Source organism: Mesoplodon bidens (genome assembly GCF_964165515.1).
Source record: "Mesoplodon bidens genome assembly, chromosome: 8".
Classification (NCBI taxonomy): Eukaryota; Metazoa; Chordata; class Mammalia; order Artiodactyla; family Ziphiidae; genus Mesoplodon; species Mesoplodon bidens.
In genome coordinates this window covers 28,789,934-29,050,651 of record NC_138165.1, presented here as the reverse complement: position 1 = coordinate 29,050,651, position 260,718 = coordinate 28,789,934, and the positions used below count along the sequence as shown (strand labels likewise).

At 36.3% G+C, this 260,718-nt stretch overlaps 1 protein-coding gene across 1 annotated transcript; it reads left to right on the top strand.

The window, feature by feature from the left end:
* The first annotated feature begins 20,808 nt into the window (after positions 1 to 20,808).
* UBR3 (ubiquitin protein ligase E3 component n-recognin 3) lies at positions 20,809 to 254,369 on the top strand. The gene is given in 39 exon segments (XM_081243003.1): positions 20,809 to 21,412; positions 74,173 to 74,312; positions 77,032 to 77,190; positions 81,648 to 81,791; positions 82,351 to 82,400; positions 94,858 to 94,924; positions 99,641 to 99,771; positions 100,910 to 101,138; positions 107,494 to 107,673; positions 108,267 to 108,400; positions 114,606 to 114,692; positions 123,486 to 123,551; positions 123,644 to 123,733; positions 124,866 to 124,994; positions 125,764 to 125,816; positions 125,917 to 126,050; positions 126,377 to 126,468; positions 128,021 to 128,153; positions 130,753 to 130,849; positions 144,855 to 144,996; positions 148,724 to 148,828; positions 149,907 to 150,080; positions 151,923 to 152,383; positions 156,460 to 156,548; positions 176,815 to 176,964; positions 183,209 to 183,342; positions 186,092 to 186,202; positions 192,762 to 192,974; positions 194,158 to 194,294; positions 200,333 to 200,418; positions 211,417 to 211,522; positions 219,453 to 219,556; positions 226,129 to 226,253; positions 232,259 to 232,366; positions 232,493 to 232,618; positions 245,670 to 245,849; positions 250,722 to 250,931; positions 251,514 to 251,653; positions 251,949 to 254,369. Coding segments are annotated over 39 exon segments (5,682 nt in total). The 5' UTR covers positions 20,809 to 20,864; the 3' UTR covers positions 252,067 to 254,369.
* The last annotated feature ends 6,349 nt before the right edge of the window (positions 254,370 to 260,718 follow it).

Below are 260,718 nucleotides of genomic sequence, written 5' to 3'. Positions count from 1 at the left end.
CTCTTTCAGATTTTTCATCATTCGTGTATAGGAATGCAAGAGATTTCTGTGCATTAATTTTGTATCCTGCAACTTTACCAAATTCATTGATTAGCTCTAGTAGTTTTCTGGTGGCATTTTTAGGATTCTCTATGTATAGTATCATGTCATCTGCAAACAGTGACAGTTTTACTTCTTCTTTTCCAATTTGTATTCCTTTTCTTTCTTTTTTTTTTTTTGTGGTATGCGGGCCTCTCACTGTGTGGCCTCTCCCTTTGCGGAGCACAGGCTCCGGACACGCAGGCTCAGCGGCCGTGGCTCACAGTCCTAGCTGCTCTGCGGCACGTGGGATCCTCCCAGACCGGGGCACGAACCTGTGTCCCCTGCATCGGCAGGCGGACTCTCAACCACTGCACCACCAGGGAAGCCCCGTTTTATTTCTTTTTCTTCTCTGATTGCTGTGGCTAGGACTTCCAAAACTATGTTGAATAATAGTGGTGAGAGTGGACATCCTTGTCTCCTTCCTGATCTTAGTGGTGCTTTCAGTTTTTCAGCATTGAGAATGATGTTTGCTGTGGGTTTGTCGTATATGGCCTTTATTATGTTGAGGTAGGTTCCCTCTGTGCCCACTTTCTGGAGAGTTTTTATCATAAATGGTTAAAAACAGTTGTTAGATGCCATGAAGTAAATGGCAATGCCTTAACTGTATGCATGTTGTTAGGCCCGAAGGCCTCTTCCCTCCTTGTCAAGGGGAGTGCTAACCTTCTCTCCTTTCATACAGCACCATCTGCCGTTTTCACCGGACATTGCACCTTCAGATTTCCATTTATTTCGGTCTTTACAAAGTTCTCTTAACGGAAAAAATTTCAGTTCCCTGGAAGATTGTAAAAGGCACCTGGAACAGTTCTTTGCTCAAAGAGATAAAAAGTTTTGGGAAGATGGAGTTATGAAGTTGCCTGAAAAATGGCAGAAGGTAGTGGAACAAAACGGTGAATACGTTGTTCAATAAAGTTCTTGGTGACAATGAAAAATGTGGGTTTTATTTTTACTTAAAACCAAAGGAAATTTTTGGCCAACACAATATAATAGATTTTTGTGTTTATATTGTGTCCTGCAATCTTACTATACTCACTTGTTCTGGGAACTTTTTGTTTTGTTTTGTCTTGCTTTTGGTAGATTCCTTGTAATTTTCTATGTAGAAAATCATGTCATCTCCAACTAGGGACAAATTCATTTCTTCCTTTCTCATTGACATGCCTTATATTTCCTTTGCTTGCCTTACTGCACTGACTAGCACTTCTAGTGTTATGTTGAATATGAGTGGTGAGAGTGGACATCTTTGCCTTACTTCTAGTTTGGGGGGGAGAGCATTCATTCTTTCACCACTAAGTGTAGCGTTAGCTGTAGGTTTTTTGTAGATGTATATCATCAAGCTGAGGAAGTTCTCCTCTATTCCTTGTTTTCTGAGAGTTTTGATCATGAATAGGTATTAAATTTTGTGAAAGGCTTTTTCTACATCAACTGATATGATCATGTGATTTTTTTTCATCTTTAGCCTTTAATATGGTAGATTACATTGATTGATTTTCAAGTATTGAACCAGACTTGCATTCCTGGATGAAATCCTACTTGATCAGCATGTAAAATTCTTTTTATACATTGTTGAATTCTATTTGCTAATATTTTATTAAAGATATTTGCATCTATATTTATGATTACTATTTGTAGTTTTCATTTTTTGTACTGGCTTTGTTTGGTTTCAGTAGCAGGGTAATACTAGCTTCATGAAGTGAATGGAATATGTTCCCTTCTATTACTTTTTCTGGAAGAGATTGCATAGAATTAATGTTAATTCTTCTTTAATTGTTTGGTAAAATTCTCAAGTGAAACTATCTGGGCCTGGAAATGAGGGGGTGTTAACTTATGGATTTAATTTCCTTATTAGCTATAGCATTATTCAAATTATCTATTTCATATTAGGTTGTAGTAATTTCTATTTTTCAAGGAATTGGTTCATTTTATCTAAATTGTGAAATCTATGTTTATAAAGTTGTTTATTAATATTTCCTTATTATCCTTCATGAGCTATAGTGATATCCCATGTTATATTCCTTATTATTGTCAAATGGGGATGGAAGTGTAGGCTCCCTATGTGGTCTCCACTAAAAATGGGGTTGGGAGGAGCAGGGGATGGGGACCTTGGCACAACCTGAGTAAGGTGGAAGTCTAGGCTCCCCACTTGGCCTTTACTAGTGTGGATGTGGATGGGACCACAGTGTTTTCTGTGGTGTTTGGCTGGAATAGAGTGATTATTGTCTGAAAGTTTTCCTTCTTGATAGACTGCCCCTTTCCCTTTTTGTCTGCATCTATTGGTGTTCATGAATTGCTGGATTCTTCAGCTCGAAGTCTGGACTATATGAGACAAAAAGAAAACTCAGGGAACTTACCCACTGTGTTCTTCCTTTGATCTTAGGGCCCTAGCCAGTCTGCCTTTTTCTCTCCCCTTTCAGAGTTTTTTCATGTTTGTTTTATATATAATGTCCAGGGTTTTCAGTTGTACTCAGGGGTGAATAAAGAAAAGTACATCTACTCTCTCTTCCTGGAAGCAGAAATATTATAGGCCATATATGTGTATTTTTAATTGAGGTAAAATTTGTCACTTGAAAGTATAAAATTCAGTGATTTTTAAGTAGATTTACAAGGTTGTATTACCAACAGTGCTAATTCTAGAACACTTTCATCATTCCAGAAAGAAGCACCACACCCATTAGTAATACTCCCTATTCCTCCTCTTCCCCTAGCACCTGGCAATCACTAATCTGCTTTCTGTTTCTATGAATTTGCCTGTTCCAAACATTTCATGCAAATAAAGTCATATGCATCCTTTTGTTTCTGGCTTCATCATTTAGCATGTCTTCAAGGTCCATCCATGTTGTAGCATGTATCAGAATTTTGCTCCTTTTTATGTCTGCATAATATTTCATTGTATAGATGTACCACTTTTGTGTATCCATTCATCAGTTAATAGACATTTAGGTTGTTTTGACTTTTTGGCTATTATGAATAACACTGCTGTGAACATTAATGCACAAGTTTTGGCGTGAATATGTCTTCAGTTCTCTAGACTATATATCTGGGAGTGGAACTGCTGGGTCATATGTTAATTTTATGTTTAACTTTTTGAGGAACACCGAACTTTTCCACAGTGGCTGCACTGCATTACCTTCCTACAAGCAATGTATGAGGATTCCAATTTTTTCTGTATTGTCAACAACACGTGTTTTCTATTTGTTAAATTATAGCCATCTTAGCAGGTGTGAAGTGGTATTTGCATTTTCCTGATGACTGGTGATATTGAGCTTTTTTTCATATCCTTCTTGGCAATTTGTGTATCTTTTTCAAATAAATGACTATCCAAATCCTTTGCCCACCTAAAAATTGTATTATTAGTGTTCTTATTGTTGAGTTGTAAGAGTTCTTTGCATATTCTGGATACTAGATCCTTATCCAATAGATGGTTTGCAAATACTTTCTCACACTCTGTGGGTTGTGTTTTCCCTTTCCCTTAACATGCAAAAGTTTAAAATTTTGATGATATTGAATCTATTTTTAAGTGTTATTTCTAAGAAACTGTTGCCCAATTCAAGGTATGAAAATTTACACCTATGTGTTCTAAGGGTTTTATAGTTCTAGCTCTTTCATTTAGGTCTTTGATCTTGAGTAGATTTTTTAATATAGTATGATGTAGAGATACACATTTATTCTTTTGTATGTGGATATCCAGTTAACTAAACACAGCTTATTGAAAAGACTATGTTGTCTCCCATTGAGTGGTCTTAGCATCCTTGTAGAAATCAATTGAACATAGATGTATGAGTTTATTTCTAGACCCCCACTTCTATTTCATGATCTATATGTGTCTCCTTATGTCAATACCACATTGTCTTTATTACTATAGCTTTGTAGCGAGTTTTGAAATGGGAAGTATAAGTCCTTCAACTTTGTTCTTCCTTTCCAAGATTGTCTCAACTCTCTGGGTCGCTTGCATTTCCATATGAATATTAAGACCAATTGGTAAATTTCTGCCAAAAAAACCCCCAAAACAAAACAGTTGGGACTTTGATAGGAGTTGCAATGAATCTGTAGATCAATTTGGGAGTATTACCATCTTAATAATATTAAATCTTCCAATCTATAAACATGGGATGCCTTTCAATCTTTAAGACTTTCTTTAATTTCTTTTGACAATATGTTATAGTTTTAAGTGTATGTCTTGCACTTTTTTGTTAAATTCATTACTAAGTACTTTATTCTTTTTGATGCTATTGTAAATTGAATTGTTTTCTTTATTTTATTTTCAGATCATTCGTTGCTAGTGTATAGAAATACAATTGATTTTTGTTATTGGTCCTGCAACTTTTCTGAACTCATTAGCTCTAATTGTGTGTATGTGTATTTCTTAGTATTTTCTATGTATAATGCCCTATCATCTGCAAATAGAAATAGTTTTACTTCTTTATTTTCAATATTGATTTTTCCCCCCTTGTCTAATTACTCAGGGTGGAACCTCTAATACAATATTAATAACAGTAGTGAAAGTAGGCTTTCTTGATCTTAGAGGGAAAACTTTCAGTCTTTCACTATTAAGCATGGTGTTAGCTGTGGGTTTTTCACAGATGCTCTTTTATCAGGTTGAAGAAATTTCCTCAAAGGCAATAACTCTAATGCACCATTCTGCAAAGTTATATATTTTTTCTCCTGAAATATTGAGGCAGGGGCAAGGGAGGCCTTAAAGTTGAACAGATTCAAGATAGTAGTTTTGACAATAGAAGCATGAGGGGTGAGTGTGGGTGGAACTGGCAGGACGATGTTTTTGGTGATGGACCAGGGAGTATGTGGCTAGATGGAGAAAAAAGAGACAAGGAAGGGGATGAAATTGAGGGAGATAGTAGTAGAGGGGTGAGGACTTAATCATGTTAATAATAGTTTTAATGGAAGAAAAGGAGTAAGAGATCTAGAATAACAGAGGTTGAGTTCAAATAAGGGAATACTGAGGTTTAATATTTGTATATAGCACATGGGGCTGGAGGCAGGAACAGTGATTGACTGGAAAGAGCATGAGGGATCTTTTTTATTTTTATTTTTATTTTATTTTATTTTTGGCTGCGTTGGGTCTTTGCTGCTGCGTGCAGTCTTTCTTTAGTTGCAGTGAGCAGGGGCTACTCTTTGTTGCGGTGCGTGTGCTTCTCATTGCGGTGGCTTTTCTTATTGCAGAGCACAGGCTCTAGGCACGTGGGCTCAGTAGTTGTGGCTTGTGGGCTCTAGAGCGCAGGCTCAGTAGTTGTGGCGCACGGGCTTTGTTGCTCCACTGCATGTGGGATCTTCCTGGACCAGGACTCTGACCCGTGTCTCCTGCATTGGCAGGCGGATTCTTAACCACTGAGCCATGAGGGAAGCCCGAGGGATCTTTTTTAAGACGATGAAAATGTTCTAAAACTGGATTTTGGTGATGTTTGCACATCTCTTTAAATTTACTTAAAATAATTGGAATGTTTAAAAAAAGTTAGCACTAAAATGTGGTACAAAATACATTAGTATGTGAATCAGTTCTAAGAAATGACAAAGCTGAGGGTGAGTCCATGAGAATGGGTGGCTGCAGGGGAGTAGAGGGAGAAGATCAATGTCCGGTATATTATCTGCACAGACGTTGAACTCTCCATAGTGGTGACAAGAACTTGAGATGTAGAAGAAAGCTGCTTTTCTATTGCTAACTCTTTAAAAAAGTATAGGAGCAAGATTGATTTGTACAGGACATTGATAAAGAGGATTAAAGAGTAATTTAAATGGATACCACAAGACTTAACAAGCAAATACTTTCGCCACATCAACAGGAGACCCGTTCGCTTAAAATTTATTTGATGGAATAGTAAAATTTGCCATTGGTTCTATGTAATAGACACTTTTCTAATGGTAACTGGGAGCTACATAGATGTGTAACTCCTTCCACTAGACAGTTAATAATTTACTCGAGGAAACCAAAGATAAATCTTTGAAAAGTTTAGTAGCAACTATTACCATCTATTAGAGTGGCTAAAATAAAATAGGAGGAAAAAGAGAAAACTCACAATACCAAGTGCTGGAGAAAATACAGAACACCTGGAATTCTCACACATTGCTTATAGGAATGCAAAATGACTTCCTTGGAAAATAGTTTGGCAGTTTCTTATAAAGTTAAACATACACTTATCATGACTCAGAATTTCACTTGTGGGTATTTACCTCAGAGAAATGAAGACACATGTTCACGTAGACACCTGTATATAGATGTTTATAACAGCTTAATTCAAAATTGGAAAAAAAAATGAACCCAAATGTTCACCGACTGGTGAATGGATAAATTTTCAAAAATATTTATTTATTATTTATTTATTTATTTGGCTGCATTGGATCTTAGTTGCAGCACATGGGATCTAGGTCCCTGACCAGGGATTGAACCTGGGCCCCCTGCATTGGGAGTGCAGAGTCTTAGCCACTGGACCACCAGGGAAATCCCTGAATGGACAATTTATGGTACATCCATACATACCATAGAATACTACTCATCAGTTAAGAAAATTAATTACTGATAAATGCAATAATGTGGGTGAATTTCAAAAGCATTACATTCAGTGAAAGAAGCCAAAATGATACAAATGAACATATTTACAAAACAGAAACAGACTCACAGACTTAGAGAATGAATTTATGGTTACGGGGGTGGGGGCGCTGGGGGAGAGAGGTAGGGAGGGATAGATTGGGAGTTTGGGATTGACATGTACACACTGCTATATTTAAAACAGAAAACCAACAAGTACCTACTGTATAGCACAGGGAACTCTGCTCAATACTCTGTAATAACCTAAATGGCAAAAGAATTTGAAAAAGAATAGATAACATGTATATGTATAAATGAATCACGTTGCTGTACACCTGAAACTAAAACAACATTGTTAATCAACTATGCTCCAATATAAAATAAAAACTTTTTAAAAAAGTGAAAGAAGCCAAACTCAAAAAGCTACATATTGTATAATTTCATGTATATGACACTCTGAAAAGGCAAAACTATCAGAAGTGAATGGAGATCAGTGGATGCCAGGGACTGGCTTTGGGAGGGCTTGACTATAAAAGGGATATGAAGAAACTTTTGGGGATGATGGACTTTGGTGATTATAGGGGTATTCATTTGCCAAAATTCATAGAATGTAACTAAAAAGGGTAAATTTTACTACATGTAAATTATACGCAAATAAACTTAATTTTACAAAAAGTTTATGACAATATCTAACCAGTTATTTATACATTATTCTTAGAGTTTTCAAACTTTTTGGTGTCAGGACAGTTTTATACTCTTTCAAATTATTAAGGATCTCAAAAAATATTTTGTTTATATGGGTTGTATATGCTGATATATCTATTTACTGATATATTTATATTACTGGAAATTAATACTGAGAAATTAAAAAAAAATTTTTTTTGGCTGCACTGCACAGCATGTGGGCTCTAGTTCTCTGACCAGGGATTGGACCCTCGCCCTCGGCAGTAAAAGTGCGAAGTCCTAACCACTGGACCACCAGGGAATCCCCAATAACTCTGTTTTTCAAAACAAAAAATATTAGTGAGAAGAGAAGCCTTGTTTTACTATCTCTGTAATGTCTGGCTTAATAGAATGCAGTTGGATTCTCATATCTGTTTTTGCATTCAATTTGCTGTGATATGTTGTTTTGGTTGAAGTATTTGAAGAAAATTCAGCCTGACAAAGATATTTAGTTGGAGAAGCCAGGAGTATTTTCATTGCCTATTCAGATGATTGTAGATATTCCTCTTTGTTGTGACACAATTTGAAAGAGATAACTTCTTGAGGTTTAGTTGTGGAAACCTTAGCCATATCGAGGAACTTATACTAGTAAATTTCAATCCGTTAGTCTTTCCTGGACTTTGAATAGATTTTTTTTACTCACACCCAATTTGGTAACATTATGTATCAATCATTTGGAAAATATTGGTTCACTGAATTTTCCAAGTCTTCTGACATGTTTTTTTATACAATATCAAAAAATCACATTTATTAATATCACCACTGATCTCCCCAGAAAAAATTTTTAAGTGTTAGAAACACTGTCAAGCTCATAGTGGTATATACAAATTTTCCAAAATATTAAATTTTGCTTGAAATGTTTTTCATTGGCAAAAAAATACTTCCAGGTGTTTTCTATGAAAGTAAAGGCTTACTTCATCCATTTCAGAAAATGACTGCCAAATACCAAGTCTGAATAACCATAGTTAGTCTGTCAATCACATTTGCAAGTAAAATTGTGTGATTACTATCCAGAACATGTAAAGAACTCCTACAACACAATAACAAAAAGACAAACAAGCCAATTCAAAAATGGGCAAAGGATGTGAATAGACATTTCTCCAAAGAAAGTATGTAAAAGGCCAATAGGCACGTGAAAGGATGTTCAACATCATTTGTCATTAGGGAAATATAAATCAAAACCACAATAAGCCCACACACACATTAGGATGGCTATTATCAATAATAGAAAATAATAAGTGTTGGCAAGGATATGGAGAAATTGGATTTCTTACGCAATGCTGGTGGGACTGTAAAATAGTACAGCTGCTGTGGACACCAATTAACTTCTCATAAAGTTAAACATAGTGTCATTATAAGATCCAGCAATCACACTTCTAGATATATACCCCAAAGAATTGAAAGCAGGAACCCAGATACTTATACACCAATGTTCATTTTAGCATTATGCTCAATAGCCAGAAGGTGGAAACAACCCAAGTGTGAATAATAGATGAATGGATAGACAAAATGTGGTGTACATATAATGGAATATTATTTAGTCATAAGAAAGAATGAAATTTGGATACTTGCTACAACTTGAATGAACCTTGAAAACATGCCAAATGAAAAAAAGCCAGGCACAAAATGTCAGCTATTGTATGATTTTGCTTCTGTGAAATACCTAGAATGGGCAAATTCATAGAGACAGAAAGTAGAATAGAGGTACTGGGGGGCTAGGAAAAGAGGGAAATGGGGAGTTATTGTTTAACAGGTACAAAGTTTTTTTTGGGCTGATGAAAAAGTTCTGGAGATGGGTGGTGATGGTTGCCCAACATTGTAAATGTACTTAATACCACCTAATTATGCACTTAAAGTGATTAAAATAGTGTTATGTGTATTTTGCCACAATTTAAAAAAAAAATTTAAATTGCAGTATAGTTGATGTATAATACTGTGTAAGTTTCAGGTGTACAGCACAGAGATTCATATATATATATATATATATATATAAATTATTTAGTTAGTTATTCTTTTTCAGATCCTTTTCCCTTATAGGTTATTACATAATATTGAGTATAGTTCCCTGTGCTATACAGTAGGTCCTTGTTGGTTATCTATTTTATACATAGTAGTGTGTATATGTTAATCCCAGCCTCCTAATTTATCCCTCCCCTACCCCCCTTTCCCTTCAGTAACCATTAGTTTGTTTTCTGTGTCTGTGAGTCTCTTTCTGTTTTGCAAATAAGTTCATTTGCATGTTATGTTATGTATATTTTGCCACATTTTTTTTTTTAAAGCTGCTGGTTCAGCTTACAGCATTGCACATGTGCTTTTTCCTGGAGACTACGAGGATATTTCAGTATGCAATAAAAGTACTTTATGTGAAATCATTAAGTCATTGAGAATTTTAAGATGCATCCTCATGGATCAAAATGTAATCAAATTAATGTTTTTTGCTGCCTTATTGAGGCCATTTTAAAGGGAAGCTGGCTTGTTTTTCTGCAAGTATTTAACAGAGACAAATGTAATGTCAACTAGATAGTTTAGTGCCATTGCCTTGATTCATATTAAGTTACAGTTTTGTCCATCTTTGGCTTTTTTTTTTTTTTTTTTTGCGGTATGCGGGCCTCTCACTGCTGTGGCCTCTCCTGTTGCGGAGCACAGGCGCCGGACGCGCAGGCTCAGCGGCCATAGCTCAGGAGCCCAGCCATTCCGCGGCATGTGGGATCTTCCCGGACCGGGGTGCGAACCTGTGTCCTCTGCATCGGCAAACAGACGCTCAACCACTGCGCCACCAGGGAAGCCCCCCATCTTTGGCTTTTGCAACATCAGTGCAAATGTCAATTCAGTTGTTCCAGGATACACCATGAGATTCAAGAAAGTTATTCAATACTCAGAGTGTTTCAACAGAGAATGTGTTTACTGTCTAACATTCACACTGAAGATTCTGTTTGATGATTATATGGCACTGAATCTGCTCAAATACGAGGACAATAGCAGGTCTAGCCATGTTTGTAGATTTAATCTCCCCCTTTTAAGCCAGAGTCATTCTTAAATGTTAAGTCTTCTATTTTAGAAAACAATATTACTAACTTCTTAAAAGCAACAGTTTTAGATAAAATTAAAAATTTAGAAATGTTTTCAAATTTAAAAAATTGTTGAAAAATGAGAACAAATAGTACTGACTTTTTTTTGTTTGCATAGGTGGGATAACAATAATTTCAAAATAACAATTTATCCATGATAATGAGATTGCAGAGACTATAGCAGAAATAACTGAATAAAGCCAGCAAGAATATGATAGAAGTACTGAGAAAAAACTTAATATCTGAAAATACACATTTAAATTCTAATCCTACTACCTCAGAGAATTCTAAAAAACAAAAGAATACAAAGAACACATTTCATGGCCAGAATGATGACATCATCATATATCCTGTAGCATCTGGAAAATGCCATTGTATGCTCCTGAAATAATGAGAGTTTAAAAAGCAAATAATGTATTATTACTATTCTGAAAATAATCTTGACTTCCTGCAAGGGTCTCGGTCCCCTCAAGAGTCTGCATTCCATACTTTGAGAATTGATTAGTAAATATTCAAATATTGAATGTTTGGAATTTGTAAGATACTGTGTTAAGTTCTGGAAAATATTTAATTAAGACATGCTACCTGGGACTTCCCTGGTGGTCCAGTGGGTAAGACTCCACGCTCCCAATGCAGGGTGCTGGGGTTCAATCCCTGGTCGGGGAACTAGATCCTGCATGCACGCCACAGCGGAAGATCCCGAGTGCCGCAGCTAAGACATGGCGCAGCCTAAAAAAAAAAAAAAAAAAAAGACATGCTTCCTGGTTCTCAAGAAACTCAAGTTACATTATCAAATCATATTTGATGAACTGCCCAAGTCAGTGTGATTGGACAAGTAGTGTGAATTGTCCAAACACAGTTCAATTGTGCTAGGGGCCAGGGGCATAACCTCAGGGACTCTTATAGTAGAAGCCTCCTGATCATTCCCCAAACATCCTTCTATGAATATTTATCTCAGGCTTTGTTCTACATATCCTAGTTGCTTCCCTTTCTCTTTCTACACTACTTCAATAATTTAATATTCTTTTTTTCTTTTTAGGGAATTCTACCTGCTTTCTGTAGCAGGTAAAAATATGTGATCTAAGTATATTTATGCATGTGTTCTGCAGGGGCACACTGAGGATAGGAACTCTTTTTGAATTCTCACTCTGACTCTTGATCATATTGTGGTGTTGTCAGGAAATGACCTTTATAGTCTCTCCTTTGTATGTGTGGAAGAGAGGCAAAGAGGCTCACTGAAATTTAAATATGAACTATTCTAATATTTCTAATATTAGAAAGTATGTTTCCTCATATTTCAATTTAAGTAAATTCATAATCACATTTAACTTTCAAATTTGGGATGTTTCTTTCTCTCTCTCTCTTTTTTTTTTTTTTTTTTTTTTTTTTTGGCTGCACCATGTAGCATGCAGGATTTTAGTTCCCTGACTATGGATCGAACCCGTGTCCCCTGCAGTGGAAGCACAGAGTCTTAACCACTAGACCGCCAGGGAAGTCCCTGGAATGTTTCTTATTCAGTGCTGAAGATTCATTTACTTATTCATAAGTTATTAAGTGCAAAATATGTATCTTCCTCACCAGTAGTACTAATTAAAAAAACTTTGTTGACATATAACATATATAAACACAAAATATAAATGAATACTCACTGTACAAGTGAATACAGTGAACAAATCTGTATAACTACCATGAAGAGATAGAAGAGGGCTTCCCTAGTGGCGCAGTGGTTGGGAGTCTGCCTGCCGATGCAGGAGACACAGGTTCGTGCCGCGGTCTGGGAGGGTCCCACATGCTGCAGAGCGGCTGGGCCCATGGGCCATGGCCGCTGGGCCTGCGCGTCCGGAGCCTGTGCTCTGCAGTGGGAGAGGCCGCAGCAGTGAGAGGCCCACGTACCACCAAAAAAAAAAAAAAAAAAAGAGATAGAAGAGGGGCTTCCCTCATGGCACAGTGGTTAAGAATCCGCCTGCCAATGCAGGGGACAGGGGTTCGAGCCCTAGTCCGGGAAGATCCCACATGCCACAGAGCAACTAAGCCTGTGCACCACAACTACTGAGCCTGCACTCTAAAGCCCGTGAGCCACAACTACTGAAGCCCGCACGCGTAGAGCTTGTGCTCTGCAGCAAGAGAATCCCCTGCAATGAGGAGCCCACGCACTGCAACGAAGAGAAGCCCCCGCTAGCCACAACTAGAGGAAGCCCGTGCACAGCAACAAAGATGTGATCCAGCCAAAAATAAATAAATAAATAAATTTATTTTTAAAAAAAGAAGACATAGAAGAGAAGAGATTGAATACTATCAACACCTAGAAACATCCCCCTCAGGCTCCCCTCCCAATCACTCCCCTGCCTCGCTCTCCGAAAGTAATCACTCTCCTGACTTTTAACACCATAGATTAATTTTGCCGTTTTAAAAATTTTTACAAGTGAAGTCATACTCACTGTGTCAGATTTCTTTTGCTCAGCATTGTATCTGTAAGGTTCATCCATGTTTGCTCATTTTCATTGTATAGTGGTTCATTATATGAATATACTATATTTATTCTACTGTTTATGGATATTTAGTTTCAGTTTTTAAAATTAAGATATAGTTTACATAAAATGCACAAATCTTATGTACAGTTTGATGAAATGTGAATAACAAATGTACCATGTAAACAACACCCCAATTAAGATACAGTTCCATTCATCACAGTAATTTCCCTTCTGTTCCCACCAGTCTATTACTGCCATCCCACAGGCAACCACTGATCTGATTTTGATCATCATAGCTTACTTTTTTTTTTTTTTTGCAGTACGCGGGCCTCTCACTGTTGTGGTCTCTTCCGTTGCGGAGCACAGGCTCCGGATGCGCAGGCTCAGCGGCCATGGCTCACGGGCCCAGCCGCTCCGCGGCATGTGGGATCTTCCTGGACCGGGGCACGAACCCGCGTCCCCTGCATCGGCAGGCGGAATCTCAACCACTGCGCCACCAGGGAAGCCCAATAGCTTACTTTTGCCTATTATAAAACTTCGTATAAATGGAATCATGCAAACATACTTTTTTGTGTTTGCTTTATTTCACTTAGTGTAAGGTTTTTGAGCTTCACCCTTGATGTACATCGTTCATTCCCCTTCATTGCTGAGCAGTATCCACTGTATGAATATACCACAATTTGTTTATACATTCATCTGTTGATGGATATTTGGATTGTTTCTAGTTTTTGGCTAGTATAAATAACATTACTATGAATATTCTTGCATAATTTTTTTTCTGGATATATATGTTTTTGTTTCCCTTAAGTGTAATTTTAGGATCATAGAGTAGGTGTTTAACTTTATAAGAAACTGCTGAACTTTTTCCCAAAGTTGCTGAACCATTTTGCACTCCTTCTGGCACTAATTGATAGTTTTAGGTACTCCACATTTTCACCAATATTTGGTATTATTAGTCTTTTAAATTTAAGCCATCCTGTTGAATGTATAGTACACTCAATATGGTTTTAATTAGCAATTTTCTGATTACTAATTTCACATGTTTATTTGCCATCTGGATATCTTCTTTTATGAAATGTCCATTGAAGTTGTTTGTCCAATTTTCTATTGGGATGATTCATTTCCTTTTTGATTGGTAGGAATTCAATATATATTCTAGAGGAACATCCTTTTTGGGTCAGGCATGTTGCAAATATTTTCTCCTACTCTTTAGCTTGCCTTTTTACTCTTAGTGGTCTCTTTTTATTAACAGCTTTCTTGAGACATAATTTACATGCCGTACGATTCACCAATTTAAAGTGTACAATTCAATAGTTTTTGGTATATTATTAATTTTTAAAAATTATTGTAAAATATATATAACAAAATTTGCCATTTTTACTATTCTTAGGGTAAAATTCAGTGGCAATAATTATGTTCATAATATTCAACCATCACTACTATCTATTTCCAAACTTTTTCATCATCCCAAACAGAAACTCTGTAACTCTTAATGGTGTCGTTTAATGAACAGAAAGTTACAATATTGTGGCCCATTTTGTTAGTAAGCCTTTTCTTTTGTGGTTAGTACTTTTTGTGTCCATTAAAAAAATGTTTTCTCACTCCAAGATCAGAAGTAATAATAATTGTAGCAACAGTAATAATGTATTTATAGATTAGGTTACAATTCATAATATGCTTCCATCAGTCTGTAAGTTCCATGTCAGGAGCATTGTATTCTGTGTGAATGGTGTCCCCTGGAGTTGTGCCATGCCAGGCCGTGCCATGGACCATGTCTGTTTTGTTCACAGTGCTATCCTCAGCTCTTGCAGAGAGCAACTTGGGAGGGGCTCAATAAATATGAGTTGAATCAATTTGTTGCATGAATAAGGCAGTGGGTGAAAATCTTCTAGTCTTTAGTAGAGCTGCACAGAAGGAAAATTTCCTCTGTTTAAAAAAAAGGGAGGGGGGAGAAAATTAGGTTAGGACAACTTGTTACAGTACTAAATGATAATAAAAAAGATTCCAGAGCGTTGTGAAGCATTTATAACCTTGGAAAAGTTGCACAGACCAGTCTGTAGAGGAGCTAATATAGGTCAAGTCCTTTAGGTACTGTCATGCTTTTTTCCCCGAAATATTTGTAAAGCATGAGTTGAGAAACTTACTAAAAATGTCCTTGTTTTAATATTAAACAAATGAGAGAATCACAGTAAGTATAGTTGCAAGGTCTTAAAGGACTCAGTTTTGAAGGAAGGAAGGAAGGAGAGGGAGGGAGGGAGAGAGGAGGGAAAGGGAGAAAGAGTGGGAGGAAGAGAGGAGAAAGAGAGACAGGCACACATAGGAACAATGAATGAATTCTCTTCCAGGGTTCTTTCTTATGTTTTGAAGGCTATGAATTGAAGGGTATCATTGCTACTTGTAAAATTGGGATAATAATAATTACCTCTCAGGGTTGTCATGAATCTTAAATGTGATCATCTGGCAGAATTCCTTGTACATAGTAGGCACAGTGTTTCTTATGGTGTGAATTTCAACAGTTGCCATTAGAACTGGTGAGCTTGCTGTGTGCATAGGTTTGGTGTGTATTTGGAGGCCAGGCAGAAATTCAGCAGTTAATACAGCTGTAGGTGTCTTGTATGTTTATGTTCCCAGCAGGTATTTCCTCCGCTTCCTTCTGGTGATAAGGGTGGCATGGGCCTTGAGCTGGGCCAGTCACAATTCTTCCCCAGGGTTTTAAGTGGATCTGGCAGAGAACAGACCCTTTTTCTCTGTTGTGAGGTTGTGGAGATACGACCTGGAGCTGGGAACAATGGAGCCAATGCTCACTGAAAGCAAAGGTGGAGATGCATCCAGGTTCACCTCTCCCTTCCCCCAATTGTTTATATGATCTAATATGATCCTCTTTTTGGCTTAAGCTAAGTCAGGTTTTTGTCTCTTGAAACCAAGGGAGTCCAGATAAATAGAAAAACAACTTTGGAGGGAATTCCCTGGCAGCCCAGTGGTTAGGGCTCTGTGCTTCCACTGCAGGAGGCATGAGTTTGATCCCTGGTGGGCAACTAAGACCCCACATGCCATGCAGCCAAAAACAAAAAACACCAACTTTGGAGAGTTTACATTCATTTGTAAGTTCTCTGTTAAGGGTCTCTAATTTTGGAAGCAATTATGTTATTTATCATCTATAGCTTTTACCTTATCTGTGTGTGGTTTATTTCAATTTGAAAAGCCAATTTAGAAATATCACAAGATTCCTATTCACATAAATTAAGATGCAGTACATAAATGCACATAATTTTTTAGATGGTATTTTGTGGATTTCTTTAACAGCAGTATGTTGTACTGTTATTTATTCAATGTCTTCCATAGAGTAACAGTGATTCAATGTAATTTTGTGAGGTATAGCCTTTAAATGTATTTAAATGGGTGTAGTTGAATTTCAATCTGGCTTTCCCTCATGGAAATATGATCATTGTAGGAATTTCCCATGACACAGCACGGTGACTTGAGAGTAATTTAGAAGAAGAGTTTTTATATTACACTAATGAGTTGAAAGAGAAAAATGTCAGACTTTCTGGATTCAAACGATACAAGCCCTAGACATCCTAGGAGAGGCTAAGATTTGAGAGCCTGTCATGTTGATTTTGAAAGCTAAAGCAGTAATATAGTTTCTACCTGGACAGAAATTTGATGATTTCACTCATCTCAAATAGCAAGTATATTAATTATTATTATTAGCTGTTTTATTACAGTATAATTTCATACGATAAAATTCACCTGTTTTTAGAGTAGAAATAAATGATTTTTAGTAAATTTACATCGTTTTGCAACCATCACCACATTCCATCTTTAGAACATTCCTATCATCCTAAAAAGATCTCTGTGCTCATTTGCAGGCACTCCCTGTTCTCAACCCCCAGCTTCAAACAACTGCTACTTTATTTTGTGTCTCTATAAATGTACCTTTTCTGGACAGTTCAGATAAATGGAATAATACAATATACACTTTTTTGTGTCTGACTTCTTTCACTGACATAACATTTTTGAAATTCACCCACGTTGTAGCATGCATCAGTACTTCATTTCTTTTTATTGTTAAATAGTATAGCATTATATGAATATGCCACATTTTGTTTGTCCATTTACAAATTGATAGACCCTTGGATCACTTCTAGTTTTTGTTTTTGACTATGAATAATACTGCTCTGAATATTCAACTACAAGTCTTTGTGTGGGTATATGTTTTAAATTCTCTTGGGTAGATTCCTAGGGGTGGAATTGTTTAGTTCTATGGTAAATTTATGTTTAACATTTTAAGTACATAACTGGCAAACTGTTTTCCCAAGAGGCTGTACCATTTTACATTCCCATCAATGTTGTATGAGGGGTCCTGTTTCTCCATATCCTTGCCAACATTTGTTACTCTCTTTCTGCTATTGCCATTTTAGTGTGTATAGTGGTGTCTCATAGTTTAGACTTGCATTTTCTTCATTTTTAAAAAATTAATTTATGTATTTATTTTTGGCAGCGTTGGGTCTTTGTTGCTGCGCATGGGCTTTCTCTAGTTGCGGTGAGCAGGGGCTACTCTCTGTTGTGGTGTGTGGGCTTCTCATTACGGTGGCTTCTCGTTGCGGAGCATGGGCTCTAGGCATGCGGGCTTCAGTAGTTGTGGTACGTGGGCTCAGTAGTTGTGGCACACAAGCTTAGTTGCTCCGCAGCATGTGGGATCATCCTGGACCAGGGATGGAACCCATGTCCTCTGCATTGGCAGGCAGATTCTTAACCACTGCACCACCAGGTAAGTCCCTTGACTTGCATTTTCTTAATGACTAATGATGCTGAGCATGTTTTCTATGTCTATTGGCCGCTTATATATCTTCTTTGGTAAAGTGTCTATTCACATTTTTGGCCCGTTTTTCACTTGGGTTATTTCTATTCTTGTTATTACCAGTTATTTTTAATGGTTCTCTGATTTTGAACATATCTGATATCCTCATGAACACAGTTGGTGGGAAATCTGGCAAATGTCCAGATTTCTGTATGTGCACTGCAATGTCTATGTAACTGAAATAGGGGGTGGCATTTGACGTTTTTTTGTTTGTTTTTGTTATACAAAAAAAGAGGCACTGGTGACAAGTGGTGGAATTTTGTAGAAATTTGTAGGAATTTCACAGAGCGCAAAGAGACCACTAAGGAATGCTGAAAAGGCTGCATGTGCAGCATGCATCATCGTGGTCAAGCAGAGCAGGCACCCTTGTTATTCTCCACAGGAAAGCAATCCTGGAGAGATACCAGCACACTTCCCCAACTGCCTGAACCCACAGACACTGATTAGTGAATACACACTAGTTTTACCTTAGTTTGAAATGCTCCTGGATTTTATTTGTTTATAATTTGGTGATTCATAAAGAGAATTATTGAGCAATATTTGAATGATTTATCACTGTTAAATGATGATTGTGAAATGCTTTACTAATGTAGAGAGTCTAGGCATGTGATATAGTATGTTTTTGTTATGTTAGGTTCATTTACATCACTGGTTATGAATTGGAAATACTCATTCTACTTCCTTGGATCGCTTCTCCTACAGTTTTTTTCATTCTTGGTTGTTCTCTGCCTTGTGTTACTAAGTTACTTTTAATAATACACCCAGCTCTCTGGAGGTGAGCTATAGAAACTTAAAAAGCTGTAGATTTTTAGTTCTGGAAAGATCATTAATGATAATCTTTTTCAAGATTCAGATTCTGTTAGATAGGGCAGTGTAACCTCTGGAGATTTTGATATCTTGGGTCTGGGGTGGGGCTCTGGAATTTGTTTTTGTAAGAACTTAAGGTGAGTCTTAGGATCAGGCAGGTTTGGGAAGCATTGATGTGGTAGAAAGAGCAGGACTTTGGATTCAGATGGACCTGATTTCTAGTCACATCTCATTTGATTGCCAGCTGTGTGTTTTTGGGACACATAAATCACCTCTGTAAGTTTTAGTTTCCTTACTTCATAGGATTATTGAGAGAGTTAAAAAAATAACATATATAAAGAATGGGGCACATAATAAATATGCAACAAAAATTATCTATTGTAATTATATTCCATTTAACAACAATAATCAGGCAAATATTTGAACATTTATGGGCAATGATGAAGAAGATTCATTTTTTGCCCTCAAGAAATTTACCAATTAGTAGTGCGGTGGGGATGAGGTTTTCATAGCGAAAGCAAAAAGTTGTATCACCAAATAAGTTCAGAGCCATTTTGTGTGTGTGTGTGTGTGTGTGCAGCAATGCCATATTATTAGTGAAAGAGTAAAAGTAATTTCAATTCAATATTAGAGAAATGGTTTCATAAATTCAGGCACATCTAAACAAGGTAAAAATACATAGTCACTGTAAATTATGTATTTGTAGTCTTTGTTTATCCCACTTCATGCAGATATTCACAAGTTTTGCTGAAGAAATGTTCACGTGTTTCCTGCCTTGTATCTGGTAGAGATGGTACATACAGTACAGTACACTTGCACTGTCTCACCTTTCTAAAGTTTAATAAGCTCTGAGTTCTAAAATGCACGTGGACCCAAGGGTTTCATACTGAGGAATTAAGGGTTTCAGACTGAGGAATTATGGACCTACCATTTTCTTGAAGCTTCATAAAGTTTTCTGTAAACACTGCAGCCTGAGTCAGTAGTACTTAGCAGGACTGGAGGGAGGGATCGGTGCCCATGCCAGGTGTAAAGAGAGCCGGAAAGCCGCAGCCAGCTCTCCTCTGAACCACCCCTTGATGTAGGCAGCTCTGGGGCCTGGGATCTGGCTCAGGAGGGCTGCTCTCTCCCGAGAATGCTCCAGCATCTCCAGGGCCAGCCTCAAGTCCTCGACGAGATGGAGCACCGAGAAGGGTTTCATGTAGGAAGCCGCGGAAGCCAGTGCAGGCTCACAGGTACCATCGCTAATATCCACCCCTGTGTTAGTGCCTGCAATGATCCCGTCCATCTGCTCCAGGGCAGCTTCCAGCACGTGACTCGCATCAGAAGCTGTGAGTCCTTTTCCCTGCTTAGTCTCCTCCTTCTCCTTATTGGGTGCGGGGATCCTCTCCGGGCAGGTCAGGTGTGCGGGCCTGTCCCGTGTCCCTCCCACCTCCGAACATAAGAGCCGAGAACCGAGCTCTAGGCCACCGACCCACGGACCAACTCAGAGCCATTTTTGAAGAAGGGGAATGAAATGGGCAGACACTGCCAGAACAGGAGTGTGGGGCGACGGTATGGGGTGGAGTAGGGGTGGAATTAGGAACAATAAAGACTACAGGCATAAAGCATCTGTCAGAAAACCGAAGAGTCCCATTGGTCTCTTTCAAATGGCAAACTTAGAGTAGCACAAGGAGATAATGATAGAAAGATAGGTTGGTGGTGGGCATTAAGAGAAGATTCAAGGAGTTTTTGACTTTTGTTTCCACTAAAGATTTTGAACAGGAGAGTGATAGCAAGAATATATTTTAATCCGCTAAAAAATGTACTTTAGAAGATTAAACTGGTAATAGTGCGAGGGTAAGAACTGATACAGGGCGAAAAATTAGGAGGGTTTTTCAATAATAATAGTAATTCAATCGTAATTAAGGGTTTGATAACCGTGGGGATCTACATCTCAGAACGAAATGCAGATGCCTAAAAAACAGCTGAAAGATGCTGTCTGTATTCCTGTAGCCCAGGTAAATAGAGGAAAAATGGTCCATATTAAAGATTTTCCATATTAAATAATTTTAAAGTCGGGTCCCTTATTTTAGTGGCTCTCAATTGTAGCTGAGAGCCAAGAGGTCGGAGGAAGAAACAGGGGGTCCCTCCCAGGCGAGGGGTCGGGAAGCAGGCACCCCAGCGCGAGGGGGCGTGTGCAGGGGCGGGGACACAGGCAGAGGTGCGCGGCAGCCCCGGGGTATCGCGAGAGTTGGGCGGGCCGAGCAATCGCAGCAGCCAATTCCCCCACCCTCCCAGGAGGAGCCGCCGGCCCTGGACTCTCCAAATTCTGAGCTCTCATCATGGCGGCGGCGGCGGCTGCGGCGGCTGTCGGGGGTCCGCAGCCACCCCAAGCCGAGATGCCCGCGCCCGGGCTGGCCCTCGACAAGGCGGCCACCGCCGCGCACCTGAAGGCGGCCCTCAGCCGGCCGGACAACCGCGCAGGTGCGGAGGAGCTGCAGGCGCTGCTGGAGCGGGTGCTGAGCGCCGAGCGGCCGCTGGCTGCGGCTGCGGACGGCGAGGAGGCGGCGGCGGCCGGCGACGGGGGCGGTCCGGGGGCGGCGGAGGAGGAGGCCCTGGAGTGGTGTAAGTGCCTTCTGGCGGGCGGCGGAGGCTACGACGAGTTCTGCGCGGCGGTGCGGGCCTACGACCCCGCGGCGCTCTGCGGCCTGGTCTGGACAGCCAACTTCGTGGCCTACCGCTGCCGGACGTGCGGCATCTCTCCCTGCATGTCGCTGTGCGCCGAGTGCTTCCACCAGGGTGACCACACCGGACACGACTTCAACATGTTCCGCAGCCAGGCCGGCGGTGCCTGCGACTGCGGGGACAGCAATGTGATGCGGGAGAGTGGGTGAGTGGAGCTGTCCTCCGGGGCGGGGGGCACCGCGGGAGGCCCAGGCCGAGGTCTGGGGAGGCCTGGGGGAGGGGGAGCTTGGAGCCGACCCAGAGCTGTCAAGGGAAAGGAGTGGGGCAGGAGGTTGCAGCCACATGGGGATGGAAGTGACTGAGCTGTCAGCGGTGAAGGGGATGGGGAGGAGGGGGAGAGCGGAGAGCGTATTTAGGGAACAAGGCTGTGAATTTTCTGGGAAGCCAGGGCGAACGGGTGATTGAGAGAAAAGAGCCAGTGCGTGGGGTAGGAGCGGAGAGAAGAGGAAAGGATACTCAGGGAATCTGGTGTCGAGCTGTCAATTGCGTACTTGTTGGGAAAGGCTTTAAAGCTGCCTGTTTCTTGGGAAGAGACTGATGATGGGATTTGGATTGGCTGGGAGAGGGATGATATTGGGGACCGAATTGGGTCGCTGGATGATGCGACTCGGGGAGGTGGTCTTGCAGCTGCAGGGGAGGACAGCTTGTGGAAAGGGACTTCTGAACTGTCAGTGTGTCAGTATGAGGGAAGGAGCTCTTGAGCTGATGGGGGTTGAGGGAGGAGGGAAGGGGAGGGGCCTGTATGAAAAGTGACTGTTGAGCTGTCAGTGGAGTATTTGGTGTGCTGGGATGACATCTAGAATTGAGCTACTGAGCGAGCAGTCAATTATAGAATACCTTCCATACCAGCCCAAACAAAACACTGAGCGAATTAGGAATCATGTGTTAGGTCTTCTCCAGTTAAAAGGGCACTTTATGCACTGACTAATATGTGAACCTCTATCTAAAAGGAAACACTCAAATGCTTTTTCGATAGGAATGATGTACCAGGGTGTTGGGATTTAGGACAAAAGACATTTCAGAGATGGCAGTGAGTTAAAGAGTTGGTGCATGTTGTGTCTTGGCTTGGGATATGATGTCAGTGTCTGGGGAAGTCCCGGGGAAAGAAAAACTTAGTCAAAGAGAGGAGATTTTGGCTGGTCAGTAGCCGAAAGAATGTTAGCAAATCCAGTTATTCAAGTTTTTCAATTTTCAGGTCTTATAATTAATGATAGAGTCTAATCCCGTTAGAAATGGTCACTATTTTCTTTGGAGTACTTGTAGATTACAGTTATTCCAGAATATTTGTATCGACTAGGTACAAGCAAGGCTCCTAGGATATTAAAAATGAACAAGACATTGACCTGCCCCTTAAGCCGCTTACACTAGAGTAGAAAATGATAAATTCCTTAAATAGTCTGGGAGTCAGAGAAGGCTCTGTGCAGAGGGAGTAAGAAAAAAGCTTCAGAAAGGAGCTATTTTGAGCTTGTTAATGATAATATACTTATAATACTGCTATTGCTAGTAACAACAATAGTAATAATTTCAGCTAACATTTGCCAGCTTAAAGTGTATGCCTGACACTTAAAAATACTGTAAAAATTGGGCTTCCCTGGTGGCGCAGTGGTTGAGAGTCCGCCTGCCGATGCAGGGGACGCGGGTTCGTGCCCCGGTCCGGGAAGATCCCACATGCCCTGGAGCGGCTGGGCCCGTGAGCCATGGCCGCTGAGCCTGCGCGTCCAGAGCCTGTGCTCCACAATGGGAGAGGCCACAACAATGAGAGGCCCGCGTACCGCGAAAAAAAAAACAAAAACTGTAAAAATTGACAATTGAATAGGTAAGATATTTGTGTAGCTAAAAAAGCAAAAAATAAAAATAAAAAGATACACAGTTTGAAGTTTCCCTCCCATCCTGTCTCCCATCTGCCCAGTTTCTTCACAGTTACTATTTTCTCTTAGTGCAAAAAGAAACAAGGATGAATATGTATTTTGATATTTCAGCCTCTTTTTATGCAAAAGGTAACCTATCATGTGCACTGTTGTATACATCTTGAATTTTTCACTTATTTGAGATCTTTCCATGTCAGTAAATCAGTGTACTCACTCTATTAAAAAAAAACAATCTGCTGCATAGTGTTTCATGTCATAAATTTGCCATTCTTTATTTAGTCATCACTTTTGATGGACATTTTGGTTTCAGTATGAAATAAAAAACTGGTATACCTCTCTTTGCATACCTGTGCAAGAATATCAGTGGGATAAATTCTCAAAGTGGGATTTCCAGATTGCCCCCCAGAAGGCTTAGGAGTAAGCAGAGCATGTGACTCTCTGTTTCACACCAGCCTCAACAACAGAGTGCTATTAAAATTTTGGAGTTTTATTCATCTATTTGGAAAATAGTGGTCAAATATTAAAATCTGCTTTACATTAACTCACTTAATCAATAACTATGAGATTGTTACTGTTATTATCCCCATTGTACAGAAGAGGAAAGTGGGGCACAGAGTTTTAAGAAACTTGCTCAGGATTACACAGGTAGCTGGCTAGGCATGCTGGCTCCAGACCCTGACAGTTCAGCACTTCTCTCTATTGCCTCTACAAGTAGCATTCCTTTTTTTTTTTTTAAATTAATTGATTTATTTTTTGGCTGTGTTGGGTCTTCATTGCTGCGCACGGGCTTTCTCTAGTTGCAGCGAGCGGGGGCTACTCTTGGTTGCAGTGTGCAGGCTTCTCATTTCGGTGGCTTCTCGTTGCGGAGCATGGGCTCTAGGCACGTGGGCTTCAGTAGTTGTGGCACACGGGCTCAGTAGTTGTGGCTCGCGGGCTCTAGAGCACAGGCTCAGTAGTTGTGGCACACGGGCTTAGATGCTCCGCGGCATGTGGGATCTTCCCGGACCAGGGCTTGAACCCGTGTCCCCTGCATTGGCAGGTGGATTCTTAACCACTGTGCCACCAGGGAATTCAGTTATTTTTGATTAGTAGTACTGATATAATAAATGTGGCCTATTAACAGGTATACGAATCAAAGGAAGAAAACAACTGAGAATTCATTTGTGGGAAGAGATCACAAAGCCTATAGAAACTATGTATTAATAATTGTATGTTGCCACTAATGTAAGTACAGTCATTGTCACAAATGATTAATGGATGGATGAGTTAAAAAAACGTAATGGAGAAAAAAAAGAAAAAAAGTAATGGAAAATCTAAACTAATGTCAGACTGCTTTGGGGTTCTGATGTTACGAACCAGAAATTGGAATTTTAAACATTTAGTTTTCAAATTTTGATGCAGAGGATGACCATTTTCATGTTCTATTGTGTATTATTGATTCCTTTTGCCTCCTTATTCTTCCTCACAGATTCTAAACTCCTTAAAAAATAGGAACTTCATCTTGCTATTATTTTTCAAAGGCTCTTGTACTTAGTAGTAAATGTTGAATTAAATTGGATAAAATAGTAGCTGTTATACCTGAAAATTTGCCCTGAGATTACATTGCTTTAGTTATTCAGGGAGTGGCATGGATATTAAATTTATAGCATCTTTTTTCAGCGTACTTCAGGACTGATTTCTTTTTTAATTTCAAAAGTAATACTTATTGGTTATAACATAAAAGTAGGTGGAAAAGTAAAAAGTAAGGGTTCCTCTTTCCTCCATCCCACACCTCAGTGAGAGATTTCCCTTACTTTTGAGCTTAGTTAAACATTTAAAAGATTTTAGTTATAATTTACTCAGCATTTCTAAATGTTTTGTTGTAGGAAGTTTTTAGGTTATTTAGTGTGTGGCAATGCCAGAAATCAAAGCAGTGAATGTCTGGTTGAACAGTGTTATACTCTTCTGAATCTTGCTTTTTTCCTGTGAACGTACTTATTGGATTCTGTCTCTTATTAGTACACATAGAACCATTTTATTTTCTTTTTTAAAGTTAAATTGTATTCTATTGCATTTTCATATTTTTGTATTTTACTGTAATTTATTCAGTCAGTTCCCTACTGATAGACATGTAAATTGTTTCCAGTCTTGGGCTTAATATAAGCTTTCTTGTAGTCAGTATTCTTATATACACTTCTTTGTGTATGTGTGTGAGTATATGTGTGAGTATAAATTATCAGAAGTTATATTATATCTCGGTTAATGGAAATGTACATCTTAAACTTTGATAGAGCCCTCCAAAGAGATTAATTTACACTCCCACCAACAGTGTTTGAATGAGCATGTTTCCACACATCTTGGCCAATGTATATGGTGTTACCAGTTTTTCTGATCTTTGTTAACCTGATAAGTGAAAAGTGATATCTTTTTTATCTATTTTGAAGCAAATCTCAGGTATCTTATAATTCAGTTTATAAATGTTTAAGTATGTATCTCAGTAAAGAGCTACGAACCCTGAAAAATAAAACTGAACCCAAATGTCCACTGACAGATGAATGGATAAACAAAATGTGGCATATTCATAAGATGGAATATTATTCAGCCTTTGCAAGAAATGAAATTCAGACACATGCTACAAAATGGATGAACCTTAAAAACCTTATGCTAAGTGAAATAAGCCTGACACAATAAGACAAATGTTGTATGATTCTGTTTATATGAAGTGCCTGCAATAGTCTCATTCACAGAGACAGAAAGTAGAATGGTGGTTGTCCGGGGCTGGGGGGAAGGGGGAATGGAGAGTTATTGTTTAATGGGTAGAGTTTCAGTTTGGGAAGATAAAACTGTTCTTGAGTTGGATGGTGGTGACGTTGCACAACAATGTGAATGTTCTTAATACCACTTAAAAATGGTTAAATAATAAATTTTATGTTATGTGTATTTTATCACAATTAAAAGAATTACAGTACTGTTACCACAATTATAGTACCTAAAATATTCACAGTGATTTTTTAATATCTTCAAATAGCAAGTGAGTGTTCAGATTTTCCCACTTGTCTCATAAATGATTTCTTAGGGTTAATTTAGGAGTAGGATGCAAACAATGTCCTAATGTTGTATTTGGTTTTTATTTCTCTTAGGAATCTTTATTTATAGTCTCCCCCTCCCCCTTCTTTTTTCCTTCTTTGCAATTTATTAAAGAAACCGACATTCTGGGTTTTACTGATTGCATCTCTGTGATATTTAACTTGTTCCTCTGCCCATTATTTCTTGTAAACTAGTAGTTGGATCTAAAATCTTGATCAAATTTTAGGTTCTCTTTTTTTGGGGAGGGGGCAAGAAAACTTTATCATGGTGTTTTGTACTTCCTGTTGAATAATAGCTGGAGCCACAGAATGTCTCCTTGTCTATTCTTTAGTAAATATTAGGTTGATCAGTGGGTTCAGGTTTGTCAGCCCAATCCATTTGTCATGAAGTTCCCTATCATGTTAAAGATTTTTGCAGCTATTGATTATCATCGTCTAGATCTATTATTTTATTAGGGGCTGCAAAATGGTGGTATTCTAATTGTATTATCTTTTCATGTATTAGTGAGTTCTTTGTAGAATACTCTATTCTTTTTAATTAATTAATTAATTTGGCTGAGTCTGGTCTCAGCTGCAGCATGTGGGATCCTTCGTTGTGGCCCAGGCTCTTTGTTGACGTGTGGGCTTCTCTCTAGTTGTGGCATGTGGATTTTCTCTCTCTAGTTATGGCGCACGGGCTCCAGGGCCCATGGGCTCTGTAGTTTGCGGCATGCAGGCTCTCCTGTTGCAGTGCGCGAGCTCAGTAGTTGTGGTATGTGGGCCTAGTTCCCGGACCAGGGATTGTACCCATGTCCCCCACATTGGAAGGCAGATTCTTTACCACTGGACCACCAGGGAAGTCCCTAGAATACTCTATTCTTAAAGTTTCAAGGATCAGCTATACTTTATCTATTTCTCTAGACATGTTTTACAGAGATTTTCTACTACAGAGGGGTGTACTGTGGCCAAGCAAATTTGGGAAACACTTCACGTTGTATCTTCTTGACTATCTGCAATGTGTAACATCTTAAAGAAATCCTATAGTAAAGAAATCTGTAACTTTGAATAATCAGAGTTTCATTGGTTAAATCTAGGGAGCTGTTATTTTGAGTCATACCAGTTTGGGAACTTGAATACCCTCCCATTAGCTTAATGTCAGCATGTCTAAAATTGAATCAATTATATCGGTCTCCAAAATACTTCCATGTAGATTTTCCTTTTTTTTTTTCCTATTTATTTATTTATTATTTTATTTTAGTTTTTTTGGCCGTGCTGTGAGGCTTGTGGGATCTTAGTTCCCTGACAAGGGATTGAACCTGGGCCTTTGGCCATGAAAGCACAGTCCTAACCATTGGACTGCTGGGGAATTCCCTTTGTTTCTTTTTAAATTAGTATCATTTTTCCCTCAGTAAGAAATCCCAGCTACTAGTGGCTGAAACCTTGAAGAGATTTACTGTTTTGCATCTTAGGACTAGTTCAGCAGCTTATTAGTGTTATTGGGGACCCAGGCTTTTTATAAACTTTTGTTCCATCACTTAGTTTGTTTACATTTGGTCTTTGTTGTCTCATGTCTGGGGAAAAACAGAGGAATGGATTTTGGGTAGATATCTAATAGTGTCTCCTTGTGTCATTATTGATTCTTCCCTTTCCCTCTCCTTGTATGCTTGGTACCAAGACCTGTTCTTTTGTTTTCTCTTAGATTTGTTCTTTTCATTCTCTGCTGTTACCTTAGATCAAGCCTTCATCACATCATAACCTATTCCATGATAATTTACTGTTTTCCTGCCTGTAATAATTTCACAGTTCAGTCTAACCTTCACTCATAAAATTCTGCTTTACATATGTGACTACTTCGCTTAAAATAGCTTCCTGGTGGTCCAGTGGGTAAGACTCCGTGCTCCCAATGCAGGGGCCCCGGGTTAGATCCCTGGTCAGGGAACTGGATCCCGCAAGCATGCCACAACTAAGAAGCCCCCATGCTGCAACTAAAAAGATCCCGCATGCCGCAACTAACAGTCCGCGGGCTGCAACTGAGACCTGGCGCAGCCAAAAAAAAAAAAAAAAAGCTTCCCATTTTTTATAAGCTAAAGTCTGGCGCCCTTAGCCTGGCGTCAGTGTTTTCCACAATATGGCCTCTACCTATGTTGCCAACCTTATCATCTTCTTTGCAGTGGCATCCTCTCTGTTATTTTTTTTAGCTCACTCTATGTATTCCTGTTATCTAAGTCTCATGTTGCAAAGTCCAGTGGTGAGTTTTATCTTCACTGTGAAGCTCATGTGTCGGGACAACACTTCTATAGCATAAGTACAGTGTGAAACCATACTGCAGGATTTGATTTTCTGAATTAACAATTTTTTTCATTTCTAGTTTATATTGCTACAAGTAACAAACTTTTAATAAAGATTTGATGATGAAGACCTGTGCCATATTTATCTCTTTTATTTATATTCTCTTTGCACATATTCAGAGTTTTAGTATGTTATCTATGTGTTTACATGGATTACTTGTGAAATTTTCTTTCCTATGAATCTGGAATTTTCTCTACAGCAGTATCCATCTAACTCAAGTCACAAATTCAAACAAAGGAGCACAACACTCCTGAGAGCTTGGAGGAAGAAGAGTTAAAGAAATCTGTGTTCTCTTTTCTGTGTTCATTGTACTTTTTGTCAATGCTAATTTACTAGAAATCATGTAGACAGATTCTGCTTAGTGGAGAAGATTATCCTTGAGCTGGAAGTGGAATTTCTAGTCATCGTCATAGTTATGAGGTTTAACTACAACAGAGCAATTTAGAAGTGTTGTTAAATAGTAATTTTTTTCTAATCATTTTTATTTCATATTAAATTCTTAAAAACTATTTTCAACTATGAAACATTTTCAATATACATAAAAGTATAAAAAGAATATAACAAATACCTTTGTACTCACCACTGAGATTAATAGAGGTCAACCTTTCATCATATTTTCCTTAGAGCTTTTTTCAATCAGAAAAATAAAGATCATCCTCTTCTCTCTCCCTTTCTCTTTCCCTCCCTAGGGGTTACCATTATCCTGAAATTCCTGTGTCATATCCATGCATGTTTTACTTTTTACATTTACTTAAATGCACTACATTTAAACAGTATTTATGTGAAAATTTTACATAAATTATTTTACATTATATGAATCCTTTTGCAGCTTGCCTTTTTTATTTACCATGTTGCTAAAATAGACTAGTTCATTCATTTCTAACTACTATTAAACATTCTATAGTATGATTAAACCATAGTTTGCTTACCTATTTCTTTGCTGAAGGACAGTTAGATGCTTTACATTTTTCGTTGTTTCTAAAAGGGCTGTAGTGAACATCTTTTCATTTGTCTCCTTGTATAGATATACCAGAATGTTTTTAGGAGAGGAATCACTGGATCATAGAGTGTGCATTCTATTCTTCAGCGTTACTAGATAGTTAAGAGTTGCCTTCTGTTGGTTTATCCAGTTTACTCCCAATTACACTTCCACCAGGAATTTGAGTTCCTATTTTTCTACTTACCAAAATTGGTGATATATATATATGTATCTCTCTCTCTATATATATAAAATATTTTGCCAGTCTGTTGGTTATAAACATATTTTTAAATTTTGCATTTCCTGACTGCTAGGTAAAGTTGAACATCTTTTCATTTGTTTTTAGGCTATTTAGTTTCTTCTTTTGTAACTGCTGGTTCATATTCTTTGCCTGTTTTCTACTGGGTTTTTAAATTTTATTTTACTGAGTCTTAATGTATGCTAGATACTGATCTTTGGATTCCTCATTTCATTGTTCTAGCCTGTGACTTGTCTTTTCACCTTGTAATATACAATAGTGTTGTAAAAAGCCTGAAATTAAAAATCTAGTTTTACTACTGTAGTTTGTATTAATTTGTGTTTTTTAAAAATATTTATATATTTTTTGGCTGCGTTGGGTCTTCGTTGCTGCATGTGGGCTTTCTCTGGTTGTGGTGAGCAGGGGCTACTCTTCATAGTGGTGTGCAGGCTTCTCTTGTTGCAGAGCACGGGCTCTAGGCACGCAGGCTTCAATAGTTGCAGCACGCGTGCTCAGTAGTTGCGGTGTGTGGGCTCAATAGTTGTGGCTCACGGACTCTAGAGCGCAGTCTCAGTAGTTGTGGTGCACGGGCTTAGTTGCTCCGCGACATGTGGGATCTTCACGGACCAGGGGTTGAACCCGTGTCCCCTGCATTGGCAGGTGGATTCTTAACCACTCTGCCACCAGGGAAGTCCTATTTGTCTTTTTAAAGCAATCCTCTCTCTACCTTGGTTTAAAAAAATGCTTATAAGTTTTCTTCTGAAAGATTTAACATTTTGTGTTTCATCTTTGGGTCTTTAGTCCATCTGGAATTTATTTTTACATATAATGTGAGATTGAGATCTAATTTTATCTTTTTCAATATGAGGATCCAGTTATTCTAGCACTGTTTATTTAAAAATTATTTTTTAATTAAAAATTTTTTTTACAGTAGGTCCTTCTTGGTTATCTATTTTAAATATAGCAGTGTGTACATTTTAATCCTAAACTCTCAGTCTGTCCCTCCCCCCCAGCCTTTCCCCCCGTAACCATAAGTTCATTCTCTAAGTCTGTGAGTCTGTTTCTGTTTTGTTAATAAGTTAATCTGTACCATTTTTTTTAGATTCTGTATATAAGTGATATCATATGATATTTGTCTTTCTTTGTCTGACTTACTTAACTTAGTATGATAATCTCCAGGTCCATCCATGTTGCCGCTAATGGAATTATTTCATTACTTCATTCTTTTTAATGGCTGAGTAATATTCCATTGTATATATGTACCACATCTCCTTTACCCATTCATCTGTCAATGGATGTTTAGGTTGCTTCCATGTCCTGGGTACTGTAAACATCTAGCACCATTTATTAAAGAGCCATGTTTTTCTTCATTGATTTTTGTGCCACCTCTGTCACGTATCAGTTTCCTATATATGTCCTAAGCTCTTTGTTGTATTGATATGTCTCTTGCAACAATATCATACTACTTTAATTATTATAACATTAAAATATATCTCAATATGGCAGGATTTCCTTTATAATTCTTCAAAAGAATCTTGGCTATACTTGGTCCCTAGCTTTTTCATTTGAATTTCAGGGTCAGCTTGTCAAGTCCTGTGGAAAATTCTGTTAGGTATTCTTTGGAATCATGCTAAATTTGGGGACATTGCAGAAGGAGTCTCTACAATAATACTATTTGAAATAGGAAAAATATAGAAATAATGAGAAAATAAAGAAAATATAGAAACAATTAAACTGTTGTTTAATCATGCAGTGGAATTCTTTTCAGTAGAATACACATGCTGTCATCTTTGTAGTATTAAATCTTCCTAACCGTGAGAGTAGTGTAAATTGTTTTTTCTATCAATAAAGTAATTTCCTCCATAAATTGTGTATCTTTTGTTAAATTTGTTCCCCGATACCTTCTTTTTGTTTCTACTATAAATATCATTTAAAAAATTACTTTTTCTAATTCCTCGTTTATTGCTTTTTCTCAAAATTTTATATTATAAAAATTTTCAAATGCTTTTTTAAAAAATATTGATCAAGCAATATTCTGAAGTCTCTTCTAATAGCTAATCTGTACATTTTCTTATTAATGAGTTTTATTGTAGGTCAGGAATTTACATATATCTAATTTAACATTCTTAACAAACCTTAGGGGTTGATATTATCATCTACATAAGTAAAATATAGTCTCAGGGAGGCAACATGACCAAAGTCACACAGCTGTTATTCACACCCATTTCTGTGCATATTCCTAATCTTGTGTTCTTAGCCTCTGTGGCCTCTGTTGATACTGCATACTAGTGAAAGCTGAAGAAAACTTTACAAAGAACTTGAATTTGATCTGGAAGGAGATTGGGAGTTAAAGGAGGACATTATGGATAGAAGAAACAGAAAACATAAAGCTTCACAGGCTTGAAAGAACATGATGTAATCAGGTACAAGAGTAGTTTTCAGTCTCACTCTCAAATAATATTTTAACTGGGTTAAGAATTTTAGTTGACATTTGTTTTTCCTTACACTTTGAAGGTACTTTTCTGTTGTCTTCTGGTCTCTGTTGATGAGAAGTTATATTCCATCTAATTGTTCTTTTGTAAGTAATCTGCCTTTGTTAATTACTTTTAAGGTTTACTTTTTGGTGATCTGTACTTTCAGTTTGATGTGTCTAGGTGTGGCTTCATTTGTTGAGCTGATTCTAGATGAGGATTTGTGTCTCTCATCAGTTCTGAAAATTCTCAGCCATTGTCTCTTTGAATTTCAACTCTCTCCCATTCTTTATGTTCTGTTTTGGATACTATGCTACTATAACATATTTGTTGGATTTTCTCATTCTGTTTTCTAAATAGAGCTCACTCATTTTCTATCCATTATCTTTTTTTTTTTTCCCCCCTGAATTGGGGGTGATTTCCTCAGATCTGTCTTCTAGGTAATTCCTTCTTCAGTTCTGTCTAATCTGCTGTCCAGTTTGTCTATTAAGTTTTTAATTTGCATTTCTAGAAAAAATCTTTAAGGAAAATTTTACAAGAAATTTGAGTTTTACCTGGAAGGAGATTGGGAGCTGTTTTCTAAACCATCACAGACATCATTGGCCCAGTGCCAGTTTTAAAAATTAATTTTTAGTTTGAGGAGTTCCAGTGCCACATGAGTAATGTGAATTTGAACTCCAAACTTGCATGAAGCCTAGATTTGAGGTTTTGATTTCTTAAGGGAATTTTAAGCCTTGCCCATTGCTCAGGTAGTGATAATCCTGCTTGTAGGTGATTTTATTGGGAGAGATGGGGACAATTTAATGGAATATATTCTTTTTTTTAAGCTTTAAAAAAATACATTTATTTATTTATTTTTGGCTGCATTGGGTCTTCATTGCTGCACATGGGCTTTCTCTAGTTGCGGCAAGCAGGGGCTACTGTTCATTGCGGTGCACGGGCTTCTCATTGCGGTGGCTTCTCTTGTTGTGGAGCACAGGCTCTAGGCGCACGGGCTTCAGTAGTTGTGGCATGCGGGCTCAGTAGTTGTGGCTCCTGGGCTCTAGAGTGCAGACTCAGTAGTTGTGGCGCACGGGCTTAGTTGCTCCATGGCATGAGGAGTTTTCCTGGACCAGGGCTCGAACCCATGTCCCCTGCATTGGCAGGCGGATTCTTAACCACTGCACCACCAGGGAAGTCCTGGAATATATTCTTTAAAGAATCTCAGGAAATCTAACCTGTAATAGTGGAAAGAATTTCCTAGAATGCTGGTTGGCAAGAATATTATAGTTCTGATTTATTCACAGTGATATTTTCATTATCACAGAACTCCAGGTAGCTTATCAGTCACCTCTAGAGAACACTCATTTTTTGACCAGGGACCTTTGAAGTTGGTCTTTCTAATTTTCAGTTTAGAATTTGTGAGAACATAACTGTCTATGAGGCCATGTTTTGGTCTCACTTCCCAACATTTGTTATCTTTTAGTCCTTGGGTAAATCACTTAATTTTCCTAGGCTGTAGTTTTTCTCACATGTAAAATGGGGACAGTATTTGACCTGCCTACTTCAATTTTTCTTTTAACTAAATGAGACTAGAAACACATAAAGAGAATGGTATTATTCCAATTTTATGTGATTGATTGCCCAGGACTATGAAACATTGGAATATATTAACATTCCATTACTGGTGATAGAACTGTTAAAAAGCAAAGCCTTTTATCAAAGCATTGGATTGGAATGCTTGACCAAGGCAATTGCATATGATTTTGAAGGCATTTTTTGGAATAGCTTGATTGAGGCATAATTGATTTATAATAAGTTGCACACATTTAAAGTACATTAAGGGCTTCCCTGGTGGCGCAGTGGTTGAGAGTCCGCCTGCCGATGCAGGGGACACGGGTTCGTGCCCCGGTCTGGGAGGATCCCACATGCCGCGGAGCGGCTGGGCCCGTGAGCCATGGCCGCTGAGCCTGTGCGTCCAGAGCCTGTGCGTCCGGAGCCTGTGCTCCACAAGGGGAGAGGCCACAACAGTGAGAGGCCCGCGTACTGCAAAAAAAAAAAAATAAATACATTAAGTTTCTATATATATATATACACATATATATGTATGTGTATATATATGTATATATATATATATATGTATATATATACACACACGCACACACACACTCCTGTAAAACTATCACCACAAGCAAGATAATAAACATAGCAACCACCTGCAAGGTAATCCCTACCTTCTCCCTTTTTTCTGTGCCTCTTCCCCCAGCAACCATTCTGTTGCTGTAGATTAATTTGCATTTCTAGAGCTTTATGTAAGTGGAATATATGTGTGTGTGTGTGTGTATGTGCATATATTCATATTTTGTGATGCTAACACCACATTTATAAATGTAAAAAAATAGTTCACCAAATAACACTCTCTTGTGGCTTTTTTTTTTTTTCAATGTTTCCCAAAACCTAAATCAGGGCACCATTTTTAGATAGTCATCAGGAAAATAACAGTGCATAGGAATTCTAGCCTTTCTCAGTGAGAACTTCAGCATCTTGTTTTTACCTTTTAACCCTGAATTACTCAAAAATTAATGTATTATTACTTCAATTATAGGAGGAAAACACCTTTTCCCATTTCCATTTTTCTTACTTTGTTTTCATGTTTATCAGAGCACCCAAAACATTCTGTTATCGATAATTCAACTTCTTACAAATCATCCTCAAAGGCAGGACAAATTAAGTCAGTCTGGTGTGGATATATATACACACACATATATTTGATCTGGTGTCCTTCACTCAGTGTAACTATTTTAGATTCATTCATGTTGTTGTATGTCAGTAGTTCATTCCTTTATTGTTAAGTAATATTCCACTGTAAGGATATAACACAATTTGTATATCTGTTCATCTGGTGATGAACATTTGAGTAGCTTCCAGTTTTTGGCTATTACAGATTTAGCTGTTACGAACATTCATATTCAAGTTGAGGTTTGTGTATTGATCTTACATCTGCAACCTCACTAAACTTATTTGGTCTAGTACCTTTGGATGGATTCCATTAGGCTTTCTATGTAGATGAGCATGTTGACTGTGAATAAAGCTTGTTTTACTTCTTCCTTTCAAATCTTAGTGCCTTTCCTTTCTCCCTCCCTCCCTCCCTTTCTCTCTGTATTTCTTCCTCCCTCCCTCCTCTCTTTCTTTCTTTCTTTCTTTTTCTTTCTTTCTCTTTCTTTCCTTCCTTCCTCCCTCCCTCCCTCCCTCCCTCTCTCTCTCTCTCTCTCTCTCTCTTTCTTTCTTTCTTTCTTTCTTTCTTTCTTTCTTTCTTTCTTTCTTTCTTTCTTTCTTTCTTTCTTTCTTTCTTTCTTTCTTTCTTTCTTTTCTCTCTTTCTTTCTCTCTTTCTCTCACTGTTCTTCCTCCCTCCCTTCCTGATTGCATGGGGCACAACCTCCAGTACAGTGTTGAGCAGAAGTGGTGAATGTGTATATCCTTGTCCTGTTCCTGATGCTAGGGGAAAATAAGTCTTTTATCATTAAGTCTGATATTAGCTGTAGGTTTTTTGTAGATGCTCTTTATCCAATTGAGTAATTTCTATTCCTAGTTTGCTGAGAGGTTTTGTTTTTTTTCCCCCCAATTATCAGCAGTGGGTTGCTGGATTTTGTCAGATGTTTTTTCTGCATCTACTGAGGTAATTGTGTGATTTTTCTTTTTAATCTGTAGATATGGTGAATTACATTAAGTAATTTTTTGAGTATTGAACCAGTCTTGCATCCTGGGATAAACTCTACTTGGTCATGATGTATTACCCTTTTTATATATTGCTGGATTCGAGTTGCTAGTATTTTGATATGAGGATTTTTGTATCTGTGTTCAAGAGGGATATTGAACTATAGTTTTCTTTTGTAATATCTTTGTCTAATTTTGGTATTAGGGTAAAGCTACCTTCCTAAAATGAGTTTGGAAGGGTTCCCACCTCTTCTGAATTCTTTTAAGATTTTGTGTAGAATGTAATATATTTCTCCCTTAAATGTTGGGCAGAGGCTGACAGTGAAGCAATCTAAGTTTGGAGTATTTATTGTTGGAAGGTTTTTTTTTTTTTTTTGCGGTACGCAGGCATCTCACTGCTGTGGCCTCTCCTGTTGCGGAGCACAGGCTCCGGACGCGCAGGCTCAGCGGCCATGGCTCACGGACCTAGCCGCTCTGCAGCATGTGGGATCTTCCTGGACCGGGGCACGAACCCGTGTCCCCTGCATTGGCAGGCGGACTCTCAACCACTGCGCCACCAGAGAAGCCCTTGTTGGAAGGTTTTTAAGTACAAATTCAATTTCCTTAATGATGTACTACTTATTCAGGTTATGTTTTTGTGTGAGCTTTGGCAGTTTCAATCTTTCAAGGAATTTGACCATTTCATTTAAGTTGTTGAATTTATGGGCAAAAGGTTGCTTGTAATATTTTATTGTTCTATCAGTGTCTGTAGAATATATAATGATATTGTCTTTTTCATTCCTGTGTCACTTTTGTTGCTCTTTTTAAGCAACCAGCTTTTGATTTTATTGATTTTTCTGTTTCATTTTTTTTCCCCATGTGGTTTTTAATTTCAGTGATATGTCCTCTGTATCACTGGTCCCCAACCTTTGTGGCACTAGGGACAGTTTTGTGGAAGACAGTTTCTCCACGGACAGTATCTATTTTTAAAAATATTTTTTCTTGGGAATTCCCTGGTGCTCCAGTGGTTAGGACTCTGAGCTTCCACTGCAGGGACATGGGTTCGATCCTGGTCAGGAAACTAAGATCCCGCAAGCTGTGTGGTGTGGCCAAAAAAACTCAAAAACCAAAACCCAAAAAACGAATGTTTTTCTTTTAAACATTTGTGTCTTTTTATTTAAAGTCCTTTTCTTGTAGGCAGTTGATCTTGTTGGGCCTATCTTTTTAACCAATTTGATAATCTCTGACAGTGGTATTTCGACCACATTTGATATGCTTATTATTATTATTATTTTTTGCGGTATGCGGGCCTCTCACTGTTGTGGCCTCTCCCATTGCGGAGCACACGCTCTGGATGCGCAGGTTCAGCGGCTATGGCTCACGGGCCCAGCCGCTCCGCGGCATGTGAGATCTTCCCAGACCGGGGCACGAACCCGCATTCCCTACATCGGCAGGCGGACTCTCAACCACTGTGCCACCAGGGAAGCCCCTGATATGCTTATTGATATGGTTAGATTTAAGTCTGTCATCTTGCTGTTTATTTCCTATTTATTCCATCTACCCTTTGTTTGCTTTTTTCCTCCTTTTTGCCTTCTTTTAAATTATTTTGATGTTTCCATTTATCTCCTTTGTTGGTTGATTAGCTTGTCATTGTTATTTTATTGATTGCCTTATGGCTTATAGTGTACAGTGTATCTTTAATTTATCACAGTCTACCTTCAGTTACATTATACTACTTTATGTATAGTATAAGAATCTTCTAATAGTTTGTTTCTGTTTTTCCTCTCCCAGCTTTTATCTTACTGTTGTCATACATTTTATTTTCACATATATCATAAACTCATGAATACATTGTTGTTATTTTTATTTAAACAATCAATTTCTAATAGTGATTTAAATGATAATAAAAAAATCATACTCATCTAGTTACAATTTCCAGTGTTTTGTTCCTTTGTGTAGGTCCATGTTTCCACCTTATGCGTGAATGACTTCGTTTAATATATCTTATAGTGCAGGTTTGCTAGTGATGGATTCATTCTTTCTTTTTTTTTTGGTATGTCTGAAAATGTTTTTATTTTGCTTTTTTTTATGCCTTTGTTTTTGAAAGATTCTAAGGATTCTAGTACTTTATGATATACTAGTGTCTTTTAAAAAAATTTTTATTTATTTTTGGCTGCATTGGGTCTTCGTTGCTGCATGCAGGCTTTCTCTAGTTGCGGCGAGCAGGGGGCTACTCTTCATTGCGGTTGCGGGCTTCTCATGGTGGTGGCTTCCTCTTGTTGCAGAGCGTGGGCTCTCGGCGCACAGGCTGAGTAGTTGTGACTCGCGGGCTTAGTTGCTTTGCAGCATGTGGGATCTTCCCGGACCAGGGCTCGAACCTGTGTCCCCTGCTTTGGCAAGTGGATTCTTAACCACTGCGCCACCAGGAAAGCCCACTAGTGTCTTCTTGCTTGCATTGTTTCCAAGGAGAAATCTGCTGTCATCCCTTTTTTTTTCTTTTTTTTTTTTTGCTTCTCTGACCTGTCTTCTTCTGTGGCTGCTTTTCACATTTTCTCTTTATCCCTGCTTTTGAGTAGTTTGATTATGATGTCTCAGTGTAGGGTTTTTATTTTTTGTTTTTCATATTTTTTGTGCTTGGGCTTGTTGAGCTTCTTGGACTTCGGGTTTATTATGTTAATCAAATTTGGAAAAAATTTTGAACATTATTTTATTTATTTATTTGGCCGCGCTGTGCAGCATGCGGGACCTTAGTTCCCCAACCAGGGATCGAACCTGTGCCCCCTGCAGTGGAAATGTGGAGTCTTCACCACTGGACTGCCAGGGAAGTCCCTGAACATTATTTCTTTATATGTTTTTCTACCTTCTTCTACTTTTGGGGACTCTAGTTATACACATATTAAGCTGCTTGAAGCATAGCTCACTACTGTTCTTTTCATTTTGGGCAGTCTGTTTTTTTCTTGTCTTTTGTTTTTGCTAGCTTCTCTTTCTATGTCTTTAGGTTCACTAATCTTTTCTTCTGCCCTGTCTAATCTGTTAATACAATGCATTGTATTTTTTATCTCAGACATTGTAGTTTAATCCCTAGAAGTTCAACTTTTTAATATCTTCCATATCTCTACTTAACTTTTGAACATATGGAATGCCATTATATAACTTTTAATGTTTATTTCTGCGAATCTAACATCTGTGTTAATTTTGGATCATTTTTGATTGATTGTTCTCTTCATCATAGATTGTTTTTTCCTGCTTCTTTATACTCCAGACATTGGATGCCTGCCACTGTGAATTTTACCTTTTTTTTGTGTGTGTGTGTGGTATGCGGGCCTCTCACTGTTGTGGCCTCTCCCGTTGTGGAGCACAGGCTCTGGACGTGCAGGCTCAGCAACCATGGCTCACGGGCCCAGCCACTCCGCGGCACGTGGGATCTTCCCAGACCAGGGCACGAACCCGTGTCCCCTGCATCGGCAGGTGGACTCTCAACCACTGCGCCACAGGGAAGCCTTTTGAATTTTACCTTTTTAGGTGCTTGATATTTTTTCTATTTATGAATATTTTTGAACTTTGTTTTGGCATGTAATTAATTTTTTGGAAACAGTTTGATTCTTTCAAGTTTTGCTTTATGATTTGTTAGGTGGGTCAGGAGAATTGCTCAGTCCAGGCCTAATTATTTCCCAATACCAAGGAAACACCTTCCCCATTACCAAGGAAAGTACCTGATATCTCATGAATTATGAGTTTTTGCAGACTGGCTGATGGAAATGACTGTTCTAGGTTCTGTATGTGAACATGTGCTGTGTTCTAATTTTTCAATTAAAAAAATTTGTTGTTTTGTTTTGTTTTCCTGGCCTTGGGTAGTTTTCTCATATTTATGTGCTGATCTGTACTCTGGTGAATACTCAGGGATTCCCTGTATAGATTTCTGGAATTATTTCTCTGTGGAATTCTTTTCTGTTTGGAACTCCATCCTGTTCACTTTAGTGGCATTGATTTTCCTAGACTCTCAGTTTTGCCTCCTCCCCTAACTCAGGAAGCTTGCCTGGCTCCATTTGGTTCTCCTTCCTCAGGTTGTGGCCTTGAAACCCTCAAGGCAGTAAGATGTGACATTTGAAGGGGCTCATTTCATTTGCTTCCCATCTGTTAGAGATCATTGTCTTTCACTGCCTGATGTTCAGTGTCTGGAAAACCACTGATTCATGTATTTTGTCTGTTTTTTTGGTTGATTTTGGATGAGGGGATAAATCCAGTATTTGTTACTCTGTCTTGGGTTGAGGTACAGAAACACTGACATGCAAAATTTTAAAAAGCCTTTATTCTGATAACAGGTTTTATTTAATTAACTCTTATTAATAAAGTATACTTTTGGAGTAAAGAATAGTATCATTATAATGTTTTTTTACTTTTGAGTTAAATAGTACTTTACTTGTAAAAAACTGAGGAAAAAATGATATTACCCATCTTTTTTAGAGAATGTGTTTTTAAATGTGATGCTTATCTCTAATTATGCACATATTTGTAGTACAGTATTATATGCTGTATTCTCATAGCTATATTTACCAGTCACCTAAGTGGACTTTTTTCTGTATATATGCTCTCAGAAAATCTGTTGGATTTTGCTCTAACTTTGGAAGAGTACCTTTTGCTTTTAGAGAAGAGGGCCCACAACCTGTTAGACGTTTACCCTCATCTGTGTTCACTGCTGGATTTTCCTGAAGACATGTAATGTCAGGTTTCTTAATATTAAAGTTAGGCACTTTGAGCTTGTCATTTATAAGGTTGGTCTGACGTTCATAAGTTAGATAGAGTTTGCATGGTATATATCTTTCCTTCCCTTTACTTTTAACTTAAATATATTTTTATATATTTATATTTAAAGTGCATTTCATTAAGTAGCTTATTGGTGATCATTTCACAATATACACAAATACCTAATCGTTATGTTGAACACCTGAAACTAATATAATGTTATATGTCAATAATATCTCAAAGAAAGTGCATTTCTTGTATAGAGGATATATTTGGATTTTGCTTTTTGCAAATCACTATGATGATCTCTGTCTTTTAATTGGCATGCTTAGACTATTCACATTTCTTTTAATTCTTGATACGGTTTTATTAACATACACCAGCTTTGTTGTTCTCTATTTTTATTAGATTTTTTTTTACCCTTCTTCTCCTCATAATAATTTCTGAGGTAGATATTATTGTCCTCATTTCACGGGGGAGTAATTTAATTGGGGTAAGAGTGACTCTTACTCAATGAATAGTAATTGGCATAGCTGGGATCCAGGTCTTTTGAGCTGGAGTCTGTTGAAGAAATCTTGGTTTGAAATGTGAACCACTCTTTTGCTTACTGATTAACCATCGGCGTTAAAACATCTTTTCAGGGACTTCCCTGGTGGCACAGCGGTTAAGAATCCTCCTGCCAATGCCGGGAACGTGGGTTCGAGCCCTGGTCCGGGAAGATCCCACATGCTGCAGAGCAACAAAGGCTGTGCGCCACAACTACTGAGCCTGTGCTCTAGAGACCGCGTGCCACAACTACTGAAGCCCGCGCACCTAGAGCCTGTGCTCCACAACAAGAGAAGCCACCGCAATGAGAGGCCCATGCACTGCAATGAAGAGTAGCCCCCACTCACTGCAACTAGAGAAATCTGAGTGCAGCAATGAAGACCCAATGCAGCCAAAAGCAAACAAACAAATAAATTAAAAAACACCTTTACAGAGGTGCTCATATTCCCTATAATTTGCCTTCCATAGTTATTTTTTTTCTGGTAATTATTTATAGTTAGAGGGCAATGTGTTTTAATCTCTTTAGGCCTTAGACTGCCTATTTTTTTAATTTTTAAATTTTTTTATTATTTTTTAATATCTATTGGAGTATAATTGCTTTACAATGCTGTGTTAGTTTCTGCTGTATAACAAAGTGAATCAGCTATGCGTATATATATAGCCCCATATTCCCTCCCTTTTGCGTCTCCCACCCACCCTCCCTATCCCACCCCTCTAGGTGGACGCAAAGCACCGAGCTGATCTCCCTGTGCTATGCGACTGCTTCCCACTAGCTATCTATTTTACATTTGGTAGTATATATATGTCCATGCCACTCTCTCACTTTGTCCCAGCTTACCCTTCCCCCTCCCTGTGTCCTCAAGTCCATTCTCTATGTCTGCGTCTTTATTCGTGTCCTGCCCCTAGGTTCTTCAGAACCTTTTTTTTTTTTTTTTTTTTAGATTCTATACATATGTGTTAGCATATGGTATTTGTTTTTCTCTTTCTGACTTCACTCTGTATGACAGTCTCTGGGTCCATCCACCTCACTACAAATAACTCAATTTCATTCCTTTTTATGGCTGAGTAATATTCCATTGTATATATGTGCCACATCTTCTTTATCCATTCATCTGTTGATGGACACTTAGGTTGCTTCCATGTCCTGGCTATTGTAAGTAGAGCTGCATTGAACATTGTGGTACATGACTCTTTTTGAATTATGGTTTTCTCAGAGTATATGCCCAGTAGTGGGATTGCTGGGTCATATGGTAGTTCTATTTTTAGTGTTTAAAGGAACCTCCGTACTGTTCTCCATAGTGGCTGTATCAATTTACATTCCCACCAACAGTGCAAGAGGGTTCCCTTTTCTCCACACCCTCTCCAGCATTTATTGTTTGTAGATTTTTTGATGATGGCCATTCTGACTGGTGTGAGGTGATCCCTCACTGTAGTTTTGATTTGCATTTCTCTAATGAGTAAAGATGTTGAGCATCCTTTCATGTGTTTGTTGGCAGTCTGTATATCTTCTTTGGAGAAATGTCTATTTAGGTCTTCTGCCCATTTTTGGATTGGGTTGTTTGTTTTTTTGTTATTGAGCTGCATGAGCTGCTTATAAATTTTGGAGATTAATCCTTTGTCAGTTGCTTCATTTGCAAATATTTTCTCCCATTCTGAGGGTTGTCTTTTGGTCTTGTTTATGGTTTCGTTTGCTGTGCAAAAGCTTTTAAGTTTCATTAGGTCCCATTTGTTTATTTTTGTTTTTATTTCCATTTCTCTAGGAGGTGGGTCAAAAAGGATCTTACTGTGATTTATTTCACGGAGTGTTCTGCCTATGTTTTCCTCTAAGACTTTTATAATGTCTGGTCTTACATTTAGGTCTTTAATTCATTTTGAGTTTATTTTTGTGTATGGTGTTAAGGAGTGTTGTAATTTCATTCTTTTACATGTAGTTGTCCAATTTTCCCAGCACCACTTATTGAAGAGGCTAGACTGCCTATTTTTTTATATTATTATTATTTTAAAAAATATTTATTTATGTATTTATTTGTTTGTTTGTTTATTTTGGCTGCAGCCGGTCTTAGTTGCGGCACTCGGGATCTTCATTGTGGCATGTGGGAATTTTTTAGTTGTGGCATGCGGACTCTTATTTGCGGCATGCACGCGGGATCTAGTTCCCCGACCAGGGATCGAACCCAGTTTCCCTGCGTTGGGAGTGCGGAGTCTCACCCGCCGCACCACCAGGGGAGTCCCCAGGCTGCCTAGTTTTAAATGCATATATAGTATTTTAATGCTAGAATGTACCCTAGAGATCATTTACTATCAGGTCTTCATTTTGTAGTTGAGATGTATCTTAGACTTTTTAAGCAGTGATTGAGATCACTGTATTTTAAATACTTCCATAATCTAAGAGCACTGGCCTCATTGACTAACAGATCAGTGGATTATGGATTAATTTGATTAATGAATAGGTAGACTTGCATTTTTCTATTCCATGGCTATATATCCTTTGGATTCTTCTGGAACATGGAGTTGGCAAACTACTTCCCAGGAATTGGCTGCTTGTTTTTGTAAAAAAGTTTTTTGGAACACACCACCTTCCTTTAGTTATATTGTTTATGGCTGCTTTCATTCACTTCATAAAGGCAGAGTTGAGTACTGACAGAAACTGTATGACGCTCAAAGTCTAAACTATTACTATCTGGCCCTTTAAGAAAAAAATGTTGGCTTCTATAATAGAGTTGTGGATTTTTGTGCATCTAAAAATGCCTATTTTAAACCAACTAATTAAAATTATAAGCAAACTTGTGAATAACTATTAACTTAAATAAATAACTTAAATAACTATTAACTTAAATAAACTATTAACTTAAACTGTTAACTCATCCAAACCAAAATACCATGAAAGAATGTAAATTTTCAACAGATGTGTGTTTGGCTTTAATATTTTCTTTTTTCTTATCATACACTAGTGTAAGCATAACTAAAAATCACTTAGTCACTTGAATTCTGGTTTGAAAGGTGAGAGGGAGGAACTACTTATGGATGCCTGAGAAAATGTTGCTACCAGAAGCTGAGATAAGGAACCCAGTAGAGGGGAACAGTTTTGGTGAACAGAGATCATAGAGGACTGGAGCTGGGCAAGAGGCAGACAATTTTTGACGATGTTCCATTTTGTCTAGCAAATGACTCACTATCATTGATCAGGGTTTATTGTAAGCTACGAGCAGAGTATTTTTGTCAGGTAGGTTACAAAGATGTGCTGGTTCTTAAAATGTAAGTACACTTTTTTCTTTTTTCTCTATAACGGAACTTAGTTTCTTTGAACTCTTCCTGAATTTATGTGTGTTGTTTGTGTGTATATATATGTGCAGAGGACGAAGTAAGAAAGAAAAAGAGAAACCTATTAAATAATTCTGGTCAAAAGATCCCCTGAGATATAGTTTATTTTTTAAACAGTAATAGAAAAAATCCTTTAAGGTAGGTGTTCTTTTTTATCTCTGAGATTATTAACTTAATATTTTACCATAGTTTTGGTAATTATATTTCTTATCATCTGCTCAGTTATCCATCTTGCAGTTAGGTACTCTAAAAGAAAAGAAGTTTAGGTTTTTATAACACTGAAATTTAACACTGGCAATTAAGGTTAACCCTTCTCATTGAGAAAGAGGGAAGTGATGCCTTGCCTTAGGTTTATTTGGAGTAATACTGAATAGGGGTTTTAACTCAGATTCTGAGTATCTGTATAAGTAAGTCAGTGTTTTTTATGTTATCAAATTTACATACACAGGAAAGTATGTATAAAATGTATGTATACAGTATAAAGAATTTTAGTAGAAGGAACACTCATGTACCACTATCTACATTAAGAAATAGATTATTGATAAATATTTTATATTACCTTAATTCTAATAGAAAATGAATTCAAGTTAATATGAAACTTCAAGGTGATGAAAGTTTTTTTTTGTTTTGTTTTGTTTTGTTAAGACCAAAAATAGCTCTAGAGAGTATTAAGGGATTAAGCATTGAGATTAGGAAGAGGTTAGAAAGGGTTAGCCTTAATGCTGCTATTAAAATACTATATATAATAGATTCTTAAAGCAAGATAATTTCTTGTTGTCATTTAATTAGAAGGACCATGCAGCCTAGATTTTCCTCTCTAGCTTTATTGAGGTATAACTGACAAAGTTATATACACTTAAGGTGTATAACATGATGATTGTTATATACATGTAACATGATGTATATGTTACAAAATGATTACCACAGTAAGGTTAACACATTCATCACCTCATATAGTTACCTTTTTTTCATGGTAAGAACTAAGATCTACTTTCTTAGCAAATTTCAAGTATATAATACAGTATTGTTAACTGTAGTCACCATGCTGTACATTAGGTTGCCAGAGATTATTTATGTTACAACTGGAAGTTTGTACACTGTGACCAACAATCCATTTCCCCCATCCCAAGCCCCTGACAACCACCATTCTACTCTCTGTTTCTCTGAGTTCAACTTTTTTTAGATTGCACTTACAAGTGAGATCATACAATATTTATCTTTCTCTGACTTATTTCACTTAGCATAATGCCCCTTAAGTTCATCTATATTGTCACAAATGGCAGGATTTCCCTCTTTTATGGCAGAATAATTTTTTCCATTGTATGTGTATCACATTTTCTTTATCCATCATCTTTTAGCTGACACGTAGTTGTTTCCATGTCTTTGCTGTTGTGACAGTGCTACAGTGGACATGGGGATGCAGATGCTTTTTGAGATAGTGATTTAATTTCCTTCAGATAGATCGAAAAGTGAGGATTGCTGGATCATATGCTAGTTCTATTTTTAATTTTTTGAGAACCTCATACTATTTTCCATAATGCTGTACCAATTTATATTCCAACTAACAGTGAACAAGAGTCCTCCCTTCTCCACATCTTTTTCAATACTAGTTCTTTTTTGTCTTTTTGAATAAAAGCCATTCTACCAGATGTGAGGTGATACCTCATTGTCATTTTTTTCTTTTTTATTTTTTTAACATGTTTATTGGAGTATAACTGCTTTACAATGGTGTGTTAGTTTCTGCTGTATAACGAAGTGAGTCAGCTGTACATATACATATATCCCCATATCTCCTCCCTCTTGCGTCTCCCTCCCACCCTCCCTATCCCACCCGTCTAGGTGGTCACAAAGCACCGAGCTGATCTCCCTGTGCTATGCGGCTGCTTCCCACTGGCTATCTGTTTTACATTTGGTAGTGTATATATGTCCATGACACTCTCTCACTTCATCCTAGCTTCCCCTTCCCCGTGTCCTCAAGTCCTCAAGGATTCTTGTTCACTATTACTTGGAATGTAAATTGGTACAGCATTATGGAAAACAGTATGAGGTTTCTCAAAAAATTAAAAATAGAACTAGCATATGATCCAGCAATCCTCACTTTTCGATCTATCTGAAGGAAATTAAATCACTATCTCAAAAAGCGTCTGCATCTTTATTTGTGTCCTGCCCCTAGATTCTTCAGAATCACTTTTTTTTTCTTAGATTACATTTATATGTGTTAGCATACGGTATTTGTTTTCCTCCTTCTGATTTACTTCACTCTGTATGACAGACTCTAGGTCCATCCACCTCACTACAAATAACTCAATTTCATTTCTTTTTATGGCTGAGTAATATTCCATTGTATGTATGTGTCACATCTTCTTTATCCATTCAGTTGTCAGTGGACACTTAGGTTGCTTCCATGTCCTGGCTATTGTAAATAGAGCTGCAATGAACATTGTGATACATGCCTCTTTTTGAATAATGGTTTTCTCAGGGTATATGCCCAGTAGTGGGATTGCTGGGTCGTATGGTAGTTCTATTTTTAGTTTTCTAAGGACCTTCCATACTGTTCTCCATAGTGGCTATATCAATTTACATTCCCACCAACAGTGCAAGAGGGTTCTCTTTTTTCCATACCCTCTCCAGCATTTATTGTTTGTAGATTTATTGATGATGGCCATTCTGACTGGTGTGAGGTGATACCTCATTGTAGTTTTGATTTGCATTTCTCTAATGATTAGTGATGTTGAGCATCCTTTCATGTGTTTGTTGACAATCCGTATATCTTCTTTGGAGAAATGTCTATTTAGGTCTTTTGCCCATTTTTGGATTGGGTTATTTGTTTTATTGATAGTGAGCTACATGAGCTCCTTGTAAATTTTGGAGATTAATCCTTTGTCAGTTGCTTCGTTTGCAAATACTTTCTCCCATTCTGAGGGTTGTCTTTTCGTCTTGTTTTCCTTTGCTGTGCAAAAGCTTTTAAGTTTCATTAGGTCCCATTTGTTTATTTTTGTTTTTATTTCCATTTCTCTAGGAGGTGGATCAAGAAGGATCTTGCTGTGATTTATGTCATAGAGTGTTCTGCCTATGTTTTCCTCTAAGAGTTTTATAGTGTCTGGTCTTACATTTAAGTCTTTAATCGATTTTGAGTTTATTTTTGTGTATGGTGTAAGGGAGTGTTCTAATTTCATTCTTATGCCTGTAGGTGTCCAGTTTTCCCAGCACCACTTACTGAAGAGGCTGTCTTTTCTCCATTATATACTCTTGCCTCCTTTATCAAAAATAAGGTGACCATATGTGCGTGGGTTTATCTCTGGCCTTTCTGTCCTATTCCATTGATCTATATTTCTGTTTTTGTGCCAGTACCATACTGTCTTGATTACTGTAGCTTTGTAGTATCGTCTGAAGTCCGGAAACCTGATTTGTCCAGCTCCGTTTTTCCTTCTCAAGATTGCTTTGGCTATTCAGGGTCTTTTGTGTTTCCATACAAATTGTGAAATTTTTTGTTCTAGTTCTGTGAAAAATGCCATATGCAGTTTGATAGGGATTGCATTGAATTTTCAGATTGCTTTGTGTAGTATAGTCATTTTCACAATGTTGATTCTTGCAATCCAAGAACATGGTATATCTCTCCATCTGTTTGTATCATCTTTAGTTTCTTTCCTCAGTGTCTTATAGTTTTCTGCATACAGGTCTTTTTTCTCCTTAGGTAGGTTTATTCCTAGGTATTTTATTCTTTTTGTCGCTGTGGTAAATGGGAGTGTTTCCTTAATTTCTCTTTCAGATTTGTCATCATTAGTGTATAGGAATGCAAGAGACTTCTGTGCATTAATTTTGTAACCTGCTACTTTACCAAATTCATTGATTACCTCTAGTAGTTTTCTGGTAGCCTCTTTAGGCTTCTCTATGTATAGTATTGTGTCATCTGCAAACAGTCACAGCTTTACTTCTTTACCGATTTGGATTTCTTTTAATTTTTTTTCTTCTCTGCTGTGGTTAAAACTTCCAAACCTATGTTGAATAATAGTGGTGAGAGTGGACAATCTTGTCTTCTTCCTGATCTTAGAGGAAATGGTTTCAGTTTTTCACCATTGAGAACGATGTTGGCCGTGGGTTTGTCATTTATCGGCTTTATTACGTTGAGGCAAGTTCCCTCTATGCCTACTTTCTGGAGGGTTTTTATCATAAATGGGTATTCAGTTTTGTTGAAAGCTTTTTCTGCATCTATTGAGATGATCATATGATTTTTATTCTTCTATTTGTTAATATGGTGTATCACATTGATTGATTTACATATATTCAAGAATCCTTGCATTCCTGGGATAGACCCCACTTGATCATGGTGTATGATCCTTACAGTGTGCTGTTGGATTCTGTTTGCTAGTATTTTGTTGAGGATTTTAACATCTATGTTCATCAGTGATAGTGGCCTGTAGTTTTCTTTTTTGTGACATCTTTGTCTGGTTTTGGTATCAGGGTGATGGTGACTTCGTAGAATGAGTTTGGGAGTGTTCCTCTCTCTGCTATATTTTGGAAGAGTTTGAGAAGGATAGGTGTTAGCTCTTCTCTAAATGTTTGATAGAATTCACCTGTGAAGGCATCTGGTCCAGGGCTTTTGTTTGTTGGAAGATTTTTAATCACAGTCTCAATTTCAGTGCTTGTGATTGGTCTGTTTATATTTTCTATTTCTTCCTGGTTCAGTCTCAGAAGGTTGTACTTTTCTAAGAATTTGTCCATTTCTTCCAGGTTGTCCATTTTATTGGCATAGAGTTGCTTGTAGTAATCTCTCATGACCCTTTGTATTTCTGCAGTGTCACTTGTTACTTCTCCTTTTTCATTTCTAATTCTGTTGATTTGAGTCTTATTCCTTTTTTTCTTGATGAGTCTGGCTAATGGTATATCAATTTTGTTTATCTTCTCGAAGAACCAGCTTTCAGTTTTATTGATCTTTGCTATTGTTTCCTTTATTTCTTTTTCATTGATTTCTGATCTGATCTTTTTCTTTCCTTCTGCTAACTTTGGGGTTTTTTTGTTGTTCTTTTTCTGATTGCTTTAGGTGTAAGGTTAGGTTGTTTATTTGAGATGTTTCTTGTTTCTTGAGGTAGGATTGTATTGCTACAAACTTCCCTCTTAGAACTGCTTTTGCTCCATCCCGTAAGTTTTGGGTCATTGTGTTTTCATTGTCATTTGTTTCTACGTATTTTTTGTTTTCCTCTTTGATTTCTTCAGTGATCTCTTGGTTATTTAATAGTGTATTGTTTAGCATCCATGTGTTTGTATTTTTTACAGATGTTTTCCTGTGATTGTTATCTAGTCTCATAGCGTTGTGGTCAGAAAAGATACTTGATACGATTTCAATTTTCTTAAATTTACCAGGGGTTGAATTGTGATGCAAGATATGATCTATCCTGGAGAATGTTCCATGAGCACTTGAGAAGAAAGTGTATTTTGTTGTTTTGGATGGAATGTCCTATAAATATCAATTAAGTCCATCTTGTTTTAAAGCTTGTGTTTCCTTATTTATTTTCATTTTGGATGATCTGTCCATTGGTGAAAGTGGGGTATTTAAGTCCCCAGCTATGATTGTGTTACTGGTGATTTCCCCTTTTATGGCTGTTAGCATTTGCCTTATGTATTGAGGTGCTCCTATGTTGAGTGCATAAATATTTACAATTGTTATATTTTCTTTTTGGATTGATCCCTTGATCATTCTGTAGTGTCCTTGTTTGTCTCTTGTAATAGTCTTTATTTTAAAGTCTGTTTTGTCTGATATGAGAATTGCTACTCCAGCTTTCTTTTGGTTTCCATTTGCATGGAATATCTTCTTTTATCCCCTCACTTTCAGTCTGTATGTGTCCCTAGGTCTGAAGTGGGTCTCTTGTAGACAGCATATATACAGGTCTTGTTTTTGTATCCATTCAGCCAGTCTATGTCTTTTGGTTGGAGCATTTAATCCATTTACATTTAAGGTAGTTATAGACATGTATGTTCCTATTACCATTTTCTTAATTGTTTTGGGTTTGTTATTGTAGTTCTTTTCCTTCTCTTGTGTTTCCTGTGTAGAGAAGTTCCTTTAGCTTTTATTTTAAAGCTGGTTTGGTGGTGCTGAATTCTCTTAACTTTTGCTTATCTGTAAAGGTTGTCTAATCTGAATGAGATCCTTGCTGGGTAGTAGAGTAATCTTGGTTGTAGGTTTTTTCCCTTTCTTCACTTTGAATATGTCCACCACTCGCTTCTGGCTTTCAGAGTTTCTGTGGAAATATCAGCTGTTAACCTTATGGGGATTCCCTTGTATGTTATTTGTTTTTCCCTTGCTGTTTTTAATATTTTTTCTTTGTATTTAATTTTTGATAGTTTGATTAATATGTATCTTGGTGTGTTTCTCCTTGGATTTATCCTGTATGGGACACTCTGTGCTTTCTGGAGTTGATTGACCATTTCCTTTCCCATATTAGGGAATTTTTCAACTATAAACTCTTGATATATGTTCTCAGTCCTTTTCTTTTTCTCTTCCTCTTCTGGGACTCCTATAATTCGAATGTTGGTGCATTTAATGTTGTCTCAGAGGTCTCTGAGACTGTCCTCAATTCTTTTCATTCTTTTTTCTTTATTCTGCTCTGTGGTAGTTGTTTCCACTATTTTATCTTCCAGGTCACTTATCCGTTCTTCTGCCTCAGTTATTCTGCTATTGATTCTTTCTAGAGAATTTTTAATTTCACTTATTTTATTGTTCATCACTGTTTGTTTGCTCTTTAGTTCTTCTAGCTTCTTGTTAAACATTTCTTGTAGTTTCTCCATTCTGTTTCCAAGATTTTGGATCATCTTTACTATCATTACTCTGAATTCTTTTTCAGGTAGATTGCCTATATCCTCTTCATTCGTTTGGTCTGGTGTGTTTTTACCTTGCTCCTTCATCTGCTGTATGTTTCTCTGTCTTCTCATTATGCTTAATTTACTGTGGGGTATCCTTTTTTCAGGCCGCAGGTTCGTAGTTCCCATTGTTTTTAGTGGCTGCCCCCAGTGGCTAAGCTTGGTTCAGTGGGTTGTGTAGGCTTCCTGGTGGAGGAGACTAGTGCCTGTGTTCTGGTGGATGAGGCTGGATCTTTTCTTCCTAGTGGGCAGGACCGTGTCCGGTGGTGTGTTTTGGGGTCTCTGTTACCTTATTATGATTTTAGTCAGTCTCTCTGCTAATGGGTGGTGTTGTGTTCCTGTCTTGCTAGTTGTTTGACATAGGGTGTCCAGCACTGTAGCTTGCTCATCGTTGAGTGGAGCTGGGTCTTAGCATTGAGATGGAGATCTCTGGGAGAGCTTTTGCCAGTTGATATTACGTGGAGCCAGGAGGTGTCTGATGGAACAGTGTCCTGATGTTGGCTCTCTCACCTCAGAGGCACAGCCCTGACACCTGGTCGGAGCACGAAGACCCTGTCAGCCACATGGCTCAGAAGACAAGGGAGAAAAAAAGAGAGAAAGAGGGCTTCCCTGGTGGCGCAGTGGTTGAGAGTCCGCCTGCTGATGCAGGGAACGCGGGTTCATGCCCCGGTCGGGGAGGATCCCACGTGCCGTGGAGCGGCTGGGCCCATGAGCCATGGCTGCTGGGCCTGTGCGTCCGGAGCCTGTGCTCCGCAACGAGAGAGGCCACAACAGTGAGAGGCCCGCGTACCGCAAAAAAAAAAAAAAAAAAAAAAAAGAGAGAGAGAAAGAAAATAAATAAAGTTATTAAAATAAAAAATAATTAGAAATAAGAAAAAAATTAAAAAGTAATAAAAAAAAAGAAAGAAGAGAGCAATCAAACCAAAAAACAAATCCACCACTTATAACAAGTGATAAAAAAATATGCAAAAAAAGGGACAGACAGAACCCAGGACAAATGGTAGAAACCAAGCTATACAGACAAAATCACACAAAGTCCACCACCTCAATTTTGGGATGGTTCCTTGTTTATTCAGGTATTCCACAGATGCAGTGTACATCAGTTTGTTTTTGGAGATTTAATCCGCTGCTCCTGAGGCTGCTGGGAGAAATTTCCCTTTCTCTTCTTTGTTTGCACAGCTCCCAGGGTTCAGCTTTGGATTTGGACCCGCCTCTATGTGTAGGTCTCCTGAGGGCGTCTGTTCTTCTCTCAGACAGTTCGGGGTTAAAGGAGCAGCTGATTTGGGGGCTCTGGCTCACTCAGGCCGGGGGGAGGGAGGGGTACGGAATGCGGGGCGAGCCTGTGGCAGCAGAGGCCAGTGTGACGTTGCAACAGCCTTAGGCGCGCGGTGAGTTCTCCTGGGGAAGTTGTCCCTGGATCACGGGACCGTGGCAGTGGCGGGCTGCACAGGCTCCCGGGAGGGGAGGTGTGGATAGTGACCTGTGCTTGCTCACAGGCTTTTTGGTGGCTACAGCAGCAGCCTTAGCCTATCACGCCCGTCTCTGGTGTCCACGCTGTTGGCCGCAGCTCGTGCCCGTCTCTGGAGCTTGTTTACGTGGTGCTCTGAATCCCGTCTCCTCGCGCACCCCGAAATAGTGGTCTCTTTTTTTTTTTTTTTTCTAGTTTTACTGAGATTTAATTGACATACAGCAGGTGTACAACATAATGATTTGACTTATATACATCCTGAAAGGTCTCTTGCCTCTTAGGCAGGTCCAGACTTTTTCCCAGACTCCCTCCAGGCTAGCTGTGGTGCACTAGCCCCCTTTAGACTGTGTTCACGCAGCCAACCCCAGTCCTCTCCCTGGGACCTGGCCTCAGAAGCCCAAGCCTCAGCTCCCAGGCCCCACCTGCCTCGGTGGGTGAGAAGACAAGCCTTTCGGGCTGGTGAGTGCTGATTGGCACCGATCCTCTGTGCTGGAATCTCTCCACTTTGCCCTCTGCACCCCTGTTGCTGCGCTCTCCTCCGCGGCTCCGATGCTTCCCCTCCGCCACCCCCTGTCTCCACCAGTGAAGGGGTTCCCTAGTGTGTGGAAACTTTTCCTCTTCACAGCTCCCTCCCACTGGTGCAGGTCCCATCCCTATTCTTTTGTCTCTGTCTTTTCTTTTTTCTTTTGTCCTACCCAGGTACGTGGGGAGTTTCTTCCCTTTTGGGAAGTCTGAGGTCTTCTGCCAGTGTTCAGTAGGTGTTCTGTAGGAGTTGTTCCTCGTGTAGTTGTATTTCTGATGTATTTGTGGGGAGGAAGGTGATCTCTACGTCTCACTTCTCCTCCATCTGCCAGTTTTAAGACTTCACTTTCTTCCTCCTCATCCCATGGCCTAAACTTTCTTCTCCAATCTAATTTCCCACAGCTTCCTGAATTATATCGGAGAACTGAGGCCCGCATGAGGAGGGTTCTTCAGACTCTCTTTCTCTAACAATAACCATACTGCTACAGGCTGAATGAATTAAGGCTCTTTCCCAGACACAGCATTTCTCAGCGGCAACACACTTCAGGCTTGCCTGTACTCTACTTATAAGTGGCAATACACAACTAGAGAAAGCCCGTGCACAGCAACGAAGACCCAACACAGCCAAAAATTCCTTGTTGTGGTTATGATTTACATTTCCCTAATGGTTAGTGATGTTGAGCACCTTTTTTTTTTTTTTTTTGCGGTAGGCGGGCCTCTCACTGCCGTGGCCTCTCCCCTTGCAGAGCACAGGCTCCGGACGCGCAGGCCCAGCAGCCATGGCTCACGGGCCCAGCCGCTCCGCGGCATGTGGGATCCTCCCAGACCGGGGCACGAACCCGTGTCCCCTGCATCGGCAGGCGGACTCTCAACCACTGCGCCACCAGGGAAGCCCTGAGCACCTTTTTATGTACCTGTTGGTTTGTATGTCATCTTTGGAAAAACATATGTTCAAGTCCTCTGCCCATTTTACAGTAAGATTTTTGTTTTTGTTTTTTTGCTTTTGAGTTGTATGAGTTCTATATCTGTATATATTGTATATTAATCTCTTAGTATAGTTTGCAAATATTTTCTCCCATTCCTTAGGTTGCCTTTTCATTTTGTTGATTACTTCCTTTGCTGTGCAAAAACTTTTTACTTTGAGTTATTTCCCCTTGTTTATTTTTGCTTTTGTTGCTTATATTTTTGGTTTCATATCCAAAAAATCATTTCCAAGGCCAATGTCAAAGAATTTTTTCCTTTTTTTTTTTTATCTAGAAGTTTTATGGTGTCAGGCCTTATATTTAAGTCTATAATCCATTTTGAGGTAATTTTTGTGAGTGGCTGAGATAGGGATCCAATTTTATTCCTTTGCATATGAATATCCAATTTTCCCAACACCGTTTATTGAAGAGATTATCCTTTACCCATTGTGTATTCTTGGCTCCTTTGTCAAATTTTAGTTGACCATATATGCATGAGTTTATTTGTGGGGTTTCTATTCTGTTTCATTGATCCATGTGTCTTTTTTATGCCAATACCATTCTGTTTTGATTATAGTAGCTGTATAACATAGTTTGAAATCAGGAAGTGTGATGCCTCCACCTTCTTTCTTTTTTTCTCAAGGTTGCTTTGGCTATTTGGGGTCTTTTGTTGTTCCATATGAATTTTAGTATTGTATTTCTCCGAAAAATGCCTTTGGAATTTTGATGGGGATTGCATTGAATCTATAGGTTGCTTTGGGTAGAATGGAGTTTTTACTGTTAATTCTTCCCATCCATGAAGTTGGAATTTCCATTTATTTGTGTCTTCTTGATTTTCTTTCATCAGTATTTTATAGTTTTTAGTGCGCAGATCTTTCACCTCCTTGGTTCAATTTATTCCTAAGTATTTTTATTGTTTTTGATGCAGTTGTAAATGGGATTTCTTTTATAATTTTTCTTTCAGATAATTCATTGTTAGTATATAAAATACAGTTGATTTTTATATATTGATTTGTATCCTGTAACCAGTAATATTAGTTCTAACAGTTTTTTGGTGCAGTCTTTAGAGTTTTCTATATATAATGGCTCATCATCTGTAAACAGAGATAATTTTACATATTGTTTTCTGATTTGGGTACCTTTTATTTCTTTTTATTGCCTAGTTTCTCTGGCTAGGACTTCCTGTGTTATGTTGAATACAAGTGGTGAGAGTGGGCACTGGTATCTTGTTCCTGGCCTCAGAGGAAAAGCTTTCAGCTTTTCACTGTTCAGTATTATGTTTCTGGGCTTGTCATGTATGGCCTTTATTATGTTGAGGTACATTCCCACTATACCGAGTTTGTTGAGAATTTTTATCATGAATGGATATTGAATTTTGTCAGATCTTGTTTTTGCATCTGTTGATATTATCATGTTTTTTATTCTTCATTTTGTTAATGTGGTATGTCACATTGACTGTTTTGTGTATGTTGAAACATCCTTACATCCCAGCGATAGATCTCACTTGATACTGGTGTATGAAGTTTTGATGTGCTGTTGAATTTGATTTGCTAGCATTACTATTCATCAGGGATATTGGCCTGTAATTTTCTTTTCTTCTAGTGTCTTTTATCTGGCTTCAGTATCAGGGTAATGCTGCCTCATAAAATAAATTTGGGAGTGTTCTATCCTCTTCAGTATTTGGAAAAATTTGAGAAGGATTGGCATTAATTCTTCTTTAACTGTTTGGTAGAATTGACCAGTGAAGCCATCTAGCTATCTGGTTCTGGGCTTTTCTTGGTTGTTAGTTTTTTTTTTTTTAATTGAAATATAGTTGATTTACAATATTGTGTGAATTTCAGGTGTACAGCAAAGTGATTCAGAAATACATATATATACATTTTTTATATCCTTTTCCATTACAGTTTATCACAGAATATTGAATATAGTTCCCTGTGCTATACAGTAGGACCTTGTTGTTTATCCAGTCTGTATACTACTTTGCATCTGAAAAAGCCAGTTATGTTATAAGGAGATGCCTCCTAAGTAGCTAGATCTTCAACTAAATTTAAACATTTTTCAAAACAAGTTGAGTGTAAAATACTCTCTACCAGCATTAAAGTGATGAAAAGGAGATAAATGAAAAATGTCTTATATCTGAATTACTTTGCTGTACACCTGAAATTAACACAATATTGTAAATCAACTATATTTCAGTTAAAAAATATATACATATATAAATATATATCTGAATTCAGATATATATATATATATTTATCTTATTCATATATATATATATATATTTCAGCTTATTTTCCATTATAGGTTATTACAAGATATTGAATATAGTTCCCTGTGCTATACAGTAAATCCTTGTTGCTTATCTAGGTCACGAGATATTTGATTATTGATTCAATATCTTGTTATTGGTCTGTTCAGATTTTCTATTTCTTCATTGATTCATTCTTCATAGATTATATGTTTCTAGGAATTTATCCATTTCTTAAAGGTTGTCCAATTTGTTGACCTACAGTTGTTCTTAGTAGTCTCTTATGATCCTTTGTATTTCTGTGGTAGAAGTTGTAATTTTTCTTCTTTCACTTATAATTTTATTAATTTGAGTTATCTTTTTCTTGTAGTCTAGCTACAGATTTGTCATTTGTATCTTTTCAAAAAACTAATTCTTAGTTTTGTTGATCTTTTCTATTTTTCCATTCTCTATTTTATTTACTTCTGCTCTATTTTTTATTTTCTCCCTTTTGCTAACTTTGGGCTTAGTTGTTTTTCTGATTCTGTGAGGTGTCAACTTAGGTTGTTTATTTGAAATCTTTCTTTTTTCCTAATGTAGACATTTATAGCTATAAATTTTCCTTTTAGAGCATCTTTTTCTGCATCCTGTAAGTTTTGGTTTGTTTTGTTTCTTTTTTGCATTTGTTTCAAGATATTTCTTGATATTCCTTTTGATATCTTCTTTGACCCATTGGTTGTTCAGGAGTGTGTTGTTTAATTTTCACATATATGTGAGTATCCTAGTTTTTCTCCTGTTACTGATTTTTAGTTTCATACCATTGTGTTCAGAAAAAGATACTTCATATAATTGCAGTCTTCTTGAATTTGTTAAGACTTGTTTTTTGGCCTAACATATGATCTTTTCTGGAGAATGTTCCATTTCATTCTTGAGAAGAATATGTATGCTGCTAGTGGGTGGGATATTCTGTATATGTCAGTTAGATCTATTTGATCTATATTGTTGTTCAAATCTGCCGTTTCCTTATTAATTTCCTGTCTGGATGATCTATCTGTTGTTGAGAGTAGAGTATTGCAGTCTCCTACAATTATTGTATTTCTGTTTATTTCTCCTTTCAGTTCTGTTAGTATTTGTTTTATATATTTAGGTGCTCTGATGGGGGGGTGCATGATTTTTTATAATTGTCATATCTTCTTGATGAATTGATCCTTTGTTATTATGGAATGATCTTCTTTGTCTCTTTGATTATTTTTGACTTAAAGATTGCTTTTTCTTTTTTTTAATTTTTATTTATTTTTTATTTTTTTTATTTTTTGCGTTATGCGGGCCTCTCACTGTTGTGGCCTCTCCCCTTGCGGAGCGCAGGCTCCGGACGCACAGGCTCAGCGGCCATGGCTCACGGGCCTAGCCGCTCCGCGGCATGTGGGATCTTCCCGGACCGGGGCACGAACCCGTGTCCCCTGCATCGGCAGGCGGACTCTCAACCACTGCGCCACCAGGGAAGCCCAAGATTGCTTTTTCTGATATAAGTATTTCCACTCCTGCTCTCTTTAGGTTACTATTTGCTTGGAATATCCTTTTCCATCTCTTCACTTTCAACCTATTTGTGTCCATAAAGCTAAAGTGAACCTCTTGTAGGCAGCATATTTTGGATCTTCTTTGTCTTCATCTTTCTCTTCTTTTTCATCTTCTTCATATTTTTCCTCTTCCTCTTCTTCCTCCCCTTCTTCTTTCCCTTTCCCTTACTCTTCTTCTTCTTCTTACTCCTCCACCTTCTCCTCTTCCCCCTCCCCCCTTCAGCCTATTCTTTTTTTTTTTTTTTTTTTTTTTTTTGCGGTACGCGGGCCCCTCACCACTGCGGCCTCTCCCGTCGCGGAGCACAGGCTCCGGACGCACAGGCCAAGCGGCCGTGGCTCGTGGGCCCAGCCGCTCCACGGCACATGGGATCCTCCTGGACCAGGGCACGAACCCACATCCCCTCCATTGGCAGGCGGACTCCCAACCACTGCGCCACCAGGGAAGCCCCAACCTATGTTTTTTGATTGGAGAATTTAATTCAATTACATTTAGAGTGTTTTTTGATAGGTAAGGACTTACTATTGCCAATTTGTTAATTGTTTTCTGGCTGCTTGTAATTCCTTTGTCACATTCTTCCTCACTTTCTTCCTCTCTTGCCGTCCTCCTGTGTGATTTGATGACTTTTTGTGTTGGCATGCCTTGATTTGTTTCTCTTAATTTTTGTGTATCTACTACAGGTTTTTCCATTGTGATTACCATGAGGCTTTCATAAAGTATCTTATAGTTACAACTACCTTTTTTTGTGTGTGTGTGGTATGCAGGCCTCTCACTGTTGTGGCCTCTCCCATTGCGGAGCACAGGCTCCAGATGTGCAGGCTCAGTGGCCATGGCTCACGGGCCCAGCCGCTCCACGGCATGTGGGATCTTCCCGGACCAGGGCACGAACCCATGTCCCCTGCATCGGCAGGCAGACCTTCAACCACTGTGCCACCAGGGAAGCCCACAACTACCTTTTTAAAGGTGATAATAACCTAAAACTCTGTAGTTTTTTTTTTAATATATCTTTATTGGAATATAATTGTTTCACAATATTGTGTTAGTTTCTGTTGTACAACAAAGTGAATCAGCCATATGTGTACATATATCCCCATATCCCCTCCCTCCTGAGCCTCCCTCCCACCCTCCCTATCCCACCCCTCTAGGTCATCCCAGAGCACCAAGCTTATCTCCCTGTGCTATGCAGCAGCTTCCCCCTAGCTAGCTATTTTACATTTGGTAGTGTATATATATATTTGTTGATGCTACTCTCACTTGGCCCCAGCTTCCCCCTCCCCCTCATGTCCTCAAATCCATTCTCTACGTCTGTGTCTTTATTCCTGCCCTGCCTCTAGGTTCATCAGTACCTTTTTTTTTTTTTTTTTTTTTTTGTAGATTCCATATATATGTGTTAGCATATGGTATTTGTTTTTCTGACTTACTTCACTCTGTATGACAGACTCTAGGTCCCTTCACCTCAGTACAAATAACTCAATTTCGTTTCTTTTTATGGCTGAGTAATATTTCATTGTATATATATGTGCCACATCTTCTTTATTCATTCATCTGTCGATGGACATTTAGGTTGCTTCCGTGTCCTGACTATTGTAAATAGTGCTTCAATGAACATTGTGGTACATGTCTCTTTTTGAATTATGGTTTTCTCAGGGTATATGCACAGTAGTGGGAATGCTGGGTCGTATGGTAGTTCTATTTTTAGTTTTTTAAGGAACCTCCATACTGTTCTCCATAGTGGCTGTATCAATTTACATTCCCACCAAGAGTGCAGGAGGATTCCCTTTCTACCACACCCTTTCCAGCATTTATTGTTTCTAAATTTTTTGATAATGGCCATTCTGCCTGGTGTGAGGTGATTCCTCATTGTAGTTTTGATTTGCCTTTCTCTAATGATTAGTGATGTTGAGCATCTTTTCATGTGCCTCTTAGCCATATGTATGTCTTCTTTGGTGAAATGTCTATTTAGGTCTTCCACCCATTTTTTAATTGGGTTGTTTGTTTTTTTGATATTGAGCTGCATGAGCTGTTTGTTTGTCCATAAAGCTAAAGTGAACCTTTTGTAGGCAGCATATTGTTGGATCTTCTTTGTCTTTAATTAATCCTTTGTCCGTTGTTGCATTTGCAAATATTTTTTTCCATTCTGAGAGTTGTCTTTTCATCTTGTTTATGGTTTCCTTTGCTGTGCAAAAGCTTTTAAGTTTCATTAGGTCCCATTTGTTTATTTTTGTTTTTATTTTCATTACTCTAGGAGGTGGGTCAAAAAAGATCTTGCTGTGGTTTATGTCGAAGAGTGTTTTTTCTATGTTTTCCTTTAAGAGTTTTATAGTGTCTGGTCTTACATTTAGGTCTTTAATCCATTTGGAGTTTATTTTTGTGTATGGTGTTACGTAGTGCTATCACAAGTAATGAACCTGGAACTGTAATTAAAAATCTTCCAAGAAACAAACGTCCAGGACCAGATGGCTTCACAGGCGAATTCTATCAAACATTTAGAGAAGAGCTAACACCAGACCTTCTCAAACTCTTCCAAAAAATTGCAGAGGGAGGAACACTCCCAAATTCATTATACGAAGCCACCATCACCTTGATACCAAAACCAGAAAAAGATATCACAAAAAAAGAAAATTATAGACCAATATCATTGATGAACATAGATGTAAAAATCCTGAACAAAATACTAGCAAACAGAATCCAACAACATATTAAAAAGGTCATACACCATGATCAAGTGGGATTTATCCCAGGGATGCAAGAATTCTTCAGTATACACAAATCAATCAGTGTGATACACCATGTTAACAAATTAAGGAATAAAAACTATATGATCATCTCAATAGATGTAGGAAAAGCTTTTGACAAAATTCAACACCCATTTATGATAAAAACTCTCCAGAAAATAGGCATAGAGGGAACCTACCTCAACATAATAAAGGCCATAAATGACCAGCCCACAGCAAACATCATACTCAATGGTGAAGAACTGAAAGCCTTTCCACTAAGATCAGGAACAAGACAAGGATGTCCACTCTCGCCACTCTTATTCAACATAGTTTTGGAAGTCCTAGCCACGGCAATCAGAGAAGAAAAAGAAATAAAAGGAATACAAATTGGAAAAGAAGAAGTAAAACTGTTTTTGTTTGCAGATGACATGATACTGTACATAGAAGATCCTAAAGGTGCTACCAGAAAACTACTACAGCTAATCAATGAATTTGGAAGGTTGCAGGATACAAAATTAATGCACAGAAATCTCTTGCATTTCTATACACTAACAATGAAAGATCAGAAAGAGAAATTAAGGAAACACTCCCATTTACCATTACAACAAAAAGAATAAAATACCTAGGAATAAATCTACCTAAGGAGGTGAAAGGCTTGTACTCAGAAAATTATAAAATACTGATGAAAGAAATCAAAGCTGACAAAAAGATAGATAAATACACCATGTTCTTTGATTGGAAGAATCAATATTGCGAAAATGACTATGCTACCCAAAGCAATGTACAGATTCAGTGCAATCCCTATCAAACTACCAATGGCATTTTTCACAGAATTAGAACAAAAAAATTTACAGTTCGTATGGAAACACAAAAGACCCCAAATAGCCAAAGCAATCCTGAGAAAGAAAAAAGGATCTGGAAGGATATTTCACCCCACTTTTTCCTGGCTTGTGAGATTTCTGTTGAGAAATCCTCTTGTAGACTTATGGGGGCTCCCTTGTGTGATGATTCACTTTCCTCTTGCAGCTTTCAAATTTCTCTCTCTGTCTTTGACTTTTGATAACTTAGTTATAATGTGTCTCAATGAGCCCTTTTTGGACTAAACCTGTTTAGGGACTTCAGGGCCTCAGGAATCTTGATGTCCATTTATTTCCCCAATTGGGGAAGTTTTCAGCCATTTTATCTTTGAGGAAACTTTTGATCCCCTTCTCTCTCTCCTCTTTTTGTGATTCCCATAATCCATATATTGATTCTTCTAAAAATTTTTTAATTTATTTTTTAATTTATGGCTGCTCCAGGTCTTAGTCGCGGTATACAGGATATTCGTTGCGGCATGTGGGATTTTTAGTTGCAGCATGTGGGTTCTTAGTTGTGGCATGTGGACTTCTTAGTTGTGGCACGTGAAATCTTAATTGTTACATGCATGCAGGATCTAGTTCCCCAACCAGGGATTGAACCCGGGCCTCCTGCACTGTGAGTGTAGAGTCCTACCCACTCAACCACCAGGGAAGTCCCCATATACTGATTCTTTGAATGTTTTCCCATAAGTCCTTTTGGCTTTCCTCATTCGTTCTCATTTCTTTTTCTTTTTGCTCATCTGACTGGATAATTTCAAATTACTTGTCTTTGAGTTCACTGATTCTTTCTTCTGCTTGGTTGAAGTCTGCTGTTGAAGTTTTGTGTTAAATTTTTTAGTTCAGTCATTATATTCGTCAGCTCTAGGATTTCTATTTATTTTTTAAAGTGGTTTCCATATCTTTTGCACTCATTTTATTCATGTATTTTCAGTTATCTGTGTTTTCTTATAGTTCACAAAACTTCTTTAGGAGTATTATTTTGAATTCCTTGTTGTTCAGTTCATAGATCTCCATTTCTTCAGGGTCAGTTATTGGAGCTTTATTATTTTTTTTTTGGTGGTTTCAGGTTTAGTTGATTTCTTTGTGATCCTCTGTCCTTGTGTTGGCATCTGTGCATTTGAGGAAGTGGTCTTCTTAGGTTCACTTTGTCAGGGAGAGACCTCCAGTCAGCCCAGTTTGGGATTCTGGATGGGCCAACTGGTAGTGTACACTAGCAGGCAGCATTTGCTTTCAGCATATTTAGTGAGGTGGGGCCACTGCCCATGCTTTGATGTTGGAGGGGCCTGCTGGCTTGGTTCCATAGTTGGATGAATCTACTGGTTAGGCTCCCTGGGTGGGTGGGGCTGCTGGCTTGGATCCATGGTCAAGTGGGGCCACTGTCCGGCCTCCATAATCACCTCTGGTTGGGCAGGGTCACACACTGGATTCCCTGGCTGGGTGGTGTAGCTGTTTGGACTCTGTGATTGGGTGGGGTCGCAGGCTGGGTTCTTAATTACCACTGGTTGGGTGGGTCCCAAGGCTGTGCTCCCTGGCCAGATGCCGGTCTGTACTTCCCGTTGGGTCAGATTTTTTGAATTAGCCCTGATTTTGATATTCTCTTTGATTGTTTCTTCAAACCATTGAAAGCTAAGGGAATTACAATGTTTCATTATTTTGGCTAGCCTACCTCTTCCAGCTTATCTCTTTTATCTGGACACCATGTGAGAATTCTTTCTTTGACTGTGGTTTGAGAAAATGTCTTCATAGATATGGTGGAAAAGAGTTCCAGATTAGAAATTAGGCAGTTCTGACTCTAATCTCCCATGGATTATTGGGTCAAATGGATGTGCATTTGTACTTTTGGTAGTCCTCATATTTGGTATGTTAATTTACACTCTCTCCAACAGTACAATCAGAATATCCGTCACTTTATTACCTGGTCAGGACAGTATATCATCAAACTTTGATCTTTGCAAATATGATAGGTTCAAAAAAGTTGTCCCAATGTAGTTTTTTTTCATTTTTGGTCCATGTGTTATTCACAGGTGTGTTATTTAATTTGCAAATTTGGGGAATTTTTTTAGGTATGTTCGTTACTGATTTCCAGTTTAATGTGTGGCCTGAGAGCATACTTTATGTAATGTCAGTTTAAAATGCTTCATTTCTACAAAGTTGATAAGATCCATATATCCTTTTTTGATATTTTCTGCGTGTCAGTATTGCTGTAAATCTCTGGTCTGGTCTAATTTCAGTTCCGGCGATAAGACTGGCTCCATTGTGTGTTTAGGCAGTCATGTCTTATTAAGGGAGTGTAGTAGTCTACTCACTGCCATAACATATTACCACAGCCTTGGGGGCTTAAACAACAGAAATTTATTTCTGGAGGCTGGATCAAGGTGCTGGTGGGTTTGGTTTCTCCTGAGGCCTCTCTCCTTGGCCTGCAGATGACCACCTTCTCTCTGTATACCTGGTGTCTCTTTCTCTTCTTATAAGGACACCAGTCCTATTGGACTAGGGCCCCACCCTGTGCTTTCATTTAATTACCTTCTCAAAGGTCCTATTTCCAAATACAGTCACATTGGGAATTAGGACTTTGGTGTATGAATGTTAGGAGGCCTCAATTCAGTTCTTAATAACAGGAGGGGCATGAGGAGTGGGTATATGCGTTGGAAATATTTGTCTTGTGCTAATCCTATGCAATGTAGTCAATGTATATGTTGATAAATGTATACAATGATTATTTGGAAATACTATCTGTATGTTTAAGTTAATTATATAATTCTGAGTCAATAATATCTGCTTCCTTCTTAAAAATCTAAAATGAAATGAGACATTTTATGAGCAGTGGAATGAGCATCCAGCTGTTGTAGAGTGTAGTGTTCTGTTAGGTCTAATTGGTTGATAGTATTTTTAGTAGTTATCTATTGCTGTGTAACGAATCACTCCCAAACTGAGCAGCTTAAAATGACAAACATTATTTTATACTTTTTGTATGCCAAGAATTCTGAAGTGGCTTAGGTGTGTGGTTATGGCATAGTGTCTCTCAAGAGGTTGTAGTCAAGATCTTGGCTGGGATTACAGTCTTCTGAAGTCTTCTTGGGATGGGAGGATCCACTTCTAAGATGGGTCACCCACATGGCTGTTAATAGGAGGGTCAGTTTCTCAAAATGTGGGCTTATCATAGGGCTGCTTATTAGACTTATTTCATTTTTTGTGCAGGTGTGATGACAATGAATTTTCCTAATTTTTTTCTGAAAAGTTTCTATTTCTCCTCAGTTTTGAAAGTTATTTTGTGTTAAGAATTCTGGATTTGCAGATTTGTTTTCTTTTAGCACTTTAAATATGTCTCTCCGTTGTGTTCTGGATTGTGTGATTTCTGATGAAAAGTCTGCTATCTTTTGTATCTTGGTTGCTCTGTACATAATGGATCATTTTCTGGTTGCTTTGAAGATTTTCTTGTTGTCACTGGTTTCAGCAATTTGATTATGATGTGACTTGGTATGGCTTAAAAAAAAGTGTCTTATGCTTGGGATTTGATGAGTTCTTACATGTGTGATTTTATGGTTTTCAACAGATTTGGAAAATTTTTGGCCATTCTTCACATGTTTGTTCTGTCTCACCTTCTCCCCTTTTTGGGATTCCAATATAATGCAATATTGCTTGTTATTATCCCACACCTCACAAAGACTCTGTTCTTTTTCTCAGTCTCCATGCTTTATTTTGTATAGTTTCTTATTGCTTTGTCAATAAATTACTGATCTTTTCTTTATTGTGTCTAATCTACTGTTATCCCATCAGGTATATATTTTTTGTTTCTAATGTATTTTTCATCTGTAGAAGTTTGGTATGGGTCTTATTTATTTATTATCATGGTGTAAGGTGTGAGGAGATTCTCCCCTGCCACCCCCAAACTGGCTGGTTATTCATTTATCTCAGTACCATTTCTCTGAATGAGCCACGCTTCCTCATAGATTTGAAATCTGCCTTTGTCATAAATTAAATTCCACATATATTTGATTCTGTTTCTGGACCCACAGCAATTAATCTGTCCATTGATAACGTCTTTTCATGTACCATTACCACATTGTTTTCTTTCTGCCTTCAAGCATTCAATTTATAATTTATCTATTATCTTAAAAGTTAAATACATTGATGTCTTTAGTTTTGCTTTCAAATCTTCTGATCTTATATGCCTTCTCTAATTGAATTTAGAACTTTTAGTTTTCATAAATATTTTACTTTTATTTTTCTAGTACTTTAGGCCCCAATAAATAATATTAAACTTACATAGATGGAATTTAAAATGTTTCCTTTTGTTTCTTAACTATTCATGTAATCTAACAATTTTAGACATGAGATGAATCTGTACCTTAATCAAGTCATACATATTAAAGATGTAGAAATGTATATCTAGAGAAATGGTGTAAGAACACATATAGGTGAATTTCTGTCCCAACTTCCACTTGGTTTACTTTATAGTTTATTTAATTGCATTTATCATTAATGTCTGCTCTCTAGAATGTACGCTCCCTAAAAGCTGGATAACAAGACTTTTTTTTTACACACTTTTTTCTTTTTTAAAAAAAATATTTATTCATTCATTCATTCGTTCATTCTGTGCAGGGTCTTAGTTGTGGCATGTGGGATCTTAGTTGTGGCATGCGGACTTCTTTTTTTTTTTTTTTTTTGCGGTACGCGGGCCTCTCACCGCTGTGGCCTCTCCCGCTGCGGAGCACAGGCTCCGGACGCGCAGGCCCAGCGGCCATGGCTCACGGGCCCAGCCGCTCCGCGGCATATGGGATCCTCCCAGACCGGGGCACGAACCCATATCCCCCGCACCGGCAGGCGGACTCCCAACCACTGCGCCACCAGGGAGGCCCCCCGGACTTCTTAGTTGTGGCATGTCGGCTTCTTAGTTGCAGCATGTGGACTCTTAGTTGTAGCATGCATGTGGGATCTAGTTCCCTGACCAGGGATTGAACCTGGGCCCCCTGCATTGGGAGCGTGGAGTCTTACCCAATGGACCACCAGGGAAGTTCCAGCAACACTGTTTTGATTATTTTAACTTCAAAATAAGTTAATACCTGATAAAACTACTCTACTTTCATTGTACTATTTTACAGAATTTTCTTAGCTATTCTTAATTTTCTACTGGAACTTCAGAATCATCTTGTTTGTTCCTTACTGATGTTTTTTCTGAGGTCATATTAAATGCATAGTTTAGTTAGATACAATATATCTTTATGATATGCCTTTTGTGATCTTCAGGAGTCTTTTAACAATTTTATTGGTTAGGTGTGTCATTTAGTGTTTCTGATACTTCCCTATCTGTAAAATGAAGAGAAGAGAATATTTCAGGGGCTTTTTTTTTTAATATAAATTTATTTATTTATTTGTTTTTATTTTTGGCTCTGTTGGGTCTTCGTTGCTGCGCATGGGCTTTCTCTAGTTGAGGCAAGCAGGGGCTACTCTTCGTTGCGGTGCGCGGGCTTCTCATTGTCATGGCTTCTTGTTGCAGAGCATGAGTTCTAGAGTGCAGGCTCAGTAGTTGTGGTGCATGGGCTTAGTCGCTCCGCGGCATGTGGGGTCTTCCCAGGCCAGGGATTGAACCCACATCCCTTGCATTGGCAGGTGGATTCTTAACCACTGCGCCACCAGGGAAGCCGCTATTTCAGGGGCTTTTAATTTGGGACGCATGACTCTCCAGAGATCTCTATGAATTACCTTAAATTATATGCAAAATCATGTATTTGTATGTAATTTGTGCTAAGTTGGGAATGTAATGTACATGCCACAATCTAATTTTTAGGGGAGCTTATTTCAGATGCTTCTCTAATTTTTGAAATGTGTGGTTGAGTTATTTGAGTTGGCTTCTCCTTGCCTTTCTGCCCCCAACCAAGTCTCAGTAATTTGGAAATGGATGACCAGAATGCTCTGGTTGTTTTTCTTTCCTCCCTTCTCTGTTCTTCTCATCCTATCCCTTTTCCTCCTGTCCTATTCTGCCCCCTCTCTTTTTCTCAGCATACAAGAACTCTGCTTTTAGTCATTTAAATTTGGTATCAGTGGAATCACAAGGAGGGTTTCTGGAATGCTGGTAATATTATGTGGCTTGGTCTGATTGGTGCCTACATGGGTGTGTTCAGTTTGTGACACTTCATTGAGCTGCACACTTAGCTTTTGAGCACTTAGCTTTTGAGCAATCTTCTATCAGTTATATGTCAATGAAAAATTTTTTAAAAGTTGAGGTAAAATTAAATTTGGAGAGATTATTTTATCAACTGTTTCTATACTTCTATTTGACCATTCTATTTATTTCCATAACATCCTGTTTCTTTAAGAAATATTTAGCCTTCTTACTCATTCAAAACCATTGGATTCCTTGAAGAAAATATCTGTGACCTGTGAACTGCAAATGAAAACACATTACTTCCTGCCATTTTTCCTTTGGAACCATACCAGTTGTCTAAAAAGCCCTTTTTCTGTTCGCTTGGGGAGAGATCTTTAGTACCTGATTATATGCAGTTGCATTTGTCATACCACTTGACAATATGTTCTACCCACGGAGCTTTGCATGCCTAGCGTAGCTCCTTCATTTCATTTGGTCTGTAGCCCAAATATCACCTCTTCAGAAAGGCCTTCCCTGACAAACCGAATTTAAAGGCACCTAATGGCTGGGTTCTATAAATCATGCTGTGATATTATTTTTGTAGAGTGTATTTTTCATATTTATATTTTTGTTTCTCTCTCCTCTGCCCTGCCCTCTTTCCCTCCCTGCTCCTCCAGTAGAAAGTTACCTCCATGAGAGCAAGGCCTCTCTATTCCTAAGGCCTAAGTGCCAGGCATATAGTGGTTCTTAAAAACATATTTGAAAATCTGGGATTATTAAATGGGTTTCTGTTTTTCCTTTAATTGGACGGACTTGAAATCATTTTTGGAGTTCTACTCTTAGATTAAATCTGTGTTTCACCAAGCCTTTATTGAGCACTTGCTATGTAATATGTAAGATGCTTCAGTTCCCCACACTATTTTCTCAGCGTGAAATACAAAAACCAGTTTTGTTTGTCGATCTTATAGTATGTTATAGTTACTCTTGTAAACTTAGTCCCTAGGTTGCTTAGACCATTCTTGCTGCTTCTTCAGCTTAGTTCCAGGTTGAATTGTCACTCCTTGAACCCACTGCACACTGTTCAAATGTTCTTCACTCTCTGTCCAGTAGCTCTTTTTGAATTAATTTCTTTCCTATACAGAAAGTGTCTAAGAGAGCTTTCTCTGCCCTCCTTTATCTCATCTTTTCTCTCTTCCTGCTTTTTCATTGTATACTTTAGTCTTTGTGCCCCAGTATGTTTTCCCTTTCTTCTCTTCTGGCTTTCCTTTTATCCTTTTTCTTTCCTTCATATTCATGCTTGTAAGCACTTCAGTTAAATTATCTTAGATCACCACAGGTTTCACAGGGCTGATTCCTTTTTTTTTAATCTTTAAAGGTTTTTAAAATAGAGTATGATTTTTAAAATTTATTTGATTTTACTTAGATTTTGTGTACCCCATCTGAAAAAAGTTCTTAAGTTTCTATTTTCCTTTAAATAAAGATTTGGACTTTAAGGTGTAATACTTTCTAATTTTTTTCATTATATGATAAATATGAAAATGATATTTGGATGGGACACACAGACAACTGAGGAGGCTGCCCAGACCCTCCTGGTCTGTCAGCCTGAGGACTGATGAAACCATGTCTCTACACTGTAATCTATTGACCTGATGTTTGGAAGCTCTGTCTTAAGAGTAGATAGACTTCAGTAGTATGTGAACACTTGGTTTTATTTTTTTGGGGTTGTGTATATTTTTCTTTTTTTAAAAAATTATTTATTCATTCATTCATTCATTCATTCATTCTGCACCAGGTCTTGGTTGTGGCACTCGGGATCTTCATTGCAGCATGCAGCCTTCTTAGTTGTGGCATGCAGACTCTTAGTTGAGGCATGCGGACTTTTTACTTGGAGCATGTGGACTTCTTAGTTGCAGCATGCATGCAGGATCTAGTTCCCTGACCAGGTATCGAACCTGGGCCCCCTGCATTGGAAGTGCAGAGTCTTACCCACTGGACCACCTGTGTATATTCTAAGAAAGAGTTATAACTTTCATTAGATTCTCGAAGGTGTCCATGAGTCAAAAAAGGTTAAGAGTTAATGTTTAAACTGTGGAACTAAAGCCAAATGAATGGCATAACTTATTATTGTTTTTGGAGTAAATTTTTTTTGTTTTGATTACACAGTTTTACATATATTTGCCATGTAAAATTCAAACATTGTAGGTAGAATTAATGTAGAAAGTAAAAGTATGCTATAACCCACTTTCAGTTAATTTCCACAAAATTTGGTGTACATTTCTCTAAATATTTTTCTCCTTACATATATTAATATTTTTTTCTATTCTTTCTCCAAAATTTTATTTATAAAAGAGATTATTATATATGTGTGTGTATATATATGTGTGTGTGTGTGTATATATATATATATATATATATATATATATATATGCTACGTAATTCTTTTCTCACTTATTTTGGATATAATTCTATTTTAGTACTTGTCGATCTCTCTCATTCTTTTTAATAAATGCAAAGTATTTTATTGATCTGCTCTAATTTGGTTAATCTTTATTCTGTTACTGAACACGTGAGTTGTTTCTAACTTTTTTGCATTGCAAACTGTGGTACAGTTAATATATCTGTAGATATATCTTGCAAATTTAGGATTATTTCTGTATAATAAATTACTAGAAATAGAAATGCTAAGCTAGGGTTATGAACACATTAAGTTTTAGTAGATATTGTCAAAATGACACCCAAAACTGGATTTATTTACACTTCCGTGTGTATGATAACAAATTTCTGAACATGCTTTCCAACAATGAATTAGTAAAGTGAATTTTCCCTAATCTGCAAGATGAAAAAACACGTTTGTGTTACCAAAATTTTCAACCATGCACAAAGGTAGAGACAGCAGAACATTCAACCTCCATATACCCATCATTGGACTCAATGTTTATCAAGATTTTTGCCACATTTGCCTCATTTGCCCTTTTTTCTCTTTTGCTAAAGTATTTTCAAACAAATCCCAGACATTGTGTGACACGCTTCAGTATTCATCTTTAAAAAATATGAATATTTCCTTTCTTTTAAAAAATTTTTAATTTTTTAGTACAGAAAATTTCAGACAGATATAAAAGCAATGAGTATAACCCAACTGATATGACATTTTATTAGGAAAAAACTCCTTTGGTTCTATTTATTTATTTATTTTCTTGGCTGTGTTGGGTGTTCATTGCTGCACGCGGGTTTTCTCTAGTGTGGTGAGCAGGGGCTACTCTTTGTTGCAGGGCGTGGGCTTCTCATTGTGGTGGTTTCTGTTGTTGCAGAGCATGGGCTCTAGGCTCGCGGGCTTCAGTAGTTGTGGCACATGGGCTCTAGAGCGCAGGCTCAGTAGTTGTGGCACACGGGCTCAGTAGTTGTAGCTCGTGGGCTCTAGAGTGCAGGCTCAGTAGTTGTGGCACACGGGCTTAGTTGCTCCGTGGCATGTAGGATCTTCCCAGACCAGGGCTCGAACCCGTGTCCCCTGCATTGGCAGGCAGATTCTTTTTTTTTTTTTTTTTTTTTTTTTTTGCTGTACGCGGGCCTCTCACTGCTGTGGCCTCTCCCGTTGCGGAGCACAGGCTCCGGACACACAGGCTCCGCGGCCATGGCTCGCGGGCCCAGCCGCTCCGCGGCATGTGGGATCTTCCGGGATAGGGGCACGAACCCGTGTCCCCTGCATCGGCAGGCGGACTCTCAACCACTGCGCCACCAGGGAAGCCCGGCAGGCAGATTCTTAATCACTGCGCCACCAGGGAAGTCCCGTTTGGTGATGTTTTTTTAAGGACCAATTAAAACTACATTCTTTTGATTTGGTGCCTTAAAAATCTGAAGGCAGTGGTACTTTTCTGGCCTTGATATTGCCCCACATTCTGCTTAATGAGTATAATATAAGAAAACCCCTTATCAGTCTCCCAGTTTCTACAATTAACAACTCAAGCTGGGCTTGGTATACTCCCAGTTACTTCCCTTCACCCAACCAGATTATTCTGAAGCAAGTCCCATACATTGTAGCATTTTATTCATAAATATTTATATAGATACATGTAAAAGACAAGACTTTCCTATTCAGTGATAACCACAATGTTGTTGTCATACCTACACAAGATAATTCCTTAATATTATCAAATATCCACGAACATTTTCTTACATAATCACAGAGCCATTATCTTACCTAATAAAATCATCTAACGAACTAGTACCGGGTTCTTAATTGGACTTCCCCTATTGTCTAAAATATGCCTGTTTAAAGTTGGTTTGTTAGAATCAGTAAACACATGGTTATTGGGTTTCTCAGGCCTCTTTAATAAGTGATCCTTCTACCTCCTTTTTCTCCCTGCCACTGACAGTTTGCAGAAACGGAGTCAGTTGTTCTGTATAATGGTCTACATTCATGATTTTGTCTATTTTTTTTTTTTGTGGTGTCATTTAACTTGTTCCTTTATCTCTTATGTTTCCTATAAATGGAAGTTAGCTCTAGAGACTTGGTGTCATTCAAGGTCAACTTGTTTGGTAAAAACTCTTTGTAAATGGTGCTCTGTACTTCACAAGCATCATAGCATCCGATTTTTTCTCACTTCTAGTGATACTGAGATTGATAAGGATGTAACAGTCTGATCTCTAAGTGGAAAATTTCCCCTCAAGCCTTCCTTTCATGGCTCCATTGCATGGGTCAGTTATTTTAGTAGGTATCACAAAATGGTGATTCTCTAATTATTCATTTTTTATTTTAATAAACTTCATTTCTTTGATTATTAGAGAACTTGAGCATCTTTTCATATGTTTCTTAGCCATTCACTTTTTTGGTGAATTGTTTATGACTTTGGCTGATTTTTCTATTGAATTATTATTATTTTTAATCCATTTTTCAAGAGTCAGAAATCATAGATATTAATCTTTCATCTGTTTTATCTATTGTAAATACTTTTTGGTAACACAATAATTGTTTTCTGCATAGAAACTTTTGATTTATGTAGCTAATTTTTATCTTTCTTTCATGACTTTTGGTTTCAAATCTTACTTATTAGACCTCTGTTCTTTGAGATAATTATAGGGGAATAGTTTATTTTCTTCCTAGTAACTTTTTTCACGTTTGATTTTTGATCTGTATGGAATATATAATAGTTTGTATATGGTGTAAGATAAGGATCACATTTATCTCCTGCATGGAATCAATTGTCCTATAGCAATTTATTGAAAGTCTTCTAACCCCCCCCGCCCCCCCACATTGATTAACATAGTCATTACATAGTCTATTTCTAGACTCCATTGTGGCCCATTGATGTTATCACATTACCACAGATTTTACTTTAATTTTTAAAAGTCTTTATTGGAGTATAGTTGATTTACAATGTTGTGTTAGTTTCTGCTGTACAGCAAAGTGAATCAGTTATACATATACATATATCTACTCTTTTTTAGATTATCTTCCCGTATAGGTCATTATAGAGAGATTACTACAGATCTTAAATTAGGTTAGCTTTATACTATGTTTTAAAGTCTAGGTCACTGTCATTAATTTTTTTTTTTTGAGTTTTATTGTTTTTTTTTAACATATATATTCTTCCATTTGAACTTTAGAATTAGTTTGTGATTAGTCGCATTGGGATTTAAATCTAATGTCATTAAGTTTGGTGGAAGTAACTTTTTTTAGAAAAATGCAAGTTTTTTCCATTTGGGAATGTAGTTTTTCTCTATTCAGATCTCTTACGTTTTTCAGCTAAAATAGTTTCTCCACCCATCATAATAAGTTTCTTTCTAGGTATGTTGTATGTTTAGTGTGGTTATTTTGTGTTTGGTCACAAACTATCTTATTTGTGACTATTTGGATTGTGAACATAGAATAGTTTATTTCATTTTTGCTCAAATATTCCAACCATACTTTAAAATAAGTATAAATAAGATTAGAAGGAATGTGCATACTTAAGTGTATAAACTTTTCTAATAAACTTGAAGTATTGATATTACTTATCTATTCATTAATGCAATAATTTCAAAACAGTTTAGGAATAGAAAATGCGAATTCTTGGGAATGATCAATTTGTACTTAATGGTTTATAAAGGGTAAAAGTAATAAAGTAATACTTGCAAGTAATAAATTGTAGTTAAAAAATATAAACTCTGTAATGAGATTTTGTTTTTGTATTCTAATTGGAATCTAACTAGAATGGTCTTTTATTAGGAAGAAATCTTCCTAAGTGCCAATTTTTATTTAAAGACCAATTAAAACTATATTCTTTTAACTTGGTGCCTTAAAAATCATAAAAGAGTAATACATTGGCTTTGATATTGGCCCACATTCTGTTTATGGATATTATAAATAGAAGTAATAGATTCTTAGCAGATTCGACATCGCCGTTAATTCTTTTCTTTTTCATATTACAGGTTTTGCAAAAGGCATCAAATTAAATCAAGTTCAAATATTCCCTGTGTCCCCAAAGACTTACTGATGATGTCTGAATTTGTTCTTCCAAGATTTATTTTTTGTCTTATTCAGTACTTAAGAGAAGGCTATAATGAACCAGGTATGTTTAATCCACTTTTCGTTAGTACTCTTTTTAAGTTCTCAGCAAAGTTTAGCACTAATAATGAGGTGAATTTTTTCAGATACCATTTTTTTGCTTAACGTTTTTTAATGTGATGACTATGAAATACAGAGACTAAATAAAAATGCACTAAATATCAATTATATAACCTCATTGATACTTGTAGTAGGCACAGTTTGGCAGTCTCTGCCGCTGGGATCGTAAATGTTTCTGATCAAACTTACTTGGCCTTTTGCAGATGAGGAAATAATTATTTTATGGGGTTAAAGTGACTTTATTTGTGATTATGTTATAATAGAGCATAATTAAGAAGTCCTGGAAATGTTTGACTCTAACTTAGATTTTTAGAAGACAAAAATTTCACCAATATCTTTCTCTCCCCTCTCTCCCCCTCTTTTTTGTAGAGGTCTATACATTTTTATTCCCCTGCATATATAATAACTTATGAGAGGGTCAAATTGCTCACTCCCATATTACCGGTAGAATGCATGGGCGTAAGCATCCTAACAGTATTGAAAAGAGAAAAGAAACATGCAAATTACAGATATTCTTCTTACCTTTTAAGATTTAGTCACAATCTTGATTAATATGCATTAGTTAAATATTTGTATTTAGATAACATTTATTAAAGTTCTCAGTCTCACATTGTGAATTACAGATATCAATTAGTGGTATGGAACAAATTTATTAACTTTTTATGATGTCTTTTACCTTTTTAGTGATACTTGCATTTTTATCATTTAAGGGACTGCATTTGCATTACTTTTAGAGCTTTTAAATTATTTAATTCTATAAATCTTAAATCCAATTTGAAACTATGGCACACATGTTTATCTTCTATTTTCCATCCTAAAAGTGTGAAGAAATATGTATCTTCATCATTTCTAGAACTATCATGTTATTTGCATTGTGAGCGAATACTTACAGTTCTTCACTTTTACATTTTAAGCAAAGTATACAATCTTTTGTCAAGTACTTCTGTTCCTCTCAGAGTATGTCTTAAAATATAGAAAGAAATATTATTTTGATTTAGTCCCAAACTGCTCTCTCTTTGGAATGAAGGAAGTAGAGACCAGCTGGGTTATTGAAATTGCCTTCCATTTTATTTCTCATATGCTAGTTAACAGATTTTTTGGATGTTTACATTTTGTACTACAAGTGTCCTATTTTAGAAAAGTAATAAATAGGTAGAAATCATTTATTATGAGAACCATAAAACTTACCATTAGTTTAATCAAAGAGTAATTCATATGAGTGTATTATATTTATTTTTTCCTTGGTGACATTTAGCAGTTATAAGTGGTAGATGACATACGTACATAGCTTTGATAATTATGTTATCATTATCTGAAAACATAAAGGAATGAATGGAAGTACTTTTTTTGTCTTAAGATGAGTTTCATGAACTTAGGTTCATGAAGTTTTCCTCTCTATATTACCACTTGTGCTCAGCATTAATTTCTTCTGTCTATGCAAAATCTCTGCATTACTTTCTGCAGAGGTCACTGTTTAAAATTAAAGAAAGGACTTGAAATCATCTAATCTGAGATATGGAAGCTCAGATAATCTTGTGGTTTGACAGTTGCCTTGAATTGCATTTCCCATTTCACCCTACCATCCTTAGACCAGTGTCAGAGCTTGTGTTAGAGCCCTTGGAAATCAAGAACAAATGCTAATTAAGTATCTACTATGTTACTACACAAGTCGTTGGGAAGAATATAAAGAAGAATAATATACGGTATTGGTTTTCTACTGAGAAAGTAAGGTTTTTTGGCTTGGGTCCCATGACTCAGAGTTATCTAGAATTTCATTCACAGGTTATCTTTGAACTAGGTTGTGAGTTCCTTGGGGGTAGGAACTATGTCTTATTTAGTTCTGCTTCTCAGTGCCTGTCGTGTAGTAGATACTGAATAAATATTGAATGAACTTGATGACCCCTTTCCTGGGCATACAGGCCCCCTGTTAGCTTCGTTATATGTATTCTTCTTTTAACCAGTTATGGCTAAGCTCTAAATCTCTCTATTCACTTCTTCCTTTTAGACCTCAGTTTCTCTAAAACATCTTTTTTTCTTTTCCTCTTAAATATTCTTTTTTAGTTGCTGTCCAGGTTTCTTCTCTCCCCCTCTACCAGCATATCTTGCCTGGTATTTTAAAATTGTTTTAGTAAAAACATCCATATTTTTCATTTTAGTTGCTTTGACCTCTAGCTAATATGAATCTGTATTTTTGGAATATGATAGTGGATGGGTTATTTGCTACACAGGTTTAAATTTAGAGCTGACATAATTTTGTCCTAATATTCTTATACTATCTCAGTATATTTCATTTCTCCTGTTTTATTTTAGAGAGTGATCTTAACTTTTTTCTTAAACACTGTTTATCTAATTTTGAGATGATCTTATGATTACATATATATATCTGGAAGTCTAGGACCCTAAATTGAATGCTTCTTACACAAATTAAGTGCTTAATACCTTATAAAGTCATCTCTTTTCCCCATCAGTCTTTTCTCAGAGGACTGACTTCCTAAACAAGTCTATCCTAGGCTGGGTGCTTGGTGGGCTCCTGCTTTCTGAAGAGAATTCTTATATTAACTTTTTGATTATAAAATAATGTCATCTAAGTCATCATAATTTTAAAGAATAAAATATTGTTCTTAGCAAAATATTTTAAAGAAAGTTGATTATATTTTTTTTAGCAGCTGATGTACCATCAGAAAAAGACCTTAACAAAGTCCTTCAGCTTTTGGAACCTCAAATTTCCTTTTTAGAAGATCTAACTAAAATGGGAGGAGCAATGCGGTCTGTTCTTACTCAGGTTTTGACAAACCAACAAAGCTACAAAGATCTGACTTCTGGTGAGTAAAATTTAGAAGAGAAGAAAGTTAAAATTTACTTATATTACTAAAATAATTTAAAAGTTGTGTATTTTAGAACTTAAAAGTAAAATGTAGATTTTTTTAATAGAATGCTAAAGCTGGAAGTTATTAAGAATACTTCTTAGTTTATGGATGAAGAAATTGAACCCCAGAAAAATTAAATGACCGGTTCAGGACCTCACAACTACCTGATTTTAGAATTGGGACTAGAACCCAGGTTTCCTAAATTTGGTGTGACATATTTGTAATTATATTCCACTTCCCCTTCTCCAGACAATAACAGCAACCACTTTTGTGTCTTCATTTTTGTTATTCTAAATGTTTGTGTTGTGTGGCCTAGGATTTTATAGTGATGTAGAGTTTAAGTTATAAAACTTGGAATTATTAAGTATAGTTGTACTGTTATATAAAATAATTTAGTTTTTAAACCTTTAGTTCAAATTTATAATTTGGTAAATATATCAATTATTTAAAAATCTTATAAATAGTTTAAATAGTGTTCTTTATGCTGGCTCATGAACAGCATGTTTTGAAAATTGAAGTATATCTTCTTTAGAGTGGTGAAGTTTTTATGTATACTGTTAACCATGTATTATTTAGAGATAGTCTATCTGATGTATTTATTTCTTTAGTGAGTACTCATTAAGCACCCACTGTGTGCTTGGCTTTGGGCTAGGTATTAGAGCTTGGACTAGGGAAGGTACATAGTAAGCCAGGTACTCCTCCTATCTCTGCCCTTATAAAGCTTATGGTCTAGTGAGTGAGATGACATTAACAAAGCCTCCAAACCAAAAAATTGTGTAAGTATAAACTGTAGTAAATAACTGTGAAGGGATAGGACAAGTGTTTATAAAAGGGAGACCTGATTTCACTGATGGAGGAGGTGGGAGAGCTTCACTGAGGAAGTGACATTTGAAGTAAAACAATTGAGAGAAAGTCATTTAGCTAGAGAATGTGGCGAGTTGGGTGGTAATGGGGTGGAGTTAGATTCCAGGTAGAGAACATTTTCTGCTTCTGACTACTGGACTAGCCCTTATGTCATAAATAACATAAAACTGGAAAAAATGTGAGGCAGTTGTTTTCAGACATTAGACAGCAGGCAACACAAGACTGTAAATCTTTGAGAGAAAGGAAAAGCATGAGATGAGCCTCACAATTCTCTGAATCTCTGTCTGGGGATAACTTCCTGACTGTAGTATAGAGGGCTGGCATTAAAGCAGAGCGTGGTGGTCCAGCCGAGTTAAGGAGGCAGAGGTCACAGTTTAGGGCAGCTGAAGCAGTTGGAAACTGGAATCTTTGGGGCAGAATAGCAAGAGTTTGTGGGGTAGATGTATGAGGGACCCCTAAAAGTGCTTGGCAGAGAACTGAGATACGCATGTACAGGATGAGACTACCTAAAACTAAGGCTTATTAGAGAGTGCTGTGGGGTTACTGCTATGGGGTTAAAAGCAGCTTTTCAAGATAAAGGTTAGGCAGTGTTGGGAGACATTGGAGTATCAGCTCAACCAGACTAGAGGGACCTTACCAATACCCTAGGCATCAAGTTGACACACCAGAAGACCACACCTGAGAGTAAGTTCTACTCTAGATCAGCCTTAATGAAGCCTAGAACCCTGACAGAGTTTGGAGATTATTCCTGTCAATTTACAGGGCTTTTTTAAGAATCTCAGGCTTTCTATAAATCTCCCCCTTACAAAGTATAAAACCAAGTCTTTATGAGTTGTAGGTGATCAGGCTGTTTATTGAATGTCTTGTAGAATTAAAATTAATACTCTTCAAAGGAAGGTAACAGAATCCAGAATCTTTGATAACATGTCGTTAGAATGTCCAAGAAAAAGGACAGTAATAGAAATTGACCTTGAAATGGCCTAGATGTTAGATTTAGCAGATAAAGACATTAAAGCAACTATTATAAATATGTTGAAGAAATTAAAGGAAAATATGTTCAAATAAGTAAAGGAAAATGTGTTAATGAGTGAAGAGATCAGGAATCTTAGTGAAGAAATGTAAACAAAAAAAATTCTAGAACTGACAATTACTGTAGAATGCAATTGACAAGTTCACTGGATGGACATAGCAGCAGTTTGGAGAGGATAGAAGAAAGACTTAGTGAATTTGAAGACAGATTAATACATTATTCAATCTAGAGAACAGAGAGAAAACACAACAGAGCCTCAGGGACCTGTTAGATAGAGTCAGATGACCCAATGTACATGTAATTGGACTCCCAGGAGGACAGGAGAGTGGGAATGGGGCAGAAAAAAAATTTGAAAAAATCATGACTAAAATTCCCCAAATTGGATGAAAAACATTGATTTATAGATTCAAGATGCTTAATGAACCCCAAACATAATACATGTTTATAAAGAACATAACACTTAGGCACCTCCTAGATTCCACGCAGAGGGACCAGCATGTGGAAATATTTATGGGTGAGAGTGAGCTTACTTTTTTAAAAGGGACTAAAAAAGGCTATTGTGGTTGAAATGAAATGAATGTAGGGGGATAGTGGCCCAAATAAGGCTACCACATTAGGCTAGATCCAGATTAGGTAGGCCCTTGTTAGCTATTTAAGATTTTATATCTTATCCTGAATGTAGTGGGAAGTCATGGATATATTTTAATCTGAAGAGTGACATGATCAGATATGTGCTTTAAAAAGATGGCTTGTTATTTTGCCAAGAATAGATGGGAAGGGGCAAGAACAGAAGCTCAAGTGCAGCAGCCTAGGATAAAACGATGGTAACTTGTGTTTGAGTTTTGGTGATGGTGCTAGAGAGAGATCAGAATTATACCTGAAGGTCTGTTATTTCTTCAACCTAGAAAATGGTTCTGTATTCAGAAACTATCAACTGTTGGGAAAAAGAACAGCAAGTTGTTCTTAATCATTGTAAGAATGTATTCCTTGAGAATGATTTATGGTAATTGTCTTCTTTTCTACAATTCTTTTAAATTCTTATTTCTTGAAATTAAAAAACAAAACAACAAAAATCTTTAGCTAACTTGTAGTGATGGAAATTACATTAGGTTTGATTCAGAAGTTTAAAATTTGTAGTCTAGGTTCATTTCTAATCACTGCTTGCTTACTCACTGGTTATTATGTTATCTTTGTAAGCCTCAGTTTCCTCACTTATAAAAATGGTGGTAATATGTTCATTTTTCTCAGGCTTGTTGTGAGGGGTTGATGAAGTGTATAAAGCACTGTTTTTTGTTTTTTTTTAAACTATCCCAGACAGACATTGGGCAGAGATTTAAAAAACAAAACTAATCTATTGCAATTATTGAGGCTAGCAAAGAGAGGAAATTGAGAAAAGCTCAGCAAATACTAAAGAAACTCATTTACTATATATTTTTATAATCAGAGAGATTGAAACCTTAATTAAAGATATATAATCTGGGCTTCCCTGGTGGCTCAGTGGTTGAGAGTCCGCCTGCCGATGCAGGGGACACGGGTTCGTGCCCCGGTCTGGGAAGATCCCACATGCCGCGGAGTGGCTAGGCCCGTGAGCCATGGCTGCTGAGCCTGCACGTCCGGAGCCTGTGCTCCGCAACGGGAGAGGCCACAACAGTGAGAGACCCATGTACAGCAAAAAACAAAAAAGATATATAATCTGCTTAAGAGGTGGCAAATGACATGGTAACTTGGCTTTCAGACAAAGAATAATTTTTCCTTTTAAAGAACTTTCAAATGTCAGTATTTTTATTTTATTGTTATTCTATTCTCCATAATATATTAAAAAACAAAAGACAAAATTGGCATTAATATGCTCAAATGCTAAAGTGGAAGACCTAGGATTGTTTAATTCTAGAACCTAAACTTCTCAAAATTTTGGAATAAATTTGTTTTAACTGATACTTCTATATTAATTATACTTTTATCCTTAAATGTGATTATAAAAACATTTTATGCTTGGTAAAACAGAAATTAGTAATCTCAGTTACTGTTTGAAAATTCCACTCAGGCATTATCTTCTCTAGTAAGCCTTTCCAAAAACTGCTTTGGGCTAAGTCTGGCTGCACGGTATTATGAGAACACAGGTTGTTAAACCAGATGGTGAAGTCTGCTACGTAATTGTCATTTACCATATTATCTGCCTTTCTTTACAGTAATTTTAAGTTCCTTGAAGGCAGGAATCATGTCTTATTAATCTTTGCACCCCCTGTATTTTGTATGTAATCTCTGGCATATTCTAGATGTCCAGTTAGTTAGTGGATTTCATTATTTGTTATAAACATGCTGTGCATTCTGAGATTGTTAATGCCAAACATGAGCACAAAAATGTTGTCTGAAGCTATCTTATATTATTCATTCTAGAGTTTCCCCTCCATTAGAATATTCATCTATTTTATATGTGTATATATTAGTTATTGAGATGGCTGTACTTATGTTTTGAATGGAATATTTTTTCTGATTCTAAATTTATTTCAAATATTAGGTCTTGGAGAAAATGCTTATGCAAGGAAAAGTCATGAAAAATACCTTATAGCTTTGAAGAGCTCTGGACTTACATATCCTGAGGATAAACTTGTATATGGTATACAAGAACCATCTGCAGGCACTAGCACTCTGGCAGTTCAAGGTTTGTTTAAATATTTAATTTGAACAATGATAACTTTTCTGTACTAAAACAAAAAACCCTTCAAACATTACTCATTATTGAAGAAATTTAAGTGCTGTGTCATTCTTTGTAAGAAAGGAGTGAAAGTAAAAATTTGGAAGCAAGAAAGGATAGAGTCATCAAAGAAGATATTTCATTTTTCTTAAGCAAAATTCGGTTCGTTTATCAGAGGTTCTGGTTCTAACTCATGAAAAATATAGCAGTTGCTATTTAAGAGTAGCCCCAAAGTTTAGTAGTTCAATATTTTAGTAAACCATGGTTTAAAAGTAAAAGAAAGCAATCCTTCTGAAACACCATGTGTGATTATTAAATCTGGGTTTTCACTGGAGATTTCCTATTGAAGTATAAGCCTATTAGGCTAAAATTTATTAAAGATAAATGTTGAATTCTGCCAAAATAACTGTTAGAATGAGTTGTCTTAACAGAACTTATTTTTTGATATTGTTATGTCTCAAAATAACTTTAAAGTAAAGCAATATATAACAATTATGAAGGGCAACCTTTTTTCTCCTTTCCAAAGGTTTTGCAGGTGCAACAGGAACATTGGGACAACTAGATTCTTCAGATGAGGTGAGATTTAACATTTGAAACTTTTTTAAAGTAGAATTTTAAAAGTTTTAGGACTACCATACAGATGTGTGGATATTACCTAGTTGGAATTCCTCATTTTATAGACATGGACGCTGAACCCCAGAGTGGAATAACTTAGTCAAGGTCAAACAGTTACTTAGTGACAGGACGAGAACTACAACTAGATTTTTACTTCGTGTTTGTAAATTCATTTCTCTTTTCACAGTTTAGAAATGGGAGATAGAAAGGCATAGAGATATTTCTCCTATGAAAATATCCCCAAATTTATCCAAGTTGTCATATGCACAATGAAATTGTTTTTAAAAAATTTAGCTAAGTCTAGAATAATTTGCTAGAAGAATGTGAAATGTAGCTTCGTTTCTAATCTCATAATAAGGTTATATCTTATATGTCAGAGGTTATCAAAAAAAAGCAATGTACTGGGAAATAGAATGTCAATTTGAAATTTGAACTTTTATAGTGTTTATTAATAATAAATATTTCTAATAAATTCCTTATAACATTCCTGTATTTTGTTAGTATACAATTTATAAGCAAATATTGTTTTTTGACTTATATCTGTTTATAATCTTGGTTTCTATAAAACCTAAATTTCATATTTTTATTGATTTATATATTTAATGATTGAAATTTTAAAAACTAAATCGTTTTTAAACATTTAAACATTTACATGTTTTTCCTTTGAAAACCCATTTTGATTTGATAATATCATACGAACTAAGCCAAATATCCTTCTTTTGAAAACATGATTTCTTTTATGGAAGTCTTATAATTGATCTAATGCCTTATAATTTAAACTTTGTAGTAGTATATTTCCCCTCTAAGAAGGCTCCCACAAAATGCAACATTTTGTGGAGTCTCATTTTGGTCTAACAATTTTAATTCATCTATTATTTTTAAAATTTATTTATTTATTTATTTATTTTTAAAGTCTTTATTGAATTTGTTACAATATTGCTTCTGTTTTATGTTTTGGTTTTTGGCCGCAAGGCGTGTAGGATCTTAGTTCCCCAACCAGGGATCGAACCCACACCCCCTGCATTGGAAGGCGAAGTCTTAACCACTGGACCACCAGGGAAGTCCCTGGACTAACAGTTTTAAAGAGTTTTCAACAAATTGGATAGGCAGTTTATTTTTTATTTTTTGAAATATTTATTTATTTATTTGGTTGCATTGGGTCTTAGTTGCGGCACGTGGGATCTTTGTTGTGGCATGTGGGATCTTTCATTGTGGCCCGGGCTTGTCTCTAGTTTTGGTGTGTGGGCCCTAGAGAGCGCGGGCTCTGTAGTTACGGTGTGTGGGCTCAGTAGTTGTGGCATACAGGCTTAACTGCCCCACGGCATGTGAGATCTTAGTTCCCCAACCAGGGATCGAACCCGCGTCCCCTGCATTGGAAGGATGATTCTTAACCACTGGGCCACCAGGGAAGTCCCTAGGTAGTTTAGTATACTGCTTCCAAGTTTTACTCTGGAAGTAGAGTGTCTGGGTTTGAATCTGGCTTCTGTACCAATTAGTAGCGTGACTTTGGACAGGTACCAGTTTCTCCATGCCTCAATTTCCTCACCTGTAAAATGGAGGTAATAATAGTACTTAATGCCTGGGGTTATGATGATGATTGAATGAGTTAATATATGGAAGCACTCAGAGCAGTAGTGCCTGGCATATTGTAACACTATATGTATGTTTGTTAAATAAATAAATTAAAATAAAATCATTTAAAAAATTATATAAATAGTTAGCTATAATTTTTTTTTTTTTTTAGCTTTAAAGAGTTACTTCTAATAACACTGCTGCCATAATGACAAATGGGGAAAACTTCCTGATATTTAAAATAAACTTTCAAAAATATATACACTATTGACTAAACAGTAATAATTTTGTTTTGAAGCTAGGGGAAGTGAGTAATGGGGGTAAGAATGCTAATTCTTCACATATCGAAGAAGGAAGTGATTAGATAATAGATAGACATATGATTTTATCCTTTTTTTTTTTTTTTTTTTCTTTTTGCGGTATGTGGGCCTCTCACTGCTGTGGCCTCTCCCGTTGTGGAGCACAGGCTCCGGACGCGCAGGCCCAGCGGCCATGGCTCACGGGCCCAGCTGCTCCGCGGCATATGGGATCCTCCCAGACCGGGGCACGAACCCGCATCCCCTGCATCGGCAGGCGGACTCTCAACCACCGCGCCACCAGGGAGGCCCGACATATGATTTTAAATTGGTTATTCTGCTTTTTTTTTTTTTTTTTTTTTTGCAGTATGCGGGCCTCTCCCGTTGTGGAGCACAGGCTCTGGACGCGCGGGCTCAGCGGCCATGGCTCATGGGCCTAGCCGCTCTGCGGCATGTGGGATCTTCCCGGACCGGGGCACGAACCCCTGTCCCCTGCATCAGCAGGCGGACTCTCAACCACTGCACCACCAGGGAAGCCCTCTGCTTCCTTTTTAAGGGCGTTTTGTGGGAAGGTGGAATGATCTCTCAAAGGGGAGATTTGGGAATACTAGGAGTTAAATATGAATGAGTGCAGGGGGACCTTTCCTTGGTTAAAGCCAGCGAAACAGGAAGGAAACCTTGAATCTATTGTCAGTAGTAACTTTATTTTATTTATTTATTTATTTTTGGCCGTACTGCGTGGCATGCTGGATCTTAGTTCCCTGACCAGGGATCAAACCTTTGCCCCTTGCAGTGGAAGCATTGAGACTTAACTGCTGGACCACCAGGGAAGTCCCATCATTAGATACTTTAGAAGACTATTTATTACATGATGAAATGGTTTAGTGCTATTATAAACACTTTATTAAAATAATCTAAACATCCTCGTGATCTAGAACAATAAAAATCTAGTTTTATGTTTGTGTTTATATGGTAGGTTAAAACCTTCATACTATTTTAGTATACCTATTTTATGCATCCAATGGTCTGCTAATAATTCTACTTTATTTTTATGAATTGAATTTGATTTTGGAGAATGCAGAAAGCTGATCTTCAATATAGATACTTTTTCCTCTATATAGGAAAAACGTTACAGTCATTTCTTGGCCTAAACTCTCCAGATTAGCTTTTAAATCTCCAGTGGCTACTTTAATTGTACATAACTGCATTGCAGCAACACCGTATTTTACAGTGGGGTGCTAGAAGGAGATCCCTGTGTGTAGTGGGGGGAAGGGCTGGGGGATGGCTTTTGAATTTCTTCTAGAAATAATTTCTCAAGGGATATCAGAGAATTTGAAATAGGGCCTTTCTTTGGTCATTACCATTGCTTTTACTCTGTTCTTTTTAGGTCCTCTCTTCTTCCTTCTGTTCACTTCTCTTAAGATTCTTTGTTTCAGCAACTTCTGTGTGTAATATAATTTATATAATCATTTGTTTCTTAATTATGATTATGTCTCAGTGTAAATGTTGTAGTAAATGCCTTTTGATGGTGACAACTTCAAAATACTTCATTTAAAAAAATACTTCATTTCAGTATGTTTTCTCATAAAACACTATTTTTATAATAGTAGCTGAGAACACTTACTTTTAGAGTATGTGAATTATATTTAACTTATATATTTAAAAACAGTAAGACTTTCTGATCTTTAAATCATACTTTATAATTAAACCTTTAGTCTATTTAAAAGTACTTTTTATAGTTTATATATTTATCATATTTTCCAATTGGGATGAAAATGGGGTCATTTGGATATCTGAAAGCTTAAGAATTTGAAGTAGAGTTGTTTAGCTGGAAGTGGATTGAAGGGATATCTATTTTGGTTTTTCTTTAAGAGAAATTTGAGCTTCAGAGTTAGGCAGATCTGAGTTTGAATATTGCCTCATAATATTGCTGTGCTTTCTGCCAGGTTTTAAACTTCTGAACATCAATTTCCTCATGAAAAAATGGTGATAGTTCTAATGTTAGGATTAAATGGGATAACATGGATTACCTATTATGAACCAGATACAAATTAGGCTCCTGATAAATGTTTTCTGTACTAGTGCTTTATATGTAGAAGGGATTCAAATACTGAAGTTTTGAGCTATCATAGGTCATATGATAGACATTTCTGCTCATCTTTCCAGAGGAAATAGTTTATTAAAGCATGGTTTAAGAGTAATGAAGTTTATCTTTAAAAATTTAAATTAAAAATTTACCCAAATATCACACAAATACATTGTAGTTGTTTTGCCAGTATTCTGAAATATGAATAAACTACAGTTTATCCAATCATTTTTATAATTTCCAATTTTTAATTAAAGATACAATGCTTATATTTCTTTTTGTGCAGATGTGCAAATAGTTCTCTGAGATATGGAATTGCTAGATTACAGGGTAGGCATATCTTAAATTTTATTAGATTTATTTTTCTGATTATAAAAGTCACACACATATTTAAAATGAGAAGTATGGAAAAGTACAAAGATAAGACCATTACCCAGGGCCGATCATAAAAGGGTTTTAGTGATAGGAAATTTTCTATTTTAAGATTGTGATCATAATTTTTTATACAAAAAATTCATTTATGTTTTATTGACTTATGTACTACAAAGTCAAATCTTGAGTTAGAAATCTAAAAGTTGTATAATATAACAAAACAAAAATGAGAATCAGGAGGAGGCAATTTGCAGTTTAAAAATTTAATGAATGCTAGAGCTAAAGGAGACCTTAAAGTTCGTCTTGCCTAACTCTCTTATAGATGAGGAAGCTGAATTCCAAAGAATTAACTGATTCACTCAGGCAAGTGAATTTCGTCTAGTTAGTAGTGGAGTTGCAAATGGTTGCTAGGTCTCCTCCCTGCTGGTCTTGAGTTTTTTATGTAAGTAGATAAGTCACTGTTCTTATTATTATTTCTATACAGCAAATTTGTCCTAAACTTTGTGGCTTAAAATTGCCACTTTTTGTTTTGCTCACAGTTCTTTGACTCAGGAATTTGGGAATGGCAGCCAGGCAGTTCTCACTTGGTTATCTCATGCGATTCCTGTTAGTTGTTGGCTGCAACTGCAGTCATCTGAAGGCTCAGCTGAGATGGATATTTAAGATGGGTGATGGACAGAGCTGGCAGTTGATTCCAACTGTGCACAGGGAGCTCAGCCTGCATGTGGCTTTTCCAGTATGGTGGTCTCAAGTTGTTGGGACTTCTCATATAGTTATGGCTTCTCCCAGGATGAGTAGCTCAAGAGCAGAAGCTGTGGAGCCTTTTCTGAGCTAGCCTTGGAAGTTACGTAGTATCAGTTCAACTGCATCCTGTTCCTTGTGAGTTGCTAAGATGGGCTCAGATTCAATGGCAAAGGAGGTAAATCCTGTCTCTCGAAGGGAGGAGTGTCAAAGAATTTGTAAACACGTTTCGAAACTTCCACAACCAGTGTGTGCCATTTGCCATTCTTTTCCCTGGATTCTGTTGATATCCTAGAAATGACTCGTGACATACCAGTAATTGAGTATGTATTTTTCCATCTATTTCAGTGGTACTTGTCTGCTGGGAAAAACTATAACATGGTAATGAAATACCACTGTAGCTAGAAATGGCTACTGTAGGGTTTTAACTAAGATCACAAAGTTTTCCTTAAGTATAGTAGTTATTATTGTACCTCAAGAGAGTGAAAGCTTATATTTGAAGTTGTAAGAGTTTTAAAAAAGTTGATCTTTACCTTTGTAAAACAAAAGGGGATATAATAAAAATTTACAAGCATTCATTGCAGTTTAAGGAACAAAATATGGTTTTGAATTTAATTAATACTGAAATTATTGAATTTAATTTATACTGAAATTATAAATTTGCATTTAATTTATACTGAAATTATAAAATTAGTGTAACTCTTCTGCTAATCTCTTCTTGGGGTCTCCTGTTCTGCTTTTATTTTTTAAATGAGAAACATTATTTTAATAGGACCAGTGACCTACATGGAAAAAGCTTCCTTTTGTGCCTAGATATCATAAATAAAAATTAAGTTAATTGAGTTTTAGTGTGATATATTTAGAGGGAAAATACAAGAATTTCCACCCACTCACTTAAAAACTAATGATATTTAAAAAAACTAATGACATTAATATTTTCAATTTGTATTGTACTTCTTTTCAAAGCACTTTTTACATATATAAATGATGAAAATGCAAGCAAATTAAATTTAATAAAGGATGGAATAGATAAAGGAGAAAGTAGATGAAAGGATAAGGTAGATGGAAAGAGTATGATAGAAGAAGAGTACCCAGATACACATGTACTTGAACAAATACCTATTTTATGCCATTTAAAAATTTCGTTAAAGCTTTTAAAGCCATATTGCATTTTATTTTGCAACTGCAGGCACAAATGATTGTTTGCTTTTAGTATTTATATTTGAAATTTAATGAAGAGCTGAATATGTCTTAAGGATTGGAATTTCTACACCCTTACCTTACAGGCCCATAGGATTATTGAACAAACCCTTTTTGTGATTTCATTCTTATAATTTAACAAATTGTATAAAAAGGAAGACAGGATGAGAAGAGGGCAGTGACATCTCAAAAACTACTATAGAGAGGGAATTGTAACAATTTTAAAAATGTTGTAAATTAGAATTGGAAGAGATCCTAGGGGTAATCTAGTCCTACCACTCTGTTTTAAAAATGAAGAAACAGGTTTGAAACTCTAACAGCAGCAAGATTTTTCCTATTTGTAAAGTTTTACTTGAATGTGTATACTATTACTGTCTACTTAATTTTATTCACACAAGTTGTGTCAGGTATTTGTCCCTGCTGTCCCTAGAGTAAGAGAACATTATGTACTCAGCAGGGCTATTTATACACATGACATTCTTCATACTACTATTTCTTACTCTTTTTTTGTGTAGCTAATATGTAATAAGAGCAGAAAATGTTCTTTGTGTTGTATGGAACCAAAAAGAAAAGAAAATAGGAGCACATTTTAACTTCATTAAGTATTTTAAAATGTAAATTTGTGTTTATTCATTTTTTTTAGATTTATTTATAACCATCACATAATTCAGTTCAGAAGAAAATTATCTCTAGAATTATATGTACATGGGTGTAACAGAGAGTTTCTTAGAGAAAATAAGACCTCTTAGATCAAGATAACTTTTCAAGGAAAGATTATATTCACTGTGGCCATTACCATAGCAATGTCCATTTTTCTGTGTGCAATGACCAGATCATTAATCTCTGTATGAAATCATTTAAAACACTTTCCCCCCTGTGTAACTATAAAAATATGAATGTTCATTGTGGAAAAATTGAAAAAATAGAAAAACAGAATAAAAAAAGAAAACATTTACCTTCAGCTGTGCTATCCAGAGATAACCATTGTTTATTAATTTTGTTTGTTTACCTCTAGTCTTCTGTTTTGCATACTCTTATATAACTGAGAAATAAACACTTAACAAAATAAAATAAGTTACTATGTAGATGTGCTGTTGATATTCTTGCCTTTATTCAAGATAGAATGCAATGAAAAGTTAAAACTAATTTGGTCAAAACTTGCAGCAAAAGCAGGATTATTGAAATTGAAAGCCAGAGTAGCTTTTCATAAATGAATAGGTAAAAGAAAAATACTGTTTTATTTTGAGGTACAAGATTTGGTTTTAATTAGTTAGTTATCATAAATTACATTAAAGGTAAAGGGTGGGGTGGGGAATCACAGAAACTTTTGGTGAGAAGTCCTTAGAAATATCTAATATATTTCTTTTCCAGTTTAGGAATTGATTTTACAACATTCCTGACAATTGGTAACCCTCTCCATGAACACTTCCAGTGGTTGGGAGCTTACCCAGTTTATGAAGCAACTTGTTCCTTTGTTTGATAGCTCTAATTATTAGGAATCTCTTCTCAATACTGTGTTAAATATAACAATTTTCACACATTTCTTCTTGTTTTCCCCTGTAGAAATGTTTTAATTTTTACTCCCATAAGACACCCCTTTAAATTTTTAGCTTTAGTTATTTAGTATTCTCTGCTGTTCATAACTCTTTCATATGTTTATTCCCTTTTAAAATCTATGATCTGATTTGGTATAGAGTCATAAGGACATCTTGTCCTGAAGCATGTTGTGGCTTCCTTAAGGCCCAAGGTTTTTCGTTAGCCTTTTAGCAGCTATGCTAGACTGTCGCGGGAGCCCCAGTGGTCAAATGAAATGCCCAGGTCCCCCACCCCACCCACCCACCCCTTCAGCTCTCAGACAAGTTTGAGAGCTCCCTCTCTGCTTTGTATTTGTAGAATTGATATAAAGCAAACAGTCTCATATTACAGTGGCTTACATAAATGTTGTTTTCATTTCATTCTAGTCTCTCAAGATCTCCTTTGGATTTTATTTTTATAACCTTATATGTTAAATGTTCCTTTTAGCTTTGTGTATTCTGTATTAACATTCTCTGAGTGTTGTTTTAACCAGCTGTGAATTTACTTGACTTCTTTTTATGGAGCTCACATTTTTTTTCATCTGTCCAGTAAATTCATCAAAGAAAGAAGGGTTACTTTGGGTTGAAAAACCATCTGTAAATTTTGCAGGGTAGGAGTCTGAATCTGATTTTTTTTAGAGGTGGGGGTCTTCTTCTCTCATTTTGGACTTGTATATGTATTTTATGCCTGAAACACACATAGCAATATTGTCTACTTCTGTGCCCAGGGACTAGTTAAGGTTTGGAAAGTGTTTCTGAGGGCTGTACAAATGCTGTCTGGGTTGAGTTTATTTATTTCCTCTTTTGTCTGCTGGACCATCATTTTCTCCCAGGGTTCTGTACTGTTTTCTCATGGATAAATGGGAGAGAACTATAACTCCCTATCATGAATTTGGGGTGGGTGGGGTCTTGTCATGATAACGGAATTGTTTTCATCTTCCTTAATGCCTGAATATCCCACCACTGGAAGTTATTCTTGTTTGTTAAAAGTTTTGTTCTTTCTCAAATTAAAAAAAATGGGACTTGTAATAGATAACACAGTAATCCATTATCTTGAGCAGATCGTTGTAGTTAGGATTGGCAATCAGAATTAGTATTAAAAACATATTTATTAGCTTAAAGCTATAGTTCATTGTCATCGTTGAATAAATAGAAAATTAATATTAGCAAAAAGATGATGAAATTACCTATTACTCTATCACTTACAAGTGACTTACTGTAAACAAATATATTCTAACAGATTTTATATATAGTATATTTTAATGGCTCCATGCTATATATATGCTGTTCAGTAACCTGCTGTTCTTACTAATGGTAGTTTTGAACATCTGTAGCAAGGGGTATATTTTAAGAGATTTTATTTGTGTGTATTATCAGTACTTAAATGATTTCATACTCCATATGCTATTCTTCATAGCATGCCTTTTTTTCTCATTTATAGTAATAGTTTTTGAACATCTATCTGGTTCACAGTGAATATAGAGCTCTAGTATTGTTTTTCTTCATAGGCTATATGTGTGCTATAATTTATTTACCTAATCCCCTGCTCTGCTGTTGGAAACCAAAGATTTTTTTTTCTATTATGAATAACATTGTGATGAGTATCTATGCATATAGTCCCTATTCACTTGTCTGATTATTTCTTCAGGATAAATTCCTAGAACTGGAATTTCTGTTCCAGTGATAGATATACTTTAACGACTTTTGACATATGTATTGATAAATTGCCATTCAGGACAATAGTTTTATTATATCCTCTCTCAAACGATGTACAAGAGTACACATTTTCCCACCAGTTTAGATGGAGGTAAACTCCCTCCCTAGCTGAGTTTGATATCTATGATGATGTCAAGCTGATCTTTGTTTCTAGACTTTTGTTATTGTGCCTTTATTCATGGTGTCTTCTTGGAATGACTTTCCTTTCCTTTGCTTGGCTAATTTTACTTGTCCTTTAAAGTGTAAGGTTGGGAAATTTGTAAAACTTCATATTGCCATGACTATTGCTTGATCAAGGATACTCTTTTCATAGGAAGTTTGTATTTGAAATTATGAAGTAATCCTAACCTGGAATATAACATTAAAAGTTTTTCTTTTTTCTTTTTTTTCTTTTCTCTCAGGGCTGGGAGAGCAGTTTCATTAATGGCTGTTAGCTAAAATCTCAAATTTTAGAACCTTCTGGATCCTGTGGCATAGTTTTACATTCTTATGTCTGTCTTTTATGGCTCCAAATTTCATACTGGTTGAGTTTCTCTAAGGGCAAGGTGAGGGTGGCAGAGGAAGAGGAGAGTGTAGTTTGACTGTCAGTATTACTGCCAGGTAGACCATAGAGGCCTGGCTTTGGTAGGAATTAACAGGGAGACCATATTGAAGTGCTTAGTAAATGCTGAATGACTGAGCTAAGTAGTATCTTTGGGTAACCCCAGACTGGTCCTGAGGACTGATGCTGGACTTGGCAGAAACCTGGAGTTAAGTCTGTGGTGCACAGGCCAAGGAGACTACACCAGTGGGCAGAGCAGCAGTTTAAAGCCGAGGCTTTTCTGCTTTGGAGATTTGATTTAATTGAACAAGTGTCTGGGAATTTGTACCATGCTTCTAACCTGCCACCAACATAATTGGTTAGCACAACAGACTGTGTGCCAAAATGCTACCACATGTCTTTATAATACCAGTTGGCTCATATATGTTTGGAAATATAGGAAAAAGGTGTCAGTATAACATGGAAGTTTTGGATTCCTATGCAATCTTTCCTAGCTCAGGAGAGCTGGGATAGTGGGGTAGAATCATATCCTTTAGGTGGAGGGGAAAAAACCCCGAACTGTGAAGGCAGCAGGAACCTTTTTAGCAACATTCAAAGGAAATCAGAAATGAGCATCTGCACCCATGGCTCCCTCCCTAAGAGGCATATCACTAGCCTCACTGTTGGTTTCTCTAGTAGCAGGCTGCTTCCTCGGCTCCTCTTCCCTCTGTGTTGTCTCAGCCAGCTAGCTTCCTACTTTTTTGTTGTGGTAGGTTGTTAACATCCCCTGAGACAGCCTCAAATCACTCCAAGATGTTTGCCTGGGCATCCAAATGATCTCCCCAGGTACTGATTATTGCTTCTGTTACTTCTTTGGTTACAGACTTTCTAGGTTACAAAATAGGCTGTGAGTGGTCTGCCCCTCACCCTTTTATTTCCTATAAGCCGTTTTTTTAAATTAAAAATGTATTTTATTTTATTTATTTATTTTTGGCTGTTGTTGGGTCTTCGTTGCTGTGCGCGGGCTTTCTCTAGTTGAGGTGAGCGGGGGCTACTCTTCATTGTGGTGCGCAGCCTTCTCATTGCGGTGGCTTCTCTTGTTGCAGAGCATGGGTTCTAGGTGCACGGGCTTCAGTAGTCGTGGCACACAGGCTCAGTAGTTGTGGCTCGTGGGCTCTAGAGGGCAGGCTCAGTAGTTGTGGCGCATGGGCTTAGTTGCTCCATGGCATGTGGGATCTTCCCGGACCAGGGCTTGAACCTGTGTCCCCTGCATTTGGCAGGCGGATTCTTAACCACTGCGCCACCAAGGAAGACCCAGCTTTTTTTTTTTTTTAAACATCTTTAAAGTGTCTTCTATATTTACATGTTCTCTCTTTTAAATTAATTAATTAATTTATTTATTTATTTTTGGTTGCTTTGGGTCTTCATTGTTGTGTGTGGGCTTTCTCTAATGGCAGTGAGTGGGGGCTACTCTTCGTTGTGGTGCACAGGCTTCTCATTGCGGTGGCTTCTCTTGTTGCGGAGCACAGGCTCTAGGTGCGCGGGCTTCAATAGTGTGGCACGTGGGCTCAGTAGTTGTGGCTCGTGGGCTTAGTTGCTCCACGGCATGTGGGATCTTCCTGGACACGGCTCAAACCCATGTCCCCTGCATTGGCAGGCAGATTCTTAACCACCTTACCACCAGGGAAGTCTGCCTTGTTTTTTTTAATGTGAGGTTTTTTTCAGGTATGGATATATCACATGTGAGCAGAAATGCATGTATTTTCTTCTTGGATTTTTTTCCTAAACACATTTTAATTTGTTTTTATTATTATTTTTTTACTGTCAACTCCAGCTTCTAATATGCTATGCTTATTTTTCAGAACTTGATCTCTTGAACTCATTTTGTTTGTGTTAGACTCTTCAAAGCCTTTCCTCTATTCATTGTTTTATCCCTCTTCTCCTTTTCCCCTTCCTTCCTATGCTAACTGCTCCCTCCTCGCCTTTAGCTTCTTTGATATTATATTTATAAGGTTAGGAAAATTTTTATTTTGGCATTTTGGGGTATTTAAGAGTCTTTCATTAGAAGCACAGATTAAGTTTAAGAACTCTTACATTTTAATCCTAAGGATTTTCATGATATATTTTAATTATAATGCTATTTTTTAATTTAATTTTCAATTTAAAGTTAGCAGCATTAAAATATAGTTTATGACAGCAAATATATAAAATCGTTGGTTAATAATATGTAAGCATGCCTATATTTTATATTTAACATAATTTATAAGCATATTTATATTTACATAAAATGTATAAATTCATGAATAAGACTATAGATAATGCTAATTTTGTTTTTCTCCAGGAGGATCAGGATGGGAGTCAAGGTCTGGGCAAGAGAAAGAGGGTCAAACTAAGCAGTAACACCAAAGGTATTTATATTTTGTTTTTTCCTTGTATAAAAAAATGCTTAATCATTAAGAGCACTTGAAGGGACAGTAATGTTATTAGATTTGTCTAATATGGAGAAAGTGTTGTTAGAGCGTGATTGTGGGGGAACTCGAAAGCAAGTAAAACCCTTACTGTTGGGATTTTGTTCATTTGTTTTCTTTATAAAATGAGCAACATCATATTTGAGCCAGAAAAATAGTCTCTTCATTTGATTTGGATCCAGCATATTTGGTGTAAAGCTTGAATTTGATTTAAAGGATGAGCAAGAGGGAGATTTTGGGTGTGTGTGTGAGAAAAAGTAACAAGAGTGAAAGAGAGTGAGAATGAGAATGAATGGCACTTATCACATATTAAGGGCTCAGAAAGGACTCAATACATATTGTTGCAAAGGAAGAAGTAGATATGCCTGTAGTGAGGCAATAGATTAGTAATAAGTAATATTTATTGAACTTTTTAAATATGCTAGACATAGTGCTAATCACATCACATGCATTGTCATTTAATTCTCCAAGTAACCATATGAAGCCGGTTTTATTATTATTACTATTTTATGAATGAGGAAATGGAGGCATGTTAGGTATAACAGCTAATGAGAAGTAGGTCCTTAATTCAAATCCCAGAGTTTAAGTGCTTTATCACTATATTTTCTGGACCCTCCCTAAAAGCTTTTCTAGAGTACTTGTTATTAGTTGGCAGCCTGTGCTCTGGATTTTTGCCATGGATTTCCAAATCTTAACATAGTCTCTTTTCTGGGTTAGTATGGTCTGTTAGAAAGTCTCCAGAAGTTAAAATATTATTTTGATGAAAAAATTCTTACTTCTGGTGCTAAGTGTGTCTTGTGGAAAGTTTAGGACTGCTTGGAAGGTGGAGCAAGCAGGCAGTTTCCGCTCATTTTGTAAGTCTGTACTTAGTTACTCATGTTGTTGCCTTTAACTTACAGACTGTTAGCAAAGGGCATGAAATTTGACTTGCTGGCCGACATGCACATCTTACCTTTCTTCGTGGCCCAGCAGAGAACCTGTAATGCCTGAAAGAAATTAGAAATCCATATGGCTAACTGGCCCCTTGACTTACCAGAGTTGTCTGTGTGTTTACCTGAGTCCTTGAGACACATCTGAGTTGGAGGAGATTGTTAGTCATATACTTGAGTTTAAGCTTCAGGGATGTTCAGAAAATACCTGTTATGGCGTAAGAGGTCATTGTTTTCCTTGAGCCTGGTCAGACTCTGGCTGAAGTTACTTTTTTTTTTTTTTTTTTTTTTGCGGTACGCGGGCCTCTCACTGTTGTGGCCTCTTCCATTGCGGAGCACAGGCTCTGGATGTGCGGGCTCAGCGGCCATGGCTCACGGGCCCAGCCGCTCCGCGGCATGTGGGATCTTCCCGGACCAGGGCACAAACCCGTGTCCCCTGCATCTGCAGGCAGACTTTCAACCACTGCGTCACCAGGGAAGCCCTGAAGTTACTTTTTATGCAGACTTTATGTTGAAGTTGATTTTCTATTATATGAATTTTTTTGCATTTGAGATTGATTGTTTTCTCTTCCTTCCTCTACTGGTAAGAAGTGGTATAGAGATTTAAGACTTGATCAGTTATCATGTTTGGTTTAAGTATGTATGTGGAAGAAGTGGCTGTTTGAAAAAGTTGAAAGTGAGGCTTTTTGAATTAGTAGAACCTCTGTTTTCAAAAAGTAATTGTTGCTTTTGAAAATGTCTGAAGTTCAGGGAGTGGTTTAGTTTTTGTAAGAATTTGATTCAACAGTTTGAAAGTGAGCTCAAAATAAAACATGTAATGATAGGCAAGAGGAGAGGCACTGTACTAACAAACACATCAATGCCTGTTCTCAAAACCGCACTTTTAAGGGTGAAAAGCCTAGGCCTAGAGGGCTTCAGCTAACATGGCCAAGATTATTGAGCTCGTGAGTTGCAGAGGCTGGACTCTACTGTCTAAATTAAATGCTGTCATGCATTTGTACCACATACTGATTCTTCAAAAATCTCTTTTTACAATTTGGCTTGAATTGTTTAGGCGTTGTAAAGGTCATGACAATTTAAACAAGATTTTAAAGGTAAATAATCATATGTAACTAATGGAAACATTTCTAACCACATTTCCATAACGTAACACATAAAACACATAATACATGCTTTAAATACCTTGGGAAGCTGATATCATTTATTTTAAGAATAACAGTGGGGCTTCCCTGGTGGCGCAGTGGTTGAGAGTCCGCCTGCCGATGCAGGGGACACGGGTTCGTGCCCCTATCCCGGAAGATCCCACATGCCGCGCAGCGGCTGGGCCCGCGAGCCATGGCCGTGGAGCCTGTGTGTCCGGAGCCTGTGCTCCGCAACGGGAGAGGCCACAGCAGTGAGAGGCCCGCGTACAGCAAAAAAAAAAAAAAAAAAAAAAAAGAATAACAGTGAAGACATTGTGGGTTTTTCTCCCTTTTTTTTTATGTCTGAAGTTAGAAAAATTGGATTGTACATAACTGCAGTATTTTAGTAGCAGCCATAGCTTTTCTGGTGCATTCAGATTGTTTTATTTATTTAAAACAAAGTTAATGTATCTTTTTTTTTAATGCTTGACATATAATAATTATGGTAGCTTCAGGCTTTTCTTTGGCTAATACAAGCTTGCAGAAAGTTATAACTGAATTTTAGGCTAAATACTGCTAGTTTTGTTCAACTTTGTAATTATTTTCAGAAGCACTTCTCTGTGAGGGTTTTATTTTTTTGGTAGTCTGTGAAATTTTCAGTCATGTTAGTACCAAGTGAATTTTGAGAATTAAATTGGCTTCAGCAATGTGTGCTGTGGATTATATTCTAATTTTTAATTGTAATCCTTATATTCCTGTCACCTGATTCATTTGGTCCCTAATTTTATTACTTTTTTGGCTTTGAATCTGTCAGCTTGTGCCTTTGAATATATTTTACCTCATTTCTTGCAGGACTGGTTTATGTCTTTTTTTTAAATCATTGCCATATCCTGGGAATGATCTATTTCAAGAGGAAGAGATTTCTGTTTTACAAGTAGAAAATTCTGAGATTTGGAAAATAAAGAATTATTGTTTCCAATAAAGGGATGTGTAGTGTAATTGTATTTATACTTTTATTCCTACTACATACAGCTTATACTAAAGGCACAACTGAAAGGGAGTTAGGTAGGGGATTAGCAGATACTTTGGTCTCTCTGTAATCTAAATCGTAGTGTCTCTAGATTAATGAAATTATTATTCTGAAGATAATGGGTTATTAATTATTAATCGAACATGGGGTTAAAGTTACATCTAACTGTAATATCTGATTCAAGTCTTATTAAACTCAGTGTTTTACAAAAGAACCAAGAGAGTGATTAAATACTGAGTTGTTACTCATTTAGACCCGTTACCTGAGGAGATGTGGTATGAACACATTACTCAATAACAGAAGAACTGTGACACTGGGGTAGGATTGAGGTAAGGTTAATTGAAAAAACTCTGCAGGGTTACCCTGCAAGACTACTTCAACTGTGATATAGTTAGGGCTGTACCTGAGTATTTTGGTTCATGTGATACTGGTTTTTCAAATCTCTCATCTAACTCTAGTCTCTGCTTAAGCACTGTCACTGAAACAGTCCATTCATAGTTGACACTTGATGCCCTTATCTTCTTGATGCCCTTATATAGAACTGATGGTCCAGAGCAGTATCCCAAGATAATTTGCTCCAATAAAGATTAATAGAATTTTCTAGTTCATTTTGAGGGGAAAAAAATTAGAGAAAGTGAGAGAAAGAGATAGCCAAAGTATTAAAAATATTCAATTCACACTTTGCTGTACACCTTGAAACTAATACAACATTGTTAATCAACTATACTCCAATGTAAAATAAAAATTTAAAACATTTCAATTCATCATATACCAGTTGAGACCTTTCTGTTGATTAAGCATGGCAAGGAGGCAGAGATAAGCAAGAGACAGCCTAACCCTCAAGGAGTGGTATTTGGCTTTAGAAAATAAACTTTCCAGTAAATAATTTTATTCCCCCCTTTGAATACCTTTATTCAAAAGGGGCATGCATTTCCTGTTTCCTCTATGCATGAAGAGGGCATCTTGAGTCCAGTGCAAGTAAGCATATCTAATGTTCTATGTGTTTCCTGGTATGTTCCTACCAGAAGAAAGTAAATGCTTCTGTATACTAGAGTAAGCAATGCACTAGTGATTATCTTCTCTAGTGAAGTTAATATTTCATTTATGAAGGATAAATTTAGAGAAATAAATTATTCATCCATAAAGCTTTTTTTCAAAAGTAAAAAATTTAGATAACTTTTGAGTTTATGTCCTTAATAGTATGTTTTTAGGTTAAAATTATTATTACCATTTTAAATTAAGTGCCATGAATATTGTTCTTGTAAGATAATTGTTTTAAATCTTAGTAGAAATTTTAGATAAATGGCTTATGTTTAAGGGCAAGTAATTACTTATTTTTCTAGTAACTGCTCTATATTAAATTATAAGGATTAAGTATTTTATTATTTATATACTGTGGACATTATAGAAATTTAACTTGATATTGTTAGCATTATCATTTGAATTATTGAAAGGATAGCCTTAATTTTTAGGTACATTCAGATGTTTGAGGTTGATGGGTTATTAATCATAGTAAGGTTCAGTGAGGTGGGCAACTTAAATCATTAGGGTGATAAATTTTATTTTTCTTATGTAGATCAATCCATAATGGATGTTTTAAAGCATAAAAGTTTCTTAGAAGAACTCTTGTTTTGGACTATAAAGTATGAATTTCCCCAGAAGATGGTCACTTTCTTACTCAACATGCTTCCAGATCAAGAGTATAAGGTATCTACATTTTTTCCTTCCTTTCTGAACTTTGCTCCTCTTTCTTTGCCTTTTCAATACTAAATCTTTTTGATATATTTCTCAGCTCTGTTGCCAAAAGAGGGCCTGCACAAAAAGCACAGTATTGTAGATCTGAGTCAAAGCACCATTACAGAGCAGGATTCCTAAGGGTTGCCTTTGTGCATGAAACTTGGTCCAAAGGGATTGCTGGGGGACAAACAAAAACACAGTTGCACAAATAAATATGTAGTTACAAATTGTAGTAAGTTCTCTAAAGGAGAAAGGTACAAGGTGCTATGAGAATGTTTAATGGGGGCAACTGAATTTAGATTGTATGGTTAGGCATGGGAAAAGCATGGAGTTTGTAGCTGCTGGCCATAACTGTTAAAGATACAATGGTATTGACTCATGTACACATGTACATAGGTGAAGTCTCTAGTTTCAGAGGGTGTGGACTCACCTGTTAACTACCATATGGTTATGGCAAAGTTACACAACCTAGTGTCTGAAAAGACAATAAATCATGCTATAGTTCTTATGGTTTAGGTAGTAAAGCCTCTTTAGGAGTGACACTTTAATAATGCTGTTGTTTTGTGTCTTTATACCTCCTTAAGAAAACAGTAGAGGAAATGTATATGGTATACAGAAGAGAATATTTAGTGAGAATAGTGGTTGGCTTTCAGATCAAATAGGAAAAGATATTATTTCTTTTGGAGTAGTCACGTTGACTCACTTATTGTTTAGTTATGTAAACAACTCTGTGATGGTTTTCAGGTGAGGCTTTAGATTTTGTTGTTAAAGTTGGTAGCACAGGACAAAGACATATACTTTGACATTAGTGAATTGATATATTTGTGAGCAAAGTGAAGATTTGTATTTTTAGACTATCTTTGTAATTGCTTTAAAACTTTAATAATTTAAAATGCATTTTGAACATTTTTTAACCATCAAAGTATTTTGCTAATTTTCCAAAAAAGGACAAATGTAAGACTACCATCATCACTGAAATTATTTTTCCATTTATCTTGGATATCATCACAAGCTAATCATAACTTTAAAATGCTAGTATGATATGTTGGAAAATGTGTTATAAAACTTAAACTGTGTTTTTTTTCTTCCTATTTAAAACATTTTACAGGTTGCTTTTACAAAAACTTTTGTTCAGCATTATGCTTTCATTATGAAAACACTGAAGAAAAGTCATGAATCAGACACAATGTCTAACAGAATTGTGCATATTAGTGTTCAGTTGTTCAGCAATGAGGAGCTAGCCAGACAGGTAACAGAAGAATGTCAGCTGCTGGATATTATGGTCACTGTGCTGTTATACATGATGGAAAGTTGCCTTATTAAAAGTGAGCTACAAGGTAAACTCAGAATTATTTTCACTAGTTTTATAAGTATACTTTGTATAACTAATCTTAAAAACTCCCTTTATACTTAAAAATAGCTTTTAAAGATATTATAAAATAATACGTTTATTAAAGAAAAATTTTTTAAAATTTCAGCAAAATTTAAAGAAAAACTTTAAAATCACCTATAGTTTTGTTATGAACAAATAACTTAATATTAACAAATATTTTGGGATATTTCTTTTCTGTCTTTTTGTGTGATGTGAGTATATTTATAGACGTGAATATGTACTTTAAAATATGCTATCAAGTGTACACATCAAGAACATGTTCTTTCATGATTGCAGGTAGTAATATCATATGACTTTACCATTATTTAACCATTTTCTTATTAATTAGATATGTTTCTGTTTTTTTAATCATGAATTTGTTACTGTCAGCTTTAGACATTTTATATGCATATACTTTTATAATTTAAAAGTTGGAATAAATCTTGCCTTTTATATGTTCCTTTAGTGTGATCTTTAATTTTCTTCCTTTATGCTTCCTCAAATTGCCATAACATTTCTAGGAATTCCTCCCATTCTTATTTCTTTGTGGTCTTTCATCTTGACTTCGCCTCCTTGTAATAATTTATATTATTTGAGTATTTGCTCTGTACTAGGCTCTGTGTTAATACTATTTATATGTTGTCTCAATTAAGCTTCTGAACAACTCTCTAGATTGGCGTTATTATTATTTCCACTTTAAAGATGAGTAAACTGAAGTTTAGAGAAATTAAGTCATTTGCTGTAGATTCTATAGTTAGTAGGTGACAGAGCCAAGAAGGACTTTATATCTCCTGATGTCAGAATCTTTGTTCTTAGCCACAATACAGCCAGGCCAACATTAATAGGACTGTGTCTTCACTTGTTGACACTTGGAGCTAAACTTAAAAAATAACAACAAATAATGCCTCAAATTAAATCTTAGGACCTTTCCATTCTCTGTGGATGGGAGATCTTATACGTGAGACTTGCCTTCTACCGTTGTCTCCTTTTGCATATCAGCTCCTATTTTCTCCTTATACTGATAGTCTGCCTATTCTCAGATGCAATACCATAGCCTGAAAATTTATATAAGACTCAGTGCAGGGCATGATGCCTTATATATAATAATAGCTTGCTAAAAATTATGATGGCTACCATCTTTCGAGCACGTACTGTATACCATGCTTTTTTTTCAGTACTTTACATGTATTATCTAATTTATCAGTAATTCTGGGGAGTAGATACTGTTTTTTCCATTTTATAGATGAGGCATTTGTGGTTTAGGAAGTTGAAAAGTCAGTGATCTATGGTTTTATAGCTGTAAGTGGTAAAGCTAGGTGTCTAACCCATACTCTGACCCACTGAGTAACTCTGCCTTCCCATTGTAGGTATAGGGGGAGAATAATACATTATTTACATTGAACAGTATACCTCTTTACCTTTTTAAAAGAAAAATTAAAAGCTGCTTTGTATTGTACTTTTTCTGTCTTTGTGTAGGATGACCTTTTCTTTCTTAGAGATTTAGCTACGTATATTACTTTCTCTTTTCTTTTTTGAAATAGTGTCTATCATCATTCAGCTATATCAGTGATATTCTTATGTGTAGAATTACATAATTAGAAAAGGACTTTTCACAAGTATAGTATTTTTAATTTATAAACTGGAAAACTTTAAAAAATTAGAAGTATCTACTCTTTTGAAAAGAATCTTGAGTCTATTTTCTTGGCTAAGTAGTTTAGCTATGCTTATTTTATATGGTTTGCATTTCAGAGGAGAATGTTTGGGAGGAAGATGTATATGAGTCTGCCTCCCACTTTTTTCTATAGGCATCTTTCCTGAGAGAGTTTTTATGTTCATTTTCTTATCTTGCAGTCACTCATTAACCCACCTCAATCTAGTGTCTGCTTCCGTCATTCTATTGCTGTCTCCAAAATTGTCCATGACTCCAGTAGCCACATGTCCTACTTTCCCCAGAACAGCTCCAAGTTATGCCTGTTATTTTGACATCATTTTTCATACAGTCCTTTTTACTCTCAAAAGTGTCCCTGTTTATACGATAAATTATATGGTCATCCTTTCTATGACTACATGATAAGGAAGCCAGTGGCAACACTTTGGACCTTATCTTGCTTGATTACCATCATCATTTTACACTGTTGATTCTGTTCTTTGTGTGGCATGAAACTATTTTCTACTTGTTCTATCAGTGTTGGTGTTTCTTGGCACTTGGTCTTGCTGTCTCTGTGTTTCTCATTTTTCCCATATTTTCTGAAATCATATTACATGGTCTTAGTTGCTTTCTACACATACTTCCTTCTAATGTGGTTAGTCTGTCCTGGAAATTCTTACACAAATTGAATTTTCCAAAAGCTAAATAGCTATAAGTAGCATTGCTAAGATCTTTAAATATAAATGTATTTTTTCTAGCAATAAATTACATTATTTCTAAGCCAAGTCTAAAACTATCTTTAGCTCCTATGCTGTTTTTTTTTCCTCTTTCAAAAGTAGCGTAACATTTCATGTTACATACTTACTGGTTTTCTAAAAGCACATATGGTTTCCCTGTTTTTACATGAAGAGTATTGGAATGAGCTTTAAATATATTGAACTAGCTACAGATATTACACAAGTTCTTTATACTTCTTACTTTGTAATAGCCCCTATCTAGCCTTTGTATACATTGTCATTAGACAATATTTGAAAATTTTGTCTACACTGTTAGTAAATGTAGGAGCTGATACAATGAGAATTCACATGGCCACAGCAATAGCTGAAGATTAATAGGAAAAAGCCTCTAGTAGTACGTGCTCCCTTCCTTATACTTTTACTTTGTTGTATTCATTTCTGCACTTTGTGATTCCAAATATAACTTATAACTTTCCATATCCCTGAAATTTTACAGTTTGTCTTATGCAACTGTCTGTTTAAAATGGAACTTAAAACCATGTGTTCTGGGACTTCCCTGGTGGCGCAGTGGTTAAGAGTCCGCCTGCCAATGCAGGGGACACAGGTTCGAGCCCTGGTCAGGGAAGATCCCACATGCCGCGGAGCAACTAAGCCCATGTGCCGCAACTACTGAGCCTGCCCTCTAGAGCCCATGAGCCACAACTGCCGAGCCCTTGTGCCACAACTACTGAAGCCTGCGCACCTAGAGCCCATGCTCTGCAACAGGAGAAGCCACTGCAGTGAGAAGCCTGTGCACCGCAACAAAGATAGCCCCCGCTCACTGCAACTAGAGAAAGCCCACGCAGCGACGAAGACCCAACACAGCAAAAGTAAATAAATTAAAAAAAGAGGACTTCCCTGGTGGCGCAGTGGTTGAGAGTCAGCCTGCCGATGCAGGGGACACGGGTTCGTGCCCCGGTCTGGGAAGATCCCACATGCCACAGAGCGGCTGAGCCCGTGAGCCATGGCCGCTGAGCCTGTGCGTCCGGAGCCTGTGCTCCACAACGGGAGAGGCCACAACAGTGAGAGGCCCGTGTACCCGCCCCCCCACAAAAAAAAATGGTTAACTTTAAAAAAATAAAAGAAGGAATAAAGTTTAAGAAAAACCAAACCAAACCGTGTGTTGCATAACTATAGGAATGTCTGTAATTGCTAATAATGCCAGATTGATCTTCTGTCCTGCATATCAAATTGTTTATTAAACTATATCCTTTGGATGTCTACAAGCACCTCAGACACACAGTGTCAACACCAAAAACCCATTCTGTCTCTGTCAAGCCTGCTTCTTTTCTATTGCATTTGTGCATGTGTGTGTATGTGTATATATGTATGTGTGTATTAGCACTCAAGTCGGTGTGTTGGTACCACTCTAACCATCTACAGAGTTGCCCAACCTAAAAACCTAAGAGTCATTTTTGACTTCTTACTCTTTGTAGAAATAGTGAACATCACCAGGTCTGTCATTTAAATCCTTCTGAATATCTTAGAATAGCCAATTCTTTTCATCTCTGCATCTTCATGCCAACACCATAGTTCAAGCCATTGCCATCTCTAGGCCTTCTACTCCTAGTCATCAGCACCCTCCTATATAGTCAGTCTCAACACTAAACATCTAGTCATGTCCTCTCTCTTAAAACCGCCTCTGTGGCTTGCCATTCTCTTCACATGAACTTGAAACTCCTGAAGCTGATTTATGAGGCCATCTAGACTCATTTGTGCCACCTATTCTCTGCATTCTTTGTCCCAGTAATTCCATCCTTTTTTATACTGCTTCCTCTACTTAGAACACCATTTCCTCTCCATCCCTAGTTTATTTGGTTAATCCCAATTTCTGCTTCCTTCTGTAAATCTCAGTTAAACATCACTTCCTCAGGAAACTCTTTTCCTAAATTGTACACCAGCTTTATTTGTTCTTATGACTTCTTGTACGTTTCCTATTACAGACCTTACCACACTCTGTCTTCTTAGATATTAACCTCAGTGGAGAGAGAGAATGTATAAATCTTGATTTATTTATCGCTTTATTTTCAGAGCTTACTAGATTACCTGACCCTCAGTAGGAGCTCAGTAAATATTTGTGGATGAGTGAATATCATTTAACACTGAATCATTGCTCTCTCTGTATCTATATTTGGAAAAGTATCAGTTGGATAAAAATAGAAGTTCTAATCATTTTATTTCATAAAAGATTCCAAGGTATTTTTCACAAGAACAGTAGTAGTTTAAAGCAGTGTCAGGAAAATAGTGGTTTTGATTAATTATGTTCTGCTTATTCATCTTCTGATTTCAATTAAATAGAACAGTGATTCTCAATGTTTTAAAAAATTAAAAATCCCAGCATCCCTAGGCACTGTCCCATCAGTATCAGCTGCTCACCAACTCACAGTGGCAGTAGTTGTCAGAGAGGGCGTTTCTGAGTCTCAGGTGTGGGTAATTCATAAAAGCTCCCTTCCCCCCACTTCCTCATTCAGTTATACCCTCTCTCATCCTGTTGTGGGTCCTGTTCTTAGGTCTTGTTAAATTTGAGTTGGGTAAAGTAATTTCACGGGCTGAAACCTAAATTTAATTTATGGAAATAAGAAGTGTAGTAGAAGCCCTCTTCACTGATGAGTTTGACTATGAGGTGGTTATTTGAAAAGTTGGTTAAAGTGAGGCATTGTTAAAAAATGATACATATGTATCTTAAACAGTGGATTTTAACTTAAACCACAGAAATGTATGTTTGTTCTCCAACCTTTTAATTTTGGGCAAAGCAGTTGTAAGGTATGGTTTTCTTTATTGGAGTTCTCCCTCGTCCTTCTTGTATATACCACATCTGTAAAGCAGCATCTGTGATTTTCATTTTCAGTTTCTTTAGAGTAAGAACATAAAGATTTTCATGAAGCAATCTGAGTGTAAAATCCTTCTAGACTTTTGTGATTTTTCTCCTCCAAGATTTTCTTAGGCACTTTTATTGTCTTTCAAAAGCGTATGATCCAGTTTTTGTTATACCTCTATTTATGCATTCATATTTTATCAGATTATGTATTTGTAACGTAAATTTTATAGTTATAGTAAAAAGAACAATTAGTATGAACAGAAGCAAAAACAGACACTGGGTAAGCTTATACCTTGGGGCTTGTGTACTAGGGAATAGGCTACAAGCTTTGAGCATTCTGTGTATTATGGGTATTAGTGTGTTTTACAGTGGGAATGGGGGGCTTGTTTGTCCAGTGAATCAGTTAAGCTGGAATAGGTCAAGAGAGCTAATGCATACATGCTATAACTTCTAATAGTAAAGTTTTTGTACAAACCTAATCCTCCCCATCTCCTCCTTCCAGCAATGTATTTAAACTTTGAGGATTTTTTTTTAAAGCTTAAGAGATTTATGTGTGTTTTTTGTTGTTTCATTTTTTGTTTGTTTGTTTCATTTTTGAAATACTGTGTTAAAAATTGTTTTTACGTGTCCTTTGAATAGAAGAAAGCAATTAAATATATATCATTTAAGTCATACAGATTTGATTGAAAAGATAGAATGAGATTAATCTAGGGATAAAAACATTTTATTGATTAGAACTGAAAATATTGCATTATATCATTAAAATCAAGAAAATAATAAGGTTTCATAAACATGTAACTTAATATCATGTAATATGTTAGACATGTGGTAATAATTATTATAATGATGTGCTAAGTGTTATGTTAGCATTTCATTTAATTCCCTTAAGATATGTGTCTTTTTCTGTTTTACAGATGAGGAAATTGATTCAGAGCTATATAATATACCTAAAGCCATTTAGTTATTAAATAGCAGGCTGGAGTTTGAATTTAGGTGACTCTGATTCTAAAATGTATAGTCTGTATCATTGGTGAAACTATTTTTTTAAACTAATTTTTTGTGTGTGTGTCTATTTTAGATGAAGAAAATAGTTTACATGTGGTAGTGAATTGTGGAGAAGCATTACTGAAGAATAACACTTATTGGCCTCTTGTCAGTGATTTTATTAATATCCTTTCTCATCAAAGTGTGGCTAAGAGATTTTTGGAGGACCATGGTTTGTTAGTGACATGGATGAACTTTGTATCTTTCTTTCAAGGTATCAATTTCAGATTTTTTCTTCATTTTTTTTTTTAGTTTACAAAATGCCTAATGTTAAACTGTCAAACACTAATTAAAAGATAATAGCACATCATTCAGTTACATGTGAAATGTCTCATTTTAATTAATTGATATTTGTAAGTATTTTGACAAAGTGTTCATGAAAACATATCAGAGTTATGAAGAAGGTCAAACTATTACATAGGAAATAGGAGTGTAATTTTTAAAAGCATTTGAAAGCATTAATCTAGAAATTTCTAATCTATTCTCCAAGAAAGACTCATAATACTTTCATAAAAATTTCAACCGGCATCAATTAAAATAGTTTTGACTTTATTTAATATATTCAATTATATTATATAAGAAAGAGACAGTTCACAAAGTGTTTCTAAGAAAACGTAGTTTATAAAGAATTCCAAAAGGACCAGGTTATTTTATTTTTAATAATTTATTAATTTCTATACATATTGTGTCATTATGCCATTTGTGTTCATTAAAATGTGTTTGGTACTTGGAAGTATTTTACTTGATTTTTAATATGGGTGTTTATTTCCATTTGGCAAGGTTTATATCTGTTTTAATTTTTGCAAGGTATGAACTTAAATAAGCGAGAACTAAATGAGCATGTGGAATTTGAATCTCAGACCTACTATGCTGCCTTTGCTGCTGAACTTGAGGCCTGTGCACAGCCAATGTGGGGACTCTTATCACATTGTAAAGTTAGGGTATGTTTTGTTAATTTCTGTGTTTACCTTTAAAATAATTATTTAAGAAAATTATGTGTGAAAACATTGATTTGTTTACCTGTGTGTAATAATATGCAGTGTTTAATTCTGAATTCACCTTTGTGAAAGTTGACCTGAGACAGTTAATTGTTATTCTTAGGCAGGTTAGAATTCATTTATATAAATGAGTTATCATATCGTTCCAGCCTTCCCTTATTGTGAATAGTCTTTGGAGCTTTATAAGTCTCCACATTCATCTTTATTGTTTCATTTTACCCATTATCAGTTCGTTTCCTAATGTTTCTTGTCTCTCAAGGGATGACGATAGTCCTCAATAAAGTTTACACTTTGAAGATTCCAAGCACAAAATCAGTATACATTTCATACAACTTACAGTTGTTTGTAAAAAGAACCTAAGGGTACATAGCAACAACATAAATTCTTATGATTGGTTAAGAAATGCTTGCTTATAATTGCATGCATTTATGTCTTTCTGTACAAATATATATTTTACCTTTGCATTTTAAAGTATGCGTTTGATGGGTCTCCAGAATCCTTGGACAGTTTGTTATCTCCTGACCCTACTAAACTAAGGACTTGACTAAGATGTTGCTGTATGGATCCCATGAAGTCCAACCTGCACAAGATTTTATAGTGGTCTTGGCTCTGCCTCTGTTGACTTAGGTGACTTGGTCAACTCATTTAAAACTATTTGAACTTCTCAGTCTTTCTCGTTTTCTTTTAAAAAACTAAAGGAAACAAAATAGAAATGGGACAGCAAAGCCTGCTCTTCCTCACAGGGTTATTATGAGACTCTCTTACATATATTCTTTAAATGTATGTGTTCCTTTAAGTGGATCTCTATTTTCTTTTTTTTTTTTAATTTAATTTTATTTATTTTTTCATACAGCAGGTTCTTATTAGTTATCTATTTTATACATATCAGTGTATATATGTCAATCCCAATCTCCCAGTTCATCCCACCACCACCACCGCCCGCCACTTTCCCCCCTTGGTGTCTGAGGATTTCTTTTTTCTCTCATGACTCCAGCTTTCTCTAAATGCAGATGCTTCCTAACTTTGTTACAGTCTAGCCAGGTTGAAGTTCACAACAGCTCTGGTTATTCATGTAGATCTCCTTATAGGTATATGAATTTTCTCAGGTTCCTAAACTATTTAAAAACATTTGTGCTGTGTTTTTTATGTCATTTTATGTATGGTGTTTTAAATGATGCAGTTATCCAATATAGAAACCTCCCCTTGCTGTACCAGCTGTGTTCAAGCTATAATCAGATACCGTGAATTTTCTCTCATACCAGAAATGTCTCGCTACCACTTCTTTCCTCTGTCTTAATTTATTTCTTTATATTTTTAAAATCTGGGTTGTTTCTTAACTGGTTTTCCTGCCTCTAGATTCTTCCTACTGTAATTTTTCCTAATACCAAAGTTACTGCTAAGCTCTGTGCTTATCTCTCCTTTGCTTAAAAATCATTCAAGTTCTTATGTCTATAGGATAATGTCCATATTTCCTATAGAGGCATTTAAGACCTTCTACAATTTGCCCTCAACTTGTTTATCGTAATTCACCTTCCTATACCCCCTCTACCGCCATGCCTTCATTGGATTGATTACCATTCCTCAACATGCAACTCCTTTCTTGATTCCAGTGGTTTTGTTCAAGTTAGTCCCTTTTCTGACAAATGAGCTCATTCTTCCTGCTTAGTCCAGTGCTTCTCTTATGTGAGAATCATCTGGGAAGCTTGCAAAATACATGTGCCTGAGTCTCACTGTCAGAGATTTGGGTTTGTTTGATGTGCAGTAGGACTTTGGCAGCAATTCTAACTGGAATGAAGAACAATTAGTGTGAGCTCTTCAAAAACTGTACTCATAAGACTCAGCTGATATGTAATCTGCTCATTTAAATTCTTTCATATTTATGATTCCAGTCTCTGTTTTTATAGTACCTCATTTAATCTCCATTGTAGCATTTATCAAAAAAACTGTCATCTAATATGAGATTCGTTTCTTCATTCATTCAAAAAAGTATCTGTTGAATGCTATTCTATGCCAGATGCTACCTAGATGCTCGGGTTTTTGGTGTTTTTGGTTTTTGGTGTTCTCATGGAGCAGTCTAATAGGAGAGATAGACATTAAGTAAGTAAGCACACAGGTTTATTTTGTAAGCTTTTGTAAGTGTTCTATAGGAAAATATCAGATTGCTATGAGAGTAATGAGTGTGGAGGCTGGTTACGTTTGAGGATCAGGGAAGGCCTTTCTGAAGAATGAAGAAGCCAGCTATATGAAGTATAAAAGCGGTGTTAGTGGTGGGAATAGGGGAGATAGTATGGAATAACCTACCTCCAGTAGGAAAGTGATTGGTCATTTTAAGGAGTTTGTGACTGGAGCCACAGAACAAGATGGAGTTGGAGAGATAGGCAGGGATTGTATTATTTATGCAGGTTCTTATAGAACATGTTAATGAGCCTTAGATTTAATTTTAAGGGCAAGCCAGTGAATATTTTAAAGTAGGGGTTTGATGTGATCAGATTTACATTTAAAAGATCATTCTGTTTGCTGGAAAGACTGGATTGAGGGGAGCGTGGGGAGCATCGTGTCTAGTAGCAAATAGACCAATTAAGATGCTGTGATAATAATCTAGGAAATTCAGGTTTGAAGTTCAAGGTGCATTAAAGGTGCATTTTGGATATTAAAGATGTATTTTGAAGGTAGAACTAAAAGCCTTGGTGATGGATTGTATGTTATTGATGAGTGAAATAGATTTTTGGGTAACTATGTATGGAGGTAATTTTACAGAGGTGAAAAAGATCGATAGAAAAGGTTTAGAGAGATCAGAGTTAGTTTTAGATATGTTAAGTTTGAGATGCCTCTGAAACATCCAAGTGGAAATAGTGAATAGTCAGTTGGATATATGAGTTTTGTGCTCAAAAGAGAGATCTGGACTAGGGTTATAAATTTTAGACCCTTGGGAATAAAAATGGCATTTATTGCCAGGGGATGGGATCACATCAAATAGGGGGAGAAGAGAAACGGACCTTGAAGAAAAAACTAACATTTAGACATCAGAGAGGGAGAGGAGAAAAACCAGAAGAATGCAACATCATATAAGCCAACAGAAAAGATGGTGATTTAGGAGGGAGGATTGATACGATGTTGATATGAAAAGGTCAGTATTTTAGGAGGATTATTCTGACAACTGTGTTTAGGATGATTTTGGATTATAAGGCCAGGGCTATGTTTATGTGATAATGAGAAATCATTGTTTTCAGGCAGTAGTTTATTTTTCAGTTTGGAAGGCCAGGATTGCAATGTGTTATGGTTTTCTTAATCTAAGAAGTGAAGACAACAGAGAGAAAATGAGCTCATATTGTTCTGGTAGTATCTGAGAGTAGTTTCTTAGCTAAAGGAGCATCTAGTTCCTAGATAAGACGTTCTCTTGGTGAGAGCCTACACTATGCCAGACATTGTTCTTTACATTATATTGCTTACATTATGTTCGTATCTAATCTTCATAACATCTCTTATAAAGTAGATAGTATCATCCCTTTCTTTCAGAGGTTAAATAATTTGCTCACATTTACACAGCTGCAAGTGGAAGCTTGAGTTTGAAAACAAATCCATCTGATTTCAGAACCAGTGCTCTTTATCACTTTGCTATAATTGTCTCTTAAGCAAGACTGTCTAGAGCTTTTTAGCAGCAGTGTTGTCAGGTTTTAGAAATGTAAACTAGAAGAAAGACTATTATTTTAAGTAAAACAAAGCTATTGCTTTATGTTTATGTTCTCTAATTATAAAATATAAAACTAAAGGATTAGCAATAGAAAAAAGGAACTTCACCTGATAGCTTACTTTCTTTGTCTGATTGCCCTATATGCTATTTGGTTCTTGAAAATGCTAAGGGATAGTTAAACAAGTTATACTAGATTAATAACAGATAGCTTGGATAAAGGGATGGCACATTTCTAGAATTTTACTAATTTTTGCTTTCTGAACAGAACAAATAAGCTGTAAAGTCTCCATCTAGTGGCAACTTTACGTTACTGCAGGCTTGACAGAAGTTAAGCCTGGCCGTGAATCTTTGGCGCGCTTAAGTAGTACTTGTCAGATATAGTGCTAGACTGTGACATAGAGCATTTTATGTACATTATTTCATTTGCTTCTTCATAACAGTACTAGGAGGTAGGTAGTATTATGCCCATTTTTACGTATGGAGAAACTGAAACTCATAAAATTCAAGTAATTTCCTCAAGGTCATAAAACTAGTAAGTCATGCATACTGAATTTTGGGAGGTGGGTATGATAGTGATGGGGAGGTGGGAGAGATGATCTGAACATGATTATTAAGTATGCTGTATTTAGGAATGGAATTAATTGGTCACCTTTTTGAAGACTCTTGATATATCTACTTTTCAAATTGTTCTCCAGAAGAGTTTATCAGTTTACACTTGTGTAAAGAGGATATAGTGGTGTCCCTTTACTCAAACCTTTGATAAATAGGAAAACATTTGGTTTTAAATGTTTCTTTATACATGAGTTATCTACAACTTTAGTTTGGTTATGACACATTATTTATGGTAACTTAAAGTGTCATTACGTTTTCTTCAGTAAGAGATAGGGAACAGAATGTATAAAATAATATTTTGAGAAGGATAAATCTCATATAGGATAGATTAAAACAGGGTGAGACTGTTGGCAGGGAAACTAGTTAAGTGATATTTTGTCTGAATGATATCAGAAATAGGAGGAAATGGAAGTGAACCTACATGACAATATTGAGGAAGAATTAACAGGATATGGAGACTGAGCTGGGTGAAGGAGAAGTAAATCTCTGAAAGAAAGGGATGATAATATCTACTTTATAAGAGATGCTATATTAATTAATTAACTAATTAATTTTGGGCCACATCCCTTGGCTTGCAGGATCTTAGTTTCCCCACTAGGGATCAAGCCCACATCCTTGGCAGTGAAAGCACAGTCTTTTTTTTTTTTTTTTTACATCTTTATTGGACTGTAATTGCTTAACAATGGTGTGTTAGTTTCTGCTTTATAACATAATGAATCGGTTATACATATACATGTGTTTCCATATCCCCTCCCTCTTGCGTCTCCCTCCCACCCTCCCTATCCCACCCCTCCAGGCTGTCACAAAGCACCGAGCTGATCTCCCTGTGCTATGCGGCTGCTTCCCACTAGCTATCTACCTTACGTTTGGTAGGAAAGCACAGAGTCTTAACCGCTGGACCGCCAGGGAAGACCCTAGAGATGCTATTTTTAGATATGGATGTGAGGCTTGTAGTTTGGTTTTTTTTTTTGCGGTACGCGGGCCTCTCACCGCCGTGGCCTCTCCCGTTGCGGAGCACAGGCTCCAGACGCGCAGGCTCAGCGGCCATAGCTCACGGGCCCAGCCGCTGCGCGGCATGTGGGATCCTCCCGGATCGGGGCATGAACCCGCGTCCCCTCCATCGGCAGGCGGACTCTCAACCATTGCGCCACCAGGGAAGCCCCTTTGCCTATTTTTTTAAAGAGAGGCTATCACGATTTATTTTTCCATTTAACTTAATACTTGCCTATTTCACTGGATCAATTTCTCCATAAGACATTACAGTTTTCTTTCACAATACCTTTATTTTAAGTGGCACATTCTTATTCTTCCTCCTTTTAGATTCTGTTACAAGCTAAGATATTCACAGGCTGCTTACAGTACTCATATGTTCTGCCCTCTTTTTTTTTTTTACTGTGGCAAAATATATATAAGATAAATTTTTTAACACTTTAACCATTTTTAGGTATGCAATTCAATGACATTAAATACATTCTCAATGTTTTGCAGCCATCACCACTATCCATTTCTGGAACTTTTTTATCATCCCAAAAGAAACTCTACCCATTAATAACAGTAGGGAACTTATATTTTTAGGATCTTTTGAAATGGAACCCAGTTTACATCACATACATTTATTTCACCTTTGACTCATTTCAGGTTAGTTCATTTTCATAACTGTCACTGGTTGTTACTATTAGTTTGTGAAAGGATGATTCCTTGAAATGACAAATGTGGTTATTTTGAAAATATGTATATTTTTCCATTATATATACAATGCACACAACTTTTTATATATTGCATATACTTTGAAGTTGAACATATATATATTTATATACTGTAAACTTATATAACTTATTATTTTAGGAAACTCAAGAATATACCCGAAATGTTGTGAGATACTGCCTTGAAGCTCTTCAAGACTGGTTTGAGGCTATTAACTTCGTAGATGAGGTATGTATATTTTTGATATACATAAAAGCATTTAAGAAAAGTGTTAGATCTCATTTAACATTGAAAATAATGAATATCTTTTCATGGGATAAGGGAAAGGTGTTGGAATAAACATAAAATCACTAGGCTTTAAAAAAGGAGAAGTAAGAGACCAGTTGTTTGACACTTAGGAGATTCTACAGTACATTAACTATTTGCTTATTTCCTAGAGAAGGACATAATTTTTTTAATGTTATTAAATGTATATTTCTCAGGAGTTCATTCAAAGAGATAAAAGTGACAGTGCAAATGTGAACAGAATAGGGGAGATGGATGGAAAGGGTATCACAACTTTATTAATTTGTCAGTGTTCTCCTCTGGGCATGAATAAAGATGATTGTTTGTTTGTTTTTTTAACATCTTTATTGGAGTATAATTGCTTTACAATGGTGTGTTAGTTTCTGCTTTATAACAAAGTAAATCAGCTATACATATACATATATCCCTGTGTCTCCTCCCTCTTGTATCTCCCTGCCTCCCACCCTCCCTATCCCACCCCTCTAGGTGATCACAAACCTCTGAGCTGATCTCCCTGGGCTATGCGGCTGCTTCCCACTAGCTATCTATTTTACATTTGGTAGTGTATATATGTCGATGCCACTCTCTCATTTCGTCCCAGCTTACCCTTCCCCCTCCCTGTGTCCTCAAGTCCATTCTCTACATCTGTGTCTTTATTCCTGTCCTGCCCCTAGGTTCTTCAGAGCCTTTTTTTTTTTTTTTTTTTAAGATTCCATTTATATGTGTTAGCATACGATATTTGTTTTCCTCTTTCTGATTTACCTCACTCTGTATGACAGGCTCTAGGTCCATCCACAGTAACTCAGTTTCGTTTCTTTTTATGGCTGAGTAAGGATGATTGTTGTTGATAATGAACTGAGAAGAATTAAATAAGGGCTTGCTGTTAATTAGTCAGCCAAGTTTCCTATCAGAAGCCCCTTTTATTCCTCTTATGAAGTGGGGTCAAAATTTGCCAGATGTGGAAGGGAGAGCACTCCTTATCTCATTTCTGAACTCTGGGCAGATGCAGCTCCTGGTGTCTTAGGCCGGGGCGTGGAGAGGAGGGGCTTTTATTTATTTATTTTCCTTAAAAATTTTTTCTTTTACCCAATCATAAACTTATTGAAAAGTTGGAAGTAGAGTACAAAGAACTTTTTCTTGAACTATTTGAGAGTTAACATGTTAGCTTGATGCCCATGACTCCCAAATACTTTAGTATCCATTTCCTATAAGCCAGGACATTCTCTTTCTTATATAAACAGAGACAACCATAAAAATTAGGAAATTAACTTTATTATATTATTACTATGTAAATCTTAGAACTCATTCATGTTTTACAAATTGTCCATTGATTGCCCTTTATAGCAAAAGGATCCTATTTAGAGTCACATGTTGCATTTAGTTATCATGTCTCTAGTCTCCTGGAATGATTTCTCATTCTTTGCCTTTCAGGGCAATAATGTTGTGAAGAATACAGCTCAGTTATTTTTGTAGAACACCCCTCAATTTGGGTTTTCTTATGAGTAGGTTCAGATTATGCATCTTTTGCAGGAATATTACAGAAGTGATGTTGCAGTCTTTTCATTGCACCCTCTTTAGTGGTTTATGATCTTTGTTTGTCCTATTACTGATGATATTCTCTTTGTTCATTTGATTAGGGTGGTACCAGCCAGACTTCTTTACCATAAAGTTACCCTTTTTCTCATCGTAATTAATAAAGTATTTTGTGAGGACGTGCTTTAAAGCTATTTAAATACATCTGTTTTCTCATCTAATTTTTAGTTCATTCACTAATTTTCTGCTGTGGAGATTCATAGTTTCTTTTATTCACTGGGTTATAGTCCAATACTACTATTATTTGATGCTCAGATTGTTTCAGATGTGGCCAGTGAGAGCCCCTTCAAGCAGGTTTCTGTGTTCTTTTGACTTGTCCCGTTATTCTTTGAGCACTTCTGTTCTCAGTGGCTCAACAAGATGTTTCAGGCTCACCTTATATTTTTCCTATTCTACCCCTGGAATCAGTCATTTTTTTAAGGATCTTTTGTTACTTTTAGTAGAAAACAGTATTGAGAAAGCAAGATCTGGATGCTTGGTGGGCTCACTGCTATCGAGGTATTAACTGCTTCCAGGCCTTCTCAGTGAACAGAGGTTCAGAATATATGTATGCATTTATGTATATAGATGTACATATCTGCATCTATATTTATTTCTCTATTATATATATTGAAACTGTGAGTTCTAGCTGATACTTTATATTCCAGTATAGGACAGGACTTATTCTAGTTTTCTCTAACAGTGAGAAACCTGGCTTCCATTATCCTTAATATATTTATTTCTTTGACCAGTCCTCTTATATAGAACCAATTTCTCATATCAGTTGCCTCCCTTTTCCCTACATGGATGCCCTCTTCTCCCTGCATTCTGTCCCCCACCCTGCCCTACATATGGACACCCTCCTCATCCCATTTGGACTCCAACTCCCCACCTTGGGCTACCCTTCTGTGAAGAATTCTTCTCGCCCTATGTGTGCTTTGAATTCCCACACCAGGCATTTCTTCATTCTGGCTGCCCTCCTTATCCTGCTTTGGCTTTGATGCCCCATACTGGGTCCTTTTCACCTGTGGATAATCTCCTCACCTTGCTTGAATTTTGATTCCTTATTCCAGGCTGGCACCCTGTGTCATTGCCCCCTTTACCTCTGTCAGGTTCTGGCTTCTCATCCCTGGTCAGTCCCCACTCTCCTCACCCTGATTGGCTCTGACATAGTATACTGGGCTGCTGTGTGGATGCCCTGACTCCGTATGCCAGGCCACACCCCACTTCTGTGTAGATGCTCTTCACCCTGGAAAACCACTGACATTTCCCCCAACCCTGCCCCAGCACACACAGTTGTCCTCCTCACCCTGGGCTCTGATATCCCTTTTCAGGCTCCTCACCTTATAGATGGTTTATTTTGCCTCTTAACACCTCCCCGCCAGTGGCTTTAGGACTGAATTATTTATGAAGGGAAGAGCCTCCTACTATCTTTAACTCTCATCCTTCCTGCCTCAAACTAATTTGTCTTCCATCCCTGATTACTCCTCCTCCAATATTTGTGCCTGCCTTTAGCCTTCAACCTGGCCATTTTGTCCATTTGGATTCTGATTCTGCCTTCACCAAATCACCTATTCTTTTCTTGTCTAAATGTTGGTACTTAAGCTTAAGCTTTGTTTATATAAATGGTAATGAGTCAGTCTTTAAAGAAAACATTCTCCATTCTCCACAGAGCTCCATCCTGCTTTTAACCTGCTTCACTATTTCTTCACCCCATCGAGGATTAGTCCTTCAGCTGGGGCTTCAGCTGAAGCTTCTCTCAGTCCAATTCTCATTAGTATTTGAAACTTTAGGAATTATTGTTGAAATGGTGTCATCACTAAGACAACAGGAAGATTGAACTAGGGGAAAATTATTATTACACACAGAGGGTTAGGTAGTATTTGACATGAAATTAATCCACGGTTGAACTTGGGGTGGATTTACGGATAGTTAGAATCAAGTATAGTATACAGAGCAGCTGAATTCAAGGAAATAGTGTGTGTGTGTATATATATACACACACACATATATATTTTAATTAATTAATTAATTTTTGGCTGTGTTGGGTCTCCGTTGCTGCGCGCAGGCTTTCTCTGGTTGTGGTGAGCAGGGGCTACTCTTCGTTGTGTTGCACGAGCTTCTCATTGCGGTGGCTTCTCTCATTGCGGAGCACGGGCTCTAGGTGCTTGGGCTTCTGTGGTTCTGGTGTGTGGGCTCAGTAGTTGTAGCTCGTGGGCTCTAGAATGCAGGCTCAGTAGTTGTAGCGCACGGGCTTAGTTGCTCCACGGCATGTGGGATCTTCCCGGACCAGGGCTTGAACCCGTGTCCTCTGCATTGGCAGGCGGATTCTTAACCACTGTGCCACCAGGGAAACCCCAGTATATTTGTTTTTAACACAGAAATATTTTAGGAAGATATTGAATGTTGTAAAAAAATTTTTTTTTAATATTTATTTGGCTGTGCTGGGTCTTAGTTGCAGCATGTGGGATCTTCGTTGTGACCTGTGGGATCTTTAGTTGTGGCATGTGAGATCTAGTTCCCTGACCACGGATTGAACCTGGGCCCCCTGCATTGGGAGCATGGAGTCTTAACCACTGGACCACCAGGGAAGTCCCAAATGTTGCAAAAATTTATATAGATTTTTAATAGAAAAGAAAATAAGTACAGAATTTAAGGAATCAACCAATATATCCTTTACGATGTTTAAAAGTTTCTTCTTTCTTAAAGTGCTTTGATATATTTGTTTCTCAAAACAACCCTGTGAAGTAGGGAAGATATTATTATCACTCCCTTTTTTTCAAATGTAAAATGGAGATGCAGAGATACTAAATGACTTGCCTCTAGTTGTATAGCAAACTCCTGGTATTTCTGGGTCCAGATCCCATGTCTCTCAACTTCTTGTCTGGTCGTATTTCAACTGTACTGGCTTTGGCAGTGGAAGGAGCTTTAGAGTCAGGCATACCTGAGTGGACACTATGTGATCTTGGTCTTGGACAGTTTTTGTTTTTTTTTTAAAACATTGCCGAGTCCACCTTCTCATCTCTTTATTTAAGATAATAATATTAGCCAATGAGGATTGACTAAGAGGCACATATTTCATGTGTGATAAATATTTGTTCTTCTTTCAGCCTTGAGAGTGGAGGTCAGAAGTTATCACAGTAATCCAGCACAGAATAAGCAAATAATATTTTTTTGAATTGGATTAAGGCAAATCAAACAGTCACTTAGAAACACAGGATGGAATAAATTTTCCCAAAGTACAGGCCATTTAAGAATCCTCAAATACTGAATATCATTTATGAGTATGTAGCAGAGCAACATTTATGAGTATATAGCAACATTTATGAGTATATAGCAGAGTGGTTTGATTAGAGTCATCTCTTATAAGATGGAAGTAGAACATGTGTTCATCCAGCAAATATTTATCGAATGTTTACTGTGTTCTAAACACTGGGGATACAGTGATGAAATGGTGCCTAATTTAAGGAAATGGAAGACAAATAATGGCTAATTTGATCAGAGGGCTTCTGTAAAGTTGTGACCAAGGTGCTATGGAGGAGAATAGAGTGGAGCATCTGATTTACCCTGAGGGACTCAGGAAAAGCTTCCTAGCAGAAATGTCACTTCAGCAAAGTCTTAAAGGTATGTTAATCCAGTGGGAGCAAGGATGTATAGTATTTGAGGCAGAGGGAAAGGCATATACAAAGGCACTACCTATGGTGCATGAGTTTATATGACAGGAGATGAGGCTGGAGAGGTAAGCCCTGTCTCTCAAGAGTCAGAAGGTTAAAGGAAGTTAAAACTATAAGGAGCCATTAAAAGATGATGAATGGGGCTTCCCTGGTGGCGCAGTGGTTGAGAGTCCACCTGCCGATGCAGGGGACACGGGTTCGTGCCCCGGTCCGGGAAGATCCCACATGCCGCGGAGCGACTGGGCCCGTGAGCCATGGCTGCTGAGCCTGCGCGTCCTGAGCCTGTGCTCCGCAACAGGAGAGGCCACAACAGTGAGAGGCCCGCGTACCACAAAAAAAAAAAAGATGATGAATGGAGAAGTACAAGGTTAAATTAATGTTTTGGTAAGACCACCTCCTGGCAATATATCAAGGTTTAAATAGATGTACTAATTAAGGTTCTTTTGAATACAAGGAAAAAAACATTTTTGAGGCAGCCTAATTTAAAGGAGGAATAATTTATTATGAGTACAGAGAGGTCTTTCAGGGATCTTATGGCACCTGGACTTCAGGAACTGAGTGGAAAGCTGAACAGGAACTCCTGTCTCTTGCTTTTGCTTTGGCCTTTCTGCCTCATTTTTTCTTCCCTTTCTGTAGATTGGTTTTCTGTGCTTTTTTGCCTATGTGGTTAAATATTACCTTCCTACAGTTGCCTAATATTTCAGTTTCAGCCATACTCCAAGACTGTCTGCAGATGTCTTTAAATCTAGTTCAATTTTCAAGTGAAGAGAGAACCTCATTGCCCACGATGGGTTAGGTATCTCCTGCCCTGATCCAGTCAGATGTGGCTACTGAACTTGACTGTCAGGCTCCAGTCCCTGTGTGTGTGTATTTGGAAGTGGTGTAGGAAGGGACATTCTGAGAAGATGGGGAAGGTTGTGAGCTAGGCAGATACCACAGAAAGTTTCTTACAGAGGGTAAGAATAGAAGTAGCAAAGGCTAGCACGGAAATCTAGGCACTAAATGTTGAGGGCCAGAGCTAAGGTTAGTTAGGGGCAGTATGGAAAGAGAGGAGGAAGTAAAGTTAAGATGTATTTAGAAAATCAGACACACTTTGGTGCCTTATGAAAGGTAGGAGGTTTGAGAGAAGGAAGCAGTCTACATTTCAGATTTGTATTACTGGGAATTTGGAGAAGAAACATTGAGGAGGATTGAGTTTCAGGGCAAAGATGCTGAGTTCGGTTTGGACACAGTGTATTTGTGGTCCCCACGGGATATTAAATGTTGATGTTCAGTAAACACTTGAATGTAGGGTTTGGAGTTCAGGAGTGAGATTTCTGCTGAGATTTGGGAGTCATCTTGGGTTGGCAGTTGACGCTATGAACTGGATAAAGTCACCTAGAATGAGAAGAGTAGAAAGCTAAGAATGGAATCTGAGGACCACCTCAGTATATATGGAAGGAGTGGAAAAAGAGTTTTTCAAGTGACTAATTTGTGACGTTGGACAAGAGGGGATTATGGAATATAACACTGTAGAAGAATGTGTGTTTAGCATATGTTCAAGCCTTAAAAGACAAGATAGAGTCTATGGCTTAGTAATTAATAGAAATGTGTGTTGGGTACTATGTTCTCTTACTTGATCCTCACAGCCATCCAACTGCTTATTATCTCCACTTTACAGGTCAGGCAACTTAGACACAGAGAAGTTAAGTAACTTGCTCACAGTTTTGTTTTTTTTTTTGCGGTACGCGGGCCTCTCACTGCTATGGCCTCTCCCGTTGCGGAGCACAGGCTCCGGACGCGCAGGCCTAGTGGCCATGGCTCACGGGCCCAGCTGCTCTGCGGCATGTGGGATCTTCCCGGACCGGGGCACGAACCCGTGTCCCCTGCATCGGCAGGCGGACTCTCAACCACTGCGCCACCAGAGAAGCCCCTTGCTCACAGTTTTACAGCTGTAGGTGGCAGAATCAGGATTTGAACTCCTGCAAATCCAGCGTTTAAGAGTCTGCTCTTAACCACTGTTCTTGACGCCTGCCTTAGAAGGAAATGGAAGGAGATTCTGATTTAGCTAGTTAGTATAGTTATGTTACTAAAATGATTATAGTAATGGAAGGCAAACTTGTTTTAGTTTTATTTTTGATTGTGGTAAAATGCACATAAAATAAAATTTACCATCTTATTAACCTTTTTTAAAGTATACAGTTCAGTAGTGTATTCACATTGTTGTGCACCCAACCTCCAGAACTTTTTGTTTTGCAAAACTGAAACTCTATACCCAATAAACTCCCCATTTTCCCTTCCCACCAGCCTCTGACAACATCATTATACTTCGTGTCTCTATAAGGTACTGTAAGTACCTCATATAAGTGGAATCATACAGTATATCTATTTTTGTGACTGGCTTATTTCACTTAGGATAATGTCTTGAAGGTTCATCCATATTGCAGCATGTGTCAGAAATTCCTTTTTATGGAAGCCAAATGTTTATTTGTTAGAACAACTTTCTTTAGACATTTATTCACATGTTGAGGAAGATCTTTTTCTCATATCGGTTTTGGAAAAAACTGTTTTAGGGATGGGGACATATTGCACATCTTTATAACTCTATACTGGTATTTGAGTGTTTTGGGTAAAACTTTTTAACAGGAGAAAACTTTACTAAAAACTTATAGAAGCATTAAAAACAAATAATACCTTTTAATTTTTCTTGTCTGTTTGAGAATGACAACTGTGTTGTACTTTGTCCCTGTAGTGATAGCGTGACCCATGGGAGTCACAGATTAAAATACAGTTTTTATAATATTCACAAAGATACCAAAGGTCTTTGATGTATACTGTACTAAGCTTTCCTATAGAAACTGTGTGTTCACCACTGATATGGGGAGCATCTCACCCAACTAGGTAAGCCTTTTAACTGCACCTCAGTTTAGGGCTGTAGTCAGAGCCTCTTACCGTTCTGAATATAACAGCGGAGTTCAGGCTAGCTTTTCAGTTCACTACTTGTTAACTTTAGGAAGTTACTTAAGTTTTTTAAACTTGAATTTCCCTATTTATAAAATGGAATATTCAGTTTCTACCCCATTGGGTTCTCCTAGGATTAAATTAAATCTGAATGAAGTGCTTATTAGCACAGTGACCGGCACATAGCAAGTGCTTAGTGAATGTTAGCTGTAATTATTGTTCTTGTTACTTTAGTCATGTTTGGTATGCATGCATTTGAAGATTCTGAAATGGCCTACTGTAAAGGGAAATCTATTCCATCCCTTGTTCAGATGCTTCAGAGGATTCAACATTGAGGAGTATACAGTTTCTGCCTTTAAGGAACTTACATTTAAAATGGAATAATTTTATCTACAGTGGGTTTTTAAGCTATAACTTCTAAAATTGTACTTTTTGATTAGAAAGTATAGGGGAATAAATCAAGGTGAAAGTGTGGTTTTAGCATTTTAAAACCTTCTTTGAATTCGGTAAAGGATTCTTTGACTTGTGGATTTTGTTTGTTTATTTGCAGCCAGCACCTAACCAAGTCACTTTTCATCTGCCACTACATCGTTATTATGCTATGTTTTTGAGTAAGGTAAGAGTGTCATTAAACAACTCTGTTTGTTTGTTTTTTGAATATTGGGAATTACGTATTGAATTAATAACATTTTTTATCATAATTTTTAGGCTGTGAAATGTCAAGAACTAGATTTGGATTCTGTTTTACCAGATCAGGAAATGTTAATGAAACTAATGATTCATCCACTCCAAATTCAGGTATGTTTTCAGGCTTTTAAAAGGTTTTGAATTCCTTGGTTAAGTGATTCTTCCTTTATTTTATTTGTATGCCTTTATCATTGTTTTATAGCCAAAATGTTTGAAATTAAAAAAAAATTAGTTTTTGTATTTTTACCGGATTATATTTTGGGTTTTTTCTGTTTTTTTTTTAAATGAGACTTACATTTAGTTATAATTTCCCCAGGAATTCTTTTCACTATATTTACTTATGGGGGGGTTTAATATACTACAGCACTGTTTTGGGAGTCAGGAGACCCAACAAATTCTAGCCTTGGTGCCACCACTATTTTATTGTCTATGTTGTTTGGAGTGATTCACCTACTTGATTCTTAGTTTCCCCATCTATAAAGTGAGAGGAGAGAAAAGAGAAGAGTTAGCCTACATATGCACTGTGGTTTCTTTCATTTCTAACACTGATTTTGTGGACCACCTTTTATATACATTAGAGGGATTTGCACTTCAGTTTATTTTTCCTGGAAATTTTAGATTTGTTAATCATTATTGAACTTTACCTGTGGGAGTTAGGAACAAATGAGATGAAGTTATGACTGTGCTTAGTTTTAGTTGATACAGGACATAAATACATGAAGAATTAAATATTAATATAGTAAGAAAATTTATTCTAATCTGATCTGCTCTTGCCAAATTTTAGAAAATGAATAGATTGAAGGTTGAGTTAGGGTGAATTAAAGACATAGATTATATTCATTGATGTTGAAAGGTGAACGGTTAGCTTGTTTGATGCTTATTCCTGTGTTTCTTTAAGCATTATGTATTTTTTTTTTTGAAGAGGAAAAAGTTAAATGTAATCGTCAGTGATTCCTCATTAAAGATTTCAGTGAATATTGTTATAAATGTATCCAGGTGTCATCATGGAAAACTAACTCATGTATAAACTCTAGAAGAAGGGACTGTATAAAATACAATGATCATCATAAAATTTAAAATTATATATTTGAATTGAATATCTTAAACATTGGACAGAATGTCAGGCTTATGCTGTGATTAAGTTATAAAATATTTTGAAATGATTGTTTATTGTAACAGGATTTTATAAAGGTTGACTTTAGATGACTTCTTTGTCCAATTTACTTAATTTTTGTTTTACTAGGCAAGTCTTGCCGAAATCCATAGCAATATGTGGGTAAGAAATGGTCTGCAAATCAAAGGACAAGCCATGACCTATGTCCAGTCTCATTTCTGTAATTCCATGATTGATCCTGACATTTACCTATTACAGGTAAGCCAACTTGATAATGCAGATGTTGTACTTTAGAAGTATCTCATTTGTACCTGTGAGATTTTAATTTATAGAGGTGACTAAATGATGACATGGAGAGGTCAGTGCTATTGAGAGAAGAATTTTATTACTTATAATTTCCAAAGGAAGGGGGCATGCCATACTACGCAGGACCAGAGGGGAAGCATTAGATTTTGGTCAGGAGGCAGAAGGAGGAGTGAGGGGAAGTCCTAGACCAGAAACTTTATTGGGGTTTCTATAGGAACGGCAAGGCAGGGCAGGGGAAGTAGTTTAGGATTGGCTAGTTTGAATAATCTTGGTGGGCTCTGGGGCATAAAGGCTATCTGGTACCTGCCCTGGGCAGGGGGCCAGGGGGAATATTGGCTTGGTATGTGAGTTAAATAAAGGGCATGAGTGACTTGCATATGAGAGACTTACTCCCAGGTGAGCTGTTTACTGTCTTTTGGAATTAGCTTAGCCTTTAGAAGGGTAGTTTCTCTCCTGGTCTGTAGGGCCCCCCTAGATGATGTCAGAACATCAGAAGATACAGAAAATAAAAAATATGATTAACACAAGAAGTAAAACTGGGGAAATCCCTGGCGGTCCAGTGGTTAAGACTTGGTGCTTTCCCTGCTGTGGCCCAGGTTCAATCCCTGGTTGGGGGACTAAGATCCTGCAAGCCGTGTGGCGTGGCTGGAAAAAGAAAAAAAGAAGTAAAACTGAATATTGAGAAATAAAGATTGTGGGTTTTATTTTTTGTCTTTTAAAGGTTTGTGCATCTAGACTTGATCCAGATTATTTTATTTCATCTGTCTTTGAAAGGTAAGCATAATTTTATTAAGACAGGTATTAGGAAGTATTTGGAATTTAAACTAATTTTGTTTTAACTTTAAAAAATCTGTCTCAAATATTTTTTTAATAGATTTAAGGTAGTGGATTTGTTGACAATGGCTTCACAACATCAAAACACAGTACTTGATGCAGAGCATGAGAGATCCATGTTAGAAGGCGCTCTTACATTTCTTGTGATTCTTTTGAGTCTTCGTTTACATTTAGGTAAAAAGCACTAATACAAATACTTGTGTATTAACTATCAACCTCCCTTTCCTCCCCTCTCCTTGTGGTAGTTAACTGGCTTATGGAAAAAAAGGAAAGGATGTATTACCGTTGACACTCCTTTTAGAATATCCTTTAAAAAACCCCTTAAGGGAACTGCAAATATCAGGGTAGTTAAACTGCAGTTATATTGGGGCATTGTATTCTTTGCTCTTTAATTTTGGAAGCATCTCATTTTTGGTATTTACGCTTAATAAATTGTGCGGTAAGTTGTTTCTTTATAATATATAGATATTCAGATTTATTAATTCTATTTTTAATTTTAGGAATGTCTGATGATGAGATTCTCAGAGCAGAGATGATAGCCCAGCTGTGTATGAATGACAGAACACATAGTTCATTGCTGGACCTCATATCCTTTTAAAAGTTTAATTTTCTGTTAGTTGCAGGATCTAAGTTGTAAGTCGTATTTATGGATTAGAGATCTATCACTTTGTGATTAAAATGGTTTTTTATGAAGTTGAAAAATAATATGGAGAAAAACTCCAATTGTTTGTTCAATTCTGTGTTCAAGACCACTGGTAGATTTTTTTGCCTCTGTCGTCTCTCTGGGTACTCTTGTTAGACCTTGGTTAGGCATCAGGACTGGTGGCTCTGGGCACCCCAGGATCTGACCTTTAAAGACAGCAATAGTGAAAGGGAGCTGGACACTTGGTGAAAGGCAGCTAGGTCTACTAGGCTGGAATTCATGGTTAAAATTTAGAGGTATATCTTATTATTACCAGAGCTTTGAACATTCTGAGGATTTTTTTCTTAGAATTCAGTTTTAAACCAAGAGATTTTTAAGGGCAAAGACTGTTGTCTACAAACTGTTTGTCATTGGTTTTTTTTTGTGTGGTACATGGGCCTCTCACTGTTGTGGTCTCTCCCGTTGCGGAGCACAGGCTCCGGACGCGCAGGCTCAGCGGCCATGGCTCATGGGCCCAGCCGCTCCGCGGCATGTGGGATCTTCCCGGACCGGGGCACGAACCCGCGTCCCCTGCATTGGCAGGCGGACTCTCAACCACTGCGCCACCAGGGAAGCCCTGTCTACAGGCTTTAAAAACGTATGGTTCTCTGTATAGGACTGAGCATACAATGGACACTTTATATTTTGATTTGTTGTTTATAAAATTTTAGACAAAGATCATCATGTTATTTTGTGATAAAATTTATTTGTGAATTTTTGACTAAATTTAATTTGTACATTATGATTATGTTTGAAATAATTGGCTAAATTTTGTGAAATAACTCCTATTAGAAATACCTATTTGATAACCTTGAAGATTTTCTTAGGCAGCCAACAACTTGATACTGTTTGATGATTTCATTCAGCCATTATATACTGTGTATTAGTGCTGTAAAAGAGCAAAACAATTCTCTGTAACTTTGAATTTAGAAGAATTATATAGCTTTAATGTGGAAACCAAGAGGAAAGAATCTTTGTGGTTTTCTTCTTTTTAAAAAATTTGCTTAGTATCTTTTTGCTTCTTATTTTGAAGATTTTGTGTTTTTGGAAAAATAATCTTTGCTTATAAAAATCTGGGCTGATTTTTAATATACTGTGTTTGATTTTCTAAGGGAAAGTACAACTATTTGCAAAAGGATGAAAATGGAGATTAATTTTAAAAGGTTTTTTTTCATTTCCTGAAAGTGTATTAATTTTTTGGGGGGGAAATATACTTCAGAACTACTTCAGCATGTAATTTATTAGTAGGCTTCTAGATTAAGCTATCTTAATTCACAGTTAATAAAAAGTTATTATTGAACTGTTGTATTATATAGCCCTCTTGTGGCCGACTTTATGTATTACAGCCAATTACTGTGCATATTTTAGCAAAGGAAGTTAGAAACTAGAATACCTTGGTAAGTTTAAATATCTGGCTTTTAGTTATTTATTTTTTTCTTGACACATACATCATATTCCAGAAAATCCAAATCCCAAAAGTGGCATTATTCCAGGAAGTTATAGCTTTGAATCAGTTTTATCAGCTGTAGCTGATTTTAAGGCTCCTGTTTTTGAACCTGGAGGTTCTATGCAACAAGGCATGTATACTCCTAAAGGTATGTTTATATGCATAAATGTGTTTTTTCAAATATCAGTTTTCTGAAGGTTCGTTGTGTATACTGAAACAAAATGTTTGCCTTTTATTTGTTCAGCTTTGGTTTTTCCCCTCAACTTTCTTATAGATGTATATTTGTCTTTTATGGTGTACAGTGATACTGGTTCCATTTATTTATAAACCTATGGTTTATATTACAGTAAAACTTCTTAGATGACTCTAAATTATAAAAGGAACTTTATATATGAACTCCAGTTTATTTTTGTAAGTGAATGAACTGTAAATGAACCAGAAATTATGAAGCAAAATATATACTTACAAGCATTCTGAATGTATTTGCCCTTTAAATTTGATTTTGAAATAGTTCTCACTACCCAAATTTTAACTTGAAACAGTTAAAATCTATGTGGAATACTATAACATTCTCATACATTTTGAACCTGTGTAAATACATAGAAACCTTTTCCATAAGCGGTTGGTTTTCTAAAGTTTTCCCCCTGGATTTGTAGATGACATGCTTGACAAAAGCCAGAAGTAGGTGAAGTCCTGATTCATGGTCTTCTCTTCTTCTCTTTCACATTTTCATTAATCTAAGTTAAAATTTTGAAGGAAGTAGCAGTTACATGCTTCTTGCCCCCCTCAGCACTCATTGTCTAAGTGAAAAACTGATGCCCACTTTGTAGTTGTAAATAGCATGTACCATGTTTGGTAAAACACACCAAAATAAACCTTATCATGTGTGATTTTTCAGAGAGTTCACAAAGGTAGCAAGAACAATCCAGAGTCTCTGGTTGGAATGTATTCCATTAAAGGAAAAGCACAATATTTCTTTATTGTAGAGAACACTTTGTATCTAAAATTTAGATGAGCTTAGAAGTAGAGTGATGTTCTTGTATAATGCAGTGCTTATTAATAAAGTGTGATGTGAGCATAATCTTTGTCACTCATTTGCGGTCCTTATTAAAATACAGGTTCCTATGCCTCAACCCCAATCTGCTCTTATCCAGATCTCTGGGGATTAATTCTGGAAATCTGCTTTTATACCAAGCTCTACAGGATGATTGTCACGCACAATAAAGTTTGAGACACTGAGACACAGAGCACTGGACATTTGAAGATTAGAATCAAGAAACTGGGTGTCATATTTCAGATGCAGTACTGAGGTTTATTAGCCAGTTGTGCGATATTGAGAAAGTCAGTGTTTTATCTTTGGATTTACCTTCTTATTTGTAAAATGAGTGAGTTGGAATAGATGAGTGGTTTTTAAGCTTTTTTAAAAAGTGTTTAAGATAAGCCTTTAGTTTTGGGGAACTAAGCCTTAAGTGAATCTGTTATACAAAAGCAATAAAAGCAAACCTACTCGTTAAAGTGAGTGTGGTTAGTGGACATAGCTTCTCATCTGTTTTACCATCTCCTTGCTCCTAAAGTGGCCCCTGGTAAATCTCTGTTGAAATCCAGCTTCTTGGAACACTGAAGCCTCCTGGACCAGTTAGTTAAGCACTGAAGTTTTCTTCCATTTCAATGGTTTTATAATTCTGACAAAAACATATTAGAATTAATAACAAAGGTTCTATGTCTTTTTGAAGGCCTATCTTAAGGATCTTAAATCATACTTATGATAATTTAAGATGGCCTGTTACATGAAATAGGAACAGTTGTTAACATTTTTTTTTAATGCCAGAAAGTTGAAATTATAGTAGATGTGTAGAGAGATGCTTAAGGTTCAAATGTTAAGAAATGTTAAGAATTTTGTTTTCAGATGTTAAGAATTCTGCTGGAGAGAATGAGAGGGGAGAAAATTTTATCTAGGGAAGAGACACTCTTAAGGCAGTGGTTTCTAAAATTATTCTCAGGCCATGTTTTAGATTTTTCATCACATCCAGATACCATCTCTACTATTATATACTTAGTATGCTGCGTTTTCTTAAATGGATTCACATTTTTAAACTTCTCCTCATCCCAAGCATGATAATTAGTGAGATCACAGGTTTTATTTGCAATGTGCAATTTTCTAGTACACGTTAATGTAATTATATAGCTATTAACATAAGCTTTGTGCACTTAATACTTAAAATCATCTTGTGTACCACCAATTGTACATACACCACACATGGGATAATGATTCTTAATTGTGGAGAAGGTAAGGAGATCAATTATAGCAAAAGAACAAAATCTTTTATAAACCAAAAAGTGTTTATAAACTAAGCTCTTGAAAATCAATGGCTCATTAATTTTTAAATCTAGCTTTCACATGTTTATCTTCGAATACTTTCAAAAATATTAATGCATTGTGTTTCTTACTTTCTCATTGGCACTTTATAAAAAAAAGTGAGCTAAACTTTTATGATGAGGCGTTATCACATTATAAAACTTTTTGCTCACTAGTTCTTGCTGAACTTAAGAGAACATTATAATGACGAAATAATGATTTTTGATTTAGAAAAGTGGTCATTGCATCAAGCTTATTAAGGCAAATATATAATCAAATTAAACTTTCCCATCTTTTAAATATAAGATATACTTAAATGTAATTAGTCATTAGAGATTGACTTTATTCCTAAGAAGTCAGTGTTTTGTTTCTACTCTCTTTTGAATAATAGCTGAAGTCTGGGATCACGAGTTTGACCCCGTCATGGTCATTCTTCGAACAGTTTACCGTAGAGACGTGCAGTCTGCAATGGACAGATACACAGCATTGTAAGTACGTTATATTAGTCAGTAAAATAATGGATATCTTGTGTTTATAGAGAAAAATTTCAGTTATAACACAAATGTGATATGCTCTCGTTAAAATATACTCAATCTTTAGAGGAGAAAATGTTTTAAGATTAAAAAAAATAATCTGGCTGAGATTTAAGTTCTCAAGACCTTGATCCAAAAACCTGACATTAATCTGATAAAAATAAATTTTATAAAACATCACAAATAAATGTAAAAAAGTAACAAACTTATTTAGTTGCTTTTTGACCAGCAGAATTCAAAGCTTGGTTTTGTGTTGTTCTACTTTTGAAGCAGTAGAGGAGGCACAAGTTAAGAGAATAAAATTGTCTGATGTCAGAGATGATGGGTAGGTGAAAAAAGTGTGGTAATATTGCTGTGTTCTTGACAACTGGGAAAACAGCCAAAGTAAAATGAATTTTATTTATAAATATTTAACAAAGTAGTTAAAATGTTGGTAATTGCCGAAAAATTTTGAAGGATATCTTTTTAATGGAGAATTCAGTTTTATATATTATTGTCGTAGACTATTTTTTAATGTATTATATTTCCTTCTATTTTTAAACATTAAATAGTTAATTATTGCTGAACATTATAGGATATTGCCTTTTATTTGTGCTCAGTTTATTTGTGCTTAGTTAAACATTTTGAAAACAAGTTTAAAATGATATAAATGTCTTTGATCTTGAGAAAATATTTGTTCATATAACCATCAAAGTGTAAATACAGACATTGGGTGTAATTGAAACTTCTTTTTGCCAAGACTTTGCAGTAATGGATATATGCTGAATTTAAGAACCATCATAGATACCTCTGAAGAAAGTTTATAGTGTAGAAGTTTAGCATATTCTCCCCTCCCCTCACCCCACCCCAAGAAAGACAAAAATGAAGAACAAAACTTAGTTCAGCATCTCTCTCTACCTTTCTCTAAAACCCGTGGGAAAATAGTCTGAGATTTTCCTTTCTCTGCTTTCTTAGCAACCTCTTTCTATGCTTTTTGTGTAGCTTTGTAACTATTTCTTTGCTTTGTAGGTTTTTACTAGACTCTTAGTTACTTGAGGGAAGATATTTTTGTCTCTGTGTCTCTTTTATATCTTGAGAATCTATCTCAGTGCTGGCACATAATAGGCATTCAGAATATATTTGTTGAGTAAATAAATTTGAGTAGTTCATGCTGAAAAATGAAAACCATATCTGTAGAGCTATTTTTATTAAATTTTCCTCTTTCCTATTTTGCTGTCTATTTTTTCTCATAATCTCATTCTCCTCATTTGGCTTTTGAGTTCCTGTACAATGTCTGTATAGTTTCTTAGAAATACGTCTGAATTGCTGTGATGTTTCTTGGCAGTTTAAAATCTTTGTATAAAGAAATGTGTATTTAAACAAAAGAATAATAACAGATAACAAATACACTTTAACTTCAGATTAAAATCATTTTCTTATAAATTAATCTCTGAAATTTTATGTGCAATATTATATTAATCTAACAATATTTTGTATATTTAAGATAAATATATCCGTGAAGAATGTGTTTGTTTCTATGTAAAACTTAATTTTTTTTGAAATTTATTTTGTATATGAAATATAACATCTTTTTCCTTTATGTGATATTACTTATATGACTGTATAATTGATCGTTTCAGTTCTTATTAGAACACAACTGGGAAATAACCCTAAAGTGTAGGGCTTATTGGTTATCGGTCATTTTCATTTTCTTTTAGTTTTAAGGAACAAAAGTGGCAAAACTGATTTACTTAGTGTGATCCTTTTTTATTTCAAGAAGGTAATAGGAAGGCGTTTTGAAAAACTATAGAGAAAAATAATTAGGTAAATTAAAGCTATTGTGTCTTTATTTTTAGCATTAAAAAAATCTTTACTTATTTATTTATTTTTTAACATCTTTATCGGAGTATAATTGCTTTACAATGGTGTGTTTCTGCTTTATACCAAAGTGAATCAGCTATACATATACATATATCCCCATATTCCCTCCCTCTTGCGTCTCCCTCCCACCCTCCCTATCCCGCTCCTCTAGGTGGACACAAAGCACCGGGCTGATCTCCCTGTGCTATGTGGCTGCTTCCCACTAGCTATCTATTTTACATTTGGTAGTGTATATATGTCCTGCCACTCTCTGACTTTGTCCCAACTTACCCTTCCCCCTCCCTGTGTCCTCAAGTCCATTCTCTACGTCTGCGTCTTTATTCCTGTCCTCCCCTTAGGTTCTTCAGAACCATTTTGGTTTTTTGTTTTGTTTTTTAGATTCCATATATATGTGTTAGCAAACGGTATTTGTTTTTCTCTTTCTGACTTACTTCACTCTGTATGATAGATTCTGGGTCCATCCACCTCAGTACAAATAACTCAATTTCGTTTCTTTTTATGGCTGAGTAATATTCCATTGTATATATGTGCCACATCTTCTTTACCCATTCATCTATCAATGGACACTTAGGTTGCTTCCGTGTCCTGGCTATTGTAAATAGAGCTGCAGTGAACATTGTAGTACATGACTCTTTGAATTATGGTTTTCTCAGGGTATATGCCCAGTAGTGGGATTGCTGGATCATATGGTAGTTCTATTTTTAGTTTTTGGAGGACCCTCCATACTGTTCTCCATAGTGGCTGTATCAATTTACATTCCCACCAACAGTGCAAGAGGGTTCCCTTTTCTCCACACCCTCTCCAGCATTTATTGTTTCTAGATTTTTTGATGATGGCCATTCTGACTGCTGTGAGGTGATACCTCATTGTAGTTTTGATTTGCATTTCTCTAATGATTAGTGATGTTGAGCATCCTTTCATGTGTTTGTTGGCAATCTGTATATCTTCTTTGGAGAAATGTCTATTTAGGTCTTCTGCCCATTTTTGGCTTGGGTTGTTTGTTTTTTCGGTACTGAGCTGCATGAGCTGCTTGTAAATTTTAGAAATTAATCCTTTGTCAGTTGCTTGATTTGCAAATATTTTCTCCCATTCTGGGGGTTTTCTTTTCATCTTGTTTATGGTTTCCTTTTGCTGTGCAAAAGCTTTTAAGTTTCATTAGGTCCCATTTGTTTATTTTTGCTTTTATTTCCATTCTTCTAGGAGGAGGGTCAAGAAGGATCTTGCTGTGATTTATGTCATAGAGTGTTCTATGTTTTCCTCTAAGAGTTTTATAGTCTCTGGCCTTACATTTAGGTCTTTAATCCATTTTGAGTTTATTTTTGTGTATGGTGTTAGGGAGTGTTCTAATTTCATTCTTTTACATGTAGCTGTCCAGTTTTCCCAGCACCACTTATTGAAGAGGCTGTCTTTTCTCCATTGTACATTCTTGCCTCCTTTATCAAAAATAAGGTGACCATATGTGCGTGGGTTTATCTCTGGGCTTTCTATCCTGTTCCATTGATCTATATTTCTTTTTTTGTGCCAGTACCATACTGTCTTGATTACTGCAGCTTTGTAATATAGTCTGAAGTCTGGCAGCCTGATTCCCCCAACTCTGTTTTTCTTTCTCAAGATTGCTTTGGCTGTTCGGGGTCTTTTGTGTTTCCATACAAATTGTGATATTTTTTGTTCTAGTTCTGTGAAAAATGCCATTGGCAGTTTCATGGGGATTGCATTGAATCTGTAGATTGCTTTGGGTAGTAGAGTCATTTTCACAATGTTGATTCTTCCGATCCAAGAACATGGTATATCTCTCCATCTGTTTGTATCATCTTTAATTTCTTTCCTCAGTGTCTTACAGTTTTCTGCATACAGGTCTTTTGTCTCCTTAGGTAGGTTTATTCCTAGGTCTTTTATTCTTTTTGTCGCTGTGGTAAATGGGAGTGTTTCCTTAATTTCTCTTTCAGATTTGTCATCATTAGTGTATAGGAATGCAAGAGATTTCTGTGCATTAATTTTGTAACTTGCTACTTTACCAAATTCATTGATTAGCTCTTGTAGTTTTCTGGTAGCATGTTTAGGATTCTCTATGTGTAGTATCATGTCATCTGCAAACAGTGACAGCTTTACTTCTTCTTTTCCAATTTGGATTCCTTTTATTTCCTTTTCTTCTCTGATTGCTGTGGCTAAAACTTCCAAAACTATGTTAAATAATAGTGGTGAGAGTGGGCAACCTTGTCTTGTTCCTGGTCCTAGTGGAAATGGTTTCAGTTTTTCACCATTGAGAATGATGTTGGCTGTGGGTTTGTCATATATGGCCTTTATTACATTGAGGTAAGTTACCTCTCTCCCTACTTTCTGGAGGGCCTTTATCATAAATGGGTGTTGAATTCTGTTGAAAGCTTTTTCTGCAGCTATTGAGATGATCATATGGTTTTTCTCCTTCAATTTGTTAATTTGGTGTATCACATTGATTGATCTGTGTATACTGAATAATCCTTGCATTCCTGGGATAAACCCCACTTGATGATGGTGTATGATCCTTTTAACGTGCTGTTGGATTCTGTTTGCTAGTATTTTGTTGAGGATTTTTGCATCTATGTTCATCAGTGATATTAGACTGTAGTTTTCTTTTTTTGTGACATCTTTGTCTGGTTTTGGTATCAGGGTGATGGTGGCCTTGTAGAATGAGTTTGGGAGTGTTCCTCCCTCTGCTGTATTTTGGAAGAGTTTGAGAAGGATAGGTGTTAGTTCTTCCCTAAACGTGTGATAGAATTAGCCTGTGAAGCCATCTGGTCCTGGGCTTTTGTTTGTTGGAAATTTTTTTTTAAATAAATTTATTTTATTTTATTTTATTTATTTTATCTTTGGCTGCATTGTGTCTTCGTTGCTACGCGTGGGCTTTCTCTAGTTGCGGTGAGCGGGGGCTACTCTTCATTGCCATGTGCGGGCTTCTCATTGTGGTGGCTTCCCTTGTTGCGGAGCACGGGCTCTAGGTGCACAGGCTTCAGAAGTTGTGGCACGTGGGCTCAGTAGTTGTGGCTCAGAGGCTCTAGAGTGCAGGCTCAGTAGCTGTGGCACACGGCCTTAGTTGCTCCGTGGCATGTGGGATCTTCCCGGACCAGGGCTCGAACCCATGTCCCCTGCATTGGCAGGCGGATTCTTAACCACTGCGCCACCAGGGAAGCCCAGAAAATTTTTAATCACAGTTTCAATTTCAGTGCTTGTGATTGGTCTGTTTAGATTTTCTCTGTCTTCCTGGTTCAGTCTCGGAAGGTTGTGCTTTTCTAAGAATTTGTCCATTTCTTCCAGGTTGTCCATTTTATTGGCATAGAGTTGCTTGTAGTAATCTCTCATGACCCTTTGTATTTCTGCAGTGTCACTTGTTACTTCTCCTTTTTCATTTCTAATTCTGTTGATTTGAGTCTTCTTCCTTTTTTTCTTGATGAGTCTGGCTAATGGTGTATCAATTTTGTTTATCTTCTCAAAGAACCAGCTTTTAGTTTTATTGGTCTTTGCTACTGTTTCCTTTATTCCTTTTTCATTGATTTCTGATCTGATCTTTATGATTTCTTTCCTTCTGCTAACTTCGGGGTTTTTTTGTTGTTCTTTCTCTAATTGCTTTAGGTGTAAGGTTAGGTTGTTTATTTGAGATGTTTCTTGAGGTAGGATTGTATTGCTATGAACTTTGCTCTTAGAACTGCTTTTGCTGCATCCCATCGGTTTTGGGTCATCATGTTTTCATTGTCATTTGTTTCTAGGTATTTTTTGATTTCCTCTTTGATTTCTTCAGTGATCTCTTGGTTATTTAGTAGCATATTGTTTAGTGTCCATGTGTTTGTATTTTTTACAGGTTTCTTCCTGTAATTGATATCTAGTCTCATAGTGTTGTGTTCAGATAAGATACTTGATACGATTTCAGTTTTCTTAAATTTACCACGGCTTGATTTGTGACCCAAGATATGATCTATCCTGGAGAATGTTCCATGAGCTCCTGAGAAGAAAGTGTATTCCGTTGTTCTTAGATGGAATGTCTTATAAATATCAATTAAGTCCATCTTGTTTAAAATATCATTTAAAGCTTATGTTTCCTTATTTATTTTCATTTTGGATGATCTGTTCATTGGTAAAAGTGAGGTGTTAATGTCCCCTATGATTGTGTTACTGTTGATTTCCCCTTTTATGGCTGTTAGCATTTGCCTTATGTATTGAGGTGCTCCTATGTTGGGTGCATAAATATTTACAATTGTTATATCTTCTTCTTGGATTGATCCCTTGATCATTATGTAGAGTCCTTCTTTGTCTCTTATAATAGTCTTTATTTTAAAGTCTATTTTGTCTGATACGAGAATTGCTACTCCAGCTTTCTTTTGATTTCCATTTGATTTCCTCACTTTCAGTCTGTATGTGTCCCTAGGTCTGAAGTGGGTCTCTTGTAGACAGCATTTATACAGGTCTTGTTTTTGTATCCCTTCAGCCAGTCTGTGTCTTTTGCTTGAAGCATTTAATCCATTTACATTTAAGGTAGTTATAGACATGTATGTTCCTATTACCATTTTCTTAATTGTTTTGGTTTTGTTATTGTAGTTCTTTCCCTTCTCTTGTGTTTCCTGCCTAGAGAAGTTCCTTTAGCATTTGTTGTAAAACTGTATTGGTGGTGCTGAATTCTCTTAGCTTTTGCTTGTCTGCAAAGGTTTTAATTTCTCCATCGAATCTGAATGAGATCCTTGCTGGGTAGGGTAATCTTGGTTGTAGGTTTTTCCCTTTCACCACTTTAAATATGTCCTTCCACTCCCTTCTGGCTTGCAGAATTTCTGCAGAAAGACCAGCTGTTAACCTTATGGGGATTCCCTTGTATGTTAATTTTTGTTTCTCCCTTGCTGCTTTTAGTATTTTTTCTTCATATTTAGTTTTTGATAGTGTGATTGATATGTGTCTTGGTGTGTTTCTCCTTGGATTTATCCTGTATGGGACTCTCTGTGCTTCCTGTACTTGATTGAATATTTCCTTTCCCATATTAGGGAAGTTTTAACTATAATCTCTTCAAATATTTTCTCAGTCCCTTTCTTTTTCTCTTCTACTTCTGGGACCCCTATAATTTGAATGCTGGTGCGTTTATTATTGTCCCAGAGGTCTCTGAGGCTGTCCTCAGTTCTTTTCATTCTTTTTTCTTTATTCTGCTCTGCAGTAGTTGTTTCCACTATTTTATCTTCCAGGTCACTTATCCGTTCTTCTGCCTCAGTTATTCTGCTACTGATTCCTTCTAGAGAATTTTTAATTTCATTTATTGTGTTGTTCATCGTTGCTTGTTTCATCTTTAGTTCTTCTATGTCCTTGTTAAACGTTTCTTGTATTTTCTCCATTCTATTTCCAAGATTTTGGATCATCTTTACTATTATTACTCTGAATTCTTTTTCAGGTAGACTGCCTATATCCTCTTCATTCGTTTTGTCTGATAGGTTTTTACCTTGCTCCTTCATCTGCTGTGTGTTTCTGTGTCTTCTCATTTTGCTTTACTTACTGTGTTTGGGGTCTCCTTTTTGCAGGCTGCAGGTTCGTAGTTCCCATTGTTTTTAGTGGCTGCCCCCAGTGGCTAGGGTTGGTTTAGTTGGTTGTGTAGGCTTCCTGGTGGAGGGGACTAGTGCCTGTGTTCTGGTGGATGAGGCTGGATCTTGTCTTTCTGGTGGGCAGGACCGTGTCTGGTGGTGTGTTTTGGGGTGTCTGTGACCTTATTATGATTTTAGGCAACCTCTCTGCTGATGGGTGGGGTTGTGTTTCTGTCTTGCTAGCTGTTTGGCATAGGGTGTCCAGCACTGTAGCTTGCTGGTCATTAAGTGGAGCTTGGTCTTAGCATTGAGATGGAGATCTCTGGGACAGCTTTCTCCATTTGAATTTACATGGAGCCGGAGGTCTCTGGTGGTCCAGTGTCCTGAACTGGGCTATCTCACCTCAGAGGCTCAGGCCTGACACCCGGCCAGAGCACCAAGACCCTGTCAGCCACATGGCTCAGAAGAAAAGGGAGAAAAAAGAAAAAAAAAGAAAGTTATTAAAATTAAAAATTAAAAAATGTGATTAAAAATTAAAAAAATACAACAGTAATTTTAAAAAAAAAGAAAGAAGAGAGCAACCAAACCAAAAAACAAATTCACCAATGATAACAAGCGCTAAAAACTATACTAAAAAATAAAAATAAAAACACAAACAAAAAAACAGACAGACTGAACCCTAGGACAAATGGTAAAAGCAAAGCCATACATACAAAATCACACAAAGAAGCATACACATACACACTCACAAAAAGAGAAAAAGGAAACTATGTGTGTGTATATATATATATATATATATATATGTGTGTGTGTGTGTGTATATATATATATATATATTTATATATTTATATATATATATAAAAAAAGAGAGCAACCAAATCAATAAACAAATCTACCAGTGATAATAAGCCCTAAATACTAAATTAAGATAAACATAAAATCAGAAACAAATTAGCTGCAGAAAGCAAACCCCAAGTCTACAGTTGCTCCCAAATTCCACCGCCTCAATTTTGCGATGATTCGTTGTCTATTCAGGTATTCCACAGATGCAGGGTACATGAAGTTGATTGTGGAGGTTTAATCTGCTGCTCCCGAGGCTGCTGGGAGAAATTTCCCTTTCTCTTCTTTGTTCGCACAGCTCCTGGGGTTCAGCTTTGGATGTGGCCTTTTCTCTGCATGTAGGTTGCCTGAGGGTGTCTGTTCCACGCCCCGACAGGATGGGGTTGAAGTAGCAGCTGATTCGGGGGCTCTGGCTCACTCAGGCCAGGGGGAGGGAGGGGTACGGAATGCGGGGTGAGCCTGGGTCGGCAGAGGCTGGCGTGATGTTACAACAGCCTGAGGCGCACGTTGTGTTCTCCTGGAGAAGTTGTCCCTGGATCTCGGGACCCTGGCAGTGGCAGGCTGCACAGGCTCCCCGGAGGGGAGTTGTGGTTAGTGACCTGTGCTTGCCCTCAGGCTTCTTAGTGGCTACAGCAGCAGCCTTAGCCTATCATGCCTGTCTCTGGTGTCCACGCCGATAGCCGCGGCTTGCACCCGTCTCTGGAGCTCATTTAGGCGGTGCTCTGAATCCCCTCTCCTCACGCACCCCGAAACAATGGTCTCTTGCCTCTTAGGCAGGTCCAGACTTTTTCCCGGACTCCCTCCTGGCTAGCTGTGGCGCACTAACCTCCTTCATGCTGTGTTCACGCAGCCAACCCCAGTCCTTTCCCTGGTATCTGACCTCCGAAGCAGGAGCCTCAACTCCCAGCCCCCAACCTGTCCCAGCTGGTGAGCAGACCAGCCTCTTAGGCTGGTGAGTGCTGGTTGGCACCGATCCTCTGTGTGGGAATCTCTCTGCTTTGCCCTCTGCACCTCTGTTATTGCACTCCTCCGTGGCTCTGACGCTCCCCCCGTGCCCACTCCCCGTCTCTGCCAGTGAAGGGGCTCCTGGTGTGTGGAAACTTTTCCTCCTTCACAGCTCCCTCCCACTGATGCAGGTCCCATCCCTATTCTTTTGTCTCTGTTTTTTCTTTTGTCTTTTGCCCTACCCAGGTACGTGGGGAGTTTCTTGCCTTTGGGGAAGTCTGAGGTCTTCTGCCAGTGTTCAGTAGGTGTTCTGTAGGAGGTGTTCCACATGTAGATGTATTTCTGATGTGTTTGTGTGGAGGAAGGTGATCTCCACGTCTCACTCTTCCGCCATCTTGAAGGTCCCTCTGTCTTTATTTATTTATTTGTTTATTTGTTTGTTTTGGCTGTGCTGGGTCTTTGTTGCTGCGTGCGGGTTTTTTCTTGTTGTGGCGAGTGGGCTACTCTTGGTTGTAGTGCACAGGCTTCTCATTGCGGTGGCTTCTCTTTTTGCGGAGCATGCACTCTAGGTGCACGGGCTTCAGTAGTTGTGGCACATGGCCTCAGTAGTTGTGGCTTGTGGGCTGTAGAGCATAGGCTCAGTAGTTGTGGCGCATGGGCTTAGTTTCTCCCGGACTGGGGCTCAAACCCGTATCCCCTGCTTTGGCAGACGGATTCTTAACCACTTCGCCACCAGAGAAGTCCCGCTATTATGTCTTTAGAATCTACCTTGATGCAGGGCACTTTGTAGATAATCAGTAATTGCTAAATGAATGAAAAGTAAGTTTCTTAAAATTTTTTTGTGCTGAGAGTTTAAGTGAAAATAAGCCATTTTCTTTGTGTGATGTTTAGACCTTTAGAATTTTAGGATCTTATTGCAGAAAAGAACTTCAAGATCTTCTCTCCAGCTTCTGTAGAAATGTCTTGGGAGCCATCACTGGAAGAGGGGGTTGAGCAACAGCAACAGAAGGCCTAAGAGAGTGGAGGTGGCTCATCCCGTTTTCCTCACTCCCTTCCAAATACCCCTTAATGGGCAATTCAGCTTTTATAATGAGAAAAACAAAAACAAAAAACAACAAGAGCAAAAACAAACTAACAGTTGGAAAACCATCCATTCAATTCATTGTTATATTTTACATATAAGTACATTGTGGTCCAGAGAAGTTCAGTGAAATACGTTTGTTAATGGCAGTGTTGGAACTATTGTCTAGACCATTTCCAAAAGACAAATGTGATTTTTATATAGTGGTTACTTTAAATTCAGCTGGAAAGCAAATCTTTTTGAACTGTAATTTCTGATATTTCTGTTGCTTCCCATCTCCCATCTTGAAGGTTAATGGCTGCTGGCCCATGTTTTAAAGTATGATGTATGAGTTTATATATGTCATTTTTGTCTCAAGCTAGTCAATAATTGTTGGTTTGAGTCACTTAAAAATTTTTTTTGTTGTCATGTAGCTTTTCGTTTGCATTATTTCATTAATGATTTTGAAAAGAACAGTCAGAATGATGTATTACCTGCTGCCTTGAACAAATATATAACCTTTATTTCAGAAGAGGTGCTGCGTATTTAGGGGCCTAGTGCTTAAAACAAACAAAGAAATAAAAACTAAAAATTGCTTTTCTATGCTAAATGAAATAGAATAATTGAAACATTTAATCATAGGCTATTGGGATTGCTTTGAAAATTATGCTTATATGTAGCCACTATAGTATTATATAGAAACCAGTTTTTTTTTAAAGCAAACTTAATGGCATCCTCTTCTTGAATCATAGATGCAATTCATTTCTCTGATATGTTGATGGTAATTTTTTTTTTTTTTTGAGCAGAGAAAGGTTTATTGCAGGGCTAAGCAAGGAGAACAGGTGGCTTGTGCTGTAAAAAACCCCAAATTCCCCCATGGTTTTCAGGGTGAAGTTTTTATAGGCAAAATTTGGGGTGAGGGCTGCAGGGTGTGTGACTTTCTTCTGGTTGGTTGGTGGTGACGTAACAGGGTGGTGCACCAGGAATCTTATGCTCAGCCTGAAGTCACCATCCTCCACCTGGGTGGGGGGCCCCAGTTCCTGGGTGTATGGCTATTGTCTCCATTCCCTTCACATCCCAGGGACCCTTCTTTTGCTCCGTAAAGGTGACCAGGTCTGGCTTAGAGACAGGACCCAAGGAGACCAGGTTTTTATAGTTCTCTAACATCACATCCCTGTACAATTCCCATTGAGTGCTGTCCAGAAATTCCCACTCATCCTGAGAAAATTCTATGGCTACATCCTGGAATGTCAACAGTCCCTGAGAAGCTGCCATTTCCTCCTCTTCTTCCTCTTGTCTGGGTCATTTTCTCATCGATATTATGTTGAGGAATCACATCAGCATCTTGAGAATATGCCTTTGCTCCTAACATACCCACAGGCAGAAGGATCTTGAAATGCTGAAAAGGCCAACTTTTCCTGTCCTTGTCTCAGAAGATATTCAGGAAAAATCATCTCCTATATGGAGACCAAACTATGGATTCATTCTTTCCTGTTTCTAGGCGTTCTCACCTCATATAGATGTCAGGAAATTCTGCTAACACGGGGTATGTGGGCTGTACTGACTTTCCCCTTCCAAACCCATGTAACAGGAAACCATGTTGCCTCTTCTTGTAATTTATTATTTTTAAGATTTTTTCCCCCTCCCTACCTGATATTTGTTTCCTCTAAGTTGAGTTTTCTACTGTTCAGTCTCTAGCTTTTATGTTAGCTGCATTCTTTGGATGTCTGATAGTTCTGGCTGCTTGTGATGAAGAGCTCTCCGTGCCTTGATGGATCTTTGTAGATTCTGAGCTTTAACGTAGTGTGATTTGGGCAGGCAGGTTTGTTGAGAAGCCCTTATGTTAGTCTCTTTAGAACTTCCTTTTTGGTTTTGTCAGATTCCTCAGAGAAGTATTTTCAAATATTGCCCAGAAGGTAATGGTCTGGCTGCCATTATTTTGTGAACTGAATGGAGTCAGAGCCTAAGTGCTTTGAGTCAAAATGCATATGATGACTTTCTTTTTTTTCTCTGTCATTTTTCTCACATTCTACTGGCTCACATCAAGCCTGGTGATGGGGTGGAAATATGTAATGTACCAGCAGTGAGGAGCCTCATGTCATATGGCAATGAGCAGGGGTGTCCTCCTCTTTTAAGGAAGTGATCCAACAGTTGGGAACAACAATACAGTCTGCCATAGAGAGTGTTCCAAATGCAAGAATAATGGGACTCAAGCAGTTTGGTCCTGGCCATACCTCCTCCTATTGTTTTAGGTCAATACCATAGCTTAAGAAAACTTCAGAGACAAAGATTTATAAGAAGGAATTTGCATAAAGAGGGTGAAATCTCAGTGGCTCTCAAAGGGCCCCTGGACTTTCTAGGCATACGATGATTTTTATCGCCCATCCTCCTACCCTTAACTGTGCTTGTGTTTTACCTTCTCCAGAGATGAATTCTCTAGCCAGAATTCTGTTGGGGTGGGGGAGAAGCAGTTTTCATCCAATCCTCAATTTAGCCTCCTATCTCCCCAACTCCAGTTATTGAAGAACCAGGTGTTTCCAGTTTCTGAGCCTTTTGAGGATTCTGCAGTGTAATTGGGGTTGATTCTCAGCTGTCCCCATTGCCTTCCTGTGATTTGGCTTTCTTAGGTTTACTAGAGTCAACATGTATCAATTTGCTTTCCGATTGACAAAAGTTTGCATTTTTTTTTTTCCGGATTTTCTTCATCCTGGTGCTTTTCATCCTTTAAGAAATACCATTACTATATTTTTATTGGAGTTTTGAGTGAAAGTAAAATTAAATATTTATGTTCATTCTGTCATTTTAACTTCAAGTGCTGAATGTATAACTCACTTGCATTCTCTGGATTACTGGGTGAGGTTGAGCCTTTTAAAAAAACTTATTAATTTCCCTTCATGATTCTTGGTATGAGATTGGTATATGGATTATTCTTCAATGATTTTTCTGTTAGGTTGTCTAAAGTTTATCAGTTCTAAAGTTTTACTTTTATATTTGGATTTTTAATCCACCTGGAGTTGATTTTTATATGTAGATTGAAGTAGTGATTTATTTATTTTTTTTCCCCTACAGAAAACCAGCTCCAGGACTATTTATAGAACAGTCCATCCTTTTCTCACTGATTTGTAATGCTAATTCTGTCATATACAATTGATCCTCATTATTTGCAAATTCTATTTTGCAAATTTGGCTACTTGGTAAAATTTATGTTTATGCCCGAAATCAGTACTCGGAACAATTTCTTGTTTAGTCACAGATCTCGGTGGATATGCAGAGGGCACCTAAGGTTGTAGTGGAACAAAGCAAAACTCTACCCTCTTGTTTCAGCTCATACTGTAAACGTGTCCTTTTCATGGTCAATTTAGTGCTATGTTTTTGCATTTTTGTCCTTTGGTGATTTCGTTGTCTAAAATGTTCCCCAAGTGTAGTGCCAAAGTGCTGTTTAGTGTTCCGGAGGGCAAGAAGGCTTTGATGTGCCTTACAGAGAAAATTTGTTGTCAGATAAGCTTTGTTCAGGCTGTTATAGTGCTGTTGGCTGTGAGTTCAATGGTAATGAATCAATAATATGATACATCCAGAAAAAGGTAGAGGAAGTTATGATCTGTACCTAAGGCTATTCCAAAAAGTGCTAAAGTAACATATATAGTGTGTGATGAAGCTATGGAATCACCATTTAAATTACATTTTAATCTTGAGTCTATCATCTAATTTTAGTTTTGTTTTATTTTTACAGTTTAAAACAGAGTGGAAAATTCCCTGGAAATCCCTGGCCTCCCTATAAGAAAAGGACGCCACTCCATCCCAGCTATAAAGGTCTCATGAGACTTTTGCACTGTAAAACTTTACACATTGTGCTATTCACTCTGCTTTACAAGGTACAGTAGTAATTTGAATAGAAAGACTCAGATTAGAATGTATTACCATAATTTGTAAATAAATATACTATTTATAAAGCAAAGTGTATTTATATGTTTAAGATGTGTGAGGATATGTCATAATCACATATATATGAATTGTATTCTTTATGTAATTTCAAATCTAAGTTGAAAATAACAGCTATACCATTTTTGGGGGGAAACTATTCATCTTATCAGTTTCAGATAGGAATATTTTTTTATGGTTTCTGTGCCACAAGAAGTGAAATATTGTGTGAGTACAGGAAGAATGAAATGAACAGTAGGGACCAAACAACCACCAGAATCCACTAAAATGACAAAACTAACATAGCAGCCATAGGAGCCAGTGACCCTGTGTTTAGGCTTGTTCTCTTGGCTTTCTTCCTCTGATCAGGAATGTGACATGGAGGGATTTGAGTGGGCTCCTATGTGACAACATTAAGGATATTCTTTTGTTAAATATCTTAGAAACTCAAAAGGTGATGCTTTTACTTTTTTGTTACCTAGAATTTGTTTTATCCTTTGGTCTTCTCACACAGAACGGACTTACTTATTTGGCTAACATTAGTTGTGAACTGAAAAATTGTATACATAATGTCATGGAGTATGTGTGTATATATATATATATAACAGGCATATTTATGTTCGAACCTGGATAAGAAATGAAAAACAAACTATACTCATGTTATATAGATAAAATAACTATAGACATTTATAAAGTAACTAGACACAATAAACATTATACAGTTAGATACAAAAAAAACTATTGTTTCTTCTTTCTAATTAGAATTTGAAAAATTAAAAATTAAATTTAAAAAGTAAGCCTATTTGTTAGGCAAATTTACAATTACATATACATTACTTAAATTACTTAAGAAAATATACATTAAATTTAGTTAAGTAGACACTTCAGTTTTTTTCTTGTTTGCTGTGTAAACAAATATAGCTTTTAGATTTCTGTACTCCCTATTCTTTTTAACTCTACCCCATGACCAGTTATTCATTTTACTTGTAAAAATTACTCCTGTTAAAATTTTAGACATGTGCCTCAAAAAAAAATCTTGAATGGTTTATTTTCATTAATTTCTAAGAGAATTATTCAGTAAAATGATTTAAAATGTTCTTTTTTTCATTAAAAAAAGTAGAATATTTTTTCTTACTAAAAAGATATTTTTGGTTTTATTTTTTACAAATTTTTTTTGAATGTCTACTTAGTGCCAGATTTTGTTTCAGATACTTTATATGCACTTATATACATTACTTTGTTTAATTCTAGGAAACTTCCTTATGAGTGAAAGTTCTGTTGTTATTCTCATTTCTCAGATATTTTTAAGTTTTAGAGATTAAATAACTAGTTCAGATAGTGAAGCTAAGTACATATATTGGGTTGGGCAAAAAGTTTCTTTGGGTTTTTCAATAACATCTTATGGATAATAAATGTCAGTAATTCTTGATTTAAAAATTGAAGAAGCCTACTGCAAATGATTTGTGTCCTTTCAAGTTAAATTTTTTCAACCTTTTTATTTGCTTACTGTAAAAATAATATTTCATCAAAAATAGAAAGGCAATATTTAATTGTTATAAGATTATTATGAACAAATTTTTAAAAATCTCAGCTTTGTAATAGCTTTCATGACTTTTATGATAATAGAAGAACCTTTAATTGACATTGCATTGGCAGGTCAACTTTCTAAAAATCAGTATCAGTAAACCATTTCATCTCCTGCCATGTTTAATATTTAAAAACTTTAATATAGAACATGTTGATAAAAATCCCAGAAACGATTTTTATTTTTTTTGTAGTACCTAATAAAGTTTTTTCTTTTCTTAGCCTTTAAGTTACTCATTTGAAGCTGTAAGATGTAATGCCATAGGATTTCAAGCCAAAATTTATTTGATTTTAGCTAGTAATGCTTTATTTATTAAGAGAAGGCAGAGTAGTAATGATAGGCAATCCTTGGGAGTTTGAAACTGTGTTCTAGTATTGCTTGTGCTAGCTGAGTGTGTGGCTGAGCCTTGGTTTCCTCCCTGTAAAGTACTGGATTAGAAAAAATGACCTTTGTTGCCTCCCAGCCTTCAGTCCCCTCTTACTGTTCTTGCTCCTCCCACTATCCATACCACCTATCTCCTATTTATTGAACATCAATTGCTAGATACTGTATGAAGCAAGTTACAGATAGTAATCATGTAATCCTTGCAATAATTCTGGACTATTATTCCAGTTTTAAAGATGAGAAAACTTAAGGCCAGATGTTGCTCAAGGTCAAATAGCTAAGTATATACAGAATTTGTATAAAAAATCAGGTTTTTAGGGCTTCCCTGGTGGCGCAGTGGTTGAGAGTCCGCCTGCCGATGCAGGGGACACAGGTTCGTGCCCCGGTCCGGGAAGATCCCACATGCCACGGAGCAGCTAGGCCCGTGAGCCATGGCTGCTGAGCCTGCGCGTCCAGAGCCTGTGCTCCGCAACGGGAGAGGCCACAGCAGTGAGAGGCCCACGTACCGAAAAAAAAAAAAAAAATTCAGGTTTTTAAAAGGTTTTGAAAGTCTATTCTCCTCACCACTGTGCCACACAAAATATGAATGGAAAAGCCTTCTCAGTAGTCAGAATAAGCATTAGAAAGTCAGTGAACTGAAAGTCTTTATTTTTTAGTCACAATAGATTAGCTCCTAAGTGACTAAGTCCTTTCCAAGCTCCCTCTGCCGTTTGGGCAGTTTCTGCTAGGCTCAGCCTAGACTGGCCTCTTTTTTGTTCTCTTTAGTCTCATCTGCAGCTGACAATGCCACTCCCCACAGAAGCTCCTCCTCTTACCCCTTCCATAGTTTGACCAGATGGCTTTTTCTTTTTTTTTTAAATAATGAGGACAACATGATAGCTGCCAGGCTGTTTTTTTCTTATGGTATTTTATGTGTCTTCTGGTTAATAGTTTGTTGCATCATATTGAATGAGTGATTGGTGTAGGTTAGCCCCAAAGTCCTGCAAAAAATGTGTAAGGCTTGCATTGTGTATTCTGTGTATAAGGTCAGATTTATCAGTATTTCCTCAGAGAAGCCTCTCTCCTAACCACTTGCATTTCTTTTTCCTTTCTCACTCATATAAACCACACACTGCATACACATTTACACAACAGCACAAAACACTCAGGTTCAGGGCTTTAATTTTAGAGACAGATTTTAAGAATATTAATGTTCCATAAACAATTATTTTGCTCCCAATTATATGCCAGGTGCTGTGCCAAACACATTTGCATAAATTATCCTATTTAACAAACTTATTTATCTGATATCTTTGTCATCAGGAGAAGAGTGTCAGCAACTTAGGATGTAAAATAGTCCTGTTAAATTACTTTATTAGATACTAGTATTTTTATAATAATGGTTTTAGTGGATTATTTAATGTCTTAACCTTTAGGAAATCAGTGAACTAATATTTCTGGATATTGCCTAAAATACTGTGTGATCTTGAGAGGGAACCTGTTTTACTGGTTTTAGTTTTGTCTTTTCACCAAGGTATAGCTTTATTTACGTATCTGATTATGAAATTTGTATATATATGTATATATATATACACATGCATACATACACATATATATGTGTATATATATTTTATGTTACTTTCATCTATAACATTAAACTATTTTTTGGTATTTAAGTGAAATATGTTTTGTGGAAAAAAAGTAATTACAGGGCATTTTTTCCCTTTTTAAAGATTTTGATGGATCATCAAAATCTGTCAGAACATGTACTCTGCATGGTTTTATATCTGATTGAATTAGGACTTGAAAATTCAGCTGAAGAGGAATCAGATGAAGAGGTAAGTAATTTCTTGTATTTTTAAATGTTAAAGTTATGACATGCCTTAATAAAAGGTTGTATGTCACCTTGAAAGGTATTTATGGATTCATCATACTCAGATGAAAATCTTCCTAAGAACTATTGGAAAAGGCCCTTTTTAATCTTCACATACATATGTTCTTTTAGGGATTTCACTAATACATTAAACTCCATTTGTAGAATTATTGAATTTGAAATTCGTAATTCATAATATGTAGATCTAAGAAACGTGGTTAGTGCACTTTTGGTGTTATGCTAATAGCATTGATTACTGGTAAATAATTGTTATGTTAGGAATTCAGTCTAGAAATTCTAGTAATTTGATTAGGGATTAATTTTGAATAGCAAATTGTTTCTGTAAAGGTTTTAAGTTAATGGAGTAAGTATTGTTATAAGGGAGAATGTTTACTTAAGAATACAAGTTGTTTGTTAATCTGTTTCAGGATTTTATAAGTATCACTTCCATAAAAGTAATTGTCACTACAAATTGATTTTATAATTAATTGATATTTTCCTCATCCCTTCCCTCCAAAAAGACAGAATACAACACAACATAATAACAGCAAAAAAACAAACAAACAAGAAAAAAACAGACAAGTAAAAAGACTAGGCTGTACTTTATATTCTAAGTCAACATATATTCTTTCATAGATATTAAAAGGTCATTACGATTCCTCTAAGACTAAGTCAGACTTTTGGTTGATTTTTCAGACTTTCTTCTACAGTTAGTCCAAATTAGCATTATTTGACTGTATTATGAGTTATTCCTAATGGTTGATGAATAATATTCTGTACTAAGTATTTCCAAATTGAAAAATGTATTTTTTTCTGGAGAAGTTTAGCTGACTTCCATTGGACTTACCTATATTAGTACTGAGAAATTTGTTCTAAAATTTTGTGTTTGTATTTGGTTTTATTAGCACCTTGTGATTTGTGAATGAGACTATAAGGGATTCAGGAATATGACAGGCAGTAGACTATTATTTGGGCTTGTTACATTTCCATTGTACCTTAGACCAGATTGGCAAGGTTTGATACTCATTATGTTTATGTTTTAGGCATCAGTAGGTGGACCAGAACGTTGTCATGACAGTTGGTTTCCTGGTAGTAACTTAGTATCGAACATGCGACACTTTATAAATTATGTTAGAGTGAGAGTTCCAGAGACTGCTCCAGAAGTGAAGAGAGACTCACCTGCAAGTACCAGCTCTGATAGCTTGGGTTCTTTACAAGTAAGTGTAAAAGAGAGAACAAAAAAAAGGAAAGACTCTGTTATGTTGGGTTGTGTCATTTAGATCATCCTATCATATCCAAAAGAAAAATAAATGTGGTTGTAGATAACTTTAAATTGTATTTTATTTCCTCTGATATATCTAAGCAACTTTTGCCTCACCCATCTTTTTCCTTTAATCTGCCAGAGTTCACGTCGGCCTAAAGTTCTTCAAAGAGAGGTAGAAGTATATAATATTTGCATTAACTAGCAATATGGCTTTAACCGGAAATGGGGACAAATGCTGAAGTATTTGTGTGTATATGTGTGTGTTTAATTAATATGGTTAGATTAAAAAATGTTTAATGTGTGTGTGTGTTTTTAAATGCAGTAATTTAGGCTTAATTTTAAAGAAAATTCATATTATTGAACTTAAAAAATAATACTGCATATTTATAGTGGGTTTTTCTTAGTAGTGTTAGTATTTTGGGCCAATTATAAGCAGCACATTTCAGTCTGTTTACATTTAGCATTGTTACTAACATCTTAAAAATGAATGTTCCCTAAATCAAAATAAATTTAATCTTTAGTTGCTGGTGGCATGCCCATTCACAGCTTTTTTTTTTTTTTTTTTCTTTTTGCTCCTGTGGCAGTTAATTAACTTTGATAAAATAAGCCCACAAAAATCTTAAACTCCATATACTGTGTATTTGGATGCATTTTGAAAATCAGCTCTCATTGCATGTAGCTTAATTAATTTATAGAAAGCAGAAATGAAAAATCTTGATATGACAGGGCAAGTAACTAAACTTAAATACCTTTAATTCCTACAATATAGATTTTTGCAAGTAAAGAACATTGAATTAGACATTTCTTGTTGAAGAGTCCATTTGTAGGAACTTTCTTTGTCTTTGACAATGTTTTTGCTGTGAACACCATAAAGAATTTTGATTAAAATATTGGAATCTATAAGCGGCAGCCTTTGCCTCTAATGCTGATAGAGAGTACGTTGAAAAACAGCTTGGATGTTAAAAAAAAATAATGTATGTTATAATTTAGTTCATAAAAAGCTCAACTGATTGAAGTATCCTTTCTATGCTTGCTTAAAAAAATTAATGAAATCCATTAAACTAACTTGTATCTTAATTAAAAGATGATTTCTAAGAGCCCTAATGCAGTTTGACTGCTTTAGCAAAAAAGGCTAGTTTGTAGATAAATTATTGAGAAAAATGGTTTTAAAAAATCTGTTCAAATAACAAATTATAGTGATATTTAAATATGAAAGAGATTAGTTTGATTTTTCATCTTTATATTTCATTTTAGTAACTTAAAGCATTTGTGTTAGAATTAATTTTCAAACTTTTGAAGTTCCTTAAAAATGAAATTAATTAGCAGTTCAGATTCATTAACTTGGAAAAAAATTAATTTATAATTTTCTTAAGTGGAAGATATCATGGTCTTCTAGAAGTTGGTAAAGAGTATAGTATTCTTGATGAATGTTGGATAAAATAACTTTTATTCCTTTAATCTGATGAAGGACTTTGTTTATGATTACTCTTTAATATGGCTGTAGAAACCACTCAAGCTTTGTCTATTTTCCCTGGTAGGTAGGCCCAGGAGGTTGTAAAAGAGGTGTTACTGTGGATAATCGCTTTTCTCCTCGGTGTTTCCAGGTTGAGTGGGACTAAGTATATTTGAGAGAAGTGAAGAGACAGACTTACTTAAAGAGCACATCTATTAAATAAATAAATCTTTGGATGAAACTTTGAACATTCCCTTTTGAAAATGTAGTACTAATATGGTTTTAAACTTGACACTTGAATAACTTCTCTTGATTTTTCTTTCTTTCTCTTTTGAATGGTAGAATTCTGGTACAGCTCAAGTTTTCAGCTTAGTAGCGGAGCGTAGAAAGAAGTTTCAGGAGATCATCAATCGCAGTAGCAGTGAAGCAAATCAGGTGGTTCGTCCTAAAACTTCAAATAAATGGTCTGCACCTGGTTCAGCTCCACAGTTAACTACAGCCATTTTGGAAATTAAAGAAAGCATATTGTCTTTGTTAATTAAACTTCACCACAAACTCTCAGGAAAACAAAACTCCTACTATCCTCCCTGGCTTGATGACATAGAAATTTTAATCCAACCAGATATACCTAAATATAGTCATGGAGATGGAATAACTGCAGTAGAAAGAATTTTACTAAAAGCTGCACTGCAAAGCAGAATGAACAAACGCATCATTGAAGAGATATGTAGAAAAGTGACCCCTCCTGTACCACCCAAAAAGATCACTGCTGCAGAGAAGAAAACACTGGACAAAGAAGAAAGGTAATTTTTATTTTTAATGCTTTAAACTAATGTATGGTAGAGTTGAAGATTTTATATTACCACCCCCCATCCCCACTTTTGGCCATCTGAGGCTAATCAGCTGGATGTTTATCAGCTATAATCATAGCTGATTAGTTTGTAAGATAAATGGAATCAAAGATAGTCAGTGCTTGTGCATTTAGCATGCTTGAGTTAGTTATCATTTACATTTAGAATACATATGGTGACAGCCATATGTATTCTAAATGTAAATGTACATGTATGTATTTAAAGGTGAGCTGTAGAGTGCATAGCTCATTGTTTTAATTAAAGAAACATACTGAAACTTATAAGTTTATTATAAGTTTACAAAGGAGTAGTATAGGAGACCAAACACGTATTCTATCAGTGCTATTATTATTTAAACGTTTTTGGAGGTCTCATACGTCTTTGAGCATCTACGGCATATTTTTGTTTGTTTCCATTTCTTCCTTGATGACAAATTTTTGTCCTTTGAGGATGGGTTTAATTTTTAAAACCTTTTTATTTTGAAGAAATCTCAAACTTACAGAAATGTTTCAAGGATAATACAAAGAACTTCCTGGATCATTTCAGAGTAAGTTGCTTTACCCTGGAATACTTTAGTGTGTGTTTTTTAGGAATAAGGTCGTTTTCTTACCTAATCAGAATACACCTTTCAAAATAAAGGAATCAACATTTTATTTAGTACGATAAAATCCTTAGATCCCAAGGTTTTTTTTGTTTTTGTTTTTGTTTTTGTTTTTTTTTGCGGTACACGGGCCTCTCACTGTTGTGGCCTCTCGTGTTGCGGAGTACAGGCAGGCTCTGGACGCTCAGGCTCAGCGGCCATGGCTCACGGGCCCAGCTGCTCCGCGGCATGTGGGATCTTCCCGGACTGGGGCATGAACCCGTGTCCCCTGCATCGGCAGGCGGACTCTCAACCACTGCACCACCAGGGAAGCCCAGATCCCAAGTTTTGACAGTTGTCCCAGTAACGTGTCTCAGAGCAAAAAGATCCAGCCCAGAATCATTCATTGCATTTTGTTGTCATGTCTCTTTGGTCTCCTTCAGCATGGAATAGTTTCCTCAGTTTTTCCTTTATTTTCTTGACCTTGGCACTTTTGAAGATTATAGAGCAATAGACACTGTAGAATGTCCCTCAATTTGGGCTTGTCTCCTTTCCTATTATGTTTGGATTCAGATGATGCACCTTTTGAGAGGAATATCAAGGAAGTGTTGCTGGGGAGTTGCCTGGTGGCCTAGTGGTTAGTATTCTGGGCTTTCACTGCCATGGCCCGGGTTCAATCCCTGGTTGGGGAACTAAGATCCTGCAAGTTGCACGGCCTGGCCAAAAAAAAAAAGGAAGTGTTGCTGTTTTCTGTTGACTGCATCCCATCAGGTGTCACATGATTTTAATTTGTTTCATTACTGGAGATTAACTTTGATCACTTGATTATGAGGGTGTCTGTTAGACTTCTTCACTGTCAAGTTACCCTTACTAACTTTCCTCTCTTTTTTCCCACCTTTGTAATTCATATGTAATTTGTGGGGAGATACTTTGAGATGCTGCAATATCCTGTTCTCCATCAACTTTCAGTTTATTCATTTATTTACCTATATCAGTTTGGAGTTGTGGATTCCTATTTTATTTTATGTGTTATAATTTCATACTCATTAATCATTTTGATGCTTAAATTGTTCTAGATTTGACCAGTGGGAGTCCCTTCAAGCTGGTTTCTGTGTTCTTTGGATTTCTCCCCACCATTCTTTGAGCATTTTCAATTATTTTCTGGGCCAAGAAGATAGCCCAGGTTCATCTTGTGTTTGGTATTAGCCATTTCTCCAAAGAGTCCTGGTTCCTTTTAGTAAAGAATCTTATTCAGAAACTACAATCCATGTGCTCATTCTAATGAGCTCATTCACAGACCCTCTTAGTGGGAAAATGTGTGTGTATGGGGGGCGGATAAAGGGAGGGGAGAGAGAGTTATTAAAAACTATGACTGTAAGTTCAACCTGATAATCCCAATTCTAATCCAACACCATAGGATTTATTCTTCTTTTCCTTCTTTTCATAATTGTAACTCTGTCCTCCCATAGTGAGAAACCTGGCCCCTATAATTCTTAGTATTAATTTTTGATTAATTCCCTTGTATGTAACCAATTTCTTGTAACTTTCCCCCACACGAATGCCCTCCTGTGCCGGGCCGTTGGGTCTTGACACCCTGTCCTAGGCCCCTGTGCCACCTTCCACGTTCAGGAAGGAAAGAGAGTGCAGGAGTGGTTTTTAATTTTTTGAAATGGCTAATGTCATTGGGAGTCCAGTTTGATGAGTAAGGTGAGTGATCAACCTGGATAATAATTTATTGGCTTAAAATATAAAATATAATATAAAAATAAGAGTTGTATTTATAAAATAGGTAATAAAGTGACTTTTCTTAAGTGGACCCTAAATTACATTTAAAGTAAATGTTAGAAAAGGAGTGTTAAAAATCTCTTGAACTTTATTGGCAAAAATATGTAACTTTTCATGGTAAGCTGGACCACAGTACTTGATTTTATAGATGTTTGTGATTATCTCCACTAAATGGGTTGGAGTGGATGTGTGAATAATCTAAAAATTACCATCAGCATTCCATTCTTCTAAATTCTATATTCTGTATCCTTTAATCATTTCAGATTAATAGCAGAATTCTTTTATGTTTCCCATAGAAATTACTTCATAGAATCTCAGTTTAATAAAATTCTTTTGTAATATATAGATACAATAAATGGTCACTAAAAGAAACTGCTATAGTATACTCTCCATCCATTATGTTTTTAATGTCCTTTGTATCATGGGCTATGATAAATCCCTCTGAGTTTAGTTCAAGTAAAAAGTTTGTCTCTCCCAATGAGTTAATATATAACTTACCTTTTAACCTTTTTCTTCTTCCTCTCCCTCCTCTCTTGTTTTGAATTACTATATTAACCTTACCTTGCTGGGGGTAGAATTTTATGCTTATTAGTATTTGTAGCATCTTTAAAAGTAGGGAAGCCTATCTCCTGTCTTTATTAGTTTACTTTTATTTTCTTATACTTACGTTATAGTCGTTTTTTTTCTTTTTCAATTAACCTCAAATTAAAATGCTCTTTGGAAGTAGATAAGGGATAATTAATAAATAGAATAAAGTGAACTAATCCAAAGGAATATTTATGCTTAGATTTGGAATATAGTTTTATCTTTATCTTGTATTTGAGACTCTTTCATATTCTTTTACTTCAAACAAAATAAACCAAACTTGGACTATTTCCTGGTAGAAACTGGAAAACTTCCTGGCTTTTTGCTATTTCTCTTTTAGGAAGAGACCTGTTCTTAAGGTAACAGTAAATCTGACTATTCTTTTTTTTTTTTTTTAATTAATTAATTAATTAATTAATTTTTGCTGCATCGGGTCTTGGTTTTGGCACATGGGATCTTTTGTTGTGGTGTGCGGGCTTCTCTCTAGCTGTGGCGTGTGGGTTCCAGAACGCACAGGCTCAGTTGCCCCGCAGCGTGTGGGATCTTAGTTCCCCAACCAGGGATCGAACCCGCGTCCCCTGCACTGGAAGGCGGATTCTTAACCACTGGACCACTAGGGAAGTCCCCTAAATCTCACTATTCTTATCTTTTAGATTCTGTTCATAGCTTAACATAATAGTTTCTTCTAGCAATGAGTTTGCTATTATTTGTTCCTGGGGTTAAATTGTGGATTCCTAGCTAAAACTCTTCTTGCTCTTGCTATGAACTGACATATATTTAGGAAATTGTGTTGTTGGACATCCAAATTTTCTATCTACTTTAATTATTATTTCACATTTTAAAGTAAATCGTGGCTTTTATTTTTACCTATTTAAGCCCAGTGATTTTCAAACTATTTTAAAGCAGCAGAATCTTTTTAAGGACAATAAAATTTTACCTGAATTTTAATACATAGTACAGAAAATTGGTTGTTCTTAACTGTGTGCGGGGGGCCTTTCACACATTATATACTCCTGAAAGATAGTAGGTATGTCTTAAGCACGTCTGGTACTTATCACTTTATTTCTGTTTAATCTAGACGACAAAAGGCCAGAGAGAGGCAGCAGAAATTGCTTGCAGAATTTGCTTCACGACAGAAAAGCTTCATGGAAACTGCAATGGATGTTGGTAAGTCAAACTGTATTAGTTTAGAACTCTCATACTTACAGTTGCAGTTATTACCTTAGGGATTATCTAGTCCAATCATCCACCAGTTTTTAACATTACAGACAGATGATTTCTGGTTTGTATTTAAACAATAGAGTAATGGAAGATCAGACCTTTATTATAGACAGTCCCTCCTGTTGATGAGTAGCTACAGTTGTTAGAAAGTTCTTCCTGATGGTAGTAATACAGTATTCTCCTGCTGCTTTCTTCTGTTAAACTGTCCTTTAGATTTGTGAGATTCATCAATATGAATTTACTTATTCTGATTTTTTCCTGTGAACTTATTCTAAGATCCTTAAAATCGTTTTCAGATACTTTCAGTGTCTCTTCCTGCTGCCCACCCCTTCAGTATTTCTTAAAATCAGATGCACTTCTCACTTCTATTAGGATTAGCATTAGCATTTGTACAATGAGAGAGGATGCCATTTTCCTGTGTGGTGGTAGATTGCTATGAGTAATCTTTTACAAACATAGGAGAAATAGATTAAATCTCAATTAACCTCAGTCTTCAGTTAACCAGGATCCTCCCTTCCCTGACTATTACTTGCATTTCACTGATTTCTCTCTCTCTCTCTTTTAACTTTTAGACAAAAATGCTGAAAGAAAATACACTGAAGTTGTGCCTTTAGTTAAAATATATACACATATGTGCATTCAGACATGCAAATACAGTCTCATGCACATAAGCACATGTAACTAAAGTTATATATATATATATTAAGTAACGTTCAATATATAACTAATGTTCAGAAGAGGTGTGAAGAGGAGGGTCAGTCCAGATTTAGCATAATGTGTTCTAAACCATCAATAGTAGAGTTTATGTTCAGGACATAACTTTGATGTAAAGTATACTAAATTCTGCTTATTGGTTTAACTTGCTATCAGTTGACTTTTTTTTTTAACATCTTTATTGGAGTATAATTGCTTTACAATGGTGTGTTAGTTTCTGCTGTATAACAAAGTGAATCAGCTATACATATACATATATCCCCATATCCCCTCCCTCTTGCATCTCCCTCTCACCCTCCCTATCCCACCCCTCTAGGTGGTCACAAAGCAACGAGCTGATCTCCCTGTGCTATGTGGCTGCTTCCCACTAGCTATCTATTTTATGTTTGGTTCAGTTGACTTTCTTATAAGAAATATGAGGATTTAGTTCATTGACACTGCTTTCACTTTTTCCATTGTGTTTTCTTTTCCTTCTTTCCAAAAATTAATAATTATATATATTTTTTGGTTTTTACAGTTTAAAGATAATTGTAATAAGTGTTACAATTAAGTGTTCTATTAAATGTTCTATCTATAGCCAGTTTCTTCATATCTCTTCATATAAAATGAACTAATAAGCACTGCTATTTTTCATTTTTCTTTTCCTTATCTCTACCTGCTGCATTTTATTAGTTACTTCTTTTCTTTTAAGTTAAGGTTGCCAACATTTTGTTTTGCAGTTGCAGTCAAGTCTTCCATCCAAAGGTTTATTCTAAATGTTGAAAAACAGTTAGGATAACTTTTTGAATGTTGTTGAATACAGGGCTAAAAAATAACCTAGTATTCATTTACTTTTTTTGAGTCCAGTGGCCTGACTCCTAGCGCACTTTAAGGAGATTGTATTTAGTATATAGCCTCTTTTCTCACAGTCTTGCAATTGCTAAAACCATACCATCCTTTATTCATTTCTGTTTGGGCCATTACTTTGTTATATTATCTTTTGTTTCTCCTGAAGTTTCCAACTGCCTTTTTTTCGAACTAATATTCCTTTATGATATCCCTATTACTCTGCCCACTCAATCATACTGTCCTTTGCATGGAATTCTATTCCAGTCTGGTCCATTTGCTCTGTAGGCATGCTCTGCAGCCATTACCTTAGGATTTTCCTCTTATCATGTTGATCTGGGGTTTCCTGCATCTTATGTCTTTCTGGGAGTCTTGTTTATTGGAGTGCAGCCTCAAGTGTATTCCCAATAATGCTTGTGCTGGAAGCTAAACTTCCTGATTCTTTATATTTCCAGATGGAACTCTGGTTTGCTCTCATGCTTGATTGTTAATTTGGATGAACATAAAATTCCCCATTGATACACATTTTCTGTTACAACTGTTAAAGCAATACTCCCATGTCTTTTGCCATTAATTTGATAAGAAGTATGGTGGTAGTTTGATTCTTATTCATTTGTGGGTGAGCACTTTTTTCCCTTTCCTGTGACACTTTTATAATTGTTTGATCTTTAGAGAGCTGAAGTTTTATGATATGTATCTAGGTGGATCTTTTTTCATTCTCCTTAGTACTTAATGGACCTTTTCGGTCTGAAGATTCATGTATCAGAAGCTCTGAGAAAAATTTTTCCTATGATTTTCTTGATAACTAGTATAGCCATCTTCCAAGATGACCCTCAATGATCCATACCTCCTAGTATTTATGCCCTGTGTAGTCTTCTCTGACATTGTGCCAGAATTGGTATACATGATCACTGGGATATGGCAGAAGAGATGGTATGTCATTTCTGAGATTAGGTTATGAAAGATACTATGGCTTCTCTCTTGACGGCTTTTCTTCCTCTTGGATTACTCATTCTGGGGAAAGCCAACTGCCATGTTGTGAGCAGCCCTATGGAAAGGCCTGTGTGGTTAGGGACTGAGGCCTCTGGCCAACAGTCATGTGAGTGAACTTGGATGTGAAACTGCCAGCCCCATTCAAGTTTTCAGATGAATACTGCCCAGCTGTTAGTTTGATAGCGATCTCATGAGAGATGCTGAGCCAGAACCATCAGCTAAGATGCTCCCAGGTTCCTGACCCTCAGAAACTGTGTGAGATAATAAATGTTGTTTTAAGCCACTGAATTTTGTGGTAATTTGTGAAACAGCAATAGAAAACTATTATAATACTTTTCTCCTTATATTTTCTTTATTCTCTTTTGGTGGGACTCTCACTACTTGGATATTGGATCTCCTGGATTGATCTTTTAATCTTTCATGTCTTTTTTTTTATACATCTTTATTGGAGTATAATTGCTTTGCAGTGTTGTATTAGATTCTGCTGTACAGCAAAGTGAATCAGCCGTATGCATACATATGTCCCCATATCCCCTCCGTCTTGCGCCTCCCTCCCACCCACCCTCCTATCCCACCCCTCTAGGTGGACACAAAGCCCTGAGCTGGTCTCCCTGTGCTATGCGGCTGCTTCCCACTAGCTATCTATTTTACGTTTGGTAGTGTATATATGTCCACGCCACTCTCTCACTTCATCCCAGCTTCCCCTTCCCCCTCCCCGTGTCCTCAAGTCCATTCTCTGTGTCTGCATCTTTATTCCTGCCCTACCACTAGGTTCATCAGTTATGTCTTTTTTATATCATGTATTCTTTTTGCTTTACATTCTTAGAGGTTTCTTCTCTTCAATATCTTGTTCTTACTTTGTCTGTAGAATTTTTTCTCAATTCTTTCTGAATGTCTCTCTCTCTCTCTTTCTCAATTATCCTTTATCCTTCTGAATTACTTAGAAATTTAAGTTAGTCTTTCATGTTGTTAGTTTTCCTCATTTGCCTGATAATCCTTGACTCTCCTGGAAAGGTGGTCTGGGTAGTTAATTTGGGTTTACCCTGCTGAGGTCTAAGTGGGTTTGATTCTAGTAATTCTCTTTAGCGTGAGTATGGATGAGGTGTGTCGACTGTCAGACTTAGATTTTGGTGGGAGGACTGCAGACTACTCTGTTTGGGCCCCCAGATGTTAACACTCAATTAGAAACCCCAGTGCTCTCCAAGTGACTTGTTCAGTTCCTCTGGAGAAAGATGGTCTTTTTTTCCTCCGTGAGGTAAATGTCAAATTATCCGAGTGCTCTGTCAGTCAGAGCTGGGGAGGGAATTGGGGTGCTGAGTAGTGAAGTTCTGTATATAGACTTCTGATTAATGACTCTGTTTTCAGAGTCACTTAATACTTATGACTCCTATCCTCTGCCTCACTGACTGATTCTGAGCCCACAGTTGACATTCTTCTAACGGACAGATCAATTCTTCCTTTCTGTAACTTTCTCGTAATACATAAGTGGTTGCAGCTTTTATGACTTTCTTTCATTGTCAGCATGTCTCCATCTCCTCCAATCTTTTGGAAATTTTATTGACATTTCTTATTTGTTGGTTGTTGAAACTCTCTTCCACAACTCCATCCTTTTTCTATATTCTTGGGGAAATATTTCTTTATGTATTTCTCTACTTTTATTTTAGTGGTTTTTTAGAAGGAATGGAGACAAAAGCCTGTGCTCAGTCTGCAATCTTGATTAGATACTTACTTATATTTGTTATTATAATATATAAAGTTAAAATTTCTGTTATTACCAAAACATTAAATTTTTATTATAGAAACTTAGAAAACATATATAATCAAAAATAAGAAAATAATATTATATTTTTACTATCAGATTTCCTAACCTAGGCTGTATCCTTACAAATCTTTTTCTGAGTATATATGTATATAAATTCTTTTTTTTTTAACCAAAATGAGTTAATTTCACACATGCTGTTTATTCTTATGAAAAATTTCAAACATACAGAAAAGCTAAAGGAATAGTATTATAAATTCTCATGTACCACTATAACCCTCCCCTAGTTAGCATTTTTCTTTATTTGTTCTTTCCCTCTCCTTCTGTCTGTCTCTACTAAATGAAGTAAGTTATAGACATCATGACACTTTACTCCTAAATACTTCAACATACGTGTCCTAGGATTGAGAATATTCTCCTACTCAAGCACAATACATTATATGTAAGAAAATTACTTTTTCTTTCAAAGTAAGTAGCTTCAAATACCAACCTGGATATTATGTTAAACAATGAAATCATTGAATTAAGTTTAAAAATTTTTAAATTGTTTACAGATCATTTTGTCCTTCGGTAATTCTACTAAGGGTATATAGTCAAAAGCTCTGTGTTCTGAAGTCACTTGAGAGCAGTCTTTTTGGGGGAGGTAGTGTAACCAGTTTGATGTACAGTTTGGTTTGTTTGTTTGTTTGTTGGCAACCTTAGGAACTAAGGAAAAAAGCTTAGTTAATACTGCTTTTAGAAATTGTTTTTATCTGTTGCCTCCCACTCCCAAGTGAGATAGAACAAAAACAGTTTTCTAAGGAATTGATTAAGCAAAGTATCCAGAGGAGGTTAGGTAATATTGTCTTGAATAGGAGAATGGCCACCGCATTCCCTGAGGAGACTGGAGGGAAGAGTGGATGGAGATAGAGGTGAGTTCCATTAGGGGCAGGGGAAGTGGGAAGTTCAGGTGATCACTCAGTTGCTTCAGTTTTCAGGGCTAAGTAGAACGTGAGTTCTGCTGAGTGAAAAGAATGCCACCTGAGGTTTGGAATAGTTGCTAATGAGAGTGGGAGATGTTGCTCACCCAGGCTAAGTATAAAAATTGATAAGCAATGCTTAGGAACCAGTTATGTTCACAATCATATATTTGAATGTCATTAGTGTGCAAAGTTATTGATTCACTGTCCTAAATCTTACTACTTTTTGGAAGGTTTGATCTTTTTTGGTAGTAGCCAGGGCACAGGAACAACAATTGAGGGATCAGGCAGACGTGATTGCTAGCAAACAGAGGCAATTCTCAGAAGCCATCAGGATAATGGGCTCCGCTCTCTCCTAGTCCCGGTTCTTGCATGCTGCAGTGGTGACAGATGAGGTAATAATAGATTCATGAGCGTTTGGTTTATTTATGTTGACTATGGCCATGCCAGTGGGATTCTGGACCATTCAGATTTGCATATTCCTTTTATTTATAACTCCCTTCCCAAAGAGATCTGTTTGACCCCTAGAACCTGTTTGAGATCCCATTTTCATACATCGCTCAAGATAAAAATTACAGTCATATGTCTCACTGCCTCTGATTACTCTGCTCATTTACATCTGGTATTATGTATTATAATATGATTAACACATAAAGCAGGGCCCACACCTGAAGTACTATTTAGCTATAATGCAGACACAGTTTAATCTCAGTCCAGTCCTCTGCTTTATTTGTCAGATACCTTTTGTCTTCTTGCCTTATTTCCCATCTGTGTTGTAAATGTAAGCATTCTGTAGTTGCTTCTTTCTTATTTTGCCTTTATCTTTGTGTATGAGGGATGTTCTCCCAAGATTTCTAGTCTAGTAACAACATGTAGAGTATTTCGAATTTATAACATACAGTATTTTACAAGTCCTCTGATCAAATATTGTACATCGTTAGGTAAAAATTTAAGGACAAACGTTTTTCTCTTTGAATGCAACAGATTTCTACTCTGTGATTAGTACTCTTATATGTTGATAATCCCTTTTTGTAGTTATCAAATCTTCTATATGAAAAGACTCCCTCTGCAATTCCTTCTGTCTTTGTCTCCTGATTACTATACCCCATTATTTGTTTTTACTAGCCATCTAGGTATAGAAGTCAGGATGTTAGACCTTGATTCATTAAGGCTTATCAGATAGATATGACTGAAATCCAACATAATTGTTTCAAGTGAGAGTTTAGATGCTTAATATAGAGTAAATTTATTTCGGAAATTATTTTAACTTAAACATACTACATTTAATTGTAGAAGTTATGTGGTACAGAAAAACATAAAGAAGGATGAATTTTATCCCTAATCCCACCATCGAAAAGACATGTACATTACAGATGATACTGCATAGTACAATTTGGTTTTACGTCTTCTTGCTCAACATTTTAGCATAAACATATCCCTATATTATTATTAAAACTCCTGGTAACTATGATTTTTAAAGGCTTTACTTCATTAGAGAGGTAGCAGGTAGTGGTTATCATCATGGACTCTGGAGCCTTACTGCCAAGTTCATATTGCAGCCACTCCATTGCCTGGAGTAATTTACTGAACTTCTCTCTACATTGGTTTCCACATAGTTAAAAAGGGATTATTATACTGCCTACCTCATAGGGTTGTTGTGAAGATTGAATGTATTAGTACATTTAAAACACTTAAAACAGAGTGCTTGGCACATAATAAGTGTTTATAAGCATTGGCTATTACTATTATTACTTTTATTCTATAATTTACTTAATCATCCCATCATAATTGGACTTTAGTTTTACAATTTTTTTAATTATTATAAACATTGTATATACAAAACCTTGTCTGTATTTTGGGTCTGGGTCTAAGAGTATGGATTTGAGGGGATGATGATGATGATGATATATATAATTTTGTATGTTAACTGTGTAACCAGAACTATGCTAAACACATTCTGTATATTGACTTATTTGTCCTGATAGACCCATGAGATAGATGGTAGTATTCCAGATAAAGATGCCTAAATTTAGGTTAAGAAATTTGTCTGAGTTTATACAGTAGTAAATGGTGGAGTCTGGGCTGTTAATCAACAAGCTTTGCCTGCTCTTTACTATTTCTTCATATTTGAAGCAAATTGAGCAGAGTTAAGTCCCTCCCCTCCCCTACTCCCCCAAGTTGGTAGCCTGGAGATAGAAAGGGACAGTTACGAGGATAGTTGCAAAATAAGAATTAATAGACTGGTGATTGATTGATTGAGGCACAAGGTACAAGATAGAAGGGATATTCAATGTGTTTGGAAAGTTTTACTTATTTATTTTAAAGCCAGAATGAAAAGAATACTTCTTTTCCAGTAGCTGAAACAAAAATCCTTGGTGTGTCTCTATTAGTCTAGCCTAGTTATAAGGTCAGCCCCACTCCAGTCATATGAATCAAAAGTGGGTGGTGATGGTATGATTCTCTAAGCAAAAATTGAGTCCTGCTGTTAGCAGATGGGACAGTAGATACTAGGTAGATAGAAATAGTAGCTGTGCACAGTATCTATCCTTTAAGATTTCATTTGGAAAGTGGGGAGTCCAAGCAGGAGCTGGCATAGATCAGGATTTGGTTGACCTCTTATTGTTGCTAGTTGTGGAGGGAGCTGTTTATTTTGCTATTTAATAATACAGTTTAATTTGAGGTTTATCCTTTTATTTTTTTCATAATTTACATAAGAAAGGGGGTTGGGAATATATATATATATTGAGACATAAAAATAATTACATCCCCAGTGTCCCCTTCTTAGGTAAATGATAACATACTATGTATAATTCTTCTACCTTGCTTTTTTCACTTAACATTATATCCTGGAGAACCCATCATGCAGTGTATAGAGATGTTCTTTATTCTTTTTTCTACCTGTATAGTAGATTCCCCACAATATCACACCCCCATAGTTTATTCAAATGGTCTTCTATTATTGGACATTTGGGTAATTTCCAGTCTTTTGTTATACAAGTTGTACTGCAGTGAATATCTTTGTGCATGTATCTTTTTGTATTTTGATAATATATCTGTAAGATAGATTTCTAGATGTGGGATTGCTGGATCCAAGGGTAAACACGTGTAATTTTGCTAGATATTGCCAAATTACCCTTAAGGGGTTGTACCATTTTGCATTCCCATCAACAATGTGTCAGAGTATCAATTTCTCTACGTACTTGTCATTAGAATATGTTGTCAAACTTTTGTATTTTTGCTGATCTGGTAGGTGAAAAGAAGTGTTATCTGGTCTAATTTTAATTAGCATTTCTCTTATTATGAAAAAGGATGCTGTTTATATCTTTAACTACTTCTTATTCCCTGACACATCTTTTTGCTGCTTTAGGGTTTGATTCTATCATAAATTAGCCTCTTTTATATTCTTACATTTCCTTGGAATCAGGCACAGCTGTAGACTTGCTCTGTTTTAGGTAGGACCGATCTACTTGTGACATTGGAATGCATATAGTGCATTAGTCCTATGTATTTATGGCTGTTGCATCTATGTTATTATTTTATAAATTATTGTAAATTTTGCTGTGTTAACTTGTGAAATTCTTATTCTCTCAACTAAATAGAAACTAATTGAATTTCTTTTCACTTAAATTAGAAAGCAGATCTCATGGATAGAATACTTTTTATGTTGGTTGCTCTGATTGTAAATTTGTTCATTTTTGAGGGATGGTGCTGCATCTGTCATTCAAGTCAGTCATCTGTGATGTGGTATATTTCAAAAAAAAATACAGCCCATAAATGTAAGTTATGTTTTGGTTATTTGTTCCATAAATAAGACCTACTGATACCAATCCAAGACATTAAAAAAATATATGCTTAATATATCGTACAAAACTGTATGAAAGCAAAGCTTATCATCTCTTCCTACCTTCCCGTTTAAATCTCACCCCTCCAGCATAAACCATTATAAACAGGCTTTCTTGTTTCACATGAATACATTTTGTTTCTATTTGTTTTTCCTGAAATAAAATTTTACTGTATATAATACTGTACAGTTTGCTTCCTTTTTTTTTTTTTTTTTCTTTCTTTTGGCCTGCCCAGCACGGCATGTGGGATCTTAGTTCTCCGACCAGAGATCGAACCCGTGCCCCCTGCATTGGAAGCACGGAGCCTTAACCACTGGACTGCCAGGGAAGTCCCATGCTTCCTTTTTTAAAAAGATTGAAATATAGTTAGTGTACAATGTTATGTTAGTTTCAGGGTACTACATAGTAATTTGATATTTGCATAAATTATGAAATGATCATTTTAAGTCTAGTAACCATCTGCCCCCATACAACGTTACTACAGTATTATTGACCAGATTCCTTATGCTATATATAACATCCCACTGCCTTATTTATTTTATAACTGAAGGTTTGTGCCTCTTAATCCCCTTCAGCTATTTTACCTCCCACTCCCCACTCCCCTTCCCTCTGGCAACCACCCATTTATTTGTTCTCTGTATCTATGATTCTGTTTTCATTTTGTTTTGTTTTTTTACATTCCACTTATGAGGTCATACAGTTATTTGTCTTTCTCTGTCTTACTTCACTTTAACACAGTACCTTCTAGATCCATCCATATTGTTGCATATGTCAAGATTTCATTTTTTATGGCTGAATATTCTGCGTGTGTGTGTGTGTGTGTGTCTGTCACATCTTCTTTATCCATTTCGTCTGTCAGTGGACACTTAGGTTGCTTCTGTATCTTGGCTATTATAAATGTTGCTATGAACATTGGGGTACAGCTTCCTTTTTAAAAAACTTAACAATGTATCATGAATATCCCTGCAAATTAGTGTCTGTAGATCTCTTTTTATCCCAGATATCATTATGCACACATGTGCTTGCATATGTATGCAATGTTATATACATGGGATTAATATAAATATTTTTAATCCATATTATTTTTTTCTTCTTCCATGACCCACGATTACAGCTTGGCTTGTGTATTCTTGTGCTTTTCTCTGTATTTATATAATCATATACAAACATACTACAATGATATGTTCATATCAGGTTTCCCCTCCTTCTCCCCCTCCCCCTTTCTTTCTTCCTTGATTTTGATCATTGTTTGCTTTACCAAATGGGATCACTTTTTGCTGCTCTCTACCTCAGTAATACCTCCAGGTATTCTCTAGTCGTTCTGATTCAGTAGTACTCAACTTTGCACATTAGAGTCATTGTATCCCCCTTAAAATAATATCTGTGCCTGGGATCCACTATAGACTAGTTAAAGAAGAGTCTCTGGGAGTGGGGCTCAGGCATAGGAACCTTTTGAAAGTTCCCAGCTGATTCTTATGTGCAGCCAGAGTTGAGAACCACTGCTCTAATTTGTTTCTTTTCCTTCCGTTTCTTTATTTGAGGGGAGGGAGGGAAAGCTCATAATAGCCCATAATGAAGTACTTTACTCAGCCACCTCTCTATTATTGGATATTCACTTTGTTTTCAGTTTGTTTTTTATTTTGCTATAACTAACAGTGCTGTGGTAAACAGTCAACATAAGCTTCTGAAATTGGTATTTCACTTTATATTTCTACTCTTTGGTAGCCACTAGATGGAGATAAGTGTTTATATAGTTTTAATACTATTAACTAATAATTTTAAAGAAACAGTTACAGTGATGTAAATCTGACATTAACTCAGGTTTTTTTCCACGTATTGTCAATTAAAGATACAAAAAGTTCTTTCTCCTGAAATTTTTTCGTTTAGGAATTAAACATTTTCCTATAAAGCTAAACTTAGTTTTACCATATGATCCAACCATCATGTTCTGAGGTATTTACACAACTGGTATAAAAACTTATGTCTACACAGAAATCTGCGTATGAATGTTTATAGCAGCTTTATTCATAATTGCTCAAAACTGGAAATAGTGAAGATGTCCTTCAATAGATGAAGGGATAAACAAACTCTGGTACATCCATACTATAGAATACTGTTCAGCAATAAAAGGGAATGCTGTATCAAGCTGTGCAAAGATGTAGGTGAATCGTAAATGTGTATGCTTACTGAAAGAAGCCCGTCTGAAAAGGCTACATACTGTATGTTTCCAGTTACATGACATTTTGGAAAAGGCAAGACTATAGAGCCAGTAAACAAATCAGTGGTTGCCAGGGTTTGGGAGTGGTAATGGTCTAAATAGGTGAAGCATAGGGGATTTTTTAGAGCAGTGAAATTATTCTGTATGATACTGTAAAGTTAGGTACATAACACTATGCTTTTGTCAACACCCATAGAACTTTGTAACAGAGTGAATCCTAAGTATGCAAATTAAAAAGTCATTTAGGGGCTTCCCTGGTGGCGCAGTGGTTGAGAGTTCGCCTGCCGATGCAGGGGACACGGGTTCGTGCCCTGGTCCGGGAAGATCCCACATGCCGCAGAGCGGCTGGGCCCGTGAGCCATGGCTGCTGAGCCTGCGCGTCCGGAGACTGTGCTCCGCAACGGGAGAGGCCACAGCAGTGAGAGGCCCGCGTACTGCAAAAAAAAAAAAAAAAAAAGTCATTTAGGAGGTTGGAGGTCTCAGGATGGAATACAGAATGTATCAAGAGAATCTAACTGTATATTACAAATGTATGAAACAACTTCATTGAAGGGGATGGGAGAAAGGGTGCTTAACTTGGAAATGAGTGGAATTGCTTAAGACTGAAGGCAAAAGGAACTGCACATAAGCGTTGTACTGTAGTTGATAAAGTTTCTGCCATGGCGAGTGGGTTAACTGTTCTGAAACCACTGTACCTGTATACTGAAGTTGAGCACTTACGTACAGGCATACCTCATTTTATTGTGCTTTGCTTTATTGCACTTTGTAGATACTGTGTTTTTTACAGATTGAAAGTTTGTGGCAACCCTGCGTTGAGCAAGTCTATTGGTGCCATTTTTCCAACAGCATTTGCTTACTCTGTGTCTCTGTGTCACACTTTGGTAATTCTCACAATATTTAAACTTTTTCACTATTATAATATTTGTTATGGTGATCTGTGATCAGTGATCTTTGATGTTACTATTGTAATTGTTTTGGGGTGCCACGAATTCACCCATATAAGATGGTGATCTGAATCAGTAAATGTTTTGTGTGTTCTGACTGCTCCACTGACTAGCTATTCCCCTGTCTCTCTTCCTTTCCTTGAGCCTCCCTATTCCCTGAGGCACAACAGTATTGAAATTAGACCGATTAATAATCCTACAGTGGACTCTTAAGTGTTCAAGTGAAAGGATGAACTGCACGTCTCTCATTTATAATCAAAAGCTAGAAGTGATTAAGCTTAGTGAGGAAGGCATGTCGAAAGCCGAGATAAGCCTCTTGTGCCAAACAGTTAGCCAGGTTGTGAATGCAAAGGAAAAGTTCTTGAAGGAAATTAAAAGTGCTACTGCAGTGAACACACGAATGATAAGAAAGCAAAACTGCCTTATTGCTGATATGGAGAAAGTTTCAGTGGTCTGGATATAAGATCATACCAGCCACAACATTCCCTTAAGCCAAAGCCTGAGCCAGAGCAAGGCCTTAAGTCTTTTTAATTCTGTGAAAGCTGAGAGAGGTGAGGAAGCTGCAGAAGAAAAGTTTGAAGCTAGCAGAGGTTGTTCATGAGGTTTAAGAAAAGAAGCCATCTCTGTAACACAAAAGTGCAGGGCGAAGCAGCAAGTGCTGATGTAGAAACTGCAACAAATTAATCAGAGGATCTGGCTAAAATGATTAATGAAGGTGGCTACACTAAACGACAGAGTTTCGATGTAGGTGAAATAGCCTCATATTGGAAGAAGATGCCATCCAGGATTTTCATAGCTAGAGAGAAGTCAGTGCCTAGCTTCATAGCTTCAAAGGACAAGCTGACTCTTTTGTTAGAGGCTAATACAGCTGGTGACTTTAAGTTGAAGCCGATGATCATTTACCATTCCAAAAATCCTAAGGCCCTTAAGAGTCATTCTAAATCTAATCTATAGATGGAACAACAAAGTCTGAATGACAGCACATCTGTAGACAACATGGCTTACTGACTATTTTAAGTCCATTGTTGAGACCTACTGCTCAGAAAAAAAAGGTTCCTTTCAAAATATTACTGCTCACTGGCAATGCACCTGGTCACCCAAGAGCTCTGATGAAGATGAATGAGATTATGTTGCTTTTCAAGCCTGCAGTATCCATTCTGCAGCCCATGGGTCAAGGAGTAATTTCAACTTTCAAGTCTTATTATTTAAGAAATACGTTTCCTTTTTTCTTTTTAAAGCAGTGTCTTCTTTTGTTTATTTATTTGGTTGTGCCGGGTCTTAGTTGCAGCAGGCAGGCTCCTTAGTTGCGGCTCGCCAGCTTCTTTAGTCGCGGCATGTATGCTCCTTAATTGTGGCACACATGTGGGATCTAGTTCCCTGATCAGGGTCGAACCCAGGCCCCCTGCATTGGGGTCACAGAGTCTTAACTGCTGTGCTACCAGGGAAGTCCCAAGAAATACATTTCACAAGGCTATAGGTGCCATAGATAGTGATTCCTCTGATGGAGCTGGGCAAGGTAAGTTGAAAACTTCTGTAAAGGATTCAGATGCCATTTAGAACATTCATGATTCATGGGAAGAGGTCAAATATCAGCATACATAGGAGTTTGGAATAGGTTCATTCCAACCCTCATGGATGACTTTGAGGGGTTCAAGACTACAGTGGAGGAAGTAACTACAATGTGGTGGAAATAGCAAGAGAACTAGAATTAGAAGTGGAGTCTGAGGATGTGACCGAATTGCTGCAATCTCACGATAAAACTTTAACAGATGAGGAGTTACTTTTTATGAATGAGCAAAGAAGGTGCCTTCTTGATGTGGAATCTACTCCTGGTGAAGATGCTGTGAAGATTGTTGAAATGGCAACAAAGGATTTAGAATATTACATACACTTAGTTGATAAAGCAGTGGCAGGGTTTGAGAGGATTGACTCCAATTATGAAAGAAGTTCTACTCTGGGTAAAATACTATCAAACAGTATTGCGTGCTACAGAGAAATCATTCATGAAAGGACGAGTCAGTCAATATGACAGACTTCACTGGTGTCTTATTTTAAGAAACTGCCACAGCCACCCCAGGCTGTAGCAGCCACCACCCTGGTCAGTCAGCAGTTGTCAGCCTTGAGACAAGGCCCTCCGCCAGCAAAAAGATTAGACTTGCTGAAGGCTCATATGATGGTTAGCATTTTTTACCAATAAAGTATTTTTTAATTAAGGTGTGTACGTTGTTTTTTTAGACATAACGCTATTGCACACTTCATAGACTACAATATAGTGTAAACATAACTTTTATATGCACTGGGAAACCAAAAAATTCATGTGACTCATTTTATTGCCATACTTGCTATATTGTCATGGTCTGGACCCGAACCCACAATATCTCTGAGGTATGCCTGTAAATAGATGGCAGATGATTGGAACCTGATTTCTCACTGTTGGAGTGGGAGGTTACAGCTAAGCAAGGGAAGAAGCTGGAATGTCCATGTTTTAATGGATTAGAGTTGGAGACATCAGTATGAACTCACATTTAGGTTAATACAGATACAGGTGAAATTACATATGTATAAATATTTATGGGTATATGCATATACACAAGTTAGTATGCAGACATAGTTTTCCTTCCTGTGTCAGTGGAGAGGGCCTAGAAGTAAAGATACTCCAGTAGAAACAAGCACACCCAGTGCCCCAGATCTTGGTTTCTAATATAGTTCTCCAAAAATGTATGAAAAATTAAAATAAAAAGGAAGCAGATCTCCTTGGAGAAATGGTTACTTCTAGAACTGGGGCAGGGAATATGCAAGATGAGCCTGGAGCATCTCATAGCTCTAGGAAGTTAGGAAGTACTAAACACACACACACACACACACACACACACACACACTCGGGAGGTGGGGCAGTATGTACACACACACACACACACACACACACTCGGGAGGTGGGGCAGTATGTCAGAGGGACTCAGAAGCCGACTGGAAGTACTTCCAAAGGCCAAGTTGGACCAATTTGAACAAGAAAATAAAGTAGTATTGGATTATAACCCTAAGTATAAAACGAATACCTATGAGTTCATACTAACGTAAGTAAAGGATTGAATAAATAAACGAATGAGGGAGAAGAGACAAATTTCCCATGCTGAAGAATTCCAAATAATTTATGTAGATTTTCACCCTCAAGGAGGTGGAACATAACTCCCTACTCTTTTTAAAAAAATATTTATTTATTTATTTAGGCTGCTCTGGGTCTTAGTTGTGGCACACGAGACCTTCACTGCAGCATGCCAGCTCTTAGTTGTGGCATGCGGACTTCTTAGTTGTGGCATTGGACCCTTAGTTGCTGCATGCATGCGGGATCTAGTTCCCTGACCAGGGATCGAACCTAGGCCCCCTGCATTGGGAGCACGGAGTCTTACCCACTGGACCACCAGGAAAGTCCCTAACTCTGTACTATTTAAGTGTGGGCTGTGCTTAGCGACTTCCTTCTCAAAAGTACAGTGTGGAAAAGGGGAAAAAGTAACTTTACAGGAGAGAAAGTTGGCAAATACTGCCTAAATCAGATGATCAAGGTCAATATCAACAGTAATAAATCATGCTGATATTATGTACCCTTGATAGGATGTTGATGAGAATGGTACTTTACCTCAGTGGTCCTCCTCCCTCAAAACCATAACCTCAGACTAATCTTGAGAAAAACATCAGACAAATTACAATTGAGGAATGTTATACAAAACACCTGACCAGTATTCCTCAAAACTGTCAAGGTCATCAAAAACAAGGGAAGTCTGAGAAACCGTCCCAGCTAAGAGTAGCCTAAGGAGACATGACAACTAAATGTAATACGGTATCCCGGATGGGATCCTGGAAAAGAAGAATGACACTAGGTAGAAACTAACAAAATCTGAAGAAAATATGGACTTCAATCTATCAATATTATATCAATAAAAATTGCTCAATAATATATCAATATTAGTTCACTGTGACAGTCGTATCATGCTAATATAAGATTTAAGGGGAAACTGGGTGTGAGGCATATGAGAACTCTGTAGTAGCTTCAAAACTTTTCTGCAAACCTAAAATTATTTTCAAATGGTATTATTTTTAAAAAGGGAATGAGAAGTTCCTCTCTGTACCAAGTAAAACAAATAAGAGGAAAGCAAGAATGTTAGTAATAAAAATGACGATCAGTTCAGGACAGCACTGTACATCTTTACCAGAATTAATGATATTGCACAGCAGGAGTTTTGCAATAGTGGCAGTTGTCACAGGTTTCTTAGAAGAAAACAGTGAACTCTAGTAGTGTGTTTAGTTTATAAATAGTAACTCAGCTGGAAGGTTACTAGCAAATACTCAGTTGTAGTTAAAAATTAAAGTATATTGTGTGTTCTTAAAACCAAGCATCAGTTTATGCAATAAAGAAAATTCTCTGTGCCTACCACTGGGCTGCAGACCACACTTTGCCCTGTGGTACTTGTGTATGGCAGTTGACTATTCCTCAGGGAGGCATAATGCTTTCAAACAAAAATATATTTCCCATGATTCTGAGGGCACTAAATATATCATCCCTACATCATTTTCCCATCCTTTTCTCTATTCATTCACAAAACTTCATAAACACAGAAACAAAACATGTGCCAAGAACGATCTGATGGTTGGTTAGATGGGACTGGCCTGAGCTGGTGGGACAGCTTGGCTGTGTTCCAGGTGGGCTCTCTCCTTCTCCAGCAGGCTACCCCAGACTTACTCTCACGTAAGTGGTATGGTCGAGAGGGAGAGGGAGAGAGATGTTGGGGGAGAGATTTTGAGGGAGAGCTATTGAGAGAGAATATACAAGACCACTTTAGGCCTAGTCTTGGAAAGGCATGTTATTTCTGCCACAATTCTCTTTGTCTAAAGCAAATCAAGGCAGCCCATATACAAAGATTGGGGAATAAATTCTACCTCTTGGGAGAAGTTGCAGAGTTACCTTGCAAAGATCTTAGATACAGGGAGGAGTGGAGAACTGGGGCCATTTTGCAGTCATTCTAACAGAGTGATTGTAAGTAGAACTTGGCGAATTGAAATAACATTCAGAAGAATCACCTACTTAATTCAGATAGATTCTTGTCTGTTCATGTTAAACCAAACAGATGAGGTAACTATTGCTTTATTATTATTTTTTGCCTTTATTGTAATAATATTAATCATGGTAATTTAAAACAGGCACTTTTGTTTTAAAAGGGAAAGTGTCAATTTTACACCGAAACACATTTAAAATTTTAATTGTATTGGAAGTCAAAGTAGAATTTAAGAGTTGAAAGGGTTATTAGTAGCAAGAATGTTTTCATTATTAGAATGGCCTATGGTAGCACTTACATTTATCATCTTTGACTGTTACTCTCTCAGTTTTGCATCTGCCTCCATTTAGTTTACCTAGAGAAAATCATTGTAATCTCTTCATTGTGTCAATTTGTAGGACACATCCTTTTAGATTTTATTTTGTGTGGAAAATATGTGCAGATGTTGATGTGTACATGTAGTTGGCAGAATTAAGTATCTTTATTTTAATACTTATTACGGAATATACCCAGTTATGCTGTTCATTTAATTGGGCTTAATAAAACCTTTTTATTGAAATATAGCACATACACAGAAATGCTCATTTATCATGAGTATAGAGCTATTACACATATATGTGTGCATGTGTCACGAGTATAGAGCTCTTTGAGTTTTTAAAAACTGAATATCACTGTGTAACCAGCCTCCAGATTGAGAAACAGAACATTACCAGCATCCCACAATCCCTCTTCTTTTTCTCTGTCACTGTCTCTTCCAAGAGTAGCCAGTATCCTTACTCCTAATCCTATACATTAGTTTTGCCTGTTTTTGTTCTTTATGTAGCCATTTGTATCTAATATGCATTCTTTTGAGCCTGACTTCTTCAGAATAGTGTGCTCTTAATTGATATTTTTTCATGTCTTTATCTATAGGTGAGAAACAGTAATTACATTTGGTCATAGGTCCTTTATTTATTTATTTACTTATTTACTTTTGGCTGTGTTGGGTCTTCGTTTCTGTGCGAGGGCGTTCTCTAGTCGTGGCAAGCAGGGGCCACTCTTCATCGCGGTGCGCGGGCCTCTCACTATCGCAGCCTCTCTTGTTGCGGAGCACAGGCTCCAGACGCACAGGCTCAGTAGTTGTGGCTCACGGGCCTAGTTGCTCCGCGGCATGTGGGATCTTCCCAGACTAGGGCTCGAACCCGTGTTCCCTGCATCGGCAGGCAGATTCTCAACCAGTGTGCCACCAGGGAAGCCCTGGTCATAGGTCCTTTTAAAATCTTAACTAAAAATTTGAAATTGGGTACTGGAATGATAGAATCAATCATAAATTACCAGTAATATATTTTAATTCATTGTAAGATTAATGCATTCTATAAAGCAGTAATTTTCCTCTTTTAAGAAGTAAACTATAATCTTTTTAGTTTCTTGAAGGAAAAAAGAGACATTAGTGTCTGTAATTATTAAAGTTAGAATTAAAAATACTGTGCATGTAGAAGATTGTAAAGCCTTACTTTTAGAAAAGGTAACTTAGCAGTCTCTTTGATAACGCATTTTGGTATTAGGATTTCCTTGAAGTTTTCAAGTTAATTGTACCAAGATATAAAAGAAGGAAAAATATCTTTGTGTGTGAGATAGAGTTAATGAAATTCTAGTTCTTTGGCCCTTAACGTGAGACTGAATTATTTCATGTCACTTTAGTCAGGTATTTCTGTATTTGAACTTGAGAGCAATCAGATACATCCCCTCTGAAACTTGAGATCAGTCAGACACATCCCCTCTTTTCTGTACTAAAATTTTTCCCCTAAAAAACAAAGTAATCACATGTCAAATCTTAATGGCCCCTGGTACTTCGTTTGAAATCTTCTTTTCATTTTGACCCATTAATCTTGTTTTCATAGACGTTGCGCTTTCTGGTTTTGATTCTGTTCAAATATTGTTGATTGTTTTTTCTCTTGATTTTTTCATTGGCTTCTTTTTTAATTTCCATTAATTTTGAGCATTATCCAAAGTTCTGTTTTAGGTTTCTTCCCCTTTTCCTCTCAGTCTTAATAAATATCAGATATATGTTTATCTGCATGAATTCTTACTAAAACATATCCTAACTTGACATCTTTCTTTTTCGATTTCTGTCATTTTTTAACATATTTGTTTAGATATGCTTCCATCTTTTAAACATGTCATAAGTCATTTCTGCCCCCTGATCTTCCTAGTCCCCTCTACTCCTGCTCCTTTCTTTGCCACTGTGGATGTCACTGATCTTCATGAATTTAAGAATTTTTATCTGGAAATGATTATTGACTCAATATTTTATTTCTTGCTGTTAATGACCTATCACCAAAAGATTACTATTATTTTCTATAATAGTTCCCCTTTATTAATATATATGGTCATATATAAATGTTTTCCCTACATAAATAAATATATATTGATAATTATTATCACTAAGATATAATCACTACAATTAAAAGGAAGGAGAAATAGTTTGTTCCTCTTTTATCTCCTAATAAATATTGCCATTTCTTTCCAAGAGCTGCCATGTTATTATAAATTTCCCCTGTGAGGTGCCTGAAAGAAAATTAAAACAAATGATCTCCCCCTTATTTCCTTAAATTATAGTGTGAAAAAAAATTTTTTGGATACAAATATCTTTGCGTCTGTGTTTTAAGATTTAATTTTATGTGTGAATGATACAACATCAGAAGTGTATTTAACCATCTATTATTTAAAGTCTTTCATTATATCAATTCTTTGCATTTTTTGTCTTTTCCTGAGTATTTTAGCAAGATAATTTTCCCATAGTTTTATTACTATATACATTTGTTGATATTGAAGTTCAAAATTATTTTAGCTTGTTTTTTTTTTTCCATAATTTCATCGAAGAGAGATTTTTCTTTTCAGGAATTAAGAGCTGCAACTTTTTCCCCTCAGATTCTCCAGAGAGTGATATTCCTATGGAGATCACCACAGCAGAACCACAAGTTTCTGAGGCAGTGTATGATTGTGTTATTTGTGGACAGAGTGGCCCCTCCTCTGAAGACAGACCTACAGGATTGGTTGTACTGTTACAAGCATCCTCAGGTAAAATCAAAGTAATTTTTTAGTGGGACCATTTTAGAGATGAAGTATTTACAGTAGATTAATAAATCTCTCTGTTAACTAAAAGCTATATTTTTGTTTAGATAATAATTATAGATCTATAGCAAGGATCTATTTAGATTTGTTTAGAAGAGATTCTTAATCTGGTTTTATCTCACTTTCCTGGACATGAGTGTTGGAAGAAGCCTTTAAGAGAATATGTTACACAATCTTTTTCTTTAAAGTGTGATGCAATATAACCAATGCTAGGTGGCCAAAAACTGAGTTCAGCTTTCTTGGAAATTTAATTGATCTAAAATCTAGAAGCATTTTAAGCTCATAAATATTGTCAATTTAAATATTTTAATTATATAAGGCATATTCAGGTAGCTTTGCCCTTATTTCTTGAGCTTAGAAGCATTCGTTCTTGAAACAGCCTGCAGATTGATACGTTTGCCAATCTATAGTTAGAACAATTAAAAAAAATTTTGAAGGATTTGTCTGAATGCTCTCTATCCTCTGCCATATTGCAGTATTTTGGGGTAGTGATAACTATGGCACTCCAGTCCTAATGGATGTAATCCTTTTTCCACAGGAGTATGTGTGGAGCAAAGAGAAATAAAAGACTTACATATTTCTCCAGAGCATTTTTTTTCTAGGGTGCTTACTCTCTGAATTAATAAAGTGGAAAGAGTTAGATATAAGACATTCCTCTGAATTCAAATACAGGTATTGCTTGACATCATCTGGCCAAGTTTGTTGCTTTCTTTTAAATATAGAGATACTACTGACTTCAGAGGATTGTTGTGTTGGTTAAGTAATGTAACATAGGCAAAAGGATCTAATACAGTGCCTGGTAGATTAGTTTCTCCTCTTACTACTCTCCTTGTTTAAACATGAAATTGATCTGGGAAGCCCTCACTGAATAAGACGTTGGAGTAGAGCTGTCAAGACCAGAAATGCTACTAAACAGGAGACGTGTGGGAGTGCTGACTCATTTGGCAGCTACGTATCTTTTCTACTATTGTAAGGCAATCAGTTTATTAGATTATTGCCACTTGACTTTCTGTCACTTCTTCACCAATTACTGTATAATCATCAACTTAATGTTTTATTCATTCATTCATTCATTCATTCATTTCACATATATTTATGGAGCACCACTGTTGTAATCAACAAAACAAAACAATATCCCTGCCCTAATGAAGCTTATGTTATTGTTTTAGACTGTTACTTGTTCATTATTTTATATTTTTAAAGTTGCTTTGACTTGTTACTTCATTTAATCCCCTTTTAACAATTTTGTACACTATCCAAATTTATTGATATTAGATAATTCCACTATACCACAGCTCTTTTATCATTTTAAGATAGGAGAAAAAGAATAAGAAACTACCATTAAAAGCATTCAACCTCAAGGGTGATTTTAACTGGGAATTAAAGCCAGGGAAATCTCTGGCTGTTTCTTTCCTTTCCTTCTGAGTCTCACCCACCCACTGACGTGCTCTCACATTGTACCCCTCTTTACTTTTTCCTTACTTTTGAATTCTTTATTTATTTTGATTTGTATCTTCCCTTTTTCTTTTATCTTTTTACATTTGAATATGGAAACTTTTAACCATGTGCTGATGTAAAGAGACTAGTAAAATGAACCTCCGTGTCCCCATCAGTCTCTAACAGTAATCAACTTGTGGCTAATTTTAATTTATTTATTCCCTCCCCCTAGAATTATTTTGAAGCATATTCCAGATATCACTTTATTTCATCTATAAATATTTCACTGTTTCTGTTAAATAGAAAGGATTTTTCTTTTAAAAAAAACATAACCATAGTCACTTCTAAGTAACTTAGTTCCTCAGTATCATCAAATATCTAGTCAGTGTTCAAAATTCCCCAATTGTTTCTTATTTATTGTAGTCTTCTAATTAATAAGTTCCCTTTTCATCTTTCCTGTGCCTGTCTCCCTGCCCCCAAATGCATTTTACCATTTGAAGAAATTGGTTCATTGAACATTTTTTTAATCAATATTTTTTAATTGCAGTATAGTTGATTTACAATGTTGTGTTAATTTCTGCTGTACAGCAAAATGATTCATTTATACATATATATATACATTCTTTTTAAAAAAATATTCTTCTCCATTATAGTTTATCATAGGATATTGAACATAGTTCTGTGTGCTATACAGTAGGACCTTGTCATTTATCCATTCTGTATATAAAAGCTTACATCTGCTAACCCCAACCTCCCACTCCATCCCTCTCCCATCCCTCTCCCCCTCGGCAACCACCAATCTGTTCTCTATTTCTGTGATTCTGTTTCTCTTTCATAGATAGATTCGTTTGTGTCATATTTTAGATTCCACAGATAAGTGATGTCATATGGTATTTGCCTTTCTCTTTCTGGCTGACTTCACTTAGTTTGATAATCTCTAGTTGCATCCATGTTGCTGCAAATGACATTATTTTGTTCTTTTTATGGCTGAGTAGTATTCCATTGTACATATGTAGCACATCTTCTTTATCCATTCATCTGTCGACGGACATTTAGTTTATATCCATGTCTTGGCTATTGTGTAGAGTGCCGCTATGAACATAGGGTTGCATATATCTTTTTGAATTATAGTTTTGTCTGGAAATATGCCTAGGAGTGGAATTGCTGGATTATACGGTAATTCTATTTTTAGTTTTTTGAGGACCTCCATACTGTTTTCCTTAGAGGTTGCACCAATTTACATTCCCACCAACAGTGTAGGAGGGTTCCCTTTTCTCCACACCCTCTCCAGCATTTGTTATTTGTAGACTTTTTAATGATGGCCATTCTGACTGGTTTGAGGTGGTACTTTATTGTAGTTTTGATTTGCATTTCTCTAATAATTAGCAATGTTGAGCATCTTTTCATGTGCCTATTGGCCATCTGTATGTCTTCTTTGGAGAAATGTCTCTTTAGGTCTTCTGCCCATTTTTTGATTGAGTAGTTTGTGTTTTTTTTTGTTGAGTTGTATGAGATGTTTGTATATTTTGGAAATTAAGCCCTTGTTGGTTGCATCGTTTGCAAATATTTTCTCCCATTCTGTAGGTTGTCTTTTGATTTTGTTTATGGTTTCCTTTGCTGTGCAAAAGCTTGTAAGTTTGATTAGGTCCCATTTGTTTATTTTTGTTTTATTTCTGTTGCCTTGGAAGACTGACCTAAGAAAACATTGGTACAATTTATGTCAGAATGTTTTGCCTATGATCTCTTCTAGGAGTTTTATGGTGTCATGTCTTATGTTTAAGTCTTTAAGCCATTTTGAGTTTATTTTTGTGTATGGTGAGAGGGTGTGTTCTAACTTCATTGATTTACATGCGGCTGTCCAACTTTCCCAACACCGCTTGTTGAAGAGACTGTCCTTTTCCCATTGTATATTTTTGCCTCCTTTGTTGAAGATTAATTGACCTTAGGTGTGTGGGCTTATTTCTGGGCTCTCTATTCTGTTCCATTGATGCATATGTCTGTTTTTGTGCCAATACCACGCCTAGATAAATGAAATAGAGAATAGAAAAGCAATAGAAAGAATCAGCAAAGCCAAAATCTTGAAAATTTCATCAAAATTGATAATTTTTTTAGCTAGACTGACCGAGAAAAAAAGAGAGAACACACAATTAACTAAAATCAGAAATGAAAGTTGAGACATTACTATAGACTTTACAGACATAAAAAAGACATATGAATAATTTTATGTCAACAAATTTGATGTCCTAGATGAAATGGATAAGTTCCTAGAAATACACAAACCACCAAAACTGACTCAAGAAGAATAGGAAATTTGAACAGACATTAAACCAGTAAAGAGATTGAATCAGTAATCAGAAACTTCTCAACAAATAAGAGCCCGGGACCTGGTAGCTTCAGTGGTGAGTCTTCCAAACATTTAAAGAATTAATGCCATTCCTCCTTAAATTTGTTCAAAAAAAATTTAAAAAGAGGCAGAGGACGGACTTCCCTAGTGGCTCAGTGGTTAAGAAACTGCCTACCTATGCAGGGGACATGGGTTCAATCCCTGGTCCGGGAAAATCCTGCATGCTGCAGAGCAACTAAGCCCGTGCACCACAACTACTGAGCCTGCGCTCTAGAGCCCGAGAGTCACAACTACCGAGCCCGCATCCCACAACTACTGAAGCTTGTGCACCTAGAGCCCATGCTGTGCAACAAGAGAAGCCACCACAATGAGAAGCCCGTTCACTGCAACGAAGAGTAGCTCCTGCTCACTGCAACTAGAGAAAGTCCACGCGCAGCAACAAAGACCCAACGCAGCCAAAAATAAATGAATAAAATAAATAAATTTTTAAAAACCCCAACTAACTACTCTATATTAAAAAAAAAAAGAGAGGCAGGGAACACTTCTTAACTCATTCTCTGAGGCCAGCATTACCTTGATACCAAAGCTAGATAAGGACATCACAAGAAAAGAAAATGATAGACTGGTATCCCTTATGAATATAGATGTAAAAGTCCTTAACAAAATCCTAGCAAACCAAATTCAGCAGTGTTTTAAGAGGATTACACATCGTGGCTAATTATATTTTCGTTGCTAGCATCTACCTGCTTTTGTCTATTCTTTCTGTTGCTGCTGCCATAAATCTCCCCAAAACTTGGGGCCCACGGTGCTGTGCCTGATATTCCCTTCTCTAAGAATGGCTCTTCCCATGCTTATTGAATCTTAGAGTAATGTGTGGCACTGTATGCTTATATCCCCACTTCCTTTTTTTGCGTTATGATGTTTTACAATTATAAAAATACCTCTTTTCCCAACTTTTCATTTTGAAAAGTTTTATATCTACAGGAAAGTTGAATACCCTTCACCTATACTCACTGATTGTTAACATGTTGTCATATTTATGTTTTCTTTCCCATACTTATCTCTAAACACACACACACACACACACACACTTTTCAGAAGAAAATGGCAGACATCATGACATTTTATCCCTAAATACTTTAGGATGTATCACCTAAGAACAAAGATATTCTTTTATATAACCTTGTACCATTATCATACCCAAGAAATTTAATATTGATAAAATCAAATATTCTATGTTCAAATTCTCCCAATTGTCCCAATAATATTTTTTATAGCAGTTATATTTTTTTCTTGATCCAAGAGCCAAGCAAAGATCATGTGTTGCATTTAGTTGTCATTTCTTGTTAGTCTCTACTCCAGAACAGTTTCTCCGGGCCTTTTTAAAAATTTTGAAGAGTTCGGGTCAGTTCTGTAGACTGTGTCATTTTCTAGATTTATGATTGTTTCCCTATTATTAGATTCAAGTTAAACATTTTTGGCAAGGGCACTATTATGATGATGTTCCTTCCCATTGCATCACATTAGGAGGCTCATAGTGACAGTTTGTTCCATTATTGGTGATGCTAACCAAGTTTAATCACTTGGTTGGTATTCTATAGGATGATACATTGAGAGTCTAACATCATACCCTTTTTTTTGATGTTCCCTGCCCGAATCAATGAATGTGTTATCTCTTACTGTCATCATTCTTTTTGATTCTCAAGTTTTCTCAAATTTGGCTAGTCAGAACTCCTTTAGGTCCTCATGACCTGCCCCGTCAGTGTTTGAATACCTCCTTACTCTTTATTACACACAATTCCAGGCTCACCTTGCACTTCTCCTCAACCCTGGACTTAGCTTTTCCTCCAGTGATATCTATTTCCTTTTGGTGAAAAATAGTATATTTAGAAATGAAGTTTATTTGTACTGGTGAGTCATAACTTCTAGGCTTTTTCTCTGGATAGATTTTGGAAACCATCTAGAGTACATACTCATATTTTGGTATTATTTTAGAAAATAAGTATTGCCATATGTAAAGCTTTATTTATTCTGTAGAAGAAAACTAGAGGGGCTTCCCTGGTGGCACAGTGGTTGAGAGTCCGCCTGCTGATGCAGGGGACACGGGTTCGTGCCCCAGTCCAGAAAGATCCCACGTGCTGCGGAGTGGCCAGGCCCGTGAGCCATGGCCGCTGAGCCTGCGCGTCCAGAGCCTGTGCTCCGCAATGGGAGAGGCCACAACAGTGAGAGGCCCACGTACCGCAAAAAAAACCCCAAAAAACTAAAATATCACTATTTTTTTAGGTCTTTAAAAATATTGTAATGGTGAAAAACTGAGTGAAGCTTATGGTAAATAATTCTGCTTTTCTTGGTTTTATAAAGTCTACATGTTGGTTTTTTAATGAGCTCTTATCCCTGTTGTTAATGTAGTTTTGGGGCAGTGCCGTGACAACATTGAGCCAAAAAAGTTGCCTGTCACTGAAGAGGAGCAGATTTACCCTTGGGATACATGTGCAGCAGTTCATGATGTGAGGCTCTCATTATTACAGCGTTATTTTAAGGATGTAAGTACCCTTTTTTATTAAATGATATTTTTGTCTGCAAAATTGATGGTTATTTCTCTCCAGAGTTTTATATTTTTTATTCAACTTATTCAGTCAAAATATAACCCAGACCTAAGAGCATAATAATTTTGAAGGGGAAATCTAATAAAGGAGAGAAAAAGTAGGGTATCTCTTTCTTACAGTCAGAATAGCTATTCATTTCTAGAAAAAAAGTCTTTTTTGTAAAAAAGCTGTGAACTGTTATCTGACCTGGACTGAATCTCTGTTTTGCTTTTGTGAGTGATTGTGAGATTTTATTTCTACATTAATACTTTTTGTGTACTTTCATAATGGTTATTTTATTTATAAATGGTGTGCTCCCTGGACTGTATACTGTATACCTCTGGAGGTCTAGGGCCATTTCTTCTATTGGTTATAGTCCCCTCAGGGACTAGCACATGCTTGTGTATTGCGGATGCTTACTGTATTTCAGTTTTGTAGCCAGACAGACCATATAGAGCAGAAGAGTTCTCAGTGGACGCTGATACTGATTATAGAATTAAGCTGCATAAATTCTGCTCTCTTCTTACCAAATACATGCATTTTATAGAGTTGATGTATAGAATTTCAGTCATGTAACATGGTATGTTTACTAGTGAAATTGGAAGTGTTACATATGAGAGATATGACACAGTAGGGAGGGAACCTGAGCTTTGGAGTCAGATAGACCTAGGGTTGAACTTGGGCTCTACCACTTTTAACTGAGTGATCTTGGTCAGCTTTTCACTCCCTTTTTATAAAAAGGGATAAGACCACTTACTGTATGAAGTTTTAATAAATATTGAGGTTGTGAAGATTCAGCGTTTAAACACAGCACAGTGGTGAGCACATTGTTGAATATAGGTCTTCCTAAAATATAGGTCTCATATTAGTAAATGATTTCCTGCTCTTTTTGACTCTAGCAGATTAAAATAAGACATCTAACAATTGCATAGACAAATGACTACTATTTTCAGTTTTAAAAGCTAACTGCTTTCATTAAAAAGAAAGATTACTTACATTTTTGGAATACATTGCCAAAGAGAGCAGCTTGTTTATTAGCTGCCTACCAACCATTCTAAAATGATCTAATACCCAAATCTGCTTCTACTTCAAATGGCTCCAAAACATAAAACAGAGATGAGCAGGTCTCTTGTTGTTTTTCTGATGTATAACAGTAGAAGCTACTTCACCTGCTGTGAGTGTTTGATTTGTGCTGTTGCACATCTTTGAATTGTCTGGGAAGGCATTTTACACTGTGTCATATTTTTGACTTTCCGATGCTCATGAAGAGTCTTGATTTAATATTAGAACTCCGTTTACTATTGTTCAAGGATGATTTGGTCGTCTTATATTATAATGTATAAATCTTTTTTCCAACATAGAAATAAAATTTAATTGTTTACTCAGTTTTGACGGCTCTCAGATCTTCCATCATATGCTGTCATGTTAGACCTCGTGCCTAATACTGCCCTGGCTTGGCCACCTATTTGCTGCAGACTCTAGAGGGTGAACTCAAGTTCAGGCTGAAATGCTGTTTGACAGAGGCCAAATGAAATTCAAAGAAAATTACTTTAGGAGGAAAAATCTAATAAGCCTGTTTATAGGTCGAAGGGAAGGAATTAGCAGAGAAGAATTTGAAGGAGAAAGAGATGAAAGCAATTAACTTTTAAAACAAATTTTAAAAGGGTATGTAGTTTGCTTATATAATCTGGGTCCCTTTTTCATTGTTTATTATATTAAACCCTTGTAAATGTTGAGTCACTTTTTGGGGTTATTCTCATAACCACATTTGTACTTTAGAAAGATGTGTGCAGGATGCATCCTGGAGACAAAGAAACTTTATTTAAGAACCCTGTCCCCACAGCAAATGACACAGGCTTGCGAGGACAGGCCAAAATCATGAATTATTTAGGAGATGGATTTCATATGGTTTGGGAACCAATTCTGTGGTGTGAAGGAAAGCGGGTGATGTACAATAACTTTTAGCTTTCTGATTCGGTGACTAAAACAGATGTGGAGTTTTTAAACCAAGAGGAAGAGAAAGATTCATAGAGAAAATGAAAGTTTTTGACACATTGGTTTTATGTTATCTCAGGGACCTCAAATTGGAGATTTCTGGTTGGCAGCTGAACATTTTTATCTGGCACTCAGGCAAGAGACCCAGGCATGGAAGGTAGTTGAATTTACTGATTAAGTCACTCAGGGAGAATAGTTTTAATAAGAGAATAGCACTAAGAATAGAACCTTGAGGAATTTAAACATTTGAAGGGGCAGACAAAGAAAGAAAAGTCTTAAAAGGAGGCCTAAACCAAATGGTTAAAGAGCTTGGAGAAAAACCAAAAGAGAGTAGCATTGTGGAAGCTAGAGGGAAGTAGGTGCTTTAAGAAGGCAGTTGTTCAGGTTAGATATCACAGAGAGATCAAGTACCATGTCGAACAGGTAAAATACTCAGCAGTATAGTTTCTTATATCTTACGGGGTAGAGAAAGGCTAATTAATAATTATTCTCTTTCATTATGAGTATAGTTATTTGGAAGCTAAAACTCTGTTCCAAGTTTAAAGGTATTGCCTCAGGGCTGTCAAGTCAGGTGTTTCTTTACATCACAAAAATACAAAGCTCACATTAGTATAACAATATGAAATCTTGGAGAGGTTTATGTGGATTTGTTCAGATATGTTTCTACTTCTTTAAAATTAATTGTATTTTGTCCTTTTCTTTCTTTTTTAAGAGTTCTTGTCTCTTGGCAGTATCAATTGGCTGGGAAGGAGGCGTTTATGTACAAACCTGTGGCCACACATTACATATAGATTGTCATAAATCTTATATGGAATCATTACGGGTAAGTCAATTGAAACATTTTTAAGGTGTATGTGTCTTTCCAGGTATTAAGTATTTTTACAGTATATACATCCTAATTCATCTTGGGTGATTATGATTGCCATTTGGACTGTTCAGCCTCACAGTTCCTTGACCTCTTCAACTTCAGGGATTTCATTTTTTTTTTTTAAACCCCACATTTGTTTATTTATTTACTTTTGGCTGTGTTGGGTCTTCGTTTCTGTGCGAGGGCTTTCTCTAGTTGTGGCAAGCGGGGGCCACTCTTCATCGCGGTGCGTGGGCCTTTCACTATGGCGGCCTCTCTTGTTGCGGAGCACAGGCTCCAGATGCGCAGGCTCAGTAGTTGTGGCTCACGGGCCTAGTTGCTCCGCGGCATGTGGGATCTTCCCAGACCAGGGCTCGAACCCGTGTCCCCTGCATTAGCAGGCAGATTCTCAACCACTGTGCCACCAGGGAAGCCCGGAATTTCATTTTTTTACTTCACATTAGCAACTAACTTCCACGGCTATAATTTTAGACTTTGCTACTCCAGCTCAAAAGTAGTAAGCTTTAATATCTTACCATATCATTATGTGATTATTCTTCAAAGTCTCTTAGTTTTACTCTTATTAGTGTGTTTTACTCTTATTAGTGTGTTTTACTTCTGACCTCAAGATCTCTAGTCCTTTAGCCCCTTGCATTTTCCTAGTACGCTAGCTCTTTCCTTGCCTCACTTTCTTGTACTGTGCCCATTCTGCTCTTAATACCAGTCATTTAATCCACCTCCTTTGATTTTACACCCAGTCAGCTAGCACTGTTAGAAAAATCATAAAACTAGGTGAGTTGGTACCTCCACAAGTCTGTGGTTTCTTAGAATAGTGGCTTAGATTGTGGTCATGGACTGTAGATATTACTTATCAATTCATTTACCTGTCTTTGATCAGTTTCCTCTCCTAGTCTCCTTAGCAGCTATTCCAGACCTTTGCCTCCTCTATCCCAGACTCTTTGCCTAAATCCCTTGCTTTTCTGTTCCCTGATAAGTGACTGCATCCCAGCCAATCCTTTCTTTTTCACTTTTCAAAAAAGTTAATTAATTTATTTATTTTTTGGCTGTGTTTGGTCTTTGTTGCTGTGTGCAGGCTGTCTCTAGTTGTGGCGAGCAGGGGCTACTCTTCATTGCAGTGCGCGGCTTCTTGTTGCAGTGGCTTCTCTTGTTGCGGAGCACGGTCTTTAGAGTGCACAGGCTTCAGTAGTTGTGGCACGTGGGCTCAGTAGTTGTGGCTCATGGGCTCTAGAGCACAGGCTTAGTAGTCGTGGTGCATGAGCTTAGTTGCTGTGCGGCATGTGGGATCTTCCTGGACCAGGGCTCAAACCTGTGTCCCCTGCATTGGCATGCGGATTCTTAACAACTGCGCCACCAGGGAAGTCCCCTCTTTTTTACTTTTGAGGGTAGTATTCCTTTTTCTGTTCAAGAATAGTTTTCTGTTTATGCTCTAGTTTTCCTTTCTCCCCATCACCTCATGGGCCTTGGTCTATCAGTAAGTAACCTCTTTTTCTTCTGTGTCTTCAGTTTTTCTGCCCATTCTGTCTCTTCATTTCAGTTCATAAAGATGCTCAAGCCTCTGGCATTCAAAATTCCTTCCCTTGGTCTTGCATTCCCATGTAGCTGCAGTCTTCCTTTTTCTCTCAGCTCAGCTTCTTAAAAGCATGGCCTGCCCTATTCCCAGATTCCTGACTCTGAAGCAGAAGAGTTCTCTTTTTCCCTTCCTACTCCTTACCTCTCACATTAAGTCACACAACAAATTCTATTGATTCCATTTCCTAAATCTCACTTGACTACATTCTGCCTACATTATTCCCACTTCTGCTTTTTTAGGTATGCCTTCATCTTTCATCTTGACTATTGCAATTGCTTTCTTATCAGTTTCCTTACTCCAAGTCTAATTTATTCATTACATTGATCTTTCTAAAATGTAAATCTGGTGACATGTTGTTGGCTTAAAAATTCTTTACTGATTTCTTCCTGTTGGGATAAAGTTCACTCTTCCTTGAATGGCATTCAAGGCATTCCATGATCTGGGCTTGCATGTTACTTTAGCTTTGTCTTCCATCAGTTCAGCATTAATAAACTAATTAATAGTTCCTTAAGCACATTATGCATTTTTCATACTTCTGTATTCAATCAATCATTCAACAAATATTTATTCAGTGCCTACAGTGTTCCAGGCAGTGTGATAGACATTGGGGATACATCCCAATGAATAAGACAGATTCTTCCCTCGAGGAATTTACTATGCATTGCGTGAGACAGAAATAAACAAATAGTTGAAGTATAGGTGCTAAGAGTTATGAGGTATGCACAGGGTCTTATTGGGACATCTGCAGGTTCCAGAATTTGATGAAGTAAGGTGCTTGAGTGATAAGAGAGAAGACTGGAGAAGTAATTAGGGGTTATATTGTAAAGGGTCTTGTGGTCCATGTAAGGAATTTGTACTTTAGACAGATTCCTTACAGAGAGCCATTAAAGCCATTTAAGACTCTTAAGCAGAGAGATGACATTCAGAAAGGTTATTGTGGTGGTTGTGTAGATTTTATGGTGTGAGATTGCAGGAGAATAAGAAAGAATATGGTGATACCATATATTATTTAGGAGGTAAGAGATGATGGTGGCTTGGGCTTAGTCATGGCAGTGAAGATGGAGAAGAGGTTAGAGATTTGAAATTTTTTTTTAACATCTTTATTGGAGTATAATTGCTTTACAGTGGTGTGTTAGTTTCTGCTGTATAACAAAGTGAATCAGCTATACATATACATATATCCCCATATCCCTTCCCTCTTGGGTCTCCCTCCCTCCCACCCTCCCTATCTCACCCCTCCAGGTGGTCACAAAGCACCGAGCTGATCTCCCTGTGCTATGCGGCTGCTTCCCACTAGCTATCTATTTTACATTTGGTAGTGTATATATGTCCATGTCACTCTGTCACTTTGTCCCAGCTTACCCTTCCCCCTCCCCATGTCCTCAAGTCCATTCTCTAGTAGGTCTGCATCTTTATTCCCATCCTGCTCCTATGTTCTTCATAACTTTTTTTTTTTAGATTCCATATATATGTGTTAGCGTACGGTATTTGTTTTTCTCTTTCTGACTTACTTCACTCTGTATGACAGTCTCTAGGTCCATCCACCTCACTACAAATAACTCAGTTTTGTTTCTTTTTATGGCTGAGTAATATTCCATTGTATATATGTGCCACATCTTCTTCATTCATCTGTTGATGGACACTTAGGTTGCTTGAAATATATTTAGAGAAGGATTTTCTAGACTTGGTGAGAGATTGCATGTGGAGCATAAGAGGGAGGAAAGAATTAAGGTAAGAGGTGTTGGTGATCACTGAAAGATTTTGATTGGGAATAAGTATCTCACATTAGGTAGATCATACTGGCAATGATATGGTTAGGAGACTATTAGGAGATATTAGCAAAGGGAGTAGAAGGAAGAAAGTGGGTGGAAGGACTGATGGGATTTATTAATCAGATATTTGGGGTGGGAGAAGGCAGGAAGCTGAAGGAGCTGCTGTTTCAGGCGAATGGGGCAAGCACGAGAGCATGGTCAATGTCCCAGGTCTTGGGCATGTCCCTGGGGCAGACCGCCAAGTGAGTGTCCTTGGCTTTGTTCAGGAAAGAATTCAAGAGCGAGCCATAATAAAGTGAAAGGGATTTATTCAGGGAAGTACACATTCCATAGGCAGAATGCAGTCCTTCTCAGAGGGTGAGAGCACCCTGCTGGGGTATAGTGGTGGTTAGTTTTTATGGACTGGGAATTTCATAGGCTAGCAAGTGGGAGGATTATTCCAAATACTTTGGGGAAGGGGTGGGGATTTCCAGGAATTGGGCCATCGCCCACTTTTTGGCCTTTTATGGTTAGCCTTGGAATTGTCTGGTGCACTGGTGAGTGTGTCATTTAGCATATGCTAATGTATTACAGTGAGCATATAATGAGGCTCAAGGTCTACTGGAAGTCGAATCTTACACAATCTTGGACCTAGTTGGTTCTAACCAGTTTGTCGTATCCTCAACAGCTATGTCATTCTTTTAAAGGTTGTGCCCTCCCCCTTTCCTCCTGTCTCACTGCCATGACCCTTTTCTTTCTGAAGTAGGAGGTATAGCTTTATGTTCCTAGAGTAGAGGGGGCAAAGCTGGGGTAGGTAAAGGGACTTGACAAGTGAGGAGACGGTTTAGAAAAACCACTTTGGAATTGGGTGAAAGAATGCTTCATAGGATGTTGGAGAAAGATTGCCAGGAAGTATTCAGGGCTAAGTTGAGGTGGGAAGCAGTTTGTAGCAAGAAGCTACTTCAGTTTTCTCTAACAGCACTCAGTTTGAATGCAGAATTGGAAGTCATACACTGGATTAATTTTGTATGAAGATTTTGTTTAGGTGTGTATCATAGAAGGACATATGGAGGGAGAACGAGAAGTGTTGACTTGAGAGTTTTTTAAATGATACATCATGGTGTATGGTAGGATAGGAAAGACCGTATAAACTGAGGAAAAAGGGAGGGACTAAAAGAGGTAGGAGTTGACAGAATATAAGATGTTTGAATTTAATATTTACAGATATGGACAATTTTTGGTCATTACAAGATAAGGGTGTGGTCATGGTAACAGGTGCTAGGGTAGAGTGGAGGTCAAAGCCATTGGAGTTAATGAGGTCAAGGAGCTAAGGGACTAAGGTATAAGATTGGTTGTCTACATACATTGAAATTGTGTATGAGGATGGCAGGACTTGAAGTGATGAGGAAAACTGATCTAGGTACCAAAGTCTTCAGATATTAAAGGCAATGGATGACAGTAAAAAGGAAGGAAAAGGGGTGATCTCACTAAATGGCCTGAGCCACACTGGGAATGCAAGAGTAATGATCTTGAGCCAGCACTGGAGATGAGAAGGATACTGAGGTTTGAGAGATGTGGGAAAATGAGCAGTGCCTAGTTGAGAGGGCTTCTGGTGATGCTTCAGGAAAGAACCTAGTTTCAATCAAGGCTAGGATGAGGACCTAGCATTCTTTAAAATTATGGCTACAGGGAAGCTTATCATAGAATGTCCTTCAACGACCAGGACCCTTGCCCCAACCTTTTAGTACACTCCTTTGTATATCTTTAAAACTTACTTCACAAGTCTTCTTTTGGGAAGCCTTCTCTGTTGCATTTATCACACTGTTGTTATAATTTGTTTCTATTTGCTTTTAAATTGTCAGTACCTTAAATGAAGATGTCTCTTAACTCTTTTTGCTGTCACATGGTGCAGCATTTGACACATGATAGGAGCTTAGCATTTGTTTATAGAATTGGATTTAAGAAGACATGGTGTTAGATTTTTACGGCATTGAAAAAATAAGTGTCACAGAGTAAAGAAAAAAATAGAATTCAGTTCTTTGGGCCAAAGTACTTGAAATCCAAGATACAGTGAAATGAACATTAAATTAAAGAGTTGGGAAACCTAAGTTCATTCTGACATTGTCATTAACTACCTTTGTAACCATGGGCAAATAAATTCATTTTTTCTTCTTTGTATCCTTTTTTCTCATTATTTTTGCCTTATTAGTAATAATGGTCATATTGTAGCATTCATACATATATTAGTACATTAAAAACATATTTTGAGATAAAGCATTAGGTTAGTGGCAGAATAAGAGAGACCGCTGGAAAAAAGAGTAAGATACTGGTTAGGACTACACAATAGCAGTAGCCTGAAAGAGCAAAATAGATGTGGGTGGTGTCAGGCAAAAGAAAGGAACAAATATAGCAGCCTGGATTCCTGCCTTAAATCCTGGTTAGTTAGCATGAATTGCAATCTCTCATGAGCAAGAGTTTCCTCCTAAGCATATGTGCTTTATGTGTCTCTGTTTCAAAAATTCTCATATTTCTTCCTTCTCCTATCAGGAACATCTGAAGGAGAGGATGTTAAATTAATTCCCCTCCTTATCACCCTTATGTTCTGAGTATTCTAACTAAATCTTGCCCCTATCCATTAAACCTAAACAAACCCACTGCATCAAGTCCAATCAGTTGTGTTTGGCCATTAGACACCTTGGAAGACACATTACATTTTTTTAGGCTTAAATACTCTCAAAAGCTGTCTATCCTACATCAAATAACATGAGCACTGGGAGAATCTTTCCAGTAGTCACTTACAGGTGAAGAAAACAGGGGCATGGGGTAAGAGGAAGGTGATTCACTTTAATGTGGCCTGCTTTTTGAGTTATTCTGTATCTTAAATCCACATTTCAGATTGATTGCATCATTATTTGAATGTTTCAGATTGATTGCATCATTATTTGAATGTTTCATACTGAGAGAAGAGTAGGATACTTAAGCAGTTCATTGGTGATGGCAAGAGTTGCATGATTGCCATGATGTAAGAAGTGATTTGATAATCTTCAACAGTTAAATGATTTTATGCTTTTATGACATGTATTAGAGGTCCTTCTTTGTATGGTTCATTTATTTACTATAAAATGTAGTGGTGTTAATTTTGTTTTCTGTAAACGTGTGTATCATATAGCTGTATGTTCGTTTCATCTTTTAGAATGACCAGGTTCTTCAGGGCTTCTCAGTGGACAAAGGAGAATTCACATGTCCTCTCTGTAGGCAGTTTGCTAACAGTGTTCTTCCTTGTTATCCTGGAAGCAATGTCGAAAACAACCTTTGGCAACGTCCTAGTAACAAAAGCATACAAGATCTCATAAAGGAAGTGGAGGAGCTGCAGGGACGTCCGGGAGCTTTCCCAGTAAGCATCAGTGTAAGGCAGGAATATCCTGGTTAACTCAGCTCTGCTTTTCAGCTTTAATTTTTGTTCTATTTCTAAATTACTCTGGACCTTATATATTTAGTAGAAATTGCTTTTAGAGGTTTTACTCTTCTGTTGGTGGTTATTAAAAACAAAAATGAGAGTAACAACAAATTATCACTAAAGGCTATGCTTTTCCTTAGTCTAAATTGTTATAGTTTTAATATACATCTTTCAGATCATGAAATATCCTATAAGCTTAGATATGGTTATGTTGAAATACTTAAAAACAAAGTCCAGCATTATATAGATGTATCTTGCAATGTAAAGCACAATCTAATCATTTAAAAATATGCCATTAGGTATATTAAAATTAAGATGACGTATTTATACACACACATGCAAACTTTCTGTGTGTGTAATTATAGATTTACACATACATTTGTGTGTATGTGTGTGTGTATTAGAGAGATAAAATATTGTATATATGATCGAACCATAAGTCAGTCTATTTTACTGTGAGATTTGGTCTAAGTGAACCCATCTTTTATCCCATCCAGTAGGATTTATTTGATTTAAATTCTTAAATATTTCACCTTCATTATAGATTTATCTTATGGTCCCTGAGAGGGGTGACAACAATGCCCAGTATATGCAGTAAATTTATGAAAACTATGAATATCTGACTTTTTCAACAGAAATTCATAGTTTAAAGCTAATCAGAAAGATTCATCTCCTTTTCTGAATTGAAGACTAATTTTTGAGTCTATGTGTTTTTTTTCTTTTCTAAATCCAGATTTTTATGTGATTAAAATATGCTTAAAGTAAGGGACATCAATATTAATCTTGAAAAAATGAACTTAAATGAAAGATTTTTTTATAAGCATGGAAGCTATTCTAAGATATTTTAATGACATATACTAATTTGTTTAGAATATAGTTTGTGTGGTTAATTCATTGTTGGATCACAATATAAAATTAGAATAAAAGGTCCCTAAAATAAGAGAAAATGCCTCTTGATCTGTTTTATCTTTGTGCAGTCAATATATTTATAGTGCATAGCTAATGTACATCTGTTTTGACTTTTAAACCTTAACTTCCTAGTGTGCTCATATGATAAACAATGTAGTGTTAGACTCTTATTAGGGAAAATGAATATACATAAACTTTATATGTATGTTTGTGTTTTTTACAGTCAGAAACCAACTTAAGTAAAGAAATGGAATCTGTAATGAAAGATATCAAAAATACCACTCAGAAGAAATATAGAGACTATAGCAAGACTCCAGGCTCACCAGATAATGATTTTCTCTTTATGTATTCTGTTGCTAGGTAGGTATACATAGTATATACTTTTATATTTACTTAATGTTAATAGTTTATTTTATTTCTCATTCATATTTATTTGAAAAAAGGTTGCATATTTTTAATGTTGGTTGAAATTATGGCTAGTTTTAGAACCTCCTAGAAGGTCTGTAAAAGTAGAGTTTTCCTTCATTTTTCTGAGGAGTTTTTATTTTAATGGAATATTGGTTTAGGTATTAATAAGCATTATAGGATATATGAGGAAAAGTATATTATTAACATTTGGGACAGATGTCTACCTCAAAGCATGTGAGTATTATATATGAAGGGTGTTGTTAAGAAATCACTGTTTAACCCTGTCAAAAAAGTGATAATACTAAGAACTAAAACATTGTAATATGTTAAATACTTCTAATTTATAAAAAAAATAAGAACAGTAAGAAGAACTTACTTTGTTTGTTTTAAGCTCATGCAAGATCTCGTAAAGTCCTAGAAGACTATAGGTGGTTTAGAAAATCAGATAAAGGAGACGAAACGAGATCAGGCATGTTCTAAACTTCTGTGAGTAGCTACCAGTCTCAAGAAAACAGAGGTAAATGCTTCTCATCTTTCACATTAGGTAGAAATAGTCTAATCTACTGAGTAGGTGTTCAATACCTAAGAAATAATTCCAAATAGGAATTTTAGAAAACTTAATTGAATGAAAATGGAGAACTGTAAAAAAAAAAAAAAATAGGAGAGAAGCAGGCACAATTGTAAACACATTCTGCCAGATCTGATATTGTAGACCCCTGGATATCTCTAGAAGCATACTTTGTATTTTGTTCAAGTAGTATTGTAATAGGTAAGATTTAGAGAAATAACGTGACTTGAAGTCATGCAACATATTAGTGGTAGAGTAGGACTAGAACTCAGATTTCTTGAGCTGAGGTATAGTATTCTTTCAATTACTGTTCTCCTTTTTCCTCTCCTTAGTTCAGCTTTTATAAGTCATATATACATGAAGTTCATCATGACCATTCTCTCTGTCCCATTCCTGGAACAGAGGGTAACAAAAGAGTGAATGAACTATGTACTCTTTTGAACCCAGGAAAAATGGAACCAGACTTAAGAAAATTGCAGCAAGCAAGTTAGACCTCAGGATAAGGAAACATTAGTTTTTGGTCTAAGAATGCAAGTGCTGGACATGGATTGATGTAAAAGGATCTAATGGATTGGGAAGTAACTATCTAGTCTGTGTATTCCTAGGCTATTGTTATTTATCTAGAATGCTTTGGGGGAAGATATAACAGTTAATTTGACATTTTGTCTCTGAAGAGTTACCAATTACATACTTGCAATAAAATATACTTTATGTGAAAACTAAATTGAATATAATTTAATTTTGCCAGGTTTCAAGGTTTCATAAAGTTCTGTACAATATTATGGTAATAATGTAGAAAAGTGACATGGATGTAGATCAACTCAATGCATGTATATATACACACTCATATTTATGCCACTTGTGCATTTATGCCTTTGATTTTATTAGGATTGACCTTATAAGAAAATCCTGGTTGAATGGGAATGATCTGTACATGGAATTTTGCTGTAGTATGATAAATCAAATAATTTGATTTTAATTTAGTTTGGTAGAAGTTTTGGATTCCTATTTCTTTGTTTAAATATATAAATAATTTTAGAATATATATATATAATTTTTAATTGAAATATTTATAGAAAGCTTGCTGTGATAATGGGAGACTTTTTGAATCAACATATTTTTGCTTTTCTCTTTTATATAGAAGCAGGGACAGGTGTCAAATGTTATTTACTAAGGGTGTATATAGAGAAGTGGAGAAAATATGCTCTCCCATCCTCCCATCTTTCTCTGATCCTTAGTGGTAAACTCTAAAGCAACAATATAATGATTCCAAAAGTGAAAGTATATAACCTTTAAAAACCTTATCCTTGGTTAAAATTACCCAGGCCATTGCAGTGTTCTCACAGTGAAATTGCATGCCTTCTCTAAGTTTTACTTAATCATTAAAAAGAAACACAAAAAACAAATTGACTCAAAAATTAACAAAAACATGAGTTAAAGGGAAAAAGCATGTGTATTCTATTTGAATAAGATGTAACTTTTTCAAGGTAGGAAACCAGGTCTTTACAGTTATCTTCTGCCTGGCATATAACCTTGTTTCATTAAATACTTATGATTACAGATTATGATCATTTTTATGCCTAAAAGGTAGTCATTGAAATATTTAGCAGTATTTAAAATGGTTAAGTAAGTAAAATATTTAGAAATAAAATTAATTTCATTTATTTAACTTCTGAATTAAATGTTGTGATTCTTAAATGTATAGTTCCTTAGAACGTGCAAATGTATTTGTATTTGACATTAGTAATTTGAATGGGCTACAACCCTGGTTTCCCAGTACTGAATTTCTCCCAGCTGAATAAGTAATTTTGTTTGCTCTTTGGGGAGCTTAAATTTTTTGATGTTTAGAAACAAAATATTTCTAGTGGGTAACTAGCGTGTAAAGCTGTGTCCTTTAATAATTGTTTTTGAGCTATTTTTTATTTTTTGGTAGGACAATATGTATCTCTTTGTTTTTAATTTTATTTGCAAGGTGAAGCCTTGGAGGATTTTCTGAGGGCAGCAAAGAAGAAATTGTTGGAATGATCTCTTTTTGTTGCATTAAAATTAATCAAAATTACTATATTCAAGTTTTAATGTATTTCCAAAAAACATTCTATTGCAAATATCAGTCATTCAAATGGATTATGGAAAATTAATTTTGGAGAAGAAAGCTTTTTTCACTTCAATGCCAATTCATTATTTCATTATTGAAACAATGAATCACACTAATTTGAGTAATTGATTTCTCCAAAGATTTTGGACCCAAGTTATATATAGCCTAGAGTTATTAGTAAGTAGCACTTAGCCTGTATATGTGAGAAACATGGAAATGGAAAGAAGGTGAAATGTGAGTAACTGAGATGTAGATGGAGAGACATCTTTAAGTCATAAGTGGGTAAACTGTTGAGTAGAGTGAATGCAGCTTGCTTTATACATTAGTTGCATTATAAGTTTAAACTTTATAAACTAATTATGTTTGAAATAAGAAGAATGCTTGCTAAAACACCAAATAATGAATCATTTTTAAAACTAAAGGAAGGGTCAACAAGATAATGATAATAAACTGCAGGGATTAGAGAATCTTATCACTGGCTACATATCAAAACAAAGAGGTGTTCAGGTCCTGGGAATTGTTTGAACACTTTGCTAGGTACCATCAGGGATATAGAAGCTGCATCTGAAATGGTCCCTGGTCTCTAGGAATTTACAGTTTAGTTGGAGAGACAAAACTAATATACATCAATCTGTATAAAACAATATAATTTTTTAAATGTATAAAATATTTTAAAATATAAATATTTTAAAAATACGTATATTTTAAATAGATATATCATATTGAGAAAGTGCTGTAGAACTTCAAAAGGGAAGATGAGCAAATTGAAATATAAAGTGTGTAGAAGCGCTTCTTTCCTGTTGCAAGAAAAGGGAGTTAGTTCTCCCTAACTCTTGGAGGAGTTAGAGCTTGAGCCGAGTGTTCGATAATATAGGCCAGGCCATGGTATGGATGAAGATCTTTTCTTCTCTGAGAAATTGAATTAATTGGTCATCTAGTAGGGGTAGGCTCAGGCCTTGAACCCACACTATACGAGTATGTGTTGGAGTCTCTGTGTGTGTGTTTATACACACGTTTGTTTTTCAAATTATAGCTCTAAAAATATAAGTTAGTGCTAAACGAGGCGTAGAAGGCATACTTGGTCAAGCAAAAAGAAACTGGAGCATAGTTGGAGGAGTTTTTATATGGGTGTATCTAGGTGGCCACCATGATAGGCTTTAAGCAATCTTTCTTTCAAATGTAGAGATTTTCTCTTCTTTTTTATTCCCCGTCCAAACTAATTTGAATGTGTTTGTGTTAGAAAATATAAAAAGTTGAGTCTACTTTTCTCCAAGAACAAAAGGGCTTGGAAAACTTCTGCTCCCAATACATCTTAATTTTTATATCATCCATTCAGGAGGGCAGAAACAGAATATTGCGTTACGATTTTCAACAGTGAGGGAGGGAAAAGCAGACATGGGGCATGTGACACATTTGTGTGTTCTTTTCTCTAGCAAGACTTAAAGGGCCAATTTTGTTATAAATTAAATAAGGAGAAGCTGATGGCTAGGGCTTCTGACATATTGATTTTTTAAATCCTAGATATTATACGAACCCTTTGGATAGGTAGTTTTGTTTTTTTAACTCAGAAGGAATGTTGTACAGGAGATCTTCCAACCATAATCTGAAGTAAATAATTACATTTGGTAGTTTTCCTTCAAGTATTCGTTAAAATCAAATTTCTGGTAACATGTTTATCATCCTTTAAAGTATCTTATTTGATGATTAAATAAATAGACTTGTTATTGTATTTATATTTTAATGAATTTTTGCAAATTATGCTGAAATAAAAGTTGACATTCTGGTTCTGACGTTCATTTGTAAGAATTAATCGCGTTTCTGGTTAGCTCTTTTAAAAGTACTATCTAGGAAATCTTAGTTTTTATAAGAGAATATAGCCATTAATTTTTTTCTACAGATTAGGCAACAGAAGATTTGTGAAAACAAAATGTATTGATCTCATTTATATTCCCTTGATGAAGGAACACATGCTGGTCTCCGCTCGCTTTCTGTCCACTAATATGAAATCCTTGTCCCTGCTTCCTTGCTGGTAGGTTTTTAGAAGTTCAGTGAGCAATGCAAATCACCTGAAGGGTGGAAAATTCCCTTGTCACACAGATGCCCTTATCAGCAGCAACCAGATGGAGCTCTGAGCAGGAACATTATCAATGTTAAATTGCCTTTTCTCCCTCCTGAGTAGAGAGGATTAAAGCATTCCTTTAGAAATGGGTGGCAAATACACAGATTTAGAAATATTAATATTTTTAACAGTTTGCATTTATAAGTAAATATATGAAAATAACATTTCAAAACATTCTGTGTTCAAAATACAAGCAAAACCAGCTCAAAATGTTTTGTTTTAAATAAAATAGGGTTCTGTTCTTTCCTGAATTCACTTGCAAAGAGTAAACTTGAAATGTTGCCTTTTATTTATTTATTTTTAAGATGGGGGATATCTCACTATTAGTGCCATATATACATATCTTGGATATAAACTAGTTTATTCAGTTTTAGTTGTGGCAAATAAAGGTGTGTTTAAGTTTATTAATACTGTTGAAATAAAAATACAGTCACTCAGAATTTTCATTTATTATTTTGTCAAAATTTATTGGCTATTTTGCTGTTACTGCTTTTGAGTAAATCTTTAGATTCGGCATCAATTTGATCTTTGAAATGTCAGTTTACTAATTATTGCTATTCTGTAAACTAATAATCGCTAAATATAATTTCAAATCTATATGAACAATATTGTTGTTTAGCAGTGTTAATAGTTATACAATGTATTTTATTAAAACTGTAATTTTAGAAGTCTATAAAGGAGACTGCTGTTTAATTATATGTGTTGTTTATAGCCACTTTGATGTTAGTGATTTTGTTTCTTAATATTGGTTTCTAGATGCCATCTAAGCTCCAGTGAGTGATAACCATTTCTCTGATAGAAAAATTGGTATGCCCTTGTGTGTTATATGCCAGTAACCACCTAATCAGTGGCTGCCAGAGTACAGATTCTTTCATCAGATTCATATGTGGGTTTTTGAAATGTGTTGCAGTTTTTTTCCTTAAGGCCTAGTTTTTAGTATTTGCCAACATCTGGGATTTTGCAACAATTACACTGTGATGTGTGCAGTTTTGCAGGTATAAATATGAACATATAAGTAAGGGTAGATAAACTGTTCCCCTTTTAACTTTCTAAAATCAGATAAAATATGATTATTATTGATATTGCATAAACTATAATTTTTCAAATAATAAAGTTGAAGAACTTTAGTTTTATTCAGACATATCAATAAAACAAAAAGTATTACTTCAGTCTATTGACTAAGATATTTTTTAATGCTTTGCTTACAGAACCAATTTGGAACTTGAATTAATTCATCGAGGAGGGAATTTATGTTCAGGTGGTGCAAGCACAGCTGGTAAAAGGTCTTGTTTAAGTAAGTCTTAAGCAGTGCTAAATTTTAAAAAATTTCTGATTATTTCATTTTGAAAGCATATATAGGCAAAGTGGTCTTTTGATGTATTTTCAAATTCTTTTTATGTTTTGTATAATCAATTTTATTAGTGATTATATGCTTTAAATGGTTAATCTTAGAAGAATCATGAACATTTAGCTCTTTCTATACTATGATTAGTCAGTAAATAAATGTCATAGTAATTAATCAGAATTATGTTGGTTCAAAATTAAAACAGTGTATTATTCTCAACGATAAAAAATTTTCCTCAAACTTAAATTCTTTTAAAGAATTTTTATGTTGTCTGGACTTAAGAAAATTTTTATAAAGACAATTCGTGTCACCTACAGATTTCTATATAAATAGCTGCTGTTAATCAGTGAAGGCATTCGTACTGTATTTTGATGTGCACAAATGTATTAAAATGTATAAAAATTGTATATGTTTACTTTTATTTACGAATATGCTTCATATTGTAAACTGAGCATGATTCTTCAGTACTTTTTGTAAGGGTATATTTCTGAGAAGTATCATTTGGAACTTAAAGTAGATTTTTCATGAGCATGGTTTTGATGCTATCACTGTGTAGTCATTGTTTAGAGAATTAATGTGAATACTAGGGGTAATATTATTTAATGTCATGTACAGTTAATTATTGGTCCCAAATCAATGGAGTTAAAATATTTCCTAATGTGATTGATATGGGAAATAAAAATTGTTTAAAACATAATGTATTTTGAAAAATGAATATATTTTCTTAAATGCTAAAAATATTAGTAATTATTTAAAATTATCAATATATATTAGTTTTTCAAAAATATGTGTTATTATTTTAAGAAGATATATATGTAATTTTGGAATGACTTCAGAGCAAAAGACTGATCAAAAACACCTTGAAATTTCTAACATAAAGATATGAACTTGGGCTTCCCTGGTGGCGCAGTGGTTGGGGGTCCGCAAGCCAATGCGGGGGACGTGGGTTCGTGCCCCGGTCTGGGGGGATCCCGCATGCCGCGGAGCGGCTGGGCCCTTGGGCCGTGGCCGCTGGGCCTGCGCGTCCGGAGCCTGTGCTCCGCAGCGGGAGAGGCCACAGCGGTGAGAGGCCCACGTACCGCAAAAAAAAAAAAAGATACGAACTTATGTGAAATTTAACCAAGTTACTTTTAAAATTCTTACTAGTTGTACTAGATTTTGATATTTTATTTTGTGTTATCACTTTGTTCTTGGAAATTTAAGGTTTTGGAATTTATTTTTTTACTGAGTATTCCGTATTTACTGACCCCTTGATGTATGTACTTAAACCCTACTTGTACCCAGTGATATAGTATGTTTTATAGAAGTTGTTGATAAATAGGAGTTTTAGCTTCTAGTCTGTTTGAATTGGCAGAAACTATAATTTCACTTCCATAAATTATTCTTTCTTGTTAATTTGTTGTTTGGCATTAGCTGATAATATTCCAGAAACTGTTATGTTAGAAAGTGTTTAGTAAAGGAATTTTAGTTTTATGCTAGAAAGCTACTTTTTCCCCCCTCTGAGGTACTTAAATTTATACAGAGGCTTATAAATGATGAACTTAACCAGAATGCTAAAAATAGTAGTAAAAGTCTAGCAGCAGCCACTTCAATTATCACCCTCAATTTTAATTTAAATTGTTAAATTGATAGTTACTTCCAGACTTTTGTTTCTTTTTATTTTCCCCTTTAGTGAATAAGAGATTTCAATGCGCCAGTATAGAAGAGGTTGTGATGAAGCTTATCCTAAATATAAGTTAATACTGTTTTTAGTTTTCTTTTTTTCCTTATCAGTTATGTTAGTTCTTTTTCCCTCCAGCTTCATTGAGGTATGATTGACAAATAAAAAATTTTATATATTTAGGTTGTACATGATGTTTTTGATTTTAGTTTTCATATGATGTATTGTTCAGTTACTTATGCATTATTTATCCTAATTATTTATAAAAGCTCTATAAATCATGTATGCAGAATGTTATATGTTCTATAAAATCCCACTATTTTGCAAGTGTATAAAGTTAATGTATTTATTTACTGAAGCCTAACTCAAACCTAATTTAAGTTTAATGCAAGAGCATATTGAAGGTGTTTCATAGGATCTTAGATCAAATATCTCATTTTTTTCATCTTCCAGTAGAACTCTAATGGTATTAGTAAACAAAAATTTCTTTTTCTCTAGACCCTATTCATAAGTCAGTATTTTCCTTTTCCCATTCATTACTTTCTACAGCCTCTTAAATATATCATTTTTAAAATGTCTTTTCTCTTTTTCATAATATTTTGGTGAAAGAGAATGAGAAAATGCTCCACTAATTAAGCAAATGATAATGCAAGTTACACTTTTGGAGTAATGTTCCATCACAAATTCCTGATGAAATTGAAGTTTAGTTTAGTCGAGAAAAAATTTAATAAATTTTGTCTTGAATGGCTTGTGTAATGCCCGATAGATAATTATGGATGCACACACACACACACACACACACACACACACACAGTGGGGGCGGGGCAGGGCACAAGATTGACCTATTTACAACAATAAAAGCAGAAAATATTACTGGCCAAATTTATACTGAGAAATCAAATTGTCGTGGAATAATGCCATTCAGCACTTCCATATTCAAACACATTTTTGAAGTATTGAGATAAAATGACCAGTATCCAATCAGAGTAAAAGTTCATTCATAAATATATGTCTGGGAAATCTTCCACAGTAAAAAATGAGCAAAATCGGGCTTCCCTGGTGGCGCAGTGGTTGAGAGTCCGCCTGCCGATGCAGGGGACACGGGTTCATGCCCCGGTCCGGGAAGATCCCACATGCCGTGGAACGGCTGGGCCCGTGAGCCATGGCCGCTGAGCCTGTGCGTCCAGAGCCTGTGTGCTCCACAACGGGAGAGGCCACAACAGTGAGAGAACCGCGTACGGCAAAAAAAAAAAAAGCAAAATTAATTCACATAGCAGCATACTATGGTATTTTAATAATACCTTACGTTTGTAGTTTTAAAGTTTATAAAGTACTTTCACATAAATTATTTAGTCTTTAGAATGACCATGTTAAATAGGTGTTATCTCTTTTTCATAGAAAAGGAAGCTGGAGTTCAGAGTGATTGCATTGCCAAGTCATATAGTTGGAAAATGTCAAAACTTGCAATTGAACCCAGTTCTCTGACATTAAATTTAGTTATGTAAGACATATCTCTTGCCCTTAAGTGTCCCAAAAGATGCAGAACCTTTAAAAACTTTCACCCCTGGGCTTAGTCACAGATATCCTACTGCACACTGTTGCCTTGGAATATTTCCAGGATCTCCCATGCTATCCTTCCTGTTATCTTGCCTATTTTCTTTGGCCAGCCTTTCACTGTGAATTCTATTTTTGTTTTGCGCCACTCCTTCAGACATTTTCTCAAGTGCTCATTCCTTCTTCCTTGGATACCAGTTGGCTCTCCTTTCTTTTTCACCAGTTTGCTGGCTGGTTCCCCCTTGCCCCTGGTGTGAGCCGTCTCATGAGCTTCCACAGGCAGCTCTGCTCCTTACTCCTAGGTCCGAGCTGTGGACCTCCTCTTTATTCACTGCAAGGTCAGACATTAAGGACCTTGTATTCAGCAGATAAGACTGATTCTAGATAACTTATTGTAAGATAGAAAGTGTTAAGTTCTAAAGTGGGGTATGGATAGAGTTCTAGAACATTTGGAGGTTTGGGATCATATCTAGCTTGTAAAATCAGTGAAGCTTTTGGCGGACGTGGCATTTGAACAAGGTTTTGAAAGATGAGTGAATTTGGAGTTTTTGTTACAAATTGGTATATGTACTGATAAGTACCACCAACTTGGTTAGCAACAGATGTAGGACAAAGCAGATGCAAAAATTGAAGGCATAACTTTTTATTAAGAATATTTTATTAAAGTTACTCAATTTCTTCATTCAAGTGATTTGAAAATAGACATGGAATGCCGTAGATTCCAGTGAAGTTCACAGGCTTTCAACACTTTTTGCCATGATATTCTTAGTGTATTTCTCAAGCAGAAATTGTTGAAACCGGTGGCTGGGGTGGGGGTGGGAGGAAGAGGTGTCACTGATAAATTATTAATATTGGAGGATAATTTTTTTAAATTATCTTTAGTTAGATCAACATCTTTCTATATCTTTGAGCTTTCTGCTTATTACTGTAGTTTAACTAAGGAGCCAAAGTTCATATCACAAATGGATTTCATGATTTTATAGAGATAAAAATTGGACTTTAGTCGAGAAAGATTGAGGCAAACCCTTGCTTTGACATTTTCATTTAAGGTGCTTTAACTTAATTTTGACATAATATATGATCTTTTTAAGAAATGATGCACACAGTGGAAAACTGCCCCCTGTGTTTGTTATTCATAGAAAGCAATCCAGCTTAGATGTGTGCATGCAGCATGCAGCTCAAAGTCTTTTTAGTTGCTCAAAGAATGAATTTTTGGAGAATTCAGAGTTAGAGAAAATTATTTTGATGTTAATTTCACCCTGCAGTAAGGCTTCATAAAGATATTGTTTAATATCACAAAATTGCTATTAAGTAGTCTAATCTTATTCTTAACAGTGGTAAAATTCTGATATCCATGGCTTAGTAAGGTCCTTTTCAGATTTAAAAAAACTATGAATTCTACAAATAGGTTGGATCACAACTTTTGTTCTAGTCTTTTTGTTACTCCATAACAAGAAGAAAATTTGGCCACCAAATTATTATAGTGGTCAAAGTACATAAATTAATATAAAAATGTAGAAATTGCCTTCAGACTCCACTCTTCATGAGTGGGCAGATAGTTTAATGGCAAGCTTATTTAATCTCATGGATTCTGTTTTTCATAGTATCCAACCAGAGGATTGTTGTAAGAACTCAGTTTTACAATGTATGTTCAAGTCTTCATAGACTGTAAATCTCAACATTACTGTTTCTACTACTTCAATACTATCATCATCAAATTGGGGGTGGGTAAGGAGACCAGAAGCAAGATAAAAGTTAATTTTCAGCCTAGTCTTTTTTTTTTTTTTTTTTAAAGCACTTAACAAACCTGAAGTTTGACCTGTTAAAAGATGGGGTTAGAAGGACAGAATGGGATTTATTCCCAAAGACTGATATAACTTATTTATTGGGAACAAAATACATTGTTAATTTGGGGTGGCCTGGGTTAGAGGTGTGGTTTAAGATTTTGAGCTAAGAAGAGTGGCTTCAACTATTCTTTAAAGTTTTTCTGCAGGTCCTGTGCTTTGTGGCCCAGGTAGCTAGGCCTTCCTGTGTTAATGGTGTGGTTATTCCAGGAAGTAAGTTCCACAGATAATAATTTCCACTGTCAGGGTGTAGGGGTCCTGAGAACTTGCTTGGCTTAGGGCAGGGCAGCTCCTTTTTTCAGCAGGAGCTGAAAAAAGTTTTCAGGTTCTCACTTGGGAGTTCTCTCCATCTTTCCACAGGTAATTTCTCAGCACTGTGTAGAGGAACCGGGGAAGCTGACTCTGCTGTGAGAGTGTATATCCACACCAATTATATTCACCCTAGGATAAATGGGTCAGAACCATTTCCTTACTTTGATTATTAATAAGTTATAGAGAAATTGAAATTTGTTTTCATGGTAATTTAGAGAGTCATTTGGCAGGTTGAAATTTTTTTCATTGCCAAGTATTCAATCAGTGATAACTGCACTGATAGAACTAAGAGTTTGAATGATCTGGAAATGCAGACCCAGTTAAGTTTACCTTAGGTAAATTTTAACAGTGGTACAATTTTAGACAGAACCAGTTTATAAAAGTCTTTAGGATAAGTCTTTCCTTTAATATGTATTTCTGTCTTAATGACCAGTATGAGTGTTATACTAAGAAATAATCTGCCTGTTTAGAACTCTTACATGTTTAGAAATGACTGATGGAGGCACAGAATTTCCAACCTGGTACTGAGCTCAGTAAACATCTGTTTAGAAAGCATTTTTGAAAAATATGTTATGAAAAACATATAACATATAACAAAAGCATATGTAACAACTTTGTGTTCCATCTCCTTAAGTGGATACTCCCCAAGTCATAAAAATTGGCATAACGGTATTTCATGTGTGTATATGGTATTCATAGCCATATGTGTAAAACTCTTAATTTCACAATAAAATTGGAGTTATGTTTTTATTTTATAGATTTTTTTGGTATAATAGTCTTACTTTAATATTGATACAGATAGAAGAGATTGCTAAATCTTACCTTTTTGTTCCAGCTGAGAGTTCTTATATTTAAATCTTTGGTTTTTTTCAACGACAAATCAGTCTTTCAATGGTGTTTTCTGTTTTAGTAATGATATGTTTCTCTTGTGATTAAGTACATTATAATACCTTAGACTTGTCCCGGCTGTAAAGAATTTGATTAGGCATTGCAGAAAATAGAGCTCATTGTCCCAGGTGAGTTGTCACGGCAACCAACATGGGGAAGAAGATAGTGGGAGCAAGTAAGTCAAGCACTACTTTAGTAGTTAGAGTTGAGAGGTCACTTTCTTTGGGGCAGTGAAATTAGGGCTAGTTAAGTGGCCTCTTTCTTGGTTACTAAGCCAGTATGTCATTACAGCAGAAAAGGAAGAGTATAAATCCATCATGAATTTTAGGCTTATATTATATGATTTTAAAAAATAGGATTGTTGACATATTCATACAATATTCAGTATGCTTAAAAAAATCCTATTAAATGTCAAGCACTGTGCTAGCCTGGGAATTACAAAGAGGAAAAGAAACAGTTGTCTTTTTCAGAGAGATTTCACCGTCTCATAGGAGAGGAAAATGTGAAAAATAATTACAGGGCTGTATGAGAAGTGCTAAAATAAAGGTAACTCAAGTGTAGAGAATGCCTAAAGCAAGGGATGATCACATCTGTCTCAGGTGTGGTATTAGAGAAAAATTTACAGAGGAGCACTTGAACTGGCTCTTGAAAGATGAATCAGGTTTGCTTGGAGAACAAGAAGATGCTGTTCTAGGCTGAGAGAACATCTTGCAAAGACAAAGTGAGACCATATGACACATTAGGGAATAGTTGCTAAAGTAAAGGGAGGAAAGGAGGTTAAGTAATAAACCAGAAAAAGAAGATAGGGGTTATCTCATGAAGCGCTTTCTATGCCTGTTCTTTCAGTGGTTCACCAACCATTTATGAGATAATATGAATAGATTTATTGTTTACAGGAATTGGAAGGGGGTGAAGCAAAAGACATAAAACTGAATGAGGACATTGTTGAGTAACCTAACTGAGAAATGATGTAGGGGTGGAGTAGAGGAGAAGAGGGGTCATAGAAGGCAGAACCAATAGGATTGGTAATCCACTGGCTATGGAGGGCAAGAATGTGGGAGATGACTCCCAGTTTTTTCCTTGGATGTTGCATGGGCAGTGATGTCATTCAGATGGAATTATAAGAGGAAATGAATATTGGAGCTAGGCTGGGCTATATAATCAATTTAGTTTTGGATATATTGATCTTTGTGGTGCCTGTCAAACATATGAAGTGCTAGAGAAATTTGTGAATTGTAAACTTACAGGTAAAAGTGGAAGTTGAGCTTATGTGAAGTAGCGCGTGCAGAATGAGAGGGAAAGGGGTTGAAAGGGATCCCTTTTCCTTTCTTATGGAGAATGACACCTTTTAGAGTTCAGTAGAGGAAGAAGAACACTTACAAGTAATTGAGAAGAAGCTGGGGGAGAACCAAGGAAGAGTGGTACCAAAAGTTCAGGGGAGGAGAGAGAAGAGGTTAAAAATATATGTTAATATTATGTATGGAGTGGTAGTTTTATGTGGAGACCTAATGTAGTCATAATCTCTAATTTAGCTGTATTTTCTCATTTATAAATATTAAATTTATCACTTGGAATTTATCCTTAGAAACCATACATGTATGTACATGTATATAAACACACTGTCTACATACTACAGATGTATGCTATTACCATAACTACTATCACTTAAAACAGCCCAGAAAGTTGATATTATCCCTGTTTTGCAGATAATAAAACTAAGGTAATTTGCCCAAGGACACATGGCTAGTACAGAGCTTGGATTCAAATCCAGGACTTCCTGGGTCCTACTAGGCAGTGGTGCCTGTTTATTGAAATCACAGCACATCTATAAGTTAATGATGTTTCTCATTTCTAAACCCTTTTATAAATGAAGGTCTAAACTTCAGAACTTTAAAATGTGTCATTCCAAAAAAAGTTATCTATTCCTTTTGCTGTTATTATTCAAAATTTTAATAATATGCTTTCTTGGTATAATTGCTTTTCAACTTTTAAAATGTCATGAACATAGTTGGTGTTTAATACATTTTTCTATTATTTTTAAGTCTTTAACTTTTTGATGTGATCAAAGATTCTCTTCATCCTCTATCTGCTACTGTCAATATGTGTTTAGTATAGAAGATTTTCTTTAAAGCCCTGATTCCTTTATTAGAGAATGGTATTTATTTTATTATTATCATTTTTAATTTTTTTGGCCATCCCACGTGTCATGCAGGATCTTGGTTCCCCGACCAGGCATCAAACCCGGGCCCTTGGCAGTGAGAGCGCAGTGTCCTAACTACTGGACCGCCAGGGAATTCTCTCAAAGATATTTTTGTTGCTAAATAAATATTAGAGTTCATTCTTACTGATAGGTCTCAGACTAAATTTTAAAAACACAGTGAATTATATAAACATAGTGAAAAGTATTGATTGTTATTTGGCCTATTCTGTTTCCTGTTGAAGTTATCTGCAGTTTCCAGCATTGTTTTTGAAAGGTAGATGTACGTCATTAGATATGTTATCATCCTTCAGTTCTAGTTAAAACCAATACCAAAGACTCTTGTTATTTATTGTATTAATAGCTTTAGAAGATGCTGCAGGGTTACAATCTCAGTTTTTCATAGGAATGGAAAGGGGTGTGTGTGTTACAAAAGGAATTTTATACTTTTCTTTTAATCATAAAAACCCCAAGGAGAACTGGAGTGGTAGTAATAACTAACAAGTAGGAAATCTTGAATTCTGTTCTTAGCTTCTCCAGTAAATATTAGGGTGACCTGGCAAGGTACTTCCTTTCTCTGGGCCTATTTCCTCATGTGTAGAATGAGGGAATATAAGAAGATAAAAAAAAAGTTTTCTTCAGCATTTGTATTTCTTTAATTATGGTAAAGGCTAGGAAAGTAGGCAGATGATAACATTACTTTTATGCTGGCCATGGTTTCAGTGCAAAACAGGTTAGTAAAATTGCAATGTCTATGCTTTTGATTAAATCAAAACTTCAAGTTAATTGACTTTCATCTTGAAAGGAGATATTAAAGAGAGCCCTTTGATTCACTTAAAACCTATATAAGAAGAATGCAAAACTCCTCAACTTGCAACTTGAGTTAATCTTAATATTTTCTGCTAGAGGGATTTATTTTTTTTTAAACACTTTTAGGTTTTAGACACTTTTTAAAAGTTATAAATTATATACTTCATAAAAAAGTCTCTTATGTATAATTGAATTGAAATAAAATAAAAATGACCAATATATTTTTCATCATGTTATTTCTCTGCTAAAAATGTCTCTTGTTCTTAGTGTTATCAATGGAACCAGATTACTAGAAAAACTGAAAATTTGGGAAACTTATCTCAAAACTGGGGCTAACAGTATTACCTACCTGGTAGAATTTTTGTGAAAATAAATTGAGATAATCCATATAAAGTGATTATTAAGTAGTGCTTGGCACTAATAAATACTCAGCTAGTGTTAACCATTAATAGGATGAAGAAATTTTAGCTATACTTAACTATACTTTGACTTATAGACAGAAGGTGAAGCAGGATAAGGTATTTAGATTCTTCTGTTTGTTATAGAGACACCAGATTGAAACAGTTGTATGTACAGTGTTAGTCCCATTTCCTCTACCCTGCCCCACAGAGTGGAACATTTATTTTGTTCATCTTATAGCTCTCATGTCTTACAAATAACTTCCCCAAACTACTTCCACCACTAATATTACTCCTCCTCCTCCTCCTCATAGTGATGGATCTCAAGTTATTCTAAAGTATAGTTAATTTCTAAGTCAGTTGCTCAGAGAAACAAAATGTTGTTTAGTTTTGAATCTTTTAATTTAGAGAGTGACAACAATATGTTTGTGTCATTTGGCTTTTTTCTTTCTGGTTTTAAGAATTAGTTTTAATCACATGTCAAAAAAGTATTATCTAACTTTCTAGAAAGTGAATTTTGATTCATTTTAATTCAAATATTTTGAGTATTAGTGGCAGAATAATTTAGTCCGATCCTTGTCATTTATACCAGAAAATGGATATGTGATATGAAAGCAAAATTTAGGATTTTTTCCCCAAATAATTTAAAATTTTTAAACAAAATTTTCTTTCTAAATGTTATAGCAGAATTTTGTTGAAAGCTAAGACTGGTAGATTATTGTCATGGTTTAGGTAGAAGAAATGAAAATAGCCAGAATAATCCTCTTAAATAATATTATTTCCATTATTTTTTCTTCATGTTGAATCAAAAGATGATGAAGTCACAATTAAATCTAATGAATATTTAGGAGAAAATATTAGGTAAAGAAAGATATTCACCTAACAGTGGTTTATATGGAAGTTATTGTCCGTATTACTCAGAGTAGGGTATTGAAGATAATAGTGAATTTTGGTTAGGAGATCACAATAGTGAGAAGTACAAGTTACCAAGCCTGAAGCATAAAGCCAAGGAAAAGTAGGTCTCTGACAGGAGATGAAGAAAACAAACCATTCGTGTATTAAGATTGAGCGTAAGGACAGTCCAAATTCTAGTACAATTTATTTGGATATATATTTCAGAGTTTACCTTAAAAGAGAGCATGAAGTAGTTGGTACTTAAACTTGGTGAATTATAATTATAAGGATAGGAAACATTTCCTTATAAATTAGCTAGAAATCTTGCCTGAATATTGTTCTGGACAAATTTTGTGAACCTTCTAATTACCTTTTCTTCTATTTTTTTAGATCAGTTGTTCCATGTATTAGCCTTGCACATGCGGCTTTACAGCATTGATTCTGAGTATAATCCTTGGAGAAAGCTCACACAGTTACTAGAAGAGATGAATTCACAGTAAGTATTATTGAAAGGTTAAAATCAATTAAAACTGTTTTTGAAAAATAGTTAAGTATAAAAATAGGATTGAAGTTCTTTATAAATATGTGAATTTTTCTTATGAAACTCAGAAATATATAATAAAAATTGAAAACAGTTTACCATTATACTTTCTGTAAAAATTGCCTAGAAATTCCTACTAAGTGAGAAAGTCTTTTAAAGAATTTCATTGGTTTTTATGCAGACAAAACATTCAGATAGAGGCACATAATGGCTGGTAGTCTTTCTTTTTATGTCAGAATTGATCAGTGGGTTCGGGTAACCGTAGACTGATCCCGTCATTGTAAAGTTCCCCATAGCCTTTCACCTAATGATTTTTTTTCCCCCTAATAATTTTTGAAACCTGTGATTATTCTTGCTTAAATCCAGTATTTCATTAGGTATTGAGAAATAGTGATTTTAAAAAACCACAAAAAATTTTTCTTATGATTTATTAGCTAGGTTGTTTTTATAAAGAAAAACTTTCCCAGTATCAGCTGTTTGGTTATCCTGAAACATAGTTTGGCAAGATGAATGCTTAATTCTTCCCTATTTATAAATCTTCAAAGAAATGAGTTGATACCCTAACAACTTCCAGTGGTGACTGATAAGTTGTGGTTATTATGATCTCATGGATTTTTATATACTTTATGTATTTCACTCCATTTCAGACATTCTTTTAAAAATTTTTTTTTCTTTTTCTTTCTTTATTTTTGGCTGCGTTGGGTCTTCGTTGCTGTGCGCAGGCTTTCTCTAGTTGTGATGAGCGGGGGCTACTCTTCATTGCAGTGCGTGGGCTTCTCATTGCGGTGGCTCCTCTTGTTGCAAAGCATGGGCTCTAGGGCATGCAGGCTTCAGTAGCTGTGGCGTGTGGGCTCGGTAGTTGTGGCTCATGGGCTCTAGAGTGCAGGCTCAGTAGTTGTGGCGCACAGGCTTAGTTGCTCCATCTCAACTAAGTGTGGGATCTTCCTGGACCAGGGCTCGAACCCGTGTCCCCTGCATTGGCAGGTAGATTCTTAACCACTGCGCCACCAGGGAAGCCCCATTTCAGACATTCTTTTCAATGCAGATTGCTTCCTTTTAGGTTAGTGAGAATCCCTTTAGGTTAGCTATTGTACTTCAACATGATCAAAGTAGTCTTTGATAATGCCCTTGCTTTCTGACACAGTAAGTTGACCTGGGTTTATTTTGTACATTTTCCACTCTGTACCTGGAATCAGCCATTTCTCCATGTAATTCCTTTTAATGGGAAGTGGTATTTAGACATCACAGTCTGGGTGCTAAGGGGTATCCATAGCTACTGTGCTATTATTGCTTATAGGCCATTCCAGTGGGCAGGATTAGGAAATATTTTTTTAAGGAGAAAGATCTTGAGTTCTTACTGGTGTTTGCAATTCACACATAAGATTGTAAGGTTATATTTTGTTTCTTAACTTTTTTGTTATTTACATCTTTTTTCTCTTATTCTGGAAATCTTGGTTACTAGTGATATTAATAACAGCATTACTATTTGCATAACCTACAGTATAACTACAATTATTTTTTTTAAATACCAATATTAGTACTAATTATAATTTCTTTTTGTCCTTAGAATATATACCACTAGGGATGTACAGGCAAAATACTAATTTCTAAGTCATTTGAAGTAACTTTTTCTTGTGTGGTTATGCTATCAGCTTGATTTATAGTCAGGCTCATTTGTTTTCTTTTTTCCCCCCTCAATATTTAAAGCAATAGTGCCCAGCTGTAGAATAGAACGTAGGTTTGTATATGCTGGAAAGATTGATAAGATACATTTAAAAGGGGGGGGTTAAATTAGACGTTTGGGATTAACATATACACACTACTGTATATAAAATAGATAATCAACAAGGACCTACTGTATAGCACAGGGAACTCTACTCACTATTCTGTAATAACCTATATGGGAAAAGAATCTGAAAAAGAATAGATATATGTATATGTATAACTGAATCACTTTGCTGTATACCTGAAACTAACACAACATTGTAAATCAACTATACTCCAATATAAAATTTAAAAAATTTTTAAAGGCAAAAAAAAGATATATTAAAAAAGCAGAAATTTCAAAATCATTGTTATAATTCTATTTTTGTTTAATAATAATGAAACAAACTATGGAATGTTATTAACTCTGAAAAGATTGCCTTTTTTCCCTTGATTTTTTAATTTTAATTATGTAAAACATATTTTTTCCAAAGTAAAAACTATATAATAAAGAAAATTCAGAGATATATGTCTTTCATTTCTGTCCATTTGCATTTCTTTTTGTGAACTCCCTAAATCTAGTTGTTGGTCTTCTTCTTCTTCACTTAAAAAATATGTTTATGGATTGTGGATATTAGTCCTTTGTGTGATAAGTTGCAAATATATTTCACCAGATTGTCTAATGTCTTTTTTGTGTGTGTATGATTTTTTTTGTCATGCAAAATTTTATTTTTAAGGTAGTCATATTTATTAATCTTTTTTTTTTACTTAATTCTGGAACTTGATCCATTTTGACTCAGGTCTTTTCCCACTACCTGGTTATAAAAGGATTGATTCATTCATTTTTTCTTGTGATGAGAACTTTTAAGATTTACTCTCTTAGCAACTTTCAAATATACAATACAGTGTTACTAATTGTAGTCACCATGCTGCTCATCACATCCCTATATGTACATTACATAACTGGAAGTTTGTACCTTTTGACCATCTTCACCCATCCCCATCCCCCACCCCTGTCTATGCAATCACCAGTCTGTTCTTTGTATCTATGAGGAGTTTCTTTGTTTGTTTCTAAGATTCCACATATAAGTGAGATTGTTTTTCTCTGTCTGACTTACTTCACTTAACATAATGCCCTCAGGGTCCATCCATGTTGTCACCAATGGAAGGATTTCCTTTTTTATGGCTGAATAATATTCCATGGTATATATATGCCACAATTTCTTTATCCATTCACTGAATAATGGACATTTAAGTTGTTTCCATGCCTTGGCTATTGTAAATAATGCTGCAGTGAACATGGGGATGCATATGTCTTTCTGGTTAGTGTTTTCCTTTCCTTCAGATAAACACCCAGAAGTAGAATTGATAGATCATACAGTAGTTCTGTTTTTTTAATTTTTTGAGGAACTTTCATATTGTTTTTCATAGTGCCTTCACCAATTTACAGTCCCACCAACAGTGCACCAGGGTTTCTTTCCTTTTCTCCCCATCCTCACCAGCACTTGTTTGTTTTCATTTTGATGATAGCCATTCTGACAGGTGTGAGGTGGTATCTCATTGTTGTTTTGATTTGCATTTCCCTGGTGATTAGTGATGTTGAGCCCCTTTTCATGCACTTGGTCATCATCTGTATGTCTTTAGCAAAGTATCTACTCAGATTCTCTGCCCATTTTTTAATTGGATTGTTTTTTGCTATTGAGTTGTATGAGTTCTTTATGTAGTTTGGATATTAACCTTTTATCAGATATATGATTCTTCTATTTCTGTGGCTTCAGTTTTTACAGTTAGATCTCTAATCTATTTGGAATTTTTCATAATGTGTGGTATAAGGAAGAGATTCAATCTTATTTTTTGCCACATAGTGATCAAATATCCTACTGCTTTGCATTCCCTACATAAGTAAATTAAGACATGTACTTGAAGAGAGAGGAGAGAGAGAGAAAGAGAGAGATGGAAGAAAAGTTGAGAAAGTGCTTTGCTTACTGATATGGAAAGATCACCATTCAGATACAATATTAAAAGAAAAACAATTCAGGAGCACTAAATCTATACTTTATGATATCACTTGTGTAATCAAGGGGAGATGAGAAATAAATTTGTATTTGCTTGTTAAAATAAAACAAACCAGATCCATACATATGTGGATATTGAATTTATAGCATAGATAGAACTGTGGAGCAGTTGGGGAAGCACAGTCTTTATAGTGAATGGAGCTGGGTTAGTTGGATATTTATATGAGAAGTAATTAATATTGACTCCTACCTCATGCAGAACCTATTCGGATTTTGCCAGTTATTTCAGTAATATCCTGGGAAATGCAAATGCAGTGCAAAGAAAATTCAAGATTGTGTTTGTGTTTAGTTTCACGTCTCTTTAATTTCCTTCAGTGTGAAATCGTTCCTGACTTTTTCTTTGTATTCCATGACGTTGACTTTTTTTTAAAGAGCTCAGGCCAATTATTTTGTAGAACCCCTCAGTTTATTTTTGTCCAATATTTCCTTGTGGTTAGATTCAGGTGATAAACTTTTGGCAGAAATATCGCAGAAGTAATATTGTGTTCTTTTTCGTGTGTCACATCAGGAGGCACATGCTATTGATTTGTCTTGTTATTAATGTTAATAACTCTGATCATTTGGCTAATGTGGTATCTGCCAAGTTTTTCCACCATAAAGTTATTATTTCATCCTTTGTAATTACTAATTATCTGGTGGGGGTATACTTTGAGACTATGGATAAATACTGCTGCTTCTCAGAAAAAAAAATTGTATGTGTGTGTGTTTGTGTTTGTAGACAAAATTAGTAAGCTGTGAGTACTTTGTATGTTCTGGCTAAGGAAAATAAATCACTTTTCTTGATAGTAGCTAGTAATTTTCTTTCCTAGCTAGACTTGCATACTCAAGGACAGGGATGGTGTGCAGATGAAGTATTATAATGCCTAACTCTCTGAGTCTAAAGATACTCAGCAAACAAGAGGTTTCTTAAGTGTAGCATTGGTGAATTAAAAGTTTTAAAGACCAGGCAGAGGTACTCTGCTTTCCATATTACTGATTGCTGGGTTGTGTTCTTTTATAGCCCTAAGATTAGTAGGATAGTACTAAATGCTGCGAACAGTTATCCAATGTTAACATCATGCTACACATTTTTCTGCTTTGCATATATAATCTCATTGAATCATCACCATAACTGTATAAACTAGGTACCATTGTTGTCTCAATTTTTACATATGAGGAACATGAGGCTTAGAAAAGTTAATTAATATGTTCTTTAGGGGCACACAGCTCTGAAGGAATAGAGCTGATCTGAATCCAAATCTTTCTGATTCCAGAACCTAAGGAAGCATAGAGTAATAGCTAAAAACTTAGGCTCCGGAATCAGAAAGATTTGGAGAGATCTGAGGAATTTCTGGAAAATCTGGTTGATTTTTTTCCCCTTCTTATTTGCTCTCATTTTTATGGTTCATTAGTTCACTAACTTGTAATATTACAGTTGATTATGTCATCTGTGTTTCATTTCTGTATAAGAGTTTTAAAAATGGAAGTATCTTTTTCTGTATTCTCACTTAATCATTTTACAACATAAAATTCTATGTCTAATGATATAGGTTTCTCATATACACTTTTGTCTATAATCCTCATGAAAATTATTTCCTTATTTTCTTTAAGTTTCACTGTGTTGATAATCACTTTGGTTTAAAAAAATGGGAAAATTAGGTCTATTAAATCTAACCCACCCATTTCCCCTTATTATCCATGGAATTAATAGTAGTGTACAGTTTTTATAATCTGGATTTTAAAGATTACCTAAAAACTTTGAGATAGAGATAATTATGTATTTTAAAATATTAAGCATTTAACAGATACTTATCACAATGATGATATTAAACCCTACATTAAAAAACTGTGGTTGGGACTTCCCTGGTGACACAGTGGTTAAGAAGGCAGGGGACACTGGTTTGAGCCCTGGTCCAGGACAATCCCACATGCCGTGGAGCAACTAAGCCCATGCGCCACAACTACTGAGCCTGCACACTAGAGCCCGTGAGCCACAACTACTAAAGCCCATGTGCCTAGAGCCCGAACTCTGCAACAAGAGAAGCCAACGCAGTGAGAAGCCTGCACACTTCAAAGTAGCCTCTGCTCGCCGCAACTAGAGAAAGCCCGCGTGCAGCAATGAAGATCCAACACACAGCCAAAAATAAATAAATAAATAAATAAATTTGAAAAGGAAAACCAAAACTGTGGTTGTCTTCTCTCTAGTGGGGTGTATCCATTCATTCATTCATTCATTCAGAATATGTGCTTACTGTGTGCCAGGAAAGATCCATTCCTGTGTGCTCAGATGATTGTTATTATCTTAGTAGCCAACAAGCTCCAGGTTATTGTTTTTGTAAATTTTTCCTGATTATAAAATTGTAGTTATTGTACAATGTTTAGAATGTACAGAAATGTTGAGAAAGAAAATGAAACAATCTAAAATCTCATAACCTACCTGCTATATATAGTTTATTACAATTTAATGAACTCATGAACCATAAAAATGAAACATAATGTCTCATAAAAATGAGAGACATTTCTTTGCAGTCTCTTTTTTTCTCTGTGTGTGTGTATATATATATACACATACACACGCAGAAATGCCATGTGTAAAATAGATAGCTAGTGGAACATGCTATAAAGCACAGGAAGCTCGGCTTGGTGCTCTGTGACAACCCAGATGGGTGGGATGTGGGGGAGAGGTGGGAGGGAGGTCCAGGAGGGAGGGGATATGGGTGTACATGGAGCTGATTCACTTCACTGTACAGCAGAAACTAACACAGCATTGTAAAGCAGTTACACTCCAGTAATAAATAAATACATAAATACATAAAAATGGAAAAAAAAGCTGTTTGAATCATATTGTATCAGTTTTAGAATCTGCTTTTTAAAAATAACACCAACCAAATTCCCACATCATTAAAAATTCTTTAAATGATATACCTAATTTATTTATTTACTCCCAATTTAATTTACAAACGTACAAAAGCTACCACTTGTGTAATCAATGGAAAACCATTTCTGTGGGAATTTGAATAATAGGTGAGGAAATGGTGTCCCCTCGATTTTTTTCTTTTTAAGAACTTTGGTCATGTAAAGAAGAGATGCCAGAGAGACTTACGAGACAAGAAATACTAGGATTCATGGCATTAATGGAAGGTTACCTTTGGAGAGAAAGACAAGTATATTAAAGAGAGATTTGTAGAGAATAGAGACATTCAAAGAGCTGTCGTCCTCTGGCAGTTATTTAAGCTTCACAGCAGCAGAGATTGGTTTACTCACATATGTGTCCAGTGCCTGGCATACAGTTAAGTAATCACTATATATTTGTTGAGTGATGAAGCCTAATAAAAGATTTGAGCAATTCTTGTTTATCCCAAGTCTAGTCTGAAGTGTAGCTTCAGAATTTAACCAATTCTGGAGGCTTAAGATTAACTTTTTTCTGTTATTAAAAATTAAACCTATGACCAAAAATTGAAACTTCTAAAGGAGTTTTAAAAATTCTTTTAGAGTGAAAAGAGCTGCTTTATAATATATTCTATGTGTTTTATAGTACTATACATTCCTTAGATTTACTATTTTATCTTTTATAATATATTTTAAGTTCTGCTTTGGTTATTTTTTTTTTGAAACTTTGAAACTGTTAAATATTTTATTTGAATTTTATATTAGTCATAAAGTTGAAACAACTTTTAACGAGATATTGACCATGCCTTTTCAATGTAACTTGTTTGTGAATTGTTTTTTTATAGCATGAATATTTCTTCTTTAGTATGAAGTTCGTCATAGCAAGTATCCTAAGTGCCACCCCATTTGTAGTGAAACTAATTCTCTTAAGCTCCGTTTAATGCTTTGTTTGATTTCTGTAATCTAAGAGATCAGAAAGTTAATCATCATCAAGTTAATATATCCTAAGACCTAATAAATTTTCTATGTAATTTTTTCATATTAGGCAGAGTCAAGGAAATATGTGAACCTAAAAGGTTTTATTTTTAGGCCAAAAATATGGCTCTAACTTTTTCTTCTGAGATTCCTCAGTTGCTTATGAAAGTTGATTTCTGTTCCATAGACATATATGTGAAATATAAAATGAATTAGAAGGAAGATACAATACTGTCTAAAGTGATTATGCATTTTTCTTTTAGGCTGGGAAATGAGGAACAACAGCATGAGGTTCCAATTCTTTATCATGATGTTACATCCCTTTTGCTTATCCAGATCTTAATGATGCCACAACCCTTACGCAAAGGTATGTCTTTATAATTTAGATTCTTAGATTATATTGTATATATAATGAATATTCTAAAAATTAGAGGCATAAGTATAGCATTCAGTCTGATGGAAATGTTCTGAGGTAAATAGCATTGTAATCATATATATCTAAAGAAGATGACAGTGAAATAGTTTTTTTCCCTTGTGGGTCTATTTTTAGATTTTTAGTCAATAATAAGGTAAAGACATGGAGAAATCACTCTTTGTTTTTAAAAAATTAAAATGATACAAAATGTGAAAAATAGAGCAAACTGTCAGCCTTAATGCCTCTACCTTATCTACATGCATATATACATTTTTTTTTTTTTTTTTTTTTTTTTTTTGCGGTACGCGGGCCCCTCACTGTTGTGGCCTCTCCCCTTGCGGAGCACAGGCTCCGGACGCGCAGGCTCAGCGGCCATGGCTCACGGGCCCAGCCGCTCCGCGGCATGTGGGATCTTCCCGGACCGGGGCACGAACCCGTGTCCCCTGCATCGGCAGGCGGACTCTCAACCACTGTGCCACCAGGGAAGCCCTATACATATTTTGATATAGTAGTATCATAGAGTTATTCAAAATGTGATGACCCATTATTTTTAATGAGTGTTAATATCATCTAGTATGATATTAACAGAATTAATATTATATTAGAAACACTTTTATTGCTCCACAGTTGTATGAGTTCTGTGAGTTCTTTGTATATTTTGGATATTAACCTCTTATTGGATACATTGTTTGCAAATATCTTCTTCCATTCAGTAAGCTACCTTTTTTGTTTTGTTAATTTTTCATGGTAATTTTAGGAAAAGAATAAAGTGTCTGATACTGCCTTCAGATTATGTCCTATTTACTTGTATGATTTTTCACATTTGGGTTTTATTATTTTATATGTACTCTATCTTGTCCTAAAAGAAACTTGGAGCATTTTATGTCACCTTAACTCTAAAACAGTTTATGGAAAAGAAACTTTTGCAGACATCTCATCCTCTTTGTCTTCTTGTTTATCACCTGCACCAAACCTGGTACTTGTAGGCAAGCCAGTAAATAAATGGATGTCGAATAACTGTATCTCTGCAGGAGATTATAGATTCCCTGGATTACTCTTGCAAAACACAGCACAAATACTGTTGCATAGAGTGCGTACTCACTAAATATTTAATTGTCTGATTTTTGAAAATTTCTTGTGTTTTCATGCCTTGCCCACTGAAGAAAATTCGGTTTACTTAGATTTTGTTTGTATCATTCCAGAGTCAAGCTATTGTCTCAGCTTAACATCACTATCCTTTGAACTATATTCCTGTTTTAAGATCTTTATTTTGATGAAAAAAATCAGAAATACGGATAAAGATTTACATGTGATATCTATTTAAAAAGTTGTTTAATTTCATGAGTTATAATGTTGAAAATTTTTAACAATGATGAATTGCATGCTAACAACAAAATGATGACTTCATCTTCTGAAATAGTGTGGTGAGATAGATGTGGCATCAACCTAGTTCAGTCCTCACAGCAATTTAGAATATGAAGTAAAGAAATAATTTTCATTTGTGATTCTAAGGAGAAATTCACATTTTAAAGAGCCTCAGGCCAACATTTCTACCTTACCAGACTCTTTATCATATGTGATCAGTAGGGGCAAGCCTTTATTATTGAGCCCTTGAAAGTGCCTTGTCTCCCTACACCCTTCCTTTTTCCTATCACGCAGTAGCACTATAAAACTTAAAATCTGTACCATTGTTTAAAGTCTGTTTGCTTTTAAGGCATTTAAAATAAATATTGATCTTCCTTTGTTTACCCTCAGGTAGGTTGATAGTGGATTTTTGGTTTTTTTAAAAAACAGATTGAGAGTAGATATCCAATTCCTTTTTCTCCTTTTTAAATTTTGATGATTTTATGTGAAGGGCTTTTGCTCTCTGTTGTAACCTTGGAAGACAGCAACCTGTTGACTTAGTATACACCTCAAATGAGTGATTCCTTGTTTTTTTCCTAAGTCCCTAAAATGCATTGATTTCACACATGGCAAGTATTCAGTAAATAAATATTTCTTAAATGAATGAGTGAATGTGAGAACTTAAGCTTAATCTGTGACTTTAAACTTCCAGTTTAAATATTTTTAAAATGATGATAATCAAGGAAAAGTAACAAAAAAAATTAGTAGTTTGCTACAACAGAAAGCTAAAATTATGCTTAAAAAGTCATTGTCATTTTTTTATTTTTTTTTTATTTTTTTTTTTTTGCGGTATGTGGGCCTCTCACTGTTGTGGCCTCTCCCCTTGCGGAGCACAGGCTCCGGATGCGCAGGCTCAGCGGCCACGGCCCACGGGCCCAGCCGCTCCGCGGCATATGGGATCCTCCCGGACCGGGGCACGAACCCGCATCCCCTGCATCGGCAGGTGGACTCTCAACCACTGCGCCACCAGGGAGGCCCCATTGTCATTTTTTTAATGCATCATTTCTTTTTAATTAAAAATTAATTTATATAGTTTATAATGAGAAGAAACTAAATGTGAGTGGTATTTCTAGGCCATGTAAATGACTTACTGGTTAAAATCATTTTGTTCTGTGCTTAGTAGACAAATGCTCTAATTTTTATCATTCTATTAAAACATTTAATCGTCATGAAATACTTTTTTTTAATTTTGATGATACCGTCCTTTCTTGGTTTTCCTCGTATCTCTTTTTCTGCTCATTTTCAAGGCTCCTTTTCATTCACCTCTTCCTCTTCCCATTCTTTGAGTTGTTCCTTGGTTCCTGACCCCTTCTCAATTTTACCTTCTTTCCTATAGCATCATCTGTACCTATTCTTTGATGATTCCCAAATATTCTAGCTCCACTCTGCAGCTCCCTGGTGAGCTGCAGATTTCTACACGTGCCTCAAACTCAACATATATAACATTAATTCATTTTCTTCCCATCCAAACTTGCTCTCTTCCTCTGTTTTCCATTTTAGTCAGTACTACTACTAGTTACTCTTTGTAGAATGAGAGTCTACCATTATTTTCTACCTCCAAAGCTCTACCAAATGCTGTAATTTCTGTCATCTAAATACTTCTCTAATTCGACCCATTCTTTCCATCAGACCATCTAATCTGACATATGCTAGAGTACTTTTGCATCTGCTCATAGGTGTTCTTGCCTCTAGTCTTGTTTTAGTCCCTTTCTCCTAAGAAGCACCAGTGAATATTTTAAACTTCAAATCTAATATTATCCCTATCCTGCTTAAAATTACTTCTCATTGCCCAGTCTAGATTCTATAAATCAAATGGTTATAGATATCAAATAAGTAACGTAAATAGTAATATTAATAACAACAGATATTTACTGATTGCCATTGCCAATCACTATTTTAAGCATTTAACTTAATCCCTTTAAAGCAGGTGATATTATCCTCATTTAACAGATGAAAAAATAGAAGCAGAGTGTTTAACTAACTTGCCTAAGATCAGAAGAGTCAATTTAAATCTAGACAATTTGGTTTCATAGCCTACATTCATTCTTAACAATAATGTCTTTGGTTTGATATAAATGGGAGTTGGGGACTGTGACAAGTTAGAGAATGCATGCTTGGCCAAAGAGGACACTTACTATTCAGCTCCAGATAACTGTCGTCATGTAAGAATGTGGACCCAGTATTGTCAGATCTTCCTGTTTTTCAAGAGTAAGTGGAAATCTGGACTTTTACAAGAAATATCCGATTTTTAAATGTCAGTAACTAAAGACAAAACAGGATAAAGACAAACCAAACATCTCTCCAGGCTGCATTCAGACAGGTAACCCTCAGTTTGCAACCTTTGGTCTTCAGCATAAAGATTACTTTTCTAGCTTCATCTCTCATAGATCACTACTTATAGTCTAGATACATTGGACAATTTACAATTCTTGTAAGTCTTGGGCTCTTTTTGTGACCCTTGTACAAACAGCTTCTTCTGTCTGGAATCCCCCTTTCCTTGCCTCATTCCATCTTTGCCTTCCTTATTATGGCTTAGTTCTCTTCATCATTCAAGACTAACTCTCCTCGTTGGGGCAGGAGGCTTGAATTTTTTTCTATTCCCTGCCCTTAGTCTATATTAGTTCCTCCTCCTGTTTGCTCCGATCACACCCTGTACATACATATAGCCATCTGTCTCTCTCACTATCCAGACTCCAAGTCCTTATTGTCTATAACCTGGCATGCATTAGGTGTTAAGAAATTTAGAAATCCATTTAGAACTAGCTTATAAGCACAAAGAAAGAGCACTGATGGACTCACATAACCAAACTGTAGGAATTGGTAGTCTTAGGGATGACCAGAACCATGGCTTCAGATGCTGGCAGGGTTCTTGCCATCTTGGGTCTATCCCTCTCTCTGTGGATCTGCTTCATTCAGCCTTGCCTTAAACAGTCTCTGCCATAGACTAGGAGCATGACCTCTGATATTTCCAGACTCACATCTTTACACCTTCCCTTTGCCTCCAGTTAGAGAAATCCCAGATAGGTACTCTGACTGGCTCAGCTTATATCAAGTTCCCACCCCAACCCATAAACATTGGTAAGAGAAAGCATGTGTGTGTGTATGCATGTGTGTACAGGCACACTACACACACACAGAAACACACAAATTTAAAATTAGGCAAGATTTTCCTTAGGGCATGATTTTTTAAGGTGTTATCTGACTAATTTAAGAGTTAGCCAGGTTACAAGGAGGGAGTAATTCCACTTGAACAGAGACCCAGTAGAAGGATGCCAAATACCTCTTTTAAAAAGATCAGTCTTTTCTTTTTTTTTTTTTTTTTTTTGCGGTATGCGGGCCTCTCACTGCTATGGTCTCTCCCGTTTCGGAGCACAGCCCCCGGACACGCAGGCTCAGCGGCCATGGCTCACGGGCCCAGCCGCTCCACGGCATGTGGGATCTTCCCGGACCGGGGCACGAACCCGTGTCCCCTGCATCGGCAGGCGGACTCTCAACCACTGCGCCACCAGGGAAGCCCTAAAAAGATCAGTCTTGCTGTAATAAACAGACAAAAAAGATTGCAGGGGGCAGGTAATGCTGATAAACCACTGTGCAGAAAAGAGTTAATAAAGAAGGCCTGAGTGCTATCCTTTGAAAGGCCTGCTTCCAAGGTTGGCCCTTGACTGGTATCTGGGAACTTTGATTTTGGGAGAGTTTCCACCATCCCACTGATAAGAATGGCTCTCTGTGCCTAAACTGTACCAACAATGTGGTTTATGTTGAACATACCTGCTTTCTTCCTGGGAATCTAGAACTTTGGTATGTGCTAGGCAGTGGGTACCTATGTGACCTGCTCCCAGTAAAAATCTTGGGCAGAGCTTCTTAGTGAGCTTCCCTGGTGTATTTTTCATATGTACTGTCACAACACATTGCTGGGGGAATTAAGCACATCCTGTGTGACTGCAGGGAGAGGACTCTTGAAAGTCCTCTTTTGCTATTTTTTATTTGCTATTTATTTGCAAATTAATAGCTATTTATTTGCTATTAAAATAGCAAAATAGCCTTTTGCTATTTTACTTTGTTTTTTGGGGGGTTTTTTGCTGTACTAAATCATAGGACTATATGCTGAGTCTTGTGAGTCTTCCTAGTGAATAATCAAATCTGGAAGTGGTCTTGGGAACCCCCAACACAACTATTTAGGCTGGAATTTATAGGTCTAGGCAAGAAATGATGGAAGCATGGTCCAGGGTGTTGGAACTGACTTGAATGATATTTTAAAAGAATTGATAGGATTTGGTGATTGTTCTAATGTAGGGAGAAAGAGACAGGAAAGTATCAACGATGTCTACAAGTTTCTGAATTTAGCAACTGATTAAGTGGTGGTAACTATTTACTAGGGAGTAGCATAATATAATAGAAGGGATAACTGAATGATCTGTATGGATTCAAGTTCAGACATGGGTGCTTATTTGTTGTCACAGGCACATCTTTTGAAGCTCAATTGTCCAACTGAGACTGTTAACGAGGATTGAAAGGAGACATTTGAAGAAATTTTCTAAGTTATTAGCTGTATATAAACGTTAATTATGATGACTAAGCTACCACTTGTTAAGTACCTAATATGTGCAAGGCATTTTACATATGGTTACTACTGTTTTTGCACTGTTATAATTTTCATTGAGTTTTAAAATTCAATTAGAGTACCTAAAATATTGGGATTTTTTTTTTACTTTAGAAGTTCTATATTGTATTATATTATTTTTTATAAGATACATATCAAATTAGAAGCAGATAAAGTGTTGGTTTTAAACACTCAGACTCCCAGACATTGTTATTAAGCACATGATGCCCAGTAAGGGGATTTGCCAAGGGTACACAGTTATTCTGAGGTTGAAACAGAGCACACTTCTCATTCTGCTAAAAGCCTCTTATTGGCATATTGTGTCGATGAGTAAAGGGAATTTGATTTCATAATTTCAGATCTGTTGGGTAGAAAATATAATATCACATTGTTATTTTATTACTTAAGTGTTGAACAAAAACCAGTTACACGTGCAAGGAAAGTCATGTGTTTGTGAAATTATCTTGAGTACAAAATGTCTAGATTCCAAAGAAATAATGATCTTCTCTTTCTCTTGTAGACCATTTCACCTGCATTGTGAAGGTGCTTTTTACCCTATTGTACACGCAAGGTCTTGTGGCACTTTCAGTTAAATGCAGTGAGGAAGATAGGTCAGCCTGGAAACACACGGGAGCTCTCAAAAAGGTTAGTGTCTTGTCTGAATTTGTTATTTAGTAGTTAGGTGAATTTATTTAAGTTGGTGATATGAATGAATGAGATTAGACGTTTGAAAGGCAAGACGAGTTATTTTTAATTTTAAAATAGATTTATTTATTTTTGGCTGTGTTGGGTCTTCGTTGCGGCGAGCGGGGGCTACTCTTTGTTGCAGTGTGTGGGCTTCTCACTGTAGTGGCTTCTCTTGTTGTGGAGCACAGGCTCTAGGTGCGCAGGCTTCAGTAGTTGTGGCTCGTGGGCTCGGCAGTGTGGCTCTCGGGCTCTAGAGTGCGGGCTCAGTAGTTGTGGCGCACGGGCTTAGTTGCTCCGAGGCATGTAGGATTTTCCTGGACCAGGGCTCGAACCTGTGTCCCCTGCATTGGCAGGCGGATTCGTAGCCACTGCACCACCAGGGAGGTCCACAAAATGAGTTATTAACAGTATTTTAATTGGAAATGGAGCACCTTCAGGCTATAAAAGTTAAAAATGTTTTCCTTGCACAATGAGGTCTTCTGTATCTATCTCTAAACGTTGACCTTTTCCCCTTTGTATCTGGACAGTTTTGTTTTTGCTGCAAGCCTTAAACTTAGAGAAGTTATAAAAATTGTATCAACACAGTTAGCAAGTAATACAGTGTATGTAGACTCACCTGTTTTACTTATCTGTCATCTTTTCTTCTCCTTGCCTCATCCCCAATCACAATCCAAAGATCGCTTTTGACTCACCACTTATAGATGTAAAAATCCTGGCCTTTTCTTAGTTATACCTCTTTAAAAACTACTTTTTTCCCATGTTTAAAAATATATAGATATATAAGTTCTTAGTAAATTTAAAGGCATTCTCTTTCAGTTAAAATTATATGAACAGTTTAGAAAAATTGTGCAAGTTTAGTTAAATGTAAGTATTTTCAGTGGCTTGAAAACAAATGGGATACTATGGAACCAAAGAACTAAGTGAATAGTTTGGTGTAGAGAAAGGTGAAATAAGATTACTTCCCTGTTTATTTGGGGAAGTTGGTAGGAAAAAATAATAAGTATAGTGTAAATTGAACCTTTTCTTTGGTTTATAGGCTCTTAAAGAAGTTTTAAACCTCATTGAAAAGTTTCTGTTAAAATCATATCTACTTGTATTAAAGGAGAGAAAACCAATTATAGATATTGATACATGAAATGTATTCAATATAACCTTCACTTTTATCACTAGTTTAGTCCCAAATCATGATTATGTGTACAGAAATTTAATGTAGTATCATTATGAAGTTTGTTACATCTTAATTTAGGGATGCTGGTTGTTGGCCATTGAACCTGAGTACTAGGCCAAGTTCCTGCCACTAAATAAAGATATTACTTTTTTGTTCAAGACATAAAAACTCCCTGAACCTCAGCCTTGTCATAGGTAAATGAGAAATTAAGAACATATGATTTATAAGGGCCCCTCTATTTCTAAAATTCTGTTATTCGAAATAACAAAATGAATTTCTGTCTTTTCCTTCAGTGATTTTTTTCCTCCTTGTTTCTAGTTGTATTTTGGATAATTTTGCCTTCTGCAATTATCTTTCTTTTTTCTAAATATTCTTTTAGTCTCTCTGAGTGCACTCTAATCTGATATTGGGATTGTTTGTATTCAAATCAGGTATAACAGGTTTCTATGCTGTGTCATTGTTTAAATGTTTCTTTAGTAAGTTGTCTAACCATGAAAAAGTACACATTTAAAACATTTTCTGATTTAGTTTGGGTCTAAATCTATTCATCTGACTGTTCACTAAAATGAGACCTACTGACAGAAAATTAGACAATTGTAAATCTATGATGGAAGGAACATGAAGTAATTTAGGTAACTTCTGTCAATTTTCTTTCTCAATTTGATCATTGTTAGCTATTTTTTAAAATACTTAATAAAACATTTAATATAAGGCAGATTCTTAATAGAACATAAATTAGAAATTTATAGCCATATAAATTGCTTCAGTGAATGAAAACAAAAAAATATGATATTCTGCAGGTTGGTTTGCCACATTATTAGCTTTTTCTACCATAAATCTAAACATTTAGGTATATAGGATTGTAAATAATAGCAAAAATAATATTTATGAATAATGAAATATCACTGTGATTTCTGTAATTATTCTGTATCATTCATTCCTCCTTTAAAAAATTTCCTTCTTCCTTTAGTTCTTCCCTCCTCTCACTCCCTTCCTTGTTTTCTTTCTTCATTGAGTCTCATTCATTTCATCCTTATAATTCCTTATCCTCAGGTATGGTAATTCCAATGAAAACAGATCTAATCTGGTAAAATAAAATACATAGGTACTGTGTATTTTTCAAAGGGAATTTACAGTTAATTTGATAATGAGGTTTAGTAGTTTGGAAAAATCATCATTATAGTTAGTATAAATTGTGATCTTTCTGTTAGTGGAATTTCTGTTAAGAGTTTTTATACCAGGATTTCTTGATCTGGGGTCCTTTCCCTTTGTTTTGTTTTGGGGAGTAGGACCATAGCATCCAGCATATACTCAAAGGGCCTGTCACCCCAAAAAGTTTAAGAAGCACTATAATTTTTTCTTTTTTAAAATAAATTTATTTATTTATTTTTGGCTGTGTTGGGTCTTCGTTGCTGCACGCGGGCTTTCTCTAGTTGCGGTGAGGGGGGACTACTGTTCATTGCAGTGCACGGGCTTCTCATTGCGGTGGCTTCTCTTGCTGCGGAGCACGGGCTCTAGGTGGGCAGGCTTCAGTAGTTGTGGCACACGGGCTCAGTAGTTGTGGCTTGCTGGCTCTAGAGCGCAGGCTCAGTAGTTGTGGCACATGGGCTTAGCTGCTCCGCAGCATGTGGGATCTTCCCGGACCAGGGCTCGAACCCATGTCCCCTGCATTGGCAGGTGGATTATTAACCACTGCGCCACCAGAGAAGTCCCTAGAAGCACTATAGTTTAGACAAAGCATCTACCCAACATAGCATCTGTTGCATCTCTCAACTCTTAATTCTTTTCTTTATTTAACTCACATACTTCTGCCACTTCTCCCACAGGATTCTTCTGATCATGATCCTGGGTCTTGCATCCACAGTCACAGAAATCCTCTTCTTAAGCTTTATTTATTTAAAAAAAAAAGAAAAGCTTTACTTCTTTTTTTTTTTTTTTGCAGTACGTGGGCCTCTCACTGTTGTGGCCTCTCCCGTCGCGGAGCACAGGCTCCAGACGCGCAGGCTCAGCGGCCATGGCTCACGGGCCCAGCCGCTCCGCGGCATGTGGGATCTCCCGGGACCAGGGCACAAACCCGTGTCCCCTGCATCGGCAGGCGGACCCTCAACCACTGCGCTACCAGGGAAGCCCAAAGCTTATCTTCTTAGCTTTACCAAGGAACCTACTCTTTGCTTTACCTAAATATTGCTTATATAAAATATGGTTTCCTAAGACTTCGTATGTATGAAATAAAATTATTTTCTTATCTAATACTCTTCTAGTGGGAAGAGTTCTCAATACAAAATAATGACTACTACATTATATTTGACTCTCTGATCTGATATAGTACCTCCTTTAAGTAAAAAAAAATACTTAAAATGTAACTGATAATAATAATTTAAAAAATAATTATTGCTCAGTAACTTGCTTTGGGTGATCTGAGTATCATTTGTTTCTTATTGGAGGATATTTTCCCCATAATTTGGAAAGTATTATACTTGAAATACTTCTCTGTTGTTATGCTCTATAAATCTTTTACTCAAAAGAGTATATTGAATTAGGCTTTTAGGCTGTCATGTATATTTTCACAACTTTAAATATGTCACATTGATTAATAAGCAGCAAAATTGTGGTAATATTTTCTTTTGAATTGCCTGATTAAATCAATTCTAAAAATATACCATGTTGCTGTTTTGATATTCAGTGGGATATTGATTCTTGTAAATTATATGTAACCTGAAAGTCATCATATTTGGCAAGTTATCATCCTGTTGATTAATTAGGCAGGGGTGGGGTGGGTCACATGATATAAGGATAGCAGTTGCTGAGTCAGGGACTTTTTATAGTTTATCAGGTTATGATAACACTACATGGCTGCATGATATGGCAGAAAGCAGAGGAGTAATTTAAAGATAATGCAAAGAATTGATTATTAAAAGAGAGACATCCAGGCAAGTTCCAAGGTCAAAAACTCCATTACCGAAATAAATTCCATCAGTTAACCACCAGGTATTATTGCTCAGGGTTTTGTTATGCAAAGGGAGACATAGAAGATATAAAGCATAGTTCCTGACATTTTGGAATTTACAGTCTAGTTGAAGAGAGCACAATAACATGTGAGAAAGAAAGACAGTATCATCAAACAACAAATTCTGTGGTCCTGACTATTAGTGCCTTAAAAATTCAGGATAAACTTATATCCCATAGTGTTTACTCAGTTCTTACATTTTATTATTTAAAAAATATAGTTAGGGGGCTTCCCTGGTGGTGCAGTGGTTGAGAGTCCGCCTGCCGATGCAGGGGACGCGGGTTCGTGCCCCGGTCCGGGAAGATCCCACATTCCGCGGAGCGGCTCGGCCTGTGAGCCATGGCCGCTGAGCCTGCGCGTCTGGAGCCTGTGCTCCGCGACGGGAGAGGCCACAACAGTGAGAGGCCCGCGAACCGCAAAACAATAAATAAATAATTAATTAATTAAAACCTTATTGAAGTAAATTTAAATTTATAAATAGACATTTTTTTCCTTATAAAAAGTATAGTCATTAAGCTTAATTAATTTTTAGATTGTTATTTAATGTTATCTGTAATTCTGTAATAAACATATGGTCCTATTTATTTTTACATTAAGTTGTTTTAACAAATTCTATTCAAGGAATTTGAGTAAAACTGTAAAAGAAAAAAATTTGGGGTCCATGTTATATTTCATGCATGTGCGATTTTATCACTGTAACGAGTATATGTATACTTCTATTAGTTTTTTGCACACCACTCTGTAAACATTTTTTTCTGTAGCTCAAATTTGTCATATTTACTGCCTATAAAGTATTCTGATATTGCATAATTTAGGTAACTGCTTCACCTTTTTTTTAAAAAAAATCTATTTATTTATTTATTTATTTATTTATTTATTTTTGGCTGCGTTGGGTCTTCATTGCTGTGCGTGGGCTATCTGTAGTTGCGGTGAGCGGGGGCTACTCTTTGTTGCGGTGAGTGGGCTTCTCATCGCAGTGGCTTCTCTTGTTGCGGAGCATGGCCTCTAGGCTCGTGGGCTTCGGTAGTTGTGGCTTGTGGGCTCTAGAGCGCAGGCTCAGTAGTTGTGGTGCACGGGCTTAGTTGCTCCACGGCATGTGGGATCTTCCCAGACCAGGGCTTGAACCCATGCCCCCTGCATTGGCAGGTGGATTCTTTTTTGTTTTTTTCTTCCGGTACGCGGGCCTCTCACTGTTGTGGCCACAGGCTCCGGACACGCAGGCTCAGCGGCCATGTCTCAGGGGCCTAGCCACTCCTCGGCATGTGGGATCTTCCCGGACCGGGGCATGAACCCGTGTCCTCTGCATCGGCAGGCGGACTCTCAACCACTGTGCCACTAGGGAAGCCCCGGCAGGTGGATTCTTAACCAGAGAAGTCCAATAACTGCTTCACTTCTGTTGGTCATTTCTAATTTTTCACTATTATAATGCTTCAGTGAATGTCATGGGCATAAAGTTCTTTTCTCTTTAGATTATTTCCTTAGGAAGAATTTCCAGGAGTGAGAATTACTGGGACAAAAGATATGATACAGATATGCTCATTTACACATATATTATGTAACTTATATGCTGTTTTTTAAAGAAGTATTGGAATAGCTTTCATCACCTATCCAAATTCATTGTGAATCCAGAGGTGTACTGTTGTACACAGATTTTGAGAAAGTGAAGTTTACATGCTTGAAAAGTAATGTAATCATGATTATACTCTACTCATTAAAAGGTATTCTTTCCAATGTAAATGGTTTTGTAGTTTTCAGTGACTAATGGAATTAATTTTTAATTTTTTCCAGAATACATGTGATGCAGAAAAGTCTTATGAAGTGTTATTGAGCTTTGTGATAAGGGAACTGTCTAAAGGAAAGTTATACCATGAAGAAGGAATGCAAGAGTGTGCAACGGTATGTTCTCTATGACCAGATGTAGTGGTTATTTAAAAATTTAGATTTTCTTGCCATTATGAATATTACTGTTTGTTATGTCTCTATTATAGAACGAATTGTTCTGATTTTCTTTTTTAACTTTAGATTAGCCCTATTGCTTGGTCTCCTGAATCCACGGAAAAATACTTACAGGACTTCTGCTTACCTTTCCTCAGAATCACCAGCCTTCTTCAGCACCACCTTTTTGGGGAAGATTTACCTAGCTGCCAGGTATAATTTGTGGTAGAGAGTAGGGAGCCTTTTTTTTTTTTAAACAATTATCTAATTTTAAAAAATATACTGACATATAATACTTATATCTATTATATATCCAGAACTGTCATACAAGTATATGTTAGTCTAACTCAAAGGAATAAATATTTAGAATATTTACTAATATTGTTACTTTTGTCTTTGTTAGCATCTACCCATTTTATGGTAATATTACTAATATTTGACATTAGAGGAGTTTTGGATTAGATCTGTGGTAATAAATGCCCAGTACTTGAACAGAAGATAGTATTCATATTAATATATTTATCACTAATCATCATTGGCTTTTAATATCCTTTTTAAAGGGTGTCATGTTATGTTAGCCAGCAAGCTGGTTGTTTGAATATCTGATGGCATTTATGTAATTTTAGAATTGCAAAATATTCAATTTGTAGCCAATTAAAACTTGGATGAATGAATTATCACTGGTTTAATCTATTTTGTAAAACTGTGGGTCAGCGTGAGTAGGTAAGAAAGTGACAGAGTAGGAAACCAGAAGGTAAGTAAACCAAACTGTGTTTATAGGATTATGTCCCTGACATTATCTGCCATTCATTTCCAGGGAATTTGATGTGAGAATTAAGTCATTTATATTTATGGTCTTTGAAGCCTGCATGCGGTGTATCGGAATTAAGCTGTTGATTGTTCCTTCTCTCTTAAAAAATTGACCATTGCATGAAATAGTTTGGATTCCTTGGTTTTTATCAAGTGATTCAAGATAAACTCTGCACATTTGTCCCCAAAACATTCTATTTAGAATTCTAAGATATTGAACAAATTAAAAATATTCATCCATTAGATATTTTCTTTCATAGTTATTTATTTTAAAATTTGAACTTAAAAGCATGTTTCCTTCTGGCATGTGAACATCCTCAAGCATAGAGAAGGTTAACCAAACAAAATCTACTACTTCCTTCATCAGCTTTGCTTTCTTCACATTTAAAAGCCAAAGGCTGTGGTTCTTTGTGTTCTTGTTACCTTTGTGTTCTTGTATTCTTGGTTTATTTTGTCATTTGTTTTTATTGGAGGTTATTTTTCTCCCATAAACTGAGAAGTACCTGGAAGCAGAAGCTCTTGTACTGAGCATTGAAAATTAGTCCGGGGCTTGGGTGTACAGTGATGCCTATAGTAGAGCACTGGGAATATACTTAGACCAAGGAAGAAATTTATCTATTAGGAGGCATGAAAAGGAATGGTGTGACATAGTGTCAGAAAGACAGGTTAAGGGGAAATTGTGGTGGATCTTGAATTTCACATGAAAGGAATTCGGACCACTGAAAGATTTTTGGACAAAAATGTGACATGATTCAAATTTTATTTCAGCATGAAACCTCATTCTAATATAAGGCATTTTGTGAGCTGTGAGGATTGGAGGGACTAGGAACAGAAAAGCCAGTTGGGAAAGGAAATATTAGAAATAGAAGAGGATAGGAAGCAATTAAAGATTTCGGAGATGAAATAGTAAGGATTTGACAGCTAGTTGAACATGTAGGAATCAAGGGAGAAGAAAGAAGCATACTGTACTTGGTTTTTGAGCCTGGGAGATTATGGTACAGTTGATGGAGGAGGAATATGGAGCAGTTTTGTGTGGGCCGAGATGAAAGTATTTTGCATATATTCAATTTGAGGGCTTGGTTGGACTATTTGAGTTAAGTGGATATATTCACCTGAAGTGAGAAAAGTAAGATTACAACTTTAGATAGAAGTTTGCTCTTTCTGTTTAGAGTTCTGTCATCTGTGTAGTCTTTTTTTGCTTTTAAGTATATATGTAATATATAAAAATGTATGTAATTATAGAAATACATGAATATATAATATAGAAATATAAATATACAGTTAGATATTTGCTTGCTCTCCTACTTTATTCACTTTGGCTTTTTTGTTTCTATTAATCATGGTAGTATGATATAGATGGGTATAAAATTATGCCTACTTTTAACTTTTGTGGATTTGACATTTTTTTCTTTATGTCACTTTCTTTCATTTGGAGTATTTTGTTTCACCCATTCATATCTCATACTTTTATCCAAAAAATGTTTTATTAAAATTTATTCTTTTGCTCCCTTTGATTCTAATTGCAAATCTACTCACTCAGCAGTTTTCCCTTAATGTTTTCTTCTTTTATTTCTTGAAGTTAACTCAGGAATCATTCATTCATAGCCCTTTGTTTCATTTGGGGGAGAAAGGACTAAACATGTATTTGTTCAAAGATATTTACAAAGCAGTTTATAATGGCTGGCTGTTTCTTAACTAGCTTATAAACTAGGTTTTCACTTTACAGTGAGGAAACTGAAGGATGAAGACACATCTAAGCTAGTAAGTCAGTTAGAGGTAGAATTTACCGCATTCATCTGATAGTATTTATATTGTTCCCCTTGTTCACTTCTTTAACTGAAATTATCTTTTCAATTTTGAGAGGAAAGACGGAGGTGCATATGCACGGAATTCAGTTGATCACACTCCTCAGCTTTGGCGTACTAAGTATAGTGCCTCTAATATTATTCTCCCTTTGTTCCCCACATGATATCTTATCCCTTACTTCTCAGAAGTAATGTGTATGTCAATATAAACTGCATATAGTGTTATTTTGTGTTTGTTTAATTTGTATAACTGGTATTGTGCTATAAATCTTGTATCTTTCTTACTTTTTTCGTGCTAAATATTATATCATTTAGACCTAATCATGTAGCTCGAGATAATTCTTTCTTATTTCTTCATAGTGGTATTCCAGTATATGTGTATTCCACATTTTACTTACTCCTCATTGGTGAACATCTAGGCTGCCTTCAAATCTTTGCTACCGTGAAAAAAAATAAACTGCTGCAATGAACCTAATGTTTTGTATACTTTTAAACTTTCTCTGGATTCTATACCTAACTAGCTATGGGATTGCCTATGTATGTATGGGATACATTCTGCCTCCTTGCCTTCTAACATGGCTGCTCAAGGTTCACATTCCCATTTGCATTGTGTGAGGGTTCTTGTTTTCTGCCCTGTACTTGCTAGCACTTTTTATTATCCCATGTTCTAATATTTGCCAGTCAGATGGGGGTAAAGTATATGCTTATGGTTAATTTACTTTGCATTTCTCTAATATAAATGCAGTTGATCATCAGTCCATGTACTTTTTAGACATTTAAATTTTCCTCCATATATTTCCTATTCCTATTCTTTGAGTATTTAAAAAAAATGGGTTTTCTGTCACTATCTTGCTATTGCTTTGTCAGTTTTGCAGATATCTTTTAACAGACTTTGTATTGCCCTTTGTGGAACAGAAATATTTAATTTTAATGTCGTCAGACCTATCACTTTTTTATTTATGACTTATGCTTTTGGAATCTTATTTTTAAAATCCTTCTCCAGTCTGAGATTATAAATTTATTTTATATTTTCTTCTCTTATTTTATAGTTTTGTCTTTACATTTATATTTTTCATTTAATCTGAACTTTATTTTGTAGTAAGGTATGAAGTAAAGATCTAATTTTTTCTCCATTTGATGAGGCAGTTTTCCTAAGACTATTTACAAAATAATCTATTTATAAAATAGCCTAACTTTTTCATACTAATTTCTTATGCTAACATGTTTCTATATTTCTGGGTTCTTTGTTGTGTACTACTGACCTATTTGTTCCTATACTAGTAGCACACTCTTAGCAATGGTTTTATTATAGGCATTATATCTGGCAGGGTCAGTTTCACTTTTTTTTTCCTTCTAATAACTTTTTGCAAATGCTTTTTTCTAAAATTTTTTTCTGGTTAGCTATATATGCACCTTTATTCTTATATATAAATGTTATATCAATTCATAAATATCTTTCCAAACTCCTACAAGCTGTTAGATGAGAATCTCTTTGAATTATCGTTTTAAGGCATTGAACATAGTTTTTACGTCCATTTATTCAGGTCTTCTTTTAATATTTTCATAGAATTTTAAAATTGTCATCTTAAGGTCTGGTATTTTTTATAAAGCTAATCTAGAGGCTTTATGGTTTTAGTTTCTATTTAAATGATATCTTGTTTTCTGTAACATTCTCTGATTACTCCTTGCTGGTATAAAATAATACTATTGATTTTTGTATGTTCTTGTGACTGGGCACTTGCTGAACTCTCTATTAATTCTAGTAGTTTGCCTGTTGATTCTTTTAGGTATTCTGTGTATCATATCGTCTGAAAATAATGACAGTATCATCCCTTCCTTTCAAATCTTTATTTCTCTACTGTTGTCTTAATGCATGTCCAGTACTATTTTGAGCAGTGAAAGTAATAGGCAGTATCCTTTTTTGTGCCCTACACCAAAGAGAATGCCTTTAAAGTTTCCTGTGTATGTCTGTTTGTTTTATTGTAAATAGAATCATTTAAAATTACATTTTCAATATGTTGCTAAAATGGAGAAATCCAGTTGGAATTTTTGAACGTTAATCTTCTATATTTAGCCACCTTGCTAATGAATTCAGTGATTATTTCTAATAGCCAGGACGCTCTTGAGTTTAATAATACACTTTCTTTTTTTTTTTTTGATGTTGGGGGTAGGAGTTTATTAAATGTCTAAATTAATTAATTATTAATTTTGGCTGTGTTGGGTCTTCGTTTCTGTGCGAGGGCTTTCTCTAGTTGCGGCGAGCGGGGGCCACTCTTCATCACAGTGCACGGGCCTCTCACTATCGCGGCCTCTCTTGTTGCGGAGCACAGGCTCCAGATGCACAGGCTCAGTAGTTGTGGCTCACGGGCCTAGTTGCTCTGCGGCATGTGGGATCCTCCCAGACCAGGGCTCAAACCTGTGTCCCCTGAATTAGCAGGCAGATTCTCAACCACTGTGCCACCAGGGAAGCCCAATAATACACTTTTTAAACAAACATTTTGTTATCCATGGGACATCATCAAGAATGGTACCTGGTACATGTCTGACACAGAAGCCTGCTCTCCACACAAATCTATTTTAGTTAAACATCTTAGTCTAACACTATTTCTAGTACCATATTAGGGCTGATTATAGTACCTCATGTGGTTCTCTTTATCTTTCTTCCAACTTAATTGCATCTTCTCTTATTTATACTCTAATTCTGGAATTATTAACAGAAGGACTGGAGGTAGTTTTTGAATTCCATAGCATTGTTTGTAAACTGTTTGTGTATGTGTATTTTTCTTGGAAGAAAATAGTTATCAGATTATTATAGGTGGATTATCCACCCACCCTCCAAAGTTGAAAAAACACTGCTCTAATGTCTCCTTTAATTCTTTCGTCTTTCTTCTATCTGTCAAAAGTAGTTTCTCTTTGAATAATAATGATAGCTAGCATTTATTGTACACTGACTACATGCTAAGCATTGTTTTAAGTGCTTTGCATTTAAATTCATTTAAGCTTCACAAAACTATGAGGTAGCTGTTACAATCTTCACTTTACAGACAAGAAAACAGGCACAGAAAGATGAATAACTTGCTCAAGATTCACAGCTAGTAAGTAAAGCTGCCAGAATTCAAACACATTTAGTCCAGATGCCAAATCTGTACAATTAACATCTGAGCTATGCTGCTGCTTAGTACACAAATCAGTTTTTGAGGAGTACATGTTATTTTCTTCTAGTTTTAAGTCTGTAAAAGCCACTATCTTATTGCATATTATACTCTCTTTGATCTCAATATGAATACTCTATAGACATTGCTTAAAGTATAATAATATAGTGATTGATTTATTGATAGTCGAATAGACATACAAGAATAGCAGACAAAATTGAAAACATCTCAAGTGTCCATCAGTGAGAAACTGGTTAAATAAATTGTGATTTATTCATACAATGGCATACTCTGCAGAAGAAAAAAGAATAGAAAGTTTTCTATGTGCTAATATGGAAAAATCTCAAAAATATATTAAGTATCCCAAGGCAAGGTGTGCTTATATTAAATGAAAATAGAGGGAAAATAATAGTACTCATATTTGCTTGTGTGTGTGTATGTATGATACTCTGGAAAAATATGTTAAGAATTATGATCAGTTCTTACCGAGGAGTTGGGTTAGTGAGTTTGAGATTTGGATAGAAGGGAAAAAAGAATGGTGGAGAGACTTTTTTAAAAACAGTATCGTTTTATACTTCTAGATTTTAAATAGTGTAAATATACCACTGCAGTAATTTATAGGAAAAAAAAGTATTTATTTTTTGAACAGGTAATGTATTCACATTTTTTAAAGTTCAAAAGGTACAAGAAGATATTCTATGGAAAAAAATCTCTGTTTTACCCCTTTCACTAGCCACTTGATTGCTGCCCAGTTGCTATCAGTTTCCTCTGTATTATTCCAGAGACATTTTATGCATATACAAGAAATATGTGTGTGTGGGGAGGGTGTATTTTTTTTCTTTTAGTCCTCTTTTTATACATTGTTCTTCAGCTTGCATTTTTTTTCCCTTAAGAGTGTATCTTGGAGATCATTTCATATTCAATACATGAAGACCTTCCTCATTTTGTCTTACAGTTTCAGAATATTTCATATATGATGTACCAGGATGTATTTAATTAGTCCCCTATTAATAAACATTTGGGTTATTTCTAGTCCTTTGCTATTTACAAATGATACCACAGTGAATAATAGTATGCACAAGTTATTTTGCATGTTTTTTATTTTATTTGTAGGATAAATTCTTAGAAGTAGCTGAGTAATATTCCATTGTATATATGTACCACATTGGGAAGCTGCTGTATAGCACAGGGAGCTCGGCTTGGTGCTCTGTGATGACCTAGATGGGTGGGATGGGGGGGCGATGGGAGGGAAGTCCAAGAGGGAGGGGATGTATGTATACATATAGCTGATTCACATCGTTGTACAGCAGAAACTACCACAACTTTGTAAAGCAATTATACTCCAAAAAAAAAAAAAGTTTATGCACACACACACAAAAATCCTTAGAAGTGATTTGCTGTTTCATCATTTGCATACTTTTGTGGTTTTGATGATTATTGCCAGAGTGCCTTTCATTGAAGTTGTACCAATTATGTTAACACCAGTGATGTGTGAAAGTTTCCCTGTACTTGTGTCTACTTAGTGTGTTATCATATTATTTAATCTTTGCCTCTAGATCTTTGGTCTAGGTAAAATATCTCAATGTAGATTTTTTTTTTTTAAGGTTGTTTCAATTTACATTTTTCCTAAGGTTGAGCATTTTCCTTATGCAGAGCTATTTGGTTTTCTTTACTGTGACCTACTTGTTACATGCTTCTTTTGAAAATAATTAGGAAATGAAAATGACTGGGAAAATCATTTAGTATCTGATCTTTAAAAAAGTATCTCATGAGTTTTTCTTTGTGTAGAATAATCTGCCACTCTCATCTATTTTGTCCAAGTCAAATGATAGGGAGGAATGAGAAACTTTTCTTTAATTTTTTTCTTCTTTTATAAATTTTTCCTCAGGTTTCTTTCATTTTAGTGACCCATTTTTGGATTCAACATCTGCTTCATGAGAGGCCAAGTAATCCTGAAGTAGTCTGTGAATCCCAGGGGGAAAAATACATTTATGTAGATCTTTGTTCATTTTTATCCATTGTTGGATTTCCTGTCATAAAGAAGATGAAAAAGTATTGCTATTTTCCTACCATTAGTAGTTCCCATTGTCTCAAGTTGTTTTTGTGCCTTACATTAGAACATAAATGCCCTCTCTCAATAGAGCAGGAAGATATAACAGCTGTAAATATATATGCACAAAACAACAAAACCCCAAATTACATAAAGCAGAAATTGACAGAATTGAAAGAAGAAATAGATAATCCACAATTATAGCTGGAAACTTCAGTGTTTTTTCTTAGTAATCAATAACAAGTAGATAGAAAATCAACAGGGATAAATGAGACCTGAACCATACTATCAGTCAGCTTGATATAATTGACATCTATAGAATACTCCACCAAACAATATCAGAATGCATATTTTTTACAAGTGCACATGGCCCATTCACCAGAGTGTACCATATGCCAAACCATAAAGCAAGTAGCAATAAATTTAAAAGAATTGAAATCACAAAACGTATTTTCTTACCACACAATCAAATTAGAAGTGAGTAAAAGAAAGAAATATATAAATCCCCAAATGTGTGAGAATTAAGCAGCACACTTCTAAATAACTTATGTATCAAAGCAGAAATCACATGGAAATCAGAAAACACATAAACTGAGTGAAAATGAAAACACAGCATAGCAGAATTGTGAAATGCCTCTAAAATAGTTCTTGGAGAGATATAGCTTCAAATGCTTATATTTAAACAGAGGAAAGGTCTAAAATCATTTATCTAAATTGTTACTTTATAAAACTAGAATAAGAGTAAGTTAAACCCAAAACAAGTAAAAGAAAGGAAATTACAAAAATCAGAGCAGAAGTCAATGCATAGTAATGGAGAAACAGTAGAGAAAATCAATTAGTTCAAAATCTGGTTCTTTGCAGAGATCAATAAAATGGATACACCTAAATGTCCGGAGCTCAGCTGAGCTGGGAGAGAGAGAACTGAGCTGCTAGGTACTGGAGTGGCTGATTAAAGCAGGAAGCCGCAAATGAAAGAGTTAAACCTTTAATCACTTACTGTGATAGTATAATCAAGAGGCTAAAATCAGAGAAAACGCTGATTCCCCGTTCCATTACCTTCATAGAATGAAATGGTGTACCAGTTAAGGATCAGGTGGATCAGCACAGATGTGCGAATCTGTTAAGGGAGCCGCAAACAGAAGGTTCTTGCAGTGTTATGAACTCTGAGGTGGAGAGGGGGGTGAAGGGGTAGGGATAGGAGTGGAAAAGTCCTGGGTACTGAGTCAGAGTGGGGAAAACTTTCTTGAAGGTTTCAGCTTTTTCCCTTCATAAGGTGGCCTTGGCAGAAGTGTCAAAGTGACCCCTGCCCAAGGCCTCAGATAGAGAGGCCTAGGAATAAAGGCGCCAGGCCTTGGAATGTAAATGTGTGAAAGAGCATGACTGGCCAGGGGGCCTGAGACCATGACTGCAAATCCCTTCAGAGACTGCAGTGCATTGACTGTGTGCCAAGTCTGGTGGAGGGAGGACATTTTTCACCATGAGGCCTGCAAAGTAAAACCTTTGTAATTATCTGTGGTTAGGCCTGAAAAAACACACATAGTTTTGTTTTTTTTTTTTTTGCGGTACGCGGGTCTCTCACTCTTGTGGCCTCTTCCATTGCGGAGCACAGGCTCCAGACGCACAGGCTCAGCAGCCATGGCTCACGGGCCCAGCCGCTCCGCGGCATGTGGGATCTTCCCGGACCAGGGCACGAACCCGTGTCCCCTGCATTGGCAGGCGGACTCTCAACCACTGTGCCACCAGGGAAGCACACATAGGTTTTTAACCAGGAACCAGACTCCTCACTAGATTGATATGGAAAAAAAAAAAAAAGAGAGAGAGAGAGAAGATACAAATTACCAATATCAGGAATGAAGGAGGAAACGTTCCTACAGAACCATAAGAGAATATTATGAATAACATTTGCAAACAAATTTGATAACATCGATAAAATGAACAAATTCTTTGAAAGATACAAATTACTAAAACTGACTCAAGAAGAAATAGAAAATTTTGAATAGATCTATATTGAGTAAGGAAATTGATTTAGTTATTAAACTTCAACAATTATTATCCGGCCAAAAAATGAGATCAACAACTTTATAACAACAAAGATAACATCATGATGAATTCTATGAAAAATTTAAGGAAGAAATTGTATCAATATTATATAAACTCTTAGCAAACAGAGGAAGAAGGGACACTCCATACTCATTTTATGAGGCCAGTTTTAGACCAATACCCAATCCAGGCATCATGAGAAAAGAAAACTACAAACCCATATCTCTCATGAACATAGAAGCAAAAGCCTTAATAAAATACTACCAGTAAAAAGGATAATACACTATGACCAAATGGGTTTATCCTAGGAATGCACATTGGCTCAACAACAATAAAAAATCAATACACTTAATTCACCATATTAATAGAATACATTTTTTAAAAGCATGTGATCATCTCAGTAGCCATTTGACAAAATCTAACACCCTTTCATGGTTAAAAAAAAAAACACTAATAAAAGGAATAGAAGGGAAAGGCTGATAAAGGGCACCTATGAGAAACCCATAACTAATATCATATTTAAAAGTGAAAGATAGAAAGCTTGCCCACAAAGGTAAGAAATAAGACAAGGATGTCTGCCCTCTTCCTGTCTTTTAAGCACTATAATGGAGGTTCTAGAAAGAGCAGTTAGGCAAGAAAAAGAAAAGACATCCAGATTGGAAAGGAAGAGGGAAAACAATCTCTGTTTGCAAATTAGATGATCTTGTTTGTGGAAAATTGTAAGGAATCTCTAAAAAGCTATTAGAGCTAATAAACGAGTTTAGCAAGGTTGTGGGATACATGATAAATGTACAAAAAGAGTCAGTTGTGTTTCTGTGCATTAGTAATGCAAAGTCTGAAAATGAAATTAAGAAAATAGGGTGATGATGGGCTTCCCTGGTGGCGCAGTGGTTGAGAGTCCGCCTGCCGATGCAGGGGACACGGGTTCGTGCCCCAGTCCGGGAAGATCCCACATGCCGCGGAGCGGCTGGGCCCGTGAGCCATGGCTGCTGAGCCTGCGCGTCCGGAGCCTGTGCTTCGCAACGGGAGAGACCACAACAATGAGAGGCCCACATACCGCAAAAAAAAAAAAAAAAACTAAAAAGAAAAAAAAGAAAATAGGGTGATGGAAATATTCTGGAATTAGATAGTGGGTGATGGTTGCACAATTTTGTGAATATACTAAAACTCACTAAATTGTACATTTTAAAAGGATGAATTTTATGGTATACAAATTATATCTCAAAAAATATATTGAGAAATTATTGTATCCAGAATATATCAGGAACTCAATAATAAAAAAGCAAAAAACACAAAGTGAGCAAAAAATTTGAATAGGGCACACTTCTCATCAGAATGTATATGAATGACCAACAATACATGAAAAGGTGCTCAACATCATTATTGATTAGAGTACAAATTAATGTTACAAGTGTTGGTGAGGATCTGGAGCACCTGACACTCTTCAGTCATTTGCTGGTGGGAATGCAAAATGGTATAGTCAAATTTGGAAGAAGTTTGACAGCTTCTTTAAAAAGTTAAGCATACTTACAGTACAACCCCAAAATAAATAGGTGTCTACCAAAATAAATGAAAACTTATGTCCACATAAAGACTTTTATATGAATGTTCATAGCAGACTAATTTGTAGTAGTTAAGAACTGGCAACAACCCAGAATTCCATCAACAAGCAAATGCATGAACAAAATGTGGTGTATTCATCCAGTGGGATACTACTCAGCAATAAAAAGGAATGGACTGCTGATACACGCGATAACATGAATGAATCTAAAAATACTGCGCTAAGTGAAAGAGGCCAGGTACAAAAGACTACATACTGTATGATTCCATTTATATGGAATTTTTAAAGATCCCCAAACTATAATGGCAGATTATAGTTGGCAGAAAGCAGATAAGTGGCAGATTATAATGGCAGAAAGCAGATAAGTGGTTGTTTGGGGCCAGGAGTAGGGGCTGGAATTGATTGCAGAAGAGCACCAAGGAACTTTTTCAGGGGATGGAATTGTTCTAAAATTTTATTGTAGCAGTGGTTGCATGATTATACATTTTCCAAAATTCATGAGACTTCACTTAAATTGGGTGAATTTTATGGTATGTAAATTATACCTCAGTAAAGTTAGTTTTTAACATGCCTTATTAATGTATCTATGCAAATGGGGGATTTGTGGCCTCATTTCTAGTGATTTAAAAAATTAACATCTTTTTCAGCCTGCATATCATTTTGCTTTTTCATCTTTATTTCTTTATTTCTTTTTTTTGGCTGTGCTGCATGGACTGTGGGGTCTTAGTACCCTGATCAGGGATTGAACCTGGTGAAAGCGCCAGAGACCTAACCTCTGGACCATCAGGGAGTTCCCCTTTATTTCTTCTTTATAGCGTATTTCAGAATTTTGTACTTAATCCACACAATTAGTTGTTTTGCAAACAGATGTTTGTTGAATGTCTGCTATGTGCCAAGCACTGGGAGGACAGAGCCCCTACTCCCAGGGACGACTCCCACAGTCTTAGAGGACAGGCTAATTTATTTTTAAAGTAGAAAATATAAATGTAAGAACTGAAGTGTTTACACAGTATGGACGTACTAATTTTATCTCAATGGAACTAGGTAGTCAGTCTAAGGTGTCATTAAGTGGGGTCAAGAAAGGCTTCCCTGAGGAGCTGGAATTTGAAGGATGTTAGGAATTAATTCATCCAGTGGACAGGGGAAATTAGACTAATTTGCCTCCTAAATGGATTTTCAGTTAAATAAAGAGGAGTGGGGGGTATATTTTGGTGTTTACAAGACTAACAAACTCCTTTAAAAATCAACTTTCAAGATATGAGTCCTTGGATCATTGATTCCACTGGTTCTGTTATTACTGAGTAGAGCTTCAGATTACCTGGCACTTAGGGCTCTCAAGTTTTTAAAAACTCCACCCTCTTTTTAAAACTGACTTTGTTTCGCACTCATTCAGGGTCTAGGCAAATGATTTAGCACTGGCTGTTGTGGATTCCATGTTTTCGCTATTGTTCTTCTTTATCCACACTGACAGTCTATGTCTTTTTAACCAAAAGTCACTTTCCCTTTGCCCCAAATTAACATTTGCTTTCATAGAGTAGCTAGGTGCTATAGGCTATATTCATCAGATATGTGAAAACACTATTTTTAAAATAAATGTATAAATGAAGCAGATGCTATGGCACTTGGAAGTTAAATTTCAAAGAGAAACATTCTGGGAATATTGGATATAAGAGCTTGGAACTTTTTCTCTCTGCTCCTCTTACTCCCCTCACTTTATTTAGTTGACTCAGTTAAGAAGGTTTTCTTACTATCCAGAAGTAATTGATGAGAGTGACACTTAAAATATCTATAATGGGAAATGTTCATGATGAAATGTCTTGAGAATTTTCTATTTCATATCTAAAAGGAAGAAGAAGAATTTTCAGTTCTTTCCAGCTGCCTGGGACTTCTGCCAACATTTTACCAAACAGAACATCCATTCATCAGTGCCTCCTGTCTGGATTGGCCAGTTCCAGCATTTGATATTATATCTCAGTGGTGTTTTGAGATAAATTCATTTACTGAAAGACATGCCGAACAAGGAAAGGTATGTAAAAACAGTACTACTCACTTGCCATAGTGGTGACATGCTAATAGGTAAGAGAATAATGAAGAATTTTAAATTTCAGGTAATCTAGTCTTGGCAGTATTTATTAAACTAATTATTTTGAAAAAATGGTTTACTTATATTTATTTATGAGTATAAAAGCAGAAGTGTTTCAGTGAACAAAACTAAGGTATAGTATGTTACTTTTAGTTTGTTTTAGGTCATCAGGTTTTTATTGAATACCTTAAATAGTCATAGCACTAGACTTGGAAAGTACAAAGGAATTTTAAGATAGACAAGGAACTTGTAAGCTTATTGGAAAGAGGACTGTCACATAAAAATTAAAGATTTGGACTTTCACATCTAAAAGGTCATGTCTTTTACTTTAAAATTTGCTGACTCTATGCTGCCAGCTCAATGGGTGAAGGTGTTGGGTTGGAGATGAGGGAATTGGAAAGGTGGGGTGCAGGCAGTGGTGGGTGACTCTTAGTGCCATGGTTTGGTGCTCAGAGTTTCTTCTATCTAGAATTACAGTTTTTGAGAAATGGAATAATGTGATGAAAGTAGCGTTTTAGGGAGGTAATTTTAGTGGCTTGTTTAGTAAGTAGAATTGACGTTATGGAGAAAGGGAAACCAGAGATTATTTAGTGGTGAAGAAAATCTGGATTATTGTTTTGATAGCTAGCAGAAATTAGACAGAATGTAACCAATGCAATAGACACATTTGAGAAAAATATATAGTCCTTGGTGACCAAGTGTACATGACTTTAAAATCTTGAACTCAAGTCATCAGAAGAGTAGTAACTAGTATACATAGTTGTGATAGGAACCTGCTCCTGCTTAAAAACCGCTGACGATGGATGTCCCATTGGCTATGGAGAAAGACAGGAATCTTTACATGGCATTCACCATCTTGCTTGCCTTTCTAACTTCATTTCATACCACTTCCCAGCCACCACCTTGGTTAAACCACGAAAGAATATTTCTTAAGTATGCTATGCATTTTTTAAACATCTGTGCTATTGCTTATTGCTGTTACTTTTATTTAAAGCAATCTTCCTACTGTTTTCCTGTTAATCATCCATGAAGGCTTTGCTAAGATAAATGTTACCTCTTCTATAAAGCGTTATCTGAGAGTCCATCTCCCTCTATTATGTATGATAGTACTTTTGCCACTGTTTCTAATAGTTGCCATGTTTATCACTTTTGTTTATTTAATGTGTGTGAATGGGGATTCCACAAGGCAAAAATTGTTTCTTGTTTATTCTTGAATCCCTAGTTCCTGGAAAGTGCCTGATATAGACTAGTCACCTAATAAATATTTGTGAAACAATTAAATGGTGGATTAATGTCATTGGGAGAAATAGAACTGATGAAAGGGGAACCGATTTCAGGAAAAACGAGAATTTTAATTTAATGTCAAAGGAACAATAGAAAAATTAGTATTTCAGATGGAGGTTGTCACTAGACTTAATTCTTAAAACATTGAAGTGAATAACAAAGGCAAGGTAAGCATAAATAATAAATGTCTCTGCTTTTGTTCATTTTCATTTTCTATTGAAATCCTTAAAGAGATATTATCTCATTTTATACTTTTTTTAAAAGGAAAGGAAAATTGAAGAAGTTAGTTGAACCTTGTGTACTGTGTATAAAAATATTTTCCTATCTAGTAATTGCTTTATTCATAATGATAGCTATAATCTGAAGTTATATTTTGACGCTGAAAACCTATGAGAAATGTCTTGGAGTAAGAGTTGGGTATTATTGTAGAACCAGGACAGGAGAAAAAGTGATGAGCATACTTAAAATTATTTTGTCTTCATATGTGCCATGGGATAAGCAATAGATAAAAACGAAATCACTTGATAGTGTAAGAATAAGCCTACCTTTTTAGGTGAATGATTATTGTTGTGAATATTGATAGAAAGTAAGAATTTACCATTTAAATATATTTCATCTTTTTGTAAAATTGAGTGATAACTATTTGTTTTAGAGTCAGAACAGTAGACATTTATTTATTTATTTATACTTATGCAGAATTTTTATGTTATTTGAATGCACCCCTATCTGACCTACATCCCTACACTTGTCCCTTCACTCTGTTCTATCTCTACCCTCAACTCTGTCCATCTGTCAACCAGATTTCTTTTTAACCAGCAACTTTAAATTTGAATAGAGAGACTTAGATAAATATAAACAGTGATTGGAGTTGAATAGTGCAACAGCTTCCCTTGAAAGATAGTCTGAATTACTGCTTCTCCTTTCTTGTAACAGCTAAGATTGTTTGATTGCAGACAGTTTGGTTGCAAACCTCTGGCCTGTTTTCTCTGAAGCGCTACTGCTAGATGACTGCATCTCAACCACTTTCCTTCCCTATATATATATATGCTCCAAATTCAGATTCCTGGGAGAGAGAATGTGACTGGCCTAATTTGCATCATATGTATACCCCTGTGATGGGGCAGGATCTTGTGATGGGGCAACCCCATCAGATCTGTATGGAGCAGGAAAAGAGGTTATTTTCCAAAATAAGTCATAACGCTGTCAATGTAGGAAGGCAGATGAGGTTGCTAGACAAATTGGAAAAAACGAACACTGGTGGCCCGCTACCTTCACATCTTACCTCCCCAGCACGTAGACATCCTTCTTCTCATTCACAGAGTTTCATTTCTTCCCCTGTTTAAAATGATGTAACCGTTCCCTTTACAACCACAGATGCAGCCACCATTTCCCAAATACCTAACCTGAAGTCACATCCTATAGTTGTATCATCAAGCTTCCCTGAATCCAGAGGCTCTGGGAGATGTCCATTCCTTCTGTGATTTATTGTTCTTACACCCCAATGGCCTGGAAATTTTTAATTAGCACCTACTCACCCTGAATTCAGTAGTAGGAGAAAGGAAAAGAGAATGAAAAATATTACAAAAATACATGCCACAACAAGCAAGAAAATTTTAAATTAGTCATAAAACTGTACCTAATATACAGTCAAATATATGACTTTCTTCTTTCACCTTCTTTGACCAGCACCTCAACTGGTTGGATTTATTTGAACAAAGATGTGATCTAAACTTTATTCTGAGAGGTCTGAGCTCAGTGATTTGTCCTGTCATGCTTATATAAGACTGTAATAGTTTTGTGTGAAATGTTTACCTTTCAAGCCTGAACGCGCTAGGGGTGGGGGTGGGGTGTATCTCTAAGTTTCAAACATACTGCTACAGGAGGTATTCCTATTTCATTTGATGAGGTCACTCCCTCCAGACAATACTGTAAGCCATTCCCTTTCTTTTCCGAGTGGTATTAGGGAACCTAGAATGGTCAGATGACATTTAGTTTTTAATTCAATGGTACTATTATTATGTCCCTTGTTGGCAGATAGCACACAGCTTCCTTACGATAGTACTGAAACCACAGAAGAATCCAGAATAGCAGGGAAACAGAAATTAAAGACCAAATTTTTAGGTCTAATTATGAGAGATGCCACCCTCTGGTTCCCAAACCTGTGCACTCCATCTGTCAGAGAACAATCATCCTTATGTACTGGTTGCTTTTTTAGCTCGTATACCTCATTCTGTAGGAGCATATACCTCATTCAATAGGTGTTTCCTTCTAGTTGGTACCATCTAAAAATTCATCAGCAAAGTAGTTCATCATTTAAAAGACCAGTGATTTTTTTCAGATGATTGACTATATGTTAAGATCAGTTAATTCCATAGACATCCACCTATTGCGTTACATCTTTATTTAGGAAGAAAATTATTTGATTAGAGACCATGTGGTGTGTGCTACTGGGTAATTTACAACCTAATCTGGATAAGTATCAAGTTCAACGAGGACAAATTGCTGTTCCTTCCACTGATGGAAGGGTTCCATATATAATGAACCCGTTACAGAATATGCAGTCTTTGGAGTCCGGGGTTGGGCACTGAGTACTGGCAAACAGCATGTTGTAAGCCCATATATTGTCCTTATCCTTGCTTCCTTGGCTGCTTTATCCATGAACATACTGATAAACACCAAGCTGGATACTTAGTTATTGGACTGATTTAGATGTATTATGGCTATAAGTAATGTGAGATGATCACCATGTGAATTGCCAGCCTCCATACAGTTTCTGAAGGTAATAGATTCATACTACATTTTATCTGATTTAAGTGTTAATGAAGTAGCATCTCGAAAAAAAATTAATGCTATTTCCAGTATTTTTATATAACTGCAAAAAATGAACAAAATACCCTGTAGGGAAATTTAACTAATTTGGGTTTTTTTTTTTCACACTTACTGAGAAAATTTATGAAAAGAGTTGTAGCCCCAGCACTTATGGATACAAAAGATCTTAACAGCTTGAGGTGTAAGATTTTTCATCTTCTAGGAAGGAAAGATTATAAAGTATTGAAATAGAAATATGAATTATAACCATGATCTTCCCTAAAGAAAAAGCCAATGAATTGTTTGTTTATCTAAGAAAGGTCAAAAACTTGGTTTTGAAAAATGTGTATAACTGTTTAAAATTATGTGTTAAGAATATTTAAAAACAAGTACATCTATGTATATTTTCCATGCATGCTTAGTTATATTTAATATTTTTCTTTTAAAGTAATAACAAATTTAAATGTTTTAGGTGCTTAGTCTAAAAACTTACATCATGTTTTAATTGAAAATTACATAAAAATAGAGAATAGTAGTTGTTGAAGTACTATTTTAGTCATTTGTAAAATGGAAATAGGAAGAGTGTTAATAAAGAAAATAAGCCACATTCTTGGAGACAGATTTTCTTTTCTTTAAAAAAAAAAAGGCCTTTTAAAAAATAAATATTTTGTGTCAGTGACTTAAATACATAGGACTAATGAATATTTTTGAATAATGTTTTAGGCCTTGCTTATCCAAGAGTCAAGATGGAAATTGCCACACCTACTACAGTTGCCTGAAAATTATAACACCATTTTCCAGTACTACCACAGAAAAACCTGTAGTGTCTGCACCAAGGTTCCTAAAGATCCTGCCGTTTGCCTTGTTTGTGGTACTTTTGTATGCCTGAAAGGACTTTGCTGCAAGCAACAAAGTTACTGTGAATGTGTATTGGTAAGCAAGAGTAAATAGTATAAAATTTATGAAAACTCAAATCTCATATCACATGGAAATGTGGTATATATGGTCAAGCCAGCTCTTCAAATTTAACTACTCTTTGAATTAAATACACGATAAATATAAGGATCTTGTTTTTGTTGTTGTTGTTTTAAATCCAGTAGAAGGGTAAAAACAAAAACAATGATGACAACAAAAAAACACCTGGGGTTTTATTTAAGTGAGTAAAACTTTTCCTAAGTGCAGCTTCAGTTCCTCTCCCTAATCCCGCTGCCCTTTAATGGTATGTATGTCTAGATGTTGTGCTGTGAAACAGCAGTCACATATGCTGTTGTAGACACTAGCCTCTGAATTAGGTTTAGGTTAGCTCTTAATTGATTTCCTAGGTAATCCTTATCCAAATTCCTCCTAAGGTATTGTTAATAAAGTATTAAGAATGAGTTAATAAGTTTAACTTAGGTGAAATCTGATTTTAAAACATTTAAATATTTCTGTATTATTTAGAAGACAAGGCATTCTTGATTTTCTTATAAAGTCCATTTGATTATGAAGTTCATTCATATATTTTTAATTTTTTAGCATTCTCAGAACTGTGGTGCTGGAACAGGGATTTTCCTTTTGATCAATGCATCAGTGATTATCATCATTCGAGGGCACCGCTTCTGTCTCTGGGGTTCTGTGTATTTGGATGCTCATGGAGAGGAAGACCGAGATCTTAGGTTAGATGTGCATGGATATAGCCACATGTTTTATTGAAGTTTGGCTAGTAAGAATAATGTACCATTCCTGACTTTGTAATTATAATAATAATTATTTTTTATTTCTGGCAATCATTAATTTAGAACTATTTCTATTTTGGGGGATATTTTCCCCATCATCATGTTAAAGAAATATGAAATAAACCAAATTACTATGTGAGATTTTTGCCATAAAGAATCTATTTTTAAAAATGTGTGTGAAATCTTCATTGTATTATATTACTTTTAATACTTTTTTTTTTCCTTTTTATTCTAGGCGAGGCAAGCCTCTCTACATTTGTAAAGAAAGATACAAAGTTCTTGAACAACAGTGGATTTCTCATACTTTTGATCACATCAATAAAAGATGGGGTCCACATTACAATGGGCTGTGACTCACCACCTTAGCATTGCATTATATCATTTTCATTAAGAATTTATCAACAATAAGCTTTAACTTAATTTGGGGAATTAACGCTTTTGCTGAGGGAAAGAAAGAAAACATACATTATAAAGCCTTTCCAAAATTAGGTGCTTGGTAATCACATTAATGGTATAATAATTTTTTTTAAGTATATGGAGAGCATAACAAGTAAGAAGTTAAATCATTCTTTAGTGGTCCTTTTTTTGTTTAAGTCCACAATTAATAAGAAGCACAACTTGTTGACAAAATCATTTAAAAATGATTCTCCCAACAATGCATATCTGCTATTCATTGATATTTAGAGTGGGTGTGATTTATTTAAAGTTTTACTGCTTCTTTATATCTGTGTGTTTTAATTTGCATCTGCTAAACGTAATGCATCCTTTCCCTCTGCCATTCTTGTGTTGATTTGAGATTTTTGCTATATGTAATTAGAAAAAAATGTAAAACATGATTTATGTGAAATACTGTATAGTAAAATTTGGTCTAATAGTAGAACTTTACATTTTTTTCTTATTGTGAGGAATCTGTTAAAAGTTTAAGGCTTTGCTGAAAACTTAATTCATTCTCAGGAATTTCATAAATATTCTCCCCAGGTAAATAATTGAAATAGTTGTAAAATAAGTAGATAGCTGCTGTTAATATAATACAGTACATTCTGGGGGACATGTATGGTTGGGGGAGTCCCTAAAAATCAAAATTTGCCATTTCATTTGGATGAATTACTTGAGGTAGTAACAAACAGATTTTATTATGAAATCAGAAGTTTTAAGAGCATATACATGGCAGATTTTGATTCTCTGCATGCCCACCTTTTATTACCAACCAAGTTTTTGTTTAAATGATTGGATTGGAAAAATGCCTTGACTTCCCCACAAATGAAGCATAGTTCTGGAACTTTCCTTATCAGCTCAAGAGCTTCATCTATATTGTATCTGTGCAGTGTTATCACTGCTATTTCTGCTCGGTTTCCTAAAAGGGAAGAAGGGCTCAGTGGTGATGATCCTCATGAATGAGCTGTACATCTGCATTCTTGTTAGAAGCTGCTGTGAAAAGCAATTTTTGTTTGTAGGGTTTTTAAGTTAGTAAGAATGAAAATAATTGAGCTAAAACCCACTCTGTACTTACAGAGGGAAGATGACAGAAAAGCATGTGATATATTGCTACCAAAATTTTTCTTCCAAATGATTCAATAATTTGATGATTATTTAATATATAGTGCTATCAAGCAATTCCTGGTACTTTGGACTTCCATGGCTTGTTATATAAAATTACATTTTTACATGTAAAAATAAACTAAAAAACATCTAATGATAAACTATAAAAATAAAGTCAGATCTGTGTTCTAAAAATTATTGAATGACATGATATTACAGGATATAAAAGTGGACATTAAATGATGGCCTTGCATTAAAACAGAACAGTAAATATTCAAATGTGTTCAAAAAGTCAAAAAATTACCTTTAGCTCTACAATAAAAATACAATATGGAAGTAGCTTGCTATTTTTGTATACATTTCCAAAATATTAAGTTAACTTTCTGAAAGACTAGAATGATTCTGTTTAATTAAACAGCTGTTCTTTCCAACACATTGCTACTTTTTTAAATACTGTATCATAAGTTCAGCCTGTCTTATTTTTTTGCATCCGTCATTATGGATACCAGACCAGATACTTTTGTTCTTCAAGTGTGGTTGAAGAACAAAATGCTAATTTACATCTCTAGTAAATACTGTTACAGGAGTCATGAACTTGAATAATTCTACAGTTTGAAACTCTGATGCTATATATACATGGTATAATGTACTCAGACTTTGGTTACTACATATTTAAAATGGAATGTTTTATGGTTGTGCATACGGATGTGAAGTGAAAATATTAGCCTTAACATTACAATTTGGGTATTTGATAGTGTTTATTTTGATACTGGTGAATTAGTCACCAGTAAAATTTTAAAAAGCACTTGGTTGAAAATTGTACTTGAATTACATACATGCATGCTGCTAAACTAGAACTTTAATTTTTTCCCCATAACTTTTATAAGTCCCATTTATAAACCCACTTTTAAAAATAACAGGTCCAAGTTAGAGTGATGTGTGTATATTATTCAAAAAAATGTACTGGTGTGATATCTTGTATGAATGATCATTTAAATACAGTACATTACTGTAGAAGCTAAATCAATCTTTATAAGCAAGCAGAAATTACAAAACTAGGAATAATCAACATTGTAAGATATGTTAATAAAAACCTACTGTCATTTGGTTTGTGAAAGATCCTTAAAATGTTTAATTCTTACATGTTTTTCTTTTTTTTTCAAAGATATTGACAATAATATATGTAAGTGAGCATAGATGAAAAGATCAAAGTGTAACATCATAGTTGCTGTAAGGTGAAGTTACTATAAAGGGTTTGCTTTTCCTTTAACCACTTATTTACAGAGCTAGTTCCTGTTTCTTCTGTCTTTGTCTCATAACTAATGCAAAGCCTTTGCTAAGTGTTCTTTCTATGTGTTTTTAGAATCAGGAAATGGGTGAAGGGAGAGGAAATGGGTTTTTAGAGAAGGAAATGGATGTGCAGATGTGAAGAACACTGCTGTGGTCCTTTCTGCTTTCTGAGAATCCCCAGCTAAACTTCAGAAATCTGAAGGCTTTATGATAATGTTTATTTTGATTGATCTGTCTCTTGTCTGAATTGACAGTCCTTGCCCCTCCCCCTCCATCCTGTAGCTCACCAGCCAGTTACCAACTAGGAATCCATTTGTGTTCACAAACCTTTTTTTCTGTTTTATGTAATTTGATATTGATTTCTGTGACTTAGAAAAGATGCTGACTGAAAGCACCGAAGGCTTGGAGGTAACAGCAGTATTAGAGGAGGTGTGGCCCAAGGGTTTCTGTAACATCTCCAGGATTGTACCTGCTAACTCTCAGGTTCCTGTTGTTGGCTTGCGTTTGAGGTCATGTTGAACAACAACAACAAACAAAACAAAACAACATGGTTTTAACCACTAGAATGAAAACACAAAGACAAGGTGCATTCACTGGTGGTTATGCCTGACACTTGATGGTTAGTGGGAGAGCAGAAGGCTTGTGACTGTCTCAGTCCCATTCACAGCACGTAGCTCTTTCCTTTAACGTTATGATCTGGCTGGATGATATCAAGCATTGCTTATTAGTTCATCAGGGATGAGCTGAATGGCAACGTGATCACTTCTCTATTCATGGCACTTCAAGCTCCCTTGATAATGAGGCACATTAACTGTGGAAGACCTATTACCTACCATCCTAGTGTACAGTAATCAACTAGCAGTGGAGTGAAGCTAACTTCAACTGATGCAACACAATGAAAAGGCATAATGGGACCTTATGTAGAGCTGCCTTTGTGCGAGTTAAATCAATGTAAAATGCAGCAATACCAAAATTGATGCAGCCGAGCCCAAGAGCAGGCTAGAGAAGTAGAGTCAAGAGCACAAATAAAAGCTTGAGGGGAAGAAAAAGGGACAAGAGAAAGGAAAAAAGTCTAGAGCAAAGAGGATTCATATCTGATTACCTCTTGTTAGTGCAGAGAAGCAGATAAGAGTTGATAGTGGAGCAGGCCTAGTATATCTGGGAGCTTGAGTTAAATGTTTAGACATATGGTAGGAGAGAGTAGGCTAGAAATAAAGAGAAGTACCACAGAAGTCATACTGAGAGCCCACTAGGGTTAGAAGCCATAACATCTAAATGGAAGCAATTAGAAAGGTTCTATGACTTTATAGCGCCCCTGAGATCAACAGGGCTTTTTTCTGATATGATCTGGTTATATTTACGTGGTACATTTTAAGGCAATGGCTGCATTGGTCATACATAGTAGAAACCATAAAAAAGAATTAAAATGTACATCATACACTTATGTATATATGTTTTTACAGAGAGGTAAAAAGGCTTATAAAAAATCAATACGGTGGGGGTTTTAGTATACTGGTAAAGAATAGATTATCTTCTACATGATGATTAGGACCAGATTGAAAAGGAGAAGAGAGGCCGATAGGAAGAAAAGAAAAAAAAAAAAAGTGAAATCCTAGAAGGAAGGGTATTTTAAGAGAGAGAAACCAGTAAACATTAAGTGCTGTGGAGAGGTTAAGTGACATATAAGCTACAAAAGAATTCATTGTATTTTGGACTAAGTGATATCCTTGATGAGCATAGTTTCGATGAAATGGTAGCAGTAGAAGCCAAGGTATAGCTTCTGGAGGTGAGAAAGTAGAAAGTTGACAATGAAGTAAAGGCCTAGAACACAATTTTCTAACTCTCCCTAGAGTGTCCAGGACTTATCCATGTCTGCAGGACACCTGGTCATGTATGCATCAAAATCTACTTCCAATTGGTTTTTGTTCTTATTCAGATGGTATGGTACCATCTGAGTCTAGGGCATAAAGTCAACAGACCTGGGTTTGAATTACCTCTCTTTATCTCAGTATAGTTAGGATTATGCCCTTTTTCAAACAACAGAAACCTGGCTAAGCAATGGCTTGAAGAAGGAAGGGGTTTATTAGTTTCAAGTAAAAGGAAATTTGAAGGTAGGCAGACCAGAAAGGGGCATCTGCACAAGGAAATCGTTATGGATCTAGGTTTCCTGTTTTTCTTTTCTGCATTGTTAGAGTGTATCGTTCAACCTCATGGCTACTATGAGGATGAAAGCAAGATGACTGCTAACCTTGTTTTCCAGGCAGGAAATTAGGACAAAAGCTTCTTCCTAAGGTTTTGTCCTTTGTTTAGCAAGGGAAGTCCTTTCCCAGCACACTTTTACATACCATTAGTCAGTACTGTCAGATGGCCACTACTAAATGCAAAGAAATCTGGGAAGGTAAGTGTTATGGCTTTTGAGCCCCAGTGCTAGAGAAATATAAGGGGAAAAACAGACTGTGAGTGGCTTTTAGATAGCTAATTCAATTCCTGCCACGCTTTGGTTTCTCATCTGTGCAGGGGAGACAATAGCTAATACATGATTAAATGAATATAGACACTTCTAGATTCTAGTAATGACAGATTAAGTGATTCCGACTGTCTTAGTTATCTATTGCTATGTAACAAATTACCCGAAGATTAAAGCAGTACGACAGTGTTCGTTAGGTCACAGTTCCGTGGATCAGAAATCCAGGAGTAGCTTAGCTGGGTGGCTCTGGCTCAGAGTCTCTTACGAGGCTGCAATCAAGGTGTCAGCCAGGGCAGCAGTCATCTGAGGCTTCTGAGTATCATATGGATACTCTAAAGGAATCAAAATTATATAACTTTATCCCCAAGCTTCCCTTTTCTTATGTGACATTCGGGTCATTTTTTTTCAGTGACCTTTACTTTTCTTCAGATCAATCCCCTTCACTTTGGTTTTAGTTTTTCCAAAGGGGATATCCCTGGTGAATGACTATGTAGAGATGATTCTATCATCTTGGAGACCCAGGTCTACACATATTGATTGCTTGCCTAGAATGGATGTTATAGGCAAGCAATTTCTCCTAAATGTTCTTATTTAAAGGAATAGCTGCTTCAAAGAAATTACTTTCTCCCTAATTTTCCACTATTAATTACCTGTAAAATAAAAATGGTTTATTTTACCATTCTCATCTATGATATGGTTCTCATCTATGATATTACCATACAGTAACTCTGCTGTTAAAAAAATTCATCACACATAATTTTACTTCTCTATAAGATGATATAAGCAGTAAGGTTCTTTCAGATGTGTGAGGGAAATTAAACTCTTGGTTCTTCTATGTTTTTTCTCCCTTTTGGTGCTTGGGATACTGATTTTATTTTATAGAGGGAAATAAACAAGACTTCATGGTAGCTAGCAGGTCTGTCTCCTATCACACATGTTTTTAAGCATTTCCCAACCCTGTTTTGTAAGCTCACTGATATTTAGTCTGGTATGTTGGGGAAATTTTTACAACACAAAGCATTTTATTCTAACAATGGAGTACACTTCCCGTATCTCAGCTATCCCGTAATTCTTCATACCAACTCCACTAGATGGCGCAGTAGAGCGAGCGCTAGATCAGGACCCTGAGTTGCTGGAGGGAGGAAAGCGAAGCCTGTGAACTAATTATACCAGTGATTGAGAAAAGCATTTGTGAAAGCACTTGCTCTGTTGCAAATAATCTGAAATGGATGAATAAAGAGTGGGAGTGTCCCCACTGGTCAGCATTTTTGACAAGACAGAAGGATGGGAGAACATTTGAAAATAGCACAATTTGAACAAATGCGTCTAAGGTGAGGTTGATTGTGTTATTACTACTGGTGTTCACTAGGAGACACACACACACACACACACACACACACACACACACAGCCCTCCTCCCCCGACAGGAATCCTTGTTTATCAGGTTACTTCCTAAAGCTCATCCTTCCCCCCCCTTTTTTTTTCTCTCTTTGAAAATATTTTCTTCCTGACCTCATCTCAGTTTGTGGCCAGTTTGTGGCTCTAGCTGTAATCCCTTGGACTCTTGATACACTTTTCTCCCATCAGTATTATCAGTTTTAATCAAGAAACATTTTAACAGCCTGCTGTTCGTAAAGCCTTGCCTTAGATGTCAGGTATACAGAGCAGAGAAATGAGCTGACTGTGAGTAAGAAGACATTGTGCTTGGCATTTTGTCCACATTATACTGTTTAATTCTTATAGCAACCCTATTGGACAGACATTATTTCCCCATTTTACTGATAAAGAAATTAGGCTGAGAGGCTAATTGGTGCAACGTCACACAGTAAAGGAGTTGGAACGCAAACCCTAGTTTAAGTCAAACTTATTGTCTTCAGTATTTTGCAATATCAAAAATGATTAAGGTGGCCACACTTAAAAATGTGCAGTTGGCTTCCCTGGTGGCGCAGTGGTTGAGAGTCCGCCTGCCGATGCAGGGGACACGGGTTCATGCCCCGGTCCGGGAAGATCCCACATGCCGCGGAGCGGCTGGGCCCGTGAGCCATGGCCTCTGAGCCTGCGCGTCCGGAGCCTGTGCTCCGCAGTGGGAGAGGTCACAACAGTGAGAGGCCCGCGTACGGCAAAAAAAAAAAAAAAAAGTGCATGAACCATATTTCTAGGCAGACTTAAATAATTGTTAGAATGAAGTGCCATGGGAATGCCAAGAAGGATTCGTTCCATCTGGGAGATCAAAGAAGGCTCAACCAAGAAGATGGCTTTGAAAGTGGCCTTGAAGGATGCATAGGATTTTATTAAACAGGTAAAAGGGATCGGGGCCTTCCGGGCTGATAAAGTGTGGCAGAAGCAAAGGCAGGTTAGCTGTAGAGCACACACTGTATCTGGGGAATGGAGGCCTTTAAATGCCAAAAAGAGTTCCCATTAAAAGCGATGAGCTACCCCAGGTGTTGTAGGGGAGTGATGTGCTCCGTTCTTAGATTTGAAGGGAAGAGTGCTGTGGCACTGTGAAGCAGGGGCTGAATCATTATTTTAGTCCGTGTGAGAAATAGTCAGGATCTGAGGGAAATGGAGAGAAAACTAAGGAACTGCAAAAAGGTGCTCAAAAGCCCAATCTACTGGATACTGGAGGTGAGGGACACGGGAGCTGAGTTACTGAGCCTTCTAAACTCTTATTTATTAAAATTAAATTACTTATTTTTTAAAGTTATTAAATTACCGAGTGGGTAATGATTCTAGTCACAACAACAGAGAGCACGGTGGGGGAAGCTTTTTGTTAGAGTGTAGGGTTGAGTTGGGATAGTTCTGGGGTTCCAATGACCTACACTTGGAGCTTTCTCACAGGAAGTTGTCTGGAGCTTGAGATGCAAACCTGGGGTGACTTCTGTGAGGCCATGAGGATAAGACACAGTGAAAGAGGGCAGAGTCTTAGGAATACTTCCATTTGCAGGTAATTGTGGGGTCTGGTTACTGTACGGTAGGTGGTGGTATTTGTTAGACTAGGCAAGTCAATATCCCCAACTAAGGGACTTGAGGATTGAGTGCAACTTGTCTCTTAGTGAATAGGAGGCCAGAGAGTGAGTGACTAGGCCAGGGTGGGGGAGATGCAGGGCAGGAGATGAGGAAGATTGTGCAGGAGATCTGGGGACAATGTAGCAGGAAATTCAGATCTCTTCCCACTTAAGAGTTTTGCCTCTCACGGGAGCGACCAGCAAAGGTGGGAGGTCCGCAACCAAGGTTCCATGACGCACTGGAGATTCTGGCTTAGCGACAGTTAGGTCTTCTTCCACATACTTTCTCCACACCCACTTCCCTGGATGTGCTCCCAGACACGGCTTTTAATTCACTCTCTATTTACTGTTATCTTCCTTAAAAGCAAACTCAGACTGTAAAGAGTAGCAAGAGGGAGCTCTTCATGGTGATGGAATAGTTCTGTATTTGATTGTAGTAGCGGTTATACAAATCCACACATGTGATAAAGTGACACCCACACCTATTTTACCAATGTTAGTTTCCCAGTATTGATATCATGCTATTGTTATGTAAGATGTAAGCATTGGGGGAAACTGGGTGCAGGATATAGGGTCATCTCTGTACTATCTTTGCAACTTCCTGTAAATCTGTATTTTTTAAGGCAGGTGATTCTGTTCAGTCCATCTCTCTTTGATACCTTTGTTCTAGACCTATTGACTGACAACAAATTTGAGGCCTTTCT